The sequence below is a fragment of the Megalobrama amblycephala genome, linkage group LG12 (assembly GCF_018812025.1).
Source record: "Megalobrama amblycephala isolate DHTTF-2021 linkage group LG12, ASM1881202v1, whole genome shotgun sequence".
Taxonomy (NCBI): Eukaryota; Metazoa; Chordata; class Actinopteri; order Cypriniformes; family Xenocyprididae; genus Megalobrama; species Megalobrama amblycephala.
This window is the reverse complement of record NC_063055.1, coordinates 25,961,423-26,209,910: the sequence shown is the minus strand read 5'-3', so window position 1 is coordinate 26,209,910 and position 248,488 is coordinate 25,961,423. Positions and strand designations below refer to the sequence as shown.

Sequence of the window (248,488 nt, the reverse complement as noted above, 5' to 3'; positions counted from 1 at the left end):
AATAATTTAAAAAAACAATATACAACTAAAATATTAATAACACACTCAGACTAAACAAAAAAAAAAAGCATAATGGTGTGTACATTTAATGCATATTCCATCTGTCACACATGCATCATTATGAAGCCTGAGTGGACGTTTTCTATGAAGTTAATGTCTTTTTACAACAATAGGTTTTGAATTACTGGAGATGGGAACAAAGCTTTGCGAGCAACGTGTTCTCTGGTGTCACACGATCACGCATCACATGCCACAAACTGAGCTCATGCATGCGTGTTGGTACAGCAATTGGAGCTCTTGCTTTCCAAGTCGCACAGGCCGTAAATTAATCCAGCGCAGTTTTAGATTCCTCAGCAGACAGAGGCCTGAAGGCCAGATCTGGTACTAGCTTCGCAACCGGCTCTCTCTGATGATGAAGTGGTGGTATATCTTGTCTTATCTCGCTTTCATCTGCCATCACAGGTGTTAGTAGGTGTGGTTGTTCATCTAGTCTCTGTCAGAGCAGGTCTTATCAGTAGATCCACCACAGGAACTCTGCCAAGCCTGGATCTACAGTGACACAGCAGCTCCTCACATTCAAAGAAGTGGGAAGTGGGTGGCATTCTGTTCGACCCACTGACCTTTGCGTGGCTTCCTCTGGAAATGCATTTCTGTCATTCTTTCCAAAACTGATGACCCTCTTTTTACTCAGAATTTCAATAAGGACTGCCACTTACATGTGTGGCTGTAATGAGGAATCAATTATTTGAAAATTCAGTGGTGCCAGGACACAAAGGGCTTTTCATATTTGAATTTAACCCTGGATCATGCTTCACACTGCTCACAATTTACCCGAAGTTAACAATTAATACTGGGGATTCTTAAGATGATGTTTCACACGGTATAGTATATAAACTCTGTCACTGATTGGACAAACCTCGTATTATATATTTCCAACTGCTTTATCATTTTTTCCTGAATGGAATTTTCTAACTATAAAAGTAAGAATGAAATGGTCTCTTCACTCCAACCGACGCATTTTCGTTACCATTTCACATTTTCCCTTCAAAAGCTGAAACTACTGTTTATACAACATGCAGTTTTCATGTGAATGTTAATATGAGGAACGTAATTGGCTGTGCGCTCATAATCTTTAGTCAAAATAACTTCCCTTCCCACTTCTCTGATGACAGGACAACCCGTCGCTCACATGAGATCACAGCAATGGCAAACGATTCAATAATCCAATCAATACCCAATGGACTAAACCAAGTCCCTCACTAAATTTTGTGTCACAATTGGGAAGAAACATTTTTTCCCCAGGGTTTCATAACCCCTGGGAAAAAGCAGTGTTAACCCCGCTTCTAAATTACAAGGGTACAACTTTCTTCTATCTGGGGTTAAAGAACGATGACAACTCAGGGTTAAGCATGGTGTGAAAAGCCCTAAATAGGCTTACAGTGCTGCTGGACATGCCGCCTCTGCCTGCATGCAATGGCCACCTGCAACTCAACCAGGCCAAAGCACTCACAATGCACAAGAGTAGTTCTGAGCCAGGGGTTGATGCAGGAAATGCGCACGGTGACTGACCATGATGAAAGTCACAGCGCAGCCCCTCGGCCAGATGATGTCCACCTTGGTGGTCCAGAAGCACCCCCTGGCTAAACCTTGCAGAGGTGCAAGGTGTCGTCAAAGTGGGCTTTCTCGATGCTCCCATCTCACAAGGTGGCCTGTTTGGCGACGCTGTCGAGGACTGTGCCCAGTGCTTCTCTGCAGTCCAGAAGCAGGCTGTGGCTGTCAAGAGCAAGACCTGACATGCTACCAGACTGTCGTGGGCTGCCCCTCGGTCTGCTCGTCACCAAGGGCATCCGTCCCCTGCAAAAACAACAACAAAAAAGGTCCGGCACGGCCAGCTCAACCGTGATGTCGAGCCCCACGGGAAGATGACGGCACCCGTCTCAGCCACCGTTAAATTCTCCAAGCGTACGGCACTACCCCTGGGCAACCCGGAGAGGGAAGGAGCTGCTCTTCCCCCCGAAGAGGGCTGAGTAAGAATCTTTAATTAAAATTTCTGTTCCGCCACTGACCCCATGGCTAGCAGTATCAAAATTCATGTTAAAAGTGCAGTTTTCTCTATCTCGGGGTCCCAAGAGGGTGCGGACAGCAGTGTGCGATGCTATGCCTTGCCATCTCCCTTTCATCCCCGTCTCTTATCGCCAGTGGGCAGCAGTGTGCGGTTCGAGGACATTATGCCTCCTCATACACTCCCTGCTCAACCATGGAGCCAGGTTAATGTTGCAACACACACTCAGACCCCACTTCTGGACACCATGCCTTTCGAGTTGGGTCCCTGTGACCCACTTCGCTGCCCTACTGCGGGTACGTCTGTGGTCCCTCTGGTCTCACTTGTATGGTCACTGTGGGCCTGGCTAGCGCTCCCCAGCCAGTCTCGCTGACTCATTGGGACCATCAGACTGGGCTATGCGATTCAGTCCGTCCGGCGTCCCCCCAAGTTTAGGGGCATTTGGTTCATCTCTGCGCTGACCAGTCCCTACAGTATTCCAAGGAGAGTGTTGTACCTACTTCAAAACCCAACGATAGTTGGGGAGGGAAGTGAATGAGGTAGAGGGAAAATATTGCCCATCTAGCAGTTCAACCCTGACATAAATAAAGGCACTTCTCTAGGATCTGCTGTAGCTAGTGCTTTAACATGGGTCAAACTAGCGAGACCTATACAACACTCACCCAAATGGGAGCATATATCCCTACTTCAATACAGTGGTTGGGGAGGGAGGTAAATGAAGTAGAGGGAAGTAACTGCCCTACATATTCCATTGAACCTGCACCCTGCATCAACCCTAAGGGAGTACCTCCCAAGCAACCGTCTGCAGGGGAGTGTACAATTGAAGAGTTTATTATCAAAAACAGATAACTCAATTTTTATTCATTCTCACAAATCATGTTTTCTATTGTGCATTCCAAGTAATATCAATCAAACTGCAGTTGAGTTGATTTGATTAAGTAATAATAACTCCAAAAAAATGCAGGTAACTTACAAAATTAAAGTTCATTGAAAGTATGTTTTTTATATATACATTAAAAGTTTGTTTCTTAGCAAAAGCAGTTAACTCCAACAGTCGTTTTTTGGCAAAAGCAGATAACTCCACATTTCATGTTTCAGAGTTAAACAAAACCAAGTAATTGCTTTGTAATTGCATTTAAAACAATAAATCCTCGATCACTTTTAGTCAGCTTTGAAGAAACTCCCCTCAGCTACCGTGTCTTTTTGAAGTGACTAGAAGCCTTGTCACCTGACCTGAATACTGTGCGCTGATTTGCTAAAACTGACTTATCGGTTTCTGTACACAAACAACAAGGGCGCTTGTCGGTTTCTGCTGTAAAACGTGAACTCACGATGCCTTGACAGTGGACAATACCGGCTTTTCTGACAAAACTGATTTAGGGATCAGAACGTGCTAGATGTGGAGAATAACGCACAGCAGTTAGTTCATCTTTTTTAAAAGTGGCGTTTATCAGTTTTTGCAAATTAATTCTTCATTTTTACTTTAAACCCAAACATAGGGGAAAATATAGCTCAAACCTTGGAAACAAGATGCATCAAGGTATCAGAGCAGATCAAGAGAAATGTCAGACACAATCAACCTTCTCCCACAGCCACTGACCCATGCCACTCTCACTTTGGGGGGCATGTGAAGGGGACAGGCTGTCCTTAGAGGAGTATACTGAACCAAAGCATTGCTCTGGACTAGAAAAGATAGCGGAATGTAACTTTTTTTGTGTGTGTGTGTGTGACACACTCTTTACATTAGTCCATACTCTGTGCCTATCACATAGACATTCCACATTAATCAGATTCTTTCCTTCTTTTTTAGATTAAACACCAACATGAAAGTATTAGAGCTAGCATGAGGAGTCCTGAAAGGGAAAGAACTTCCCTTCAGACTCATCCCATGCTCTGCCTACAATCCAGGTGTCTGATCCCGTCTTGCTGCTATGGCGGCCACGGGACCCAAACCGCGAGGTCCACTCAACTCTCATCCCTCAAGAGAGAGTCAGGATGGAGCTTCTCACTGTGACCACATCACAAAACATGCATTCAACTCCCCCAGAGCCGAACTTGCTCAGTTCAATGCTAGATTCTTATCATTCGTTTGAGAATCAAGGGAGAATAGTCTGCTACCATGAATGCACCGTTATGAGTGCCTTCAACTGTACTCGCATGTGCAAATGCTGACTACTATCCCTCGGGAGAGAATCAAGGAAGAACAAAGCTTTTTACCGGTCTCTTTCAGCCAGTCTCACAAATACATCATAATGAGCACATCCAGCTTCCTCAAGGAATCGAACAAGCTCCACCAGTAGCGCTTGTCTTACACACGCATACAAACAAGCATCTGCTGAAGACAAAAAGGTTGATGACGTGTGAAACTGTTCAGGCTGGTCTAGTTTATTTTACATGTATGAGTAAACAAACACTATCAAAAATACAACTGGCTGTTTTAAAGTTGTGATTTAACAGAAATAGTGACAGATTTTTTTCTTCCATATTGTGATGTACATACGAGTGAAATTTTGAAAAATTGAAAAATTTGGGTTCAATCCATCGGTTCTTGATTGGATGGAGGCAGATCTGAATGCAAGCGTGCAGTCAATTGTTTAAGGGCGGGATTTATGCAAACTAAATGATTAGAAAAATCACAGGAAGACAGATTTCACAGGAAGACAGAGTTATTACATTTTTTTTTATTACAAATTACAAGGTCAAAAAAAAGAGAAAGAAATGAAACATATGCATGAAATAATTATTCACAATATGATCAATAACATGCATTTAGAAAATAATAATGTGAATTTCGGTTTCATGCCAACTTTAAGGCGACTGAAAGGTGAGACATACATTCCTCCCATATTTCCACGATTTCTCACATTCATTTTTCAAGAGTGATTCATCTCCCTCTGTATAATGCTTCTGGTACATCAGTTCAGTGTAGAACATTCAAAGGGTACATTAACTCTTAAATGCATGAATGTTTCACCAATCATTATTAGGCTAGATATTCTGGTTTTTAGCAACCCAGATTTATATCTAACATGGATAGATCTCTACCTTTCTCGATAATATAAAACTCTCCTGATATTACAATTAACAATTACAAAAGAATAAAATAAAGCACATTTTGTTACCTTTTGGAGCAGTTTGAGCGGATGTTTTATACCATCATCTCGGTCCTCGTCAGAGCTCATTTCCCAGTACATTCAGCATCTGGCTCATATTTGCGATCTCAAACATATTCTCAAATCTATCATTCTTTCATATTTTTTTTTTTTTTTCTCATATATTGTTTATAATGAATTGATTGTGGAATACTAAGAAGGTTGATGTCTAACTTTAAAAAATGAACGAGGAGGAGGGTAGTGAATGGCATCCTTGCCACTAAAGACCCAAGGTATGCGTTTAAAGGTTAATGATTCATTTGTGATTCATTCCTCATCTACCAATAATTTAGTGGTTAAAAAAAACAGAGCATCTGAGTGAAGGTGAACAGTATGTGTGAGTGGTCTGAACGAGTGACACATCATGTTCAGGTGGGACTGTGTTTACAGTAAACCTGTAGGAGGAGGGGTCATTTATTAATAATTAATCAAAACAGGTTTGGACTTTATTATTATAACAGAACTGTCCAAATCTAGTAGACTACAATGAAGTCATACACAGTTTCCAAGCGGTGTGTCACTTTCTCTTTCGCTTTTTACTATTTTGCATTGGTGCATGTGGTAGTGCCATATCATGTTCAATATTATATTATATTATATTATATTTGGGGCTGTCAATCGATTAAAAATTTTAATCTAATTAATTACATACTCTGTGATTAATTAATCTAAATTAATCACATACAAAATTTTTGCTGTGAAAGTTAAATATTTCAATTCAAATGAATCAATGCAGGGTTTTTCCTGGGTCAAAAATGGTCTTCAGTGGTGACAGACATGGTCATCCACACAAACAGTAAAAAGTGCCCTACCCACGTGATCTGCGAGCCCGATACTGACAATAAAGTACCCGTCACTCTCACTATAATTCTTTCTTGCCCTCTTTCCAAAAAAAACAAAAAGTCATTTTATAGCTTTGTAAGAGAAGATGCTTTTTTGCTAAACCTGAAAAGTATTAAAAAGTAGCATTTAGAAGTTATATTAACTAATAATAAAATTTTCTACCATATACAATTGAATGCACATAGCTAACAACTTGCTTTGTTCTGGTTTCACCTCACTCCAGTCTAAACTAACTGATTTTATAGGTAGGCCTAATTTACTACACATTGTCATTTAAATAACCTGAAAATATTGTGGATTATTAAGGCTAATTTTACTAACCACTCTTGCTAAATGGGGTAAGCACACTTATGTTCTCATTTCAGAGTTGTTCGAGTAAATGATTCATTATAGACCGTGTGGACAGATCAGTTGTTGTCATGATTCATTAAAATGAATCTGTTCAAATGAGTCATTAGGTCGCGAATTGGACATTAGCGGACGTTGATGCGTTGCGTGTGAATCGCGACTGTTATTAGGACATCGCAAAAGATTTGTCAACACAGAAAACACTTCACCACTGGATAGGATTTTCTTTTTGTTTACTGAAAGTGTGGTTTATGTCAGCTGCACGTGCAGGGCGCCTGTCAGAGAAGATGAGGTGACATTCTTTTGAGCACTATTCACACCCAGCGGTTATTCAGGAAAAACATTCTCCGAATGCGCCTCATGAAACATGGATTCAGTCTTACGAACTTTTATCATTGTGTCAGTTGATTTATATTTTAAAATGTGTTAGGTAGAGAGAGTGCAAAGACGGTGCTTATTTTGAAGACAGAGAGCTCATGCGCACGAGGGAGGAGCTCTGCTCGTTCTGTCCGTCAGCGCAGCAGTCGTCTCCCTCCCGCATTTTACAGTCGAATGGTGGCTAGAACGGCTCCAGGTTCAAAGGTCAATACGGAATGGATTAATCTGCGCTATTTTTTTTAACGCGTTATTTTTTCTCAGATTCTATTTTGACAGCCCTAATTATATTATATTATATATTGCTTAAATATACTAAAGGGTTAGTTCACCCAAAAATGAAAATTCTGTCATCAATTTCTTAAGTTGTTTCAAACCTATAATACTGTTAAATGATGTTAATCTTCAAAACAAACAAATTATATATATATATAAAATTAAATGAAATCTGAGAGATTTTTGTCCCTCTACTGAATGTTTATTTACTTAAAACTATGATGCTTCCAAATGTTCATAAAGAGAGTAAATTAAATATACATTGAGCACCCAAATATGGTAAAGGGAAGCTCAGCCGTACTTTCTTGACGCACAGGGACAAACCTCATTGGTTCTTGTAGAAGCTTGAAAAACCAAAGTTTGTTCTTACGCATATTTGAGCTTCTGTTTTCAAATTTGAGTGCTCTATGTACATTTTTGCTGATCAATGTTTATATATGCATAATGGCATAAATTAAATTTGTTCATCATATAAAGCAACCATGAGCTCTTCAGAAGACTTGGATTAAACCGCTCAATTCATATGGATTTCTTTTTTGATCTCTTTATGAAATGTTTTGAAGCATAAGAATTTTGGGTGAGTAGGCGTTCAACAGAGGGACAGAAATCTCTTTGATTTCGTTAAAAATATCTTAATATGTGTTCGGAAGTTTAATAAAAGTTGTATGGGTTTGGAATGACATGAGGGTGAGAAACTGTGACGAATTTCATTTTTTGGTGAACAAACCTTTTAAATTGTAGGATGGATGCTATAATGCAAAATGTGACGTCTTATCTGACCTCATATTTCTATATCTCATATTTCTATTTGCATATATCATATCATGTTGTTTGAACCTAACAAAGACCTGCATTGTCACAGGTAAGGCTAGGGATCGTGGGCCACCCTCTAATCAGAAACACAAAACCTCTGTACCACTCAGCTCATATGTCAGAAATTAGAGTGTAGCTAATTGTGTCCAAACAGAGAGTGAACTGAGGTGAATACGGGTCTGACTGACTGACCAGAGAGTGATCCATACCACTCTTCAGAATACTTGAGATAGGACAAATGGACTGGTGCAAGTAGACAAACATCTCTCCTGTAATATGAGCAAAGACACACACATTGACACAGACAGCAGTAGTTTAACCAGTCGACTTTTCACACATTCTCTTTTCAGCTGCCCTGGCTCCACATAGGAAATTAGCCCTGCAACAATATTTTCGTTAGATTAACTCATTGCCTCATTTTCAACGTGTGAGACATTCATGCGCCTAAATCACCTACATCCCCCATGTTTGTGCCGTTCTCTTCAAAATCCTGACCATGAGAAGTTTGTTGATTCAGTTTATTAAATGAATGAGTGAATAAACTCTCTGCAGTAGCCTCTTAGGCGCACAGCTGGATAGCTGACATCTATGAATCTGTTCACTTGTGATTTCTTTGTAAATACAGAGAGGTAAAAACGCTGTAAAATATGTTTTGTCAGGTATGAAATGTGCTTTATGACATGTGGTAAGTAATAAATGAATTGGTTTTATTCAAGACAACCTGGAGACAACATATTAGGCTAACAGATAATTGGTCAGATTACATAGAAATAGATCATTAAGGTAAAAACTGCATTCAGTTTGTATCAGTTGAAATAATGAAATATTAATTATTGGGTCACAAGACTATGTGTCATCCTTATATGCTCTGTTACAGCGGAAAAACTTAAAAATGTCTTACATCTAATTATAGCATAGCCGCCTACCTCTGAATTATGAACGGAAGAATATGAAGACGCCCGCTGTTGCCATCAAATGGATTCTTTGTTATAGGCCTACGTATTCTGTGCCCTAAATACAGCTACTAATGAATTAAACCATGTACACAGTAAAGCTAAAATACACCTATACTATAGCCTCCAAGTCTGGAAGCGCGTTTTGTGATTTAGACGAGGTTGTTTTCTGTAGTCCTTCAGAAAAGCGCGCGCATGCATGCTCACGCGGCTGTAGTGAAGCACGCGATCGATCGGCCTTGCTAAAAAACCTTCCTTGGTCTTGTGTTGTCAAATATTTTTGTAAAATTTTGAAGCTTTAACCCCCTTCCAGAAAGAACTTATGAATTATACACGAATCAAGTAAATCAAACGTAGCCTATTTTGGATTAAAAAAAGAAGACGACTCGTTTTCAGCACGGACCATGGTTCAAACAAGCGATTTATGAGGTAAATTCCTAAAACAAAAAAAAAACAATTTGTTTGCACCCATCTTGTTTTGTAATATGGACGCTTTGTTTTTGTATTTACTGTGTTGCATCCTTTAATTACACTCAAAGCTCATATATTTTCAGCATTGTTGGCCAATCCTTAAACCACATATTCTCTGAACCAATTGATTCCAGACTGGGCCTCTGAGTCTGAGTTTGGCTAAGCCAGCCTTAATGCTTGGAGGTCAAAGCCAGTCCAAACCAGCAGTGAGCTGTGTGAGAGTTTTTATTTTTTGTTTTTTGTCAGGCATGTTCTGTTGTCTGGAATTCATAGTTTGCGAGACTATCCAGCATCTAACGCTTCCATGATAACACTTCTGTCTTGCGCTTTGACTCTCTTACAGAGGTGTGAAGGGTTAACCTTTATAGATTGGAGGTTGTGACAGGTGAAAGTTGGAGAGGTCATGCAAAGCCATCAAAATATCTCTGCACATAATAGCTTAAGGGCTTGTTCATATGTTGATCTTGAGTTGTTGTGTGCACTTTTTTAAGAACTCGAAAAATAGACTTAAAATGGAGAGTTTAGCTGGTTATGCATTATGGTTTCTTACTGAATCTATTTAACCCTATAAAGCCTAGCCTACTGTATCATATGATACATGCAATTCTAAAGCCTCTGAATTATGAACACGATCGTTTTTTTTTCTTTTGAAAAACGTTAAAATATATGTATGAAATATGATACACATGCATGCTTTTGAGCAACGTTTATGATGTCATCATCATTGTATTGCTTTATATGTTTTGCCACAAAACATTTAAAAACTACAAATCTTTAATGATAAAACTAGGCAAATATCATCTTAGTAAGACATATTATTTCGAGATATACTGTAGAGCAGGGTTCACACTCCTGAAAAACATCTGTTTAATTCTGTTTAATTCATAAAATGTAATTAAAATGAAAAATTATTTAAAATAAATAGAAAAATAAAAAAAATCCATAAAATGATCCCATAATGGGAACCCCTAGAAGGTTATATCAAGTGTCTGATAGAACTATATTTAGAACCTTTTCTTCTCAGAGTATTTCACATTTTAGGCTGTACAGGGTTAAATGTGCCCATTGGTTTTGGTCTTGTCCAAGACGGTCATATCCATAATCCTTCTTTACTGGGTGCCATCTGTTTTATTTATTTATTTGACATTATTAGCACTTATTATGGTGGAGGAATTCAGGCGGCTGGTTTTGATGTGGGAAAAGGACTCTAGGGCCAGAGGGCATTGAGAGAATTGGTCATGACCTCAGTGACTAACACCCTTACCCTAACCTGAGATAGCATCACTAATTCAAAAGCGTTGTTTTGATCCAATCAATGTTTCCCACAGAATTGAAGTGTTAGTTTTAGATGTCTGTGATAAATTTGTGCTGTTCGCAAGATTGGGATGGGGTTCGTAGTTGAGTCACTACCTGCAATATACAGATGTGTGTGTCTGTTGTTTGTTCAATTTGTAGGCCTATTAACAGTGTTCAACATCAAAATATTGAAATATGATACCACAATAATAACATTTTGACTTCAGAGAGGGTAAACACTTTGATTAAAAAAATCATTTTGTAAATGTATCTAAATAACTACAGTGTATCTAATGCAATAAACTAACCCTAACTTTGTAAGCTTGCTTTATATTTTCCTTTTTTTTTTTTTTTTTTTTTGATGACTCAATTATTTGCATGCAAATCAAAAGTGTACCAAATTAAACTATATTATAGATCACATTAAAATCAAGAGACATTTGTCTCATTTAATCTAGCCCAGGCCTGTCATTAAAGCATACTATCATCAAACCTCAGACACTTGACAATTGCACTGTCATTGAAAACCATGACTATTGTTCCCCTTTGGTTTGGATTATTTAACATGGCATGAGTTGTAATTAAAGTAGTCATGAACAGTCTTATTATGAAACTGAAGAATAACGCTATCCCACCTGGACAAACACTCCAATGCAGAAACTTCAGCTGGTTACGTACAAGTTTAATTATGTGTTCTAGGAACAACATAAAAGTCATTATTTACATGCCACTTTAGTGAAGCGAAAGATAATTAATGTCAGTGAACTGTAGAAATACAGTGTAATCTGATAGCTGTCTACAGCACAACCTGCATGACATGAAATGTACAGTGGAGTAAATTTGTCAAAGAGCCCCTCTCACATATAACAATGTATGACAATAGCAGCGGTCTGTGGAAAGTGTGTGCAGCGTATCAGCTTACCCGAGAGCATCACAAATACACTCAAAAGGGCTTCATTGAAAGAAATTAACACAATTATTCAGCAAGGATGCATTAAATTGATCAAAATAAGACACTTATACAATGTATGAAAATAGTTATGTTAAAATGCTTGTTTCAAAACTTTTGTTTTAATTATATTATTAAAAATTTGCATTTAATAAAGTTGTTATTATTATAATAAATTATTAGCCTAATTATATTATTATTTTAATACTGTAATAATTTTTTTAGAGTGTTTAGGTGGTCAACAAATGTAGTTTTACTCTTGAAGTGAAAGTTTGAGAACCACTGGGTTAGATACTTGCTTCCCTGACGGATAGGCAGCCTGACATCCTGGTGCTCTTTTACAATCACATTTACGTGAAATTCAATAGCAAAGTGCTTGTTCAGGTTTCTCTTACAGCTTTAGGTTAAGGAGAGAGAGGTTTACTCTTGAGGGTGCAATACCTGAACCACTGCATTAAGCCATAACACTGCAGAGAATAGAGAATCAGCACTATAGTATTTTACAACAGATTCTCTCCACAGTAAACCACCAACAGCCTGTAAATCTCAAGCAGACGAGGAAAAAGAAAACAGTCAATCCACAATAAATATTCATGTCAACAGCCAATGAATGATCTAGTGAGATTTCTGCCCTTGGCATAATTTCTGTCATGTTGCCTCTATTTATTATGGAGTTCTAATTCCACCAATAACAGCCCTATTTTGTGAACACTCAGAAAGCCATCGCTGTCTTGTAAGGCTTAAGTGGGCTCTCCGAATGTCGTCCTGGTTGGAGCTTTTATTGATGATGCAACCCATTCAGGTTGAAAAATATGCTCTTTGTATTTAGCCTAGATTAAGAGACTCTTATTTCCATTTAGAGTGCTGTTTTTCTTGTTAGAAAGTTATGTGCGAAAATGAGGAATTTTATAGTCGTTGAAATGCAAAGAATCTTGTACTGCATTATATCTTTTTATTGTATCACTTTTAAATATAAACATCCTAAATGCTCCTAATGGATTTTTGTGTATGCATCCTGCCAAAACAGATCATGAGGACAAGGACGGCACACCTGGAGTGAATTCAGGCTGGATTGAGTCTTCCACTTTCACCGCATCAATAGTCACATGACCAAGCTCTGGGAGCAGTATTCCCAGCAAGAGGACCTCTGGGTAATGTTCAGACCAGACAGTGAACAGGATTAACTCTACACAATCAATGCAAAACAATGAATCTGCCAAAATCCAATCTGCTGACTTCTCAATTATTTAAGCTACCCTGCCTTCCCTATGGAGCTATGCTTAGCCTCCACCTCCTCGGTCGGGCTATTAAATGTTTCTTTAACTGAGCTAACTAAATGACAACCGAGCTGGCTTGGGGACTAGTGTGGCAGGCTGACCCAGGGTGATTGACCTGATAATAACTTGTTTTCACAGGGTGAAAAACAGAGGGCCCTACCATGTCACTGCTTGACCTGAGCTGACCTCTAGTGAGATATTATAGGGTCAGCGTCTGTGTCAGGTCATCAGTGCAATTATGTTGCTTTGATGTTGGTGTGACTGTGATACAAGGGAGTGAAAGCGCTAAGTTGAAGGACTATTTTGCTTTAAAGGGTTAGTTCACCCAAAAATTAAAATTCTGTTATTAATTACACACCCTCATGTCGTTTCACATCTGTAAGACCTTCATTCATCTTTGGAACTCAAATTAAAGGTGCCCTAGAATCAAAATTTGAATTTACCTTGGCATAGTTAAATAACAAGAGTTCAGTACATGGAAAAGACATACATTGAGTTTCAAACCCCATTGCTTCCTCCTTCTTATGTAAATCTCATTTGTTTAAAAGACTTCCGGAAAACACGCGGATCTCAACATAACACCGACTGTTACGTAACAGTCGGGATCATTAATATGTACGCCCCCAATATTTGCATATATGCCAGCCCATGTTCAAGGCATTAGACAAGGAAAGGCAGTGTTAACGTCTGGATCTGTGCACAGACAAGGTAAGCCAGCAAGAACAGCAGCGAAAAATGGCAGATGGAGCAATAATAACTGACATGATCCATGATAGCATGATATTTTTAGTGATATTTGTAAATTGTCTTTCTAAATGTTTTGTTAGCATGTTGCTAATGTACTGTTAAATGTGGTTAAAGTTACCATCGTTTCTTACTGTATTCACGGAGACAAGAGCCGTCGCTATTTTCATTTTTAAACACTTGCGGTCTGTATAATTCATAAACACAACTTCATTCTTTATAAATCTCTCCAACAGTGTAGCATTAGCCGTTAGCCACAGAGCATAGCCTCCAACTCATACAGAATCAAACGTAAACATCAAAATAAATACTTTACTCACATAATTCGAAGCATGCATACAGCATGCATGACGAACATCTTGTAAAGATCCATTTGAGGGTTATATTAGCTGTGTGAACTTTGTAAATGCACTGTAATATAGTCGAGAGCTAGTGTTGCAGGGAGCAGGCGAATTAAAGGGCCGGCGCGCTGCCAAAATCAGTGTATAGTTAATGATGCCCCAAAATAGGCAGTTAAAAAAATTAATTAAAAAAATCTATGGGGTATTTTGAGCTGAAACTTCACAGACACATTCAGGAGACACCTTAGACTTATATTACATCTTGTGAAAAAGCATTCTTGGGCACCTTTAAGATATTTTTGATGAGATCCGAGAGGTATATGACTCGTCCATCAATTTAACCACCACTTTTAAGGTCCAGAAAGGTACTAAAGACATCGTTAAAAAAGTTAACATGACTGCAGTGGTTCAACCTTAATTTTATGAAGCGACGAGAATACTTTTTGTGCGCAAAAACAGAACAAAAATAACGACTTTGTTCAACAGTTTTTCCTCTTCCCTGATCTTTTGGTCTATAGATCTTTCTGCTGTCATACTGATATCAGTAACATTAACTGAATTAGTGGTTCCTGACCCTTTCTAACCCTGACATCTTATGATGAATGGATAAACATATCCTCCTCCATATTCTTTAGTTTTGTATTGGCAGATGTACTTTCTAAATGACTCATATAAACCAAAAATTATCAGGCACAGTTTCCACTCCTTCTCCAAAGCTTTGTGAATATAGATTTTCAGTCTGGGCTCTAAAATACCACAGTTAATAATTAACCATCAGGACATTTGTAAGCGGGGACCTTTCATGCGATGGGTCAGACTAGTAAGGTTAATTGTTGGTTTTGCCAACAACAAATCAGCCAATTGTCCTTTCGTCTGCGGTAATAAAGATGGATTTTAAAATAAGCTGCTCTGAGCTAATAAAGGAGCTCTCAATGTCTTTTCTGACTTATTGTTTGTTCATACAATCATTTCTAAAACTAAGTGGAACATAATTTGAAAATAATGCTTTTCAGTTTTATACGTATGTCCATTTTGCTTGCATATGAAAACAAAATCTTCCTCTGCTAATGCTGTAAGTTATACAGTGCAGTTTTCAGACTAATTCAAATAGGTAACATATCTTTTTGAACTATTCATTAAAACAAAAACCACTAGAACTAAAAGTCATTTGTTTCCTGAATCAGACTTTGCTTCACTAATGCCGAGTTCACACTGAACGATTTTAGCCCCGATTTTTACTCGCCGACAGATTTTGCGAAATCGCCGACAAATGCAAAATCGAAGATCAAATCGGTGCTCGATCACGCTAGTGACAATCACGCAGTGTGCATTATCAAAGACATGAGATACCTGTGAGATATTTGGCATGCTAAATATCTGGACCTGTCTGCGATTCAAAATCATGCTGTGTAAAATGTTTTCTTGCTGACAATTACATTGGTGATCACTTACAGCCAAAGAGAGAGCAAAATTACAGGGCAGCGGGAAGTTCGGGAAGGACTAATAGACCAGAATATCAGCAAATATGGCTTCGGTTCAGAAAAAGGCTCCTTCTCAGTCTATTTCATAGACTGTAAAAAAGATGGATGATGCATGCTGATATCATGAGTCTCGAGTTATCATGAGTCTAGAGTCTAAAGCTTCAATCTCCTCCTGAAGATCCAGAAAAAAGTCTGTTGACTACTTCGCTCAGAGAAGTTGTCAATCATGATGTCAAAACCCGTGTTTTTTTATAGCATCAAATAACTAACTAAAAACTTATTTAAAGAACGAACACTTTAACTAATATCAGCATGATTAAAACTGCCTAAAATGACAGAAATCGTCTTGGTAAAAAAAATATTTTGACATGTAATTTGACTGTTTGTAGTTTGTCTCATGTCCCAATACATTACATGGAGAGGGCGGGGTTTATGACCTATACTGAATCCAGTCACCTGGGGACGATCGAGATGCTTTGGCTTCACTTTTCAGGACTTGTGTGGCACGCTTGGTCTATTTTAATGACAATTTCAGTCTAGTGGGAGAACTCGCGTCGCGTGATCTTGCGTTATTTCCTTTTCACTTCTCAAGGACCTATGAGGACCAGACAGAGTTGTTGGCGATTCTTCCTATTGTAAAGTCATGCAATGTGTAAAGCCCGGGATACACTGAACGATTTTTGGCCGTGCCAGACGAAAGATTGCCATCGTGAAACAATCGTGGCGATTTCTGTGATCGTTCTTTATCAGTGGTCCTATGTCATACAGTGAGAGAGGTTCAAAGACGGCTGTTTTTCCGGTCTTGCAACCAAAGTTAGTCTACGATAATTTTCTGACAGTGTCAGAAATTCAGCATGATCAACGCACAGTGTGTTTGCTGCTACGTCCAACGTCTACTGACCAGCCAATAAAAATGCGACATGAAATCAACGCGACATGGCGATAAAACTTAAAACTGCTTACCTCAAGCTCTTTTCCCTTCTTCTTTCGCCGCTTCCTTTTTTTCCCAGTGCACATAAAAACTACTAGCCTGGTAATACCAGACTCTGCTACTTCACTTTGCTTCGTAGACAGAGTCTGGAATGGCATAATAGAGAAGTGTTTTCTCTCTCGCTAGGGGGCGCTTGTCTGAAGTTTAAAATCATTGGTTACCCGTAAGCCAATCAGATACGTTTAGTTATGACGTATGTTATGCGCCTGTACAGCGCATAACATACGTTCGGTCGTTTCGGTTTTCGATTTCTCTAACCTACAATGTAAAACTCGGCGCTTAGCATCTACGTCACGGCTCTCAGCCTGCCCTCTGTTCGTTGATTCCAGACCGGTGGCAAACAGAAAGCTCTGACGCTGTATCAGACTGAGTACAGAAGCGAAATGAAATTGAGCGGAAGTAGGAAGTCTGACGTAGTCAGGCTAAAAAACTACAACTGCCAAAGTGTGATTCAACATGGTCTTTTTGTTTACCACTAGCGCATGCTGATGACGTTTTATTCTTCTATAGAAACTTGCAACGTAGCCTACGATTCAATAGGTGTCATCATCGTACAATCAACAAGCATGTCGTACCCGAGCTTAATAGATAAATGTTGCACAGTCTGATAAAGTAATGATCTTATAGGATTGCTAAAATCGTACAGTGTATCCCGGGCTTAACCCTCTGTCGCCGATCCATCGTGCTATGTGCACACAGCAGCAACTGAATGCTACTCCAGATGGTCATGCAGAACAGAAGAACAGTGATCTGGTGACGCGCAATGCGAACTCGGCATTAAAAGAGCCAACTCATAAAATTAATTTGTTTGTTAATCGGACTGCATTGTATGTTTTTTTTGCATGCAGTCCGCAAAGACACGTCAATAGAAAGACATTTCTTGCCATTATTTTGTGGATAATACAGTATTTTAAGTAGGGTTGGGCGATGACCAAAATCTTATAACATGATATGATAATGATGTATATCAAAATAGCTTCAAAATATCTTCATCTTCAGGCATTTCCTGCCTGAAGATGAAGGCAGGGGCGTAGCTGATCCCCTGGGAGGTATGGACAGGGACCATCCTGGTGGTGGTGGGGAGGATGGAGGTGAAGGTTGGCATCAGCATCTGCGGACTCAGACATGTGTCAGTGATCTTTTATACTCCAAGTGTAAGAGAATGATTGGTTAGATCTAAACTAATAGGTGACGTAACATTGAGCCGTCCTGGCAGAACTTACGCTAGAGCTTTCATTTACAAGCAATAGGACAAAACTAAAATAGAACAAAGGCACAAATGAAACTTAGATGAGAATAAATACTACATAAATTGTATAAAATAATTAAATGTACAAAAAAAAACAGCATAGTCTTCACTGTGTAAATTAAAAATTTTGTGTTTGATTAACATTAATGGCACAGACAGCAACAGGTTTAAGACTGAATGTACTGATCTAATATACTGATACACATGCGCTTTCTTTCCTGACTCTTTACATTCACTTAAGACATAAATGACTGTTTACGAGGATACTCGCAAAGATGGGCATTTTGGCACATAAGTGTGTGTATTTGACCCAATAAGGCGGCAAAAAGAACTCAGTGTAGTACTCACACGCTCTATGAGCAGTGGCTTCATGTGCGTGAGTCTCTCAGACAACGCTCAGACAGCATGCACGCATACCGAAATGCGTTCTCTTTTGCTGCTTATTGCACTTAAAATTACAGCGATGCTTAAAACGCATGCAAATGATAAGCTTTCGTGATGGTGCAGCATGGGGTACAACTGCGATAGAGAGACAATAGTCCAAATCTCTGACAAATTTATACCAGTTAATCTTGTCTTCTAGTATATTTTAACCCAGCATACTGTACTGTTCATCTTATGTTGGTCAGTAATGTGTTTTTATAAAGAAAAGCAATAGGTTCACATATTAATATGATTACTATGAATATTCTCTTTGATTCATTGATCTTGATTTATGATTTGATTGTGGTATTATTTTTCCATTTTAAAGTTTTATTTTGTGCCTCAATATGCAAGAACTGTTGACTGAGGTGGTGGCCACTAGCAGTCTTCTTACATTCATTCACACACATGTCCCACCCCACCCATTCACACTGTAACCACCTTGAGTGATCTGAACACAGAGACTCAGTGTTCACTGGTGGCGGCTGAGGAGAGCGCGGCTTCTATCACCCACGGCCAGGCTTTGCCCTCTACCCCGGGCCTTGTGTAAGCACGCCCGCTGCCTTATGTGTTGACACGATAAGCAGAGTCCCCATCCGGCCATGGCGCTAAGAGTGCGTGTCAGACCATGTTTGCGTTGACGTACAAGTGTGTGCATATGCGTCAACTTGTGTACGTGCACGTGTGCGGACGTTTTTAATTTCAAAGCTTCGATGTGGTGGACGGGTCGTTGAAGTTGCCGGGTCACAACGGACGTGCGTGGATTTCCCTTCCCTTACCCCCTCCTTCTCCTCATTTGTCATCAAAGTCAGGGTCCCCTCCTCCCCCCACACACCATCGTTCACTTCCTCTGCTGAAAAGGGAGGGTTGACGTGCTTACGTTGAGCACCAGCCACCCAGAGCTGCCATACATTAAGATGAATGGCACTTATGTTAAATTGCCCCTTGATGCCTGTATTTCACATTTAGGTTAATGTTAGTTTGATGATTCAAGCTTCACTAAACTTTATTTTATGAATGTATGGGCTCTTTATGGATTTCCTGAACTTCATGCATGAATTTGTTCATGAGCAGAGGAGTAAGAAAGCGTCTTATATTAAATTCATAGAGCTACTGGATGAAATCGACAGTCGCTTCTTTAGCTTGCTTTATAGTCATGACCTGTTCATTTTCACTCAACTTAGATTTAGCGTAACATAAGCCCTCATCTTAGTTGTAAATCAATCAAGTGTGGAATGGCTTTTCCACAGCTTCCAACCATCAGCACAAAGGCAACCGAAACCGACACAGGAGAGCTGTGTGTTCAAAATCATTACAACACATTGCTATTGCCCTAAATCCAAACTCTGATCCACTTGGCAGCTGCTGTCAATCTTGAACGGAACTGATACGCCAGGATTGGCCTGATATGTTTCACGTAGCAGAAAATAATACTTTGACAAAGGCCTTCAGGAGCAGGTTGAAGAAGCTGGGCAAAATCGGCAAGCCCTGACAGAGAGTCGCGTTGTGAACCATGCTGGAATGAGAACTCACTCGCCTGGAGCCAAAGACAGCTGCCCACAAACTGCTTGCCCGGTGGCTGGGCGCTTGAAAGGAACTGCAGGTCGGTTCTTGTCTTCTGATGCCTCTGGGAACACTGAGTTCTCGTGTAGTTTTCTAGAGCATTTGGAGGACTTGTCTTTCTGGTAGGGCATGGCAGCGGATGTTATAGTATTGCAGAAAATGGTACTTTGTTGAAATTGGCAGAAAATTTGAAGCTCTCAAATGAATTCATAGTTGAAAGTGTGGCCTGCAGCCATTTATATTTTGTTTCTAGCCATGTTAATCAGCACTAAACCAACATATAAAATGGCAAATGCCTTCCTCAGTTTTGTGAGAAACGTAATTCCAGGGCCCAATGGACCCTTTTCACATTTCTTGGGTTTTCAAAGGTGGAAGTCATCATAGTTTGGTAAACCTCTATAGTGGTGAACCGAAATTACAACAAAAAGCCAAAAGCAAAGGGAAAATAAGGCATTTCAATGCATTTACAAAAGAAGAAGAAATATTGAGAGTTTAATTACACTGGCCAGAGGAGAGAAGGATGTTAATAACTGTGGAAATGAGTCCCATTAAAATTAGCCAAACATCTCGCCCAGTGACCCTAGCCCAAACTTCAAAGCTCAAAATATTCCACTCCCATACTTAAAATAGATATTTTTGTCACTGTTATGCATTACACTCAATTTTAACTTGAATATCACTGTAATAAAAACTACGGTAACACTTTAGAATAACTCACGCTATGAAGCATTAGTTAAGCATTAGTAAATAGTTAATTCATTATTTATAAAACATTAATAGACATTAGTAAGCCATTTATAAATACAGCTATAAATGCTTTGTTCTTGATTTATAAGCATATCTATAATGAGTTTAATAATTGTATTTTCATACTTTATTAATGATCAATTTGTCATTTCTAAATTATGTATTACATTATTCACAAACCAGTAATTTAGGAGTTGTCAGTGGTTCATAAGATCATTTAGGAAGTGTAAGTAAATGATTAATAAAATATTTAAATGTACATTTATGCATCTTATTATTTAGACATATAGTATTAGTTACTCAGTGTGTTAATAAATGCTTTATTAACATATTCCTAGTGTCAAAACTACCTCGGTACTAACTTTAAAACATTAGAGGACAGCAGTGCAGAAGATCACTGAACCTTTAAATCTCATTTATAAAAGCTTTACAAAGCATAAATAGTCCTCACTTTAGATGAGCTCACAAAAATAGTTAACTGACTACTTCTAAATGTTTTATAATTACCTGAATTAATCATGAATTGCAGTAGGAATATGTGTTAATAAAACATTTACTAACACACTAAGTAACTATTACTATGTGTCTAAATAATAAGATGTATAATTGAATGTTTAAATAGTTTATTAATCATTTACTTACACTTACTAAATGAACTACTGACAACTCCTAAATAACTGGTTTGTAAATAATGTAATACTTAATTTAGAAATGATAAATTGATTATTAATAAAGTATGAAAATACAATTATTAAACACATTATAGATATATAAATCAAGAATAAAGCAATTATAGCTGTATTTATAAACTACTTACTAATGTCTATTAATGCTTTATAAGTGATGAAATAACTATTAACTAATGCTTAACTAATGCTTCATAGTGTGCAGTTATTATAAAGTGTTACCAAAACTACCGTTTAAAACCCCAATTCTTGGCAACCCTGAATATGACCAAATAACTCTTGGTACTAAACATGGCATGATTGCAGAGCAACAGCAATTGGAACAGAGCTCTATTAATAGATCACAGCTCAACTTAATGCAATTAAGTGAAAATTCAGAGAGCTTTTCTACTTCTCTATGTCTCCAAACAGGTGACAGCCATCTTTAGTGGTTATGACACAGCTTGCCCCTCCAGATGATGTTATATGGTCCTAATTGAGTTAATGAGTGATGCCCAGAGAGTAAGTGTGTTTCAGCACGAGCTTACATCAGTCTCAAGCTGTTAATGATCTCAACAGGGAATCACATTCTGAAACAATAAACTAATCAACTTGGAAAATGCGCTGGCCACTCATGTTACGAAGTGGCGATACCCAATGGGCTTCATGCGATGAGGGATTCCTCAATAGAGATTGGCTGCAACACACTATTTTTTTTTTTCTTCGTGGTTTTGAGTGCTGATAGGTTGACATGAAACAGTTAACAGGGCATACGCACAAAATGTCCTTCCTACATGTAGAGATTTTTTTTTTTATCCTAAAAGCAAATTACATTTATGCTGAGTATCTGTTAATACAGAATGTTTGATTGTGAACCCAAAACCAAAAAGAAAACAAAAAATCATAATTTACTCACCATCACGTGGTTTCAAACCTGACTTTCTTCTGTGAAACAGAAAAGAAGATTTTTTTTTTCTATGCAGTTACTATGAATAAAGAAGTTTTCAATCTACAAAAAATAAAAGGTACGATAAAAAATACAACTTATGCTTTATACTGTATTCCAAGTTTTCAGAAGTCATATAATAACTGTGATGAACTGGCTGAATTTAAGTCATTATTCAATGATAATCTTCCATTCCAAACAGTTGTTAAAGTATTAGTTCACTTCAGAATTAAAATATCCTGATAATTTACTCACCCTCATGTCATCCAAGATGTTCATGTCCTTCTTTCTTCAACTGAAAAGAAATTAAGGTTTTTGAGGAAAACATTACAAGATTTTTCTCCATATAGTGGACTTCAATGGCTACCAACGGGTCGAAGGCCAAATTGCAGTTTCAGTACAGCTTAAGGGGCTTTACACGATCCCAGCCTATGAATAATAGTCTTATCTAGAGAAACATTCTGTCATTTTCAAAAAAAAAATTGTAAAAAATATATACTTTTTAACCACAAATGCTCATCTTGCACTGCTCTGCAATGCACCACACATTACATAATCATGTAGGAATGGTCACACATGACATAGGTGAAAGTACCAAACAAGTGTTTACAAAGCAAACGTGCAAAGACTAAGTCAAATGACCTTTACAAAGATGAGAAAGAAAAGGAGGTGGAGTTTTTTTTTCCCTACCGCAGTACTTCCGCCTACGTCACGCCTGGCATATCGCAGAACTAGTACAAGACGAGCACTTGTGGTTAAAAAGTATAGAATTTTTTTTTTTTTTTAAATGACTGATCGTTTTGCTAGACAAAAACCTTATTCCTCGTCTGGGATCGTGTAGAACCCTTTGAAGCTGCACTGAAACTGCAATTTGGACCTTCAACCCGTCGTACCCTGGTGAAGTCTACTATATGGAGAAAAATCCTGGAATGTTTTCCTTAAAAAAACTTCTTCAAAATTTATTTTTGACTGAAGAAAGACATAAACATCTTTGATGACATAAGAAAAGAAAGAAGAAAGAAAGTCATACTGGTTTAGAACAACAGTTTTATGACAGAATTGTCATTTTGGCTTAAGAGGTTTTCTTACTCCCAAAATGCCTACATCATTGAATTGCTAGCATGCTTTGGTCAAAAGTCTATAGCACTAAATCAATCCTTCTGTTTGTATTAACTGTGTCTATTTTTATGTCAGTAAAGCTTCTCCCCCATGGTGTGTATCCTGGCGCTTACCTTCAGTTTAGTTTCTTAGTTTGTTTTATTGTCTTTCAACCACAAACCATTTATGCTAAGGCTGCGGCTGACCACCGCTCGATAAAGACGCACAACATGAAAATCTCAAATGACAAACTCAATGTATTCATTGGCCATTGCAGCCAAGGAACATACTGGTATAACATGAATTCATTCATGCCATGACCACTGGTTATAACTTTTTCATTTGTTTCTTTTTCAAAATTTTCATTTGTCGATAAGTGGAGGGTTTAAAAAAATGCCCATTTTTGTTTATGGATAATTAAACTACTTTGCATTAAGAAAATGTCTTACGATGAGCAAATCTTGATTCATGCTGACTTCATGGTTTAACACACGAGACACATTCATGAGACATGAGCAGAAAGAATTTGCCGTGTAAATCGTTCACAAAACCATTCTTACGCAAATTGTTGCATTCAGTTAAATGCAGTAGTTCATGAATTGTGTATATGTGCAATTGTGCCTGCATGCATGTGTATGTCTGTCTACAGAAGCTTGCATATATGCACGTGTCAGAGTGTCATGGCGGATCGGTGACAGCTGGAGGACAGAAAGCACTCCATCATTAGTACAAAAAGCTGGGAGGAGAAAGGGAGGAGCAGCTCAGTTAACAGCACTGCACGCTCCTCTTTCAGTCTGCCAGGAGAGGTGGCAGTGATCAAGGACCCGCTGCCCTTCGCTGTCAGGGCCAAAGGGCCGAGTAGCAGGTGTATGTCTGTGATGCGATTGGTGGGTGGAAATGTTTCAATTGACTTCATGTCGGAGATATTTCAAGAAAGTTTGTTTATTTGCTAGTTTGCTAGTATTGCTTCTCTTTTTGATAGAATATTGTGATCCAGCAGCATCTGTGCGGTCAGGCTTTGGAATCTAGTGTATCCTTTTACATCATCACCACTAAATCCAAATGATTTAGTCAAGCAATTTCTGTTTTGGAAAAATCGGATATCCTGGTCCCATTGAGCAGAACAGCTAAAGCCAGGATCATAGTTTGGATTCAGTTTTGCCATAATTGTGCTTTGAGCTAGATAATATTTTGAAACATGGCTTAAATTTAATAGGATGAAATGACACTGCCGGTATTTCATATAACAACTGTCTAGACTTCCACATCATTGCTATACGGCTTCTGTCGAATGAAACATTGTGCTTCCACATCTGTCTTTATTTTTATATGGCTCTTTCACTGTCTATCAGGCTGTGGCTTTTCTAACTCACTGGGTGTTTCTGAAAATCCCCAAACAAGAGACCTATAATAAATTTATTACCATATTTTCCCCATGGCTAACCCTGTATATTTTCCATGTTCTTGTTTCAGTAGTCCTGAAAATAAAATGAAAAAAACAGAATTTACTTCTTACGCTAGACTCAATGCTGAAAACCATGAAATATAAGCAATCATGCTTTTTTAAACCTCTTGTGTTCTATGTGTTTTGAAGAAATACAGTAACCCATAAAACTGCCCATGAAATTCATATGAATACAAATTATATATACATCTCTCTTATAAGACTATTGACCAATTTTAGACCATGCCTACAAATGTTTCAGTTACATATTCATAGGTTATCTTGATGCTACAGCTGCCACAGCATCTCAACTGTCTGATGTGTGTGTGTGTGTGTGTGTGTGTGTGTGTGTGTGTGTGTGTGTGTGTGTGTGTGTGTGTGTGTGTGTGTGTGTGTGTGTGTGTGTGTGTGTGTGTATGTGTGTGTGTGTGTGTGTGTGTGTGTGTGTGTGTGTGTGTGTGTGTGTGTATAATATTATACTATATGTAAGCAATAAGGTACGAGAGTCTGTGTTGTATCGTGACTAAGTCACGGCTGAAGGGTGATGTAAAGCAGAGTGCCTGCAACCCCATTCAGCCATGACTTATTCACGATACGGCACTAGCCTCGAGTACCTTATTGCTTTTATAAAACGGTTACCACACAATACAAATATTAAAGCTTTATGTATTAATGCAACTTCATGAAATAAACTTTAACTAAAAGCCTTCCTTCCGCCGGAAAAAAATAGTCCCTGACCGTGAACAGCAACAGAAGTTACATTAGTACGCCATTAGATGGCGGCAAAGATTGACTTAATGAGTGAGTCAGTCAGTAGCGAAGACTTTTATTGAAAAGGCCAGAACACACCAAGCCGACGCCGACGAACTAGTGGCGACGAAAGCAAACTGCGGGGTTGGCTCACGTCGGCAGCGTCTGTGTCCAAAGTTGCCCTGACACACCAAACCGACGCTAAACAGCCGACGGCCAAGTAGCACGTCTGTTCTGCGCCTGCGTGAGATGAAATGCCTTTCCGAACAGCAGACGGCAGTAGCTGAACAGCCAATCAGAATGATCAGATGGCCCGACGAGCTCCAACGCCGATTCAACATGTCGAATCGGCCGAAAAAAAGCTGACGAGGACCAACTTCAGCCGACGGTGCAGAACACACTGAGAAAACTTAGTCGGCCGACGAAGAAAAACTGCCCGACGGCCGACCGTCGGCTTGGTGTGTTCCTGCCCAAAGGTCAATGTATTAAGACTTACATTGAAAAGACTGAATTGTTGTGAACACGGAATAAGACACAACTGACAAACTGGCTTTGACTAGTGCTGTCAGTCACGGGAAAACCCCTTAAATGTTAAAAGGACAAGATAATACATCGGACATTTAAACAGATTTTTTTCATTATGAACATAGGACTGACCTGAAGGAAAATGATAAATCTGAATGCAGGTAATAAACTCGCTCAATCAATCTCTTTCTCAAAATGCTCTTCTACATAATGCAGTAAGCTTTAATGAACAATATCAATTGAGAACATACAGTTTACGTTGCTAAGAGTGGTTGCTAAGGGTGTTGTGTAGTGATACACAGAACTGTTTTATACAATATAATAACCGTTTTATAATATTTTATATATATAATATATATAAAATATAAAAAGGAGTGAAATGTGGGCAAAAAATCAAATTTTTAAAAAAAATTTCTGTAATTATTCTCACATTTTCTTGTCTCTCCACTAATTCCGTGAGAAGCATGGCTGCAGGTTCAACTTGACTGTGTCTAATCACTTGGTCTTGTGTTTGAACTCTCAGCCTGATGGAGAGAAAAGATGTGGAGAAAGCAGGTTCCACAGTCTTGAATTAATTAACAGAGGGATACTCCTACTTTTAGGAGGCTGGCATGGCAGAGGCTGATGTTTTCCTAACAGTCTTTTCCACAGGGATAGGTTTGCACTCATCTTTGATAGTTAACCCAGGCTGACCTTTCCTTGACTCCCACACCAATTCTGACCTGCTTCCTATTAGTGGCTGTCCAGCCGCTTAGCCGGCCAACAGACTCTGTGGGCTGATTGTGCAGACATAGTGCACACACGCACGCTCAGGGTGCTGGGGTGGAGGTTTCTAAAGTGGGAAGCCTAACACATCATCAAAACATGCTTGGAATAAACAGTGTGGGCTCATTTTTTCATTTTTGCATCTGAATTATACAGTCTGGTATTTTACAAGAGAGAACTTTAAATGTAATATGCGGTGTGGTTATACTACAGATGCACAAAATGTCATCTCAAAAATATCACCTCAGAAATACAACACAGCGGTGACTGCGTATGGACGGATTTAGTGAGATTGTATGTTGACTCCGAGCCGGAGGAATTTGTTTGTTTATCGGCATCTCCAACACACCATCACTTTTGTTTTGTTGTCCGTTAAAAGGCCAAATTTTTTAAATAATGTTTGTGGCTACGTAATCATGCTAATACAATGACTTAATACAAAGCACTTTTGAACCTTCATGTTTCCACGACTGTTTCAGAGTGATATTTCTCAGAAAATCCAACGCCACAGTCGAGTCTGTCTGTGTGGATTGCTGTGTTTGAGATCCTCACTTCTTTTTAAACTTATTGTCCTTTACAAATTGGCTCATATGGTGGGGGAGCTCTGAATCAGGGCATCCATCTTCAGCGGCGCTAGCTGTTACTGTGTGCTGTGGTCGGCATTTATCTTGCAGAGTCGCAGAGGCACAATAAACAGGGTGAAGAAACTGGCCCGAGGCTCTGCCGAGGGGGCACGCTTACTAAAGGACACCAAACAGCTACCACCTGCATCTGAGTCCCCATGGAGCTGTGTGCGTTTGTGTGGAGTGAGAGAGGGTTGTGAGCTGTATTTATGCTTGTGTTTTTGTGTGCACGTTTTGTTGTCTGTTACAGTTATGTGGTATGCTTTAGCTTGTGCATTTAACAATAATGCAGCTGGGTTTTGCACCTGAATTTACCCTCAGGGATCAATAATTTATTTCTGTTTATCTATGGTATCTATGGAATATATTTTGGATGGAGGAGAAATGTTTGATAGAGCATGACGTTGCTGTACTGTAGCATTTGCACACACACACAGAAAAATATTTATTAAAGGTCTTTGCTAAAATAAAATGAAAATAAATTTCACCAAGAGGGCAACAAGAAGCAAAATTGAGGGGAAAACATAAGCTAAATTATTTTTATTTTTTTTACAGAAAAACAATAAATTATAAGAAATATCTCAATTTTCATTATAAGAACAATCATTGTTTTTGTCCACAATTGATACAAAGTGCTTTGATATACTGCTTTATACTAGTTTGTAACTTTTTGAATAATTAACTAATTTTTAGCTTTTAACTTTTAACAGCAAACAAAATAATAATTTTAATTAGCATTTTTATGTTGTTTGTTATATTGTTTGCATCTCGTCATCTCGGAATTATAGGATTCTATCTGATATTTTTGTCAAAATTGAGTTATTCATATATTCCTGTTCTGTGACTTATATACTTCAGATGTTTTATTTTATGTTGTCTACATTTTGGGACTTTTTATTAAGAAAACAAGAAGGTTCTGTCTACAAAGTGGAATGGAAAAACTTTGAAGCTCAATATCTCAAAACTGATATATTTATGTGACCCTGGACCACAAAACCAGTCATATGGGTCAATTTTTGGAAATAATAATAAGCTTTCCATTGATGTATGGTTTGTTAGGATAGGACAATATTTGGCCGAGATACAACTATTTGAATATCTGGAATCTGAGGGTGCAAAAAAAAAATCTAAATATTGAGAAAATCGCCTTTAAAGTTGTCCAAATGAAGTCTTTAGCAATGCATATCCACTCACAAAAAAAAAAAAAATTATATATATTTATGGTAGGAAATTTACAAAATATCTTCATGGAACATGATCTTTTCTTAATATCCTAAAAAAATTTGGCATAAAAGAAAAATCAATAATTTTGACCCATACATTGTATTGTTGGCTATTGCTACAAATATACTCGTGCGACTTATGACTGGTTTTGTGGTCCACATTGTGCTTTAATACACTGCTTTATACCACATTGCTACTTTTTAATAATTTGCAGCATAATCAAATCTTTTTACAGTGAACATAATCTTTAAAAATCCAGACACGTTGGGAGAACAAAATAGTGTTTCCTTACTATTTTACGTGTCTAAATGAATTTAACATTTTCCTCCTATTAAAATACTGTATTGAATTACATGGTCAGACTTCTATGGTGTTAGCAGAAGTGGTGGGAGTTCAGACCCCAGTCGGGACTTTACAGTAATTGGACCAGATATGATTAAAACATTCCCCAGTCAGAGCAAGTCGGGCTGTGTTACTTGGAGCGCTGCATGTGTCCCAAACTATCAGCAACCTGCCACATACTGTAGACTAATGTGGCATATATGAGCGACTGAAAACACCTTGTGTTCCTGCTGTCTCTCTATCTACATCACAGATTGCCAAAGAGAGATTTTTTTTGATTGTTTCCAACTACTGCATTACCCAAATATACACAAATCTGAAACCCATATCATTGAATATTTAACAACTGCTCCAAAGCGTTTCTGTTTACAAAGTCATGTGATTACACGGTTAGAGATTATGAGGTGTTGCCAATATGAATTCCACGTTTGTATTGATATGCTGTGCAAGTACTAACATGTCTATGTAGTTTAGATGACTAACAAATTAGAAGAAAATAATGCACGTCAGACGGACTTCTAAAGTAAACTCTTTCCTACTTAATTTTTACATTTAATGTCAGAGAGACTTTCTTCTCATGACACTAATTCTTGATTATCAACAATCTCTGTGGCATATTTTACTGTGTGATTCAGAGCATGACCTCAATTCTCAATTGAGGTTTCTGCCTTAATATTTTACAGTGTTTAGCACAAACTGTAGCACAAACCTGTATAAATCCATGTTATGTCACTGGTGTAGCTGCAGAGAGAAGAAACCAATCCACAGCAGCTCAGAAATAAAACCTCTCTCGGTTCAATACTGCCCCCTACATTTCAGCCTGTGCACTACAGTTAACATAACGAGAGACATTTGGTATATAAATATATATAGATGGATAATGTTTGTGACAGTTTTATTTTATTCATTTTTAATTTTATTTTTTAGGAAATAAAAATATATATTTATTTTATTTTATTTCATTATTTTATTTTATTAAAAAAAAAAAAAAATTACCAGAGAAAATCCAAGGACATTTATAAACAGTACACATTAGTATCATATTTAGAAAAATAACAGTAAATATTATTTAGATTTTTATGTCCTCTCTTTTCATATATCCCATTAACCAGTATGAAATCATAATGTCTTTGCTGACATTATTTAAAACGTATTGCCATATAATAGGGTTGCTGATATTATTTAGAGTTTATTGATGTCTAACGACTTTTCCAAACAACCGAATGATAATTATGGTGAGAGTATTGATCGTGCTTTCACTGATTTTCTTCTGCAGATGCACGCTATTGTATTCAGTGACTGATATGTTAATGATTCCGAATTTTACTGAGGGCTGTTCGTACCGTTTGACTGCAAAAAGCAGTAATCTAATTTGTGTTTGTAATTTTATTAGGCGTAATCATAAATGCTCGTCAATGTCCAACAGCAGCACAATAGGGAAGGATGAGTGTGAGTTAAAATTAATGCTATTAAGAAAAGCTTGCCTTCAATCAAAAGGCCATAAAACTCATCATTATCAGACATGACCCCTCTGGAGACCCATCCACCCGCTCGCTAACCTGAGTTATGGTTCAAATCACTGCTTTCATATTCTACACAATATTACACTACGTTCAAGATCGTTCCTGAGAACGGTGCTGAAATGTGTTTTGGTTTTAAATGGTTCTTCTAATCCTCGTCTTTTCCTTCTCCTAGTCCATGCCGGTGTCAACCTTTGGCTTCGCTTAGTTGGGTTTTAAAAGAAACGTAATATTTAGTAATATAATCGATTTGACTGCACTTACAATATCAAATGAGAACAAAACTTGAACTGAGTTGAGCTGGATGATGACTCTATTGTCTTTCTGCTTTATAGCTAAATCAAATTAAATACACATTTTGCAACATCAACACCATTATTGAACTGAACTGAATCAATATTGACTCAAGCTGAATAACAACACTATTGCTTTCATAGAGCTGAAATTGAACTTGTTTCATAATTGATTAACTTTAAACAGTTACTGAACTGGACCAAAGTCCTTTTAAGACGAGTCATTTCACTTGGCGGCCATCTTTGAAACTCATCTCAGGCATGTAAGTGCAGCTCCTATCTCTTTGAATGGGGAAACATCAAATTCTTCGAAGCTGTTCGATTAAATTTCATATTTGAAATCACCAATGAAAGCTGACAACAACTGGCTGGACCAAGCTAATGCGCATGTGCAGTCCTAAGCGTGCGTGTCAGAACACTAACTGCTTATATCCACCTTATTTTTCAGGTAAGAGTGGGAGCGGCCATTTGCAAATTTAATGTGTCTGGCATCCTGTGCCATTCGCTTTATTTTTAAAGCGCTGCTTGATATTGTAAACTGGTATTTCTTACCATATTATTTTGTCTTATGTATTGTCTTAATACTTAAAATACCTTGCCGAGTTAGTGCAACCTTATGTTCCTGCCTGGACCCTCAGATCTAGCAATGATAACTTGCTTGTCATGCCTAAATATAAACTCTCTACTGGTGGTAGGGCTTTCATTATTATAGGCCCTAAGCTATGGAATAAGCTGCCCCATAATCTCCATGCTACCTCCTCTCTTCAGACTTTTAAGTCTCAACTTAAAACTCATCTATTCACTTTGCTCGGTAAATAATTCATTTTTCTTCCTGCTTCTCTGTCTACCTTTTTTATATTTGTATGTTACATGGCCACTCTCTTGATATAGGCTAAGTGATGTTTATCATCTGATTACTTGACTTCTCATGTTAATTATCTGCAGTTATTTGTTGTCAACTTCTGTTCTTCTGAATGTCCCTTCTGACAGTCTGTTATATTTTGTTTGTCTATTGATTGTATTAATTTTGTGAAGCGACCTTGGGTTCTTGAAAGGCACTATAAAAAATAAACATTATTATTTATTATTATTAATTATAAATAGACGGTTTTACAGTTTACTGCACTTTGATATTCTTCTCATTATTTCCCTATAGCGGCTAATAAATCGGAAGTCTCGCACATTCACAGAAAACACCTTATACTTCCACTCTGAAAAATAAGGTGGATAGGAACCACCTTATGTTTATTACTGCAAAGTAAATAAAGTAAGGTTTCATTTGTTAACATTGGGTAACTACATTGTAAGCCAACAATGAAAAATACTTCTAAAGCATTTATTAATTTTAGTTACTAATACGCTATTTTTACTATTAATCCCAACAATTACGAACATTAAAATCAAATGTTCTTGCTAATATTATTTAATGAACCTGAGCTAACTTGAACTAACAACAAACAGTTGTATTTTTTAAAAGGGATAGTTCACCCAAAAATGAAAATTCTGTCATCATACATCACCTGTATAAATGTCTTTGTTCTGCTGAACACAAAAGAAGATATTTGGAAGAATGTTTGTAACCAAGGAGATCTCGCCCCCCATAGTAGGGAAAAAATACTATGGCATTCATAGTAGCGAGATCTGCTTGATTATAAACATTTTTCCAAATATCTTCCTTTGTGTTCAGCAGAACAAAGAAATTTATCCTTACGTTAACAAGCATTAATAAATACTGTGTATCATTGTTAGTTAATGTTAGTTAACTAATGGGACCTTATTGTAAAGTGTTACCAATAAAGGTGACTTGACTTGACTACCATCCTGGAATTCCTAATATGCCCTACAGTACACTAACGATGCTTTAACCTCTGACCTCGGCTGATTAAACAAGCACTTATTTTGAGAATCATAAAGGCAGGCATGGCGCTCCACGGGATCCAGGAGTCAGGACAATGGAGAACGAACCGAGGGCATAAATCCCCCTCCCAGCTGCGGGCCTGGTCCGATCCCCATACAAAATTCCTGAGAGGGGTCTGGAGGAGCCTTCAGGGCAGAGAGGGCTGGCAGGGTGCAGGGTTTGTGGGAGTCTGAGGAGCCTCAAGATTTAGGTGGGGACACGGGTACTGCAGGAGGCCTATTTGATGCACATTCTTGACCCCCTCGTGCTTTTGGTGTCTTGTATGTGTAAGCGAGTAAGTTCAGCAAAAGTTGGACCGCACATCGCCCCCCTCGTTGCAGTCTCATCTGCGTCTCGGCTTGCCTCATGCCAGGTTTGATTCCCAGAGTTTCCATGGATGAGGCTCGGGGAGCAGGAGTAATAATGTGCGCCTTTGTGAGGAAGTTCAGACCGAGGAGCGGTGCATGCAGAGTTCAGAGCGAGGTCGTGGGCGCTACTCTAGGGCCAGACACACATCTCATATCGGCGACTCGAGAGAGAGGAGAGGCACTGTCTGTCTGTGAGAGAAAAACAGCATGAATCACTACAGGGAGTGGGGATGGGGTAGACGGGACAGCGAGAGACAGTGAACGGTGGAGATTTTAGTAGGCCCTCGAAACGCCTGTGTTTTCAGTGAGGTTTGTTTACTGAGACGAAAGTGTTCTTAGTGTCTGTTTGTTTTAATAGTTATCAGAGCTCTTATACTCTGGAATATCACTGAGTATTTAAAGAGGAACAGAAACAGATGTGGCTTCTCTGGATGGAGAGAAGAAAAAAGGTTTTACATTATAATGTCTTTACTGTCACTTTTGATCAATTTAATGCGTCCTTGTTGAATAAAAGGATTCACGTACAAACCCGATTCCAAAAAAGTTGGGACACTGTACAAATTGTGAATAAAAACAGAATGCAATGATGTGGAAGTTTCAAATTTCAATATTTTATTCAGAATACAACATAGATGACATATCAAATGTTTAAACTGAGAAAATGTATCATTTTAAGTGAAAAATAAGTTGATTTTAAATTTCATGGCATCAACACATCTCAAAAAAGTTGGGACAAGGCCATGTTTACCACTGTGTGGCATCCCCTCTTCTTTTTAGAACAGTCTGCAAACATCTGGGGACTGAGGAGACAAGTTGCTCAAGTTTAGGAATAGGAATGTTGTCCCATTCTTGTCTAATACAGGCTTCTAGTTGCTCAACTGTCTTAGGTCTTCTTTGTCGCATCTTCCTCTTTATGATGCGCCAAATGTTTTCTATGGGTGAAAGATCTGGACTGCAGGCTGGCCATTTCAGTACCTGGATCCTTCTTCTACGCAGCCATGATGTTGTAATTGATGCAGTATGTGGTCTGGCATTGTCATGTTGGAAAATGCAAGGTCTTCCCTGAAAGAGACGACATCTGGATGGGAGCATATGTTGTTCTAGAACTTGGATATACCTTTCAGCATTGATGGTGCCTGCGCTTTTGGATCATGTTTAGATATGGCTTCTTTTTTGACCTATAGAGTTTTAGCCGGCAACGGCGAATGGCACAGTGGATTGTGTTCACCGACAATGTTTTCTGGAAGTATTCCTGAGCCCATGTTGTGATTTCCATTACAGTAGCATTCCTGTATGTGATGCAGTGCTGTCTAAGGGCCCGAAGATCACAGGCATCCAGTATGGTTTTCCGGCCTTGACCCTTACGCACAGAGATTGTTCCAGATTCTTTGAATCTTTGGATGATATTATGCACTGTAGATGATGATAACTTCAAACTCTTTGCAATTTTTCTCTGAGAAACTCCTTTCTGATATTGCTCCACTATTTTTCGCTGCAGCATTGGGGGAATTGGTGATACTCTGCTCATCTTGACTTCTGAGAGACACTGCCACTCTGAGAGGCTCTTTTTATACCCAATCATGTTGCCAATTGACCTAATAAGTTGCAAATTGGTCCTCCAGCTGATCCTTATATGTACATTTAACTTTTCCAGCCTCTTATTGCTACCTGTCCCAACTTTTTTGGAATGTGTAGCTCTCATGAAATCCAAAATGAGCCAATATTTGGCATGACATTTCAAAATGTCTCACTTTCAACATTTGATATGTTACTTATATTCTATTGTGAATAAAATATAAGTTTATGAGATTTGTAAATTATTGCATTCCTTTTTTATTCATAATTTGTACAGTGTCCCAACTTTCGAAAGGTAGTGTATATCAAACCATGCCTGCGGCCTTATGTTTACAGCTAATAACTGTTCTGCTAATGTGATTTGGGCAATTCTCATGATTAAATTAATTAATAGCTTTTTGATAACTCGCAAATCCTAGTTTGGGAAACCCTGGTATAATATTTTATAATGTAATTTATTCCTGTGATAGCAAAGCAGATTTTTAACATCTTGATCATCACATGATCCTTCAGAAATCATTCTGATATGCTGATTTGGTGCTCAGTTAACTAACAGTAACTAACAATGAGCACTACATTTGTTATAGTATTTATTAATATTTCTTTGTTAATGTTAGTTACTAAAAAAACAACTGTTCATTGTTAGTTCATGTTAGCTCAAGATCATTAAATAATGTTAATAGATACAACTTTTAATTTTAATAATGTTGAAATTAACATTAATCAAGATTCATAAATCCTTTCGAAGTTTTTTCATTGCTAGTTTGTTAATTAACTAATGTTAAAAAATGGAACCTTATTGTAAAGTCTTATTGAAATCTTTTGAAATCAGCATTTAATGCATCAGCTTAATAAACATATAAACATTTCAAAAAATCTTCCCGACCCCAAACTTTTGAACAGTAGTGTATATCAAATATATACAGCACATTTGCTCATGTGATTTGGTTAATTCTCAGGCATTTGTAGCACATTTTTCAACGCTTGCGTTTTCAGTGAGGATTTGTTTACTGTGACAAAAGTATTCTTAATGTCTGTTTGTTTTAATAGTTATCAGAGCTCTCATCTCACAATACTCCGCACTGAGCATTTAAAGAGGAACAGGAACGGATGTGGCTTCTCTGGATGAAGAGAAGAAAAAGAGGTTTTCTGGTTTGATGAAAACCAAATCCTGTACGCTGCTGCTTCAGCAGAATACCAAACGAGGAGAGAGGGGGAAAGATGAAAAGTTTGCCATGTAGTCTGCCATTCTCTTCCTACATCTTGATGTAGGTACAGCGAATTTCAGCAAGATGTTTAGCAATCGATTCCCTTCTCTCAGTCAAACTGTAGATTCTCAAGCAGTTGTTTGTAGCATGTTATAGACCTTATGTAGCCCCGCCCCTTTTCAGCGTTGCGCTCATTGTCTTTTGACTTCCGGTTTGTATTTCCACAGCGATATTACGTTTATGAATGAACTGCTCGTTTTAAAATCTTCCCGATCTACTGACATTTGTTAAGACATCTGCTTTAAACATAACAATGCTCATGATAACTTTCATTAACTCTACAACAAGTAAATCCACTTAACCAACTAATTATTCTTTGACAGCGATGCCATAGAAATGTACAGAGCTACCGCAAAACGGAAGTTCAAAGACAATTTTATAAAGATGGCGGCGCGCTTGTTTCTCTGGTAAATAAGGTCTATAAAATGGTTAGTTTTGGTCCTCAATTCTGATTGGCTGAGCTGCATTCCAAAAGAACTGATATACAACTGATATAATTCTGCACTGTTAATATCAGGGGCAACTGTATATTTTTATGTATAAAGACCCTACTTTTCCCCAAAACTTATTATAAAATATATTTTGTAATATATTACAAAATATTTCCTCAAAATATTTCTCCTTGAGATTTTAAGTTAGTATTTCAATAATTTAACAACTTGTTCACATGTTCACGGTTCTTTGATGTTAGTTAATGGTCACATGACTTGAAGGTTAACAAATAAAATCCTTTTTTTTTAGGATTTGTTTATTTTAAAATTAATTTAATTTTACATTTTTATAATTTATTTATTAGATTTCCATCAACTCGCAAACAAGCAATTACTCCAGTCTTCAGTGTCACATGATCCTTCAGAAATCATTCTAATATGCTGATTTGGTGCTCAAGAAACATCTCTTATTATTATCAGTGATGAAAAATGTTGTGCTGTATTATTTTTTTGTGGAAACTAATAATGACTTTTTCAGTATTCTTAGATAAATAGAATAGAAATATTTTGTAAAATAAATGTCTTGACTGTCACTTTTAAGAAAAACCTCACTGTCCCCCAACTTTTAACAGTTACATAAAAGCAATATCATCCTCACAGTTGTGCCTGTGGCCTTGTGTTTACAGCCAAATCAGAGTTCTGCTGATGCTCATATGATTTGCTTAATTCTCAGGCATTTGTAGCACATTATACAAGAGACTCCAGCAGGTCTTCAATGCAAATGGTGCTCCTCAGAAAGCCCTTTGATTGTGAAGCCTTTCTGGATGACAAGGCCACAGTTCGATGACACAGGCTTGTGAAGAGGAGGAATGTGCATCTCTGCCATGCTAGCAAGCAAGCGATCCCGCCTCAGCCCCACCGAGGGGGCGTCTCTGGTCACTGTCCATTAGCTCTGACTGGTACTGCCCGCACAATGGGCGCACTTTGTCCAAGCCTGTCAGGGATGCACTGCGGTAGGCATGAGGGGGTGGTTCGGGAACCTTTGATCCGCAGCAGCTCACTCACTGGGGTGTGCCGTGTTGGAAAACCGATCCTCTGATATTTCTGTCTCTGTGCATCACTGTGATCCAAACTATAGAGCGAAGGAGGGGGGAGGTTGAGAAAGCAAAAAAAAAAAAAAAAAAAAGCAAAAAATCTGCAAATTATTAAAAGTTCTGCCTTGAACTTCTCCGTGTAGCACGGGAGGGAAGAAAGGACACATTTTTTTTTCTGCTCTCTTTTTTATGTTGTATGTCTTAATTAGAAAAAAAGAGAGGGCTCAAGATAAAAGAGATAAAAGACACTTTTGTGAGCATGTATCGGTAATGTTTATATAGATCTGACCCTGAGTCTGACTGTCTCAGACAGTATTGTTGAAAAGCAACGGGTTATGGCCTCTACATGTTCTTATGTATCAAATGTACATGTTTGAACTCTTGCGTATGTGTGTGCGCGTGTGTGTGTGCGGTGAGGGTAACCACTTTAAAGTGCTCACTGAAGTGTGATGACACTGAGACATGCTGATCAGTGCGCCCGTGAAACGGAGAATGGGAGTTGTGTATGTGTGTGAGTTTAAAGGCATAGTTCACCAAAAAATTAAAATTTGGTCAATGTTTACTTGCCTTCATGTTTTTCCAATCCAGGAGTGCGTTTCCTAAAAGCATTGTCAGCCAACTATGGTCGCAAATTTTATCATTATTAGCATAGTTCAAGGAGTCTGTATTTCCCAAAACCATAGTTCCAATGAACATTCGCAAACAGCATCAAAAAGTTGTGTGGTTAGAAGCAGTTTCTTGTTTGCATGACTCCTTATCTTGAGCAAAATAAGCAAGCTGTACAATCTATATCTTTTATTTTGAATATATACAAATGTCATTTACGTCTTTTAGTTTGTCAAGAGATTTAAAGCGGCGTTTTTTAAGAGTTCGTACGTGTGCTAGTATGAAAGAAGGAGTCTATGATTGAGTCTGGAAATAAAGCAAAATAACTGAGAAAATGCCATGTCTGTAATTTATAGAAGAAAATCTGATAAAGAAAAGATCTCAAAATGGATTACTAAGAAGTTATAACCAGTGTGGCTGAATGACAAATTTGTGACAATGCGGTTTTGGGAAACAGTCGTGACTAGCTAGTTGATTTCTTCAATGATGCATCGTACTATGGTAGTACAGCGAGTTACGTCATTGGAAACGCACCACTGTTCGGCTTTCTTTCTTCTGTGAAAACAAAAGTAAATGATTTTTGTTTATTTGGTGAAAGTCAAAGGGGTCAAAGTTGTTTTGGACTTTGGACTTTAATTGTATCGGCAAAAAGAGTTGCATTATTTCTCTAAATAGTGTGGTAGAAATTCCCCTACACACCTGACTTAAGTTTAACCAGGTTCCCCTGACACCTCCAATATTATCTTCAGGTGACTCCCACTCTCACTGCGTCTGTAACCCCTCATGCCTAAGGCCCTGTTTACATCTGGTATTAAGATGCATGTTGGTCGATCAGATCACAAGTGGACGACGTTAAATACAGGTGTAAATGGGGTGAAAAACATTTTGAGATTGTCCACTTTCGCCCACATCCAGAGGTAGTTGAAAACGCATTCGACCGGATTGCTTTCGTAGTGTAGATGCCTCATGCGGATGCATTTGAACAGCCACAAAAGACCGTCTACTCTCTACTGACCTAATGCTTAAACATTATGGGAAGCGCGCTAGACAGACGGGATTTAAACTTTGCCACTCTGACTATATCACGTAAACCCAGATGCCTATAGAAATACTAGTGTTGTGACCACTTAAGATGCCTAAGAATGATAGCTACTCTGACTAATGGATGTCGGTAATCCCTCACGCAGACTGATAAAATGAAAATTAAAATATACAAATAACATTTTAAATGACTTCTGCTTCTGAATAAATAAGGCAGACGGCCAATGTCTCACTTGGGAATAAAGGTTTCTTGAGTTCCACTAAGGCTGGCCACACACTAGACAATTTTAAAACTGTGGGAGACCACTAACATAAGGGCAGTTTCAACTGATTTTTAGCATTATAATCCTCCGAATGCACTCACTAGAATAGGGGTGTCCAAACTCGGTCCTGGAGGGCCACTGTCCTGCAGAGTTTAGCTCCAACTTACCACAACACACCTGTCTAGAAGTTTCCTGTATGCCTAAAAACCTTGATTAGCTGGTTCAGGTGTGTTTAATTGGGGTTTGAGCTAAACTCTCCAGGACAGTGGCCCTCCAGAAGCAGGATTGGACACCCCTGGACTAGAAGATTCATCCAGACCGTGAGACCACAACATTTTCACAGTGAGACGAGAGCTCATGGAGTCTCGGCGAGATCAAATGTGACTTGAGAAGAAAAGCAAATGGAGGATGATCGACGTCATCAGCTGGTGAGTTTTGTTTTACGGGAAGAAAAACAAAAGAGAAAATTAAAGCTGCAAGCAGCGATGAAAGGGCCCTTGCACCCGGGCTCACCACCACCCGGTAGCCTTAAGAAAAAAATGTGAACAATGGGCGATATTCATTTAAGCAGATAAATAGAGGAGAAATATAGAAAAGTCATGTTGATGCACCACACTTCCTGCTGACAGCAGGTGGCGCTTTGACTATAACTGAATATTGATATGTTGATGCCTTCAGGTCAGGACTATTATCAAACATGTGAAGTTTGGGGCAGATTGGACATTGTATGCCCGAGTTACAACAACTTCCTGTTTCATGGTGAAACATCGAATTTTGTCAGGCTGCCACGAACACGCCCTTCAGCGAAAACTCAAGATCTTCAAAATTTAATTCCGCAAAGGCCTTTAGATTAGACTGACCAACAAATATGATGTTGATCTGATTAAAGCTCTAGGAGGAGTTCGTTAAAATACAACATCTGGAAATGGTAAAAACTGCAAAAAATTTGCTGAGAAAATTCAAAATATCTCACTTCCTGTTGGGTTTTTTTAGATTTTGCACCCAGGGACTTTTTTGTAGATATTGGGCTGTTACATGTGTCTACCGAATTTCATATGTGAAACAAAGCGTGAAGGGCGCTTAATTGAAATTTTGTAGGTGCCGCTATCGAGCCATTTTGCCACACCTAATTCAGAAACCACACAAATTTCAAGCATGTTTAGGCCCTCAAAAATGCGATTCATTTTTGGAGAAGAAGAGTAATTGACCAAGCGATTACAATAGGGTCCTCACATATATATTATATATATATATATATATATATATATATATATATATATATATATATACATATATTAGGGCTGTCAAAATAACGCGTTAATTTCCATTAATTAATCTGAGAAAAAATAACGCGTTAAAAAAATTAACGCAGATTAATCCATTCCGTATTGACCTTTGAACCTGGAGCCGTTCTTGTGCGCGCGAGCTCTTTCAAAGTAAGCACCGTCTTTGCACTCTCTCTACCTCACACATAATAATCTAAATCAACTGACACAATGCTAAAAGTTCGTAAAACCGAATCCACGTTTCACAAGGCGCATTCGGAGAATGTTTTTCTTGAATAACCGCTGGGTGTGAATAGTGTTCAAAAGAACGTCACCTCATCTTCTCTGACAGGCGCCCTGCACGTGCAGCTGACATGAACCACACTTTCAGTAAACAAAAAGAAAATCCTATCCAGTGGTGAAGTGTTTTCTGTGTTGACAAATCTTTTGCGATGTCCTAATAACAGTCGCGATTCACACGCAACGCATCAACGTCCGCTAATGTCCAATTCGCGACCTAATGACTCATTTGAACAGATTCATTTTAATGAATCATGACAACAACTGATCTGTCCACACGGTCTATAATGAATCATTTACTCGAACAACTCTGAAATGAGAACATAAGTGTGCTTACCCCATTTAGTAAGAGTGGTTAGTAAAATTAGCCTTAATAATCCACAATATTTTCAGGTTATTTAAATGACAATGTGTAGTAAATTAGGCCTACCTATAAAATCAGTTAGTTTAGGCTGGAGTGAGGTGAAACCAGAACAAAGCAAGTTGTTGTTAGCTTTGTCAATTCAATTGTATATGGTAGAAAATTATATTATTAGTTAATATAACTTCTAAATGCTACTTTTTAATACTTTTCAGGTTTAGCAAAAAAGCATCTTCTCTTACAAAGCTATAAAATCACTATTTTTTTTTTTTGCAAAGAGGGCAAGAAAGAATTACAGTGAGAGTGACGGGTACTTTATTGTCAGTATCGGGCTCGCAGATCACGTGGGTAGGGCACTTTTTACTGTTTGTGTGGATGACCATGTCTGTCACCACCGAAGAGCATTTTTGACCCAGGAAAAACCCTGCATTGATTCATTTGAATTGAAATATTTAATACTTTCACAGCAAAAATTATGTATGCGATTAATTTAGATTAATTAATCAGAGTATGTAATCGATTGACAGCCCTAATATATATATATATATATATATATATATATATATTCCTTTTTGGATGAAGTATATCTTTGTGTCTGAGAGAAAATCCCAATGTTTGTCTATTCCAGTAGCTCCTCATGACTTTAAACCTCTTTTGTTTGTCTTTGAGAAACTCAAGCTGTTCCCGGACTGTATTTAATTCTGTTGTGTTTTCATCCAGATTTCTTTCTTTCTCTTTCTTTCTCTCCATATCTTCCACCCTCGTCTGTCCTCTCCTCTGATAAGACGGTTCCTTCCGCTCATTTGTAGATGGTCTCTTCGAATTCCTCTCGATAACAATTGCTTCTCGGGTCAAATTATAACTCTTGGTGCGGCCCTTTAGACATCTATTACTTCCATTTAAATATTTAAGCAACAAAGTTTTACAAGCTCTCCCTTGGGTGCATTTAAGAGGGCCGATACTGCCTGCTCACTGTCCCATGATGAGATGAATGGCGTGGTGGTGGAGTCATCCCAGATCGGATAACTGGTCAAATTATGGCAGACACTAAGAAGCGCTTCTCACAATGACCTACAGAAAACAGCAGACAAAAGACTCTATTCTAGAGCTGGACAATGAAGGAGGTCAGTGAAGACACCTGAGACAAGCGTCGGCCCATAGGACGGAGTATGTCACTGTGTAGGTGTACTCCGCAGATATACACAAAAAACATTATGCATACAAACACATGATATGGGCACATACATACACAAACAGTCAAGAGGATGCAGCTTTGGCACTCATAAGATATTGTCTTCTCTCTTGTGCTTCTACTGATGATTAGAAAGCTAAGCTTCAAACGAATTTGCTGGAAATGCTTAGATTTACTTTGTCAGATCATTTAGATTTTGTGCTTTTAAACTAAAACTTTGCTTGTCCCTTACTGTCATCTGCATATCACATGGATTCTAGTTTTATAATCATAGTCATAATCAAACTTATATTATATTACAATCATCATTTGTCAGATATATTCATTATATAATCATATATTACGATCATTCTAAGCAACAAATTAGTCAACATTATTGACTACACCTTGTGGTCCAAATGAACATTATATATACAGTACAGTCCAAAAGTTTGGAACCACTAAGATTTTTAATGTTTTTAAAAGAAGTTTCGTCTGCTCACCAAGGCTACATTTATTTCATTAAAAATACAGTAAAAAACAGTAATATTGTGAAATATTATTACAATTTAAAATAACTGTGTACTATTTAAATATATTTGACAAAGTAATTTATTCCTGTGATGCAAAGCTGAATTTTCAGCATCGTTACTCCAGTCTTCAGTGTCACATGATCCTTCAGAAATCATTCTAATATGCTGATTTGCTGCTCAAGAAACATTTATGATTATTTTCAATGTTGAAAACAGTTGTGTACTTTTGTTTTCAGGATTCCTTGATGAATAGAAAGTTCAAAAGAACAGCATTTATCTGAAATACAAAGCTTCTGTAGCATTATACACTACCGTTCAAAAGTTTAGGTCAGTAAGAATTTTTATTTTTATTTTTTTGAAAAGAAATTAAAGAAATGAATACTTTTATTCAGCAAGGATGCATTAAATCAATCAAAAGTGGCAGTAAAGACATTTATAATGTTACAAAAGATTAGATTTCAGATAAACACTGTTCTTTTGAACTTTCTATTCATCAAATAATCCTGAAAAAAAATATTGTACACAAATATTTTGTACAATTGTACACATTAAATGTTTCTTGAGCAGCAGATCAGCATATTAGAATGATTTCTGAAGGATCATGTGACACTGAAGACTGGAGTAACGATGCTGAAAATTCAGCTTTGCATCACAGGAATAAATTACTTTGTGAAATATATTCAAATAGAAAACAGTTATTTTAAATTGTAATAATATTTCACAATATTACTGTTTTTTACTGTATTTTTAATTAAATAAATGTAGCCTTGGTGAGCAGATGAAACTTCTTTTAAAAACATTAAAAATCTTAGTGGTTCCAAACTTTTGGACTGTACTGTACATTACAGTTATAAATCTGGGGTCAGTAAGATTGTTTTTTTTTTAATTAATACTTTTAATCATCAAGGATTACACTGTTTAAAAATGACAGACTTTAACATTCTTACAAAATATTCTTTCTATTCATCAAAGAATTTAAAAAAGTGTCATATATTAAATATATAATTATAATGTTATACTATACGTATATTATAGTTCTATAACATTTACAAAAAAAAATAAAAAATCAATAAAGCCAGAAAAAAGACAGTCTTTTGAGGCACCTACCCTTGAGTCAGGCGTGTGTCCCTGTGAGAGGCCTCCTCAGCCCGGGTCCATATCATCTGTCATCATCATACTCAAAATTCTTTCACCTGCACCCTAATCCCTTATTATTTACCTGAGAGCCAGGATGACAGCCATCTCTCTCTCTCTCTCTCTCTCTTTCTCTCTTTCACAATTGTATCATTTCACTGTTCTCTCTTTACTTTTTTGCAATGATGATTAATTTGAAGGGCATAACACAAATTGGACAGAAATGACACAGATGACAGACAGTAAGGGGTCCTCATCTGGGTGGAAGCCACATGGACTATTTTGTTAAGATGTTTTAGTGGGCTTGTTATGGATGTTACCCTGCTGTATTCCTTCTAAATTCCCTGCCTGTCTGAATTTTTTTAGCGCGCTCTGTCCGTCTACATTATCTTTATGTGACCCTTTGACCTTTTGAGGTTGCAAATAAGGTTTAATAAGATTGTGTTTTCATAGGAGAGAGCATCATATGTAAGCAACGACTCTATTAATAATGCACTGTGGCGTTTTGTCAGCTGCCAGTAAACCACAGATCAGAGGCAAAAAATGTGAGGCCATGGAGGAAAATTCTTCACCATTGATTCACTGACAATTTCCCAGCATTGATTTCCCTTTGTTACCACCTTCCCATCTGAGACATTCTGAATAATTGATAAGAAAACGATATTCTCAGCCTGAAGCTTCCCTGTTACACATGACAACTTGCTCATGGATGGTTTTCCTATAGCTCATGTAGAGCTAAGCATTGTAGGGACTATTTAAAGGTTGGGTTTTTTCTGTTTATGTTCTGTTCACAATGTCAAGACTTTAATTTGAGTTTGTAATATTGTAGAATTTTGTGACAACTTTTTGACTATATGATGAAACAGTAAGAAGAAAGTATCCTATAAGTAGGCTACTTTCTCGAAAACGACAAATATCATCCAAAATGCATTGTTTCAATGGAAAACTGTATTTTAGTGTGTAAATTTGTTTTTTACAGTTACTGTTTAGTGTGTGTGTGTGTAGTGAAGAAGTTACATGGTAATATTTCTCAGTATACTATAAAGTAAGACACTGAGAACATAACACCCTGACACAAACTCTCCATGGCTTGAGGTTTCAGGGGTGCATTGACTGCGAAGTTTATGAAAACAAACAGCAGACACTGAGCATTGAAGAGATCTCTGCTTGCATATGGTTTGCATTTCTGGAAATCTCTTAGTGCTATCTTCCAGTCCTTCTCTCACAGAGACATTCTCAGATGGTCGGAACGAAAGGCTCGGAAATCCAGTCTTAGATGGACTGGGAGGACCGGGACGCTGGACAATATGTATCGAATCAAGCCATTCTCTTATTAAAATGCTAAGTGCATGTTGCTTTTGGAATTTTTCAAAGGCTTCATTTAGGGGAAGTTGTTACGCTGGGAATTATAGAAGCAGTCGATGGAAGAGGACAGAACGCCATCTGTGTAAACACACAAGAGCTTAGCATGGCTAGCTGCAGGCGATGCACTGAATGGCCTACGCTAACTCTACTTTGTGAAAAACGATGGTTAGCTGAGATGCTAAGTTAGCATTAGGACCCAGTTGGGTTCGCTTTAACTCCAACACATCCAGGAAATTTAAGAGAAAAGATAGGAAGGTGTTTCTTATGTATTCTCATATGAAACGTTGATAAATCTGAGGCCTGAGCGAACATAAAATATAACTAGCAAATCTGGCTGCTTTTCATATGGATTCATTGTCCAAAATCCTGTTTTTATGCTTCATATATTGTAGTACTGACTGCTCTTTCCATCCAAAAACAAATGTCCTGTCGTGAATGTTTTTTTTCCTTGACATTTTTATTGTGAATGTCAACTACATTGTGTTATTGTTGCCCTTTTTTGACAGGCCATCCTCCAACCTAATCTGATGCCGATAGTGAGATTTCAATCTTGCAATACAATATCATCCAAGATGGTAGAACAAACATATATTTCATGCACATCTGTCCTTGTGTGCTGCACCTGTCAGACAAGGCACCTTTTCACCACCATGTCATCATGTTGGATGAATTTTTTGATTCCTGGCCCTTTTTTTGGTCACTAGAATAACATCACATTGAGAAGCGGTCGCAGTATGCATATACTCAAATAACTGCATGCAGATCTCCATGTCCACTGCCACAGCAGCTAAAAACTGCAATTTTTCCAATTTCTACTGATTTATTCATGTCCTTTACGGAGCTGTCGCGACATCTCACAGCATGCAATAAATTCTTATTCTTGTTCAACTTGTTTTTCTATATCAGCAGAGCACTTTCTCCTGCAGGGCCAAACAGCTGTGATTTCTGTCATTTACAGCTCCATGTCATCATCCACAATGTTAAACCACAGCTGTGAAAACACATCTGAAATATAACTTAAATAGATATGGGAGATTACATTGTATAATAGTACAATAGTTATATAATTTAATATTGAATTTTAATATTTAATATATATATTGAATTTTTAATATATATATTGAATATTGAATTTTTATTTTAATTTAAATAAAATGGACATAGGCTGGTAAGAGCTGTGCGTGTAAATCTCACTCCCCTGATCTCAAGAGGTGCTCTAGCAACTAATGCTAGAGGTCTTTAGCTGTCTTCAGCCTCCATGTCAGCGGACCTGGGTTTGAGTCCCGGTTAGAACAGGACGTGTCACTTTGGTGCCGTGACCCGGATGGGAATGAGGTTTAGGGGGTAAGTGTAATGTACATATATGTATATAATTTACTTTTAAAGCTTTAAATATAAGCGTTAATACGGAAGAGGATTAGGGCCAAGCAATAATAAAAAAAATAAAGCCATCTCGAGATTAAAGTTGTTAAATTCCGAGAAAAAACTCGTTAAATTTCGAGAAAAAAGTCGAAATAAAATTTTGAGAATAAAGTCATTCAATTACGAGAAAAAAGTTGTTAAATTACGAGAACAAATTTGTTAAATTATGAGAAAAATGTCGTTAAATTTCGAGATAAAAGTCGAGATAAAATGTTGAGAATAAACTCGTTAAATTATGAGAAAAAAGTCGAGATAAAATGTTGAGAATAAACTCGTTAAATTACGAGAAAAAAACTCGTTAAATTTCGAGAAAAAAGTCGAGATAAAATGTTGAGAATAAAGTCATTAAATTACGAGAAAAAAGTTGTTAAATTACGAGAACAAATTTGTTAAATTATGAGAAAAATGTCATTAAATTTCAAGATAAAAGTCGAGATAAAATGTTGAGAATAAACTCGTTAAATTATGAGAAAAAAGTCGAGATAAAATGTTGAGAATAAACTCGTTAAATTACGAGAAAAAAACTCGTTAAATTTCGAGAAAAAAGTCGAGATAAAATGTTGAGAATAAAGTCATTAAATTACGAGAAAAAAGTTGTTAAATTACGAGAACAAATTTGTTAAATTATGAGAAAAATGTCATTAAATTTCAAGATAAAAGTCGAGATAAAATGTTGAGAATAATCTCGTTAAATTATGAGAAAAAAGTCGAGATAAAATGTTGAGAATAAACTCGTTAAATTTCGAGAAAAAAGTCGAGATAAAATGTTGAGAATAAAGTCATTAAATTACGAGAAAAAAGTTGTTAAATTACGAGAACAAATTCGTTAAATTATGAGAAAAATGTTGTTAAATTTCGAGATAAAAGTCGAGATAAAATGTTGAGAATAAACTCGTTAAATTACGAGAAAAGTCGAGATAAAATGTTGAGAATAAACTCATTAAATTATGACTTTATTCTCAACATTTTATCTCGATTTTTTTCTCGAAATTTAACAAGTTTTTTTCTCGTAATTTAACAAGTTTATTCTCAACATTTTATCTCGACTTTTTTCTCGAAATTTAACAAAATTTTTCTCGTAATTTAATGAGTTTATTCTCAACATTTTATCTCGACTTTTTTCTCAAAATTTAACAAGTTTTTTTCTCATAATTTAACAAGTTTATTCTCAACATTTTATCTCGACTTTTTTTTTCGAAATTTAACGACATTTTTCTCGTAATTTATTGAGTTTATTCTCAACATTTTATTTCGACTTTTTTCTCGAAATTTAACAAGTTTTTTCTCGAAATTTAACAACTTTAATCTCGAGATGGTTTTAATTTTTTATTATTGCTTGGCCCTAATCCTCTTCCGTACGTTAAGAAAACAGTAATATAATTTTTGTTAAATTCTTAGTAATGTTATTGTAATTTAATGTGAAATTTTAAATGTAATGTAAAATAAGTTACTTTATAAAACCATAACCAATATAATAATAATAATAATTTATACTATATATTTATACTTTTTATGGACAATTACATTGTATAATAATAAAATAGTTATATAATTTAATAATATATACATTTTATTCTTAGTATTACTCTTAATGTAGTATAATTGTAAATTAAATTAAAGTTACATTTTAAATGTAATGTAAAAATAATAATATAATATAATATAATATAATATAATATAATATAATATAATATAATATAATATAAATGATAATATTAAGTATGAATATAATAGTAGTGTTAGTTTAGGACTGTTACACCAAATTTCAGGTCTTGAGCATTATTAGCAATTATAAATCAGTTAAATTCAGTGGAAACATCCGCTGTATCCTTCCGCTGACAATTTGAACTTTGACCCAAAGAGGGGGTGAGTCCCTGACTAATTGAATCATGCTTTTAATCTCAGACATCGCTTGTAAATATTGTTTTGAACTTCTGCCCCTCTTGAATCATCACTAACTTTGCATTATATACATAAAATGAGTGTGTTTTGCTTTGACCTTCCCTAAAGAGTGATATAAGTCATTAGGACTTCTCCTCCTACTCTTTGCATGAAAAATATCATGAAATTAATTGGACATCTGTCTGTCTGTTTATCTGTTTATCTTGTTTTTAACTTTTTTTCTGCTTTAACTTTGCCTCCTTGTGGTTCTATGGTGAACAGCAAGTGCACTTTACTCTTTCCGGACCTATTGAATGTAATAACAAAAGTGCCAGGATCTCTGTGTTCCAGTCAAGTATGTGCAAGTATTTCCACAGTGCCGTCATCCACCTGTTTGATCTGTACCTGCAGTGTTTTTCTCTTTATACGTTGTGTTCTTTATACGAGGCCCAAGAATGTATATCTGGCTCAGCTGTGTCCACATGGACATGTGTCTGTTTTATTTAGGAAACCAGAGTCAAGATCCCACATCAGTAGGAGGGACTAAGGGACACAGACAGACACGGTAAAGGCCATGACTTTTTGTGCCTTGGTCGGGGCCACGGTCATGTCACTTATTGCATTGCTCTGGAATGAAGTGTGAACAAAACGTCTGCCATCATTTCTCCTCCAGAAAAGCCCCATTTAAAAGCAGGAGACTGGCGTTCATCTCAGGTTTATGAGGAGCCTTTAACAACTCACACATCATATTGGTCGAAACAGCATTGGGAGAAATGGAAGATGGTTCTGGGTAATCCAAGTTAATGCACGACGCTTACCGCATCTGTACAGTTGCCATGATCATTTGTCGGTTGTGTGGAAATACTCCACTCATCTGAAGGCCTTTCATTATCACATTTCTCTCTATTCATATCAACCTTCCGCCAAGTGGCTTTCACAGTCTTTAGGTTCCTTTCACAGACATCTTCAGGGAGCCAATTAAATGGCAGTGCGCTTTCTTTATTAAAGACTTAAAACATCATAGCCTATGGGAGACTGACAAGTCTATGTGCAGGGAGCTATATAGTTTGCCGGCTCTTGTGAAATAAAATTCATACATATTTACTGAGATATTCAAAGTGGCATAAAAATGATTTCATCCGTTGGCATCGAGAAGAAACCAAGCAATTAAACAGAAGGGAAAATGTATTTGTATTCCACATACGGTTCCACGAACGATTCCGCTCGAAACCAAAAGAATCGGAAGATTTACGGCTGCCACTGACCCGGAGTGCTCGTGGTAGAAAGCCTCAGGAGAACCCGACTCAGGCTTCATGCCAAACACTTTAAGATTTAAAGAGGTGATGAGGAAACTATCCAGATGAGAAAGGAACACATTGGTAGGAGCACAATACCCTTTCTCTTCCCATCTAACGCACACACACGTGCAGAAATCCTTCGAGCGGCCGACCCGTTCACTCCCCGGGCCCGTCCCAGGGGGTTGGGGTAGCTGTGGAGGTGAGGTGTTACTCACTGGCCACTCTGCCGGTGTTGAGGATTATGTTTATGGAGATTGGAAAATGAAACGAACGGGTAGGTTGTTTTCACTATGGGAACATTAACCACCACAGGAAGAGCTGTTGCCAGAGCCTCCATTTAGGACCGGAAATAAAGAATTTGTCAGCGTAATCGGAAGGTAATTAGGTGAAGCGAAGCAGTCGGGCCAGCAGAACGCAGGTTGCCCCCCTTTGCTCTATGAGGTGTCAACTGCTAGCTGTCTTAGCTTGGCAGACGTCTTAACCCACAGCGGCAGGGTTTGGGAATCTGTGGTGGACCTGCCGGCTCGCCGCTCTGCTTAAGCACATGAGCCAAACAACATGACATGATCACAAATATCCTGAAAATGTAGTTTTAACCCAGCTTATCCTCAGACAGGAAACAGGGTCATGCTCAGTCTTCGCATCATTTGTATTCTCAGCTGCTAATTGGCCAGATGTTGAGTATGACATCAATAAAGATAATGGAGAAGGAGAATGATGCATTCCGTTCAGAAAGTCCTTTTTTTAAGTTTTTACTTGTTCTTGTTGATGCTCAACTTTTTTTTGTTATTAGTCATACAGTATAATAAATAACGTACATTCCAACATGCATTTGAAAATGCAACACGTATCAACCATCCTCACAAATTTGTAAAATGAAAAGTTTATAATCTGTTTTCAACAGAAGAGGTGCTTCTCTCGTCAATTTATTTGTATAGAGCTTTTCACAATACACATTGCGGAACAAATGCTATTACAGCATAACTGTAAACTCAAATAAGTTGGGCTAACTTAAAAAAAAAAAAAAAAGAGGTAATCAGTTACATAACATTTTTTGAGTTGTGATGTTCCCAATTTTAAGTAAGCAAAACTATCAAGTTTTGAGTTTGTAGTACTCATGCATGTTAATTGCTCCTAACTTTAGGTACTGAGTTAGCTAACTCATACATTTTGATAGCAATTAACATAAAATATTTAGTTAATTAACTTTTTTTTTATTTTGAGTTCTTGCAAATCAAATGAGTTATTTACTTCAAACCCTAATAAGTTGTCAGAACTCAAAAAAGTTAAATGAGAATTTTTTTAGTTAAGAAACTCAAAGTTTAAATAAGAATTTTATTTTGTACTCATACATTTTTATTGTTCTTAACTTGAAATATCTGAGTAAACAAATTTAACTTAAAATTATTAGGTTATCTCAAAGTAAATATTTTGCTAATGCACTAATTCAGAAAATACCAACTTGCTAATTTGCTAAAATGTTAACAATAGCATGGTATAACACTTACTGAATGAGTACAGCAGCTTAAAACATATAAACTACCTGCTCTCAAACCAAGCCGCATGCACCACTTGTCACCATGATGGTAACTCTCCAAAAACCCACATTAACAGAAACTCTTCTAAATTAGCATAACAAAACATTAATCACTACTAAATCTCCCTTACCATTAATCTTGCACAAAAAAAACATTATATAACACTTAAAGGGTTAGTTCACCCAAAAATGAAAATAATGTCATGTATTACTCACCCTCATGTCATTCCACACCCGTAAGACTTTCGTTCATCTTCAGAACACAAATTAAGATATTGTTGATTAAATCCTTTGGCTCAGTGAGGCCTGCATTACCAGCAATGTTACTACACCTCTCAAGATCCATAAAGGTACAAAAAAAATATTTGAAACAGTTCATGTGACTTCAGTGGTTCTATCTTAATATTATAAAGCGATAAGAATACTTTTTATGCACCAAAAAAACTAAAATAACAAATTTTCAACAATATTTATATGGGCTGAGTTCAAAACACTGCTTCATGAAGCTTCTGAGCTTTATGAATCTTTTGTTTGGAATCAGCGATTTTGCTCTCCTATCAAACGACTAAACTGCTGAAATCACATTGACTTTGGTGCTCTGATTCACTGATTCGATTCTTAAAGCTCTGAAGCAGTGTTTTGAACTCGGCCCATATAGATATTATTGAAAAGTCGTTATTTTGTTTTTTTGGTGCACAAAAAGTGTTCTTGTCACTTTATAATATTAAAATAGAACCACTGAACTCACATGAACTGTTTCAAATATGTTTTTAGTACCTTTATGGATCTTGAGAGAGGAAATGTCATTGCTGGCAATAGAGGCCTCACTGAGCCATCAACGATTTCATCAACAATATCTTAATTTGTGTTCTGAAGATGAACGAAGGTCTTACAGGTGTAGAACGACATGAGGGTGAGTAATTATGACATTATTTTCATTTTTGGGTGAACTAACCCTTTAATTTTTTAGCATTTACTCTCCCTTTCGAGTGCCATGGGCAAAGCATGCTGGGAAATAAAAAATCCCAGTCGAGTTTCAGCTAAACTTAAGTTAGTCTAAATGAAAATAAATGAGTTCATACAACTCAAAACAAAGAAACAGTTCAGTTTACTTGAAAAATGTCAGTGCTGTGAACTCAAAAGAAAATGAAAGTTCTAAATACTCATAGCAGTTAATTTAACTGAACTTATTTTGTTTAATTTAAGTTTGTCCTACTCAAACCAATTAATTATTTTGAGCATTAGGGTTTACAGTGTTGTTTATCTTTCACTAATCGGTTGTCTCTGACACAGCTAACTGCTGATACAATAGAAGTTTTTATAATCCGAGATTTAAAGTAGAAATATCCCACATCTGATTTGAAATGCAATAGAATAAGAAACCTGTCGACCTTTTGTTTGTATCGTGGCAAGAACAGATTATTAGGCATTTAGTCATTCTACCAGCTAACATTAATTTGAATGCATTTTAAATGTAATTGTTACTTTTATTATGAAACTAATAATACAAAAAAGCCCACTCCCATTAAAATGCCATGACACCACCAAAGGTCAAAGGTTGATTCGGTCAGGTGCATAGGTTAACTTGCATTACACAGCTGTGGGTATCCACCGCCACATCACCGGAATCAACCGTAAGTGAGCACAGCCATAGGTCAGGCAGGGCTGGTTAAGCTTGCTCTAGCTGGGTTATGAGAGGTACAGTCCAAAGGGGTTTGGATTCTCTCAGGCGAGCACCTGAGCTCACTGTCTGCTCCCCGAGCGCTGACCCTTCATGACTGAGATATTATTGCTCCAGGCTGTTGCTCTGTACAAACCCCCTCCCACTCTTTCTTTTTCTTCTTTGCGTTTTTGCTGTCGGCAGATTGAGCCTATAAATGGGGGGCTTTCAGGCTTTCATGCAAGATCACAGGTGCTTATTTAGAAAATGACAATTTTGTCTTTCCATAATTTCATGTTACAGCATTACCAGATCTTATCAAGAGCTGCTATCTTATTCCTGAGGTTGTGCAAGTTAATGAAAGATATTTTGCACAGCTTCTTATAACAGCATACACACAGACCCACTGGGGGCCACGAGGAACAGTCCTGCTGTAGGATCTTGCTCTGTCTTTGACTGGAAATCTGCTTTGTTCTCAACAACTACTACAGCAGAGTACTTGTTCTTGCAGATTATTTGGCTTGATTCACACAATACTGCTTAAAATTGTATTGCAATACCGCAAAAATACATTTTCAGTAATATTTTAAATACATTTGAAAATACACAAATATACATATTTTCAACATATTTTAGTTACTTATAATTCCTTATATATATTTGTAAAAATATATTTTCAGAATATTAATAATGTCCAAAATATATATTAAAAAAGTAAAATGTATTTTCTTGCCCCTTGAAGTAATTTTTTTCTAAAAACAAACAAACAAAACTTACATTTTTATAAACAATTTGGAATCAAAATATATGCATTTCAAACCAAATATACTTTATCAAGTGTGCTGTTCACAATGTATCGCATGTATTTGAAAAAAAAAAAAAAAAAAAAAAATATATATATATATATATATATATATATATATATATATATATATATATTTATATACATTTTTTTTTTTTTTTTTTAAGAAAATTTAAGTAAAAAGTTCAAAAGAAAACAACAACAATAACATCACTAACCATAACAAAGATATCGTTAATGAGACACTGGAAATCTGGGATGCAAAATCTAATTTAAATCTGCAAATAAACAGAATGTTTTAGGGTAAACAAAATGAGAGAAAAAAATGTAAGAAAAAATAATGGAAAAACAGTATTAAAGGGATTGTATTAAATTAGAAAAATGCAAAATCCAAGCGTTTACACTGTATTTACACTGTACAGATGTAACTAAGGCATCATATACCAGGCAGTTAATCATGGACAGCACACAAGCATGACAAGACTAGTGGAAGTGATTTAAAGGGAGCGGTCAGCACCCTGAAGAGGTGTGTGAAGAGTCAAGACACTTCCTGCTGCGTCCTTTACAAACAGGACGTTTAAATCCTGGGAGCAGACAGTGTCTGAGACACATACAGAGGTACTTGCATTTGGAGAAATATTTTTACAGGATTAACCCAGGCCACGGCAAACTATTTTCAGTAAAGGGCTTTAGGGTCCACGAAAGTTGAAGAAAACATCTCGGAGGCTAGAGGTGAACTACCATGTGTTGACATTGTAAAAGTAGTTACCTTTTTTTTTTTTTTTGCAATTTCTTAGTTATATAATCTCCAACTGAGACAAATTTCTTCTTGTCCTTTCCCTTTTTTTTTAGTTGAGGCTCTATAACTCAAATACCTCCATCAAACCTTACATGTTTTTCAGGGGATGTAATTTCAGCCACTTAAGGATCATTAAAAAGAGATCATATTAAATATCGCCGGTTAAGAGGCGTACTGAGGGGGGATAGAGACAGAAATAATGAGGAGATTTGTTTGTCAGTCAAATTCTGAGCAGCTCAATCCCTTTAGCTATCTGAGGGAGAGCGGAGGGCCTGCGCCACAAAATGACCGGGGGTCTTTTTCTTGTGCGAATCTACCGATGAAATGTTGACAAAACAGACAATTTTGTGTAATTTTCTTCGTGGCACTCTTTCAGCGAGCCGGTCACTCAGAACCCCCTCATTTGGTGTAGCACCACGGCGCGACCTTTGACATGTAGCTCGTCTTGGACTTCTTCTTCTGCGATCCGTGGAAGGGACGTAACAGTTGTGCCTTTCAGGTCAGGTGGACACGGCCTCGGAGTTTAAGGCTGAAGGGCTATAAAGGATCTCTTTGTGTGTCTTTCCCCTGCGGAGCATGAGCAGAGGGATAAGAAATGTGGTTAATGGCTCAGGAGTGGGCTAATCATCGGTTGCCATTACTGCTCCAATATCAGCAGGGATGACAGACTTATCAATGACAAAGGGCCCAGGTGAAGACCCAGACCGGCCCCCTCAGTTTTGATCTCTGGTCCGCAAAGCAGGAGCTTTCATTCGAGCTAAGCACCAGTCAGTATACTTCTCTCGCTCTTACTCTTTCTGTCTCCTTCTTTCTCTCTTTTCTCTCCGGTTGTGCCAGGAATCACTCATCCGCTCTCCCCCCGTCCAGGCCCTCACGTTGTGTTCTCTCAAGCCTCAGCCATTATATCCACAATTTGGCTTAATTTCTTAGGCAACTGCAATGTGATAATGCATCTCTGTGGGGAGGATATAAAATCTCATGATTGTTCTTTTCATTTAACCTTTTTTTCCCTTGTACATTGTGTACATGAAAAAAAAAAAATGAAAAAAAAATGAGTGCTCTGACATTTACTTCATTTTAAAATTATGAAAAATTTGTTTTAAAAATCATGACAGAGAACAATAATATCCATTTTACTTGACCACTTGCTGCATTTCAACAGTATATAGTGTTAAGGATACACAAAACAAAAAAACAAAAAAAACATTTATAAAATATAAATAAAAATTGTTGCTGTTGAGTACTGAGAATTCAGCTTTGCCATCAAAGGAATAAATTAAAATTACAATATATATGTGGCGACCAGGGCGGGCGAGAGCCGTGAGGGAACGGCGCGAGGCCGGTGGCGCGAGTGTTAATGAGCTTCACCTGGGAGGCGCACCGGCCTTGAGTCCCTCACGGAGGAGCTCCGGGAGCATAAAAGGAGGAGCGACTACAGTGAAGGACGAGAGAGGACCAGGCCTGGACTTTATGTTATGTTTTATTATGTTTGTGTGGCCGGCAGACGTCCGCGAGGGTCTGCCGGCATTACTTTCGTTTTGTTTGTTTATTTTGGAGATTAAACTTTTGTTGAACGTTCGCCGGTTCCCGCCTCCTTCTTCCCACATCTGACCTCGTTACAATATATTAAAATAGAAGGCAGTTGTTTTGAATTGTAATAATATTTTACAATATTATTGTTTTTCTGTATTTTTGATCAAATAAATGCAGCCTGGGTGAGCATTAATGTTAGCATTTAATGGTTTTCTTTAGAAAATTATTATTACAAACTTTTGACCAGTGGTATGTGTGTGTGTGTGTGTGTGTGTGTGTGTGTGTGTGTGTGTGTGTGTGTGTGTGTGTGTGTGTGTGTGGTTCAGGTGTACCCTACGTATATGGCAGTATCCGAAATCAAAGTCCCTTTAAGACAAGTCATTTCACTCGGCGGCCATCTTTGAAACGCCTCTCGGGCATCCTGGGCATCATGCCCTATCTCTTTGAATGGGGAAATACCAAATTCTCCAAAACTGTTCGCCAACCTTACGATTACATTTCATATTTGAAATCACCAATGAAATCTGACAACAGCTGTCTTATAAATGTTTTATCCAAACGCTCGAATCATGACACAAAACTGTATTTTTTAGGCTGGGTCAAGCTAATGCGCATGCGCAGACCTAAATGCGCGTCTCTTCTGCCATGTTTCAGAGGCGCGCGTCTGACTGTTTCTATAGAAACCGGTGCTTCTAACGGCTGCTGCAGTGAAGCGATGATTTTACCAGTCGGCGATTGGCTCTTATTTAGAAGGCGGGACTTATTCCGCCATATTGCGCGTTACACTTTATCCCATTCAAAACAATACGAGTGACACGTCTTGTATTATTCTATAGTCTTTGCCGAAATCCTTGTGGGGACATCTTTTTTTTTGTCCCCATGAGGAAAACAGCTTATAAATCATGCTAAGTGATGTTTTTTTTTGAAAATGTAAAAATGCAGAAAGCTTTCTGTGATGGGTAGGTTTAGGGGGCATAGGGTTAGGGGATAGTTTGTACAGTATAAAAATCATTATTTATATAGAATGTCCCATTAAAACATGGAAACCCAACATGTGTGTGTGGTTCAGGTACTCCCTATATATTATGGGAACTAAAATGTCCCCACAAGAATGGCAATACCAGAAATCTTTGACCTTTTTTTGGTCCCCATGAGGAAAACAGCTTATAAATCACACTAAATTGTTTTTTTTGTTTTTTTAAATAATAATTGTCTTCTTTACAACGTTGGTTTGTTTCTTTGAGGTTTGCGGGCATTTGTTTATGCACAGCTCTCTTTAGGCCCCGCCACAGAATTTCAATTGGGTTGAGGTCTGGACTTTGACTGGGCCATTACAACACCCTGATTCTTTTCTTTTTCAGCCATTCTGGTGTAGATTTGCTGGTGTTCTTTTGGGATCATTGTCCTTTTGCATGGCCCATTATCTGCCAAGCTTTAGGTGTCAGACAGGTGACCTCACATTTGACTCTAGAATATTTTGGTATACAGAAGAGTTCATGGTCGACTCCATGACTGCAAGGTGCCCAGGGCCTGTGACTGCAAAACAAGCCCAAATCATCACCCCTCCATCACCATGCTTGACCATTGGTATGAGGTGTTTTTGCTGATATGCTGTGTTTGGTTTTCGCCAAATGTGGTGCTGTGCATTACAGCCAAACATCTCCACTTTGGTCTCATCTTCTAGTTTGTTCAGATGCAACTTTGCAAACCTAATCCTTACTGTAGAATAATGGACTTCAGATTGTTTGGAAATGGCCTTGTAACCCTTCCCAAATAGATGGCAGCAACAATTGCTTCTCTAAGATCACTGTTGATGTCTTTCCTCCTTTCATTGTGTTAACACACACTTGAATGCTCCAAACCAGCAAACTGCCAAAACTTCTGCTTTTATAGAGTTGTTCACACTTGCTGATGATCAGTTAATCAAAGACATTTGATTAGCAGCGCCTGACTGCTACTTACCCTCTTAATTCCAATGGAGGCAGTAATGGTGTACTTAGTTTGTCACACATGGCTTCTCAATTTTGGCCTAGTTTCTGTTAAATAAACAGTGACACAGTGTAATATGTCATGTGTTGTTGTTCATCTGAGGTTGTATTTACCTAATTTTAAGACCTGCCAAAGATAGCTTTTTTATTACATCCTGATACATAAAACCATAGAATTCAATAGGGTGTCCTTTCTTTTTCACATGACTGTATATATATATATATATATATATATATATATATATATATAGAGAGAGAGATTATTTCAAGATTATTTCCAAATCTTATAATAAGGTGTTGAAAGGAAAAAGAATACTTTGTGAAGATGACTGAATACAAACTGTGACATAATCTAACCGTGTTTTCTACCCTCGTCGCCTTATGCAAATGTTATAAAATGCAAAACCTGAATAACTCCAATCACCCACTGGATGCCAAATGAGAGCGCTTTATTTCCTTAATCCAATCTCCTCATTGTTTCTGTGTGGGATACCTTTCATCAATATGCTTCAGGCATATATTGCATGATTATCATCTGTCATTAGAGCTCGCTATATTGGGGTGCAGAAGTGGTGATTAGGTACAAAATTATCAGGAAAAGAGACAATGAACTACAGATGGGAGTTTGAGCACACCGACCACAACACACTTAACTGCTAGAGCATATTGTTTGCTTCTAAGGGCCGATATTTAATTAATGTTATAGGATTACATCACAAACTCTTAAATCATATTCCACAGTGATGATTATGTCATTTTAAAAAAAAATTGTCTTCTTTCAGAGATCTCACAATCTTAAGAAACACTCTTTGAATTTTTAAACTCCAAATAATTAGCCATATTAATAAAAGCATTGTGGCTTGCAAGTATCTGAGGATGTTGGTTTGTGGGATTGTAAGCGGCTTATGAACACACTGAAATGTGTCTAGGGAGGAAGTTCGAAATGAAAAAAAAAAAAAAAAAAAGGTTTTCCAGCTAAATAAACAGTTCTTAAAAACACTCTGAGAAAATGATTTGAGAAACAGATTTTTTTAAATAACAAAAATGCATTCAACATCCCTCAGCACACAGGATGTTAAGACATTTTAAAAGTCATTTCTTTCTAAACATGTGAAATTATGTGAATTACAGGCAAAATGCATGAGATATGAACATGCTCAATAGTCTGATCGCCATATAGTATGTTTCAATCCCCAGCTTTGCCAAATAGTAACCTTAGAGGAATAAGTCCTGCACACACACACATGCACATGCACACCTGGACAACCCGAGCCTTTCACCGGCAGTCGTGGTGAGGAGCAGGTACTGACAGACTCAAACACCTGCTATTGGAAAGTATGTTCTCCCTCAGTGATCCTGGGTTTTACAGGACTGGGAGGCTATTGTTCCGTCCCGGTGCTGACAGCCAAGGTATTTCTGGACTCCTGGAGCACATACAAAAAAACAATGGCCAATTCATGTAAGTTAGTAGCCTATAGGAAAAATAGCTTTACTATTTCAAGTCACTTTTCAGCTTTGAAAACAGTGTTACTATCATTTTTATAGTATAATGTGAACCGATGTGTTAGAAAATGTCTGAATTCCTTTTATAACATCCTTATCTGAGGGTCAAGCTTGCCTTTTGAAGAAATCTAAAGATCCGTTAACACCCCACAGTGACATTCACCTGTGACACAGCGCTGGCTGGCCAAGAATGCAGTGCACCTGTAAACCTGAGTTACTCTGATCTCTATCTTCAGCTATCAACGGCAGACCGTCAATCAGTACTGGAATGTTTAATCTATCATTGGCACGTTACGTATAAAACTGTTTTTACGTGTATTAAAGGAGCAAAGTATAGATTTTTGATGTATAATCGCATTAGTATAATGACAAACATCCATCTATTGGTTGATTTATTGACTGATACAATCAATAGTTTCATCAATGACAATAAATACAATTGCACACTACCATTCAAAAGTCATATATGCTCACCAAGGCTTGTTTTCTATTTATTAAAATGTAATTTATTCATGTGATGTCAACGCTGAATTTTCAGCATCATTACTCCAGTCTTCAGTGTCACATGATCCTTTAGAAATCACTCTAATATACTGAATTGGTGCTCAGGAAACATTTAATATTATTTTCAATGTATCAAACAGTTCATATTTTTGTTAAAACCATGATCATTTTTTGAAGAATAGAAGGTGCAAGAGAACAGCATTTATTTAAAACAAATCTAAAATAAATAAAACCCCAAACTTTCAAACTGTAGAGATTCTTCAGTCAAACAATGTTGACTATGGCATTTTAATCACATACTTCATTTGCTGTTTTTGATCCCTGATATGCAGACTTGGGAAAGTCTAGTAAATGATCAGGCCTGTCTTAAGCAGGAGGGGAATTTGCAGAGTCACCTGGGCTACAAATCGCCGCAAGGCACCTCTGAGCTCCGGGGCCACCCCGCTCGTGTCCCCAGCTCTGATCCCCAACGCTGACCCCGCTCAAAATCATCCCCATTAGCTTACTGCCGAGGAATTCTCGGTCAAGTGAATGGCGCGATGGCTAACAAAGCCCTATTTCAAGGAAGATTACAACTTCAACAGGAAACCCTTTGATGAGCGAGACTGTTTGAAAATGTTATCAATATCACCATCACCCCTTGGGGTCAACAAAAACCATTTCTAATCACCCCGTACCTGTGGCAATGCATTCTCTTGTGTTATTGTGTGTGTATGAGAGAGAGAGAGCATGAGAGAAAAAATGGGCGAATTATCTTACTGTCAGAGAATAGAGGGGAGACTTGTTTAACATGGACCGCGCTCAAGAGCACGTGCGATGACAAAGCGATTTTGCTCCTTACACCGGTCACCCACCTGCACTCAGATTAGGTCAGATATTCGTTTCTGAGGCCAAGCTGTCCCTCAAATAAGACGATGAAAAAGCTCATTGTGGATAACATTCTTTCTCGGCTGAAATGGAAAAAAGTGCAAAAAAAAATAAAAACATAATACCTCATTATGCTGCAGTGGGAGGAACAATGGTGCTGTTTTAGAGACTTTTTGGTTACATTAATTACATTATATTTTTGACAATTACCGCCAGTATTTTTTTAGACATCTAGGGACCAAGATGATTTATGTCTGTCAGAATATTTAGTGCAAAAACTCAATATTTGAGCGAATCGAAAAATCCAAATAAGGAATGATCATGTGACTGAAATGGCATATGTAATATTTAAACAGGTATATCATGTTTTTTTTACATCAATTATGTCAAGACAAGTAATTCAGTTCAACATTCAATCTGTAAACTTGATATGATTGTAGAATGCACCAAATGTGCTCAAAGGCATCCTGTATTTGTAGTTTAAATATTTACTTCCAGCAAATAAACACATAAATGAACACATCTGTGGGATTTCAAACAGACTACTTTGCACACATTGGTTCATTTTCAAATATAACATTCTACATGTTAATAGTGAATTAATGTAAGAGGGTTGTGCAAGATTCACCCTTAAAAATTAAGGTTCTTCGACGGTTTTTTCCAGACCATCTTCTTGTGAAGTACCACAATGCTGTGCAGGGTTTTTGTGATTGAAAAAATGCCTTGGTCACATTATATGTTCTTCATATATAGTGTATTAGTTAGCTGGGTTCTTTAAAGCACCAGTACATAGAGAACTAGAGAATAAAAACGTTTTTGTGGAACTTACCAAGTTTCTAATATTGCATCCAGCTGAAACAACGTTTTGCCGACTGCCATACAATTGTTACAGTGACGCAGATCAGTATATATAAATATAGGCTATAATAAACATATAATACGTTGTTTCTGTTATTGTTCTACATCATATTATAGAGACTATTATATATTTTAATTTATGCCTCTAGAGTAGCCTTTATAATCACGGTTGTTGTTTACCGAGCAATCTGAACGGACGTCTTCTTTTTTAGGCTACTTGTTTATTTAGGCAATGGCGCCCTCTGCTGTTACATTTGTATTAAAGCAGCTCGAAACTGGCCAGTTGAAGGATGCAGATGGGTAATTTTGACTTAAATTCGAGTTTGATAATGACACTTTATTTCTTTTAATTAAGAGTTTAGAATTTTGAAAATTCGAATGTTAGGTTAGGTTAACTTAGATAAGTTATTTACCTTATAATCCATAATGTATATTGTTATAACAATAATAAATAATAAATATAATAATACTTATTATTATAATTATTATTATTTTATAGTTTTATAATCATTATATTTATAAAATTATGAAATAAACATATAAATGTATAATTATATTCATTATTATTGTTATTATTATAGCCTTTATGCTCCTTTAACGACTTTATACGGGCCTCCCAATCTGGTTTAGTGGGTATTCACGGAAATGAAGACTGGATACCCTTCACTGAAATTATTGCAACAAAGCTAACATCCTTAAACATACACTCCCTGACCCTTGTACCGAAAATTCGGAGGGAAGGGGGCGAGTCCAACCACTGATCTCTATAGCATCCACTGGGCGATTTCCTTGACAGCACGTCCAGAAACTCGAGAGACAGAGCGCGTCCCCTGGAGACCGCACGCGTCCACTTCCGGTTGGGCAGAGAGCTGGAAAAATAGCAACGGCTGAGGAGCACAGCTGGGGAAGGAGGAGGCCAGGCTGGAGCAAAAGCGAGTCGCTGTGCAGAGGAATGGGCGACGTTTGATCGGAGAAGGTGAGCCGTGACTTTATTAACGGCGCATTATATTTGCTCAGACGTCGTCTTTGTTTTATTTGGCGCAGTTCTACCGGGCGCATCTGAATGCATGTCGCTAACCGGCTAACTTGTTAGCATTCCGTGACAGCTTTGGTACGAGCTAGCCTGGCAGCAACTCGGCTGTCGCAAATGTAATGAGGGAGAGTTCGCATGCAGCGCTGGGCAAATTAAACTGTCATGGTCCGTTTTACACCGTTCGATAGTTGATCAAAGTAGTTTACTTGTTTATTTTTTGCCTTCATATGCAGTCAGTATTAGCTGCCATCCTCCACATTCCCCTCAGTCACAAGCAAGTGGGCCACTTTCCCACCCTCCTGTTTGTTTTAGACAAGTAAAACTTTTGATCACAGCTAAAAACGTGATGCAAAACTACCTTATATTAACTTATTTCTTTAAGGTATTTAAATATTGAAAGTTTAAGACATTGGCTGTCTCGGAAACTATTGTGCTGCCTACCTTGACAGTTTTACAGATGCGTTTTAACGTGCCTGTTTTGCCTACAACGTTACAATATTATGCCTACAATGCTTTCTGTGTAGGCAGCTCATTTGGTTTTAAAACACAGCCAGGGTGTCAGTTGAGATGTTACTGATTTGTTTGACAAGGTGGTAACGTTAATGATTTATTTGAAGTTAAAGTGAAACTACATTTAATTGGCTATGTAACTTGATCGTGAAAACCGTGATTAATGTATTAAATTCATAATAGTTGGCGGATAAGTTTAAGATCAAGTTATTTTCCTTTTTTGTTAAATGCATAGTTCACTCAAAATGAAAAGGAAAATGAAAGATTCAATGAACGTGAATGGCGACTGAGACCGTCCCTTACATTCTGCCTGTCATTTTGGGTGAATTGACCCTGTAACTGATCACATGTCATAATGTATACCACTATCTACAAACAGTGCTGTATCTATAAGATAGTTTTCAATTCTCATACTTTTATATTTCGATTGACAAGGACAGTAAATTGTAAGTGTTTCAGGTGTAAGGATGTGAAAAACATCTGTATACTTTCACTTTCACTGGTTGTTCATGTGGCATAATAATTCCTTCTCCTGAATGTTTTTTTTTTTTTTGAGTTGTTCTGTTTGTATTTTACATAATTAAATATGGACTTTATCATAAGACTTGGAATAAAGCCATACACCACAATATATCACAGGAGTTTAAAGGGCAGAGAAGATAGGGTTGTTTAGTTCAAATCACCTGGCACTTCATATGTACAGCAGTGATCCTTGAGTTATGTGATTGGTTACTTTGCTGTTAACAAGATTAAAAGAAGTTACACGTATCATTTCTTTACCTTTCAACACTTTTGATCTAGCTTTTGCAATACTGGTAACTGGTAAAATTGTTGGTTTCTGTGTGATAAATTGCTTTTGTTTTTTCTTATTTGTAAGATAAATAATTTTGGATAAAAGCAACTGCTAAATGGCTACTGTAATCGACAAATGCAGACTAGTAGTAGGCCTAAATTAAATCTGTTCATCATAAAAAGCGATCAAGTCTCTTCAGAAAATTTGGACTAAACCACTCAATTCATCTGGAATTAGTTTTACAATCTCTTTATGAACTTTTTGAAGCTTTAAAGTAGTAGTTACGTAGCTGTCTGTGGAAGGACAGGAAGCTCTCAGACTTCATCTAAAAAGATCTTAATTTGTGTTCCGACGATAAACAAAAGTCTTACGGGTTTGGACTGACATGAGGGTGATTAATTAATGACAGAATTTTCATTTTTGGGTGAACTAACCCTTTAAGGCCTTGTGTCCACCAAAGCATTTTTAGCCAGCTCAAAATGCCAACGTTCTTCTGAAAATACCTTGCTGCGGGTGCTTGAGTCCTTCGGCTACGCAGCATTTATTTTTTTTTGGTTGAGATGCTATATGTGCTATATATGAAATATCCACGGAAGTGTTACTAGTAGGGCTGCACGATATATCCCATGAGATTGTCACGCGCAAATGGAGCGGCATTTAATAGACAGAACCGTAGATCACTGAAAAGCCACGCAATATCGCGTTCATATCGCAGATGAATCGCCTTCGATAATGAACGCGATATTGCGTGGCTTTTCAGTGATCTATGGCTCTGTCTATTAAATGCCGCTCCATTTGAAAGCAGGTGATGGCGATTTAGCGGTAATCAGGGAACCAGCTTTACTGCCAAATTGGCGTGACAATCTCATGCGATATATCGTGTAGCCCTAGTTACTAGTATCTGATTTTCCAGAGAGTATGTTTCTAAATACAAAAAATGTCAATACTATGTAAAGTATTTGCTCTGGTTCTTAAAGGTGCTCTAAGTAATGTCACGCATTTTTAGGCCAAAAACATTTTTTGTCACATACAGCAAACATCTCCTCACTATCCGCTAGCTGCCTGTCCCCTGAACACACTGTAAAAAAACGCGGTCTCTGTAGTCGCCACAAGCTCCGAAAACTGCAATAAAATCAAACTGGTGCAGCCTGGACCACGAATCATAATAAACATGCTCCAGACAATAACTGACAAGAATGATTTTAAATGCGCGTTCATGACTGTTTCAGGAAGCATGGAGGGGAGGGGGAGGAGGAGGAGGGAGGGTCTAGCTAGCCTCTGTTTTGTTTGACAACACTTTGAACGTCAACAGGAAGTTACTCCACCCAGGATCACTTAGAGCACCTTTAATTTCTTTCTTTTTGATCCATTGTTGTGCTTCTTGTTGTCATCTGTTGCCCCAGCAGTATGTGGCAGTTGGTCACTGTAGTATTTGTCCAGCCAAAAGACGCAAGTGCAATGGTTAAACAAGTCTGTCTAGCACGTTTACATAAAAAAAAATAATGTAAAAGTAGCGCAGTGGAATGGTAAAATGCGTTTTGTGTGAATGGCCTCTTAGCATCCACCAGCAGTGATGTAGAGTCAGTCCCTACTAGGGGTGTAACGATACGCTCAGGTCACGATACGGTACGTATCTCGATATTTTGAACAAAATGAAACTGAAATTCAAATAAGATTTATTAAAAAAACATGAACAAATTTCAATAATTTTCCTTGTTGTACATACAAGATCACATTTCAATATAATATAAATAAATAAATATAAAATTTTAATAAAAACCTTCTGTATTCAAATTAACAGTTGAATAGGGCTGTCTGTCACTGAAAAAAAATGTTAAATTTAACATGAACTTAGAATTATGAATAGGGGCCGTACACATATCGCCTATACAAACACGTGGAAGGCGCGGCCGCACCGCTTCTCCTTCTTTCCAAAGCGCTTGCGCTCCCGTGGCGTCGGTCGTTGCTATGCAACCATGAACTGAGCTCTCCAAGAGGATCAGGATGTTTCTGCAAAGGATAAATGATTTCTAGCCCTTGCATTAGTTTTACTACGAGATATATTGATGGAGATAAGAACAGCTATGATCAGCTATGATCAGCTGTTCGGCTGAGCTTTTGATGTTTTGTTACGGAAAGGCCATAGCTGATCGGTTGATTCTTGTCACACGACCTGCGGTGCGCTTGCGGCATTCTGAGAAGTTGAGAATTGCATGCGCGTCGATCCCATTATGAGCGCGCCTGCCGCGCGGCTACATTTGAAAATAATAACTGACTTGTACGCGGAAAAGACGCAATATGTGAACGGCCCCACAGAACTTCTTAAAGCAAAGCATCGCAAGCGTCTTTTGCTTTTCTGTGAGCACAGCTGTTCCTGTGCACTGCGGTGAAAGAAAGCCACGACTTTTCTCACGCGACCATGCAAGAGACTGACATGAGAAACGTTTAAACCTGCTTGTAAGATTCAATGTGTGCCCGAAACACTTACTGAACTAGAGAGCTGATTGAGACACACCATCTACGATAAATCGTTACACCCCTAATACTTATAGTAATTTAAAAATGTGGTAGCATTGGATCTGGACAGGAAGGATAACTCTGGGAGTTGGAAGGGGTGTGTCGCGATTCTGCCTTCTCACATCGCGATACAGGTTCGTGGACCTGCGTATCTCGATTTCATATCGCATATCGTTACAGCCCTAGTCCCTACGCTCTCAAACTGCTTAAATATTTTTATGCATGATATGCATACTTTTCAATAAAAGTAAAATATATTGTTTCTATATAATTAATCAGTTGTTTCATACTTTTCCATCACTTTAAATGTGATTGTCATTCGCAGTGCTTCATGGGATTGTAGTTCTTTCCCTCATTAAAGCCATTAAGTACACAGTCTTTTACCTTTGTCTTTTTTTAAATCAAAGTTATTTTGTGATTCAACTTAGGGGTGGGACAGTTCCCTGATAATGTTAATCAAATGACAAAGGAAGAAGAAATCACTCTTGACTGAATATGTAACTTCAATGTAATTTCAATGATTTGTAACTTCAATAATGTTTCAACTTTTTTTAATTATTCAAAGAAGTTTATATGAAGTGTCATTTTATATTTGATTACTTTATTCAATTTCTGTACCTGAAAGCTGTTGGATACCTTAAAAACCTGTAAAGCATTGTTTATTTTATTTGTATCTTAGCTCTCATGTATTTATTTGTGCTGTCTTGTAGTCAGATTATTTGTTTTTATTTTCTTTATCTTAATTTGACAATTGTCATATTTTTCACTGAACATAGCACATACCGAACGGTACCGAAACCGTGACCCTAAAACTGTGAGAAATCTGAACCGTCCCACCCCTAATTCAACTCGTAGCTAGTTGGTTTGGTACATGGCTTACAACTCTTAAATTAAGACTTTTTAGAAATCCCTATGGACATAAAAAATAAAAAATACTTTCGGACCCAAGGACACTGAAAAAGTGAACAGGCACTCCATAACTTTCTCAGATATGATATTTTTGCTCACTGATGTTGAAATAAGAGCTTAGTTATAGAGAAGCCTCTAGAATATGTTCAATGTGGTTGTGTACCTACCTGAAGAATGTCTTTCTTGCGAAATGGTCAGTACATTTTTTTGTGCTTTTGTTCATATGAAAGTGTCTTCATTGTGGATTTTCCCATGTCCTTGTCATATTAAAAGCCGCATTTCACTCGCTATACTCATAGGTGCGTTATGGCATCTCAGGAGTCATAAATGTCCCTCCTAACCACTCAGAATGTTTTCTCAACCAGGCTTGTCTGAACAGACGGAGCCAAACCAATTAAGCTATGTGCATGAGTAGGCATTATTGCTTTGCACTCGATAAACCTTTCATTTTTGTGGCTGCTTCTCTTCAGTATTAGCTGTTAAAGGGTTTTGGTTTGAAAGTTCCTCCTGTTATGGCAGATTTATAGCACACAGAAAAAGAGAAGGATTTTTCTTGTTCCTTACACAAGACATCACCTCCGCTGCTCAGGCTTTTTTTTTTTTTTAGCCGCCTCTGAATCTAATGACATCTGCTGTGAGTATAATACTTGAATGTTTTGGGATTGTTGAAGAGCAGTTTGTTCCTGAAGCTTGTGGTTCAGTGGGCTTTAGCTGTGTATTCCTTGTCTCTTGGCCAGCTTCAATGGGGATCGACTTGGGAAAGAAGAAAGGATGCCTTTGACCTGCGCACCCGAAGCAAAACAGAATGACTTGGTGGTATTTTTATCCACTCTGATTATGCCTGTTAGATATGCAAAGCCTGGCTGATTTCCCTTGCCAGTTCCTTTATAGCGATTCTTAATTATCCTTTCGAATTTGTGCAGCAGTTTCCCTTTGATGTAGCTTTTCTTTTCTTGCCATCAAAATGGCTGGACTCATGAATGGCGATGGGGGGAGGCACAGAATGGGCCTGGACTATGTTCTTAATGCACATTGGCCTTTTTATGATCTTTCTCCTGTCACGTTCGGGAGCAAAACGTTAGCTTTTTAACTGAAGATTCCTTTGGTGTAGCCTCATGCCTGGGACCAGGGATGTTACCCAGAGCTTCTGACCCATTTTTCGTTAGCCGTTCATACTAGCTACCGCTGTGTTGTTGCGTTCTATATTATCATGATATATGCTAGCAGCATAACATTACAGCAATACTTTGACAGTGGCGGTCGAGTTTGTTTGTAACTCAGTACTCACTAGTCACATATTTCTATAACCACCGCTATCAAAGCATAATTATTATGCTTTGTAATTATCATGCTATCAAGTTTCAGGAACAAACTGCTCTTCTTTATGCTGCTAGCATATCCTGATCTACTTAGAATCCAGTACTTTATCTTGTTCAGGGCTAAACACTAAGGATTTTTTTTCTACTGACCTGGTCAGGGCCCCACCACAAAAGAAAGTTATTGTTTTCATCGTTTTTGACCCATGCATTCTAATAAATAAGGTTGATTATGACACCAGAATTTTAGATACCAGTGAAATTTCACTTTTTTTATTGATTACAATTTCGATTCCACTGTACATACTATTAATGTAACTAATATAAATTTCAAGAGCGCTTTAAGGGAATAAGTTCTACAGGAATTCAATAGTAATTAGATTAGAAGTTGTACTTGGTAAACGGCTCTAAGACAGCGCACAAATACTGAATTTAGTTCTCTTTTGCATCTTCTTGTGCTTGAATATTTAAATCGACAAACCACTTAAAACCACTTTCGTGATGACAGACCCGATCGGCCTGTGACAATTCCATTAACTCTCCTGAGCGTACTTTGTGCTGGCCCCGGTCCATCGGGCAGGCCTTATTGTGACGACTTGTTGTTCAATCAAAGTGTTGCTGAGATAAGCCACATTGCTCAGCATTCTCGTGGTATTTCTTGAAAACAGTTCCTCACAAACTTTTCAAGTACCCCTGGCAGCTTTTCCGCCCTCTCAAGGCCTATCGGTTTCCTCCTGCCAGACTGTGCATGTTAAGCAATTTTGGCAGTACTGGACTAGGTTTTATTTTGCAGAATAGGCTAAAAGCTGCTTATCTTGAAGCAGGCCTTCTGCAGCGTTCCATTTGCCAGTGCTGATATGGCGGTTTCCACTCTTAACGACTTGCTCAGTGAACCGGTAAAAGAAGTTTTCCCAGTTAGCCTGGAGTTTTTTTTATTTTTACAGTTGTTTAGGGATTCTGGGTAGCTTGTGTGACGTTTTCTCCCCTGCGGGTTATTGCATATTTAAAAGGAACTGTAGTACAGATTTTACTGTAATGAGTTTTAAAAAAATTAACCTAAGAATGATTAATAAGGCTGAGATGGTGTTTATCTAATTTCAATGTCTGATTTGGTCTGCTACGCAATACCAATGTGTGTAAAATTGCTGTTTTAGAACATATAACTTGCTGATCCACTAGTTAAGAGATACAATAAGTAACCTATGGTTAGACATGAAGATGTGTCATGTGGTGAAGCAAGGCAACTCGATCCCTTCAACTGGAACAGCTCTTTGATGCCAAAAAAATTAGCTTTTGACATGCATGTTGGCCAATGCCAAATCTTTTACATTACTGTTGACATTGCTGCTTTATCTCATTGAGAAATTGCTAACGTTTAACGATCAATCTTTTCACCATTCCGCCATATGAACATGCCCCTTGGTCTTTTACTTATGCAACCCATAGTATGAGGAAATTTCATGATTTTACTTATTTCAACTGCTGTGTTGCTGTGTTAAAATCCCCCTCAACTCTTCCCTCAGGACACAAGCCTGAGTGTTAAACTGTGATTGCATCTCGCTGGAGTGCTGCCAAGACACTTGCCCCCTTGGGTCCACCAGATCAACTGAGTATACATTCTCTGGCATCCTATCAAACTTAAGTTCAGCTTAGTTTGCATAGCTTTTTGGACATGACTTCATGTGGACCATTAAAAATGCTCTACGATGGGCACCATTCACTTGCATTAGGTAGAGAAAAATCCTGGAATGTTTTTTCTCCAACACTTTATTTTTTTTTTTTTCATATACATGTTGGATGGCCTTTGGGTGAGTAAATATTGAGGAAATTTTCATTTTTGAGTGAACTATTCTTTTTAAGGAAGCACAAGTAATTCTGTTAGTTTCAGGTTCACTTGACCCCAAATGGATGTTTCTAGTTCATGTTCTTGAAAGTGTTTTTAAGATCTCTAGATTAAAGTTGGTTTATTATAACTTGATACTAGTGGCAGAATATATTTTGAAAAATATGTTGGTACTGTTTTTGAAGTTAATACTTTTATTTGGGAAGGGTGCATAAAATTTATCAAAAGTGACAGTAAAGTCATAATAAATGCTTTCTGTTCATTAAAGTGCGGCTGCACAATAAATCGTTTTTATTAAGATTTTAGCATCGTTATCGCGATATGCACTTCTGATAGTCACATCTTCTGATAGTCGTTTGTGATATTTGAATTCTCCGCTGTAATGCAATCTCATGCATACTACAGCGCACTCATAACAGTTTATTTTGTCTAGTGTGTAAAATTTCTAAATAAATTAAAAAATTAAAAAACATTTTGGTTATTAAACGGAGAATAAAGCATCATCAGTACTTTTGGGTGCTGGCACCGAATTTCAGACACCGTAAAGGTTTATCATTTGCAGGTGTTTTAAGTCCTGTCAGTTTGAACATTCAAGTGATTGAAGCCATTCAAGTGCAAAAAGATGCAAAAGTTAATTCATTTCGGACAGCGCGCAAACACAGAATTCCATTTTCTTCTGTCTTTATTTGTGCTTGAATGGACACAAACATGCAAATTAATGTTAAAATACCCTTCTCGCCGAGTATCCTCATAAACAGTCACATATGGCTTATGTGAACGTATACAATTAAAGGTGCCCTAGAATTAAAAATTGAATTTATCTTGGCATAGTTGAATAACAAGAGTTCAGTACATGGAAATGACATACAGTGATTCTCAGACTCCATTGTTTCCTCCTCCTTATATAAATCTCATTTGTTTAAAAGACCTCCGAAAAACAGGCGAATCTCAACATAACACCAACAGTCGGGGTGTACGCCCCCAATATTTGCATATGCCAGCCCATGTTCAAAGCATTAGACAAGGGCAGCCAGTATTAACGTCTGGATGTGTACAGCTGAATCATCAGACTAGGTAAACAAGCAAGAACAATAGTGAAAAATGGCAGATGGGGCAATAATAACTGACATGATACATGATATCATGATATTTTTAGTGATATTTGTAAACTGTCTTTCTAAATGTTTCGTTAGCATGTTGCTAATGTACTGTTAAATGTGGTTAAAGTTACCATTGTTTCTTACTGTATTCACGGAGACAAGAGAGCCGTCGCTATTTTCATTTTTAAACACTTGCAGTCTGTATAATTCATAAACACAACTTCATTCTTTATAAATCTCTCCAACAGTGTAGCATTAGCCGTTAGCCACGGAGCATAGCCTCAAACTCATTCAGAATCAAATATAAACATCCAAACAAATACAATACTCACATAATCCGATGTATGCATGCAGCATGCGTGACGAACACTTTGTAAAGATCCATTTTGAGGGTTATATTAGCTGTGTAAACTTTGTTTATGCTGTTAAAGGCAAGCGCGAGCTCCGTGGGCGGGGGAGCGCCAGATTTAAAGGGGCCGCAGCATGAATCGGCTCATATTTAATGATGCCCCAAAATAGGCAGTTAAAAAAATTAATTAAAAAAAATCTATGGGGTATTTTGAGCTGCAACTTCACAGACACATTCAGGGGACACCTTAGACTTATATTTCATCTTTTAAAAAAATGTTCGATGGCACCTTTAAGTAAATTAATATGTGTCATTGTATTGGATCTGTTCTTTTGTATTTATCTATGCTTCTTATTTGTTTATTTTCTATGCAGATTAATTCCCTGACAAAATAATCTCAATCATTCTAGAATGTTTAATTCTTTCCAAATAGAGCTATTCAGGTAATCTCAATGAAACTGGTTTCATATTGCAATATATATATCGCAGAAAAACAAAATATCGCTATGTCAGTTTTTTTCCAATATTGTGCAGCCCTACGTCAAAGAATCCTGAAAAAAGTATCACAGTTTCTACAAAAATATTAAGCAGCACAACTGTTTTCAGCATTGATACAAATCAGAAAAGTTTCTTGAGCACCAAATCAGCAGGATCTTTTTGAATGACCATGTGTCTTTTTATGTATTTTTGTGTATAAAAGAAAAATCTAGCTATTTATTTGACATTCTGGTGTTTCAATGAGTCCTCTCATCCCCTCTTTCTCCCTCACTCTCTTGACCATGGCAGAATGACAACATATGGGTGGTGAGACAGGTGTCTCAGCAAGCCCTGCCAATTGGAGAAAGTGTTTACTCTTCCAAATTGCTGACTGAGACTCGTGTTGAATCACTAGACTAGAGAGTGAGAAGAGAAGACTTAAGGGTGGTTGGAGGCATAGGAGGGCTTAGAGAGAATGTAAAGAGGAAGATAAGAAGAACATCAAATTCTGTAGAATTATTGCAAATTCTGTTTTTTTTTTTTTTCCCCATTTCTTTTTAAATGCAGCTTTTATAACGTTGTGTGCTGTTCAACATATTACTTGCAAGCTAAGTGGCTGCAGTTGTTTTACTTTTATGCTTTTAATGATGGATGACTCTTTCTCCCACATCGTTTTTGGCCATGCATCAACTTGATCTAATGATTTTTCTGCACACACCCATGAAGATCTTTCCTTGACACCTTTGCTTAAGAGCACTATATGAACTACTGTAATACTTGAAGGATTTTTTTAAGTGTGTTTGAAGACCAGTCACGGCCATAGGATGTCATTTAAAGAGGTAGAGATGTCTGTTGAGCTTTTAAAGTGCTTAAGCTTAAATCTATGCAGCTCACAAAGGATTCATGTTCTGATTAAAGTGTGCACTAAACGTGTCACTAAAACTAAAAAAGATGCTCCACAGTGCAACTGGCCATATGTTCCTGTCTTTTTTTCTGCTTTATGAAGCTCTGTGAAATTAGTCAGATGCCGTCTGAGTAAGCATGTACCCCATTGACATCCACAAACTCATGCCAAAATGTGCTCTAGCAGTCAATAATTTGGGGTCAGTAAGATTTATTTATTTATTTGTTAAATTTATAAGTTTAAGGAAGAATGCATTAATTTGTCAAAAGACTTCAATTTTAAATAGTTGAAATTTCTATTCATAAAAGAAGTAAAATTAGACAAATTAGACCAATCTACATGTTTGTGTAACTTACTTAAAATTGCATTATTACAGAAACTTCCTATGTTAATTCTTGACTAGATTTGAAAATGTTGTGAAATTACCATGGTTACTAAACAGGATAGGATATGATTCTTAGTTAGGATGTTCCTGTAATACAGGCCAGATCAGCATAATAGAATGATTTATGAAGGATCATGTGACTGAAGACTGGATTGGCTGCTGAAAAGTCAGCTTTGCCATTACAGATATAGAAAACAGCGATTTTAAATATTAATAATATTTCACAATATTACTGTTGTGTTTTGACACCCAAATAACCACATAAATGCAGCCTTGGTGAAAATAAGGGACTTTTCAAAAACATAAAAAGTCTCACAGACCCCCAAAACTTTTGAATGATAAATGTTTCAAAATGTAAGAATAATGCACTAGTTAACAAATGTCTTCTCTGAGTAAATGGAACTGTTTTTCTCATGTGGATGTTGCATTTGCATTGTACAACAGCATGCATACTCATTTCTTCAGGGTTTTTCCTACATGACTTACTCGAGCTTTATTTAAATGGACCACACAAGGGTTGGTTAACTACCTCAAGACACAATACAAGACACAATACACAACGCAATACACAAGTCACTGTGAAACACATCACAATATCATAATTGGATCACAATTAAAAGTGCACCAAACATGAGGGAGAATGAACATGCGGAAGCAGTTTCAGTCTCTTGGTTTACTCCAGCAATATCAGAATAAGAAGTTATGCATTTTTTAATGTGCTTCTTCATTAATATAACCATAGAACATTTAGGAGAACACATGAATGGATAAATAAAACATACCGATGCAAGGACCTGTACTCTGAACAAAAAAATCTGGGGGAGAAAGAAATCTTTTTCTGTTGATTAAATTACTGTACGGCAAGGCCCACATGGAATCTTTATGCTCAAAACTCAGCACATATTTCTGCAGAATCAGAATGCCTGCTATTCATAATATTCTATTGTAATTCTCTTTATTTGGGGATTAATCAATCTTCCATAAATCGCCTTCAGATGATTTAAAATGCTGCTGCCAGAGCCCTGACAGGAGTTCGCAAACGGGAACATATAACTCCTGTCCTTCAGTCACTCCATTGGTTACCTGTGCGGTATAGGATACATTTTAAAGTACTGGTATTAGTTTTTAAGTCACTAAATGGGTCAGCACCACCTTACCTTTCAAATCTGTTGACAATCCATCAGCCTACACGTGCTCTCAGGTCTGCCAACTTGAGGCTCTTAGTGGCTCCTAGATCGAGGCTCAAGACCAGGGGAGATCGAGCCTTTTCAATAGCGGCACCAAAACTCTGGAACAGTTTGCCCACTGATATTAGAACTGCTTCTACTCTGTCCATTTTTAAATCCAAGTTAAAAACTTTTTTATTTGAGTTGTCTTATACTATATGACGGATGATGATGTTGTCCTGTTTCGATGTTGTGTCATTTATGCTGCGATTTTGTCGTTTTTTATATTGTACAGCACATTGGTCAACGGCAGTTGTGTTTAATTGTGCTTTATAAATAAATTGAAATTGAAATTCTACTAATTCAGTCTTTTGCATATTTTTTTTTATGAATATTTTGGCAAATTGGATTAGATATTCAGATACCAGTAAGATTGCAGTACTTTCAGTTTTAACAAATTTTACCTGCAGATTTCAACAAATGTGAAAAAGTATGCAAATTCCATCTGTACTTGCATATAATCTACCTTTCATTTAGCTTACCATTAATATCTATAAATGTGTCTCCTCACACTTTGTTTTTTTTTTTCATTCAGGTTCTCTACAAACCAGGAGAGAAGTCAGTGAGTCATGGAGGACTGTGGTAGCCTCATAGAGTTTGATGTACCTGAGTTCAGCAACACCGTCCTGAACCAGCTTAATGAGCTCCGTCTCCAGGGCAAGCTGTGCGACATCATTGTGCACATTCAGGGCCAGCCGTTCCGAGCCCACAAGGCTGTTTTGGCTGCCAGTTCACCATACTTCCGCGATCATTCAGCACTAGGCACAATGAGTGGCCTCTCTATCTCCGTAATCAAGAGCCCTGAGGTGTTCGAGCAGCTGTTGGCCTTCTGCTACACTGGTCGCATGGCATTGCGCCTACGTGATGTCATCAGTTTTCTCACGGCTGCCAGCTTCCTCCAAATGCAGGCTGTGATTGACAAATGCACACAGATTCTTGAGGGTATTCACTCCAAAATCAGCATCCCAGTGCCTGGTGGGACTGATCCAGATGATGATTGCACCACCTTAAGGTCTGGACCCAACGGTGTGAAAGACGCTGGAATCTTTGTAAACCCCACCCAGATTTCGCCACCCTACTATCCCCGCCAGAATCATTGCGCGGAAGGGCGGAGCTCAGGTAAGGGGATGGCGGAGGAGGGTCAGTCAGACCGAGGGAGCAGCGACGGAATATCTGAGCAGGAGGTGTCCATGGAGGTTGAGTCGGAACAGATAGAACTCATTGGGAAGGATGGGCAGGTGACTGATGTCCATATCAAGCTGGAGAAAACCGACCGGCCCAGCTACTCCGATAGCTCGTCGGCAGGTGACGACGGCTACCACACAGAGCTAGTGGATGGTGAACAGGTATTGGCTGTCACCGTGGGATCGTACGGGCCTGTGCTTTCGTCTGCCAGATACACTTACTCGGCACTACCTTCCTCCTGTTTCGTCAGCCTGAGTTCCTCTAGCCCATCTCGTTCCTTGCTCAGCAGTGTCCGGGGTGGTCGTGCCCGACCAAAACGTCCCATGCCTCTTCCAGCCGATCTAATAACTCAGCTCAAGCCTGGTGCCGACGAAGGAGATCCACCTGCGACGGCAACTACCTACGAAAACGACGTAAGGGAGCGATGTTTCCGCGGACAGTGGTACCCCTACAACGAGCGCCTCATCTGCATCTACTGCGGCAAGTCCTTCAATCAAAAGGGCAGCCTGGACCGTCACATGCGTCTGCACATGGGCATCACGCCCTTCGTCTGCAAGTTCTGCGGCAAGAAGTACACCCGCAAAGATCAGCTGGAGTACCACATCCGCGGCCACACGGACAACAAACCCTTCCACTGCCAGATCTGCGGCAAATGCTTTCCCTTCCAAGGCACACTCAACCAGCACTTGCGCAAGAAGCACATGATCTCTGGCACAGAAGTTAATAATCACACTGACTTGCTGGGTGAGGCACCAGATGGCCAGAGAGGGGAGCAAGAGGATACCTCAGAGGGCGAAGTAGCCTGCGGAGCAGCGTACCCTGATGATTTGTCGACAAAAACCCCCAGTGAAGAGAGTGGCAAGTGTAGTCCGGAAGAAACTCCTGCGTCCAAACCCCTGCGTGGATATTAAGTATATTAAATTACTTGGTTGTTTGTCCTACTTATCTAATAAGGAAGCTTAAAGGGTTACTCTTTTCATGATTAAGCCCAGCTGTTTTTAAAGAACGACAAGAAATAACCTGCCTTGCGCATTTTCTACTCGTCCATTTTTGTGGAAGTTCTACACAGGACTAAGACAGAGAGAAAGAGTTTTTAAGGAGTTTTTTTTCAAAGGGAAGGAGTCCTATAATCGGGGAATTAAATAATCGGGGAGGTGGTCTCTGTAATCAAGGCCTCCTAAGAGTTTTATCACATTTTTATATATCTATATATATATTTCCATGTTTTTCAACATATTTACAGAGTAATATAGGCATGTTGCAATAATGAATAATGTGAAAGCTCAGATGAGATGCTTGTCATATCACGCTTTTTACCTGACCTGTTTTTGCACATGTGGCCTGTATTGGGTCACTCACTCACGAGGAATGGTTTATCTGCCAGTGCAAGGCTCTTTGTGACACATTCATTCGATACCTCATCACACAACCTCAACATACTCATAATGGACAGTATTTGTAGCTTGTCATCAACTCCAGCCAGGTTTTACCTCATAGCAAAGAACCTGAACGGAGGGGAAGAAGCTTCTCTCAATAAAGTCACGGTTGTTTTGTTTTCAAAGGTTTGGAATGCCGAGGCAAAACCCTTGAACAAAACTTCTCCACTTTATACTTCAGTGAAATATTCCTTAGTGATTGTATGAATTCTGGATTAATCTTGTTCAGTTTTCTCTAGCAGCCATGTTATGTATGTCTATGAGAAAATTGCTAGTACAAGGTGTACCTGTGGTGTATTTTCAGGATCAAGGATCTACTACAAAATATGATGCTGTTTTCCTCCACTTTTCATTATTATAATGCCATATTTTTCCTAGAATCACAGTCTGTCGTTTTGCACTCTTTCTGTAACATCCATTTGGTTTCAGTTATAATACTTTACTTTTTTTTGCTTTTGTGCCAAGCTTTCTTTCTTTCTTTCTTTCTTTCTTTCTTTCTTTCTTTCTTTCTTTCTTTCTAGACACCGATGAGAAGGGTGTGCCTTTGTTATAAATTAATATATTTGTAAATGCATTTCTGAAAGGGGTTCATTGCAAGATATGAAAATTGCCTTAGGGCCATACTATCATGGGACGAAGGGGGGAAAAAAATTCTTGGTGAAATATTTATAGCATTAATGTCCACACTTGATCAGTGGTTAAAATTTCGAACGGCTTTACTTGTGTTTCGCTGGCTCGAAAGAGCTTTAGTTTTTTCTGTAACTTGTGGAACAGACAGCTGTGATGATAAAATCTCTCTTAGGCTTCTCACACTTAATGCATCTGTTGATGTACTGACCAAAACGTATGTTGTTTCAATACAGAAATTAATAATTGAAGAAGATTCACTTACTGCCAGTATGCTTTTGTTAATGTTAAATAGTATGAAGGTGTATTGGTTATGCTGGAGGTATAGTGTTGGGTTTCATACTACAAAAGCGCAGTAATAAGATAAACCTGCATTGTCAGTACCACTGTTCTGGGCACTATTATGTGTCAAATATTGTGAAGAGAGAGCCCTGGACAATATCTCATCCTATCCATTTTCACTGTTATGCAACTGGTGCAAAACGTCATACCTCACTTTTTTTTTCTTTTCTTTTTTTTTCTTTTTTTCTCCTTTTTTTTGACCTGTGATTGAATAAGGCTCCTTGTTGTATCACATGCCAATTTTAGATACCTTTTGTTATTTCTTATCACCACACTGTCTTATTAATTCTAACAGATAAGCGGCTGCATACAATGCAAAACAAGTAAAACAGTGTTTCATCGTGAGCAATACACTAGACTCATATTTTGTAGTCATCACTACAGTCAAGCATCTGCCTCCCTGACTGCAATATATTTGATTTATAGCTGTGGATGCTCAGACAGATTAAAACATGCCTCGTTCTCTTAAGATTCAAGTGCTTTCAAGTTGGCTTGACATACCATTTGGATATTTACTTTACCACACCCTCTATAAGTTTACTTTAACAACCACCAAGGATACTTCATGTAAGCAGCATACCCTTTTGTTCAGAGACTCTGCGGTATTATCCTTCCAGACAACTCCTTAATTATGTGAACCACCACCAGTATCACGCCTTCGGTAGAACTTGTTTCTCAAAGTAAAAGTTAAACTACTCAGTGACTTACATTTATGGTGCTTTTCTGTTTTCAGTTTCTGTAGTGTTGCAGTCACTTTCTTTAGTGGTGTTTACTCAACTTTTTTTTTGTTTTTGTTTTTTAATCTCCATTTATATCACTTTCTCAGCTAAAGTATTTTCAGATTTCAAATTCAACTTCAGCACTGAGGGAAAAGTAGATTGAAAGGAAGGAAACTTCTGCCATTTTTCTCTCTGTTTAAAATCAATGCTCAAAATTCATTTTTTAGAATACTGGACTATTTATAATGTGCCATTAAAATCTCTTCATGTGCTTGTATAACTGGCAGATGAGTGAGATTGAACCTTATACCTTTGTTTTACCGGCTCTGAGCTTTGAATCAATGGCAGTTTTGAGCCAAATGTGAAAACTCTATTACAGTTACCAAGAGCCAAAACGCTCAATGCCGTACTACTGACAGAGCATGTTTGGTGTCATTCTGTGACATGAGATGCCATGTATGTCATTTGAAGCATTGTAAGCCTGACTGCTTTGTTCGCTGAATATGTTTAGATTTGCTCTGTTCCTATATCATAATGTACCCGTTCATCTTAGATGACTTTGGCCACTAACCAAAGAGCAAACCAAAAATTGTAAAGGGTTTGTGTAGTATGTTGCACAGCGGACAAGTGAGAGACCAAAACCAAGCCCTGGAACAAATGAATCTGTTTTAGAGGTGTCAGCAGATCTTTTACGTCTCATTTCCCAGCGTCATGCTGTCATTTATCACACACACTGGCGTTGAGCAGAACTGTTTCATTGAGCTAATGTTTTACAATGAACGAAGCTACAAGCATTAGCTTTGGAAGAACAGACTTTGGATGTTGTTTTGTGGTCTTTAAAGAAGGGATGGTACAAACAAATGTTTTGTCGAGGAAGTTGATTGAACTGGTGCCTTGCTGTGAAACATATAGGCTACGCTACCATGCTACCATTTGGGGTCAGTGAGATTTTTTTTTTTTTTTTTGAAAGAAATTGTTTGAAAGAAAGTCACCATTTCCATAATTTAAGCAGCACAACTGTTTTCAACATTCATAATACTAGGAAATGTTTCTTTAGCACCATTAGCATATTAGAATGATTTCTGAAGGATAAATATAATTTTACAATATACAAAAATTGAAACATTTAAATTGTAATAATATTCACAATATTCCTGTTTTTACAGTATTTTTGATCAAATAAGCCTTGGTGAACAAAAGAGACTTCTTTCAAAATTTCACATTAAAAAAAAAGGGAAAAAAATCATACCGACCCCAGACTTTTGAATGGTAGTGTATGTGAATCACTTACCCCGCAGGTCATTTTATTTTTTGTTGCCGCGCAAGATTATGGGAATGAGATGAGGGGTTCCTTCAAAGAAGGTGGAAATGTTTGTTATGTTTGGATGTATCAATGTATCTGGTCTTTTGTATAAATATTGAACTAATAGTTGTATGCAAAAGCAATATGCCTGTTAGATCATAATCGAGACCTGCAGTAAGTTTCTGTATCCTTTTTTTTTGTTTGTTTCTATGGGGGGGAACATCCCATTTGTTGGGGACTGATATGCATTGAAGCAACAGAGATTTTTCGCATCAGAGTCATTATGTAGTTTTCAACTGAAAGTTGAATATGCTGAAATAATAAAATGGGACAATCAAACAGCTTCAAAATATAGAAGCTTCCTCTTAAAATAAGTTTAAAAAAAATAAAAATCATATTCTCGTCAGTTGATTTTTTTTTCGCTTGGCTATAATCTCATCAGAATGATGATGCTTTCAGGTTAGCAGATCGCTGTATTATGTATATTGTTTGGTCTAGAGGGGGGAAATATGCATGCCGGCCCACTTATTGTTCAAGTAGAATTGCATGGTGACCTCCGCGTTGTAATACGAAACTACAGATGACCTTTTGTTTTTGTCTTAAGACTTGAAAGTGATTTTCATTAATAGCTATATCTCTTTTGTGATATTTCACCTGGCATGCACTTAATGACTTTTTTTTAAATAATAATAAATAAATGTATTCCATAAGGGATTAATTGACCATATAAAACTCCCAACTTGTGGGACTCATAAGGCCTCAAATATTTTATCGCTTGGGATACGTTTCCCCTTTAATGGTGCTTTACGAATGGTCAGGTTTCTTTTCAGTTTTTATAATGTGTACGCAAAAAGATGATGTTAAATCGGTGATATGGGGTTAACATAGTCATGTAAAGGATTTAATGAACTGTACTAATAGAGTCATACTCCGCCAACTGACCTAGATACTCATGGTCCATATTCACTCGCTTTGTTCACATAAAACCAGTTCAGTTTGTGCCATGCACGATCATCAAAAAAAAAGAAGTGTTTACAGGGAAGGCTGTTGGACTACTTTTTGATTGTGCAGCTCGTCCTTTTTAACTGTTGAAAACTGTTGACTTACTTCAGGTAGTTTATGAACACTGAGCTAAACCTAGAGATATTGAAGAAAAGGAAATCTTGAAGTCTTCCATTGGTTCTCCACTTCCAACATGTCTCCACTGTGTAATATGCAAAAGCAATAACCTTTGTAAAAGCATTTTTTTTTTTTTTCTTTGGTGTCTTTCTGCCTCTCAGATTGCAGGAGGATCGTGTCTCAAAATGAATGCTTTCAGGATGTCAGGGAGCTGAGGTCATTCATGACAAGGAGAGGATTTTTATATATATGTATAACCTACATTCTTTTATGTGAAAACTTGGACAGGTTGGGCAAATATGCTTCTACAGTGCGGCTTGTTTCGGCGGTTACAACAGTACATGTTCTGTTTGTACTTCGCTTACCTGTTGCCTCAATGTCACTGGTAAAATGTCACTTCTTTTTCTTTTTCTTTTAAATCCGTGTCAAAATACGAAATCTTTGAGATTTGTAACCTGCCGCTATGGTGTGCGTTAAAGATCTTCTTTCTTCATGTGTCGAGAAACGGCCAATCCAATACGACCAATTCGTACGTATTTTACGAGGTGGCTGAATTCATACGATTTGTCTGAACCCCAGTGACGGGTAGGTTTAGGGGTAGGTCATTCATACGAATTTGGCAACTCGTAAAATACGTACGATTTAGCAAACAACGTATGAATTCGTACAAATTAGCCACTTCATAAAATACGTACGAATTGCCGTGAGATCGGGTTGGCCAATCAGAGGACTTCAGCAAATTTGTTAAAGGGTTAGTTCACCCAAAAATAATGTCATTTATTACTCACCCTCATGTCGTTTTACACCTGTAAGATCGTTAATCTTCGGAACACAAATTAAGATATTTTAGTTGAAATCCGATGGCTCAGTGAAGCCTCCATACGGAGCAATGACATTTCCTCTCTCAAGATCCATAAAGGTACTAAAAACATATTTAAATCAGTTCATGTGAGTACAGTGGTTCAGTATTATAAAGCGATGAGAATATTTTTGGAGCACCAAAAAACAAAACAAAATAACGACTTATTTAGTGATGGCTGATTTCAAAACACTGCTTCAGGAAGATTCGGAGCACAAATGAATCAGTGTATCTAATCTGCTGTTCGGAGCGCCAAAGTCACGTTATTTCAGCCGCTGGCAGTTTGACGAGATCTGAATCATGATTCGATACACTGATTCATTATGCACCGATGCTTCCTGAAGCAGTGTTTTGAAATCGGCCATCACTAAAGTCGTTATTTTATTTTTTTGGCACACCAAAATATTCTCGTCGCTTTATAATATTAATATTGGACCACTGTACTCACATGAACTGATTTAAATATGTTTTTAGTACCTTTATGGATCTTGAGAGAGGAAATGTCATTGCTCCCTATGCAGGCCTCACGAAGCCATTGGATTTCAACTAAAATATCTCAATTTGTGTTCCGAAGATTAACGAAGGTCTTACGGGTGTGGAACGACATGAGGCTGAGTAATAAATAACATTATTTTCATTTTTGGGTGAACTAACCCTTTCAAACTCTAGTTCTCTCATGTATTCGGGACATTGCAAAAAGTAAAAAGTAGAACTCAGGGTAATAGTATTCAGAAAATGCCATTTTGGATGCGCAGTGGTCTGTGTGTGTCCAAAACTAAGCTTGCACTTTTACTTCAGGTGGGGAAACAATTCCTCAGTCATTGGTTCCCAAAACAGTCTGCCTCACAGGTGTGGTAAGATGCACCTAAATGTTTCCGTTCTTGCTCTTTACGAATGCATGGGAGTTTCACCGCTGAGGAAAGCAGATCTTTAGCTCTCATCGTATCAGTAGCACTCTGTCCAACTTTCTGTTATCCACTATATGTACAACCTCACAACCCAACTGTGAACCTCAGAACTCTACTGTTTTATACAACTATGAAGTACATGAAGCTAGATGACGCCGATGCTGTAACAATTAACTCGCCATTTATGAATTTTATTTTATAGCATGAAATATAAAGTTATATTTATTCAAATGATATATTTTACTCATAATCATTCTGTGCTGCTTTTTATTTTCGTTCTTAAAGCTTGTATATTGCTTTTTTATGATACAAAGAAATGTCAATAGATAAATGCATTTGTTTGTACAATAAAGATGCTGATTTGGCAAAATGTCTGGACATCCTTGCTTTGCTCATTCTAGTAAAATATGCATTGCAGTGTGTGTTTGTGCATTAATGTTGATGTCCACTAGATGGAGCATGGAATAATATGGGGGGGGGGGGGGGGGGGGGGTGATTCTGTACATTTTAATAATTTAGTCCAAAGTTTAATCTTTTTATGTTTTAATTTATTAATGTATGTGTTTTGCGAATAAATAATAATCAACATTTTTCAAAAGACCTGTGCAAATATCTCTAAATATATCACTCAAAATTCGTATGATGGAACTGTAATCAAATTATATTTGATTATTGTCCCTGAGGGGACATTTGTCATAGACTCCATGGGTTAAACTGATCTAGATGAAGGATCAGATGGACTACCAGCTGGTGGGGACAACATTGACCTGGGTAGACCTTGATCAATCTGGTTAGAGCTGACAAACCAGCTGCCATGTCCCAAAATTCAGACTGACCATCATAAGCTGCTTTGATGTTATTTTTAAAGCAGGGAGATCTAATTCAAAGTCGAATCATGTTTTTTATACATGAAAAATGTCACACTTTACCTGAAATAAACATAAATAAAAAGTTCAAATGAAAAGCAGTGCATATTAGCCTATATTTAAATGTGTAGCCTATCATTATCGCATTTTTTACATTGAGGGTTGTGCCTGAACCTACAATAAGTGTCTTTTTATGATAGCAGTAACTGTAAAGTGACTATTGTAGGGTAATCATAATAGACTAATAATTAGTCTGTGCTTTTTTTTATTTTCATTTTTAGTTTAGTGAATGTAAGTTTTCCTTTAAAAAGCATTATTTTGTTTTTAGATTGTAGTGTCAAAATGTTAGAATGTAGACCTCAAGTAATTTGACCACGTTTTTTTGCACATAATGTAACATAGACTACAAGGTTACATTCATGTTTGTTTTCATAGCCTTCAATATGAAACATTGTTTGTAGGAAAATATTGGGCAGGATGTGAAATATATATATATATATATATATATATATATATATATGTGTGTGTGTGTGTGTATATGTATGTATATATATATATATATAAATATACAGTACAGTCCAAAAGTTTGGAACCACTAAGATTTTTAATGTTTTTAAAAGAAGTTTTGTCTGCTCACCAAGGCTACATTTATTTAATTAAAAATACAGTAAAAAACAGTAATATTGTGAAATATTATTACAATTTAAAATAACTGTGTACTATTTAAATATATTTGACAAAGTAATTTATTCCTGTGATGCAAAGCTGAATTTTCAGCATCATTACTCCAGTCTTCAGTGTCACATGATCCTTCAGAAATCATTCTAATATGCTGGTTTGCTGCTCAAGAAACATTTAATGTGTACAATTGTACAAAATATTTTAATAATATTTGTAATAATATTAATAATATTGTAATAATATTTCACAATATTACTGTTTTTTTACTGTATTTTTAATTAAATAAATGTAGCCTTGGTGAGCAGACGAAACTTCTTTTAAAAACATTAAAAATCTTAGTGGTTCCAAACTTTTGGACTGTACTGTATATATATTTAAATTAAATACAGATTTTTTTTTTTTTTTTTTTTTTTTTTTTTTTAGTTCAAATAGAAAAATGTACAAAATAGTGAGATTATACATCGCCATTCAGCCCAAAAATAGAGATATGATTTTTTTGGCCATATCGCCCAGCCCTATGGCATGCTTTGAATATTGAATATTCCATGTTTTAGATAAGCAGTAGTGATACATTATATCACATTATTTAACAATAAGCCTATTCTGTATATATTCTCTCTCTCTCTATATATAATAAAGTTGCAAGGCTTATATGCTAGGCGCAGTAATAGCATATAAAACGTCTAAAAATAGCAACAATATCTCTATTTCTTCAAGTGAACAATAAAATAAAAAAATGTCACCCTGAACCCCTTTCCAGTCCACACATATTTCCAACGCAGAGTACACAAAACAAAGAGACATATGTTTTGACCTAATTAATGATTGGTTCGTCAATTATAGGAGGCGGACCCTGGCCTGGCGCCACACGATTGGTCAAATCTTCTGTCTATCAAACGCAGCACTTCCTGATGTCTATGCCCAGCTGTTGGCAAATGACCCGCATCTCCACCATCCGGCAGCATCGTGTCTACACAGGACAGCCTCAGTGTTTGTCATCATACCTGCTCAAAACACGCTGCTTGCCATGACGACGTCAACGTATGGAGTAGAATAACTGAAATAGGCTTAGATAGTCCAGTGGATGAGAGTGAATCCTTTCAAATTGGATTTTTGTGTCCTTAAGGTCGTGCTGCAGTACAGAAACATAAGCTTTGCGTTGAGCGGCGCGTGCATCTCAACTGCGGACGAAGACAGTGGCGTATTTTCATTGACAGGTGAGTTGTACTGTACGTGCCGTTGACATCTGAATCTGTACAGAAGATGAAGCCCAAATGAAAACAGCAGCAGCAGCAGCAGGGATGGCGTTGCGTCACGGGGGGTCGTCTGCCTCACCCCAGCTGGGTACCACACTGTCAGTATGATGCATGACGCCATTACATCTAAAACAACTTGCTTATGCAGGATGCTCGGTATTTCTTTCAGATGTTTTGATTCCATTTTGCTGAAAAGATTCTGTTCTATTTGATGTCTTATGCAAACTGGAGGATGGAGATTTTTGTGGTGGATCAATATTCAGAATTATGTTCTGCCATTTGTACCTGCTCTGTGATATTTTTAAAACAACCATTATAATGAAATAGAGGTTACTTTCCTTTGAGAAAAAAATGAGAATCATGACAATACAGTAACTGTCATTATGAACCAACCGATCTACTGTGTTTGTTTATGTGGCTGATGCTTTGACCCAGAGAGACTACCTTGACTTTGGAAAGCACCTGTGTTTACATTAGTTGTACTTTCACTTTGCCATTATGGAAAGTGCTGTGAGTCCAATGTACATATTGTAATTGTAGATGTAGGCTATGTAAGTTTTATAAATATTTAGGATTATAGTAATTTGTGATGAGTGATTAGCCTCAATATAGTAACTTATTATATATATATATATATATATATATATATACAGTGCCTTCCACAAATATTGGCACCCTTAGTAAATATGAGCAAGGGTGGCTGTGAAAATAAATCTGCATTGTTTATCCTTTTGATCTTTCATTAAAAAAAATCACAAAATTCTAACCTTTCATTTAAGTAAAACAATTGAAAGTGAGGGGAAACTCAAATTATGAAATAAATGTTTTTCTCTAGTTTACATTGGCCGCAATTATTGGCACCCAATTATTGCAACGTCTCTTTCCCAAGATAACAGCTCTGAGTCTTCACCTATAATGCCTAATGAGTTTGGAGAACACCTGACAAGAGATCAGAGACCATTCCTTCATACAGAATCTCTCCAGATCAAATTCCAGCTCCATGTTGGTGCTTCTTCTCTTCAGTTCATTCCACTCATTTTCTTTAGGGTTCAGGTCAGGGGACTGGGATGGCCATTGCAGAAGCTTCATTTTGTGCTCAGTGACACATTTTTGTGTTGGTTTTGATGTTTGTTTTGGATCATTGTCCTGATGGAAGATCCAACCACGGCCCATTATTGGATTTCTAGCAGAAGCTGTCAGGTTTTGTTTTTTTTATCTGTTGGTATTTGATAGAATCCATGATACCATGTATCTGAGCAAGATGTCCAGGACCTCCAGCAGAAAAATAGGCCCACAACATGATCCAGTATATTTAACCATGGGCATGGGGTACTTTTTATCCCTGTTTGCACCAAATCCATCTGGTGAGTTTGCTGCTAAAAAGCTCTTTTTTTAGTTTCATCTGACCATAGAAGCCGGTCCCGTTTGAAGTTCCAGTCGCCTGACAACTGAATATGTTGGAGTTTGTTTCTGGATGAGCGAGGAGGATTTTTCCTGAAACCCTCCTGAACAACTTTTGGTGATGTAGGTGCTGTTTGATGATTTTTTTTATGCTTTCTGAGATTCATGACTCAACTAATCTCTGCAATTCTCCAGCTGTGATCCTTGGAGAGTCTTTGGCCACTCAACCTTTCCTCCTCACCGTGCATTTGGACGATATACATATGTCCTCTTCCAGGCAGATTTGGTTGGAACTTCTTAATTATTGCCCTGATAGTGGAAATGGGGATTTTCATTGTGTTAGCTTTTTTCTCATAGCCATTTTCTATTTTGTGAAGCTCAACAATCTTTTGCTGCACATCAGAACTATATTCTTTGGTTTTACTCATCGTGATGAATAATTAGGGGAATTTGGCATTTGTGTTTCCTCATGTTTATATTCCTGTGGAACAGGAAGTCATGGCTGGACAATTTCATGTTCATGATCACCCTAGTGTGCTAAAACATGTAAATATGAATGGGAATATACTTCAGAGATATTTTACTCATAAGAATTTCTAGGGGTGCCAATAATTGTGGCCAACGTGAACTAGAGAAAAACATTTATTTCATAATGTGATTTTCCCCCCACTTTCAATTGTATTACTTAAATGAAAGGTTAGAATTTTGTGAATTTTTTGAATGAAAGATCAAAAGCATAAATAATGCAGATTTATTTTCATAGCCGGCTTTGCTCATATTTACTAAGGGTGCCAATATTTGTGGAGGACACTGATATATATATATATATATATATATATATATATATATATATATATATATAATAATCCAATTTAAGTTATATTTGTTAAACTCAAATTAGTTTGCTTCCTGGGAATTCTTTATCTGGTGATTTGTTTGAATTGAAGGTGCAGTGAAAGGACCCAGACGTTGTTGTTTGTCATTGTAAACTAGATTGTAAACACACACATACACACACATACACGGACACACACACACACACACACACACACACACACACACACACACACACACACACACACCGGCCCACTTTCCAAAAGAGGGCGGAGCTTTAACAGCTCATGCTTGTGGCGCTTCGGTTGCTCAACAACAACAAAGCTGGAGAATCTCACGCAGCCAAAATGACAATATCAGTAACGGTGTTCAGCCTTACATTGTTCAAACCGGAGTCGGACACTGATGGAGAGACTCAGGAAGAAGTTAACTTCTAGAATACATCTGGACATTTCTGAATGGTTAGTGGATAAATTTATGTAGTTGCTGTGGAGTTGATTCAACTGATCGACTAGCATGTGCCGTCATGTTAATTTTTTGTGCTAATCCAGTGTTGAATTGTGAAGCTGTCCAGTGTAAAATGATACCATGGCAAGCAACAACTCTCTACTACAACAACTCTTCTCTAAAGCAGCCCAACTTGGCCTCGCCCCCTTTGTTGCGCATTCTTGGGGGCAGAGTTTATGTAAATTTTAGGGTTAGTGATGTCGCTAACCCACGAAGAAGCTTGTTGTAGTCCCTACCAACCTTTTATTGTAGTCCTTAAACAGCAAATTATTTAAAAGAAAATATCTCCCTTTGCATTGCAGATGTTGTTTATGCTCAAACAGCAACATTACACACTAATTAAAGTTAAAAAAGTGAAATCATAATCAACCACCCATTTAACAACATGTTAAACAACAACATGTTATCTTTTTAACAAATAGTGGTGTGACTGTGTCGTGTAATTTACCAGTGAAGTTTATTTAGCTCAGCTATCTCAAATCAATATATACCCTAGTAGATGTTCTTTCTTGTACTCCTCATTATGTTTCTTCATTTGCTGTGTATTGCTCCCGTATTAAATGTTTGGAGTTGATGGCAAACCTTCAAGTCTGTGCTAGTGAAGCCAGAGAATCTGCTATTCTGTATTGTGTTGTTTTGTTGTTTGTTACGCCTCCATGAAATCTGCTGTCTACTGCAAGTGCTGATGAGAAAATCTGTTATTGTTTCAGAAGCAACCCATGTTTTCTGTTTGTTTTAGCCCTTCGAGTTTTTGTGTAGCTTGACTGGTAGAGCACGACACTAGTATTGACAAGGTCATGGGTTCAATTCCCTGGGAACACTGAAACTGATCAAATGTATACCTTGAATGCACTTTAAGTCACTTTAGATAAAAGCCCCTGTCACATGAAATAAATGTATTATATTGTTGAGAGATTCATACTTTTGTTACTAGAAGAAGAGAGATGTACAATACTGCAGGTCCTCTGGAGTCAGGGACAAGAAACATTGCCAATGTTGAACATGTCGGACATCCAACGTGGCAGATTGTTGCCTGCAGACTGCTCTGCCCTCATGTGTATAATATAAAATATGAACACATTAGAGCTCTTTCTGTTGCCATAGAAACTATAGATGTCTCAGCAGCAGGTACTTCAGCTGAATCTGTCTCTTAGATGAAACAGGGTAAAATCACACCTGTGAGTCTTTAGGAAACAATATTGTTTCCAAGAACAATTTCAGTTGTTTTAATATTTTTTTTTCTAAGATGATTATTTCAGCTATTTTGAGTAGCTTTTTTATGTGTTTTAGTGACCTAATACAGAAGAATGCAGTTGATGAAGTTGAAAAGACCTTACAGCCATCATCTGACGCATGGTTATTTGTTTGTATCGCAATTATTTGATAATGAAATAATTGTACAGTTTAAATTTCAATCACATTTGCTATCCAAATAAGTGAAATTTAAATCTAATGCACAATATTGTGTCTCCTTTTCCGGTGTGGTAGGAAGAAGCAGAAGAGTCATAATTATATTTTACTATATTATATTAGAATTATATTGTAATTATTTGTATGGCAGTCATCCATACAGAATTCAGGCTTGTGACAAGCCTAGCTATATATTAATATTAGTTATTGCAATAACAGTGAATACTTCTATTTATTATTAATCTTGGTTAATATTGTATACTAATAAATTTTTCAAGTTGTATAAATTGACATTATGAATAAACACAATTTAACCATGAACAATAGTGTATTTATGAATTACAGTAACATATATTATATTATATTATATTATATTATATTATATTATATATGAAGTTTATTATATAGATCAATATATATAATCTCACACACACACACACACACACACACACACATATATATGTACATATACATATAGATATATACATATCTACCTGTTATATATATATATATATATATATATATATATATATATATATATATATATATATATATATATATACATAACAGGTAGATATGTATAGATATAGATTTATTATATAGATGTAAAAAAAAATGTTGGCCTGGTCATTATAAGATCACTGTGGTAACCCTTTACAATATTTAAGTAAGTTAGTATAACTTACTTAAAATTATGTTTTTGCCAATTTTATTGTTTAGAAAGTAAAAACAAGACAGAGAATTTATGAATAGATGTCCACATGACCACTACAGGCTTCAACAATAGTTTGTAATGATCTTGCCTTTGGTTTTAAGCCTAGTTCTTTGCACAGTCGGTCCATCTTTTCCAGCTCACTGCTTATGCTGAGCACATCAGCATTCATCATCAAAAATGCAGAAGGAGTTTCAGTGGGAATTCTGTAGTTTCTCTCCACCACCAGTGAGAAGCCACCAGGCAGAGAGTACTTCACTGTGCTGGTCCTGGTCCAGCTTTCATACATCTGGATCTGGGCCATTTTCAAGAAGTTCTTCATGGTCATGCTTTGAATTTTATTGTGGGTCAGAGGGAGTTGGAGACACTTTGAGAGATGCAACATGATGGCGTGCGGGTCACTTAGTTCTGTGTATGTTGGAGACGTATCCGAGGATGTTCTCTGAACTTGGCGTTTGCACATTTTCTTTTCAGGATGCTCATTGCTTGATGTTTCTATTAAGCCTGCACCTATTGCTGATCTTTCTTCAGGTGATGAAATGAGTATTTTGCTTTTCTTTTCTTCAAAATGTTCAACTTCTGACTTCTTGGTGTCGTCTGATTGAGCGTGATTAAGCTCTTGTTCTTCTGCCAGGATCAGTCCCCACTGGTCATTATGCCGATTCAACCAGGTCTGTGTAGAAGCCAGTTGGAAGCTGTCAGTATCGTAGTAGTACTCTACGTCTAAGGTTTCCCCCACACAGTGGACACCCATTTCCCTGAGGTGTTGCTCTGTCTGCTCTCCCAGCTCGTACTCTATCTTCACTGGAACCTGCATGGTGTCTTCACACACTTTGACGTTTTCATTCATTGTCACTGTGTTTAGAAACATCTGTTTGAATTGAGAATTTGGGTTTTAGATTTTGTTAGTGCATGCAAAATCTGGACATTTGTTCTCATACTGGCTTGCAAAATACTTGCAAATTAGATGGTGTATGTGAAAAACAGCAGTCAAATTCAGTTACCCAGAGGGATAGTTCGAGAGAATTAAACAGCATATGAATTAAATGTCTAAGCTAAACTAATATAAAATAGTCTAGAAATTAAACAGCAACTCAGAAAAAAAGATATCTCATTCACTGTATAACAGATTATTCTTGCTCTAGTGATTTTAATGTAAAACATGTAGTGTATTCTTGATTCTGAAATGCGGTATTGAGTGATGAAAAACTGTATTTGACCGTTAATCTAATCTAATAATTGGGATAGTACAATTTCAACTCATGTCAATATTTTATTTTTGAGGATATGTTTTTAAGTTCAAATAAGTAAATTTAAGCTTGTTTTTTTTGTTTTGTTTTGTTTTTTGTTTTGTTTTTTGCGAAATGATCCCCCCTTCAGGGTGAAACAAGACCCCTCTACTTCATAGTACTTAAGTACATACATAATACTTAAGTACATAATACTTTATTTAGTGATAATGACTGACATTTTTATACATTATCCTTTACATATGTAACTGAAGCAACATTTAAGCATATATTCAAGACTCTTGTGTTAGTAAATTCTGTTTATTGTATCAAGAAAGTTACCTTACCTGCAGGGCAGTACAAACAACAATCCAAAATGTTTTGTAGGTTATTGTTTAGCTGATGTTATCTTATTATAGTTGTGTTGTAGTTACAGTCTGTGTCTATGGTTACTGTGGTAAGATGCATTGAAAGTAACAAATCTAATTTCTTCTCATCAAAGAATCATGCAAAAATGTGTTGTGGTTTCCATAAGAATGTTAAGCAGCACAGCTGTTTTTAACATTGATAATAACAAGAATAATAAGAAATGTTTATTGAGCAGCAAATCAGTATATTAGAATGATTTCTGAAGGATCATGTGACACTGAAGACTGGAGTAATGATGCTGAAAATTCAGCTTTGCCATCACAAAAATAATCTACATTTTAAAATATAATCAGAATCAGAATGAGCTATATTGCAAGTATGTTTGCACACACAACAAATTTGTTTTGGTGACAGAGAAGCTTCTAGTACACAGAGACAACAAAAGAACACAGATACAGGGCTCCAGACAAAAACATTCATTAAGGAGCCACTGGCTCCTATATGGGAAAAAACAGGCACCAAATTTTTTTTTTAAGAGCCACACAACAATGAACTTAAAATTTTAAATCTTACTTTTAGTCATCCTGTTGTTTATATATGTCCCCTTTACAGTTTCAGCTTTTTCATCTTGTGACTTTGCTGAGAAATGAACGTCACTATTTTCACTTTTAGTTAACATTTTGAATCCGATTAGATTTTTATATTTTCTGCTTTCATTTTTTTAAGTTTTTATTTTTTGTTGTTTTTAAACATGTCTGTTTAGTTTGTATAGATTTTTATTTTAGTATTAACATTTATTTCAAGCAATAAAAAATGTTTTTAATGGTTTTAGTTAACTATAATAACTAGGGCTGGGCGATAAAACGATAACGATATGTATCGCGATAGACGTGATCAATATCAATAAAAAATGTGTTAGATAAAATATTCAATATTTTTTATTCTTCGTCGGAAGAAAACAGTGGTTGCGAAGCAAGTTTGGTTGCATTAACAAAGGCACTCACTCTCTGGTAACCTAGCAATGTAGGGAGTGACGCTAACAGCCAATCATGTAACTGTAACAATTTTGGTTGCGCCATATCGTTGTCTTGTGCTGGTCTGCTGGATTCCTCTTCAGTAACAGGCGACTGATAAGCAGAAAATGAGTGCCGCAGCGAGCGAGGAAATTGTAAATAAAAGAGGAAGCGTGTTCATTGTGACTTTAGACTTGTTTTTACATTTTAATTATTCGAGTTTTCCATGGTTGTTGACATTTCTGTCTTAATAACTGAGGGGATTATGATCAGAGGAAGGTTAAGTTTAAAATAAAAATGTTTAAATGTAATATATTTTTCTCCTGGTCCTTATTTTAAATGGGTCATAAAAATATAAATAATTATCGATATCGACTGATATGAAACACTGATATCGTGATACAGTTTTCAGCCATATCGCCCAGCCCTAATAATAACCCTGATGCTAGTAAAATCTTTATATTGAATATGTGTCAAATAATGTTCTTAGTCCTTCCTTTCTGAAGCTACAACAGTTTACTCTGAATCAAACGAACGAAAATAAATATAAATATTTGGAAATAAATATATAAATATATTACATTTGGTTTGTGTAACCAAATAACAAACAGGGGCAATTGATATACATACTGCTTGACTTTGATTACTTTGAAATACATCGGGACTCTTATTTTGAAATGTCTGTGCTTTACTTTTGCTGCTCATTCAAGTTCAGATGAGGATTAAAAAATTACGTTACTACAACCGTTTACAACACAATCTAATATAAATAATATAAAGTAAACATTGTGATAATTGATCAGCATTAGTTCATAAGCAATCGGTTAACAAATGTGTGCTAATCATTGAATGCGAGCTGCTCTGAAGAACGCGCAACAGCGTAATCTTTTGACTTTAAAACATGCAGCGCCGCTCACATTTATTTAATGAAATTAATAATAATCACATTAGGGAGTATCGCGATTTGTTTTTCCATCCAAAAAATATAAAATGATTGTTTATACTCTTGTTATACTGTTTAAGGCACTGAAGACTTTTAATTACCTTAAATTTATCTGATGAGCATGAGCGGAATAATGAAAGTGATTAGCATGATTGATATTCAAAACGGTAAGCACGCGCTGCATTGTGTGTATCTGCAGTCTGTAGATCCGGTTTCCCCTTTTGAATGACGAATATAGACGAATTTATATGAAGGAATATGCAGTTGTCAGGAGCAGAACGGTGTGTTCAAATGCAGCTGTTTTGCACGCAGCAAAAATACTCTTATTTTGAAATGTCTGTGCTTTACTTTTGCTGCTCATTCAAGTTCAAGTTCAAAAATATCACTCGCAAATTAATATTTTTAGTTGCAAATGCGACCGTTTTAGGTAGAGATGTTCCGATACCCCTTTTCCATTCCCGATACCGATTCCGATACCTGCGCTCAGGGGATCGGCCGATACCGTGTACCGATCCGATACCTGGGTGTGTATCTGTATATATATATACACTACTAGCCCTGTATGATTTGATAGAATTATTTATGGTGTGCTTCAGACTTATCCCTTAATAAAACAAGAACAAAAACATACAGTGAACTAGAGTATTTTTATTATCTGACATACATTTGTCAGTTATATTATTTATTTATTTTAAGTGAAAAAGAACTTCAAATGCAGCCACAAATCTAACACTGTAAACTGAAAAAGGTATATTAGTTTTACAATATAACTATAAAAACAGTGCAACAAATAAATCTAGGAATATAATTAGGCTATATAAGAAAATAATCTCTTTAAAACTTGAAGTCCAGAAACAATTTTGTTAAATAAAAATCTCACGTTTTCGACGACTGACAGCAGCTGGTCATCCAGAACAATAAACCCGACAATTTTGTCGGTTATCTTTATTTGTCTTTTGAAAACTTTTCTCTTTGTTTGAATGAAGCTGGCACGCCTCATCCTTCTCCATCTTAAGCGCGTCAAACGCCCGAATCGCTCAATTCGCACCACGTCATTCACGCGAATCGCGCCGCAGGGAGTCAATTCGCGTCTTTGCATTGACTTAACATAAATCACTCGCGCTTATCGCTTCATTCACGTCTGGTGTGAACGCAGCATTAGCCTTTATGTAACCATCGTGTTGCGCGGGATGACGCGTCTTCAAATGCTTTATTAAGTTATTTGTGTTAAAGTTGCCAATACTTGTGCCACTCGAAATTGCAGCATTGCATATGAGACATGTCGCCGTTTTACTGGTCTGAAATACTGCCAAACAGCAGACATACTGCTAGCGCGTTTTCACTTCTCCGCTGCTCTAAACAGTGGTTTCTTGTGGCAACACAGCACAACTTCCTGTGTTTGCATTCTGAGCCGCGAAGAAGAATTGGTTTCCGATTTGCTGCGTTAAGCAAAGATAGCGGGCACAACTAGGTATTGTTTAAGAAAATGGTATCGGATCGGTACGTGAGTTTAAATACTCGCCGATACCGATGCCAGAAATTTTTGTGGTATCGGTGGTATTTCCGATACTAGTATCGGAATCGGAACAACCCTAGTTTTAGGCGCAGTCTGGAGCCCTGAGATAGTAAAATAAAAAAACAGTACAGGTGTGCTATAAATAGAATAGAAAAGAATTAACAAGGATGAAATAAGAAGACATAGGTTGTTGTCAAATAAATATAAGGAGTATTGCACATAGTTATCATATCAGCACAGTGGGGAGAACATTTAACTGTTCACAAGATAGATTGCCTGGGGAAAGAAACTTTCCTTGTGCCTGGCTGTTCTGGTGCTCAGTGCTCTGTTGCACTGGCCAGACGACCAAAAGTTCAAAGAGAAGGTGGCTTGGATGTGAGGAATCCAGAGTATTTTTCGGGGCCCCTTTTCTCATTCTGGAAGTACTGTATACAGTTCTTGGAGGGTGGGCAGCGGAACATCTGTATTCCTCTCAGCAGTCGGAACCGTCCTCTGTTATCTTGTGATGTCTGCTTTTGTAGCTGAGTGTAACCAGACAGTTATTGAAGTGCAGAGGACAGACTCAATGACGGCTGAGTAGATCTGCATCGGCAGCGCCTGTGGCAAGTTGAACTTCCTCAGCTGGTGAAGGAAATACATCCTCTGATGGGCCTTTTTCTCAATGGATTCAATGTGATTGTCCCACTTTAGGTCCTGAGAGATGGTAGAGCCCAGGAACCTGAATGACTTCACTGTTGCCACAGTACTGTTCATGATCTAGTGACATCTAGTGACATGATGTGAAGGCTAAGTATGGTAACCCATACTCAGAATTTGTCCTCTGCATTTAACCCATTAAGGGCACCTCAGTCGTGGGTATTGAGGGTGGAAGAGAGAGATGTTCATTCACTCCCCCACCTACATTTTCCTATGGTATTGAGAATGGAACCCAGAACCTTCAGGTTACCAGTCTGACTTTCTAACCAGTAGGCCACGACTACCCCCATTGGTGAGTGGGCGGAGTGCTGAGGGGTTTCTCCAGAAGTCCACTATCATCTTCACTGTTTTGAGTGTGTTCAGGTCCACGTTGTTCAGCTCCATTCCTGTAGGCATCTTCTTTGGCCTGATGAAGCTGACTGAGTTTCGCTGTGAACCATGGTTTGCAGTTAATGAAAAGCGCTTATAGATCGGGATGACATACATTAAAGGTGCTAAAGAGGATGTTTTGTTTTATACATTTTGCAATATTACTTGAAACTGTCTTTACTAACTGATAAAAGACTATTTATTAGGTGCACTGAAAGGAATAATATTAATATACATCATCTGTGCACGAGGTAGGGCCTTAAAAACATCAGCCAATCGTTTACGCGATCATCGCGTAAACGATTGGCCCTCTGGCTTGTCAATCACTGCCATGACGTTCCTTGTGAGAGATGCACGGCTGCGCGCTCCAGTAACTTTCCACACTCTGCAGGCGCTGCATGCAATGTTTTTGTCAGGAGACAGGAGTAACAACTGCAGATTATGAGTTACCTGCGGTGAGTCCGACATAATGAATCCACTAACACGACACAGCAAATGCCGGTGGTAAACACTCGTGTTCCAATACTCGTGCACGAGTTTTGGGAGGCGTTCCCTCGAAATGAGCTGTGAAGGAGGGGGGTTGTTCTTACGCATGCGCTCATTTCAAAAACTCACTAACAGTCTTTGGTTTCTCAGTCGACGAAAAGATCCTCTTTAGCACCTTTAACATAGAAAATAGTTATTTTGGAGGAGACATAGGAGACTTCTTTCAAAAACATTGAGAAATGTCTAATTTATGCCATTAGGCATTCACATTCAAGCCATGTGCACAAATACAGGCAAATAAACAAATGCAGGACAGCAAACATGAGTGTTAACAGTATTGACTGAATTCTTCACACTCGATTACGCTAGTTAAATGCTGCTGCTCTCAGGTAAACAGCAAGTGTATCTTCGCCTCTGGCTGGTGTATTTAACTGACACTATAGTACATTTTATCCATGTTTGCAATTGTGTAATAAGTCAGGAAGAAAAAAAAAATTCGATGCCTCGCAATTTGTCTGAAACTGGGGAAACCAACCTTGATGATTTGCCAAAGGTATTTGTATTTTAATCATAAGTCTTCCTGTTATCTCTCTCTCTTTCAGTATTACTAAAGAACTGGCGATTGGGATGGCCTTCACCAACACTACCATGCAGATATTAACCATGTGAAAGATCTGGCAAAACAAAATGGGTATGAATATCTGTACAAATTGTATTATAGTTGTTTTGAAACTAAACGGTCATGAAAAACCTACATGTTTGGTACAAAAAAATTTATAACATTGTAAGTACATTTTAGGAAAAATAAAAAATGTATGATATCATGAAAAAAATGAGATTTTGCTTAATTTATTATTATTATTATTATTATTATTTTGATTAAAGGATTAGTCCACTTTTAAATAAACTTTTCCTGATAATTTACTCACCCCCATGTCATCCAAGATGTTCATGTCTTTCTTTCTTCAGTCGAAAAGAAATTAAGGTTTTTGATGAAAACATTCCAGGATTTTTTTCCATATAGTGGACTTCAATGGGCACCAAACAGTTGAAGGTCAAAATCACTGCAGCTTCAAATTGTTCTACACGATCCCAGATGAGAAATAAGGGTCTTATCTAGTGAAACCATCGCTCATTTTCTAAAAAAAAAATTGAAAAAAGTTTTAACCATAAATGCTCATCTTGAACTAGCTCTCTTCTTCTTCTTCTTCTTTATCAGAATCCCGGCAGTGTAGACACTGCTAAGTGTATTACTGCCCTCCACAGGTCAAAGTTTGAACTAATTTTTATATGCAATATGCTAGTTCAAAAGTATATAACAATTAGTTTAAACTTTGACCTGTGGAGGGCAGTAATACGCTTAGCAGTGTCTACACTGCTGGAATTCAAATAGAGAAGAAGAAGAGAGCTAGTTCAAGATGAGCATTTCTGGTTAATATGTATAAAATTTTATTTTATTTTTTTTAGAAAATGAGTGATTGTTTCACTAGATAAGACCCTTATTTCTCATCTGAGATCGCGTAGAACAATTTGAAGCTGCACTGAAACTAATTTTACCTTCAACTGTTTGGTGCCCATTGAAGTCCACTATATGGAAAAAAAATCCTGGAATGTTTTCATCAAATACTTTGATTTCTTTTCGACTGAAGAAAGAAAGACATGGACATCTTGGATGACATGGGGGTGAGTAAATTATCAGGAAAAGTTTATTTAAAAGTGGACTAATCCTTTAATTATCGTGAATTAAACCATTCAAGCGCGATAAGATTAGGGCTGGGCGATATATCGCATGTGATTGTCACGCGCATTTCGTCAGTAAAGCCGGACGAAATGCACGTGACAATCGCATGCGATATATCGCCCAGCCCTAGATAAGATGCAAAAACTAACAAACAACAAAAAAAAACCGTTGTATGTGAAGTGGATCTCTGTGAACAAACACCCGAAACACACGCACAGAAAAGCCGCTTCAGACAGCGCGCCAGTACCCCATTGAGTTCTTTCGAGCTTGAATGGACAAAAACATACGCAGTCTATTTAGTCTATACATCATGTTGTTAATTTAGCATATTGCTGGCCCAATGCAGTTTTTGGTAACATTAATACATTTAAAAACATTTTTAAACAACCAGTTAAGATCCACTGTATTTGAAGGCGAAAATGTATAGATATTCCTTCTGTTACCCATGCACTTCAATTCTGGACTGCATTTGGCCATACAGACTGCAACATTATATTCAATAGCACATAGGAGAGCAGCTGCGCAGGGTCTTTTCATGATATGGCTATGATATGGATATGGCTATTTGAACAAGAAATGGCTGGCTGACTGAATGTAGGGCAGATGCAGTAGTCATATTGAGGGGAGAGAGGCTGCATTTGTGGTGGCGTCCTCCCTCTTCTGGCTATATTATGCATTGCTTCTCAGAGTGAGTAGATCCCAAATAGAGTAATACTGTGTTAAATCATAATTTGTATTTAATAGTCTTAGTTAAACACAATCACAAAATCTTTCCAAATAGCCAAGTACACCTAGTTGGGCATACAATAAGGTGAAATATGTCTGCATGTGTCTTCCAGGGATGGCTGAGAGGTCGTGTGTGGCGGTGAGCAGCTGAGGTCGGCTGTGATCTGGATCTTCTCTTCTGACTGAGAGCATGTACAGGAGGAATGGACTTCCTGCCAGCGTCAGCATCACCTCTCGCCACACACAGGTACTAAAACACATCCCATTTGTTTACGAAAGAGTTAAACTATGACAACATCTGTCCTGTTATTTATGACAGTGCCTGCTTTCTTGATTTATCTAAACTGTTTGACCTGGCGTCCTTTTTACATAGCTGATATATATAGTTTTATCTCTTTCATTCCATTTAATTTAGTCTTTGCCAGTATCAATATCAGAAAGATTGGTAAATAAGCCAGTCAGTAAACTGAACATTAAACTGTGCATAATGGATTATAAATTAGAGATTTATTGCAGATGATCACTACAGCCTCACGGTGCATGTGATTGTTCTACACTGAGTGGGGGCGCTGTTGAGTCTGAGTGTTGTGTACAGCGCCTAGGTTAGATGACATGATATTGGCTTGCTAAGGGAAATCAGATCAGAGAAATAGCAGCTTGTTGGCCCATCAGTGCTGATCAGTTCAAATGCACACTGGCAGGATTCTGCTCCAGTGAGACAGTTATGTCATTGTCATACTGTGTGAACTGGAACTCATCTAGAGAGTCAGGGATCGACACATTTATTTTTGTGAAGCAAACTGACACGGTTTCATAAGGTAAGATGTTATACAAATGTCCGTGAAGCCAAAGGTTATTCTGCACTGGGACAGGGGGCATACTAAAAAAAAATGTATAACACCATTTTCAAATTGATCTAGCCCAAATGAATCTGCCAATTAGGAGTTTAATTTGCAGTTGTGATGCATATTTCGACCTTTTTTCTTAGTAAAACAGTAATATTGTGAAATATTATTACAATTTAAGATAAATGTTATCTATTTTATTATTATATTTTAAAATGTACTTTGTTCCTGTGATCATTACTCTAGTGTCACATGATTCTAATATGCTGATTATTAATATTTTTGTGGAAACGGTGATTCATTTTTTTTCCTCAGGATTCTTGATGAATAGAATGTTCAAAAGAACAGCATTTATTTCCAATAAAAACATTTTGTAACATACTGTCTTTAATGTCACTTTTCAGTATAATTTTTAATTGTCACTTAAAGGGTTAGTTAACCCAAAAATGAAAATTCTGTCATTTATTACTCAGCCTCATGCTGTTCCACACCCATAAGACCTTCGTTGATCTTCGGAACACAAATTAAGAATTTTTTGTTGAAATCCGATGGCTCAGTGAGGCCTGCATAGCCAGCAATGACATTTCCTCTCTCAAGATCCATTAATGTACTAAAAACATATTTAAATCAGTTCATGTGAGTACAGTTGTTCAACATTAATATTATAAAGCGACAAGAATAATTTTGGTGCACCAAAAAAACAAAATAACGACTTATATAGTGATGGCCGATTTTAAAACACTGCTTCATGAAGCTTTGGAGTGTTATGAATCTTTTGTATCGAATCAGCGGTTCGGAGCGCCAAAGTCACGTGATTTCAGCAGTTTGGTGGTTTGACACGCGATCCGAATCACTGATTCGACACGCTGATTCATTATGCTCCGAAGCTTAATGAAGCAATGTTTTGAAATTGGTCATAAGTCGTTTTTTTTTTTTTTAAATATTCTCGTTGCTTTATAATATTAATATTGAACCACTGTACTCACATGAACTGATTTAAATATGTTTTTAGTACATTATTGGATCTTGAGAGAGGAAATGTCATTACTGGCTATGAAGGCCTCACTAAGCCATTGGATTTCAACAAAAATATCTTAATTTGTGTTCCGAAGATCAACGAAGGTCTTACGGGTGTAGAACGGCATGAGGGTGAGTAATAAATGACATTATTTTCATTTTTGGGTGAACTAACCTTTTTAATGTTTCTTTTCAATTTACTTAAAACAAATCTTACTGACTCCAAACTTTTGAATGGTAGTGGCCACTGTTAATAGTAATAATAACCAGAAATGAGGACATGAACAAATCTTCCAGCAGTAAAGGGTGCACACAGAACAGATAAAGCACTGAGAAGATAAAACTGAGATTTTACATCAGTACGTATATTACACTGGATGGAATGGGGAAACTTCAAAGGGGATCTGTCAGGATAATTTGCTGAGGAGAAATCATTCTTTTCATAATGACTGCATCTTTCCTTCTCAAGTCTTTGTTATGTGGTCTATTTTTGTCTGGCTTTAATTATAATAATGACTGAATTGGCTCTTGGCCTTTTAATAAAGTGATGTGGTTGCATTCTTATCAACTTCTTACCATCTGGGCTGGATAATCAAATGGAATAAAGTAATTTGAATGGACAATAATAATTAAACTGATTAAATGTCCACAGGAAGAGTGCAACTGGCCATGACTCCTTGTCCATATGGATTTTATAGGTGTATGAAATAATATCCCTGATAATATGTCAAGTTTTTCTATCCCTTTCTACCTGTGTTCCTCCTGTGTTTGCAGGACAGCAGTAGTTCCGAGTCCCTGGATGGACGGAGCTTGGACTCTGCCAAGAGCTTTGACGCGGTGGTGTTTGACATGCTCAAAGTGACACCCGAGGAGTTTGCTGTAAGTGTATAAATACTCTAGTTTGTACTTGGTCTTATTAGAAAAACATGACTATGCATACTCAGACCTGCCAACCTGTACGCATTTTGCATAGCAGGTACGCATTTTGACCTCAAAGTACGCTGGTATGATTTGTCACTCTGAACTACGCAAAAACCTGGTGACTCCCCTGTGCATGCGCAGTACTCAAATCACGCAACAGCAAAAGAAGAATTCGACCAATCATAGCGCTGGGTTCATTCCCCAAATAGCAAGCGGGGATTATTGACAAATGCGTAAGGCCTATCATTAAAAAGAGACTGCAAATCGACAGCAAGTCAAAATCTCGCACGCTCAATCTCCCTTCCACTCCCGCCGTCTGATTGATTCCTCAAGCGAGGACAGTACAGTAGTCAGAGTACTCCTTAAGGTAAACGGGTATAAAATTCTCAATTAATGCTGAACAGTAAATCTTAATAAAATTGAAATTGCTATATGGCTTAGTGATTATGAATGTGCTGTGGTTTGTGGATGACTGACAAGCGCAAGTCTGGAGAAACAGGCGTTTATTTATTAATTCTCAGTGTTGAGATACGTAGCCTACATGTGTTGCATTATTGTGCTAATAATAAGTACAGTACCTAATTATATTGCATATTTATCTTTTATGAAAACTAGTGTGTTAGTTACTAATGGATTTAGAAGTACCGTTGTCACAGTGCAAATACAAACGCACACACACACAGAGAGATTGAAGATCATTGTAAAATGAAAATTGAAACGCTGAGTTTAAAATTGGTTCTTGCCTGTTTTTAGTTTTTTTTTTGTCAAAATGTCAGAAAGCATTTTGTATAATCCATCCTCCCTGTTTTTAAAATTCGTTAAATGAAATCCCTTAACACAACCCCTCGTTATATGTTGGACTCAACTAACTTATACTTGATATTCTTGAATAATTGATTCGTTTTGGTCTTATTGGTCCTGTCTATTCATTGTCAACTGTTTTCTATAAAAATGTTTGTATTGGCTAATGTTTATTTGTGACGTGCTGTCTTTGAATATAAACCCTGTGGGATTTAGTATAATTTGGATATTGGAATAATAAATTAAGTATTTGAAAATAAATCACATGTACACACATGTGAGGTTAGTTGTAGCGCACATCCCTATGTAAATACTTGAAATTGCAAAAAATATTTATATTAAATAATTACACGTGATTCACTTGTGGTTATCAGTTTGTATAAGAACACATTATGCAAAGCAGTATTAATCATGAATAAAAAAAAAAAAATGGTTTTGAGCAGAGGCTTTGAAATATTTGTCTAATTTTTTAATTGGGTCAAATTAAACAGTTAACTTTAACAGTCAAAATTAGACTTATGAAGATAGGTGTGTGTGTGTTGCGTTCTCAAAATTTTAAACCCCCCTTTTAAACCCTGTGTTCCCATCCCGTCACACTGGTACTCAATAAAATTTTCCAAGGTTGGCAGGTCTGCATACTTATTTTTTTCTTAATATAAAATATGTTTCTGCAGGTATAAATTGCTGCAGTTTCTATGTGAAATTACCTCTAGGGGTGCTGCAAGCCCTACAGATTTTACTCCCATTGACACAGATACAGAAAGGACGTTTATCACTTAATAAAAAACCTAAACTTCAGTCTGTTTCCTCACACAAAGCTTATGTTCAATGTCTTTTGAGGTTGAATGTTGATATAAAATTAAACTTACAATCCAGGTAGGATATGGTTTGAGTTTAGGTTTGTAGGAATATAATGGATTACGTGGTTGATTTTAACACTAGTTAAATATAAGTTAATATTTTAAATTTATTAAAGCCTCATCTGTATTGGGAAAAAAATAAATAATAATTTTAATGCCACTCAGTGAGGGTTTGACATGGAAAATGGAGTGATTTGAAACTAGGGCAACCTTTTTTTTTTTTTTTTTTTTTTTTTTTTTAATGTTTGCGCCACTGTTTTATGAAAAAATTAAGTTAAGCAAAATGTTCTCAGACTTTAGTAGCATTTATTATCAGATCATTGCTCACACTTATTCATGTCAATTCCGTCTCTGACTTTAAGTGCACAATGGCCTAGTTCCCATTCAGTCGGTCACTTCGACGTACGTCGGATGACCGACGAATAGGAATCTCGCTAGAGAGGCCAATCTACTTCGAGTGTAACTAAACGAGCCAATGCACATTGGCATGCAATCATATGCATCAGCTGCTCGCCTCGCAGCGCGGGTATATAATGAGCAGCAGGTGCGTTGCATCTTCAGCTTTTCGCTTCGGAGCCGAACTACACATGGTAGTATCTACGAGCGAGTGTGAAAGGAACGAGCCAGCTCTCTCTACTGCTCTCTCGTCTGGTGCAGGTGGAACAGCACAGCAGCGGGGCCGATTCTCTCCTTTTGTTTATTTTCTTTTTTTGCCCACTGAGCAAAGAAAGCTGTGTGTCAGCTGTGAAAGCCGTTCTTACGGCTGGTACGGTGCGCTTTAAAGAGCGCTGAAAAGCTGTTTTCACGGCTGGTAAGAGCGGCATCTCCAAAGAGAGTGCACACGACAGGCTGCACATTTCCCTGTCTGTGCTGCAGCGGCTTTCCCCTGCGTGCTTCGGCACTTGAAAGAGCAGTTCCTGAAAGAGCTTACACGAGTAGTTCGCGTCTTTTTAAAGATGTCGTTCTACTTGTGTGTTTCTGGATGCGGTCGTTACCTGGCGCCTCGGGATGGTCACCAGCGCTGTATCACGTGCTTGGGCTTAAGGCACGCTGAGGCGGCGTTTGTGGACGAGTCATGCACCCATTGTGGGATGATGACCGTCGCGGAGTTGCGGTCGAGACTCCACTTCCTGCAAAGGGGTGGAGTCCCGGTCCCGGCGCCTCGTTCCAATCCTCCTCAGAGGGTTGCTTCGGGCGCTGGGACTGGTGACTTGAGGATCATGGTGAGCGCGCTTCCTTCGGGGAACCAACCCCCTAGGAACCCTCATCCCTCGTGCACTCCGCAGCCAGTAGAGCTGCCGGGGGAACGCGGTGGACCACCCCAGAGGTGTGTACCATCCGTATCCTTCGGAGCTCCCCATGACGACCAGATGTCGATCGCTGCATCGGAGGGTGAGCCTGATACTTTCGGGGATGACGATTCGGCGCAGCTGCCTCCTTCGGGAGTGACATCTGTGCCCGATTCAGACCCGGAAATGATGGCTATGCTTTCCCGGGCCGCCAACAGGGTCGGGCTCGTGTGGAATCCTCCACCGTGTCCCGAGCCCTCGCGGTTGGACGATTGGTTTCTCGGGGTGGCAAGGGCTGGTTCTCAGTCCCCCACCCCAGTGCCTTTCTTCCCGGAGGTGCATGAAGAACTCACTGGCACATGGACGGCACCTTTTACTGCCCGAAACCGTGTCGGTGGGTCCTCCTCCCTCACCACCCTTGATGGCGGAGCGGCGAAGGGTTATGCGCGCATACCCCCTGTGGAACGGGCCGTTGCTATGCAACTGTGCCCTAACTCCACCTGGCGGGGGGAGCCGTCTCTCCCTTCCCGGGCCTGTAAGCACTCGTCGGATCTTACCGGCAAGGCTTATCAGGCCTGTGGGGAAGCCGCTTCTGCCTTACACGCTATGGCGTTGTTGCAGGTCCATCAGGCCAAGGCACTGAAGGACCTACACGAGGGTGGTCATGATCCGCAAGTTCTACAAGAACTTCGTACCGCGACGGACCTCGCGCTTCGTGCGACGAAGGTTACGGCGCGGTCAGTGGGTCGTGCGATGTCCACCATGGTGGTCCAGGAACGCCATCTCTGGCTGTGTCTCGCGGACATGAGGGATACCGACAAGGTCAGGTTTCTTAATTCCCCCGTGTCCCAGACCGGCCTCTTCGGCGACGCGGTCGAGAACTTTGCCCAACAGTTCTCGGCTGTACAAAAGCAGTCTGAGGCCATTAGTCACATCCTGCCGAGGCGGTCAGCTGCTGCACCCCCACCGCCGGCGGCACCTCAGTCTGCCCGTCGCCGAGGGCGCCCCCCTGCGGCCGCCCCCGCTCCCACGCCGCAGCAGCAGCCTCCATCCAAGCGGCGTCGTGGAGCCGGTCGCGGGCGGGGTGCCCAGCCCGTCCCGCCACCCCCTAAAAAGAAGGGTGGCAAGGCCAAGTCCAAGCGGCCCTAGGACGGGCGACCCGGAGATGGATGGGACTGCTCTTCAGGAGGTGGTGACCGCACCGCTCCTTCCCCCGGAGGAGGGCCGGGTGGAGAATCTTTTGTTTCCCCTTTTTGTTCCGCCGCTGGCCCAACGACCAGCGGTACCCAAATTTTCAATAAAAGAGCAGTTTCCTCTATCTCCGGGTCCGAAGAGGGCTCGGAGGGCAGTGGGAGGGCAAGAACCTCACCACTCTCATCCACCTCTTCTGTCGCCAGCGGACAGCAGCGAGCAGCAGGCAGACAAAACCTTGACTGCTCCCTCTGTCCACCTGTGGAAGCAGGTAAGTGTTGCACAGCACACTGTGACCCCGCTTCGGGCCGCCTCATACAGAGAGCCCCCCGGGCCGCGTCCCTGCGTTCCACCTCGCTGCCCCGCGGCGGGTACGCCGGTGGTCCCCTTGGTGCCGCTTGCTCGGTCTCTGGGAGCCTGGCTAGCGCTCCCCAGTCCGTCTCGCTGGCTCCTTCGGACCATCAGGCTCGGCTATGCGATTCAGTTCGCCCGGCGCCCCCCCAAGTTCAGGGGCATCCTCTTCACTACAGTGAAAGCTGCCGATGCCCCTGTCCTGCGTGCGGAGATCGCAGTCCTACTGGCGAAGGACGCGATCGAGCCGGTCCCTCCAGCCGATATGAGGTCAGGGTTCTACAGTCCCTACTTCATTGTACCCAAGAAAAGCGGCGGGTTACGACCGATCTTGGACCTGCGTCTTTTGAATCGGAGCCTCCACAAGCTACCGTTCAAAATGCTCACGCAGAAACGCATTTTCGAATGCATCCGTCCCCGAGATTGGTTTGCAGCGATCGACCTGAAGGACGCGTACTTTCATGTTTCGATTCTTCCGCGACACAGGCCATTCCTGAGGTTCGCGTTCGAAGGTCGAGCATACCAGTACAGGGTCCTACCCTTCGGGCTCGCCCTGTCTCCCCGCGTCTTCACGAAAGTCGTGGAGGGAGCCCTTGTTCCCATGAGAGAACAGGGTGTTCGCATCCTCAACTATCTAGACGACTGGCTTATCCTAGCACAGTCTCGGGATCAGTTGTGCGAACACAGGGACTTGGTGCTCAGTCACCTCAGCCAGTTGGGGCTTCAGGTCAACTGGGAAAAGAGCAAACTCGCCCCAGTGCAGAGGATCTCTTTTCTCGGTATGGAGTTGGATTCGGTCGAACAGATAGCACGCCTCACAGAGGAACGTGCTCGGTCGGTGTTGAACTGCCTGAATACTTTCAACGGCAGGACAGCGGTCCCACTGAAATTTTTTCAGAGGCTCCTGGGGCATATGGCGGCCGCAGCGGCTGTAACACCGCTCGGTCTGCTTCATATGAGACCGCTTCAGCACTGGCTTCACGGCCGAGTCCCGAGATGGGCGTGGCTACACGGCACGTTCCGGGTGCCAATCACTCAGGAGTGCCGCCAAGCCTTCAGCCCGTGGTCGGACCCTTTGTTTCTTCGGGCAGGAGTGCCCCTAGAACAAGTGTCCCGGCATGCTGTGGTATTCACAGATGCTTCGGCCACCGGCTGGGGTGCCACGTACAACGGGCATGCAGTGTCAGGGGTTTGGACGGGACCCCATCTGCATTGGCACATCAACTGCCTCGAGTTGCTGGCAGTACGTCTTGCTCTGGGCCGCCTCAAAGGCCTGCTACGGGGCAAGCATGTACTGGTCCGTACGGACAACACTGCGACCGTTGCGTACATCAACCATCAAGGTGGTCTACGCTCCCGTCGCATGTCGCAACTCGCCCGCCATCTCCTCCTCTGGAGTCAGAAGCATCTGAGGTCGCTTCGCGCCATTCATGTTCCCGGTGTGCTCAACCGTGTGGCCGACGAGCTGTCACGAGCTGCGCTGCCAGGAGAGTGGCGACTCCACCCCCAGGTGGTTCAGCTGATCTGGGAAGAGTTCGGAGAGGCTCAGGTAGACCTGTATGCCTCTCTAGAGACCTCCCACTGCCAGTTGTTTTACTCTCTGACCGAGGGAACACTCGGGACAGACGCACTGGCACACAGCTGGCCCCGGGGCCTGCGCAAATATGCGTTTCCCCCAGTGAGCCTACTTGCACAGACACTGTGCAAAGTCAGGGAGGACGAGGAGCAGGTCTTGCTAGTTGCGCCCTACTGGCCCAACCGGACCTGGTTCCCAGAACTCTCTCTCCTCGCGACAGCCCCTCCCTGGCCCATCCCTCTGAGGAAGGACCTTCTTTCTCAGAGACGGGGCACTCTCTGGCACCCGCGTCCAGACCTCTGGAAACTCCATGTCTGGCCCCTGGACGGGACGCGGAGGTTCTAGGTGACTTACCCCCTGAGGTACTTAACACCATCACTTCGGCACGTGCACCGTCTACAAGACGTGCTTACGCCTCGAAGTGGAACCTGTTCGTCGAGTGGTGCTCTTCTCGCCGAGAAGACCCCCGAAGATGCTCGATCGGAGTCGTGCTTTCCTTCTTGCAGCAAGGGTTGGAGCGTAGGCTGTCCCCCTCCACCCTCAAAGTCCAGACTGCTGCTATCTCCGCTTACCACGACCACATAGATGGCAAATCTGTTGGTCAGCACGACCTGGTCATCAGGTTCCTTAGGGGGGCGAGACGGTTAAATCCTCCTCGACCTCCCTCCATACCCTCTTGGGACCTCGCTCTGGTGCTAAGAGCACTCCAGATTGCTCCCTTTGAGCCTTTGCAATCAGCAGACTTAAAGATTCTGTCTATGAAGACTTTGCTGCTGGTTGCATTGGCCTCCATCAAGAGGGTAGGGGACCTGCAGTCATTTTCGGTCGACGAATCGTGCCTGGAGTTCGGGCCGGGCGACAGCCACGTGGTACTGAGACCCCGGCCTGGCTACGTGCCCAAGGTTCCCACCACTCCCTTCAGGGACCAGGTGGTGAGCCTGCAAGCGCTGCCCTCGGAGGAGGCAGACCCAGCCCTGGCTTTGCTCTGTCCAGTCCGCGCTTTGCGACGGTACATAGACAGAACTCGAAGCTTCAGGACCTCAGACCAGCTCTTTGTCTGTTACGGAGGCCAGCAGAAGGGAAAGGCTGTCTCCAAGCAGAGGATGGCCCACTGGATAGTGGATGCCATCGCCCTGGCTTATCAAGCTCAGGGCGTGCCCTGCCCGCTCAGGTTGCATGCTCACTCCACGAGAGGTGTAGCATCCTCCTGGGCGCTGGCTCGTGGCGCCTCGCTGACAGACATTTGTAGAGCTGCGGGCTGGGCGACACCTAACACGTTCGCTAGGTACTATAGCCTTCGTGTGGAGCCGGTCTCCTCCCGTGTTCTCGCCTCAGGTCAGAGGCACGGAGAGGCCCCGGCTTAGTGTCCGCTTGCTGCGCGACATGCGCTTCTTTTCTCCAGAGAGTCCCTACAAGGCAGACCCTGTCGAGTCCTCCGACATCCCTTCGGCAGCCGACGTGGCGGAGCGTCGGTCGCCAGGCCTTACTCCGTTGAATCCTTGAGAACCGGATTTAGGCTGGGTTCCATATGTGTGACCCTACGGGGATCCCATATGCGGCTTTCCACGGTTGCTCCTAATCGAAGCCCGTGTCTTTCCCTCTGGGAGAACCCACCAAGTTGGAGTCACCCCAGTTCTTCCATATGTTGTACAACCTACAAGGTTAGTCCATATGTACTTATCCATATAACTCCTTCGGGGAAGGATATGGCTTCCGCAGCGTTCCTTATCTGACGTAAGGTTACGCTCCCAGTGGTATCTATAGTCTCACTGAGTGGGTTTTGGGAACAACAGTGATCGACCCTCTCTGTGTGAGCCCGGTCCCACCGTCCTTAGGCAAGGGGGTTCAGGTGGCTCACAACAGAGCACTGGAAGAGGGCACCTCCTGTGGCGCTTTGGTAGGGATTCCTATTCGTCGGTCATCCGACGTACGTCGAAGTGACCGACTGAATGGGAACGTCTCGGTTACAAAGGTAACCCTCGTTCCCTGAAGGAGGGAACGGAGACGTACGTCCCGTCGCCACAGGCGCTGTCCTGCTGATGCTGCCACCTGCTGGGTTCGGCTCCTCAGCGAAAACCTGAAGATGCAACGCACCTGCTGCTCATTATATACCCGCGCTGCGAGGCGAGCAGCTGATGCATATGATTGCATGCCAATGTGCATTGGCTCGTTTAGTTACACTCGAAGTAGATTGGCCTCTCTAGCGAGATTCCTATTCGTCGGTCATCCGACGTACGTCTCCGTTCCCTCCTTCAGGGAACGAGGGTTACCTTTGTAACCGAGACGTTATTAAATTTCAACTTTCCATCTCATAAATATAATATGTTAACTCAAGTCAAGTATTTAATTACTATATATTTGCTATGGCTCTTTTCATATTTATAGAAAGCCACTGTGCTCTATTAAAGGTGAATTACGTAACATTTTACGTAACATTCACATGAGATAAAGACTTGCATGTAAACACAAATTACTTGCTGCACCTTTGTGCTCTGCACATATATTAATGTAATATTTCACCCAAAAATGATTTACTTTTTCCCATACAATGAAAGCAAATGGTGACCACGGCTGACAATGGTATCCATCTGCTTTTGCTGTATGGAAAAGGGCAGCCTCGACATTCTGCTAAACATCTCATTTTGTATTCTACAAAAAAGAAAGAAACTCATATAGGCTTTGAACAACTTGAGGTTATTAAATTATGAAAGAATTTTTATATTTATTGTTGTCAGTTTAACATTGTAGCTTTTATTTTGCAGAGTCAGATCACTTTGATGGATGCTCCTGTATTCAAAGCGATACAGCCTGAGGTGAGACCGATATCCATGGCAACTAAATACACATCCTCTGTGTTTATCAAGCCACATGAGCCCCACAGCTGTGAACTGATCTCATGTGCTCTCTGGTGCTACAGATTAGTGTGACGTGGCACTATAGCAGTGCATTAATGACACACACACAGAGACCACAGTACCCACAGAATCTAGCTCCACATTCTTCCATTACTTTAACCAGAGCTTATCCTCTGCAGTTACAGAACCCTCAGTACTTTCCTTAATTAACATTTTATGTGAAGACGACAATGGAAAGGCACTCATAACAGATATGATAGACTTGGACCAGGATCAGTGAGAAGTTTTTCCACAGATAATGAAAACTTTACAGTTTACTGCAGGTTTTGTGTAGAACGTTTTCAGCAGCTGTGGCTCGTCTGTAAGGGCAGGTGGGGCAGCGACCCACCAAAATATTCATCCAAAACATAGACCTCTGTATAAACTGAATATATCTATAAATTGTAAATGTGTTCAGCATTCTGTAACAAATATTCTCGGATTTTCTAGACTATTTTAATTTGTAAAGTGATCAGGATATATTAAAATTTAGTGTATTGCTTCGGCAGGCGACTAACCATTTAATTGCGAGTCACTGGGGCAGATTTCAGACTGCCCAGCTTATTTTCACATTACCTTACGTAAACCTCGCTACAGACCAAGACGATATCAATCCGCTTCCAATATCAATGTGCGTATTAGTCTGCATCAGGTCAGTAACTAGTTGGCATGTCTGTTCTTCATATCAAATGAACGAAAATTTAAACATGCTCATTTGAATAGCCTTTATTATATGATTCTGTTGTTTGTTTTATGTTTGTTCTGAGAATAGAAATGACATTCTTTTCCTCATCGGAATTCCTCCACAACTTGTAACATTCTAAAACAACATTCTGAGGCAATAAATTCAACATTAAGCCAATATTAAGATATCATTTTGTGTGCGCCTGTCAATCAACATTAGAGCGCCACCCTCAGGCTGAATAACACAAGGATGTTAGACCTCTGCCAAAAACTGTGTTCAGCGATTAGAATATAAAGTTACAAATTGTAAATCATAAGGTGGCACTTAGACACCATCATGGTAATTGACATTTACATTTGGGCATTTAGCAGGTTAAAGGTGCTCTAAGTGATGTCACGCGTTTTTAGGCCAAAACATTTTTTGTCACATACAGCAAACATCTCCTCACTATCCGCTAGCTGCCTGTCCCCTGAACACAAAAACGCTGAACACAAAAACGCGGTCTCTGTAGTCGCCACAAGCTCCGAAAACTGCAATAAAATCAAACTGGTGCAGCCTGGACCACAAATCATAATAAACCTGCTCCAGCCAATAACTGACAAGAATGATTTTAAATGCAGGTTCATGACTGTTTCAGGAAGCATGGAGGGGAGGGGGAGGGGAAGGAGGAGGAGGGAGGGTCTAGCTAGCCTCTGTTTTGTTTGACAACACTTCGAACGTCAACAGGAAGTTACATCCACCCAGGATCACTTAGAGAACCTTTAACTGTTATCCAGTACATAAGTGTTTAGTATTCATATGTAATCTTGCTATGGTCTATGGTTGTATGGCAGGTTCAGGATCTTATAAAGCAAACAGAGAGGCACTACTCATAACTTATGAACCTGTATAATGATTATGAATATTTATTATTTCACATGATTATGACAGAATGAAGACCCAAAAATGTATAAGAAATTTTCAGGCAATAAATGCTCTTCTCAACCAGGGGTCTGGGAACCACTAGGGGGCCTCTGGAAATTTTCAAGGGGGCTGCAGGAGGACATATTCAAATAATATATTACTATTTATACAGTTAAGGTTGTTGTTATTATTAACTTAAAATAATCAAATTGAATTAAAATATTTAAAATCAAGAAATCATATTAATTTTTTTTATATTAATATTTTTTATAAAAACAACTGGAAACTAATTTCATCACATGGTCAAAGACACATTAATTGTGGAATGTCAGATAAAAAGACTACATAACATGAAAAAGACAGATTTTACTTACATTTTAGGGTTTATATGAGTATGGTGAGAAAACAGTATCCCCATTCTATCATGAAGAAATATTAGCCAGGCTTCTTCTAGGTCTCTGCAGTGCAGACAGTCTACCCGGTGATGGTGTAATGCTTGAGCAGTGAATTGTTTGGCAGTCTGTTTGGCAATTAGTCTTACCCAAGCTGCTTTTCTTAACATGAAGTCTGGAATCATTTGGTTTCCATTCATGGTGACCTTGGTGTGAATCTCTGGTCTTTTTCAGAGAAATGGGCCAATGAGTCAGGATTGTGTAAACTTTATCCAGAGTATGAATTAGCATAAGTGATGTGAGTGTTAAAGTATGATGGTGATTGGCCTACATCTTTGCGGGCCTTAGTTAACGTGACATCATCTCTGTGAGCCGTGTGCACTAATGGGTCAGTGTGAATTTGAGTTCTCTAGTTGGAATAATTTCTCACTTACAGCCACAGACATTCCAGAGTAGATCCATTAATAAAGACCATGGGATTATTGTTATTTATTGTTTTTCCACATAGCTGCATTAATACTGTGTGGTTGATTCTGGTAAACCCAGCCACTGGTTTGGTGTGTTGAGAATTTGGATTTCTTGAGTAGGAGACAAAATAGGGCCAGAAACTTCAGTGCTTAATAAAAATCAGATTTATTTATTTTTTAATGTATTATTTAAGTATACACTACTGATTTAAGGTTTAGGATCAGTAAAACAGTTTTTGGAAGAAATTAATACTTTTATTCAACAGGGATACATTGATCAAAGGTGACAGTGAAGATATTTTACATTGTTACGAAAGATTTCTATTTCAAATAAATGCTGTCCTGTTGAACTTTCTCTTCATGAAAGAATCCTTAAAAATGTTTCGACATTGATAATAATAAGAAATGTTTCTTCAGCACCAAATCAGCATATTAGAATGATTTCTGTTCGATCATGTGACACTGAAGACTGGAGTATTTCAACGTTGCCATCACAGGAAAACAATTACACAATAAATGCAGCCTTGGGGAGAACATTATCAAAAACATTAATAAATCCCCCTTTGCAACACTGTCTACATAGATATTTAAAGGTGCCCTCGAATGAAAAATTGAATTTATCTTGGCATAGTCAAATAACAAGAGTTCAGTACATGGAAATGACATACAGTGAGTCTCAAACTCCATTGTTTCCTCCTTCTTATATAAATCTCATTTGTTTAAAAGACCTCCGAAGAACAGGCGAATCTCAACATAACACTGACTGTTACGTAACAGTCGGGGTGTACGCCCCAATATTTGCATATGCCAGCCCATGTTCCCAACATTATGAAAGGCATTAGACAAGGGCAGCCAGTATTAACGTCTGGATCTGCACAGCTGAATCATCAGACTAGGTAAGCAAGCAAGAACAACAGCGAAAAATGGCAGATGGAGCAATAATAACTGACATGATCCATGATATCATGATATTTTTAGTGATATTTGTAAATTGTCTTTCTAAATGTTTCGTTAGCATGTTGCTAATGTACTGTTAAATGTGGTTAAAGTTACCATCGTTTCTTACTGTATTCACGGAGACAAGAGCCGTCGCTATTTTCATTTTTAAACACTTGCAGTCTGTATAATTCATAAACACAACTTCATTCTTTATAAATCTCTCCAACAGTGTAGCATTAGCCATTAGCCACGGAGCACAGCCTCAAATTCATTCAGAATCAAATGTAAACAATATAACAGTATACAATACTCACATAATCCGATGCATGCATGCCGCATGCATGATGAACACTTTGAAAAGATCCATTTTGAGGGTTATATTAGCTGTGTAAACTTTGTTTATGCACTGTTCAAGGCAAGCGCGAGCTCCGTGGGAGGGGAGCACGAGAATTAAAGGGCCAGTAGCCCTGAATCAGCTCATTTATAATGATGCCCCAAAATAGGCAGTTAAAAAAATTAATTAAAAAATATCTATGGGGTATTTTGAGCTGAAACTTCACAGACACATTCAGGGGACACCTTAGACTTATATTACATCTTTTTTTTTTTTTTTTTTTTTTTAAAGTTCTAGGGCACCTTTAAAATCCAAATTTGTATGGATTTGTATGTTCTAGCAATAATCTTTTGGTACAAATTTAGAAGTAAAACAGCAACATAAACAATAGGTAATAGGGTTATATGTACAGGTTTTACACTGTAATTGATTATAATTTTATCTGTAAAAGACTAAAAATGTGACAGTAAAAATTTGTTTATTGGTTGACAGAAAGTACAGTAAAATTCTGTTAAATAAACAAAATTTTTAAGTAAAAAAGAGCAAATCATCTATAATTTACAGTGAAAAACTGACATTCCCACAGTTCCCTGAGTGACACTTCACATTTGGTGGTTTTTAACTTTATTAATCATGCTTCTTCTTAGGCTTTTTTCTTATCAGTTATGTACATTATGGTTTTATGTTACATCTTATGTTTTTAAATGAATGTTTATTGCATTATTTTAGTGTCGTGTGTGTTACCATGATGGTGTTTTTTTATTTGATTGCATGACCTTGCACCTTCTATTAGTATTTCTAAAGTCATTAAATTACGAGAAAAAAGTAGTTAAATTACGAATTTGTTCTCATAATTTAACAACTTTTTTCTCGTAATTTAATGACTTTATTCTCAACATTTTATCTCAACTTTTTTCTCGAAATTTAACGACTTTTTTTCTGATAATTTAACGAATTTGATCTCATAATTTAACGACTTTTTTCTTGTAATTTAATGACTTTATTCTCAACATTTTATCTCAACTTTTTTCTTGAAATTTAACGACTTTTTTTCTGATAATTTAACGAATTTGATCTCATAATTTAACGACTTTTTTCTCGTAATTTAATGACTTTATTCCAACATTTTATCTCAACTTTTTTCTCGAAATTTAACGACTTTTTTTCTGATAATTTAACGAATTTGTTCTCATAATTTAACAACTTTTTTCTTGTAATTTAATGACTTTATTCTCAACATTTTATCTCAAATTTTTCTCGAAATTTAACGAGTTTTTTTCTCGTAATTTAACGAGTTTATTCTCAATATTTTATCTCGACTTTTTTCTCGAAATTTAACGAGTTTTTTCTTGAAATTTAACAACTTTAATCTCGAGATGGTTTTATTTTTTTATTATTGCTTGGCCCTAATCCTCTTCCGTACAAATGAAACTGTCACTCGGTAGTTTATTACTAATTTGAGACCATGTGCCGGTTTGTAGTTTTTGAACAACAGAGAAAAATAATTGTTTGGGATTTTTTTAATGTTCATTTTGGTAACAAGGTTTAAAGCTTGAAAGATATGGCAAAATAATACAATTTAGAAAATGAATTTCCAGTATGCTGCTTAGATGTCACAGTTTTTACAAATGTTCCCTTTTTAGTACTGAGGAAAATGATGCAATAACAGGGTTGAATGTTCAGTATTGGCCACTGTTTTTGCTCTTCTTCCTATATCATCTAAAAATCTTCTAAATTAAAGGATATGCCCTTCAAACTGCACAAAAAGCAGTTAGAAAGGCCTATCTGCTTTTTGTGCAGTTTGAAGATGTGTTCGGCATTCCAAAACATAAATCATGGTCTGGATTGGAAACAGCAAAGAAGTATTTCACCCCGTCCTCCCTCTGGAGTCTCTTCAGTCACGGGTGAAAATGGGTTTTCTCTACAGCTGACAGCGCTGTCATGGTTATCTTCTTGTACTCGTGGTGTTGCCAATGGTTTTATTGCTAAAAAATGTCAGTTCTTGACTCAGAATGCTTTTAATTGGTGTTCAGGGAAATTATCTGATTTGTGGAGTATAAACTTGTTTTATGTCAAGATGAATCTTCCTCTTTCGCTCCTTTAGACATGTTTGCATTGCGGCACCTTTCTGCACACATACATTTTTCAGTTGATTGATTTTATAAAAAGTAACAAAGCGTCTATCATGGTATTCCTTCTCTGAAGAAGACTAGAGTGTGAAACACATTGAATTAATTTGCCTGCAGCAGAAGTTCCCACTGGAAAAGAGCTAATTTTAAATATGCTGAGTTTGACCTCCCCAGCCACTAATTCAGGACCCGTTCATTACACTCAGTCTTTCCAACCCTGACATATTTGACAACGAAAGTGGTCTTGTTATTGTTGAGCCGTTTGCCTGTAAGTTTCATTGGCCTGTGGAAACACTAGTATAAGTGCATTTTTGCCTTCCACCGCATGCACATACATTCATTCATCAATATTTCAACTGCGTGCTTCAGGGATTATTGCGGATTCTAAAAGGAGATGTTCGTGAAGTTGACACGGGCATCAGGATTAATAGATTTCAGATGTACGCTGGTTCTAGAACAACCACGAAATTGTTAGTGCTGTGTGAGTAATGTGAGCAGACACTGTCTCTTTGCATAAAGCGGTGTGCTGTACAGTTTTCTTTGGCTACAGTCATTTTACAGAAATGATAGAGTCTGAATGAAAGATAAAGTTTGTATACTTGAAAGTGGTTTTATGTGGAATAAAAAAATCTTCAATCTTATGAGATGACTATAAATGACGACTATAAAACATTCTGTAACTTTCAGAAGTCAAAACCAGTCTAAAGAACTAGTGATATAAGAGAAAAAACTTAATCTTAATTCATTAAATCTTTTGCTGTATTTATGGCACACGCAGCTCTGATCGTTCTTCCAAATAATTAAGTTTAATTTTAACAAGGGGATTTTCAGTGGGGATCGTTCGGTGATTCTATCATAATGTAATGCTGACTTTGCAAAAAGGCTGTTATTGAAGTATGGAACAATTAAAGTATATTTGATGAATGGTGTAGTTATAACGTCTACATGTAGGGGTTAACCGAACCATCAGTTAACCAGCTAAACCTTGACCCATTCAGTGCTAAACTCATTTCAGTACAAATAATATACTAATCAAAATTTTCTAGATTTTGTAAGATAAAAACAAATATTGTGAAATATTACAGTTTAAAGGGGTTCTATGCAGGAATGACACCCAGTGTTCAAAATAGGTACTGCAGTCCAAATTCAAAATATTGTTTGGCCCGCCTCCTCGTTCAAAGACGCAGGTTGCCAGCAACAATAGGGAGCGCAATTGACAATGAAAGCTGAGGAGACCTACACACTGTAAGCTGATTAGTTGATTTATCTGTCTTTTAATATGCTGTTGTTCATAGAGATATTTAGATGGATTCAGAGGCTTTTAGCTAGAATCTGCGATTCTCTGACCCAGTTTGTTTGCTGGTTTCCATGGCTACAATACGTGGTGTTTTCTGCCAACTGGCAACCTGTGATGTCGAAATACTATTGGATAAACTCAAGCACACAGTTTCGCACAGACCAAAACAAAAACAGACATTCCGACATGGAACGCACATTTTCAAAGTAGAATATCTGACTCTAGCATTGTTTTTCTGAGAAACAAGTAGCTAAACTTAGAATGTTACCTAAACATCTGCTAACATATTAGGGTATTTTTATGATTTATTAAAGGATTAGTCCACTTTTAAATACACTTTTCATGATAAATTTACTCACCCCCATGTCATCCAAGATGTTCATGTCTTTCTTTCGTCAGTCGAAAAGAAATGAAGGTTTTTGAGGAAAACATTCCAGGATTATTCTCCTTACAGTGGATTTCAATGGCTACCAACAGGTTGAAGGTCAAAATTACAGTTTCAGTGCAGCTTCAAGGGCTTTAAACGATACCAGATGAGAAATAAGGGTCTTATCTAGCGAATCGATCGTTCATTTTCGAAAAAAATACAACCGTTTATGCTTTATAAACAAAATATCGCCTTGAACGTACTTTCCGCTTCCGCATTCTTCATAACGCTTACGCTGAATGTCCTACGCCTTCCCTATTCAAGTTACGGAAAAAAACTAAACTGGCGCCGCGTTCGTTCCGTAAGTACAATAGGGAAGGCGTAAGACATTCAGCGTAAGTGTTTTGAAGAATGCGGAAACGGGAAGTACGTTCAAGGCGATATTTTGTGTTTATAAAGCATAAACAGTTGTATTTTTTTTCGCTAGATTCGCTAGATAAGACCCTTATTACTCATCTGGTATCGTTTAAAGCCCTTGAAGCTGCACTGAAACTGTAATTTTGACCTTCAATCTGTTGGTAGCCATTGAAATCCACTGTAAGGAGAAAAATCCTGGAATGTTTTCCTCAAAAACCTTCATTTCTTTTCGACTGACAAAAGAAAGACATGAACATCTTGGATGACATGGGGGTGAGTAAATTTATCAGGAAAAGTGTATTTAAAAGTGGACTAATCCTTTAAAGTAAAAACTTACATAGAGCCCATTTAAAATAAATGTTTCTATTATTTGTATTATAGAATGTATTTTTAAAATGTACTTTATTCCTGTGATGGTAAAGCTGGATTTTCAGCAGCCATTACTCCAGTCTTCAGTATCACATGATCCTTCAGAAATAATTTTAATATGCTGATGCGCTTTGATGCTCAAAACACATTTCTTATTAGTAGCAATGTATAAAAGATTTGTGCTGCTTAATATTTTAATAGAAACTGTGATCCATTTTTTCCAGGATTCTCTGCATGATAGCATCTTTGATAGCATCTTTTGTCTTTTTTTTTTTTTTTTTTTGATCAATTTAATGCATCCTAACAAAATAAAATCGTATTGACCCCAAACATTTGAATGGTCTGTACCAAACAAGACTTCTTGTGTCCTGGATTGTTCAGTCCAACAAAATGTGTGGCTTAAAGTGATGACTTCAGCAAACAGACCTAACATATTTTGGTAAGGTACAGTACCCAGACTGAGCTGCTTATTCACATGGAAACTCCACTCAGTCTGTCGAAACTGAAAAGCCTTCAAATGTTTCCATCTGCTCTTAGACTACACAATATTATAAGAGTGTTCATATCCATAGCTCTGCGAACCTGAGGAAGCCTGAGAAAGTCCCCATGCAAAGCTTTTCTGTCGCTGAGATGTGTTTTTGTTCTTTGCATTCTTGTCTCTTCTATTGTACAAAATTTAATACTCCTATATTTTACTAAGAAGGAATTTCTAAATAAGCCTGGAACTACAAAGGTCTATAACAAATATGGTATAGTAAATTTAAAATATAAAAATGTGAAAATAAATCATTAATAAGGGTAAAAATTGTGGTGCTCCAACTGTTGTGTGTACAGTATTTTACTTTTTATTCCTTTCCTCTTAGTCGGACAGTCTCTTATGCTCAACAAATTTGAACATATTTTAATATTTTAATTAATATTTATATTGTAAATGCGGTTTGAACTTTCTATTGATCATAATAATAATAATAATAATAATAATAATCATTGTTTCCACAAAAATATTAAGCAGCAGAACAGTTTTAAACTGTGATAATAATAAGAAATGTTTTTGAGCACCAGATCAGCACAGTGCCGGTCCTAGACTTCTGGGGGCCCTACGCACCCTTTCAGTTCTTTCATAAAAACCCCAAAATTACACCCAACCCCTTAATCTGTTCTTTCAGATTACTTTAATTTTACTGTCAACCAACAACAGTGAGTTGAAACACTCAGTAATACAATAATAATAATAATACAATAATTTAGCCTACTAATAATAGTAATGATCCTACTATATTCTGCAGAAATTGAATAAATTAATCAAATGTAAAAATAAAACACTGATGCATGAATTAAATGTACAGGTGCTGGTCATATAATTAGAATATCATCAAAAAGTTGATTTATTTCACTAATTCCATTCAAAAAGTGAAACTTGTATATTATATTCATTCATTACACACAGACTGATATATTTCAAATGTTTCTTTCTTTTAATGTTGATGATTATAACTGACAACTAAGGAAAATCCCAAATTCAGTATCTCAGAAAATTAGAATATTGTGAAAAGGTTCAATATTGAAGACACCTGGTGCCACACTCTAATCAGCTAATTAACTCAAAACACCTGCAAAGGCCTTTAAATGGTCTCTCAGTCTAGTTCTGTAGGCTACACAATCATGGGTAAGACTGCTGACTTGACAATTGTCCAAAGACGATCATTGACACCTTGCACAAGGAGGGCAAGACACAAAAGGTCATTGCAAAAGAGGCTGGCTGTTCACAGAGCTTTGTGTCCAAGTACATTAATAGAGAGGCGAAGGGAAGGAAAAGATGTGTTTGAAAAAAGTGTACAAGCAATAGGGATAAACGCACCCTGGAGAGGATTGTGAAACAAAACCCATTCAAAAATGTGGGGGAGATTCACAAAGAGTGGACTGAAGCTGGAGTCAGTGCTTCAAGAACCACTACGCACAGACGTATGCAAGACATGGGTTTCAGCTGTCACATCCTTGTGTCAAGCCACTCTTGAACAACAGACAGCGTCAGAAGTGTCTAAAGACAAAAAGGACTGGACTGCTGCTGAGTAGTCCAAAGTTATGTTCTCTGATGAAAGTAAATTTTGCATTTCCTTTGGAAATCAGGGTCCCAGAGTCTGGAGGAAGAGAGGAGAGGCACACAATCCACGTTGCTTGAGGTCCAGTGTAAAGTTTCCACAGTCAGTGATGGTTTGGGGTGCCATGTCATCTGCTGGTGTTGGTCCACTGTGTTTTCTGAGGTCCAAGGTCAATGCAGCCGTATACCAGGAAGTTTTAGAGCACTTCTTGCTTCCTGCTGCTGACCAACTTTATGGAGATGCAGATTTCATTTTCCAACAGGACTTGGCACCTGCACACAGTGCCAAAGCTACCAGTACCTGGTTTAGGGACCATGGTATCCCTGTTCTTAATTGGCCAGCAAACTCGCCTGACCTTAACCCCATAGAAAATCTATGGGGTATTGTGAAGAGGAAGATGCGATATGCCAGACCCAACAATGCAGAAGAGCTGAAGGCCACTATCAGAGCAACCTGGGCTCTCATAACACCTGAGCAGTGCCACAGACTGATCGACTCCATGCCACGCCGCATTGCTGCAGTAATTCAGGCAAAAGGAGCCCCAACTAAGTATTGAGTGCCGTACATGCTCATACTTTTCATGTTCATACTTTTCGGTTGGCCAAGATTTCTAAAAACCCTTTCTTTGTATTGGTCTTCAGTAATATTCTAATTTTCTGAGATACTGAATTTGGGATTTTCCTTAGTTGTCAGTTATAATCATCAAAATTAAAAGAAATAAACATTTGAAATATATCCGTCTGTGTGTAATGAATGAATATAATATACAAGTTTCACTTTTTTAATGGAATTATTGAAATAAATCAACTTTTTGATGATATTCTAATTATATGACCAGCACCTGTATATTTATTCTTTTTAAAGTTACTAAAGTTATTTAGTGAACAGCAGTGAATGAATCTTGCATACTTTCCGTATAGGGAGGACTGCATAGGATCAGCATATTTCTGAAGGTTCTTGTGACACCGAAGACTGAAGTCATGGCTGCTGAAAATTCAGCTTTGCCATCACAGGAATAAATTACATTCATGCATTTTAAAATGTATTCTAAGGTAGAAAACATTGTTTTTAAAAATTATATTTAATATTTCACAATATTACTGTCTTTACTCCAGCCTTGGTGAGCATAAGAGTCTTCTTTCACAAACATTAAAAAAGAGTTACTGACCCCAAACTTTTGAATGGCAGTGCAGTGCAGTGTTATGTCACTTGCAAATCTTAGACTTAAATATTACATTTTAAAAACACCGCTGAACTATTTGGTTGTTTAGGAGCTGGCGAGCTGTGGATGGAACAAGAAGGAGAAGCACAGCCTTTCACCTAACGTTGTGGCCTTCACACGGAGATTTAACCAGGTAAGCAATACTGCACTAGTCAGCATAGCCAACAGGTGCACTTTAAGATTATTTATTACAAGCTTAATCTGCTGCAGTATTAATTTCCTGTTTGCTAAAGTTGGCTTGAGCTGAAGACTAAAGGCAGGAACACACCAAGCCGACAGTCGGCCGTCGGGCACTTTTTCTTCATCGGCCGACTAAGTTTTCTCAGTGTGTTCCACACCGTCGGCTGAAGTTGGTCCTCGTCAGCTTTTTTTCGGCCGACTCGAAATGTTGAATCGGCGTTAGAGCTCGTCGGTCTGTCGGGCCATCTGATCATTCTGATTGGCTGTTCAGCTACTGCCGCCTGCTAGTTCGGAAAGGCATTTCATCTCACGCAGGCGCAGAACAGACGTGCTACTTGGCCGTTGGCTGTTTAGCGTTGGTTTGGTGTATCAGGGCAACTTTGGACACAGACGCTGCTGACGTGAGCCAACCCCATAGTCTGCTTTCATCGCCACTAGTTCGTCGGTGTCTGCTTGGTGTGTTCTGGCCTTAAAAACTGGCCTGCATAAAACTGGAGTGCCAGGCACGTGAGGAAAAACAGAGCTGAAGCAGCTGCATGTTTAGCAGGCCAAGGCGACAGTGGCCTGTGTCCTCTCTCTCTGTGCACAACACAGGCACACACACTTACACACATTATAATGACCTGACCAATTCATCTATTCCCACACACTCTACTGTAAATGCACAACACTTTCTTTATCCCCACTTTTGAAAATACGGCTACAAATATCCGCTTATGAAGGTCAGTATACAGTTGGGATGAATATGAGATTTATTTACATGGCATTTCATTTTAGAAGAGCTTAAATGTCTTGGAAGTGGCCATTTGAGGTCTGCAATTACATTTGCCATTTCGGTCTTTTTAATGTCACCATCAACAACAAATGTCTTTTATTTCCAGAAAAAAGAAAAGATTCAGTTTTGCTGCTTAGTCACATTCTAAAAAAGGTTTTCTGGCAAGCTTGTGTATAAGAGGAAATACCATCTCTTCAGTTTTTTCCTTATTAATTTATGATTTCCTGTATTTTTTATATTTTTATTATAATTATATTTTGTTAATCTGTTTTTAGGAGTCTGTTAAAGGGTTAGTTCACCCAAAAATGAAAATTATGTCATTTATTACTCACCCTCATGTCGTCCCACATCCGTAAGACCTTTGTTAATCTTCGGAACACAAATTAAGATATTTTTGATCAAATCCGATGGTTCAGTGAGGCCTCCATAGACAGCAATGACACTCCCTTTTTCAATGTGCAGAAAGCTACTAAAAACATATTTAAAACAGTTCATGTTACTACAGTGTTTCAATCTTAATATTCTAAAGCGACGAGAATACTTTTTGTGTGCCAAAAATAACAAAATACACAGTAAAATCCACAGATTTAAATCAACTCTGCTCAGATAACATTTGGTCCCTCTCTGAATAGTGTTAAAATAACACTGAAGCAGAGTTAAAGTTAATGGGATAATTAAGCTATTAATTAAGGGATGATTGAACATTAATGATGAACACCTGCTGTTAACAAGCAGAATAACTGAAGAAAAGTGAAACACAAGAACTACAAGTGACTTCAGCCAAAACCATTTAATTGAAATCAACTGAAGGTAAAAGACATTAAATCTCTCAAGCTCTGATTCACTTATTACTAACCATATTGACTTTATTTCTATCACATGTCTAAATAATTTCTTATTGAGAATTAACAGAGGTTTAAATGTTGGTGTTTTATTGGTCAATAAATTATGCCACCATCGCTGTGAAACACTATTGCAATTGCTCAAACACAAATTATTTTAAAAACATAAAGAGGTCAAGACCCCAACTAAAACAAACCCTGACCACCACGATGGTGGCATAATTTATTGACCAATAAAACACCAACATTTAAACCTCTGTTAATTCTCAATAAGAAATTATTTAGACATGTGACAGAAATAGAGATTTAATGTCTTTTACCTTCAGTTGATTTCAATTAAATGGTTTTGGCTGTAGTCACTTGTAGTTCTTGTGTTTCTCTTTTCTTCAGTTATTCTGCTTGTTAACAGCAGGTGTTCATCATTAATGTTCAATCATCCCTTAATTAATAGGTTAATTATCCCACTAACTTTAACTCTGCTTCAGTGTTATTTTAACACTATTCAGAGAGGGACCAAATGTTATCTGAGCAGAGTTGATTTAACTCTGTGGATTTTACTGTGTAGCGACTTTATGCCACAATATCCAGTGTAGGGAGATTTCAAATCAGTGGTTCAGAGCACCAAATCACATGATTTCAGTAAACGAGGCTTTGTTACGTCATTAGTGTTTTGAAACGTCAATAGTTCATGTGACTTTGGCAGTTTGATACGTGCTCCGAATCACTGATTCACAACCAATGATTCGTAAAGAATCGAAGCTTCATGAAGCAGTGTTTTGAAATCGCCCTTCACTGGATATTGTTGAATAAAGTTGCTATTTTATTATTTTTGGTGCACAAAAAGTATTCTCGTCACTTTAAAATATTGAGGTTGAAACACTGTAGTAACATGAACTGTTTTAAATACGTTTTTAGTAGCTTTCTGCGCATTGAAAAAGGGAGTGTTATTGCTGTCTATGGAGGCTGCACTGAGCCATCAGATTTGATCAAAAATACCTTAATTTGTGTTCCGAAGATCAACGAAGATCTTACGGATGTGGGACGACATGAGGGTGAGTAATAAATGACATAATTTTTCATTTTTGGGAGAACTAACTCTTTAAAGTTTGAGCAAACTTGTGTGTGCTGCAAATTTTGCTGAGTTATGTTTGCTGAGAACTGTTGGTATTTGCCAGCAGAGCAATTAAATAACATATAGCTATAAATTATATAAACCTTCACTAACTCTACCTTCACTAAAGTAGTTTTAAATACATTTTCTGAATCCTAACAACTATTGTGGGAATACCTACTGTTGTGGATCTTAGTTCTTGTCAATTTACATATGACCTTTTCTTCTCCTAGGTCAGTTTCTGGGCAGTGAGGGAGATATTGACAGCTCAAACACTGAAAATTCGAGCAGAAATATTGGGCCACTTCATCAAAATTGCCAAGGTGAGACATTCTTTGTTTTTCACGGTTCCCTCAGACAGTGCAGCTTGGTTACTTTATTTATCATTAATTCTTTTTGCTTTGTGTGTGTTGCCATGGCAGCAGAAATAGAACCCTATAATTTTAATCAAGTTCAGTCAAACATTTATTAATATTTGTATTCACATCTGAATTGCATTTTATATCCTGGTAATTGTCCTTGGCACTGGCGTTACCATAACTTGTGTTATTAGAAGTTCATTAAACATAAAGGTTTCTGTGGGCGCTTTCAAGAATTGTCTTTTAACAGTGGGCAATTTTAATGATGTTATGCGAGTCTTGATAGATTAAAGCCTTCTGTTTTAGATCAATGAGAGTGAGTAGAGAGGTTGTACTGGAGTGGTGAGTGTTTGTGGCATGAATGGAGGATGAGGGCTTCATCTGACTGTGATCCATGGACTCAGTTTACACAGCTTTCAATATGTCCAACTGTAAGAAAGGCAGAGCCATTACATTTCTTAATGATCTTCAAATGAAGATAGCAACCAACAAAGGGAGAAGATAAAAAGTGTCATAATATGACACTAATATGTCATCATTGTTACTCCTAAACCAAATACTGTAATTTCTCATAACTTCATAACTACACACAGTTTAGTACTCTCAAATCATTTCACACATTTTATTTGACTTTCCATCTGTCTTGTAATTGCTTTTAAAATGTAATTTAGTACAGATAGCTGCATTGCATTGAGAATAAATGAGCTGTAAAATGAAATTAAAGAGGATTAAAAAAGTTGTGGTTTTATATTTCCAATCCACTTCTATTGTTCAAAGTAAATTGCTATTTACTGAATCATTCAATTGACAGTAACATGGAGTTTATTGTTTTTGAGTTTTGATTTGTTTTGATTTCCAAATCAAAAAAACACTTATATTATCAAGATTAAAATTTTTATCTAATTTAAAAAGAAGTATTTCTCTTGAAATGATACTTGAGAAATTTCCCAAGCCATCATGCGGTTATTTAGATGCTTATCTTGTCTTTCGTGCCAACAGTCACACACGCAGAGAGCCACAGACTGCTGTGAATTCAATCAGCCTACATACTCTCCTGAAACTCAATGTACCATGACACAGGAAACCCGCTGAATGACTCCTTATGGTTGAACACTCACCCTGCTCCACCTGCCAAACCTGAAAGAGCTGCGTACCCTGCTACCAGCAGACATGCCCTAGTTAGCCTGAGTGGGCTATGATAACGGTTATGCTAATGGATAAAGCAGATCGGCCAATGACTTAAAAACCAAAGCAGCGCTGCTTTCCTTTTTTCCTTAAAGGTGGTTGACACATAGTGCTTTACAGAGGTCAGCCTAAGTAGGGGAAAAAAAAAACAGAAGGAGAAAAATGTGACAAGGCCAGAATCCGAATATATCAAAATTGAGTGAAATCCGAACAAATCAGTGTACATTGACTAACCCTCTCGTGCTCCTTGCATACCGCTCAAAATTACCTTTTTTTTCTTTCTTTTTTTTTTAAATGAAATGTATTTATTCAAGATTTATGACAGTTTTAGTTGAAAATTCCATTTTCAAGTCTATGCTCAAAAAAGTAGATAACTACTGCATACAGTGGGTACGGAAAATATTCAGACCCCCTTAAATTTTTCACTCTTTGTTATATTGCAGCCATTTGCTAAAATCATTTAAGTTCATTTTTTTCCTCATTAATGTACACACAGCACCCCATATTGACAGAAAAACACAGAATTGTTGACATTTTTGCAGATTTATTAAAAAAGAAAAACTGAAATATCACATGGTCCTAAGTATTCAGACCCTTTACTCAGTATTTAGTAGAAGCACCCTTTTGATCTAATACAGCCATGAGTCTTTTCAAGTTTTTCACACCTGGATTTGGGGATCCTCTGCCATTCCTCCTTGCAGATCCTCTCCAGTTCTGTCAGGTTGGATGGTAAACGTTGGTGGACAGCCATTTTTAGGTCTCTCCAGAGATGCTCAATTGGGTTTAAGTCAGGGCTCTGGCTGGGCCATTCAAGAACAGTCACAGAGTTGTTGTGAAGCCACTCCTTCGTTATTTTAGCTGTGTGCTTAGGGTCATTGTCTTGTTGGAAGGTAAACCTTCGGCCCAGTCTGAGGTCCTGAGCACTCTGGAGAAGGTTTTCGTCCAGGATATCCCTGTACTTGGCCGCATTCATCTTTCCCTCGATTGCAACCAGTCGCCCTGTCCCTGCAGCTGAAAAACACCCCCACAGAATGATGCTGCCACCACCATGCTTCACTGTTGGGACTGTATTGGACAGGTGATGAGCAGTGCCTGGTTTTCTCCACACATACTGCTTAGAATTAAGACCAAAAAGTTCTATCTTGGTCTCATCAGACCAGAGAATCTTATTTCTCACCATCTTGGAGTCCTTCAGGTGTTTTTTAGCAAACTCCATGCAGGCTTTCATGTGTCTTGCACTGAGGAGAGGCTTCCATCGGGCCACTCTGCCATAAAGCCCCGACTGGTGGAGGGCTGCAGTGATGGTTGACTTTCTACAACTTTCTCCCATCTCCCGACTGCATCTCTGGAGCTCAGCCACAGTGATCTTTGGGTTCTTCTTCACCTCTCTCACCAAGGCTCTTCTCCCTCAGTAGCTCAGTTTGGCCGGACGGCCAGCTCTAGGAAGGGTTCTGGTCGTCCCAAACGTCTTCCATTTAAGGATTATGGAGGCCACTGTGCTCTTAGGAACCTTACATTTTTTTGTAACCTTGTCCAGATCTGTGCCTTGCCACAATTCTGTCTCTGAGCTCTTCAGGCAGTTTCTTTGACCTCATGATTCTCATTTGCTCTGACATGCACTGTGAGCTGTAAGGTCTTATATAGACAGGTGTGTGGGTTTCCTAATCAAGTCCAATCAGTATAATCAAACACAGCTGGACTCAAATGAAGGTGTAGAACCATCTCAAGGATGATCAGAAGAAATGGACAGCACCTGAGTTAAATATATGAGTGTCACAGCAAAAAGTCTGAATACTTAGGACCATGTGATATTTCAGTTTTTCTTTTTTAATAAATCTGCAAAAATGTCAACAATTCTGTGTTTTTCTGTCAATATGGGGTGCTGTGTGTACATTAATGAGGAAAAAAATGAACTTAAATGATTTTAGCAAATGGCTGCAATATAACAAAGAGTGAAAAATGTAAGGGGGTCTGAATATTTTCCGTACCCACTGTATGCAGTAGTTATCTACTTTTTTGAGCATAGACTTGAAAATGGAATTTTCAAATAAAACTGTCATAAATCTTGAATACTTTGTAGCACAGACTTAAGTTTGGTCTCTTTTTAAAGACGATACTTGGCAGATTATTGCTGAAGTGGGGGGAAAAAAGTTAACAAAAAAGAAATGTTTATTTTTATGAAAAACACTATTTTAAAATTTAAAAATGTATTTTTCTAAACACGTTTTACTATGTAAAACTATGAGAAAATCAAAGCCATACATCTAAAAAAGTTGTTACAAAACTGAGGTATCTCAAAAAAATAGCTTTCAGTAAGATTTTGTTTGGGTGCAGTTCCAAACATTTCCGATAGATAATGGAATATGTTTCTTATTAAATTCCAATGCTATAATTTTTACCTCAAGGGATACAAGTATGACGACTTTTTTAACCTTTTTAAATCATGTCCTTTTTTTTTTTTTTTTTTTTTTTTTGAGTGTTCACATAGCAAGTGCCAAACCTTTACCACGTTTTGTACCATTACAATAAAGTAAAAAATTCTAAAAAATAAACCATACTTTTATTTTAGCGGGTCCTGATTTATGTGAAGCCTACAGTTGTCTTACATGAGTCATGTAATTGGGTTAATGTTTATTGAGACTGTGTCTTCTGTGTTTTTATAGAAACTGCTTGAGTTAAATAACCTGCACTCTCTGGTGTCGGTGGTCTCTGCCCTTCAGAGCGCACCCATCTTCAGACTGAGCAAGTCCTGGGCGGTAAGCAAGACCTAAGCAAGGTTTGGGTGGTCTTATTTTTTGTTTTGTTTTGTTTTGTTTTTATTATTATTATTTATTTATTTTTTTTTATTATTATTTGTTTTTATTATTATTTGTTTAAACATTTTTATTTATGCATCTAGTTAAAATATATAAATAATATTTATGTAAATAGAAATGTATAAGATATATAAGCCATACAATAAAAGGTTAAGTATGAGAAATATAGCTTGCATGGAAATTTAGTATTTAGTTGATTACCTCAATGTGATCATAAATTCTGAACTTTCAATTTGTGATATAGTTTCATAGCCTCTGCAGCACATACAAGAGGAATTTTCCATTATTTAGGAAGACTTGAGGAAAAATCTCTCATTTAATATTCTGTTCACTTACAGGGGATTTATTGTGTATAACCACCAAATGCTAGCCTTTCTGCTGGTTTATAATTTAGCTGACAATGCAGTGTTTGTGTTTATTTCTCCTGGGAGCCCTAGTGCTCTTGGATTTCCATTGATCTTATTTGCAGAGAAGGCCGTCTGAATGCATGAGGACAGTGAAAGAATGAGCCTATTGGATCTCTTTCTGAACATTTAAGTGGCTTGGAAAATTTTGAAAGGGTTGTTTCTGTGACCTTGTTTATCGTTGCCAAAGCTTTAAATCTATTTATAAGTATTTGCATCACCCCAGTTTTATGTCCAAAAGCTTTTGGCCTCTTTTCTTGAGAGGAAAAATAGATGGACTAAACTATATGCTGTACTGACAACACTTACAACCAGCCCTCAATGGGCACATTTGAATTAGTTGGGTACTTCAGGATATTTGTAGAAAACAATAGGCATTTTATCAACATTTACAGTACAAAGAATTATATATGTTTTTTTCATGCTCATTAATTAATATTTTATCTGTAGGGCTGTATTAAAAGCTTCTGAATTGGTATGGCAGATAATCCACTTCTTTCATATTCTCCTTAAAATCATACTCCATGCCTAAACTGATGACTATCATTTAATTTCTGTCTTGTTACTTTTTACATGTACTTTATGCAGAGCTGGGTAGATTACTTATGAATTGTAATCAGTTACTGATTACAAATTACATGACAAAATTTGTAATCAGTAATATAATCTCTTAGATTACAAATTTTTCGTAATGTAACTTTTGGATTACATTTAGATTACTTTTGTGCTAACTCTTATTTGATGTCACAAATATTGTAGGATAATCTTAAACTATTTTGACAGAAGAAATATATTCCAAAAAAAAAATATTCTATTCACCAACAAGAGCCTCAACAGATTTTTTTAAAGTGCAATGTATGGACAGTTAATACTAACACTAATGTACCTGTTAGTGTTTACTGATAGTAACACTGAATAAAACAAAATCACATCTATGATTTTAAAACATATTTACTTAAAATTAAGTAAATTTAGAAAACAGCAACATTACAAATACAAATATGTGATGTGATCTGCGAAAACCCATCACATGGTGAAATTAATACCATCAATACCATATGAAAGCTGGATTCGAGCCCTTTCCAAATCTGATTTCTTTCATAGCTTGTATGTAACAAAAGTTATTGGTTATCTGAAGTCGGCTGATCACTCTGATTTTCAGGAACGGAATTCTGAGAAAAACAGGTTTAAATAACTGTCACCCCCTTTTTTCGCATAGACATGAAAATGCACTATCCAAACATAAATGGTTGTAATTCAAGAATGCTTTGGAATATAGACCTAAGGTTGGTCTTGTTTTAAAGAAGACACTAGTCAGATTATTGTGTTATTATTGTAAATAAATCATGAAAGTGAAATAAAAAAAAAAAGTTGTAGAAGTTTAAATTTATGAAAATGTAAAAATATAATTGTTTATATTTTATAATAATATTTTACAAAGCATGTTTTACTCTTAAACTGCAAGAAAATAAAAGCCAAAAATGTCAACATTCCAAAATTTTAGGTTGAAATTTTTCAAAAATTAGCTTTAAGTTTGATTTTGTTTGGGCGCAGTACCAAACGTTTTCACTTGAAGACACCCAAGCTCCATATCTGACCATTTAAGGGCGCCTCCATTTATTTGAGTGATCTGAACCATATATTTCCATATTTTCATACAATTTATGAAGTAGACATCCTATTCAGAAGTGGTATGGACAGTTTGGCAGTATTTGATTTGAATTCAACCTCTAATAAACACATAATTAGAACATGTGTGTTCATTATAGCTCCGTTGTTCTCTTGTGCTCCGCCTTCTCATGATAACGTTGTATTAGAAAAAAAAAAAAATCTTTGCATGCCATAGTTTATACAGGACTGGCGGGAAATTTGCATTAATAAACCTTCATTCTACATGTTATATGGTTTATTTTGATAGGTGAACTGTTTTTGTAGTGTTTTTTTTTTTTTTTTTTTTTTTTTTTTTTACCTCCGCTGGGTGTGTTCTTCAACAGTAACGTTAAAGAAAAACAGCCTTACCACCATAAATCGCTATTTTTCTGCACTTAACAGGTGAATTTTGCCAAGATATTTTCAGAGATGATAGACAAGATGTTATAGAATGATAATTTAATGAAAACCCAATTTTGACAAAAAAATGACATTCAACCTATTTTTTGACTTTACTGAAAACGTTCCATTGCAACATCTGACAGGTTTTCCCAGATCGCATCACATATTGAAAAACATGAAATTCACAGCAATATCACTGCTACATGAAATATTTCATCTATATTTCATATATTATTATTATTATTATTATTATGTTATTATTATTTCATATATATATTTCACCTATATTTCCCCCTCACCGCCGGAAAAACTCGAAGAATCACAAATGTATAAAAGAGGCGAGTTTATTATGAAAAAAATGTAACGTTAAAAAAAAATTAAATTAGGAGAATCAATGAATTGTGAACAACTTACTGCCATTGTGTTAATAATATGTAATCATGTAATCCATAAAAAAGTAACTGTAGTCTGATTACGAGTATTTTAAAAAGTAGTTTACTCTAATTACAAGTACTTGATTTTTGGAATCTGATTACGTAATCCAGATTACATGTAATCCGTTACTACCCAGCTCTGACTGCATTTTACTTTGTAAATCATATTAAAAAGGGAAGGAGTGCAAACAGATAAAGGTCCAAAGAAGCTCAGTGCAGTAGTTTTTTTTAAAAGTAGTAAATGACTGTCTTCCTATTCAATACTTATTTTGTTGAGAGATGTCGGTGGTAAAGAGAGTTCATACTCACTGGAGACCTTAATGATTTGGGATGTAAGCAGCTTCCAGAGTTGACATTCCACGTTTAGCCACAGCACTTCTGCAAATTGAGAAAAGATGGAAAAAGAGGGAGCATGTTGTTTAGAAGTAATTGCGGCAGGACCTTTTGTCTGATACCACAAGCTCAAATTTCTTGCCATGCATTTAGCTTTGCCACATGGGAATTTTGACAATTAAATTAATAAATAGAATATTATGCATCATATATTTTTAACTAAGTCATTTATTTAATACAGTATTTAACAGCAAGGTTTATTCAATTTACCAGTATAATTCATTGATCATTAGCCATTTTTCCCCGTCGGGCCGAACAGTTCTAAGAACGATAAAGGATGGTTCCAGTTATATTTCCTCTTGAGCCTGGTACAGCACAGCACGATTACAAACCATTCTCAGCCCGGAATTCTCAGCGTGGTTCGCTAACCGTGCTGAACAGTGCCGGTAGAATGCATGTAACGTTAGTGACGTCACAACTCAGGATTGGTCACTTTTCTGTTGCCTGGAAACCAGTTTCTCTGTAACTGGCTGTGCCAAATCGGCACGGAATGGAACGGTTAAGCAAAGAGAAAGGTTTGGCCCAACAGTGAAAAGCTGCTATTGATTCTGTTTACGTCACAAAATCCAATTGAGTCCTACAGACAAAATGCCAATTTTTGCACACACACACTGATGAGCCAAAACATTGTAACAAGTCACAGGTGGAGCGAATATCGTTGATCATCTTTTAGGGTCTATTAAAGGGTTAGTTCTCCCAAAAATGAAATTTCTGTCATTAATTACTCACCCTCATTTCATTTCAAACCTGTAAGACCTTCGTTCATCTTTAGAACACAATTTAAGATAATCTTGATGAAATCTGAGGGTTTCTGAACCACACATAGGCAGCAACGTCATTGCACCTTTCGAGGTATAAGATATTTTTATTCAGAAAGGTATAAGGCATTGTTAAAATATGTTATATATGACTACAGTGGTTCAACTTTAATTTTATGAAGCGACAAGAATACTTTTTGTGCACAAAAACAACAATTTCTTCTCTCCCTTGTCATTCTCCTACGCAGTTGATGCAGTGAACGCAGTGAAGCGCTTCCATGTTCAACGTCAGAACGCCGACTCGTTATTGGCTGTTTCCTGTGTCAGCATTACACGCATGCATCGTGCTGCTCACATGTACAGCGTCGGCCAATACTGAGCTGCCGCTCGAACGTAAACCCGGAAGCCTGCACTACATTTACTACGTCAACTGCTTAGGAGACTTGGCACTTGCGCACAAAAAGTATACTCGTCGCTTCGTAACATTAAGATTGAACCACTGTAGTCACATGGACTATTTTAACGATGTCTTTCTGGACCTCAAAAGGTGCAATGACATTGCTGCCTAAGTGTGGTTCAGAAACCCTCGGATTTCATCAAAAATATCTTAATTTGTGTTCCGAAGATGATCGAAGGTCTTGCGGGTTTGCAGCGACATGAAGGTGAGTACTTAATGACAGAAATGTAACTTTTGGGTGAACTAACCCTTTAAGGTCTGGAAAGATTGGATGGTAAGCAAACAATCAGTTCTCGTAGTCAGCACGTTGGATGCTGGAGAAATGGGCAGGAATAAAGATATGAGCAACTTTGACAAGGGCCAAATTGTTATGGCAAGACAACTGAGTATTTCTGAAATGGCAAGGCTTGTGAGTTGCTCCTGGTCAGCAGTCTGAGAGGGACACCCACACAACGGTGACAGGGCACCCAAGGCTCATCAATGCACTAGGGCAACAAAGGCCATCCCATCTGGTCTGAGACAAAGAAAGTTTACCGTCACACAAAAAAACAACACAGTGCGTCACATTCTGTTGCATATGATGTTCTGTAGCTGCAAACCAATCAGAGTGCCTATGATGACCAAAAGTGCCTACATTGGACACTCGAGTGTCAGAACTGGACCTTGGTGCAATGGAAGAAGGTCATCTGATCCAATGAGTCCCCTTTGCTTTTACATCACGTGGATGGCTGTGTACATGCATGTGCGGTATTTACCTGGGGAAGTGATGGCGCCAGGAAGCACTATGGGATGACGACTAGCTGGTGAGCGAGTGTGATACTCTGTGCAATATCCTGGGTTCTGCCATTCATGTGGACTTAAATTTGACACATGCCACCTACGGCACCTAAATATTGTTCATGGTGTTGTCCTGGCCTTCAAATTCCCCAGATATTATTCCAATTGAGCACCTGTGGGATGTGCTTGACAAACAAAATGTTCTATCCATTACAATATCTTGGTACCAGATACCACAGGACACACACATAGTATATGTATGTATGTATTTATTTATTTGTTTAAAGCTTGAACAGTAAAAACTGAGAGAAAGAAACTGAAATACAGTTTGTGAAACTTGCCAATCACATGAGGGATAAATTCTGATTCATCACAGCCCTGTTTTAAGAGTTTTTTTTTTTTTTTTTCCATACGTCCCAGAACCCTGAAGCTCAAGAAAATGTGCACATTTAAATTGTGGTTTTAATTATAGATTGAAGCATTTCATTTGTCCTGTTCATAATGAAAAGGCACTTGCGTGTATTTGCTGATGGTTCTGTCTGACTATAATGACTGTTTTCGGTCTTGCTGTGCAAATGGTTTATGTTTCACTACTTATGGCACAGACTGGAGTGAGTAATTCTTTGTCATTTGTTCCAGCCAATTTCTGAACCGCTTGACTTCAAGGCCATGTTTCCACTTATTTGAAGATTAACTGCTGATTTCCCAGTAGGCATTCGATGAATTAGGAGGAATACGGTGCTCGCTGGTATACATTTTGGAACACATTATACACAAAGATACAGATTTGATATGACTTTCTCATTATTTTCAGCACTTTTAGGTTTATTGGTCTGTTCTGGTTTATGCACTGGATGCTGCCTGTCAGTCATGAAGTAAGAATTAAACATAAATAGTGATTCATATAGTGGAGTCCATAAGTCTGAGATCATTTTTTTTTTAACCTACAGCAGAAATGATCAATGTTTTAGGATTTTGAAAAATTAAAAAATAAAGGAAAGTTCAGGTTATAACATTAAAGGTGCCCTAGAATTAAATATTGAATTTATATTGGCATAGTTGAATAACAAGAGTTCAGTACATGGAAAAGACATACACTGAGTTTCAAACTCCATTGTTTCCTCCTTCTTATATAAATCTCATTTGTTTAAAAGACCTCAGAAGAACAGGCGAATCTCAACATAACACCGACTGTTACGTAACAGTCGGGGTGTACGCCCCCAATATTTGCATATGCCAGCCCATGTTCAAGCCATTAGACAAGGGCAGGACGTCTGGATGTGCACAGCTGAATCATCAGACTAGGTAAGCAAGCAAGAACAATAGCGAAAAATGGCAGATGGAGCAATAATAACTGACATGATCCATGATATCATGATATTTTTAGTGATATTTTTAAATTGTCTTTCTAAATGTTTCGTTAGCATGTTGCTAATGTACTGTTAAATGTGGTTAAAGTTACCATCGTTACTTACTGTATTCACGGAGACAAGAGAGTCGTCGCTATTTTCATTTTTAAACACTTGCAGTCTGTATAATAATGCATAAACACAACTTCATTCTTTATAAATCTCTCCAACAGTGTGTAATGTTAGCTTTAGCCACGCAGCATAGCCTCAAACTCATTCAGAATCAAATGTAATACATCCAAATAAATACTATACTCACATAATTCGAAGCATGCATGCAGCATGCATGACAAACATCTTGTAAAGATCCATTTTGAGGGTTATATTAGCTGTGTAAACTGTGTTTATGCTTTTCAAGGCAAGCACGAGCTCCGGGGGAGGGGGAGCACGAGAATTAAAGGGGCCGCAACCTATATATCGGTGCATAGTTAATGATGCCCCAAAATAGGCAGTTAAAAAAATGAATTAAAAAAAATCTATGGGGTATTTTGAGCTGAAACTTCATAGACACATTCAGGGGACACCTTAGACTTATATTACATCTTTTAAAAAGAAGTTCTAGGGCACCTTTAAATGTTAAAATAAACTGATAATTGTGCACTATTTGTTGGTTACTAATTAAATAGTTTAGTGACATTAGTCATGCAATTCTTTATAAAGAGTCAAATGATCATCTCAAATCATTCTGGATAACATGATCATAAGGTTTGAGACAAACTTGTGGTCTTTGTGGATTTTTTTTTATTATTATTTTACTTTTCACACAATTTGTTATTCTGATAATACATTGCATGACCATCCATCTATCCATCCATCCAAAATGAAAATTCTTGTTATGTACTCAACTTTAAGTCTTTTGAACACATTAATTAGTTTATTCTGCTTATTGTTCATATAATATGATTAATGATTCGATAGAATTAGATAAATTATGCAAAATATATACATTTTCAGTAGAAGTCTCAGACTTTGGGACCCCACTGTATATACACAGTATTAAAATGAGTGTCAGGAGGAGAGATACTGGAGAAATGAAGTAAAAAAGAATTTGGTAGCATGTTAATGGAAAGAAGGAAAGATGTAAAGCTTTTGGGGGAGAGATGAGAGATGGAGAAGAGCGGGCTTATATACAGTGTAGACAGATGGCCCCTTGGTTCCAGTATTTATCCTAGCATAGTGTCACAATGCTTGCCAACTGACAAATGCAAGTTAAAAATTGGCTTTGGCTGATCAATAAAACCAGTTGGCCATTCATTTTATATGGAATTGTAACATACTACCATTTAATTCATTTTCCCATCCTTTTTTCTTGCATAATTCTACTTCCACTTACTAATTGATCCCCTGTTCCACTCTTTTTCCAGTCTTAAGATAGATAAAAAAGACAAATGGACGTACATCTCTTAACATTGCACCTGAAGGTAAGACGCTCATCCTCCTCAAACTCAGTGGAAAGTTGTTTGGAATGTGTCCCTGAGCTCAGTGCTGCTCCATCTTTAGAGCTGTTGATGTATGAAGGCTTTAACTGCTATCTGGAGCAGCTATAGAGGCAGAAAGCACAGTAATGGCCTCCATGAACTATACTGTAATCAAAGTCAGTCATTTGTTACTGCAAAATAAAATAAAGATGTTAGTGGTTGAAAAAATCCCCTCACTTTTATCGCCCTCGGAGGAATAGTTTAGCACTGTATGAGTAATGCCACTGTGGCAGCCGCTCAAGCCCCTGCGCTTGAGGAGCGAGGCCGGCTGCTGCTGTGGTCTTGGTGGCGGGTGGTGGAAGCTTGATAAAGGAGATCAGAAAAAGCTTTTGTTTTGGCATTTGAGTGCTCTAGCTCAGGCTAGAAAATGACTAGTGTAGCTGCGGAGATGGTACACACATGGAAATCACATTCACTTAAATATGCCGGTGCACTTATAATTTATTTATCTATCCCTGTTCATCATTTGTAATGGCTTTGTAATTAGTATTTCCTTAAAATATCATAAGCAGTCTTCCTTAGCTTGTAATACTTCTTCAAATCTTTGTCATAATATTATTATTTCCACACCAGGCTCCCTGATTGATGGTATTGTGATCTAACTTTCCTGCCATGGATTATCTCAACACCATTTAAAATCAAATAAAATCCGTACCGCTTCCTTTGGCAAATAAAAAAAAAAAAAAAAAAAAAAACACTTTTCTGTTTCTCTGTTGCAAGTCCAAAGGAGAAGAATCCAAGTTGTGGTTTATTAAATTCTTCAGGTAAATTTTAGGCCAACATCTAAATGATGATAATATATTCCATAGAGCGCTGTCTTACTGTCAAGTGAGCTTTCCACTCCCTTGCTGTATTGCTTGAGTATGAAGCTGCTGGAACATAAATGTATCCAAAAGTTATGCTGATTTGAGCAACTCTGCTTGTAAATGACTAATATAATCTGATTATTACAGTCCCACTGTGTTTCGGGGATGCATGACTTTTTAATGTGACATTCAGCTTTTTTACACCATGATCAACCCCTTCATACATTTTTTTTCCCCCGTTTCATTATTTAAAGGAGTAGCTCATCCAAAACTGAAAATTATGTCATCATTTACTCATCACCATATCTTTTAAAAGCCCCATGACTTTATTTTTTTGGGATTTTAAGGTGCTCCGTGCATGAAATTGAATTTATGTTTGTCTGTTTGTTTGTTTTGTTCTTTTTGGAATATGACAGTCTCTGATCTCCGTCACTTTCGTTGTATGGAAGAGAGAAATTTTAAAGGGATAGTTCACCCAAAAGTGAAAATTCTGTCATTATTTTCTCACCCAAACATGTTTGAATTTCTTTGTTCTGCTGAACACAAAGGAAGATATTTGGAAGAATGTCAGTAACCAAACTGACCCCCCAATGACTACTAGTATTTATTTTTCCTACTATGGTAGTAAATGGGGGGCGAAATCTGTTTAGTTGCTGACATTTTTCCAAATATCTTCCTTTGTGTTCAGCAGAACAATGAAATTCAGTGGGGGGTGAGTCAATGGGGGTCAAGATCTGTTTAGTTACTGACATTCTTCCAAATATCTTCCTTTGTGTTCAGCAGAACAAAGAAATTCATATGGGTTTGGAACAACTTGAGGGGGAGTAAATGATGACAGAACTAACCCTTTAAATAATGTACTTCACTCAAAATTTAAAATTGCAAATAAAATGTTTGTGCTATTTCCTACCATCCTTCTTTAGTCTAAAGCAACTAAAAATCATTTTTAAAAGAGTATAACATAATCTAACATTACGCTAGAAGACATGGAGGGTATTCTAGACACTGAGTTCAACAAGATGTGAACATTAATAAGGGAATGTCAGTATATGTGATTTCATCTCTGGAGACTGTGTTCATCTGTCAACAGTGTGGTTTCAGCATACTGCTTGCATTTTTTGAACAAAATCTTTTCTCTGACCAAACCTACGAAAGTGTGAACTGACTGGATTGCAGTATGTGTATTTGTCTAACACCAGAAGAGCATGTTGAAGTACTTTGTGGAAATGTACTGCAGCATTTGATGTGATAAAGAATTTTTGAGTTAATGAGCTTTCCGTTAATCCTTACAGGGTTTTTGCACATGGTCATCCCTACTGATGTTTTTCAACAGCGTGTGCTGTAACGAAGCGTTGGGTGAATTTATGCCACTCATAAAATCTTTCTAGACACTGAACCCATTTCATATGATCATGTGCTTTCCAGAAATGAGAAATATACCCAGTGCCGATAGCATATGTTTGTATATCTGGAGTTTAAGCTCTGGGAAGTTTTCTCTGAACACATTTTTATTAGTCTCCCAATAGGTTGTCTTGTTTTTCATATTTATCATATTTGCAGACAGCTTTATTTAGATCAGAAGACTTAGTGAAGCTCCCCTCTGACAAAATTCACAAAACAGCACCTCCCCCTACTAAAGTTAGTGGCCAACTGGGGAGTAACTGTTTATTTTTCAAGGGCAGTATATTTAAATGAATAAGGCATAGCTGAGATGAAAAATATGTTACAATAATAATAATAATTATTATTATTATTATTATAACACATTTAAAATAATAAAATAATAATTAGTAGTGTAATTATTGGCAAATGTTTTTCATCTCAGATACTTCTATTAATTCATTCAAATATTATAAAATGATGAATTAGCCAAGAAAAAAAAATAAAAATAATACTGTATATACATTAAAATGTATTCTGAACAAAATGGCTTCTTCTAAAGGTGCCCAAGAATGCTTTTTAAAATATGTAATATAAGTCTAAGGTGTCCCCTGAATGTGTCTGTGAAGTTTCAGCTCAAAATACCCCATAGATTTTTTTAAATAAATTTTTTTTAACTGCCTATTTTGGGGCATCATTAACTATGCACTGATTTTTTCAGCGCGCCGCCCCTTTAATTCACGTGCTCCCTGCCACACGAGCTCTCGATTATATTACAGCACATTTACAAAGTTCACACAGCTAATATAACCCTCAAATGGATCTTTACAAGATGTTCGTCATGCATGCTGTATGCATGCTTCGAATTATGTGAGTAAAGTATTTATTTTGATGTTTATATTTGATTCTCTATGAGTTTGAGGCTGTGCTCCGTGGCTAATGGCTAATGCTACACTGTTGGAGAGATTTATAAAGAATGAAGTTGTGTTTATGAATTATACAGACTGCAAGTGTTTAAAAATGAAAATAGTGACGGCTCTCTTGTCTTCGTGAATTCAGTAAGAAACGATGGTAACTTTAACCTCATTTAACAGTACATTAGCAACATGCTAACGAAACATTTAGATAGACAATTTACAAATATCACTAAAAATATCATGCTATCATGGATCATGTCAGTTATTATTGCTCCATCTGCCATTGTCGCTGTTGTTCTTGTTCCACATCCAGACGTTCTGCCCTTGTCTAATGCCTTTCATAATGTTGGGAACATGGGCTGGCATATGCAAATATTGGGGCGTACACCCCGACTGTTACGTAACAGTCGGTGTTATGTTGAGATCCGCGTGTTTTCCGGAAGTCTTTTAAACAAATGAGATTTACATAAGAAAGAGAAAGCAATGGAGTTTGAAACTCAATATATGTCTTTTCCATGTACTGAACTCTTGTTATTCAACTATGCTGAGGTAAATTCAAATTTTGAATCTAGGGCACCTTTAAGCAGACATCAGTATTTAGTGTGACCTCCTGGACTTCTTCAATTTTCTCAAAAATGAAACTCTGAGAAACTTCTCATCAGATTTTGAAAGTTTTCTTGGTCTTCTAGTTCTTTTCTGTTCCATTTAGGTTTAAGAGAGCTAGGTTCCTGCTATTGCTCAAGTGTAAGGGAGGTCAATAAATACTTGCCACTTTAGCCTATGAAAGCTGTTCCATCTTTTTTAATACTGTGTACAAATTTACTGTATTTTCTCATTATATTCTAATAAAGAGACTGAGAAATAATTATATATGGTCATTATATCATTGCTAAAACAACATCTAATGGTGGCCTAAGACTAAGACCATATACCATCTTTTTAAAATCATATTTGAATGAATTCAGTTACTAACAATGTACTTATTTGCCAACAGTAATAGTAACAAAGACAATAATTGTATATATTAATATTTTATTTTTTTACTTGAATTCATTACCTTTTTTTGTTCCTATCCTGCACTCAGACTTTGAATACGTCTGATTTGTATGTTTCACACTTGAGAAGAAGCCATTAGTTGTTGCTAATTTGCTGATTGAATGAACTGTTTGTTTGTTTGCTTTCTGTTCTGAACAGTTGATCAGTCGAAAGGACAAGGCCACCTTTGAGAAGCTTGACTTTCTGACGTCAAAGGAAGAGAATTACAACCGTATGAGAGAGTACATCAGGTCCCTCAAAATGGCCCCCTGCATCCCCTACCTAGGTGAGTGCTAGTAAAAGATCACAGTTGCGCTTATGTTAATGGTATTTTGGTACCTTCATCCACTTCCATTCAGTCAGAAATGCCATAAGGCCATAACTAAAGTATAAGATGTTTCCTTTGAACAGAAACATAATTTGGGTCAGGGAGAGGAACGGGTCATGCCTCACTAGACTTAACCAGCTTTGTGATATTGACTCATTTAATGCTAGCAAACGCATTTTACTTCAGTATTATGGCTTCCCATTGTTTCTTGACATGTAGATGATTGGTGATGGCAGGGTTCATTTTAAGTGAATTTTTTTTTTTTTTTTTTTTGCCTTGTCTCATCTGCACTTTCTCCAGTGTACAGCAGAGGGCATATCAATATACTGCTCCAGTTCAGGAATGATTGAGAAATGTGCCATATCCTGTTTTAGGTATCAACACAGGAAAGTAAATTACATACGTCAAACCATTTCAATGGTTTTTCAGGGATTCCTGCTTAAGCTCAAATATTCTATCACTGCACAATGCATGAACTGAAACACTCATTGGCTCTCTGAACATTTTTGTAAGATGGAAAATACAATGAAATTATGTTGAAATCCAGATTGGTACATTGGTAGCCGCTTTTTCTCTCTTATGAAAAGACATCTGTCAAAGACACTCGTGGATGTTGCAGAAGCCCAGTCAGGGATTATTTACACACACATCAGTCTCCTCTAAAGGCACTGACAGCACTTGAAATGGATGCCTCCCTCAGGATTGTCCAGCAGAGTCCAGATCTCTCACTCAGTTACGCTGTTCCATCTTATTCATCAGCAGCGAGGTCTTTATGACTAATCCAGCTGTTAGCCGAGAGCCCGACCTGATCAGAAAGGGATTTGGAGGCTTTATGTTTAAGAGGTCTTGTTTTACGAGATGCGCTTTTTAAGACGAGGATGTTTGACTTTGAACTGCACAACAGACCATACAGTATGTCATTGCCACGAGGCCCGAGCTCATGGTCACAGAGTTTTCCAGGTGCTCTTGTGTCATTGTGGTATGTGAATAACCTAAAGGCCAGTCAGAAATAACTTCAGTCGGCTGTAACTCAGATTATCTCTTGGTCTTTAACTTGTGGGCTGGTTCATTTCTAGAGGTCTGAAATGCACAAACAGACAGTCACTGTAAATTTTAAGAAGGTAAACATGTGGATTGAGCTGACGCATGCCATCTCCCTTCTCCCAGCCGCACACATCTTTCTCATTAACCAAATTTCCTTTACATAATCCACAGCGAGCGTCTGCTTCCACTTGGGCAGCGTGTCAGTAAACTGTGTCCAACTCATCAGAATGCTCTCTCAGACGTCACAGGGCAGAAACCACTGTACCTGGTGACGGTACCTTGTGGTTTAGTATATTCATAACATATTCCCATTTCTGAGCAGCAGGCAGTTGAAACCGCAGGGACGGAAAGACTGTCTGACGTGGCTGAGGTTGTGCAGGCTGTCACTTCAAATCTGTCAGTTTCCACTGTGCTTCTCCAGTGGCCCGTTCCATTTCCCATTGGGACAAAGGAAAAGGAAATTAAAGGGTTTGGGATTTTGTCAAACTCTCTTTTCATGCTTTTTGATGTATTTAATAGAACTTGTGTTATTGGTTTTAATACAAAAATTAATTCATACCTTCAGTTTGGAAGATAATAAGTTGACTTGGTGACTTGGCTTGAGATCTAGGATTGGAGCGTTAGTTTTCTGATTCTGTAACAGTTTTGTTTTCCTGTTAATTTTGTTATAAACATTCTTAAAAGAATTTACTGGCATATCGGGTGTTATTCGAGTTCAACTCACGCTCGCATATCACTGAGGTACAAAGAAATATGACAAGTTGATTGGTATATTCTGTTTTACACTTAGAATAGAAGACTAATATTTAGCAACAGGTTCAAGTAGGTCACACAAATTCACCATGTTGACTAATAGAAAGCTCCACAGTTTGAAAGTGACTTCTGTAAGAGATGTGCTTCATATCGCTACACAACTGACAACAGATAACGGACATTTTTGCTCACAAAATTTTGCCGTAATGTTTGTAAATGTGAATGTATATTAATTCATTAAAATAAATGTAATCGTATCGCTCTGCTCTGATTTAGAATGGAAAGAATTCTAGATTTTATGACCTGGAGATAAAATAACTAATAAAAGCAACGTTAATCGTTATTTTTTTATTATTATTTATTTTATGTAGATCAAAATTTTCAGATTCTTATTTCTGGTTTTAAACTCCAAATACTATCACCTCTTAGGCCAAGTTCACACAGTCATTTTTTGGGTTTGACAACCGCATTTACTTACAGGTGTGAGTCTCGAAATGTCTCGTTCACACAGCAACTTACAGTAGCGTTTGGGACACTGTCTGTATGAACGTGCAGTGAGTGTCAAGCCCGCATTCTCTTACTATCACTTTTCACATGACTAGAGACTAACTGAACCGCGAGTTCATCCATCAAAACTTCATTAACGAACATCAGCACGTAAACACGCGCTAGCCGGAGTCTTTAACCGACGCACACGCGTGTCACGTCCTTTGCGACATCTCGCGCATACACGGCATTTGAAAAGAAACACAAAACTGACATGAGCCGCTCCGGTAGAGAACAGTGACTGGATCTATGCACAGCTCACATCTCTGTCGCAGTAAGTTACCAAAAGCGAAACCACACACAAAACACCGGCACTCTTGCACTGTATGACGTGACAGACAACTAATTGTCCAGTAGGGTTCCGTTCACACAGCGCGAATATTCCGAAAATGCGGTTGTGAGTCCTGAAAATGTACAGGTGTGAGTTCGTTTATAGAATGCGGTTGTCACTCACGTAAATAACCGCACTGCGTGTGAACGCAACCGTATTAAGGACTCAACTACAGGACTGACAACCGTATTCTGCTGCTGTGTGAACGTGGCCTTAGACTTCCATTGTAAGTGCATTACCATAGACAGGACAAGTTATTAAATTATTAAAAACACATTATTTTCTGTGTTATTCAACAGCAAGCCACAGATGCATAATCTCAGTGGAGCTTGTTATATTTATATAACATTTATGGTAACACTTTAGTTTAGGGTCCAACTCTCAATATTAATTAGCATGCATGTTACTATAATATTGGCTGTTTATTAGTACTTATAAAGCACATATTAATTGCATGACCATATTCTAGATCCCTTGATCCTGCCCAATACCTAAACTTAAAGGGAGAGTTCACCCAAAAATGAAAATGAGCCCATGATTTACTCACTCTCAAGCCTTCCTAGGTGTATATGACTATCTTTGTCAGATGAACACAATCAGAGATATATTTAAAAATATTCTGGCTCTCCTAAGTATTATAATGGTAGTGAACAGGGCGCGTATTTTGAAGCCCCCAAAAAATGCATCCATCCATCATAAAAAATAATCCACCATACAGTTCCAGGGGGTTAATAAAGCGATGGGTTTTTGTAAGAAAAATATCCATATTTAAAACTTTATAAAGAAAAATAACTAGCTTCCAACAGATAACCGTACGCATCGTTTTGTGGCGGAAGAGTGACCTCTGACCCGACGCGTGATGTAATGGTGAACGCTGAAGCGTAAAGGAGAGAGCAAAACAAAACACCGGTCACAAATTAGAAGTCTAAAACGAGAAACTGTAAAGAGAAATGTCGGAGGTTTTCGATAGAAGAGCAGCTTGAGGTTGTTACAGAGCCATATTTGTCTAAACCGCGAGAAGTGTCTAAGCTTACGCTACTCCTACATTCTGCGTCATACATCGCCTCAAGGGTTTACTCATTTAGCGCAAGTCGACTTGCGCAGTATGTGTACGGTCATTTGCGGTGTTCGTCTGAAAGAAGATAGTCATATACACCTAGGATGGCTTGACAGTGAGTAAATCATGGGATAATTTTCACTTTTGGGTGAACTGTCTTACTATTACTATTAATAAGCAGTAATTAGGAGTTTACTGAGGCAAAAGTCATTGTTAATAGTTGGTTACTAGTAGGGATGTCCAGATCCGATCACGCGATCGGAAATCGGGCCCGATCACGTGGTTTCAGACTCGATCGGAATCGGACGTTACCTCCCGATCAGGACTCTGATATATATGTATTGGGGTGCAACGGTTCTCTGTAAAAAATCGAACCGTACGGTTCTCCACTTACGGTTCGGTACGCACTTGCACCGTGGTCCATCTCGAATGAGGACGCATCTATTGGTTAATATGGTTTGTTTAAAATAGCAACGTGGGAAACAGACAGACAGAGTTCAGATAATGTATGTTTCAGTCGATGGATGCGCAAAACGGTACAACAACAATAATCAGAACGCGTGGACAAAACAGTTACTCTTTGTAAACTGTTAACTGCGAGTGCCGTCTGCTCTAATGTCCAGTCATTTACGCCGTCATCGCCGTTGATAGCGCGAGCGCAGGTGAGACCTGAACAGCACACGCTGCTATCTGTGTTTAAACTAACTCATGTAAGCCTTGCTGATTTAAACCTTCAAGAACAAAACGCGAAAGAGAGCTCGCGCGCTGTGAGAAGATTTGTGTGCGCTCATCCGAAGCGCGCACACGCTTATTTCAGTCAGCGCGCAAATACTGAGTTCTCTTTCAAGTCTTGCGCTTCAGCGGACAAATTCATACAAAAATTATGTCAACATGCCCGTCTTAGCGAGTATCCTAGCAAACATAGTCGGTTATGTCTTAAGTGAACGTATATTAGTCGAGAAAGAAAGGCACATGTGTAACAGTATATGTAGGCCTACTGGATCGTGCATGTCTTATAGGGAAAAAAACTATTCCTGCTGCCTGTTTTTAATGTTAAATCAAACAACAAATAACAAAGAAATCACTCACTGCTCTTGACTGAATAGTTTTTGTAACTTCAATAATGATTAATCTTTATTTATTTTATACAGTAAAGATAATATGCAGTGATATTTTATATTTGATTACTTTATCCATTTTCTGTATGTGAAAACTACTGTTAGATACCTGAAAAACCTGAAAAGCACCGTTCCTGGATCCTGGATCTGTTTTTTCGCTCTTCTTTATTCTTTTTTATGTATTATAGCAGTATCGGATCGGGACTCGGTATCGGTAGATACTCAAAATCAAATGACTCGGACTCGAGGGCAAAAAAACATGATCGGGACATCCCTAGTTACTAGTGAGAATTGGACCCTAAACTAAAGTGTGACCACATTTATTAAATAGTCAAAGAGCTAATTTGTTGTTTGAGTCTTGTGAAGAACTTTTAAATTAATTGTTTGAGCCTTTTCCCTTTAATTTGGCACATTAAAGGTGCCATCGAATTGAAAATTGAATTTACCTCGGCATAGTTGAATAACAAGAGTTCAGTACATGGAAATGACATACAGTGAGTCTCAAACTCCATTGTTTCCTCCTTCTTATGAAAATCTAATTTGTTTAAAAGACCTCCGAAGAATAGGCGAATCTCAACATAACACCGACTGTTACGTAACAGTCGGGATCATTAATATGTATGCCCCCAATATTTGCATACAGGGAGTGCAGAATTATTAGGCAAGTTGATTTTCTGATCATATTTTTTTCCCAAGCACATTTTACCAATTCCAATCCACATCAATCTTAATAACTACTATTAATATTGTTTTTAATCATTTATAAGTGATATATAATTGTTCATGAAGGCTGGAAATGAAAAATGCCTTATATTCAGGTGTGCAGAATTATTAGGCAAGTTTTCTTTTACAGGCAAAATGAGCCAAAAAAGAGATTTAACTCAGACTGAAAAGTCAAAAATTATTAAATACTCATGAGAAGGACGCAATACTAATGCAATACTAGAAATTGCAAAGTTAAAGCATGACCAAGGGACAGCAAAATGCTCATTGGGTCAGCGGGGTCAGACAAAAACAGGTGGAAAAGAAAAGACACGTTAACTGCAAAATAATTAAGAATTATGTGTGAAACCATCAGGAACCCTTTAGTCTCCAGCGCCACCATTTTCCAGGTCTGCAACCTACCTGGAGTCTCCAGAAGTGCAAGGTCTCAGGATCTCAGAGACTTAGGTTAGCTAAAGAATCCTAAAAAATGACCCGCACTTGATAAGAATCACAAGCTGAAGTGTTATAAAATACATGAAGACTGGGTTTTTATAGGCCTTATAAACAGACAGCTTGAGAGTGACTCCTGAAGGACCAGCACCACATCCTCTTGTACCACTGTTTGAAGAATTTATCTTCCAGAATCTGGCAGTAAGTTTTGGAAGATCATTTTTAGTCCATCTCTGCAAGACAGACATTTCAGGATAAGAGATGGACTAAAAGTGAACTCAAACACCTTACTGCCAGATTCTGGATAAATTCTTCAAACAGTGGTACAAGAGGATGTGGTGCTGGTCCATCAGGAGTCATTCTCAAGCTGTCTGTCTATAAGCCCTATTAAAACCCAGTCTTCATGTATTTTATAACACTTCAGCTTGTGATTCTTATCAAGTGCAGGTCATTTTTTAGGATTCTTTAGCTAACCTAAGTCTCTGAGATCCTAATACCTTGCACTTCTGGAGACTCCAGGTAGGTTGCAGCTCTGGAAAATGGTGGCGCTGGAGACTAAAGGGTTCCTGATGGTTTCACACTTAATTCTTCACCTTAATTCTTAATTATTTTGCAGTTAACATGTGTCTTTTCTTTTCCACCTGTTTTTGTCTGACCCCGCTGACCCAATGAGCATTTTGCTGTCCCTTGGTCATGCTTTAACTTTGCAATTTCTAGTATTGCATTAGTATTGCGTCCTTCTCATGAGTATTTAATAATTTTTGACTTTTCAGTCTGAGTTAAATCTCTTTTTTGGCTCATTTTGCCTGTAAAAGAAAACTTGCCTAATAATTCTGCACACCTGAATATAAGGCATTTTTCATTTCCAGCCTTCATGAACAATTATATATCACTTATAAATGATTAAAAACAATATTAATAGTAGTTATTAAGATTGATGTGGATTGGAATTGGTAAAATGTGCTTGGGAAAAAAATATGATCAGAAAATCAACTTGCCTAATAATTCTGCACTCCCTGTATGCCAGCCCATGTTCAAGGCATTACACAAGGGCAGCCAGTATTAACGTCTGGATGTGCACAGCTGAATCATCAGACTAGGTAAGCAAGCAAGAACAACAGTGAAAAATGGCAGATGGAGCAATAATAACTGACATGATCCATGATATCATGATATTTTTAGTGATATTTGTAAATTGTCTTTCTAAATGTTTCGTTAGCATGTTGCTAATGTACTGTTAAATGTGGTTAAAGTTACCATCATTTCTTACTGTATTCACGGAGACAAGAGCCGTCGCTATTTTCATTATTAAACACTTGCAGTCTGTATAATGCATAAACACAACTTCATTCTTTATAAATCTCTGTATGTAAACATCCAAATAAATACCATACTTACGCGATTAGACATGCCGCATGACGAACACTTTGTAAAGATCCATTCTGAGGGTTATATTAGCTGTGTGAACTTTGTTTATGCACTGTTTAAGGCAAGCGCGAGCTCCGTGGGCGGGGAGCGCGAGCATTTAAAGGGGCCGCAGCCTAAATCAGCTCATATTTAATGATGCCCCAAAATAGGCAGTTAAAAAAAAATCTATGGGGTATTTTGAGCTGAAACTTCACAGACACATTCAGGGGACACCTTAGACTTATATTACATCTTTTAAAAAGACGTTCTACGCACCTTTAACTTGTCAGGTCAGTATACAGCAGAACCGCTGCAGCTGTAGCAGATTGATGTTTAATCCATTCACAGACAAAGTAGCTGTACATCTTTTATTGCAACAGTTTGGGGAAATGTTACACTTACAGTATATTACAAATTACACATTATTTTCAACAATATTACGTGTATATGTACATAAACCTGTTGGGTCTTCATTTGACACCAACAGCAAATTTACACAGTAAATACAGTTTAGATGAAGAAATCGATGACTGTTTTAAGATGTTTAATTATGCATATTTTTAAACTGCAAAATTTTATGAACTTTAAAAATGAAATCCCTGAAATAAATTATGAGTCATTCATCTCATCAGGAAATATATATTCTCTTAGCTTTGAATAAACTAGGAAAGCATAAGCTATTTATCACTGGATTGGATGTCCTGTGTCTTATTTGTAACAATGAATGAGTACTAATCAGTTATTTCAATATTGTATGACCTATTTAACAAAAACAATCTAAAGAACTGACAACAGATTCACGATTGCACTAAAGATGAACAGGTTTCATTTGATTTGATTGAACTAGAGTGAAAAAGCACATCATGTTCATTATATATTTTTGTTTAGATGACTTAGTGAAGTGTAAGTAAGTAAAACAGGCCAAATCATCAGACACATCATTTTCTGTGATAATGGATGTAAATAGCACTTAATAGAGCTTCCTTTTGTAGTCTTTGACAAGTTGGTGTTCCTTCTTAGTTACATCAACCAAGACCCTGTTCGTGCTTGTGCTCTCATATCTAACTATGTACGTAGGAAGCAAAACAATTTAAAAAGCACAGTCTAAACGAATTGCACTTTATGGGGTGAGCGGTGACCATAAGGGAGCAATTATCAGTTCATTCCCTTCCCTGTGTTTATGTGCTGCTCAGTGGAAGGTGTTCGGGTTGGGTCTTATCATCATCACCACCTTCTTGAGGGAATAGGCGCCTCCTCTGAATTCAGCCCAGTACACGCCGTCCTGATAGCGGCTGCGGTAGTGCCCTCCCTTGTACCACACGCCGTTCAGATTTGAGTGGGCGCAGGCATTATACCACCAGCCTCCTTTTTGGTAGTGTGCACAGTTGCCTAAGAGAACACGTTATATATATATTATTATATATTTATAGAAAATTTAAGAAAATCTCATTTTATCCGTAATTGACTGACTGATACCTGTATATACGTCACGATCCCTGTCTAGAGTGGTAAACTGCTTCCCGTTGTGCCAAGTTAGGGAGTCACCAGCGTTGCCATGGTAACGGCCCACTCTGAGCCTGTAGAAGTCAGCCTCGGGTTCAAGGCGGAAACTTGCATACTCTGCAAACGTCTTGCGTCCAGACCAGTCCTCCAAGGTGACCAGCAGCTTGTAGTTGCCCTGGTTGGTTATCCAGTATATGTTCTCCAGACCCAGCCAGTACTCTCCATCAATGTTTCCAAAGCCTTGCTGTAGTAAAACAGAGGAGCGCCTGCCATTGAGTATTTGATGGACCAAGTAAAAGTTCTTTTAGTATGTATTACTTAGTATATATTATTTTGTCATGTCCATAAGGCTGAAAATTTGCCATTTGAAAAAATTGTCGTTTTACTTGTAAGCCTTGTTTGTGAGCCCATTCTTTGCATTGAAAGGCATCTTTATGTGCCCATGAAGCACTTGTAATTCCGGCTTTCCTTGTGTTTAATACTGTATCTACAGGGCTTTGAATATCTGTTTGTTTTTTTGTGAGGATTCAAATGAATGGCTTTTTTTGTACTTTTTTTTTTTATTTCTCTGCTCTCTGCAGTGATTTTCTACGGAAGAGGATTAGGGCCAAGCAATAATAAAAAAATAAAGCCATCTTGAGATTAAAGTTGTTAAATTTCGAGAAAATCTCATTAAATTTCGAGAAAAAAGCCAAGATAAAATGTTGAGAATAAACTTGTTAAATTACGAGAAAAAACTCGTTAAATTTTGAGAAAAATGTCGAGATAAAATGTTGAGAATAAAGTCATTAAATTACGAGAAAAAAGTTGTTAAATTACGAGAGCAAATTCGTTAAATTATGAGAAAAATGTCATTAAATTTAGAGAAAAAAGTCGAGATAAAATGTTGAGAATAAAGTCATTAAATTATGAGAAAACAGTCGTTAAATTACATGAACAAATTCGTTAAATTACGACTTTTTTCTCATAATTTAATGAGTTTATTCTCAACATTTTATCTCGAATTTTTCTCGTAATTTAATGACTTTATTCTCAACATTTTATCTCGACTTTTTTCTCGAAATTTAACGAGTTTTTTCTCGTAATTTAATGACTTTATTCTCATAATTTAATGAGTTTATTCTCAACATTTTATCTCGAAATTTTTCTCGAAATTTAACGACATTTTTCTCGAAATTTAATGACTTTATTCTCAACATTTTATCTCAACATTTTTCTCGAAATTTAACGAGTTTTTTCTCGTAATTTAACAAGTTTATTCTCAACATTTTATCTCGACTTTTTTCTCGAAATTTAACGAGTTTTTTCTCGTAATTTAACAAGTTTATTCTCAACATTTTATCTCGACTTTTTTCTCGAAATTTAACGAGTTTTTTCTCGCAATTTAACAACTTTAATCTCGAGATGGTTTTATTTTTTTATTATTGCTTGGCCCTAATCCTCTTCCGTAATTTTCTTTATTTCAGATAGAACAGAAACATATAAAAAAAAAACATTTCTTTAAAAAAACCCTACTTTTAATTCTATTATAGAGAATGTGTATTAAAACGTCTTTGAAAACAAAGAACATTATTGAATCATTCATTTGTACAGTATATTACATATAAGCCATACACAAAGCATACATATAGATCATATTAATGTTCAGAGAGTAATTGTTAAGTTTTCATTTGCACTGATGCATTTCAGTGCAGTGGAAGTTTCTGCTTGGCATATGTTCCTCATTAAACCTCTTTAAGTGCAAGGGTCTGTATGTTCACAGCCATCCGGTTCAGCTTATGTGAAGCAGCCAAGAGTTATAGACCATGTGACATTAAGTGACAAAGTTAAAATGTAAGCAAATTGTTACCACAGGAACATAAATTCGCCTGTTTGTTGAACTTACCACCATTGGCAAAGTAAAACATATATCACCCCTGTCTACTACAGAGATATTTTATGCTTAATTGTACTGCTCATTTCCTGTTTTTACATTTAGATTACCTTTGCCGTTATCTAACACTCGTTCAAATGTAATCTTTAAAAACACTAACAATTTAATAACACTGCTAAATGTATTCAAAAGTTTGGGTTCAGTAAGTAAATTATTGTAGTTTTCACAAACCTATTAAGCAGCAACTGTTTTGATTGATAATAGTAAGTCTGTCAGAGCTTGTTTACACCGATTGAACATGCTGAACATGTAATGTAATCTTTACATTTTCGTACTGTTATGCCTACTTGTAGCATTTAAAATGATTGATTGATTTTCATTTCATTTTTAGGTTTTATTTATCTAGACAAAATGCTATATCCTATTTTATCATCAGCCATTTATCACTTATCGGTCATAACATCTAGCCTAATAATTATTGGCCAGAATGTATCTTCCTGGCTCACCTTATATGTCTCCCAGTTTCTGAAGAAGTTGACGGAGCCATCCATTCTTCTCTGGATGACCGTCCAGCCACCAGGGTCCTGTCTTTGGTCACACCACACCTGCATCAGCTTGTTGGTGTTCTCTGGCTTCACTAGGTGCATGCCACTGTTTATGTGGCCATCCTCCAGAGCCTCCAGACAATCCTTCCAGGGACCTAAAAGGGCAAGAAGAAAAAAAAAAAATCAGTATTTACCCTACTCAATTCTTTGAGAAGTTTTGACTTTTTAAAGGAAACCTCCTGCCTATTGCTGTCAAATCTCATACTGGGAACATGACACTGTGACAGACAGAAATACTGTTTTGCTTGGAGAGAAATTCAGGTGCAAAACTGAAACAATTGCATAATCAAAGAAAGTCTATCTCAGGATCCCCCTGTACACTGCTCTCAGTTGCATCTACTCTCGCAAGGTCTCTTGTTCTTCCGTGGCACAGCTGGAAAAGCTCTTAACGTAAGAAGAGGATTGACCTTGGCTGCCATTCTGGCCTGGGAAGTTGCCTCTGCTGTTCCAGCCAAACATAACGCTGGCACGGACGCCAAAGAAAGGCCCATTTGCTAAATAATGCAGTAGCAAGTAGATTAGCAAGCACTTCCAAAGTTCCCTGGGTATAAAGTATAGTGTTTTTATAGGGATGTGTCAAAAATGGCTCCAATTTCTAAAGTTTTCCAATGGAAAGCAGAGGAAAAGACCATCCATAAATTAGTTGTCTTCAAAATAATTTCCTGATCCAAGAAAGTTTTTTTCTCTCTCTCTCTCTCTCTCTCTCTCTCTCTCTCTCTCTCTCTCTCTCAATCTCTCATCATCAGTTTTAAATGGTAAAAACTACATGGCTTGATAAATACCCTATATCTACATACCTATATATTTATATCTTGAACCAGAATAAGGACTGGTTTGCTGGTCTCCCAGCCTGGTCAAGCTGGACTTTTGGCTGTGACCAACTTAATTGCTTTATATCAGCTGAAAGCAATTAAGAACAGCAAACGGGTAAATTTCCATGCTGTTCTGGGCTGGTTTGTGCTGATTTGGTTGTGGTCTACCTAATAGAGAAGCATAAATATGCTATTCGCTAGCAAAACCTAGCTGGTGAAGCTGATTATGGTAGTTAAGAAACATTATAGGCTTCATATGATAGTCTTTTTAGTAAGGAAAGTAGTCAAACCTAAACACAACCTGAGACTTAAACTTAAGTTTTGCTCTCAAAGCACATGATCTCACATGTTCCATTATTATTTGTGTATTTAACTGTGCTCTCCTTACTGTCACGTCTGGCAGACAGCCGTTCAGTTATCTTACATCTCAGTTTTAAAGCGCTGCGAGGCCTTGTGGTTTACTTACAGTAGTCTGGAACATTTTAGTGTTTACTCTCATCTTGTAGCTTATAAAATGCAGGCCTCATGCCCGACGGCTGGGCCTCACTCACAGCCACTCCAATCCCTTCATCACTCCGGTTGGTACGTTTTAAAAAATTAGCTAGATGCGTCTTGTGCCGAAACATAGGATGTTGCTCCAGTTGGTTTCTCTTGTATTTCGCTTGTGGTATTTAAAATGGTTGATTTTAGTACTTACAATTTAAATATTTCTGGCTGTATCTATGATAACAGACCTCAGACCGCTGGATTCATAGTCTCCACTGCACATTCCACTGAGCTGGATTGTGTCTGTGTCTCTGAAATCTCTCTGGCTGGCTGATTTTCACAGCATGCCAGAGTAAGAGCCATCACACTACCTGACAAATTTAAGATAACAATGGGCTCATTAGCCCCTTACCGTGAACAAAACTGAATCCTTTCCAGCATTCCCAATTCTAGGAGGACAATGTATTAAACAGCTTGCTTTTTTTATTGGGTCAGTAGATTTTTTGCAATCTCAAGAAACATGCCTCACATAGACAGATTTAATAGAAATGCAAACATCTGAAACCACATTGTTCCAACCTAAAAAGTTCTATTGTAAAGAACAAGATTTTTTTACAAGATGTAATATAAGTCTAAGGTGTCCCCTGAATATGTTTGTGAAGTTTCAGCTCAAAATACCCCATAGATTTTTTTTTATTAATTTTTTTAACTGCCTATTTTGGGGCATCATTAAATATGAGTCGATTTATGCTGTGCGGCCCCTTTAAATACTGACGCTCCCCACCCACGGAGCTCGCGCTTGCCTTAAACAGTGCATAAACAAAGTTTACACAGCTAATATAACCCTCAAATGGATCTTTACAAAGTGTTCGCCATGCATGCGGCATGCATGCGTCGGATTATGTGAGTATTGTATACTGTTATATTGTTTACATTTGATTCTGAATGAATTTGAGGCTGTGATCTGTGGCTAACGGCTAATGCTACACTGTTGGAGAGATTTATAAAGAATGAAGTTGTGTTTATGAATTATACAGACTGCAAGTGTTTAAAAATGAAAATAGCGACGGCTCTTGTCTCCGTGAATACAGTAAGAAACGATGATAACTTTAACCACATTTAACAGTACATTAGCAACATGCTAAAGAAACATTTAGAAAGACAGTTTACAAATATCACTAAAAATATCATGATATCATGGATCATGTCAGTTATTATTGCTCCATCTGCCATTTTTCGCTATTGTTCTTGCTTGCTTACCTAGTCTGATGATTCAGCTGTGCACAGATCCAGATGTTCTGCCCTTGTCTAATGCCTTTCATAATGATAATGTTGGGAACATGGGCTGGTATATGCAAATATTGGGGGCGTACACCCCGACTGTTACGTAACAGTCGATGTTATGTTGAGATTCGCCTGTTCTTCGGAGGTCTTTTAAACAAATGAGATTTATATAAGAAGGAGGAAACATTGGAGTTTGAGACTCAATGTATGTAATTTCCATGTACTGAACTCTTGTTATTTGTCTATGCCAAGATAAATTCAATTTTTCATTTGAGGGCACCTTTAACAAATTGTAGTTTGGTTTATCCATCCCAAAGTATTTCTAAATTAGAGTTTTATTTAAGTGTTTAAGACTGAATTTCTAGCATATTTTGATTCGGTACGTGAACTTTAATAAAAAAAACCCACTCCACATACCTTGCCTCATTATCTTGGAGTCATCATTTTCTTCCTCTCTCTTGGAGAAGTCTGCTTGTCAGCAAATTATAAACTTTACGTTTAAGCCCCCTTCTGTTTAATTGGTCATAGAACATTTTACATCATGGAAACTTGCCACTTGATGCAAAATTTGTGCCAAAACAAGTATATGATGAAGAAAAGGAAATCTCAACAAGAACAGAACACAACTAAAAGCAGGTCCAAAGTACATATTTTGAATCATTTGGTTCTAATTAGAACAATGATTTTATGTGTGTAGATGAGTCACTTCTTAACTCTGATATTTGCTGTTTTACACGGACAATATTTTGGTGTAATTGTTCAGGGGGCTTTATAAAAGTTTAGGCTAAGGCAGCTGCTATGTCTGGCTTACAAAGGGACAAAGTTTAGATTAGTTGTGAATGAGGGAGAGATGGAAAAAGACAGTGCTATGAAATAACAGACTCACATTCTAAGCAAAAACTGTCTAATGGCAGAGAAGACAGACAGGAAAAAAATCTGCTTTTTCTCTAGCTTACATTCACAGAGATGAATGAGGTGATGAACTGGAGATGAGCACAAATCCATCAAGTCAAGTGAACTTTAGAGGTGATATGGTAGGAAGAAGGGAGGAAGAGGAAAACGGAGAGGCCTTACAGATTTTCAGTGGTGTGGGTCTTGTTAAAACAACTTGGCAAATCCATCAGCAGGCTATTTCTCTCCAGCAGGAAGACCCAGACCTGATAGAGCGCTGAACTTTGTGTGGGATGTCTGGGTTACCCATGTCTGGTAACACTGGAATAAATGACTTCACTTCAAAAGATTGCTGCTTCCCTCCCTGCCCTGCTCTTTCTCCTGTCCTCTTATTTCCTTTCTTATCACTGCAACTTTATTGTCATTATGTCAACAAACTGTTTTTGTCAGATTGAGTCTTGTTGCATGTTTGTAAACAGCAAAAATTGCATATCTGATTGGATTTTTGACATTCAATTTGGACTACTTTCATATATGGTTATAAATCTTAAGGTGCAGTCACATTAGTGAAATTTGAGAGAAAATTTGCATGCATAAAAGGTCCATTGCCTATTGTCGATATTGTAGTGAAGTTTGAAGCATGGCTGCATTTAGGATGTCAGCCAATTCTGTTTTGGTCAGATCAAGTCTTTTTGCTTGTGTGTCAACAGCAAAAACACGTCAGATTGGTTTTTGACATTTGAGCTACTTTCATATACGGTTCTAAAATATTCATGTGTGCTCACATTTGTGAAATTTAAGCATGCAAAATAAAGGTTCTATTGCCAAGAGTATAGTGATGAACCACAGATCACACAGATGTCACATTCAAACCAAGCAGCTTTCTTTTTGTCAATGCTGCAAATCCAAGTGTTAAACCTGTTAAGATATCTGCATTTGGAGAATTCTTTCACCCTCATTCAAAAAAAGACAAAAAAAGTCCTGATCACTTAGAATCCTATTGAAATGACTGGATTTTGCTGTTGAAAATTCCCTTAAAGGGGACCTATAATGCCCCTTTTACAAGATGTAATATAAGTCTCTGGTGTCCCCAGAATTCATCTGTGATGTTTCAGCTCAAAATACCCCACAGATCATTTATTATATCTTGTCAAATTTGCCCCATATTGGGTTTGAGCAAAAACACGGCGTTTTTGTGTGTGTCCCTTTAAATGCAAATCAGCTGCTGCTCCCGGCCCACTTTCCAGAAGAGGGCGGAGCTTTACCAGCTTGTGCTTCGGTTGCTCAACAACAACAAAGCTGGAGAATCTCAAGCAGCCAAAATGACGATTGTCAGTAACGGTGTTCAGCCTTACATTGTTCAAACCGGAGTCAGACACTGATGGAGAGACTCAGGAAGAAGTTACAACTTTTGGAATGCATCTGGACGTTTCTGAATGGTTAGTGGATAAATTTATGTAATGTTAGTTGCTGTGGAGTTGATTAAACCAAAGTCCCTTTAAGACAAGTCATTTCACTCGGCGGCCATCTTTGAAACGCCTCTCGGGCATCCTGGGCATCATGCAGCTCCTATCTCTTTGAATGGGGAAACATCAGATTCTCCAAAACTGTTCGCCAACCTTACGATTAAATTTCATATTTGAAATCACCAATGAAATCTAACAACAACCGACTCATAAATTTAGTTTCTAAACGCTCGAATCATGACAAAAAAAAGTATTTTTTTCAGGCTGGATCAAGCTAATGCGCATGCGCAGACCTAAATGCGGGTCTCTTCGGAGGCGCGCGTCTGACTGTTTCTATAGAAACCAGTGATTCTAACGGCCGCTGAGGTGACGCGATGACTTTACCAGTCGGCGATTGGCTCTTGGCTTTAGAAGGCGGGACTTATTCCGCCATATTGCGCGTTACACTTTCTCCCATTCAAAACAATACGAGTGACACGTCTTGTGTTATTCTATAGTCTTTGATTAAACTCCTCGACTAGCATGTGTCGTCATGTTAATCTTTTGTGCAAATCCAGCATTGAATTGACCCTCGTTTGGTGAAGCAGTCTGGCATAAAATGACTACATGGTAACAACGCTCTACTACAACAACTCTTCCTCTTTTCTAAAGCAGCCCAACATGGCCTCGCCCCCTTTGTTGCATGCACCCAGGGGCAGGTTTTATGTAAATTTTGTGGTTTGTAATGTCATCAATTCGGAAAGAAGCTCGCTGTAGTCCCTACCAGCCGTTTGTTGTAGTCCTTAAAAAGCGATTTCCATAAAAGAAAATATCTCCCTTTGCATTAAACTTTAAGCATCGTAACTTTGCAGATGTTGTAATATGCTCAAACAGCAACATTACACACTAACTAAAGTTAAAAAAGTGAAATCATAATCAACCACCGCTTTATATTTATCATCTGATTTAGGTCTAATTCGCTTTTATCTGAATCTCTTATTTTAAATACTTTTTCATATACAGTATGCGTGTTTAAGCAAAGTAAAAACCACAAGATGTCTCAAGCAATTGTGTCAAACACATTTCTTTTTTTTTTTTTTTTTTTTTTTTTAAAGAATTAACATAAATCAGAGGGTGAAATTACCATAGGCCTCATATTGTGCACACATATATAGTGTATGGTGGCTCATCCTTGTGCCATTTCCCAACTCAGCCAATATAGACTTTTTCTGCCGGTCTTTCCTTCACTTTTTTGACTTCTGTCCAGAATCTTTCTCTCTATTTCCTTCCAGAGCTCTTTTTCATACTGTAGTCTCATTGTGAAAGCTTGACTCTCATTGAGGAGAGTTTGTGTAACCTTTTGCTATTAATGCATGCAGACCTTGCCAGGAAATTGCTCATGTCACCAGATGGGGTGGAAATACAGCCACTGAAAGCTTCCTTTTTCATTTTTGTTGTTTTTGCTTATTTTACATTATAAATGGACAAAATAAACGCTGGTTAATGATATAAACAAAACATTATATCATATTATTCTTATGTTCATTGCAATGGATGAAACAAAAGTGTGCATTAAACATAAATAGTATTTTTTGGAAAATATTTTTTTTTAAACTTTTTTTCTTATTTTTCATTTTTTCAACATTATTTAACTCAAACATGCTCTTTTTAGAGCATTAAAAGCATGTTTGAAATTAATATTTTGCATCAAATCAATCTTGGCTTTTCTTTGTCCTCGTACAACAATGCCACCCATGGGTGTGACTCACCACAAAATATTTTTTATGATATTCATCATCTGACCAGATTAACTGGTTGTTGGCATTTCAAAGCTGAAACAACAATAGATGGTTTATTGTCATATCTCTGTGTGGGAGTCACTATGTAGAGAGAATGTGAGATGAATGAACTTTGATAGGCAGTGCTGAATAATGATGAGAATTTGGCACTGAAAACCCCACAAGGATAAGAGTCATCAAATGGAAATATTACGTTTTGAATTATCTTAATTATCTTAAAAAGTCTTAAGAGTTTTTTTTTTTTATTACTAAAAGTGTTAAAAAGTGTTTAAAAAACTGTTTCAACCATGATAGCAATATCCTGAATCTGAGACAACTTAAATGACACAATGTAGGATTTAACACTCAAAATACTGTTCAAAGTTTTGGGTTAGTAAGAGATTTTTTTTTTTTTTTTTAAAGACTCCTCTTCTCAGCAAGGCTGCATTTATTTGATGAAAAATGCAGTAAAAACTGAATTATTGTGAAATATCAATTCAATTTAAAATAACTGTTTTCTGTTTGAATATATTTTAATTTATTCCTTTGATGGCAAAATCTTACTGGCCACAAACTTTACGGTAGTGTGAATGTAGGACAGTTGGGGCATATTGGCAAGTATATGCACCACTAGGGCTGTCACGATATTGGATTTTTCCAACACGATCACATGAGAATGCGTATCAATAGTACGAGTTTGTAATCTCTATTCTACGAGATTACACACTCGTACTATTGATACGCATTTTCTTCACACCACGGTTATTGTGGCCAAAAAATATCACCGTATCGATATATCGCGATATTTATAGAATCCTTGGGGGGAAAATTTATCAGTCTAAATAATTTTTACTTTGTTTATTTAGTTTTTCTCTTTCAGGGTTGCTGCACATTTTTTAAAGTCAAATTTAAGGTTTTTTAAGACCTGAAGAAATAAAAATTACTACTAGCATAGTAGCCTATACATTATGGCTGTTTCCAATCAAATGAAATCATTATCAACAAAATCCGTCTTTGTAATATAGAGGTGACACAGAATGAGAAGTGACATTAATATATTTACACAGCATTTACAATTTGTCTACATAAATTTAATATTTAAATACATTTTTCTAATTTTAACTTTTTAATGTCCCTTAAATATGAAACTAAACTAAACTGCCAGTAGGTGGCAGCAAGTCACTGTCTTAATGAGTGAGTGAGTCAAACGATTTGTTCAAATGACTGATTCATGACTTCATTCAGGAACGAAGCTCGGATTCTGAACGCAGATTCAGTCAGTATAACAAAAACATTTCTGTTGCACGGGGCTTTGTTCTGCTGTTCATAATTTTGAAATTTTCGTTGGCGAAATAAAGAAAAACAAACAAACAATATTAACAATACTGTGTCTAAAATGTAACTCACATTATTCATTTAACAAGTTGAAGGAACATTGGATTTGTGCTGATTTGGGGAAAACGGCACTTTTGCTCGTGTGATATTGTAAAACAACTACATCTTATAATATGATATAATGACAAAAAATTGTCGGGGCAAAAAATTGTCGGGGCAAAAAATGCCCATGTATCTTGAATTTTGAGGGCAAATAACTGCATGCATAGCTACATCACGCTGAGTAAGACGAATAAAGAAAATGCGGTACTTAAAATAATCACCCTTTATTTAAATACGTGAACACAGAAAATCGCTGTTAACAGGTTAATATAACATTTCCCATTCCATGACTAGTAAAATAATCGCAACTTACTCTCTGTAAAATGGAGTAAAATGGAGTAATCTGCAGGGTGATGGACACGGAGGTGGGTAAGAGGCTGATGGTGTTGCCACCCTTCGCACTGACTGTAGCTAGGCAAATCCTGCGGATTGGGCTGTCTAAGGAGCTGAAAAACTCCCATACTGTCGAGCTTATTTACTTTTTTCGGGTGTGGACAGAGCCTCTCACTCTCCCGCTCGGAATAGCAGCGCGCTGCGTCTTCTTCTTGTTTGACAGGCGTCAGCGTTAAGGTGCAATACTGCCACCTGAGAGCTCAACCAGGTACTGGCACTGGAGTATTTACATGTCATGATATCATAAGCGTCCTATTCATTTTAAATATTGTGGTTATCACCAATACCGGTATAATCGTCACACCCTAAATTAACACGATATTTCATGCTTTGAATATCACGGTTATCGTCAATACCGGTATATTGCGACACCCCTATGCACCACTGAAGGAATGAAGCTGCGACTCACCTGAGGGTTTGTCTGTGGTCGACGGGCTGTGAGTTCCTCCTGGCATGGTAGGAGGAGCGGGTGGCACTTTCTGGTTCTGATCGCTCTGGATCTCGTTGTTGTTGGGGTTAAACGTAGGCTTATTGAGGGGTGGTGAGGTTCTGGGTTGAGGTGGTGATTGGGGCTGACGCTGGGTTGGTACCCTGGGGACCACAACAGGTGGTCCCCTCTGACACTGCGCCTCGAGAAGGGCAATGAGCGCTGACTGGTTATTGGCCAAAGAGGCGAGGTGCTGATACTTATGCTCCAGATCTTTATAGCGGTTGGTAAGCTGCAGCATTTCAGAGGTCTGGTTGAGAATCTTGTTCTCCAGTTGCGACAACTCCAGCGCATTGTCCCTCTTACGGATGATCTCATGCAGCAGCTGCATGTATAATTGCGTCACTCTGGAATTCATGTTACGGGACTCCTTGCGCAGAAGCTTCACCTCGTTGACGATGCCGCCGTCAACTTCTACAAGCTGCTGCAGAGTCTCGATTTGTCTCTTCTGCTTGTGCAGCTCAGAGTTGAGAATTTCCAGCTCTTGCTTGTTGACACGGTTCTCCAGCATGGCCTCAGGCTCCTTGGAGTTCACACAGATGGCTCCTGTAACCTTCTGTTGGGGTACGATGAAGGTGTAGGAGCACTTGTCCTGCGGAGGAGGCTCGGGGGCCCGCCGTGTGCGAGAGGTCGATAGGAATTCAACCTCTGGACCTTCATCACTGCTGTCAAACTCCTGAGTGCTGCACTCCGTTTCAGGAAACCGTCTACTCGCCAAGAGCAACACCAGCCATACTAGCACAGGAACATCCATGACCACACAAACCTGTGAAATACATGAGCATTTTTTAATTTATACAAAAATATATTTCTCAAAACCTCAAGTTGTTTGCCGTGATCTTTTTTCTTGATTCTTAGAAAAATGTCATCAAAACTGCTTATTAATATTTGATTTTTGTTTCATAAACCAATATGCAGAAATATGCAGATAAACGTAAAAACAGGAAATGCTGTCATGGAAAGAACCCCTGCAGACCCTCATGACTTTTTATGACAAGATCAGTTTAGATTGTAATTTATCACATCGTGCAACTCCCCAAAAAATCATAATATTTATGAATGAAATATATTTTGTCTAAAAATGTACTTTTACTTAATGGTTTACATGACATTTTTAAGTCATTAAGTTTGAAATGTTCTTAAATGTTTTTCAACACCATGAATATACCCACTTTTACCATTGTTTAGCAAATTTTTGTAAGCAGAATCCATTCATTTCATTAGGAATCCAAACAATGGGAGGACGAAAGATTTTACAATGCATATTTTGCAACGATTTTAATTTGGTGATGTGGATTCGCCACTTTGACCAACAGAAAGCTGCTTGGTTAGACATCAGTATGAGTTGTGTTTCATACATCACTACACTGTTGACAGTAGACAATTGCGCATGTGTTTTAAATTACATTTTTTTTTTTTTTTAAATGTGGACATTCTTCTTTTTTATTGACCCTCAGGTCAAGCTTTCACATCACAACATCACAAGTTGCCTTTATGCATATAATTCCTTAAGCCATTGCCGGAACCATTGGAACAGTAATCCTTTAAATTTTTACTTTGAAACCACCATCCTAAGGGTACAAGGATATATTTTCCATCCTAGAGGCTTATGGGAGGTATGAGGTGAATTTCCCCCTCTATCTGTCTGGACAGGCCTAGCCTAACCAAACTAACACAACCCCAACTGATCTAGACAGAAGATCTGACACCTCGCTCAACCTCAGTCACGCTAGTGAGCTCATTACTACAGAGTCAGTGAGCTGCCCCTGTTTCTAACCCAGTCATGGAAGCTCTTAAATTCCGGGGACAGATTAGGTTTCACTGGGAGAAATGGTCTAGCAAGCCACAATGTTTCTCCAGCACTGATGGAGAAGCAGACAGGAGTGTGGCTGACCCTCACAGCGGGGGAATAATGAGGCTCTGCAGCCCTATATTCTGTAAGTTCTTGGCATCGCTAAATCTCACTCAAACACTCTCTTAGCATCCTCTCTCTCATATGTAGTGCTGGCAAGCTTAAATGATTCTAGTGAATCAGTTGGTTCTAAACGTTTCTCTTTGACATTGCATTGGAATATCTCAATGTCAAAATGTTGTGAATCCATTTATTCAAAAAGTTTGTGTAAATGAACAAATCCAAAAAATGGCTTTACTGCTATTCATTACTTTTTTCGACTTTAGCTTTATTTTATTTCAGTTTTAATTGTGATGTTTAAACTTTATTTCAGTTAGTTACTAAGGCAGTAGTTCAGATTTAATTTAATTAACAAAAGCATTATATAATAGTTCTAGTTATGACAACAATAACACTGTTGTCATAATCAGGCCAGTTTTGACATGATGCAAAACCAAATATCCTGTTGAACAATGGAGCTGCCCCACTTGCAGGGTGACAGAGTGTCTAATGCTGCTGAATGGGTTGTTTGGTCAGCATGTGTGTCCTGGCAGGAGTCTGCTCTGATCTGGTAAGCTGCCATATGAATGAGTTCCTGATGACGGCACTTGGTTATCTGAACCTTGCCATAGGCTTTGAACATCACTGAGGGAAAATGGAAAATATGATGTAGTTCTAGTTCATTCAAGCACTGGGATTTTACTCTGATTAAGAACATATTATATAATGCACTGTGCAAGGCGTGCATAAACCGTGCCTAACAAAGCTTACAAGACCTAGTTGATTGATATTCAATTAGGGCCGGTTCATGTAGAGCGTGTTTTTGAGTTCCATTGCACTGCTTTTTAATTGTTTTCTATGTAAATATGCGCTACATGGACATATTTGATTGTTGTGCTGTCTCGTTGCTTTTCAGTGTCTTACAAATGATGACCACAGAACAACGGAGTGTCAAGTTTTCAAGAAATTGAATTTTTTTAAAACACATCACAAGACCCTGGCTCATTTGTTGCATTCAAATGTAAATTATTGTTATTAAATATAAACATATTTTGCTGCGTTTTTTAAAACAGTGTGTCAAGTTTGAAGAAATACATTTGCCAGGACATTTTCGGTGTGAATGGCACTTGAACGGTGCTTGTTCTGTTTGTATGAGTCATAACATATGTTGCTATGATAGATGCAAAGACAGACACCTGCTTCCAATGGATGTCCGTCGTTTCAGTCTCCAAGAAGGTATGACGTGATTTATTAGTCTGATTTATTTATTCACAATGAAAATACCAGTTACATAAAGATCACTTTTCGAAGCCCTCTAATGACACAACACATGGCCTTTTATATTCATGACATGAAGCCACTTTGTGTTGTTTACCTCAAGTTTCAAAGAGAGCGAGCCTATTATTGGGAAAGCAGCCTGGGGGTGTGGAAGGAGAGATGCCAGTAAAGGCTTTGGAAAACACTTCTCCTAAGAAAATATAACAAGAGCGCTTCATCTTTGGGAACTTTAATTGAAAGCTGCTGGTGGATTGAGCTGTGGATTGCTGCTGTTCAACACCTTTCTGACCCACTGCGAGCAGGTTCTCTGATCTCCACACAAGTACACAGATTCCTTACTTATGCGTTGTTTCTGACAAATGCGTGCAAGTCATTCAGCTTCTTGCATCATATTGAATAATATATAAAACTGAATATTAGAATGTGACATTTCTTTATACAATAGTTTTATTGATAATATTGAGTAACTTACTTTTGAGACAATTCCTTTTGAACATTGCATCTCAGAGTTCTCTTGTTCTTCTCTTGTTCCTGAATGAATCAGTGTTTTTGAACAAATCAATTGAGTTGAAACATTCAGTGGCTCGCTCATAACAATGATCACTTGTTTCGTGAATTAATGGGGGTTTTTTTTAACCCTCTGGAGTCTGAGGCTGATTTGGGGCTTGGAGAAGTTTTGACATGCCCTGACATTTGTGCTTTTTTCAGTTGTTCATAAACATATAAATGACAAAATTGTCATTACACTGTATTCAGCACAAACTAGGCTACAATAATATGTGAGGAACATGTATGTACATGTTTGTATTTTTGAAGGAATAATGTTTATGCGTGGTTATTGAAAAAACAAAAAACTTAAGTCACTGAAATAAGGCCAAAAAAAGTATATTAAATCTGTGTTCACAAGACTTTTGGGTATTGGAGGTTGTAGACTAGAGTTTTTGCTTCAGAATTATGTAAAAATTATGCTGCCTACTCCTTCATATAAAACAATATATTGATTTAGTTTTTATAAGACACTTTTTGTCAAGAAACACACTATGCGTGGAGGCGTGAATCTGCATGAATAATGGGCCATTTACACCTGAGAAGACAAAAGAATCACATAATAATGACCTGAAATGACTTGCATATTAATGAGGCCTTTCAGTCAGGTAGGCTGTGAAAAAAACCCTCTGTAATAATGTCTCAGCTCATCATAAACAGCAATACTGTGAAATATTATTACAATTTAAAATAATGGTATTCTATTATATTCTTTAAAATATAATGTATTTCTGTGATGCAAAGTGTCTGAACAATTATGTTACCTCTGTGGCATTTCATATAGGCTTTTAGCTTAAAAGCATGCACATTTGGAGAAATATTGATGGATTCTTATATATTTGTCAATTTTCTATACTGAGAAGTAATATTTATTGTCATCACTATGAGTGCTGGATACTGTGTTTTCAATTCATACTTGTAGCCGGAGGGCGCTCTCTGTACACGTTTAGTCCACAAATTATTCTAAAGAAGAAGAGGACATTTCAGGAATGGTGTTTTTAATTCATACTTGCAGCCGGAGGGCGCTCTCTGTACACCTTTAGGCCACAAATTCATATAAAGAAGAAAAGGAACTAGGAACTAACGGCATGTCTTCTAGAGATCGCTAACCATTGCTTTAACATCCAAATAAACACTTTTCAAGACAATAAATACATGATTGAGATGATGAATGCATGTATTGCCTCTGAATCTGCGTCTGAATAGCGCTCGCTCCGTGGGCGTGGCCGCATTAGCGGATAATGAGCTGAATCACAGACTTCTGACATGGCTCTCTTTTCATACAGATTACATAACGATTACAGAATGTTTTTTTTCGATTTGACTTTCTGAGAACTATCAGATTGGACTTCGTTCAGAGGGAGAGGAGAGATCACGCATCATGTTAGTTTTCTTTATTTTACAAAAAGCACAACATTGTGTTGTTACTCTGAGTGTACACAAATAAAAGAAGACATTCTATAGTTTCAATTGATATATTACTTATGTCTCTATGACAAGAAATGACGGAGTATTTTAACCCTCTGGAGTCTGAGGCTGATTTGGGGCCTGGAGAAGTTTTGACATGCCCTGACATTTGTGCTTTTTTCAGTTGTTCATAAACATATTAATGACACAAGTGCCATTACACTGTATTCAGCACAAACTAGGCTACCATAATATGTGAGGAACATGTGTGTACATGTTTGTGTTTTTGAAGGAATAACGTTTATGCGTAGTTACTGAAAAAACAAAAAACTTAAGTCACTGATATAAGGCCAATAAAAGTATATTAAATCTGTGTTCACAAGACTTTTGGGTATTGAAGGTTGTAGACTAGAGTTTTTGCTTCAAAATTATGTAAAATTAAATTATGCTGCCTACTCTTTCATTTATAACAATATACTGATTTAGTTTTTGTAAGACACTTTTTGCCAAGAAACACGGTGCGAGGAGGCGTGAATCTCCATGAATGAATGGCTCATTCTGAATGATTGAAGACAAAAGAATTGAATAGTAATGACCTCACTTGCATATTAATGAGGCAGTTTCAGTCAGGTAGGCTGTGAAAAAAAACTTCTGTGATGTCTCAAGCTCATCATGGTATATGAAACATACAGAAAAATTTTATTACAGTGATTCATATTATACTCAATATAATGTATTTCTGTGATGCAAAGAGTCTGAATATAGGCTTTTAGTTTAAAAGCATGCACACTTTGGAGAAATATAGGATTCTCATATGTTTATGTCAATTTTCTATACAGAGGAGTTATTTTTTATTTAATATTCATTGTTATCTCTATGAGCGCTGGTGTTTGCAATTCATACTGCAGTCGGAGGGCGCTCTGTGCATTTTAGTCCACAAATTCACCTAAGAAGAAGACATATTCCATGAATGGTGTTTACCAATTCATACTACAGCCGGAGGGCGCTAAAGAAACAAAAACTCACTTAAAACTTATCAATAGAAGAAAACAAACAGGAATTTACTGAATGTCTTCCAGAGATCGCTAACCATGGCTTTTTCATCCAGATAAACAATTTTCAAGGCAATAAATACACGATTGAGATGATGAATGCATGTGTTGTCTCTGAATTTGCCTGTGAATAGCGCTGGCTCCGTGGGTGTGGCCGCATTAGTGGGTAATGAGCTGAATCACGGACTTCTGACATGGCTCTCTTTTCATACAGATTACATAAACACAGAATGTTTGTTTTCGATTTGACTTGCACGATTTAAAACCTGACATTTCAACGTTTTGTTAGACATAAGTATGCATTTTTTGTGATTAGTATTCACTAAGTTACACTTCATTTTCTGAGAACTATCAGATTGGACTTCGTTCAGAGGGAGATGAGAGATCACGCATCATGTTAGTTTTCTTTATTTTACAAAAAGCACAACATTTTGTTTTTACTCTGAGTGTATACAAATAAAAGGAGATATTCTATAGTTCCAATTGATGTATTACTTATGTCTCTATGACAAAAAATGACAGAGTATTTTAAGTCTGTTTTGCTGCAATGTGAAAAAAAACCTGCAAAACGCGCCGGCGCGTTTTTAGACCTCAGAGTGTTAAGTCTGTTTTGCTGCAATGTGAAAAAAATCCTGCAAAACGCACCGGCGCGTTTTCAGACCTCAGGGAGTTAAATAAATTGATTGAGTGAATGATTTAATGACTCACTCATAAAGACAGTTTTTTAAGTTTAATCAGTTGAATGATTCAGTGATTCACTCATAAAGACACTTGTCACCACCTGACTTAACAGTTTAACCTGCAGAAAGACTCTCTAAATGTGAGAAAGATTCATAAATTAGAGTTTCTAATGCACATTAACATCATGTCTACACCGGAAGTGGCAGTTGTCGCATACTGCCGCACAGCAACAGCTTAAGGCTGTCTACAATGGAAGAGACAAAGCAACCGTCTATTTGTTCTTCATGTCAGAAGTAGCGTGAACACTTGATGTCCATCAGAAATAGAACAGGGCATCAGTTTACAGTTGGAAATTTGTTGTGTCGCCACATCCAGTGTAGACGGCATCAATAATTTAAATGGGTTCTATTTGCTTTTGTTGCATTACGTCGAGCTGCTTGCGTCTGGTGCAGACACGGTGTAACAGTCTGTCTCAAACACAGAAGAGCAGTTTGGAGAGAACTGTTATATAATAGAGCAGTTTCAGAAACTATAATTATTAATGACCTGGATCAGAAAAATGAATGAGCATCTTACATTTTATAGACCTCTATTTCTCCAAAAGCTTGTCCAAAATGTTTAGTCAGCCTGGTATCTTCACAGCACAAAAATGTACAAAGCTGAATTTTTTTGTGGAATTATCTGGAGAAAAGGGGATTGTAGTGCTCATTATTTTTGTTTCATAACATATTCTGGGAGGACAGCCAAATGGGAGTCGATTCAGTGTTAATATTTAGGGAGATTTAAGAAATTTTAGCACTAATGGATGGATTTTTACTGAATGAAACATTTTACCACTAGTATTAACATCTCTGCTTGTCAAACTTGTCTCTCTGTTGTGGAGGATAGAGGAATGATGCAACAAAATTCGAAATGTTTATTTTATTGTGGCTGTTTATACACAGTAACCAAAATAACAGACCTTTGCTGATGAAGTCAGCAAATGCACAGGAAACCTGTAATCTGTCTGTCCACATTATGACTTCACCACTGGGACAGTGCAGAAATATTCATCTAATAGCCCGCTCGCGTTGCAATTCTTGTTGTCTCTTTCTATTCATCCCTCTCTTTCTCCCAGCTTTAACAGGACCTTTCATGTTCTTACTGTTTAAACTGCACACAAACATGAGAGATGATCTGAGAACTGTTTACATAGTAGCTATCTTATTTGTGCTGCCAAACTATTTTCATATTTCCGGCCACTAATATTAAGTTATGTAATTGTCACAGAAAAAAAGATACGCTGTAAACATCCTGCTGTTTTTTGTCCCATGGAAAACATGTCATACTTATGTCCCCATTCTGCTGTCTGGACACGCTTAAGACTCTCCTCACAAACTGCTTTTGTCTCTCTAATCTTACTGACAGATTGATTGTCGGAATTTTAAAAGCTGTTGACTGACACGAAGGATCTACTGAGACGACTATTGGAAAATCCATTTTAAGCCGGTAGCTGTGTTTTGAAACGGTAGCTGGTTTCTAGTTGGTTTAAACTCATCATTAGCTAGTCCAAGCAGGTTATTAATGTTCCAAAAACAATCCTAACCACCTAAAACTGACTTGCTGTGACCAGCTGGTAGCTGGTCTGTTGCTGATTCCAGATGTTTACAATGTTAACAGACAGCTGCTCCATTCATATAAGATTTGGTTTCTTTTGATTTTAAAGGTGCCCTAGAATCAGAATTTGAATTTACCTCGGCATAGTTGAATAACAAGAGTTCAGTACATGGAAAAGACATACATTGAGTTTCAAACCCCATTGTTTCCTCCTCCTTATGTAAATCTCATTTGTTTAAAAGACTTCCGGAAAACACTCGGATCTCAACATAACACCGACTGTTACGTAACAGTCGGGACCATTAATATGTATGACCCCAATATTTGCATAATGCCAGCCCATTCGAACGCATTAGACAAGGAAAGGCAGTATTAACGGCTGGATCTGTGCACAGACAAGGTAAGCAAGCAAGAACAACAGCGAAAAATGGCAGATGGAGCGATAATAACTGACATGATCCATGATAACATGATATTTTTAGTGATATTTGTAAATTGTCTTTCTAAATGTTTCATTAGCATGTTGCTAATGTACTGTTAAATGTGGTTAAAGTTACCATCGTTTCTTGCTGTATTCACGGAGACGAGAGTCGTTGCTATTTTCATTTTTAAACACTTGCAGTCTGTATAATGCATAAACACAACTTCATTCTTTATAAATCTCTCCAACAGTGTGTAATGTTAGCTTTAGCCACAGAGCATAGCCTCAAACTCACACAGAATCAAACGTAACCATCTAAATAAATACTTTACTCACATAATTCGAAGCATGCATACAGCATGCATGACGAACATCTTGTAAAGATCCATTTGAGGGTTATATTAGCTGTGTGAAGTTTGTAAATGCACTGTATTATAGTCGAGAGCTCGTGGGGCAGAGGAAGCGCATCTCTTAAAGGGGCCGTGCTGAAAAAATCAGTGCATAGTTAATGATGCCCCAAAATAGGCAGTTAAAAAAATTAATAAAAAAAAATCTATGGGGTATTTTGAGCTGAAACTTCACAGACACATTCAGGGGACATCTAGGACTTATATTACATCTTGTAAAAAAACAATCTAGGGCACCTTTAATATTCTGGAATAATCATTAATTCTGGAATTCAATCTGTAATTAAATAATTAAATCTGGAATTCTGGAATAATCTTGGTCAATCCTTTCATTCAGTATCAGATACAGTATTTCCTAATACCCATATAAAGAGTATGTCTTGTTTCATCCATTTCATCAAATAAATGCAGCCTTGGTTAGCACAGAGACTTCTTTCAAAAAAACATAAAATCACGCCGACCCCAAACTATTAAATGCTAGTGTATCTCTCTCTAGTGAAAAAGAAAAAAAACAAAAGTTTCCTAAAAGAAAAAAAATAATGATGTTTTCCGCTAGAGAGTGTATTTCATGTGAGGTTAAGGAACCCCCTTGTGCCTCTGTAACAGACCAGTAATGATAGGTTGGACTTGCTAACTTGTTGGATATACTGACAGAGTGTCGGACAGCAGGGCATTACAGCAGGCAGCATCTCGTGTGAGCTAATGCTGCGGGCGGTATGTGGTTTCACTGTGGTGTGTGAGCATGTGCCTGTGTGTGTGTGTCTGTGCTCTCGTGTCTAGAAAGGGGGATACCTGTGGTTTCTCTGAGTGGAACATAAGATGTGTTTAAGAGTGTGTGATACAGAAATTCAATGGAGACCCCAAGTCTAAAACTAGGACTCCCCAACCAGCATAAAGAGACAGTGGAAATGCTTTCTCTCTGTGGTGAAATGTCTGTGTGAGCGGCAGGGCAAGAAAAGCACATCTGCCTAATCCAGAGATCTGTCATTACTCCCTTGGTGGGAATAAAATCCTCCAGAGTCTGTCCTTCTGACACATACTTTTGAGAAGTGTCCCGACAGGCCAAAGTGTAGTTTACCTCGTCCAGTGTTCCATTACAGATGTGGCATGACTTACAAGCTACAGCATGTCTGAACTGCTATTGAACTATTCCACATAAAGAAATACCTTTTTAAAAGAGAGAGAACAATAACTGATAGAAACAAGTTCTGCCTTGTTGTGCGCCGTTAACAATATACTTTAGAACGCCATTTAATTATTGGATTTGAATTGAAAATGAGGTAGCAAACAGGATGCACAATTGTTCTTCTTCATGTGATTTTCATGTGATATTACAATATTAATAATCATTGTTTGAAACCACTTTATGTCCCAGCATGCTCTACTTACTTGTAATGTAATCACTAAAATTATATTTTATTATTATATTAATTTATTTTATTATGAAAAAAGTGGTTCATTTTGAAAGTTGAACTATATATCATGAGATAAAGGTATAGTTCACCCATAAAAAAATAAAAAAATAAAAATAAAATCCCTCAAGCCATGCTAGGTGTATATGACTATATTCTTTCAGATGAATACAGAGTTATATTAAAAAATATCCTGGCTCTTCCAAGCTTTATAATGGTAGTGAATGGCGCTCACAATTTTGAAGCCCAAAAAAGTGCATTCATCCATCATAAAAGTAATTCCTCTGCGCTTCCACATTCGGCATTGCGTCAGAGGTTACGTTTCTGCCATAACTTGATGCGTAGGGATGTTTGCCAGAAGCTACTTATTTTGTTTTTAAAGTTTTAAATATGGATATTTTTCTTACAAAAAACCCTTGATGAATAAATCATTGGATAATTTTCGTTTTTGAGTGAATCCCTTTAAGGAACAGATGTATTCTACATCAAGAAATAAAGGGAATACCTAGTCAAAATTATCAGCTTGATTATATTTAAAATAATATTTAATGCTTAAAACTGATTATTAATCAACTTCAAATTGATTAACCAACTATGATAAATAATCAACTAATTAACTAATATTTCTCTAGATTTTTTAGAATTGCAAATTCAATAAGTTCCTCTTCCTATCACTCAAATTCAACATCCTGTCAATTTTGGCCAATTCAGTTCTAATACCAGCTCATGAATTAAAAGGGAGCAATTTTAATATTATATAATATTTAATCTTATCTTAACCAAAAGCATTGGTGCAGTGTGGAGTAATTTACATTAACTGGCATTACTCCTGTTAGGAGTAAGTGTTTGAGCAGTGTTTGAGTCATTGATTATGGAGTGAGGGGACACAAGCTTGATGTCTTCTTTCAGTCTTTCCCTCTCGCTCCATCATTCCCTTGTTCTCTCGCCTGCCCTTCTCATTTCAACCTTATCGTGGCATTCCTTGAATTCCGCCACTCCTCATTAGGGTGAGCCCAGCTGCCATACAATCACACACACACAGAGAGGCTGGTGAAGGCTGATGAAGTCCTCATCTCACACTTGTGCCTGTGTGACTCACAAATTAGCTCTGACTGTGGAGTTGTATGTATGTAGGTTAGCAGAGCACACAGACTAATGAGACTAAACACAGGCCCTGTGCACACTTAACAATAGACCTTTTTTGTATGTCATTAGTGTAAATGTTCTACAGTGTTGTGTTCTATTTAAAGGGATATTTCACCCAGATATTATGTCATTGTGTACTACTTATCCGCATACATTTATTTTATAGAACACAAAACGAGATGTTGATGCAGAAGTTTAGTACAATGTTGAAGTTGACCTTTCAAGGACAAGTAATTGATGAATGAAACTGTCAAGCTACCATAAAAGTACCATAAAATGCCATAAAAGTAGTCCACGCATCTTGTGTGCTATTTCAAGACTTCTGAAGCCTTTGTGTGAATTTGAGTTGTAATTAACAAATTATTTTTTTTATGCATTATGAATGTATTTGGCAGTATTTAATACAAGCATTTAAGGGATGAACAAATATTTATGAATCATTTTAGGTTCATAGAATATTAAATTAATGGAGTTAAATTAATTTTATTGTATTTAATCAATGAGATTATATTACAAATATATGAATAATACAAATAAAATATAAATAAACATTTGTACATTTCTAAAGCTGTGCTTATGTAAATACTTTTACATTTTAGATGCTGTCAATGCATCCATATTATGTGCTTCAGCGTATTTTCAATAGTTTGTACATGTACTAATAGTGCAAGCATTACTTATGAATACCTGCAAATATTAATGAGATTAGGTCGCTAGACAAGGAGTTTCCAACCTTTACAGACCCAGGGTCCCTACACCAAGACGGACCCTCAGTATGAAAAATCTAGATAGATTTCAGTAAGACTTTATAATAACTTTCATTTAAACATTGTCATTATTATATATATACGAGAATATAAGCAAAATCTACATGTTATCTTTTCAGCAAACCCCCTGGAGTACCTTCATGGACCCCTGGTTGAAAACCCTGCGTCTAGACCATTGTATAAACAAACCTGAGTGCTTTGTATACAGTTGCAATTATAAGCTTTGTGTATTTTGTTGCCATGGCATGCTCATCCATAAAGAGAGTACTAGAGGCTAGTCTGATTTTGAAAACCCGTAAGCTCTGTCTTATTCAAACAGAACCGTGGCTGAACAAAGCCTGATTGAGAAGTCTGCCTCCGTTCTGATCCCTACAGATGGAAAAAAAGCTTCCTGGGGAATGAAACAAAGAGACACATCCACAGTCAACTCTCCTGCATCCTGTCCCTTCCAAACATTTTGCTCTAGGGATCGAGATGTGTAGCTTACTCTACCTCCCTCCATCCCTGCCTTGCATCCCTCTTCTTTTCCTTTCTCTAATTCCAAAACTTATAATTAAAACATTTAAAACTGAAAGATGTGTTGTGTAAAACACTCCCCCGTTGCATTTCCTGTCATGCTGTTTTAAGCCACTTTAGTAATTCCTTTTCCATCATTCACACCTCAGTGTATTCATAGACTTGTCTAGACTGTCTTCTAGCACATGGGGAATGACTCTTTTTGGTCTGAATGCTCACAGACGTCATTATTGATGCAGCCACTTTGTTGTCCGGGGTCCCTTGCTGATAACAGCCATTGTGTGTTTATTACAAATTAACCACTAAAACACGCCGTCCCCAAATTTCTTACTTCTGTCGTCCTCAATAACCCCAAAGGACTTTCTTTCAGCCCGGCAGAGATTAACCCTCCGCTTAAACCATCAGAAAGAGATGTCGCCTGGGGCGACAGACCTTATCCGTACATCCCATGACAGCATCGGAGTGGGAGGTCGAAGCTTAAAAACGATTACCAAAGCACATAGAACTCAGTGTGTTACAAAAAGGTGACGCAAGCTCTCGCCCAAACATAAACAGGTGTTTAAAAGTTCATTCCAAGATTAGCACAAACATTGTAGTGAGCCGGATGCAATTACACATGTTTAGAGAGCAAGCGGAGCCTCAGGGCTCACCTTAACCTTACCAGATGATTCCAGTCTATTGCACAGCACCCTCTTGAAATCCGTCAGTGTCCAGGAGAAACCGTGCGAAGTGCCTCTGTGGAAATAGTCATCACAACTTGTGGAGATTGCTCTGTGGGGTTTCCCTCTCTCTTCTCCCACTCACTCACTCTCTCTGTCTGTCTGTCGTAATCCCCCACTGTCTCTCTTTGTTAGTATGTCCTCGGTGTCAGTGGAAAGGTCTTCAGTTTTAAAGCCCTCAATTAAACACCTCTCTGTCTGTGTAAAGCCTGTGAATCCTTCCTCGAGAACTCTGACAAGCACCGCTTCAAGACCTCTTCTCAAGGAGATAATGTTGAAATGGTAAAAACATATTAAACAAAGTGAAAAAAGATCTTAAAATTAAGTCTTTGGATTGTACTGAAGTATTTTAAGGAGCTTAAGAGAAGTGGGTTTTGAAGACCTGCAGATATCTCTGTTAAGTGTTGTAGATGTAGGTTCCTCTGTGAATTTGTGGTATTGAAGGCAAGGAAAGTCCACCAGCATGTTCTTCTCAGCCTTCAGTAGGAGTTTGTGTTTTCCCTGTCAGTCTTACTGGACCAAGTCCATCACCTCTGGTGCACTAACTTTTTCTACTCCTCTCTCTCTCCCTCTCTTCTTTACAACAGGCTGTGGATTTGGGGTTGGTCCACCCCCTCTCCACTTTTCTCCTCCCCTTGGCACAAAGGGATCTGAAAGCATGAGCTTCTAATCCCCCACCCATATTCACAACCCCTGCTATTCACTTCTCCCTCTCTGTCTATTTGTAGACGGTCGACTACCAGCTGCAACTGTTGTCTGGAGTTCAGTGATGTCACAGCGATCTGGTCCTAATTGGGCATGGGTATATCTAGGTTATGATCTAGGCTAGAATGATGGGTATCAAAATGATAGAGAGAGAAAATGGGACATGGTAGTTGTCTTTTTTCCTGTGAGACATTTAAATGAGATTATGGACTTTTTTCCTGGTTTTACATTGGAGTTAGTTCATAAAAAGTAATAATAACAGTGATTGACCTGTGCATCTCTGTTATTGCTGGAAATAAATCACAAAGCTACTTTTTATGTGCAAGAGTTTGGTGATGCAGTGATTCAAACTGACAACAGCTTGTTTATTTCGTTGCACTAGAACATTTTCTTAGTTGTTGTAGAGTAGGACTGGATTTGTTTTGTTTTATTGTTAACATCATGTTTCATTTTCAGGGTCCAGTGGGTCGTTGTTATGAGTACAATATGTGAATATATTTCAGCTTAATTTACTCTGGTTTGACGTGGTGGACTTTTTACCTGAAAGTCTTCAAAATTAAGTGGGAAAAAAGAAATAAAACTGTAAAAAAATAGGCTGATTTTCTCAAATCATTCACTCAAGATTGTTAATTTAGCATTTCCCTGCATTTATAAGCATTTCTCCACTCTTTATATGGACTATAATGAAACCTCCTGTGTACTGTGGTGGTCCTGTTTAAATTTTTAATTTCCCCAAACAAGGAATCAGTTTGGGAGTATTTACAAGCTGCCTGATGTGGGATGTTTCTGTATGGAACGTTCACACTCCATAAGACTCACAAGCTGCTCTCAGAGCAGATGTTGAACAGAGACTGTGCTTCATGTAAGGTCAAAGCTCACCTGGTTTTTTACTTCATCAGTAGGAACAGCTGAGACCCTTGGGGAGTTGACTGTGTATCCCATTATCATCTGTCTCTGATCAATCAAGATCCATTAACTTTAGACTGTGAACAGGCTTTCATGCTCTTATCTGTAAGGTTTCAGCTGGGGAAATGTAAAAAGGGTAGTAATAAAACTTGAGAAACTTCTGAACCAACAGATGAATGTTCTTAAAGAATCCACCACACTTCAGTTCATTCGGTTTTATAGAATAGAATTGTTTTTAGATTATAATTATTTTTAGAATTTAAGCAAGTACTTAAAGTATAGTTCAGATTTCTGGTACTGTAGCCAAGACATTGAAAAATAATATACAGATTGTAGAAATATATTTTAAGTGGCTAAACTGCATTTTTAACTAGTTAATAATTCATTTTAACCATGTAAAGAAGAAAATAAAATGCTAACAAAAGGGTAAAGCCATCCATAAATTATTCCTTGGATTTTATCTCCCTGTACACTGTAAAACAGTTTTGTTGGTGCTAGGAACAGAGTCAAGCTTTACTTGGCAGAAATGTTCCACTGGAACACAGTTCAGGGTATTAAATGTAATTCCTGATATCCCAAATGTCTCGGAAATCTATCTATCTATCTATCTATCTATCTATCTATCTATCTATCTATCTATCTATCTATCTATCTATCTATCTATCTATCTATCTATCTGTCTGTCTGTCTGTCTGTCTGTCTGTCTGTCTGTCTGTCTGTCTGTCTGTCTGTCTGTCTGTCTGTCTGTCTGTCTGTCTGTCTGTCTGTCTGTCTGTCTGTCTGTCTGTCTGTCTGTCTGTCTGTCTGTCTGTCTGTCTGTCTGTCTAATGAACATGATGAGCAGATTCTAAACTTTTCAGTTAGATGTTGAGAAATTCAGGGTAATACATTTCAGTATGAGGTAATGAGAGCGCAGTTACTATGGCAACATTTATTTATGTCAGAGACACATGAAGTGGTATCAGACCAAAAGACTTTATAAGGTAACCTCTTGAAAGTGATCTTTGATCAGAAGTGTTATTAGATGTGAACATCAGTTTTCCACATGCTAGCGATGGGAAAAACTTCACCATGTGTTGGTGATTTTGGGTGCGTTTTGTCTCATTCACAATGCAAGGCAGCACTGTGGTTTCTACATAGAGCTCTCTAATCTGTCATAGACTGAATTAACTGTGTCACATTCTTTGCCAAGGACTGTGTGCTTGGATTTCATTCAAAACCAGTGTGTAAGTGTGGGCTTCTTCTCTTTCCAATGTTAATCCAAAACTGGTGCAGCAAGCAAAATTGGGAACACTTTAGTTTAGCTTCCAATTGTCTCTAATAACTAGTTGCTTGTTCGCTTACATATTACCAGGATATTGTCTGTTTATTAGTACTTATAAAGCACATATTAAGGCCTTATTCTGCATGACCATATTCTACATCCCTTAATCCTGCCCGATACCTAAACTTATCAACTACCTTACTAACTATTAATAAGCAGTAATTATTGAAGCAAAAGTGGTAGTTAATGGTTAAATAATAGCTAATATTGAGAATCTAAAGTGTGACCATAAATATTATTTTCTTTATGACTAATCAATGCTTTTCAAAAACAAAATTTGGCCATGAGAGTCCAATCAAGAGAAAGGGAGATTCTCACTAGATAAATATCCCATAACAATCTCTGCTGAAGTTGTTACTGAAAACACCGGTTGTTAGTGATTTCCCTTCAAGTGAGGAAAGGAAAATACAAAGTGATCTCAAATGAATAGTTCCCAGACTGTTTTACTACAGAAAGAAAACATCAGATTAGCATCTGTTGCTGAATGCAGTGGTTCCAATGGAGAAATAATTATGTGACAGACACAGGTGAAAGCAATATATGGGGTTGTAATCAGTCTCTAATTCAAATCCACCCACTGTGAACCGTCCCATAATATACACGGTATAATTTCCCTTCCAGATGTGTATAATTCTTATGTTGTTAGGTGTAATCTTTCATATGAACAATGAACTAAATTAATTATAACTCTGAATAACTAAAACTGAGGTGAAAAAGGAACATTTTAAATGGCAAAACAAAAATTAAAAGCTCTTTGGTGGGGCCCAGGGCCTCTTCAAAATTATGTTAAGTTAAAGTTTCATTATGTCTTTTATCTTTTTGGCAAAATCAAAATAATTACATAAACATAACTTTTAAATTAAAAGAAAACCTCTTTGAGAATATTGTTTGCAAGAAGCACAGCAGAATATAACTGGATTAAAAACATGCTTGTTGCTTGTTAGGTAAAAAAGTTAATTCCTAACAAACTTGGCTGTGATCATAAACGATAATTAATGCACAAAATAAAATGTTGATAAAGTGTATATTAAAATAGTTTGGGTTGCTAGACATGCTCAAATATTTTTAAATCACTTACTGTAAGTGCAAATAAGAACAAAGTGGAACGCTTCAAACTATTCCTGAAAAAAATGAGGGACAAACCAAAATAGCTCAGTGCTGAAGTCATCACTTTAAGAGGACCGTGACTGTCACTATAAATCAGAAATATTTGACATAAATGTCCAACATGAATGATCTTGCTCTTCTTGCAAGCATAAGCATCTCATAAATGTGAATAAACATGGGTTTCAAGCTGTCTAACAACATTAATTTGCAACTACATGTCAAATACAATAACTGTCATTTGAGGATTAGTAGACTGGGTAACACTTTAGTGTAGGGAACGCATATAAACTATTAACTATGACTAATTTACTTCTTGTTAATTGCTTAGTAAGGGTTTAGGTATTTGGTAGGATTAAGAATGTAGAATAAGGTCATGCAGAATAAGGCATTAATATGTGCTTAATAAGTACTAATAAATAGCCAATATTCTATTAATATGCATGCTAATAAGCAACTAGTTAAAAACCCTAAAATAAAGTGTTACCGTGACTGTTAGGGTTTGGGTTGGTATAAGCTTTACATGTACTTGCGATGTTACTTATTAGTCAGTATTATGTCTTTTAAGGGAGCATCAAAATGAAGTGTTAGCAAATATTTAAGCAACAGTCTATTAATATTTATTGACTGGTAGTTGACATGCAGATGCAAAGTTGCTTATAGTTAGTAGAATGTCTAAAGTGGACCATCAAAATAAAGTTGTTTTTCCTCTTTTGTTTGGTAAATGTTTTTGGTAACAAGGCACTGTTGTATACAGCTGGGCTTTGAGCCACTTAATCGCACAAAGAGAACAGTTAGGGATATCTGTCTTTTTCTGTTGTGACTGGAAAGCACAGAGAGTGTTAACTTCAGATAATCAGAGGGTAGAAAAGCAGTTCAAAGAAAAGAAGAATGATAATAGTTAATCTTGAGGATTGCGGCCTCCAATCTCTTATACCTAATGCAATGTACCCGGTTCAGCATGAACAAACACAAGGAGTGTGATGTCATCCATCTCGTAATGCCAGGTTTTGTATTTCTTCAGTCAAAAGCTTGTGTGCAATGATCCATGTTATCCAGCCATGATATGAATGTTTCAAAGAGCATCTTGTGTGCTTCAATGAGGAAATCTGACCTTTTACGCACAGGAGTTCACATGGTCACAGATTTGCTTGCGTTTGATTAGTGACCTAAAAAACTACAGAATTTATTTTTTTTTTCTTCTTCTTTTTTCATTTTACATCAGTATTTTTGTTTTGTTTTGTTTTTTTTATAAATAAATAAATTTTATTACTGTTTATTTACAGTGTTTTTTTTTTAAATTCATGGTTCTCATAGTTTGAACATATAATTGTTTTTGGTATTCAAATATGGCCTATTTTAAACAATGTGGTTTTTTAAATATTTTGATCACTTTTTTTATCTGTACCACAGTTCTAACAAATTACATAAATATTAGGGCTGCCCTTAACTAAAGATTTTTCTAGTCTACTATTAGTCCTTCATTTAAGCGACTAATTGCATGTGTACATTAAGTCGACGATCCACATCATCTTCGCTGTGGACGCGCCAATATGCACGTTTCATATGGATTACATAATCTTGTCTGAGAATATTTGAAAAATTCATTTGAAAAAACAGATAACTCCATTTTTATTAATTCTCACAAAACATGTTATTTTTATTCTGCATTCCAAGTAATATCAATCAAACTGCAGTTGAGTTGTTTTGATTAAGTAATAGCTATATAAAAATACAGGTAACTTACAAAATTAAAGTTCATTGAAAGTATGTTTTTTATATATATTAAAAGTTTGTTTCTAAGCAAAAGCACATAACTCCAACAGTCGTTTTTTGGCAAAAGCAGATAACTCCAAATATCACTTAAACAAAACCAAGTAATTGCTTTGTAACTGCATTTAAAACACATTCAAACACATGTGCACACAAATGCACACTCACTCACTCACACACACACAAATACAAAAGGACAACCAAGGGTTCAGCATGTAAGACGTGTATGGTGTACAAGGACTTGCCGGAGTCTAAATTATAAATCCTTGATCACTTTTAGTCTGCTTTGACGAAACTTCCCTCAGCTAGCGCATCTTTTTAAAGTGACTAGAAGCCTTGTCACCTGACATGAATACTGTGCGCTGATTCGCTAAAATGGACTTATCGGTGTCTGTACACCAACAACAAGGGCGCTTGTCGGTTTCTGCTGTAAAACGTGAACTTGTGATGCCTTGACAGTGGACAATACCAGCTTTTTCTGACAAAACGGATTTATGGTTCAGAACGTGCTATTTGTGGAGAATAACACACAGCAGTTAGTTAAAGGTGCTAAAGAGGATCTTTTCGTCGACTGAGAAACCAAAGACTGTTACTGAGTTTTTTAAATGAGCGCATGCGTAAGAATTTAGAGGGAACGCCTCCCAAAACTCGTGCACGAGTATTGGAACACGAGTGTTTACCACCGGCATTTGCTGTGTCGTGTTAGTGGATTCATTATGTCGGACTCGCCGCATGTAACTCATAATCTGCAGTTGTTACTCCTGTCTCCTGACAAAAACATTGCATGTGGCGCCTGTGGAGTGTGGAAAGTTACTGGAGCGCGCAGCCGCGCTCGTCTCTCACAAGGAACGTCATGGCAGTGATTGACAAGCCAGAGGGCCAATCGTTTACGCGATGATCACGTAAACGATTGGCTGATGTTTTTAAGGCCCTACCTCGTGCATAGATGATGTATATTAATATTATTCCTTTCAGTGCACCTAATAAATAGTCTTTTATCAGTTAGTAAAGACAGTTTCAAGTAATATTGCAAAAATGTATAAAACAAAACATCCTCTTTAGCACCTTTAATTTGGCTTAAGTCATGTTTATCGGTTTTTGCAAGTGAACTCTTCATTTGTTTCCCACTTGAATTGGTTGACAATCATTTGACATTTCAAGCGTTCTATAGATATATTTATCATGTCTATGAGGCAAGTATACACTGAGTTTTGGTTTATTTTTTGACGTGCTCAGGTACACAGAGACCGAGACAGCAGAAAGCGTATCCTGTTTGTTTTCTTTATTTTACAAAGGCACAACTTTTTCTTGTTATTGTGAGTTTACAGTTTCGAATGATGGTTTACTCTTATTTGTATGACCAAAAATGACAGAGTATTTTAAGTTAAATGCAAGTGATCGCGCCGGCACCTGCAGTAAGCGCACTATACTTTAGCTTCCACACTCCACACAATCACTTGGATAAGCGCCTAATAGAGCACATTTATCTATGTTAACATTAGCGCAAGCAGCCAAGTAAAGTTGCTGCTACTAACATGTTTCAAATGATAAGCCATATTCGAGGTAAATGGATGGTAGGTGAACATTTGGATTTCCTGCCCGACATACTGTAATTACCACAAGCACCCGCCTTTAACGATCTGCCCCTCATCGACTGCATGACTTTGCCAGCAGTTTTTTTCTGCGAATAACCAAATAATAAAATTTTTGGTCGACTAAACCTCTTCTAGTTGAATAATGATTTGTCGAATATTAGGGGGCAGCCCTAATAAATATACTATCAAAGGTTTGGGATATCTACAGTAATATGAAATCTTTTTCTTTCTTTTTTTAAAGGATTAGTCCACTTTCAAATAAAATTTTCCTGATAATTTACTCACCCCCATGTCATCCAAGATGTTAATGTATTTCTTTCTTCAGTCGAAAAGAAATTAAGGTTTTTGATGAGAACATTCCAGGATTATTCTCCTTATAGTGGACTTCAATGGCCTCCAGACGGTTGAAGGTCAAAATTACAGTTTCAGTGCAGCTTCAAAGGGCTTTAAACGATACCAGATGAGGAATTTTGGAAAATTCATCCATTTTGGAAAAAAAATACAACTGTATATGCTTTATAAACACAAATTATCACCTTGCACGTGCTTCCGTTTTCCGTATTCTTCAAAAAGCTTACGCTGTATGTCCTACGCCTTCCCTATTCAACTTACGGAACAAACGCGGCGGCAGTTTCGTTTTTTCATTTTCATATGATACATATTAAAATATATTGTAATATGCAGCTTTTTAAAATTTAAAAATGTCACAATATTACTGTTTTAACTGTATTTTTTTATTTCTGAAGGATCATGTGACACTAAAGACTAGAGTAATGGCTGCTGAAAATACATCTTTTCCATCACAGGAAAAACTTACATTTTAAAATATATTAAAATAAAATATAATATTAAAATTTTAAATTGTAATACTATTTCTAAATATTACTGTTTTTACTGTATATTTTGATGAAATAAATGCAGCCTTAATGATCATAAGAGACTGTACCAACCCCAAAATTTTGAATGGTATATAGAATATTAATATGTGCAGAAAGTGTTAGAAATTTTGTCTGTAAAAGTTTGTAAGAGTTCAAAAGTTTATGGTAAATCAAGTGAGATATGAAATGTAGGGTCTTTGATCTGCTGTGATCATGCATGAAGGCCCATGTGCTCAAGTTTTCCAGGCATGGAAAAAGTGAGCATCTGAGGTCATGGACAGTTCCTCAGAGCAACAGTTCCTGCTATTATTGTTCAATAAATACTGAGTTTTTTGGGGGGTTGCAAATGATTGTGAGGCGACGATAATTAATTAATTGTTTTAAGGAACAGATCTTTTCTTTTGTGCGTGTCTGTGAAGATAGAAAGGGCTTGAGGGTGAAAGTCTAATTATAGCGGAGGTGGACCAAACCAAGAAAATGATCTGTGACATCATCCCAGCTGCAAGAATCATGGGGGATGTGTACGTAGGCGTAACTTTCATGTTTTTAGGCTCTAAGAAGTGCATTCATTCCATTTAAGTCTTGTCAAGCGGAGGTTGACAAGAACTGTGTGCATTTGTTCAAGGGGAACATTTTCCATAAAAGCATTGACTATTAATTTGCGCCATTCTGCACACATTATAAGAATGAAAGAGGTGATGAACATACAAAACCAGGTCAGCCTCTTAAGCAGGGCCACCGCACAGATTCTGCTGGGTAAACATTAGTCAGAACAAGGCTGAAGTGTTCTCCTGTCTCCATTGATGATGGATGTGCCTGTGTTGACCTCAGATGACCTCTTCACCCCAAGGCCTCAGATTACTCATCCTTTCCACTCTGAAATAACTGACATAGCCACCATGAAAAGAGGTTTGTTGTCAGCAACAGCAAGAAATTGACCATGAAATTTACTTTTACTTGTGGAAAAGATGATTACATTGGATTTTCATGTTGTTTCTATAACCAATAAACATTTTTTTTTTTTTTTATTATATCATAATGTATGTGAAGTTGGGCTGTCAAAGTTAATGTTTAAACATTTTTTTTAACACTTTAGTATAGGGAACACATATTCACTATTAACTACGACTTTTCCCTCAATAAACCCCTAATTTACTTCTTATTCATAGTTAATAAGTTAGTTGTTTAGCTTAGGTATTGGGTAGGATTAAGACTGTAGAATAAGATCATACAGAATAAGGCATTAATATGTGCTTAATAAGTACTAATAAACAGCCAGTATTCTAGTAATATGCATGCTAATAAGCAACTAGTTAAAAGACCCTAAAATAAAGAGTTACCAAAAAGTTGAAAATATATATATATTGTATATAATACAAACCCGATTCCAAAAAAGTTGGGACACTGTACAAATTGTGAATAAAAACAGAATGCAATGATGTGGAAGTTTCAAATTTCAATATTTTATTCAGAATACAACAAAGATGACATATCAAATGTTTAAACTGAGAAAATGTATCATTTTAAGGGAAAAATAAGTTGATTTTAAATTTCATGGCATCAACACATCTCAAAAAAGTTGGGACAAGGCCATGTTTACCACTGTGTGGCATCCCCTCTTCTTTTTATAACAGTCTGCAAACGTCTGGGTACTGAGGAGACAAGTTGCTCAAGTTTAGGAATAGGAATTTTGTCCCATTCTTGTCTAATACAGGCTTCTAGTTGCTCAACTGTCTTAGGTCTTCTTTGTCACATCTTCCACATCTTCACATCTAGAACTTGGATATACCTTTCAGCATTGATGGTGCCTTTCCAGATGTGTAAGCTGCCCATGCCACACGCACTCATGCAACCCCACACAATCAGAGATGCAGGCTTCTGAACTGAGCGCTGATAACAACTTGGGTTGTCCTTGTCCTCTTTAGTCCGGATGACATGGCGTCCCAGTTTTCCAAAAAGAACTTCAAATTTTGATTCGTCTGACCACAGAACAGTTTTCTACTTTGCCACAGTTAATTTTAAATGAGCCTTGGCCCAGAGAAAACGCCTGCGCTTCTGGATCATGTTTAGATATAGCTTCTTTTTTGACCTATAGAGTTTTAGCCGGCAACGGCGAATGGCACGGTGGATTGTGTTCACCTACAAAGTTTTCTGGAAGTACTCCTGAGCCCATGTTGTGACCCTTACGCACAGAGATTGTTCCAGATTCTCTGAATCTTTGGATGATATTATGCACTGTAGATGATGATAACTTCAAACTCTTTGCAATTTTTCTCTGAGAAACTCCTTTCTGATATTGCTCCACTATTTTTCACCACAGCATTGTAGGAATTGGTGATCCTCTGCCCATCTTGACTTCTGAGAGACACTGCCACTCTGAGAGGCTCTTTTTATACCCAATCATGTTGCCAATTGACCTAATAAGTTGCAAATTGGTCCTCCAGCTGTTCCTTTTATGTACATTTAACTTTTCTGGCCTCTTATTGCTACCTGTCCCAACTTTTTTGGAATGTGTAGCTCTCATGAAATCCAAAATGAGCCAATATTTGGCATGACATTTCAAAATGTCTCACTTTCAACGTTTGATATGTTATCTATATTCTATTGTGAATAAAATATAAATTTATGAGATTTGTAAGTTTATGAGATTTGTAAATTATTGCATTCCTTTTTTATTCACAATTTGTACAGTGTCCCAACTTTTTTGGAATCGGGTTTGTATATACAATTGATGTGATTGACACCCCTAATTATAAGTGGAGAGGAATAGCAGAAATTTGCCAGTCAGGACATACTTTGTGCACTCATCCACCGTAAGCTTCCAGTTAAATGTAACCGACCGTGCAGCTGAAAATTAGATTTTAACTGTTTATTTTGGATGGAACTTTTGACTGGTATTTCTGTACATGCAACTAAATGTCTCCATAGCTGTTTCTTTTATTAGTCCTGGCTTCATTCTGAGCTGACTCAGGGCTGTCTGCCTCACCTGTGAGTAATATTTGAACATGGACCCTCCTTGACACCAACGCGTTTACGCATGTAACAGTAGCCCTACCTCAAGTCATTTTCCATAGTTTCATAGGGGGCCGGAGCACATGTGCTTTGGTTGAAAAATGAGATCAGGCTATTGATTCCACACCTGGCCGTCTGACATTGAGTGTATAGAAAAGTGGGCTGGTTTGTGTGCGTGCTATAGTGTGCCGTGATGCTGTGCATGTTTGTGTAGGAGAAACGGCTGCAGTCAATGAGTGACACTTTCTTTTAGGGACTAGGATGACTAGGTTATTTTCCTGTTTTAGGTTTTCTAAGGAATTTCTAATGAATTTGTGTTGACTCTTCAGAGACAAATTGCTGATCTTAAATTCTTATCCTTTACAGAAAAGTATTAAGCTTAAATAGTTTTGCATGTTCCAGTCCCCCCATACAAAGCCTTTCTTTCACCATCATTAATTTCCTTCCCAAAGTATGCTGGAGTTTTCCTTATTTCCTAAGTTTTATTTTCCTGCTGTGCCTAACATGTTTTTTTTTCCTCGAGCCACATGTGGCTGGTGCGATTTACAGTTATTTTAGCCGGCTACCCCACAGACTCCACTCCACAAAAATTGCTCAGGCACTTGGTGAAAAAAAAAAAAAAAATCAGTGATAAGAATTTTAATCTATCTTACATCCACTTTCCACATTTTGATAGTCTTGTACAGCCATAAAATTGTCTACCTTATAATGTCTTTGTGATTGCCTCGGGGAGTCAGAAAGTTGGCAGAGTGAATATTATTGTGAAACTGTCATCACGTCCCAGGCTTCTTTAAGTCTCATAAATTTGCAATTGAGAGGAATACCAGACTCTTGATTTCATTCAGGACTCATAGAAATCCCTGAAGAAGATCAGAAGTTTCCACATTTCGAATCAATCAGACATTTGACATCAGTTTAAGGGCCATCAGCTATATTTACATTAAAGGGTTAGTTCACCCAAAAATGACATTTCTGTCATTAATTACTCACCCTGATGTCGTTCCAAACCCGTAAGACCTTCGTTCATCTTCAGAACACATATTAAGATATTTTTGATGAAATTTGAGAGGTTTTTTATCCCCATAAAAATTTTGGGAAAAAAAAAACCTCTTAGATTATTTCCTCATTTTTGTTTTGTTTTTGTGCACAAAAATATTCTTGTCACTTTAACATTAAGGTTGAACCACTGTAGTCACGTTGACTATTTTACCGATGTCTTTACTACTTTTCTAGACCTTGAATGTGGTAATTATGTTGCTTTCTATGGGGGATTAAAAAAACCTCTCAGATTTCATCAAAAATAATTATTAATTTGTGTTCCAAAGATGAACAAAGGTTTTACAGATGTGGAACGACATTAATTAATGACAGAAATTTCATTTCTGGGTGAACTAACCCTATAAGGATCCTGTTATTGTGCTGTAATAAATTGCATTAAATGCTGATTATCTCAGTTTTTACTTGCAATCTTTTCACTCTCATGCTGATTTTGTGGAGTATAGGGATGCATCTTTATCTCGCAGCTGTCAATTTCATACTAAAAATGGCACGCTCTTGACACATCAGCATTAAAACTGTAACGTTCATGGGTTTTTTTATGTATACTTCATGTAAAAATCATGACTTACAGCTTCCATATGGATTTTTTTTACAAGACAGTCCTCTATACATCACAAGGAAGGAATCTATGGAAGAAGAGTATAGTGAAGCCTTTAACAGATGCCTTGCATTAAAGTCCCCAGTGACACGCTGAGCCCATCGAGCTAAAATATAAGAGGGCAAAACCACTCCTGAGATAATGCAGGATAAACAGAGGGATTCAAAGGCGAAGGCAAATGTTTCCAGTAATTATCTGACTAAGGATATGTCCTCAGGCATTCTCTCCAAGACATCATTTTACAATGAACTAGATGAACGTATGGAAACATTTCATTTGCTTGGGATTGTCACTCAATCCTGTCACTCAATATAAACATTATGCTTGCGGTTAAAAACCATCTAGTTTAACTGTTGAGGAAGATCGAAGGTGCGAGATAAACCGCTTTCATTTCATTTCATTTTCATCTGGAAGTACTGCCAAAGCACTTTAGATAGTTTCCTTTTCCTGTAAAAATAGCTTTCGACTGCCAATAACAACCAAATCAGATTTATTTCATAGGAGGAGTGGAAGCATCAACTATGAAAGAATATCTTAAGATATTTTCCTTTTGACGATCAAATACTTTCCTTTTGACCTTTTGTGGAAAATTGTGAAATTGAAACCATTCACTTTGAATGTGCTTGATCCATTAACAAAATGTGCCGCAAATCTGAGAAAACTGGAGAATTGCCTGCTTAGGAGCACCTTTGATTTATGGTAATTTCTGATAATTATGTTTAATTATGAATTGCAAGTTTGGTTTGAAGTAGCGCAATCTTAAAAGTTATAATTCACCAAAAAATGAAAATGTTGTCGTCATTTACTCATCCTTATGTTATTCCAAAAGTGTATGACTTTCTTTTTTTTCTGTGAAACACAAAAGAAATTAAAAAAGGTCCAAAAAGTGTTTTTGTCCATACAGTTAAAATTAAGTTTTGAACCCCATTGATATTCAACTTATCGACAAAAACATTCAAAGTAATTTTTAAAATGTCTTCTTTTGCATTCCGTCAAGAAAGGTACTTTATGGTACTTAAATTTGAAGTGTCTATAAAAATTGTGAGTGACATGTTTGTCTTGATGTCCAGAGTAAAGCATGACTTGCGTTGATGTCTAGCTGGTGGAGCATTTTCCCTTAAGTCACAGCTGAGAACAAGGTGTGCTCTGTTAATGCCTGTTTGGGTTCAGGTCTGCTAGTTTTAATGCCGGGAACGGAGCAGTAGTGATGTGGACAGCACTGCAGGCGACGTTATGCTTAACGTCATGCTTAAGATACTGCCTTGTTTGCTTGTGTTAACTGTTGGGGGGAGGTGATCCCTAGTCAGTGACCCTCTATAGGCTAGTGTGTGGATGTCAACTATCAGCACCTCTGGATATTTAGACGAGTTGGATTTTGTTTTATTCAACAGTGAAATGCTTTTGAATTGTACTGGAATATTTATGGTTGGTTCCCCCAGAAATGAAAATTCTGTCATCTGTTACTCACTCTCATGTCGTTTCAAACCTATAAGACTTTTGTCTATCTTCTCAACATAAATGAAGATATTTTTAAATGAAGAGGGCGGAGAGATTTCTGTCTCTCCACTAAAAGTCTATACACAGTCTATTCAAACATTCATAAAGAAGTTTAATCCAAGTCTTCTGAAGATACATTATCGCTTTATATGATAAATAGACTTATTTTAGGCTTCTATTCACATATAAACATTGATCAGCATATATAAACAGAAGCTCAACCACACTTGCTTGACATGTGACGACAAACCTCATTGGTTCTTGCGGAAGCTCAAATGTACTGGGGTGATATGTGAGAAAGAACTTCATTGGTTCTTGCTACAGATGCACCGATACCACTTTTTCTAGAAAGAGTCCAATACGATACTTTCATTTTTGGTACTTGCCGATACAAAGTGCCAATATTCATGCTAAAATATTGGGTAGACAAACCAGAAGAATTTGAATTAAATTAGTTGGGTTTTTCGTTAAAATGTATTATAGGAGCTTATGTTGCTTTCACTGTTCATTCTATTGCTTTGTCATATTTTATCTTTAATTTTCTTTTTGTCTTTTGTTGTTAGATGAATATTAAGGACATTAATAATAAAGAAACATTAAGCTGCACATATCCAACATACTGTTACACATGCACATGTAAACTGTTTACATTCACTTAAGACATAACCAACTATGCTTCACAAGGATAATCATCGATATAGGCATTTTGACATAAATCTGCGAGAATTTGTCCATTCAAGTACAAGAAGACATGAAAGACAACTAAATTCAGTAGGCTATTCATGTTCTGTCTGAGGGCCTGTTTACACCTGGTCACTTCATGCGTTTTCTCTGATCGGATAGCTATCTGATTTATAAAAACGATTGCATTTACACTTGGCCACATAAATGTGTCTCCAGTTCCCACGCTATAGGCAGATTTCATGGAGTTCACATCATTGAAAGCAACAGATATGAGCTGCATTTTATTGATCATCAGCTAATTTCGAAATCAAAGACCGCAATAGGAGAGAGCATGGCAACAGCACTGGTAAGATCATTTAGTCTCATTACTTTTAATGAAGATGATTGTGTTTTGAGCGCCTGTGACTTACTTTCATTTTGATTTGCGGCAGTTTGCGCGTTGTCTTGCTGAATAGATACTCAGCTGCTCATATGTGGCGATGCGTGCTGCAGTAGCGCTGTCATATCTGACTATAACATGTTATTTAACCTATAACACGCGCTCAAACATTTATTTTTTTAGTATTTTTGGGAGGAGTTCAATTTAAATATGTGGTTTCAACAACCAGATGCATTTAGACCTGTTCAGTTTTGACGGGAATGCGTCCCAGACCACCTCCTGAAGTGGTTTGAGCGATCGGATTTATATCCGTTTCGAATGCGTTTCGGAGGGCAGTTAGACCTGGTCTTTTCACGATCGATAGATATCCGATCAGTGAAAACACATGAAGTGACCAGATGTAAACAGGCCCTGAGAGGCAGCTTTCTGGGCGCACGCTTCGGATGTTTGCGCACAGAAAACATTTTGAAAACGTAATGTGATTATCATGCAACAGTTCATGTTTTTACTTACATATACAATTTAGTTTTAATCCAAATGACTTGTGTGTGCTGAGTGAGCGATCAGCAATCAAGAGCATGCAACAAGCGTGCACACTCTCTCTCTCACTCTCTCTCGACCATCAGTTAACGTAAATGTTTCCTTGCTATTGACATATTAAACCAAACTACAAATTTTCCAGCGATGTCTGTAAAAAAGGGATGCATTCAACGAGCTCACGCATATGTGACGGCGTGTATTACTGTATACTGGTATCGGTATTGGTTCATCCCTAGTTCTTGTGCATCAAGAAAGCATGCTTGAGCTTCCGTGACCAAATTTGAATGCTATAGGTATGTTCGCTGATCAGTGTTTAAGATGAACTAAAGTCTTATGGATTTGTAACAACAAGAGGGTGAGTAAATGAAGACAGAGTTTCCATTTTGGGGTGAACAATCCCTTTCAAATGAATTTCCTATTGAAATTGTAGCAAGTTAAATTTTGATTTCACTGGGTCTTGATGAATGAAATGAAATATTGAAATATTGCCAGTCGGGTACATGCCAGTGATCAGCAAAGCACTTTGCTGTTAAACAAAGTTTCATCTTGTCATGCTCTCTCTCAGATCCCGTGAAATGTGAGCAACATGTGCAATGAGAAACAGCATGGTACATTTCATTCTCCTGCTGAGTGGATGACTTATTTCTGTCGGAGAATAGGAAAGCCTTTCTAGACATTGTTTGTTCTCTATTTGAATACAGCAAACCAGTATCGCAATAAGGGGCAAGTTCCTTGTCCCAACACAGATGGACCACACGTTTCACCACATTACCACATGGGACCACATTAAAAGCAAAATATGTACGATTTTTGGATTAAAATATCCAAAAACCACTAGAACAGTTATATTTTGTTGACTTGTGTACTTATCCCAGATGTTTCCAAGAATTATTAAATCCAGAGAAATGAGCAATTTTAACCAGGACACAGACTGTGTTTGTGCACCACCTATCAGTGACGTCCTACCTGCGTTACCATCGATTTCCGGTTGTAGAAACCATTGAAACACTAAAGACGCTTTAATATATTACATGCTTTATTAGACAAGGGAACAACTGTTTAATTGCATGCCATTTATCAACACAAGCCATCCAGCATTTATTAATATGATATTCTAATATCGATCTAGCCTACTGCAGTGTGCAACAAGTGTCTCATAGCAGCCACCGAGTGAACGCTCAGAGTAACATTATAACATAATTTTCAACACACTCAAATGTATCTAATATGATAAACAGCGCTGCTTTACCCCACATACTTTACACTTGACCAGAAGAAGCAGAAGCTTCTGTGGCATAATAAAAGCTCCACTGCTCTCGAGGCGTCTGTTGCGCTCGTCTCTCATTAGCAATCGCTACAGCAGCCTCATTCAGCTCCCACAGCACTCGCCCTGCTCTTCTTCATAATATAGTAACATTAATAATCTCATCCATGAACATGATTTCTGCCCGAGTCCCGTCCCGATTCTTTTCCACCGGCTGTGATGTGAAGACGACAACTCCCAAGATTCTACGCTCAATCTCGGCATCATCAAGCTACACCTTTGATTTGAATAGGTGACCTCTAGTGGCGAAAATGTACATAGTGTGCCTTTAAGTCAATTACATGAATGCTTTTTATAGAATAATTTTTAATTAAAGAAACTTTTAATAAGTGACATACTAGATGGCATCAAATCTTTTTTTTATATAATAGATGTAAGCGAGATGCAGTGTAACATCTTCAATTTGTCCTCCCTTGTCCATTTGTTCTTCATTGATGCAGCCTGAATATGTCAGCATAAGCTTTGCCTGTTGTTCTGATTTCCAGCCAGGCCAAAGATCAGTGTGAGATAATTTCCTGTCTGCAGGAGAAGTCCATGGGAAAGCGATAGAGAATTACAAACCTCTGGAACAAACACAAATCCAGATTCAAAAATACGTCCCACAAAGCCACTAAAATGAATACAGTAATTAGAATTTGGGATTTTCATAGCTGTTGTTTGAGGGTGTGTAGATGTCTGGGTGTAGATGACAATTAGAAATAAAAGCATTTTGTCTACATCATATATTTTTATATGACTTAATATTTTTTTGTTTGTTTACTTGTTTTTCATGTGTGGTATTTATCAACCCAGTTACTATCAGTGTTTTTCCTTTTTAGGTAATGAACTTCCATAAATGTCATTGAAAAAATAAAAATAAATAATGACATCATCTTCCTTACAGGACATCTTCAAGGACAAGTTAAAGCTGCTGTAGGGAGTTTTTAGAAAACCTTGACTTAGCCTGAAAATTTGAACAAGCACAACTCACAGGTCACTCCCCCTTGCTCTATGCTGCGCTACAGCCCTCCCTCCACAGCTCCTCCCCCATCACAACGGAGCCTGCCGTGAACGCGCAGGCTAGTAAGGCAGATAAACAGTTATAGCACATTCACTGGTACAGACGAAACATCATCAATATGATTTACACTGACTATGGCCTGCCCATACTTTGACTACAAACTTGGTCCTCAAAACATTATGTATTTTGCAATACATGTAATGTAACTATATGACGTTGCACTATTTCTATAAGTAATAAATAGCTAGTATGATAATATAGCTAACGGTAACTAACGTTACAGTATGCAAGTAATTATTCTATCGATATGTAATGCTAAATAAGGTTTGCTAATACATTATTTCAGCAACATGACAAGCCAGTGAATTAGTAGGTTTCAATTTGCTTTGCACAGTGCGTGACATTTTATCTGTATGTTATGCGGCTAGAGTTTTGACACCGAGTTAATGGGCTCCGACGAGGAATCCACACCCACAGCGACTTCGAGGAGTCAACGGGCGGGGAGAAGAGGAAGCATCAGGCAGGGGACGGGCAGGCCTGATTTAAAATGATCTTAGTTGTGTAGTTACTTGTCAAGCAGAAATGTGGCTGACTCTGCATCGGTTTTTAATCCTTTCAGGACACGTAGATCCCTCCACCTCGGAAAAGCCGCTCCGATATTTACCCTCGTTTTATTTCGGGCTCTATCTAATTCTTTCTTTTTGGCTTTTTTATCATCGTCATCTGTCTTTTTCCGTTTACCCGTCTTTATTTTGTGAGCAGGTGCCACTCGAGGAATCGGCAGTTGTTTTTCCGCCATAAGCAAAGCTGCGGCACACCGGTAACTTGAATTTGAACGCCTGTATGCGCTGGCGCTGTGCATGAGAGGGGTGAGATCAGCGCGCACGCGAGCTTGATTGACACTGCTAAGACACTCCTCCTGGCTCTGATTGGTTGTTTCTTACCGGGAGCGGTGTATTTCTGCAAATGGCAATAGGACCACTGGGAGGAGCCAGAGGAGCTTGATTTTTTTCACAGATTATCTCTCTCATATTCTACTGTCAGGACATAATGACAGGTTTAACAAATATGTAAAAAATACATTTTTACAAAAGTTACCTACTGCAGCTTTAAAGTCTCAACATGTTTTGTTATGTTTGTAGGCGACATGTTTTAAATAGAGATGCACCGATTGCAATTTTCTTGGCTGATTCCGATTTCCGATTTTTTGTTAGTGAGATCGGCCGATACCGATTTTTGCCGATTCCGATTTTCTTTCTAAGAACTATAATTGACAACATATAGAAACAAAAATCTACTTTTCTTCCATGCAAAGTTTTATTTTCATAAAAAAAAAAACAAGTAAAAGTCAGTAATAAAATATAAACAGCTCAAATAAATGCAATAGAATAAAGAGAGCTATGAAACTAAGTTTTTTGGGTTAACTGGGTTTCTATTCAGGTAAGAAATACTACAGAAATTAAAGTAATCAAATGTAAAATGACACATTCAGTATTATTTTACATTGGTTACCTTAATTTCTGTAGTCTTTATTGTAAATATTAATACAGATCAATTCTTACCATTAAAAGTTATAAAACGTATTTTAATCAAGAGCAGAAAGTGATTTTCTTTGTCTTTTGTTCTTTGATTAACATGACAGACAACAGCATGAATATTGGACTGCTGTCCCTTTAAGAGTTTATGAACGGTGTTCAACGGACCCAATAGACCTCTTTGGAGCAGACGTCACAATTACGTCACTTGCAGCTGCGCGCGCATAGTGGTTGCAGAAAAATAGCGGTAGCAATTGGAGGAAAATGTGCAAAATCCACAGAATAAGAGAAAAACGTTTTGTTGTGCCTCTGGATGTTGGAATCGGAATGCAAAAAAATATAGTCTTCATTTTTAAAGAAAACCATCGTTGAAAACGTCCTTTGAAGCTAAACGGAGACGTTTCACAGACTGGACTGATGACACCTGCAAGGATTAGTCTACTATTAAAGCAGGAATTTGATGTAAACAGTAAGTCTACATAATATTCACATATACAGTTCAGAGGACATACATACATAGCAGTTACAGCATGAAATAATATTTAAACCTATAACATTTTACATAGATAACTTTTAAACATAGTCTATAAAATTTTTATTTCACAATTCTGACTTTTTTTCTTGCATTTGCGTGTTTATGACTCCCAGTTGGGCCATTATAAATCGCAATTGTGAGTTTATTTCACAATTCTGAGGGGAAAAAAGTCAGAATTGCGGGATAAATTGCAATTCAGAAAACGAGTATAACGAGTTACAGGATAACGAGCATATCTCACAATTCTGTTTTTCTTTGTAAGAAATGTGAGATATAAACTCAGGTTTGTGAGAAATAAAAGTCAGAATTGTGAGATATAAACTCAAAATTAACTTTTTTTAATTCTTTTATTTCGTGGGTTCCATAGACTGCTACTGCTCAACTGTTATTTTCTGCAACCAGGTAGGCTCCGCCCATAAAAAAACGTCATCGCTGTTTGCAAACACCAAATTGGTCTATACTGTTACACACGACATGGGTTCACTTTCTTAGCTATTTAACGATTCAAAACTGACTGTGTTTATCTGTATACTCGCCAAGATTGCCTGTGCCGCTGGTTTTGACATACTTTTGTATGTATTTGACAGTTTAAGCGCATTATGCTCATAATGCGCTTAAACTGTCAAATACATACAAAAGTATGTACTACTCGTTTTGGTACTTGTGACTGTTTGATTTCTGTCTCTGTTTGAGACTGAGCGTGGCTTGTTCGCTTCACTAATATAGATCAGTGGAGCGCGCGCTTTCGGTGTGACCCAGAAACCTGCGGGAATGACTAAAATTATGCGCAGTAAGCAATATTTAACCGGAGCGAATGAGACGAGGGAGAGAGGACGCGCCCGCGCGGGTGTATGTCACTTCACCGTGACAGAGAAGAGCGCGAGAACGCGCATTTGACGTTATTGCCTGTGCCGCTGGTAACAAAAAAGATCGGCTCGGAATCGCTAAGAAGTGAGACTGATCGATCTGGCCGATCAATCGGTGCATCTCTAGTTTTAAATGTAAATCATCTTCAAATTTCGCATGAAATGAAAATTCACCTGTTTTCTAAATGCATGTTATTGACTTTTCAGTAATCCGTTTCACTTTGATGTGTGTCACAATACGGAACGAAAGATTTCCGTTACTTCCGTCCTGTAATGTTAAACTGTAAAACCTTTTTAAGGCATAATTATACCTCCAAATATATTCAAATAACAATACAAACTGCTAACATTTAAGCAAATTATTTATCTGATAGAATGTTTAAAATCACCTTTTTCATAAAATGAAATATTCAGTCTTTGTTTTGACATCATGGGCATTTAAGACCTCTGCTGTTGGATGCTTTGGGCCTCAAATAATTTACTATTAAGTTGTAGCAAATGTTCAGATATGCACCATTAGCTCTTCTGTACTGATGTTTGGGTGACATTGCAAGACCTTTGTGTCGATGAGAGCAGGGTGAAGCGGCCTACTCTGAGGAGGAGGGGTGGGTGAGGTGATAGGAGCGAGGTGCTCAGTATGTGATCACTACACTTGAAAGAGAGTCCTTGTTTGTTTTGGATCAGCGTAGCTCCGCACATACAGAAAGGGACTGTTCTCCATCTTCAGGGCCCTTGGGGCAAGATACTCCATTCACCTTCTGTTCTCTGTCTGTTTTGCTCAGCTCTTCTGTTTCTACACCCCCTTTTTAGATGATTCCCATCCTTATACAGAACTGGATAATTGGGGCGTTAATAGCTGGATGAGCCTCTTTTGTTCAAGGTACTTCATTTTCAAGAGCAGCTTGAGACCCCTGCTGCACAGTCTTTGTTTTCTTTGAATTAATTTGTTTAGCTTTTTATTTTTGATCCAAATGAGCTTAGAAGAAAATAAAACCCTTGAACAGGCATTATAGAGGCATAAATAGCCAAAACATAGTCGCTTTCTGTGTTTCAATGCAGAGAGTTGATGTAAAAGAGTGCTAAAATATGTATTATAAAAGACTTCGGTTGCCGTTTCGACTCAATTCAAAATGCCTTTCTGTAATTGTTTCATATAAGCATATAAATCATTTTGATACCCGCTACAAAAACGGCACTTAAAATGACAAATGTGAAGGTCTTCTGTTTTAAATGAGAAAACCAGAGAGGTGTTTTCAACCACAGAGGCGGATGGAAAAGGAAGCAATTCATGACCCTTTGACCTCTAACTCTTAATTTTATTTCCATGTTAAACTTTTGGGGTTTTATGCTTTAGATTGGCCTTCCAAAACTTCCTTATTTTTCTGAAAGTGTAGTCTCTATAGGTGTAAACTGCTCCCTTTGTCACCAGCCTTGTACATTTTATGAGTGTCATGAATCAGTTCTTGTCATTAATTCTTCCATCGAGGGGAAAAAATGTGGAATTCTCTTACAGAAGAGAGAAATCCAGAGGTATTTCCACTCACTGGCAGAATATGATGTGTCACATTCACTCAGATTTTAGATATACAGTTTTTAAATGAATAAACCCATCATGGTCTGTATAATATCCAGAAATTTGTTTGACATAAATATAAAAAATATGAAATCTCAATAGCTCAGAGTTATGACAGCTTTAACAGCCTCAAAGTGTAATTTTCATTGTAAAAACATTTTGAGTCTATACACCAACCGCATTCTTGGTTTCATTCAGTAGTCTTCTTTTAGTTTAATAGCAAAAGCATATTCTGTATATACTAAAATATGTTATCGTCATTCATTTTTGTGTCCTCAGCAATAGCATTAAAGGATGAAAATGTAGGCCAGTAGCACCTTTAAATGTGAGACTTGCAGTGCTTTCGTCTGTCTGTATATTGGTTTATGTTCACTTCTTTTAGGGTTGTAAAAAATTCTTTCTCTTGTCCAAAAATGTAAACTTAACATATTTATAACTGCCTATAATTTTCTACTGTAGATCTCGGGGATACTCTCTTATGGACCGATATATATTGTTCTGTTACAGCTGATTTTCAGTTAAAGCATTTAAAGACATACATAATCACAAGTTCTGACTCTTATTAGAATACATTTACATGACCAAAAACAGACTTATTTATTAATTAATTTAATACCTATCCATTCAATGCACACCTTTTAAGTGTGTAAGTATGTTTTCATGTCATTTTCTGCCTTTATAAATCCAGATTTCTCCCTAGTTTTAACATAGGATTAGATCCACGGAATTTATGACAGAATCATTTTGTAAATGAAGCCCCTGGTTTTGTGATTTTTTTTGCATGCTGATTTTGGAAGCGAGGTAACTTTTCTACGTCCCTTAAGACAACTCTCCTTTCTCTCTTTCCACCCATTCCAACTATTGATACTAGATAAACAATAGCTCAGTATTACAACCCTGAGCGCTACGGAAAAATCCAGGAGTTGGAAACCTCAGAGAGTCGTGGTGTGGTGAGATGAGGTTCCAAGCAAAGCACATACTGTACCCAGTGTCTCAGTGTGAGGGACTCACCATTTGTTATTATTTCCCATGTTCAGCAAGTATGGTAATACCTTGCAGATTAAAAGAAGGGCCTCAATCAACCGCAACTAGCTTATACTGCCAGTTTTCTGGGGGGGGTCACAAAATAATGGGGCTTTTCCATTTTCCACTGTACGTAAGGTTTTTTAAATTACTTGATTTAAACACAATACGCTGTTGTCAAAGTAGGCAAACACTGGGACAATTTTGTGGGACATGTTTTAAAAAATTGTATGACCTTCTTAAAGGCATAGTTCACCTGAAAGTGTAAATTCTGTCATCATTTACTCACCCTCATGTCATTCCAAATCTGTATAGACTCTCTTTTATTCTGTGGAACACAAAAGAAGAAATGTTTCAAGTGTTTTTGTCCACACAATGAAAGTAAATAGGGTCCAGAACAGCACTTCATTGTATGGACAAAAAACACAGACATTTTTCAAAATATTTTCACAGGCCTCAGTTTGCTCCGCTGCAATATATGAGCAACAAAGATTGCACTAAAGTACCTTTTTTAGCGCTTTCTTCCTTCCAACAAAGGGATAGTTCACCCAAAAATGAAAATTATCCCATGATTTACTTACCCTCAAGCCATCCTAAGTGTATATCTTCTTTCAGATGAACACAGCCGGAGATATATTTAAAAATATCCTTAGTCTTCCAAGGTTTATAATGGTTGTGAATGCCAAAAAATGCATCCATCCAGTAATCCAGTAATCCAGAGGAGACCTTTTGAAGTGAAGGGTTGCATTTTTATAAGAAACATATCCATATTTAAAACTTTATAAATTAAAATAACTAGCTTCCGGCAGACGACTGTACACATACTGCACAAGTCGATTTGGGCAACCTCTGTCCCGACGCATGTCGCAATGACAAACGCGGAGGCGCAGAGGAGAGAGCAAAACAAATCACCGGTCATGGATTAGAAATCTAAAACGAGAATTTTTAAAGGTGCCCTAGAACTTTTTTTTAAAAGATGTAATATAAGTCTAAGGTGTCCCCTGAATGTGTCTGTGAAGTTTCAGCTCAAAATACCCCATAGATTTTTTTAAATTCATTTTTTTAACTGCCTATTTTGGGGCATAATTAGAAATGAGCCGATTCAGGGTGTGTGGCCCTTTAATTCTCGTGCTCAAGGCCCAAGAACTCGCGCTTGCCTTAAACAACATAAAAAAAGTTCAAACAGCTAATATAACCCTCAAAATGGATCTTTACAAAGTGTTCGTCATGCAGCATGTCTAATCACGTAAGTATGGTATTTATTTGGATGTTTACATTTGATTCTGAATGAGTTTGAGGCTGTGCTCCGTGGCTAACGGCTAATGCTACACTGTTGGAGAGATTTATAAAGAATGAAGTTGTGTTTATGAATTATACAGACTGCAAGTGTTTAAAAAATGAAAATAACGACAGCTCTTGTCTCCGTGAATACAGTAAGAAACGATGGTAACTTTAACCACATTTAACAGTACATTAGCAACATGCTAACGAAACATTTAGAAAGACAATTTACAAATATCACTAAAAATATCATGTTATCATGAATCATGTCAATCATGTTATTATTGCTCCATCTGTCATTTTTCGCTGTTGTCCTTGCTTGCTTACCTAGTCTGTTGATTCAGCTCTGCACATCCAGACGTTAATACTGGCTCCCCTTGTGTAATGCCTTGATCATGGGCTGGCATATGCAAATATTGGGTCGTACACCCCGACTGTTACGTAACAGTCGGTGTTATGTTGAGATTCGCCTGTTCTTCAGAGGTCTTTTAAACAAATGAGATTTATATAAGAAGGAGGAAACAATGGAGTTTGAGACTCACTGTATGTCATTTCCATGTACTGAACTCTTGTTATTTAACTATGTCGAGGTAAATTCAATTTTTGAATCTAGGGCACCTTCAAAGAGAAATGTCTGAGGATTTCGATATAAGAGAAGAGGAGCAGCCCTATTTGTTTAAATCATGAGAGGCGTCTAAGCTTACAATTCTCCTACATCCTGCATCATACATCGTGTCATCGCGACTTGCGCATTCTGCGTACGGTCATTTACCAGAAGCTATAGTTATTTGAATTTATAAAGTTTTAAATAACGCATCCCTTCTCTTCAAAAGGCCTTTATTAACCCTCTGTAGCCATATGGATTACTTTGATTATGGATGGATTATGGATTGTTTTAAAACATGGCTCCCCATTCAAGACCATTATAAACCTTGGAGGACTAAGGATATCTCTGATTGTGTTTGTCTGAGAGAAGATAGTCATATACACCTAGGATGGCTTGAGGGTGAGTAAATCATGGGATAATTTAAATTTTTGGGTGAACTATCTGGGCCATAACCATAAAGGCTATTACATTTGTCATCCGCCAATCTTGAACATTTGGCTATATCATTTCTTAATTGAATATATTACTAGGGATGTCCCGATCAGGTTTTTTTGCCCTCGAGTCCGAGTCCGAGTCATTTGATTTTGAGTATCTGCCGATACCGAGTCCCGATCCGATATAAAGAAGAGCGAAAAAAAACAGATCCAGGATGTTCCTTATTTTTTATTTAATTACAAACAGAGCACTTCTGTGAGGTAGCTTGAACAATCAAGTAATAAATAACATAAATTGTTCACTTCACTTCACTTAGTGCAACAGTAAATATAAAAAAGGCTAATATAAAAACAAATATATTTGGTTTGATTTGGGTATGCTGCAGTCTGTGTAATAACTAAAATAATGTTTATATATATCATATTTTCTGGCTAGTTTACTTTAGTTTTTTATAATACACCATACTTTAACCCAAACTAAATAATAAAAAACAAGTTTAAATGGGTAAATCTTCTATTATTATTTTTTATTCTTAATTTTCTTTTCTGTCATACTCAAATTCTTGCTAAAACACATTAGACATGCGTATTGTGTGCATTTTGAACACTTTTTGTGTGAAATTATATTTATTTTGTCCATCAAAAGTGTGCTCTCACTTTAATTACACGTCAGCAGCGCAGCGTGTGTCTCAATCAGCTCCCTAGTTCAGTAGTCAGGGTGCTGATCAGGGTATCAGCCACATTCACTTTCATTATATACTGATTCACGACCTAGGGAGCTAGGGAGCTGATTGAGACACAGGGATAGACTCGGTGCCGAGACGATCGCGGCACTGCTGCTTACGCGACGCTCCTGCCTGACGCTTTACGAGCTGCTCCTGCTGCCTGTGTGAATGCATCCGTTGGTTGACATGTACGCTGAAAAAAATATGCGCTACTCACGCGCCGCTTATGCTTGCAGTGTGAAACAGGCCTAACTCTGTGCCACCGCATCACTATAGATGTGTTAAAAATAATGAGAATATATATACATATATATCCGAGTCCTGATCGGGAGGTAACGTCCGATTCCGATCGAGTCTGAAACCACATGATCAGGCCCGATTTCCGATCACGTGATCGGATCTGGACATCCCTATATATTACTACAATTATATTCATCAGTGAAGTTGCACTCTTATCGGGACATCTCACAGCTCTAAGAATCTCATTTATCTTTACATGTTTGATATACAAGTGCATCTCAATTATTCAAAAAGTAAAACTTAAATATATTCTAGATTTATTAGACATAAAGTAAAATATTTCCAGACTTTTTTGTTTTCATTTTGATGATTACAGCTTGCTGCTCATCAAAATCAAAAAATCAGTGTCTCAAATTATTAGAATATTTAATTTCAAGTTCTATTAAATTGCCATTCTCAGGGTATAAATACTGGGTTTAGGTCAGTAATCCCAACAGCAGTCATGGGGAAGTCTGCTGACTTGACAGTTGTCCAGAAGACGATCATCAAGACCCTCTACAATGAGGGTAAGCCACAGAGGGTCATTGCTGAAAGAGCTGGCTGAGAGTGCTGTGTCAAAGCATATTCATGGAAAGTTGACTGGAAGGAAAAAGTGTGGTAGGAAAAGGTGTACAAGTGAAAGGAATGACCGCAGGCTTGAGAAGATTGTCAGGGTTCAAAAGGAGTGGAAGCTGGAGTCAGTGCATCAAGAGCCACCGCACACAGACGTCTTCAGGAAATGGACTACAACTGTCACATTCCACGTACCAAGCCACTTCTGAACCAAAGACAATGTCAGAAGAGTCTTACCTGGGCTAAGGAGAAAAATAACTGTACTGTTGCTTAGTGGTCCAAAGTCCTTTATTCAGATGAAAGTAAATTTTGCATTTCATTTGGAAATCAAGGTCCCAGAGTCTGGACGAAGAGTGGAGAGGCACAGAAACCATGTTGCTTGAAGTCCAGTGTGAAATTTCCACAGTCAGTGATGATTTGGGCTGCCATGTCATCTGCTGGTGTTGGTCCACTGTGTTTTCTGAAGTCCACAGTAAACTCAGCCATCAGGAAATTTTAGAGCACTTCATGCTTCCTTCTGCTGACAAGCTTTATGGAGATGCTGATTTCATTTTCCAGCAGGATTTGGCACCTGCCCACACTTCCAAAGGTACCAAATGCTGGTTCAATGACCATGGTGTTACTGTGCTTGATTGGCCAGCAAACTCACCTGACCTATAAACACCATAGAGAATCTATGGGGTATTGTCAAGAGGAAGGTGAGAGACACCAAACCCAACAATGCAGATGACCTGAAGGCCGCTATCAAAGCAACCTGGGCTTCCATTACACCTGAGCAGTGCCACAGGCTGATATCCTCCATGCCACGCTGCATTGATGCAGTAATTCATGCAAAAGGAGGCCCAACCAAGTATTGAATGCGTAGAAATGAACATACTTTTCAGAAGCCTGACTTTTTTTTTTTTTTTTTTGATCTTATGAAGTATTCTAATTTATTGAGATAGTGAATTGGTGGGTTTTTGTTAAATGTGAGCCAAAATCATCACAATTAAAAGAACCAAAGACTTAAAATACTTCAGTCTGTGTGCATTGAATTTATTTAATACACGAGTTCCACAATTTGAGAAATAAATGAACTTTTCCACAATATTCTTATTTATTGAGATGCACCTGTATATATCAGACAGACATGTTTTATCTGGTGCATGAAAGCAAAAAAGCTAATTTAATACGAAAGGATGAAAGTTCACCTCAGCCTTGTGATCCTGATGAGTACAGCAAAAGCTTTTGACATTAATCAGAAAGGGGGTTGGAGGTTTTCTCTTCAGTGGCTTTGACACTCAGTGCCGCGCTACACGCAAAGTCTGTAATGAGCCACCTCAGAGACAAGGATCTGAGAGCGCCTGGAAGAGCAGAGGAATGGAAAATACACCCCAGCCCTCCACTGTGGTCCCTGCAGAAACTCATGAGCTCATTGTTTGGCTAGACATCTGCCTCTTCTTTGAACAGTAGCCTGACCACATCCTCAAGGCTCCACTGTTCCTTTGCTCCCTGTAGATCCATGCTGCTATCGCGTTACCTCACTTCTTTTATTGAGGGAATGAAGTATTACTGCCTTGACAGCAGTTGAGTAGCATTGCACAGTTATTGATTTTCTGATTGCTTACAAACAGGTTTCCTATCCACTTTGCCCGCCATTGCCATTGGTCAGACTTACAGATCGCCACGCCCCAAACTCACACCATTGGTTGTGCCGCTGTTGCTGTGTCAGGATAATTGGGATTCTTAAACAAATAGAGCAATGTTTTGAAACCACAGAGTTTAAACTTTCCTGGGAAATCTAATGAATGACTTTCTTAATGTCGTCTCTGTATATTAATCTATGATACAAGACAGTATTTTTACACCAGTACTGATATCATCGTGTCATTGTGGATCATCCTAAATATGTAAATGTCTATCTGCTGGTTTTAGTCATTTTGGTGTTTTGAGCTTAGATGTTTTTTTTGTGCATTACATGCAAAAATGTGACATTTACTCATTCAAACAATGCACATCCTTGGTTCCAGACAGGAAACGGAAGTCTTACAAAAGTCACTACCATTCAAAAGTTTGGTGTTGGTAAGATTTGTTAAATGTTTTTGAAAGAAGTTTCTTATTCTCACCAAAGCTGAATTTACTTGATCAAAAATACACTACAAACAGTAATCTTGTAAAATATTACAATTTAAAATATTATTTTAATATATTTTCAAATGTAATTTATTCCTGTTATGGCAAAGTTACATTTTCAGCATCATTACTCCAGTTTTCAGTGTCACATGATCTTTCAGAAATCATTCTAATATGCTAATTTTGTGCTCAAGAAATATTTCTGTGTGGCTTATTATACAGATAATTTTTGTGGAATCCGTGATTCATTTTCAGGATTTGTTTGATGAATAGAAATTTCAAAAGAACAGCATTTATTTGAAATATAATTATTAATGTCCTGCAAATGTGACATTAGATCACTGAGGACTGGGGATATACAGTATTGAAACCTTAATTTTAGCCAAAATGACACTGTCTTGTATAAATTCATAATGATGTTTCAGCATTATTTTTAGCGTTGTTAGAACAATCTGTTAGTGTTGGAACTCATGATGGTCATTTTTTTTTTTTTTAGCTCTAAATCCAAACAAACATGCAGAATAAAGTTGTCTTAACTCAGCATTTTATGCAGGGCCATGTGTTTAAAATGGTGGATTAAGTGTGCTTTAGCTGTATTTCATCCCACTGAACAAAACTGACAGTGTTGAAACTCTAAATTTCATCCAAAGTGATCTCAGAGGAATTGTGCGACAGCGGTCTCATGTCGACTATTACTGTCTTCGCCACATCAAAGGACCTAACAGCGAGACTTGCATAAGACTGTCACTTATAACTTCCATAAAGTGTTTTTGCCATCTGCGTTTGTGTGCGTGTTGCTCAGTGCATATTTGTTCGTACACTACTGTTTTTCCAGTGTCTCTGGCTGTTTCGTGGACACTCCTTGAGTCACGGCACAATAGGCTCTTTTATCTCATTATGCAATATATAAAGCTTTCCAGACTGCGTGGCAATTTCCATAAACTCTGTATTGAAATCTCTAGACATGCCAGCATAATGAGTTAGTTTGTTGGTGAGAGGCATTGTAAGCCAAGTCTGCTCTAGGTTGCATTATTCTACCTTGTCAGATTGTGTTTCAGGTAGTAAAAGACAGTATAATTGTCTGAGGTTGTCATCACTGTCTGTATACATTTTACACTTGTGTGAGCAGATTGTTAAGAAGATACAAAAGTATTTTCCTGGCTCTAAAGCCGCTTGCGAGAGCCAGACTCTCTACGCATTCACCTTGACTAACAGTAACGTGTGTTTATTTAAAATATTCTTTTGGCTGCTCCCAGTTTTGCACTTTGATCCGGATCCATAATAGCACCATACTTGGCTGTGCAGCTCATGAAAAGTGTTATGGGATTCGTTGGCCGTGAATCCTGATGCGAACGAATCCAGATGCTCTAAATAAAACATAAAAGTTAACCGCACATCATCGAATGCATTAATCAATCTTGTGTTTCTTGCTCGTCCCTCAGTAATCTGTCTAATGTTGTCGAGTTCCGGATGGCAGGTGTTAACACTTCCTTTCTCAGTCATCCCAGTTGTTCGTGCTCTCTGGAAAGCCCCTGATGGGAAAACCAAATCCCTTGAGATAGCCGCTGCATAGCACCCTGCAGCCCCACTATCACATGTTAACTCATACATCTGGAATGTTTCTCTGCCACTGGCCAGGCCGCAGTCTCAACACCCTTCAAGCTGTTTGCTTGTAGAAGTTTGAAAGTTTTTTTGCTTTGTTTTTTTCCATAGCCTGCTATGAATGCAGACAGCTCATGTAATTAAAGGCCCTGAACCACTTCACTTTGGCTACAAAGTATCAAACACAAAATACAGTTTTCCACAGTTATGCACATTTAGATGTTTCCTCCATCACTGTGCAGACATGAGAATCTAGGAATAATACTATGATTACCAATAAACATCAACAAAATGTGCATGTTTTATAAAATTAATTTATAAAAGGTGCCCTGAGATAAGAGAAGCATAGCGGTTTGAACTTGGCTGATTGTCATAAGCCATGAACATGATGCATCTGGCACCACTACATTTGTGCACTTTTCTTTATCTGAACATAATACTTTTTTTCCATTCACAGGTATTTCGCAAGTTGACGTTTTGCAAGTAACAACAAAAATAGTTCTCACATTGAATCACTGAGTTAAAACAAGTCAAGTCTGCTTATTGTCATTTCATGACGTTCATTATTCAAGTTTTCCACACAGGTTGGTTCTCCTCAGGGTTTTGAGGTTGGAGGTGGAGCTTGTCTCTACTGTCTTGAAAAATACTTGGTTGTTGAAGCAGCAAAGAAACAGCTGGCATTTGTGGTATTTTACCTGCCTTCTACTGTCCTTTGCCTATTAAAAATGCGAACCGTTTCTAACTTCAACACCTATGCAAAAGATATAAGTTATAAATTAAGTTCTTAGAGCAGAATGGATAATCGCCAGAACGTTTTAAGACATCAAAGTGATATTAAGAAACTTTGGATTAAGATGTTATGTAACATGTAATGTTGATGGCAAAGAAGAAAAAAAAAGAGTCTTGAAGTCTTGAAGAGACTTTTTTTATTTTGCAAATTATTTATGTAACCTTGCCAGTCATTACCAACAAATCAACCCCCCATAGGCATACAGCTTTGTTTATTTGTGTAATTAGTCCAGTCATTTTACAAGTGAACGTTATGCTCCAGTTACTAATATGATTATGTGCACATGAAACCAGCTTTGGTCAATCAAATCCAGCTGCTTTGAAATGAGGTGACATTCATATATGTAGAACGTCGTACAGTGTCTTTTGTTATGTAAAATTGCTTCTTGTACTTGTCATAGCTGTCATTTTGATATTATTTGTATACTATATTGAATTAGATCAGCTTTCATTTTAGTTTTAGTTTAAGTAATGCTAGTTATTTTTATTAGATTTTTTAAAATATTTGTTCAGCTTTAATTTATTATTTAAATTTTAGTTTTATTACTTTTAGTACTTCATCTTATTTTATTTCGGTAAATTTCGAAGGCAGTGTTTGTAATTTTCTTTTAGGTTTTTTAAGTTTAAGTTTCTTATCTAAAATTTTATTTTATTTCAGGTTTATTTCAATTAATGGTACGGAAGAGGATTAGGGCCAAGCAATAATAAAAAAATAAAACCATCTCGAAATTAAAGTTGTTAAATTTCGAGAAAAAACTAGTTAAATTTTGAGAAAAAAGTCGAGATAAAATGTTGAGAATAAAGTCATTAAATTACGAGAAAAAAGTCATTAAATTACGAGAACAAATTAGTTAAATTATGAGAAAAATGTCGTCAAATTTCGAGAAAAAAGTTGAGATAAAATGTTGAGAATAAACGTAATTTAACGACTTTTTTCTCATAATTTAACGACTTTTTTCTCATAATTTAATGACTTTATTCTCAACATTTAATGACTTTATTCTCGACTTTTTTCTTGAAATTTAACGTCATTTTTCTCATAATTTAATGACATTTTTCTCATAATTTAACGAATTTGTTCTCATACTTTAACGAATTTTTTCGTAATTTAATGACTTTGTTCTCAACATTTTATCTCGACTTTTTTCTCGAAATTTAACGAGTTTTTTCTCGTAATTTAACAAATTTATTCTCAACATTTTATCTCGACTTTTTTCTCAAAATTTAACGAGTTTTTCTCGTAATTTAACAAATTTATTCTCAACATTTTATCTCGACTTTTTTCTCAAAATTTAACGAGTTTTTTCTCGTAATTTAACAAATTTATTCTCAACATTTTATCTCGACTTTTTTCTCAAAATTTAACGAGTTTTTCTAGAAATTTAACAACTTTAATCTTGAGATGGTTTTATTTTTTTATTATTGCTTGGCCCTAATCCTCTTCCGTATAATGGAAACAGTGTTTTAATAGTTTTAGTTTTAGTTGACAATAACATCACAGGTTTTTCCACACTTTCCCACGCTTATGTAATATAAAAAAAGCTCTGCATTCGTTTCTATATTGATTTTTAAATTCATTCATTTATTTTTATCATGGAGTTATTTATTTGTGAAATCCCCTTTCGAAATATATAGTCAAATATCTTGACTGGGCTTCCAGCCTGATCAGTGTCCTAAATGCTTTCGATATTTATAGACTAAAATTTGTGGCTGTCCCATTTGAGGATCCTCTGTGGTTAACTCGCATGTTATCATATTTACTTATTATTAGTAATATGTCACAGGTGAAGCTTATCAATCATTGATCATCTGAGACATGTCAGAATTTATTTCAATCGCCAAGATTTTTACTGCGGCGTTTTTGGTGAAACATTTCCTCAGCCATTGTGATTTATACCATCTAGCTCTGTGCAAGTCATACTGTGTCCTTAAATTCTTGGCTCGAGAGATGCATGTGAGAGTTATATTTCAAGGAGCATAAACCCTGAAGTCTGTAAATGTCTTTGACTGTAATGGTCCCTGGTTTTAGTACACTCAGCAGCGCTGTGTCCACACTCCCTGTTCTATTCATGGACATCAGTATCGGACGGCTGCTCCTTGACTGAATTCCACAGGGTGTTCAATTATGCACGTCCTGATTTTGCTGAGTTAGATGTGTTCCTGAGTCAATATATTTTGTTGATCCTGGAACAACATTCCTGTCTGAAAATTTAATCCCAACCATACCCCTACCCCTAAACCTACCCATAACTTATCCCTAAAGTCAGAGGGAAATATGTGAATAATACTAATGTAGAAGCACCTAACCCTAGTTGAAAGCCTAAACTTGACATAAATTGTAAACTTGTCCCTCAGATCTGACTGGTTGTCTGGAATGTTGTTCCAGGATCAACAAATATGTTAATCCAGGAACATATTGCACTTGGTGAAATCAGGTTCTGCATTCAATTATCAGGTCCTCCTTACAGGGATTGTTAGGGACTGAAGAGACATTGGCAACTCCTGACAGAATACAGATTTTTTTGTCTCTTTCTCTGATGGCTAAATACCCCTATTTTTGACCATTTTTGACAACCTGAAAGAGAATGACAGTGCCGACATTCTTGACGGACAGCAAGAATAACCTGTTTCTATCCATACGTACATCAATGACATTACAGAAAACTAGTTTTCAAGTTTCCTTTCATGCAGCACATTCTACATGTACTATACTGGCTATCTAAATTTGGTTTGCGAGTCTTGAAAAGTTACATCAGGTATAGAATGAGATTTGATATCTTTTTTATTACTTTTATTATGTTTTTAGCACTCCAAACTTGACTGATAACTGTGAAATGTTTTATTCTACCTCTTTATGTCTTTCTCTCAGTGGAGCTGAACCTGGTTTGACTCGAAACCAGCCACTGGAACAATCATTTCCAGAAAGTCTTATTCACTCTTATTTATTGTGTCCCAGAAAGTCTCATAAGCCTAGAATAGACCTAGCTGAAGACAAATATGTAATTATTTGCAATTAGAATATGTTTTATACCAAATGTCTGGATGTTTTTCCATTTTACCAAGCCAACATTCTCTTTCCCACTTTTTATATCAAGTAATTTTACTAAATATAAGATTGTAATGTCATTGAATCACTTGCTAACTAGCTACTAAAACACAGAGACAAGAAAATGGTTATTTTGTCCTTGCTGACTTGAAGAAAATGTGTTAATTGTCAAGTTTCTGAAAATTATTTCCACCTCAACAACATTTGTTTATAATATTTGCTTTATTTTGAGCACAGTTTTTGAGGAGGAATTTTACATATTTCACATTTAAATCATTTCTTGCCATTATTTCTCTACACTTTCTGCAAATATAAAATCATGATAGTAGTTGACCAATAGATGGCAGCTGAGGTCATTCACTTTCATTACCACTGTAGTTTTGCTGTTGTAATTGAATCCACTGAGAGGTCACTGGAGGTCAGTGAGTTACTTCACTGTTCACAGGAAGTATATGTCAGGGTCAGTCTCAGCTATACTGCTGACCTGTGACCTGCCTGACCAGCACACACATTCAACACAAGCTCTAGGCTATTTCTGTGACTTTAGTGTTTGCTATAACTCCAGATCCTATATTGGTACAGCAGATTTTTTTTGTCAGGTTTATGTCTTTTAATTTTATGGGGGCAGCTGCAAAGCCACAAAGAGTTTTGGATACAGTACTAATGGGCCTATTGTTACATGTCAAATAAATTTTACCCCATTGCATTATACACTCAGCCAATGGCGTATTTTAAGAGCACCATTTGTAAACTTGCTCACCAATGTTGCATTTCTTTGAATAAATAAAGTAAAAACAATAATAATGTGAAATATACACTGCCCGGCCAAAAAAAAAAAAAAGTCGCTGTTTGGATTTTAATAGGCAAATACTTAAAAATCTATGAATGGATCATTATTACTGTGATTATTATGTTTTTAGCATGTTATATGTTTGGCAACATTTTTTTTAACCCTTAAAGATGGAGTGTGTAGCTTTTCATTTCTTAAACAACCATGTTGGTAGACACATCATGGCCATATTCCAGGATAACAATGTCAAGATTCACCAGGGTTAAAATTGTGAAAGAATGGTTCAGACTCATTTGAAGAATCATCTGGAGTTTTATTAAAGAAAGTTCAATCATGCATGGAAATAAATGTTGTGATGTTATTTCCATCAAGAAGTGCATTATTTTTTGCTCAACATCTTGTATTGACAATGCAAGAGGTGAGCACTCTCTAAAGTCTACTCCAGCACATCCCAAAGACTTTCAGTGAATTTAAGGTCTGGATTCAGAGGTGCCAATTCACGTGTGAAAATGATTCTTCATGCTCTCTGAACCATTCTTTCACAATTTTAACCCTGGTGAATCTTGACATTGTCATCCTGGAATATGGCCATGATGTGTCTTCCTACATGGTTGTTTAAGAAATGAAAAGCTACACACTCCATCTTTAAGGGTTAAAAGAACCGTTGCCAAACATATAACAAATAAAACATAGAAACATAATAATCACAGTAATAATGATCCATTCATAGATTCATAAGTATTTGCCTATTAAAATCCAAACAGCGCCTTTTTTAGCCGGGGAGTGTATTATTACAATTCAGAATAACTGTTTTCTATTTCTATTTTAATATTTAAAAAAAAGCAAAATCAGTGTATTATTTCAATATATTCATTTTGTTGAAAACAGTTGTGCTGCTTAATGTTATTGTGAATGAAGTTTAAAAGAGCAGCATTTATTTGAAATAGAAATCTTTTGTAACATTATAAATGTCATTTTTGACATTTTCAAAATGCTGAAATGAAATATTAATTTCTTTAAAAAAATTATGTAGTATTTCATTAGTATTTCATATTAGGTTAACCCTGTATTTTTTCAGCTGAAATCATAGAGTGCTCTTCATGCTAATGACAAGTGTAATTCAGCCATCAGACAGAAGTGGTAATACACATCAGATCTGAATAGTAATGAGAGCTTTCAACCACAGAGAAGATCGGTTTATCCCACCTCAGGCCCAGGTGTCAAAACTATCCACGTCTGACCGTTTGAGCAGAACATTGACCATATTTTAGGTGTATGATTACAGAGAACAAGTGTGGCATCTGGTTTAACAGTGGAGTGGGAGAGAAGTTGTGTGGCTACTGAAGGTTTTTAGCTGCAAGGTTCATTTTTCAGCCTAACTTATCCTGCTTGCTTCACTCACTGAGAACATCCACTCTCACCTTCCTGTAATTTAATACTAGTTAAGCCACGGATAGTCTTTAGGCTTGGCGTGAGAAAGCAGACACATCCCACTGGCTGTGTAAAGTACATCTTAACTCTTCAGTTATTGACTAACTGCGCTCATTAACAGACTCGTAACCTCTACCTGCTGATTAGCAAGCTGCTTTGTGAATCCTGTAGCGGAAACAGAACACTAATGAGCAAGCAAGAACATTCAGGCGACAGCTCCAGGGCACTATTTCCAGGCCAGACACTGAATGTTGTTTAATTTTGTCACTGTCGCCTGACAATTACCAGTGTTCATGAGAATCCTGGAGAGAGTTCTCTCTGAACTATCTGTTTAAATGTAGAAAAAGAGGGGCCACTAAACTCGAAAGGGTAAAGCCTTGAAGTTTCACAACACTGAGTTCAGGGCCCAGATGTGTAATACAGTATGTCTCAAAGTACTGTAGAACATCTGTTTAAAAAGTGATAAATGAGTTTCTGGAGAATAGTATGTGGGTTTTTACAAATTTTTGACATTAAAATTTATAGTAAACCCATCTTTAAGGAATAGTTCTCCTTTACTTATCAATTACTCATTATAACCCATATGACTTGTTTTTTCTATGGAACACGAAAGGTGAAGTTTTGAATAACTGAAATACAGTATGCTGCTATCGTTCAAAAATTTGGGGTCGGTAAGATTTTTAAAAATGTTTTTTAAAAGAAGTCTCTTATGCTCATCGAGGCTGCAGTAAACGGTAAAACAGCTTTGTTAAATATTATCACAATTTGAAATAACTGTTTTCTATTTTAATACATGTTAAAATGTAATTCATTCCTGTGATGGTAAAGCTGAATTTTTAGCAGCCATTACTCCGTTTTTCAGTGTCACATGATCCCTCAGAAATCATTCAAATATGTTGATTTTGTGCGTTTAAAAACAGTTGTGCTGCTTAATATTTTTGGAAACCATGAAACATTTTTTAGGATTCTTTGATTAATAGAAGGTTTAAAAGAACAGCTTGTATTTGAAATAGAAATCTTTTTTTTAACATTATAATATATAAATTATTACTTATATAAATATAAAGTATTAATTTCATTAAAAAAAAAAATCATACTGACCCCAGACTTTTGAATGGTAGCTTAAAATAAGAACTGAAGATGCCAAGCTTCAAACTGATGTAACAGCCATAAAAATTTAATAAAAGTCCATACAACTCACTGATTCAACAAAGAGCTTACTGAAGAGGAATCATATGCATTCAGAAGTTGCATTCAAGAAATTGTATGGTCTACAGTTATATTTATTTGGTGCTTTCAGATCATTTTTGAAGTTATAAAATGACCTCTCTCAACCTCAATGTCTTTAAACACTTTTTCTTCTCTGTTTACATTAGGAATTTACCTGTTTGATATGACCTACATTGACTCCGCCTACCCTGCTTCTGACAGCATCATTGAGACTGAGCAAAGAACCAATCAGATGAACAATCTGCTGCGCATCATCTCCGACCTACAGGTGTCCTGTAATTATGGTACGTTGCTTTAAAAAAACATATTAATTTTCATAGTACATTATTATTTATGTAAGTACCATTTAGTTTTTGCTTCATCTTCCTTTACAATATATATATAAATGTGTGTGTATATATATATATATATATATATTAGGGCTGACCGATATATCGCATGCGATTGTCACGGGCATTTCGTCAGTAAAGCCGGTTCCCTGATTACCGCTAAATCGCCATCACCTGCTTTCAAATGGAGCGGCATTTAATAGACAGAGCCGTAGATCACTTACAAGCCACGCAATATCGCGTTCATATCGCAGATGAATCACCTTCGATAATGAACGCGATATTGCGTGGCTTGTCAGTGAACTACGGTATATATTCATATTAATGTTAAAGTTTTATTAAAGAAAGTTCAATCATGACAACTCTCAGAATAGTTTTAGCATGTTATTGAATATGGCAGTGTTAAAGAGTTAGTTCACCCAAAAATGAAATTCTGTCATTAAAGTGCCCCTATTATGCCTTTTTTTAAGGTTCCTAATATTGTTTTGGGAGTCTCCTACAACAGGTTTACATGCATGCAAGGTCAAAAAAACACTTTCGTTTTCTCATAATATACATTTAATTTCACCTCAGCTCTCAATGATTCATAAATGATTCGTTAGAAGCAGTTTGAAGAATCAGTCTCTGTAAACCCCTCCTTTCCGTGAGCTTACACTGCTCTGATTGGTCAGATGGCCCAATCCTTTCTTATTGGTCTACTGTGCGCACCGCGTGCCGGAAATGAAAGGCCCATTGCCATAATTGAATGACAGCTATTAATTCGCAAGGCATTGTATCCAATGTATGGACAGAAAAGATGGCATCAATTTTACCGCATCAATTCGAGCCAGAGTCCGACGATGAAACGCAGAAACAATTGATAACGATAATACATAACGGTATTCTAAGCTAAGTTTCTAACAGTAGCACTTTGTTTTCTGTTCGTAAATATATCTCCCTCGACGAAATTTAAAGGAAGCATATGTCTCAAAATCATTTTGCTATCAGATAAGTTATCTTCTCAGCTCATGCAGGGTACAGCTGCGCTTAGCCTACTTGTCGTGAATGTAAATGATGGACAGCTGTCTTTCCTCATTTCATGTGCTTTCTCAATATGGTGGTGATATGATAACTCAGTTTCATTAATGAATTTGATCAAAAGTAATTCCATTTTGTAAGATCATTTTCATCCGAGTAATTCCAAACTTTGCGAGGCAGACGACAATATTATGTGAAGATCAAATAAAATGAACTTGTTAAACACGCTCCACAGCGCCACCAGGTGCATTTAGTTATAACTGCGAGTTTTAGTGCTTAGGCTTTATCATTCACTGCATTTACAGCCAGCAAAGCAACATAGTAAAATTCGAATAGTATTAGAACGAATATTCAAATATTCGACTATTTGTGCACACCCCTAACGGGAACATAACAAAAGATTGTACTGCTGTGGTATTGTTGAAAAAATGAATTTTCCCTGGCGTCTGTGCGCGCAATAAGTGGACGGGCAATATGCTAATGTTTCGTTATGACGTCACAGCAAAACGGCTTGGGTACGGCATTACGATGTAATAAAAGCCAATAGAAAGTTAGGCTATACAAAAAAAGCCTTTAGTCTGAGTCTGTTTCATCCGATGCCTTTTTGTCTGAAGCCTTTTGGTCTGAGGCTGTTTAGTTCAATGCCTAATTGAACGAGACCTGAGACCTGACACCTGACGTTGTTTTTCCTGAGACCTGAAGCCTTTCAGTCTGAGGCGCGATGCCGTTTTGTCCGATGACTGAAGCCTTTTAGTCTGAGGCATGACGCCTTTTTGTTGTCTGACTGCGGTGTGAGGAAGTCCTAATATGAACACCGTACTTGGGATTCGTTTTACAAACGACTCGTTTAATTGACTCAGAGTCTTCTCTTACTTTTGAGAGACAACGGTGCATTTCAGATTTAAAACTTTGCAGGATGTTTTCATTTACTTAGAACTGTTACATACTACATGAAAGGTAATTTTCAAAAATCCATAATAGGGGCACTTTAAGTACTCACCCTCATGTTCCAAACCCGTAAGACCTTCATTCACTATTTCTCTGGACCTAGAATGTGGTAATTTCGTTCCTTTCTATGGGAGATAAAAAATCCTCTTGGATTTCATCAAAAAATGTCTTAATTTGTGTTCTGAAGATGAACAAAGGTCTTGCAGGTTTGGAATGACATGAGGTGAGTAATTAAAAAGACAGAATTTTCATTTTTTGGTGAACTAACCCTTTAATGCTGTTCCTGCTACAAAACAAGTTTGGACTTGCTACTGCTAATAGATACACAAACATGCTGCTGTGAGCATGTAAGATATGCTGCTGCTGCATAAATAGACGTACATAAATCCTGTAGCAGATCTAGGCAGGTGGAGCTGGAGGTGGTGGAGGGTTTCAAAGGAACTCATATAATTTGCTGCAGGATTAGCTAACAGCAAACAATAAACCAGACTATTTAAATGTTGAGCAAGCAATCTCATTGACTACAGGATCAGCAGAGGCCAATCAGCAGATGCAGATTTCATGTAAAGGACATATCAGCCTGTACCCTCTAAAGTTTAATGATTGAACAAGATATAAAAGAATTAAAAAAAAAAAAAAAATGTTTTAAAAGAGATAAAAAAGAAGAGCGAAAAATGATAAACCTGCACACAGTCTGGGTGCTGATGGGAGAGAATTTACATTTCACATTTCTTCACACCACAGATCATTTGGTCATGTTACCACATGTGCAGAAGTATTTGATGTCGGTGCGCTACATCGAGGAGCTTCAGAAGTTCGTGGAGGATGACAATTACACGTAAGTTACCTAAACACATTATAATGCTCAGTAGCCTTTATTTAGATGAATTGATTGTTTTGGGTGATTTTTGCTTTGCGTTCTGCCCTGCAATTTATTGCATTTCATAAATGTTTATGCCAGCTTTCACTTTAAACTACTCACATCTGTAAGACCCCCGTAAATCAAGACCCCTCCCTTGTTTTAACACTTAATTTTGCCCAGCTGCCTATAGTATTTATTAAAACATGTGCTGTCTGTGGACTTTATGTCTTTTGGTTTGGCTGCATGGCCCAAAGGCCGACCAAACAGCTAATTTCCCGGCCACAGCTGCACCAGCTTGGCATGACTTCATGCTACAATATAATCCCTGTTTCCTTTACCTCAGGCTGCATAAACATGTGAAGCCCATAATGTATTTTCCTAATACGGTCTTATATAATATGGTTTTTTGAAAATATTGTGCCATACACGTGGTTAGGCATGACAAAATAAATGTTATGAAATCAGAATTGTAAAAGTATGATTTTAGAAATGCTTCAATGTTACACGTTACACATGTTATGCATTATCCATACATGTGGCTTTCTGCCTCTACAAAGACAAGCATAGCATTGATGTTTTCATCATCATTAAAAGAGTTTTCCCTGTTTTCTCCGGTAGTTCTCTTCGGACGTATTGTGTGGTCCTGTCTGTCTGTCTCCCACAAAGGGCAGGTGGTTTTATTGCGGTCAAATTTCTTGCCGTCTAGACACTTATAAACGCAACATCGGGAATTGCAAAACTCTGGATGCCCATATTTCCACTTTTTCCATGTGGATGTGTCAAAGTTAGTTTCCAGTTAGGTGTTGACTATTGGCTCTTTCAAGTGGTCTGTCAAAGTTATATATGTTATGTATGATATTTTGTAGTTTGCATTTTTTTTTATGTAGAATTTAAAAATATTATGACTTTATAATTTACTTTTATAAAATTCATAAAATTAAAAAAAACTATGCCAACAGGGTTAAACGTAAACCTAAATTAAACTGATAGTTTGCCGCCAAGTGTTGGTTTGTAATTATTGACATTTATGTTTCCCATAAATAAAGTCTATATATGTATATAGATTGTACAATAACTTAGGTTGAATAGTTGAGCTTTAAAATTTATAAAATTTGTTTCACTACTTCTCATATGTCACAAGGGATAAACTATTTTTTTTAAATCCTTTTTATATCAAAATTATGATGTATGATTTTAATACTTGGATATAGTCGAGAAGGTTATGACCTATAAAACTACTATTAGCCCTCGCTCGGAATGAGCAAGGGCTAATTTTGAGCTACAGGCAAAACAAGTGAAAAATTTCAATTTTGGGTGAAATTTGAGGTTTTCAGAAAAATGAGTTCATTAAGCCCTATTTTAGTGATCCCAATGCTCCAAATAGCAATTACACATCTAAAATTATCTTTATTTGTATGTTTTCTGAGAGGAGTACCTTTCCCTTGTCCGTGAAAAATGTTGTTTTCTCTGCTCTGGCACTTCCCTGAGCACAGCATTCCAACTTTGTGAATATTCTTAGCGAATTCTCGATGGCATTAGTCTGAACCAATGAAATCTGAATTTTAAACTCATGCTGATGTAAACAAAACGATCTTACGCTGACTGACACTTTCGAAGGGTGCGCACAAAGACGCCTCAGGCAGCACATGATCCAGATATACACATATATACAGAATTACAGTCTTGGCGAGTATTCACGCAAACATTATCTGTTATGTCTTAAGTGAACGTTTGGTTAACTGTTGGGGAAAAAGATCCGCGCAGTACAGTTGGTCTTAAAGGGTTAGTTCACCCAAAAATGAAAATTATGTCATTAATGACTCACCCTCATGTCATTCCAAACCCGTAAGACCTCCGTTCATCTTCGGAACAGAGTTTAAGATATTTTAGATTTAGTCCGACAGCTTTCTGTCCCTCCATTGAACATGTATGTACGGTAGACTGTCCATGTCCAGAAAGGTAATAAAAACATAATCAAAGTAGTCCATGTGACATCAGTGGGTTAGTTAGAATTTGTTGAAGCATCGAAAATACATTTTGGTCCAAAAATAACAAAAACTACGACTTTATTCAGCATTGTCTTCTCTTCTGGAATCCTTTCCATTGAATTGATTCCATTGAACTGATTCCATTGAATTGATTGAATCCTTTCATCTGTCAGCGTTGGTAATGCACTTTTACATCGCCGTGGTTGTTTTTGGCGATTAGGACATCCGCGACATTTTGAAGCATCGAAAATACATTTTGGTCCAAAAATAACAAAAACTACGACTTTATTCAGCATTGTATTCTCTTCCGGGTCTGTTGTCAATTCGCGTTTACGACTCCGCTTCTTCTTCTTCTTCTTCTTCTTCTTCTTCTTCTTCTTTCCTGTTTTACGGTGGTTGGCATCCAACTTATTACCACCCCCTTCTGCTCTGGAATGTGGTTCACGACTGATGTAAGACGCTGCTGACGTGTTATCCGGTGCGCCCGAGCTTCGTTTACAGTCTGAGGGAGACGCACGCTGTATTCAAGCTATTCCTACATTGTTTGTATTTTGGTATTCCTATATTTTTTTAAATGGTGCATAAGTGTGCATGTCGTGGATGTCCTAATCGCCAAAAACAACCACGGCGACGTAAAAGTGCATTACCAATGCCGACAGATGAAAGGATTCAATGGAATCAGTTCAATGGAATCAATTCAATGGAAAGGATTCCGGAAGAGAATACAATGCTGAATAAAGTCGTAGTTTTTGTTATTTTTGGACCAAAATGTATTTTCGATGCTTCAACAAATTCTAACTAACCCACTGATGTCACATGGACTACTTTGATGATGTTTTTATTACCTTTCTGGACATGGACAGTCTACCGTACATACACTTTCAATGGAGGGACAGAAAGCTCTCGGACTAAATCTAAAACATCTTAAACTGTGTTCCGAAGATGAACGGAGGTCTTACAGGTTTGGAACGACATGAGGGTGAGTCATTAATGACATAATTTTCATTTTTGGGTGAACTAACCCTTTAATAGGCTGTCTGTTTTATTAATGTTAATCAAACAACTGTGGTATCATGGGGGAAAAAAAGTTGAATAAATATGTTTAGATATTTGGTTTTGACTTAGTTTGTGCCAAATTTGGTGGTATTACCAGGGATTTTAAGGTATGGATTTGGATATTTTGTGTCGGAACCTTCAGAAAACTCGATTTTTCTCAAAACTGACTTTGCAGACTCTGTCGATTCAAACAGGTGTAGCTCATTCATTTTTTTTCAACAAATCCTACATTATTTTGAAGGTTTTTTAATAGAGATTGTGAAAGAAAAAAAAAAAACAATTTTTGAAAATATACTCATTGCGACTCATTTTTCCAGCACGGGTTACATTTTAAGGGTGAATACCGATATCTCAGATACTTTTCTAGCTTTTCACATTGATTTTTATGTTAGATAGTAGTCTAATATAATATTTAGCATATCTATTAGTAATTAACATGGGATTTTTTTTAAAAGGACAAGAAAGAAGTGTACCATATTTGTGACAAATGCAATATGTTTTATTTTAATATGATTTATGCAGGCAAATAAAAGACCAGACATCTGTATAATACTGTGATGAGTTTCTTGAGTTGTTTCCTTCTGGAAAAGAAGGATTATTTTGCCTTGGTGTAATTTACCTCACTAAATCATTTCTAGAGCCCCATTCTGACTGACGACAGTAATGAGTTAAAGCTGTTGGTCTGGTAAAGTTTTCAAACACAACTCCATGAGAAAATGAAGAAAGACACCTTTTTGGTGCAGTGACATAATCCACACGTCTTTTCCAAAAAAATTACTTGCCTGGCTTACTTCAGTATCAGATGAAACTTCTCAAGGTAAACTAGGCCATGCAGACACAAGTGTTTAAATCAGTCTGTACCATAATGAAGAGAAAGACATGAAGTCATGAAGATGTAATACCAAGTGAACCTTATTTCTGGTGTAAAGAAAGATGTTTTAAATTATTTGTCTTGAATCTTTATCTGGTTCTTGAATTTGAGCTGTTTTAAAATAGTGTGTCAAAGATCATAAAAATAATGTACTGTATTGTACAAAAAACAACTCAGTTTTTACCCAACAAAGTGCCTATTTATGAAAGTGTATTCATTGTACCATATTATTAAGTGCTTATATTTAGACATTCAGACAGTCACTGGGCTCCATGTTAAGTTGTCTCAGGCACATTAAGTCCTCTGACAACACCAAAGGATGCAGGGCCGCCAGAGGAGAATGGGTTTGGTGGTATAGATGGGACTGCAGTGTAATAGTTGTGTTTGTAGGGAATGACATCATCGTCTGGCAGTCTGTGGGGTTGGAAAACCTCAGCGATCCAGGGTCAGAGTCTTAAAATCATTAGCCTACACTTACAGCATGTCCTGCCATCTGGCACTGCTGTTACAGGGAGCTCTATGGAGCCGGGCTAGAATAAAGAGGTAATTTGCAGGAATTTGTGCCATCTATGCCTAAAAAGTGTTGGATTTTTTTAATCGTTCTTTTCTAAAACACTCATGTACTTTTGAAGGAATCAATTTTTCATCTCAGACCCAAAGTACCAGGACCAACAGTACACATTCCCCTGTTATATTCAAAATATTTCATGGGGTGAAGCTCAGTGCAAATAGGATAATAATAGCAAATACTGATCTTTACTAGAGAAATTCTATTTTATTGACTATAACCCTCTCACAACCCTTTTGTACAGGCTATCATTGAAGATTGAACCTGGGAACAGCTCACCCCGTCTGGTATCCTCCAAAGAAGACCTTGGAGGTAAATTCTTTATGCCTTCATGCTTTCAGTTTACTTTTCTCTAAAACTCCTAATGGAAGTGGTTAACTTCAGTCTATTTTTTTCCTGAGTTATGATTACCAGTCAAAAAATGGAGGATCATCAGTAATTCGGCTGAAGCATGTCAGCTGTACCTGACTGGAGATGTGTTGATATTCTGCACTATGTCTGGAAATCACTGTTGGTTAGAGGGATTCTGCAGATGTGTGTTTTGGAGCGACAATAAAAGAGTGAGACCCATGTAACCTAGCATTCCCAAGGTGTTGTAGATCAGCCCCACAGACGCTTGTTTAAAAAGAGCGACTTTTCTTCAATTCTTCCATGAGCTTATTCTTCTCAGTTTGGCAGATAAAAACTACCTGCCATCTGTAGAGTGGCTCTGAAGGAGCCGTCTTTCTGGATCATGGTGGTCTTTGGTGGTCTCTGGATCAGATAGGCCTTTGTAGGTTAAAGTTAAATCTTGACTTAAAATGCATAAGCTTAAGCCTTTTTCTCTTTTTAGTCCTGCAACCGTGAGGTTTAAAAGCCATGGTGGTATTAAAGTCTACATAAACACCCAGAATATATAAACACAAAATGTGTTTAAAAACAAATTGAGTGAGTAAAATGTATCTTTGCCAGGGAAAGACACATTTTTACGGAAGAGGATTAAGCAATAATAAAAAAATAAAACCATCTCGAGATTTAAGTTGTTAAATTTCGAGAAAAAAAGTCGAAATAAAATGTTGAGAATAAACTCGTTAAATTACGAGAAAAAAAGTTACATTTCGAGAAAAAGGTCGAGATAAAATGTTGAGAATAAACTCATTAAATTACGAGAAAAAACTCGTTAAATTTCGAGAAAAAAGTCGAGATAAAATGTTAAGAATAAACTCGTTAAATTACGAGAAAAAAAATCGCTAAATTTCGAGAAAAAAGTCGAGATAAAATTTTGAGAATAAACTCGTTAAATTACGAGAAAAAGTCGTTAAATTACGAGAACAAATTTGTTAAATTATGAGAAAAATGTTGTTAAATTTCGAGAAAAAAGTCAAGATAAAATGTTGAGAATAAAGTCATTAAATTACGAGAAAAAAGTTGTTAAATTACGAGAACAAACTCGTTAAATTTCGAGAAAAAAGTCGAGATAAAATGTTGAGAATAAAGTCATTAAATTACGAGAATAATCTCATTAAATTACGAGAAAAAAGTCATTAAATTACGAGAATAAATTTGTTAATTTAATGACTTTATTCTCAAAATTTTATTTCAACATTTTTTTCGAAATTTAACGACATTTTTCTCATAATTTAACGAATTTGTTCTCGTAATTTAACGACTTTTTTCTCGTAATTTAATGACTTTATTCTCAACATTTTATCTCGACTTTTTTCTCATAATTTAACAAGTTTTTTTCTCGTAATTTAATGAGTTTATTCTCAACATTTTATCTCTACTTTTTTCTTGAAATTTAACAAGTTTTTTCTCGTAATTTAATGACTTTATTCTCAACATTTTATCTCGACTTTTTTCTCATAATTTAACGAGTTTTTTTCTCGTAATTTAACGAGTTTATTCTCAACATTTTATCTCTACTTTTTTCTTGAAATTTAACAAGTTTTTTCTCGTAATTTAATGAGTTTATTCTCAACATTTTATCTCGACTTTTTTCTCTGAATTTAATGAGTTTTTTCTCGAAATTTAACAACTTTAATCTCGAGATGGTTTTATTTTTTTATTATTGCTTGGCCCTAATCCTCTTCCGTACATTTTTATTACTTTTAAAACATATTATTTCTTTCTTTCTGTAACTTGGTTAGCTTATGCACTAAATGAAAAATAAATAAATATTTTTAAAAAAGCCCCAGTTCATGTTATCAGGAATGACGTTATGATGTTTAACATGCATTGTGCGAGTACAGTTTTCACTTTCATGCACAAATTTGAATCATGGATGAACTCTGGAGCAGTAGTTCATAGAAATAGGTTTTAATAGACTGTTTGGTCCTTGTATGTCTAGACAAGGAACTGAATTTAGTAAAGAGTTTGATTGAGATAATGGTGTATGTCATTTCCTCTCAAGAGAGGCTGAACAGTTAGGATGTTTCCTATTTCTAACTACCAGATATTTGAGTGGGAAATCAAATTACATTGAGTATTTTATGGTTGTAACAGCTGTGGCAGAACTGGACAAACTCATGGAGACATCTAGAGATTGGATATGGAAAGAATATCTTTCTCTCTCTCTCTCTCACTCTCTCTCTTTCTAAAATGTTTGTTTTGTCTCAAGTTGAATGATGACATCATTGTTTTTTATTAACTAAGAGTTGTAAAAATCAAGGTAGGGGGTGTCAAGTTTAATTTTGATTATTCTACATAAACTCACTCGTTCAACTTTTTTGTTACAGTATACAGCTTGAAAGTGTTTCTAAAACTAAGCATGCAATGTTTCCAAGTTGCATTTTATACTAAAATACATTATTTGAGATGTTTTATTTTATTTAATTTAATATTATATATTAAAGTTATTTTATTGAGTACATATCTCGTCAGTTAATTGAGGCATAGTGTGCAGTCAGTTGGTCATTATCACAAAATAGCCCCTGACAGGGTAATCAGGACCCAAACCCAATAAACTGAATGCATCATATACTAAAAATGTTAATATTTTAAAAATTAATTTGAGATTAGTTTTGATCTGATTTAGATAACTTTATTTAATTTTACATTCATTTGAACAACTAATGTCCCATTGAATAAAACATTGAAGTTGGATGAAAATAGAATGTTTTGAGGTTTAAGGTAATTGAATCAATTTAAAGCATCTTGATCAATGTGTTTATTTTTTAGTTTTTGTCACCGAACATTGCATTCTTTCTGTTAAATATGTAAATATCCTTTGCTACATTTCAGAGGATTCCTGCTGGTATTATCGTCCATTACCACTCTTGAGAAGTCTCTGTGAACCAAATATTTTCCTGGCCTAGATATCTAGTGTTTGAAAGGCCTCTAATGACATAATCTCTACTGTTATCACTTAGCTTGTTACTTCCGATTGTTAGTTGGATAGAAAGCCTGTTTTCATTTAGGTAAGGGCTCTTCTTACCCATTATGAGACCTATTAACCTACTATAAAAGACAGTAGGGAATTTCATGATTAACATAATACTCCTAATACTCAAAAGCCATTTACAACATTGCCACACATCCCCCTCTGGTTTGATTTTTACTGTGGAAAAAGGCCTATAAACATGACTGCAGGGAACATTTTCACTGGCTGTCCACTTATTTTTGCTACTTTAGAGTGGCATTCTTGTTTACCAGGTCGGTAAAGCTGTGGCTGGTTTGAGAAACTGAGCCATCCTCTTTGACATGATGCCTAACTTGCTGCAGTGAAACTATAGGACTGTTTTCAAATGGTTTAATCCTGTTAGCTTTCTGAGAGCCAGAGCTTTTCTAATTATCCACATGTGGCTTTAATAGGTGCCTAGTAAGTATTTTATGGTTGTTTGTTTTGAACAGAACAGGAATGGGCTTTACAAATGCAGCTTAAATCAATCTAGCAATCTATGCTTCAAAGTAGCTTCAATGTAACAGTTTTAACAAGCAAGGAGATCTTTAAGACCTATATATGGAGGAAGTATGCGAGTTTGTGTACACACTGTGTGTGTGTTTGGTGTGTGGAGTGTTCAGGTATTCCCTATTTGTTATGAGGAAAAAAATGTCCCCCCACAAGGATAGTCTCACGTAGCCAGACCTTCAGACTTAGGTAGAACAGCTTTCATTGGCCAGGGACCACCCAAGAGGATGTTTGACTGACATGTAACACAACCAATCACAGTTTGTTTTATTCCGCGTCAGCTTTAAGGGCATAAAAATGTAAAGTCGATGTCCCTACAATAACAGTCCAGCGTGCATCTAATTCATTCAAGAGCATTGTGCAAGTTTACTGCAACAATGGAGCCGCAAACTTAAAGGTGCCCTAGATTCAAAAACTGAATTTACGTCGGCATAGTTGGAAAAACAAGGGTTCAGTACATGGAAATGACATACAGTGAGTCTCAAACTCCATTGTTTCCTCCTTCTTATATAAATCTCATTTGTTTAAAAGACCTCCAAAGAACAGGCGAATCTCAACATAACACTGACTGTTACGTAACAGTCGGGATCATTAATATGTACGCCCCCAGTATTTGCATATGCCAGCCTATGTTCAATGCATTACACAAGGGCAGAACGTCTGGATCTGTGCACAGCTGAATCATCAGACTAGGTAAGCAAGCAAGGACAATAGTGAAAAATGGCAGATGGAGCAATAATAACTGACATGATCCATGATAACATGATATTTTTACTGATATTTGTGAATTGTCTTTCTAAATGTTTTGTTATCATGTTGCTAATGTACTGTTAAATGTGGTTAAAGTTACCATCGTTTCTTACTGTATTCGTGGAGACGAGAGCCGTCGCTATTTTCATTATTAAACACTTGCAGTCTGTATAATGCATAAACACAACTTCATTCTTTATAAATCTCTCCAACAGTGTAGCATTAGCCGTTAGCCACGGAGCACAGCCTTAAACTCATTCAGAATCAAATGCAAACATCCCAATAAATACTATACTCACAGGAATCGATGTATGCATGATGAACACTTTGTAAAAATCCATTTTGAGGGTTATATTAGCTGTGTGAACTTTGTGTTTGCTGTTTAAGGCAGTTGAGAGCTTGCGGGAGATTTAAAGGGGCCGCACACTTAATCGGTGCATATGTAATAATGGCTCAAAATAGGCAGTTAAAAAAATTAATTAAAAAAATTCTATTTTGAGCTGAAACTTCACAGACACGTTCAGGGGACACCTTAGACTTATATTACATCTTTTGAAAAGGCACCTCTAGGGCACCTTTAACATACTTTTGAAAACACAGTGTTTGATCCTGATAAGTGCTAATTGTCACAGTTGTAAACACAAAGGCTTTCTTCTTCCACAAGGGGGTTTGGCGTCACAGCATTTGTTTCCAGACGGACTGTTAAAGAGTTAGTTTACCCAAAAATATTTTTGAAAATTTTGTCATTAATTACTCACCCTCATGTCATTTCACATCCGTAAGACCTTCATTCATCTTCAGAACACAAATTAAGATATTTTTGATAAAATTCGGTGGCTCAGTGAGGCCTCTATTGCCAGCAAGATAATGAACACTTTCAGATGCCCAGAAAGCTACTACATATTTCAAACAGCTAAGACATATTTAAAACAGTTCATGCGACTACAGTGGTTCATCCGAAACTTTACAAATCTTTTGTTTCAAATCAGTGGTTCGGAGCGTGTATCAAACTGCCAAAGTCACGTGATTTCAGTAAACTAGGCTTTGTTCGCTTTTTTTTGGCACACAAAAAGTATTCTCGTCGCTTCATAACATCAAGGTTGAACCACTGTAGTCACTGTAGAAGCTGAGACTAACACAAGGATGGCAATACCAGAAATCTTTTATCTTGTGATTACATTTTGGTCCCCATGAGGAAAACAGCTTATAAATCACACTAAATTATGTTTTTTGAAAATGTAGAAAGTTTGCTGTGATGGATAGGTTTAGGAGTAGGATTAGGGTCAGGGGAAATAATATACAGATTGTCCAGTATAAAATCATTATGCCTATGGAATGTCTCTATAAAACATGAAAACCCAATGTGTGTGTGTGTGTGTGTGTGCGCGTGCGTGTGCATGCATGCTTGTGTGTGTACAGGACCCTCAGAGGTGTCCATGTCAGTGAGGTATAACCGACGGCCGACCTGTCCTGATACATCAGTGGTTGCCCACCTCCCAACGCCACCGCCTGCTCGACACAGAAAGAGCCACAGTCTGGGGAATAAGTAAGTATCACAGTACATTATAAGAAAAGTTCACCAATCACAACACAAGAAGTAAAATTGAAACTCAAGTATTTAAATATATTTGTAATTACACATTTGTATTGATAAATTATGTTAACTTTAAATGTAATATCAAATAACACACTTAAAATTATAATCAAGTACTTTGCATGTGTTTTAGTACATTAGTCAAGTGTACTTCTTTAAAGAATTACAAAAGAGTACAACAATGATTTAAAAGTACTTTAAAGTATAACTTTTAAATTGATATTTTTACAAAGTGAACTTTTTAAAGGTGTTAAGAAACACAGTCATAAAAGTGTACTCTCTTCAAGTACACTTAAGTGACCATTTATTTCTTTAGTATTTGGCCTATATTATCTGCAAGGACACATTCAGTGCAACTAAGTGCACAACTTTTTTACAAGGGAACGCATTTCTTAATCTGACTGCCTCTCTCTGTGTTTCACTTCACTCGTCTCGTCACAGTATGATGTGCCAGTTTGGTGTAGTGGAGAGTAAAAGTGCGACATTCCCTGCAAAAGAAAAGGCTCGACACCTACTGGATGACAGCTTCTTAGAGTCTCACAGTCCTGTCAGAAACCACACACACGATTCAGTATTTACCAACGGCATCTCACTGGGTACTGCAGTTTATTCCTATTGTACACAATCTTAGTCTCTGTCCCACTAACACAGAATTAGTGCAAGGATTTCCGTGTCCTAATTTAAGATTGAGACTGTCTTTGAATTTTCACCACTAGATGGGAGTAGTGTTCAAGATTTTGTGCAGTGGTTTATTGCCTTTTGCAAACTCAACATTCATTTATTTCTAGACCTGTCATCTTCATGGTGGGATTTTTCTGGTACCACCTTTTCATTCATTTATTTTAAGGAAAAAAAATATATATAATAATTGACCATCTTTTCTTTGCCCCTCTGCAGGCAGTAGAGAGAGCTCTTTTAGTGATGAATTATCAAATACTGTTGAGAGGTAAGGCAAATTACACATCATTATTATACGTTATTGTTTTTCTGCTTTTTGTTGTGTGTGTGTGTGTGTGTGTGTGTGTGTGTGTGTGTGTGTGTGTGTGTGTGTGCGCATTTTGTCCTTTTTCTTTCTTAAAGAACACCACATGTGCACAGCTGTCAACATGTTTGTTATTTATATGTGACTATTTTCTTTATACATATAAATGAATCCTGCTGATCACTTTCAGAGGCCGTATGTATGCAACACTTGGTCCAAACTGGCGAGTCCCAATCTGTAACTCTCCTAGAAGCAGAAGTTATATTTATAGGTAGGAAACCTAATAGCTGTTATTTGTGTGTCCATACAGCACATAACTCAATTATTTATTTATTTTAATAAGTAGAATGGGTCAAATAGAATGGGTCTTTCTTGTGTACAACTACCTTTGTTTTCCAATTGATTTGCATATCCTCATCACATACTTCAGTTGTTCTGCTGTGGTATCCGTTGATCTTTGTTTTACCGTAACATGAGATAAATATGATCCTCTTACTTCCTCATCAGCACCCCAGGGTCCGTATCCAGCTATGAATGCAGTTCTCTGAGCAGCATAACCATTGAAGGGCCCCTGCGGAGAAAGACACTGATGAAGGAGGGTAAAAAACCAACTGTAAGTGTGCAGTCAAATGTATCTGTAAAATTTCAAACGTTAAATATGGCCAGGTATTTTTATCCCATACTCCAATTATAACCATTAAGTTAACATGGTTGAATCTATTAGATTATGACTTTGATTTATTTGTACATCACTCATTTGTATAAAGGTATGTTTATTGTCAGATAAAATGTGAAATTGTAGAATTCATCATGATGTGTTTTTGGTTTGAGGCTCTTACCCTCTACTAATGAGGATTTTGGAGATCCTTATCAACCTTAACCTTGTCAAACTCTGTAACAAGCACATTACTATGACTGTTGGTTAGCTGGCATATTTCTTTTGTTTGTTTGTTTGTGTGTGTGGGTGGTTGCCCAAATGTCTTTTATTTTTGAACGGAATGTTCTGTCAACTCTGAATGAACCTGAATGAATCCTGATAACAGTAAATACTTTAAAACCTTGTCGAAGATAATGTAAAAGGTTATTTCAGGCACATTCAACACAATGTTACACACTGGTACATCTACATTTACCATATATCTTTAGGTAGACTATCCTGTCATTTGTCTGATTTTGTGTTCAAGAAAACAGGACACTTGTGGGTTAAATTTTAAGGATGCAGTGATCATGCCTTCCTGAAAGTTATGATGGAATGAGAAAAAACAAAGTAGCATTTTACATCGAAAAAGACAAGGCACAAGTACTTGCAAAGTGCACAACTTAATACTTTGATTCAGCAAGGATGCATTAAATTGATCAAAAGTGACAGTAAAGACTTTTACATTGTTACAAAAGATTCTATTCTTCTAAAAGAAAAGGTTCTTTTGAACGTTCTATTCATCAAAGAATTCTGAAAAAAATATATACATCACGGTGTCCACAAGAATATTGTTTTCAACACTGATAATAATAAATGTATCTTGAGCACCAAATCAGCATATCAGAATTATTTCTGAAAGATCATGTGACACTGAGGACTGGAGTAAAAATGCTGAAAATTCAGCTTTGCCATCACAGGACTAAATTACAATTTAAAATGCATTAAAATAGAAAAGTTTTTTTTTTAATAATATTACAAAAGGACTTCAAATGTTTCAATAAAATAGTCATGTCTGTTAGAGTTATTAGAGAAGAGCACTTAATCTGTCTCTTAAGTTGATTTGCACTCTTGTTTTCTTTACGCCAGCTCTCATCCTGGAAGCGTTACTGGATTGTCCTATCCGGCTCCATTCTCATCTATTTTGGTTCTAAAGCTCTAAGAGCAAATGAGCGAAGACATGTAAGTGATGAATTATTCCCTCAATTCAGTGAGAAAACAAAGAGCTTTATTTATGAGGTGGCATCCAAGCCATTATTTAGACTTTACATTGTCAAATAATTAATATGCAGCCTATTATTTTGACCAATTTAATTTTTTTGACCAAACTGACTTAATTAATTTGGGGAGGGACTGTTTGACGCGACCAATGGTAGATGGGAAAGTTTGAAAATAGTTTATTTGCACCCTTCAGCTATAAGAACATGTCATTTAAATAATTTATGTTCAGCATAAGTGCATTTGGAAAACAGTTCAGGGAATATCAGTGTTAGTCCTTCAAATTCAAACTTAAATAGAGTGGTAGACTAATTAGACTAGACTAATTCACCACTGCTTCCTTGGAGATTTCCTATGGGGTTTTATAATGGAGTTTTCAGAATTATTTGTTAAATAACTCCTGTGGTAAACATAACTTGACAATACTTTGATGTTCTATAATGTAAATTGCACACGCCCATAGTGAAAATGTGAATTTTGAAGCAGTTATGTTCATTTTTTTAAAACGTTTTTAAAAAGTAACTAGAGTTTGGGGTGTGAATGTGTGCAGTGTACATTGTTAATCAAAAGTTTAAAGTTAAAGTATCATCAAGATATGTTTACCACAGGCTTTATTTTAATCATAAATCGAAAACCCCCATTATAAAACCCTATAGGAGAATCTCAAAGGAACCAGCGGGTTCTTTTGTCATACAGGCACCACTCTATCAAGTTTACATTTCAATTAATTTCTTATCTTATGCTCTTTGTAATTGTGGCGTTTTTCTTAAGTACAAATCCAGGCCATGTAAAAAGATCACGCTGACAGGTTGGATTGTGGTGCTGCCAGAAAACCCAGAACATCCAAATATTTTCCAGCTTACTGATCCTGAAAGAGGTACTGTTTTTCTTTTAGTCATGAATGAACATTTAATACTTGTGAATCAAAATATAATTCTTCAGAAATATAACGTTTAACGCTGTGAAACTTATTACACAAACTAGTTAACTAATCAGTATTTATAGCTATTTTTTTTATTAATTTGCTACATGCAAATGTTAGTTAAAATTTCATATTCATTCATTCATTGAATCATTTAAACATTCTTACATTAGTTTAAGTGAGTTTAAATCAACTGAGCTTGTGTATCTACGCAGCTTCAGCAGTTTTCTCATTGAGATAATTCATTGCTGTAATGAAGAGCTTCTCTGAAGCATATAGACAATAGACTCGACTTTCTTGTGATGTTTCATGATCAGAAAACCTTTGTGTTGTTTTGGGATTAAAGGGTTAGTACGCCCAAAAAAGAAAGTTATGTCCTTACTCACCCTCATGTCGTTCCACACCCGTAAGACCTTTGTTCATCTTCGGAACACAACTTACGATATTTTTGAACAAAGGTCTTATGTGTTTGGGATGACATGAGGGTAAGTAATGACAAATTTCATTTTTGGGTGAACTAATAACCCTTTATCTGTCATCAAGTGTGAGTGCTGAAATGTTATGCCACTCCACCAATGAAGGTGTGAATTGCTGTAAAAACCTTTTAGAGTACTTGAACTTGTTGGATTGCATTGTATGCAGCAGAGAGGTGACAGATCTCCTTTAATTCGTCATTGTCGGTAGGTTCAGGAATGAAAGAAAACTGGAATATTGTGAAAGATCCTCTAAAGGTGATCCTGTCTTTCAACAAAATGAGCATGATTTTTTTTATCAGTTGTTTTGTCACTGAACTCTTTGCTGTTTAAACGAAGAGTAAAATGTTCTGTAATGTTCTGATTAAGTTTGTGCCAATCAACATCTCTAACTTCTTAAAATCCCTATAAACCTTGACCGGATAGACAATAGGAAGGAAAATCTTTAAAAAAAATTAAATACGAGTCAAACATGGAATAGATTAGCCTTTTATAGCTTTTAAAAACATACTATACTTCAAATTTTTTTTAGTAACAATTAGGGATGTCACGATGCTAAAAATCTAGTAGTCGGTACCTATACCACCAAAAGTGCACAATACTCGATACCAAAAAATATATAAAGATACAAATAAAACAATGCTATATATTTTTTTCAGGTAGGTAGGTCTAATATAGTAGTACGTAAAAATGCCACAAAAATTGAATAATCAAATATAAAATAACTCTGCATAGTCATAACTGTATAAATTAATCCTTATTAAAGCTTTTCTTTTGTTGTTTGATTATCATATATAATAAAAACAGCCAATAGCAGACAGTAGCATGTTTTAAAGGCTGATGTCACTAAGACCTAATGGACAGAGACAAAATGCCGTTACACGTTCACATAACCAACGCGAATATACGCCAAGACGGGCATTTTGACATAACTGTGTGTGTATTTGAACGTTTATGTGTAATAAACCGCGAAAATCTCACACTCGCGAGAGGCGGCTTTGGTTGAGAGCGCGCTGACTGAAGACTGTCTCTCAGAGAGCGCGCGCAGTTTTTTCTCCCTAGGACATATATACCTTACATTTTACCGTAATATTCTTGCCTACCTGTGTCAAAAAAGTGAAGTAATTGGAATATTTCCATTCTGCAAAACAGCCACTCGCTTCTGCCGACATCTTCAGACAGCGACTACACAGCCAACTAACGAAGTTGGGAACTCACGCGCAACTGCACTACAGCTAACGATTTTAAAGAGGCAGCGTTCACTTTTACCTTTAGAGGACAAATTTTGATTTTAAATTCAATATTGATTTAAGCAGAAGTGTTGAACTAATTTACAGTAGCCTATGTAACACAAGTACATTATAAGTAACTGTAATTAAATGACCTAAAAATGAACAGTAATCCCTTATTTTACTTTTTCAGTGGATAAGTAATTTAATTACAGTAACGTGTTATGCATTACATCCAACACTGGACCCAGTTCTAGAACTATTATAGATTCGCCATCATGTTTAACAGTTTAGCAGCAGACTCAGCTGATTTTAGTTCCAGATCTTAGATCTTGCTGAACTTCCAAGGAGTTTTGCATATTATGGCTCATATTGTCTGTTCTTAGTCTCTACTTTGTCTTGTTGTATTAGCCGAATGCGAATTGTGAATGCAGACACTTTGTTGAGTGCTGTCCTTGTGTTACAGTATATACAGTCATTCACAGCTTTGAGGAGGAAAATTGCACAGCAATCACACACAGAATATACTTAAAAGTGATCAGATGTCATTGCTACATACTTTTTATTCAAGAAATGACTTTTTGGCTCTGTAAATGGCAGATTTGCAATTTCACACAGCTTCATTTGAATAAATTCCTGAAAGTTAATTTGTTTTAATCTGTGGGTTTAGGTAATGTTTACAAGTTCCAGACTGGATCACGTTTCTCTGCGATTATCTGGCACAGACATCTAGCCGAGGCTTGCAGGAGTACAAGACCGCAGGTAAGTGTGTTCTCATAAAAAAAAAAAAAAGAAAAAAAAAAGTGTAATTAACAAACAAATCAAGGAATATCATAGGAATATCACATTGTTTTCTGCAGATACCAGCAAACCTCATGTCCTTCGAATAGCTGCTTTTTGGGAAGAGGAAAACAAATGAAGGTAACAAACCTAATGGAGAAAGACATGGCAGAAGAGTTTGTGCGAAGGGCATGTTAAGGACCTAACCTAAGTTGGAAATGTGGCAGCTGTATCTGTTGAAAAAGTCCAAAATTCATTGAAACATTATAGACACAGCTGTATCGAAATGATGATTTTGTGTCTTGAGTTTAGCTGTAACGCTTTACAATAAGATTCGGCAACACTTTATTTTACAGTGTCCTTGTTACATGTTACATGTAATTACTATAGTAATTACTATAAATAATGCATAATTATATGCAACTAACCCTTAACCAAACCATAATCCTAACCCTAAATACATGTAGTTAATTAATATTACACAGTATTTAAATGTATAATTACACTGAAACAATGACACCTTAAAATAAAGTGTAACCTAAGGTTCAATTTGTTAACATCAGTTAATGCATTAGGTTTCTTGAACTAACAATAAACAATTTTATTGCATTTATTCAACTAGGTTAATCTTTGTTTATAAATATGCTACTATTTTAATTAATGTTTGTTCATAATACTAATTTCAATTTAAACAATAATATATAACTGATGTTAACGAATTGAAACCTTATTGTTGGTTTTACCTGACAACCCTAAGGTACATGTGAAATATGTTGTAAATGACATGTAAAATAGCTTTGTCTAATAGATGTCTTCATGTGATTAAGTGCCAAAATTATGACCTTTGTATTGTTAAATCTCCTAGAATTATGTTCCAGTCATGTAAGATGTTAGAGCAAAAGTGAAAGCTGGACAATGAGCATCGGCATATAACTTGTGTCATACATTCATAAAACATTTTTTACATATGAGGGGGAAAAAATAGATGCACTGTAGAGACATCACGGTTGTTTCGTTCTCTTGTGGGTAAAATAAAGATGTGTTTAAAGTGCCCCTATTATGCTGTTTTAAAGATTTTGTTTTGGAGGTGTCCTACAATAGGTTTTCAAGCATCAAAAGTCAAAAAACGTTTTCTCATACATTGCGCATTACCTTATTTCTCAGAGTCTGAAACTGGTTTGATCGAAGATTGAGTCTCTCGAAACCCTCCTTTCCACAAGCCTATTCTGCTCTGATTGGTCAGACGGCCTAGTCTGTTGTGATTGGTCGACCGCTTACAGCATATCTATTACCATATCTAAATTTCAGCTCTGGAGGCTTCTTCAGCACTTGATACACAGCGATATGATTATGAATGATGACGTCTGGTTTTCCGTATCATCCTTTTGAAGTGCCTGCAAAATTTGATTAAAATAGCGTCTCCTCGACGTGTCGAGTCCACAGCAACAAGTTCAGTGTTTGAGGGCGGGTCAAAGTAGACGATATTCGCAGGCAGCCAATGAAGAGGATGGCATTATGCCAATTTGTTACATTGTTACATAGGTATGTAACAGGAAGTGAGACTGGAATTGCTGATGACTCGTTTCAGAATCGATTCTTTCTTTTAGGAGACAGGAACTTTATTTGCCATGCACTTTGATCTTTAAAACTTTGCAAACAGCTGTATTACACAATGCATGAAAGGTAATATTTAAAAACGCACAATAGGGGCACTTTAAGATTTACGAGCACATTATCTGATGAAAATGATGCTCGCAACAATGAATTGACCTTTTTCGTTACATAAAGGGAATTGCATATTAACACAATAATGTACTTTAGATGGCAAATGTGGATCGTTAAATGTAATATCACACGGGTATCAGTAAATAAGTGCCAATGTTAACTTGGTGTAGTTCAATTCAAGGTTATGTAGCGGATTTACCTATGGACATCATAAAGTGGGCAGGACCCATTAAGTATATGGATACTGTTTAGGTTTTATAGACATAATGTTGTAAAATAAAGTCCAACAATTGTGTTCTGGTCAGAGCAGATGATGGGTTGAATGGTGGATAATGTATTCTTTGAGGAAACCACAATGATGTTTTTAGCGGTTGCTCAGTATTCACATTATCTAACACTTCAGTGTATTATTATTTTTGGCTATTTCTTTATTTTATTTAAATGGAATACATCAAAAGGCTTGTATTAATTGTAAAGTACATTGCAAAGTCTAGTATTTTGCACAGTCACAAATTTTTATAAGGCGCAGGAATAAGACTTATTCCTCTTGAAATGTGATGTTAAGGCACTTCTGAATATGAAGTGTAGAATGTGTTGTATATTGCAAAAGAAGATTATAATTAGTTTGATATTCTGTAAGATCTCGGGAACATGCATGGATGGTTTGGACTAACTCATAGGTTTTTGTGTCACTTCAGTATCAGTGTACGTGCCTGAACACATTATTGAGGCATGACATCTACAGTACAAGAACTATGACAGGAAAAAGCGGTAAATCACTTATAGTTTTGTTGTTTTGACTCGACTGTGAAAAAGATGTCAAAACGTGATGAAACAATAAATGGTGGAATGCTGCTCTCACAGGTTTTGTTTGTTTGCGTCATGTAAGAAACCATTTCAGCTGTGACTGTCTGAAATATGCTAGATAGCGCATCTGCACTTATGTTTTCAACAAGTATTACTAAGTGGTTGCTACCTCCTCTTTGATTTTCTTTTTTTGGATTAATGGTTACCTTACCATCTGAAAGTTCACATATGTTTATGTATGTTTGTGACCTCTGCTCATGGAGGAGTTTGGATGTTTGACTGTTCTGCTCAGTTCTCACAATGTGATGTCACTGAATCTTTATATGGTCTATAATCTGAACATATAGGCCTTTTACTAACAAGATACTTTTTGTGTTTGGTGTTTTCTCTTTATGGAAATATATGCTTAATGAAAAAAAAAAAACTGGTATGGTTTGACTTATTTCACACTTGCATGCCATAATCCTGTAATATCTTTATCAGCATGATATGAACTACAGAATCCAGCTCAACTTGCAAGTGCTGTTTTCTGGCATAGACGTGTCAGAGGGGGTTAGTGCACGCCTCAAACACACCACTACAAGTCAATTAACCATCGTAAGGACTTAGAAAACTATTTATGAAGATAAAAAAAGTTACTTAGTTCTGCTTTAAGTGGGGGAGCGTTTATTTCAAACAAAAAAGTTAAAAACAAACAAGCAAGTCCAGCCCAGGTGAGAAAAAGTAACACAAAAGTAATGTATTACTTTCCATAAAAAAGTAACTTACTTTTTAAAAGTAAAGTTACTTTTTAGGGAGTAACGGAATATTGTAATGCATTACTATTAAAAGTAATTTTATTCATCTTGGAATTGGCAGCTTGAAGAAAAATTGTGTTGTTTTAAAGTCACATTACACAGATACTTTTATTTATTTATTTATTATTCCTGTAGCAGTGGTTTAGCATGCTGGTTTCAATCACGAAAAATCACATTAGGATATACTGTTGATATATTATAAATATATTTATATTATTTTTTGTATTACTGTTTACATTTGGTGAAAAGCACAGTACAGTCCAAAAGTTTGGAACCACTAAGATTTTTAATGTTTTTAAAAGAAGTTTCGTCTGCTCACCAAGGCTACATTTATTTAATTAAAAATACAGTAAAAAACAGTAATATTGTGAAATATTATTACAATTTAAAATAACTGTGTACTATTTAAATATATTTGACAAAGTAATTTATTCCTGTGATGCAAAGCTGAATTTTCAGCATCGTTACTCCAGTCTTCAGTGTCACATGATCCTTCAGAAATCATTCTAATATGCTGATTTGCTGCTCAATAAACATTTATGATTATTTTCAATGTTGAAAACAGTTGTGTACTTTTTTTTTCAGGATTCCTTGATGAATAGAAAGTTCAAAAGAACAGCATTTATCTGAAATACAAAGCTTCTGTAGCATTATACACTACCGTTCAAAAGTTTGGGGTCAGTAAGAATTTTTATTTTTATTTTTTTGAAAAGAAATTAAAGAAATGAATACTTTTATTCAGCAAGGATGCATTAAATCAATCAAAAGTGGCAGTAAAGACATTTATAATGTTACAAAAGATTAGATTTCAGATAAACACTGTTCTTTTGAACTTTCTATTCATCAAATAATCCTGAAAAAAAATATTGTACACAATATTTTGTACAATTGTACACATTAAATGTTTCTTGAGCAGCAGATCAGCATATTAGAATGATTTCTGAAGGATCATGTGACACTGAAGACTGGAGTAATGATGCTGAAAATTCAGCTTGCCATCACAGGAATAAATTACTTTGTGAAATAAATTCAAATAGAAAACAGTTATTTTAAATTGTAATAATATTTCACAATATTACTGTTTTTTACTGTATTTTTAATTAAATAAATGTAGCCTTGGTGAGCAGACGAAACTTCTTTTAAAAACATTAAAAATCTTAGTGGTTCCAAACTTTTGGACTGTACTGTATATAAAATATGTTTTGACGTCATAGCAGGTTCCACTGTAAAAACATGACAAAGTTCATAACAGACTGTAGATTATCAGCATTGACTGAGCTTGATGGGTAGCTCAAAGTTAAACATACTACAGACCCATCCTTTTCAGGGAACTCAACTTGCTTTACTTGATTTGTGTCTTAACAGATTTGTGACTGCAACTGAGCAAAGATGAAACAAAACAAAAGAAATCTACTTGTTGAGGCTATCAAGCCTTCCTTACATCTCAATCACATAAACGTGTTAAACAGCATCTATTGTGTCTGTTGAATTTCTTATTGTTAAGCTTGACAAATCTCAACCTTATACCAACTAAAACTACAGTTCAGTCACTGGAATTAACAAGCTTGAACACGAAACACACAGCTTTTATTTTATCATTCATTCAGTCACTGCTATTAACCATGTGTCAGTCGCTTGCAAACATTTCACATTGTTTTACTCTTTTTTTTTTTTCCTCTCTTTGACCTTTACTCTGTTTATGCAGGGGGGAGAAGTTTTTTTTAACTCATTTGGTTCATTCATAGTTTAAGAAAAAAAAAAAACATGGTTTGATAAGGAAAAAAGGAAATTCCATGTAAAATCGCAAAGCCCAATCTAAGAACAACTTCAATGAAACAATATCTTATTCAATTTTACATTAAACATAATAGTTTATGACATTTCCTCTTTTTTCCCCTGGAATTAGGCAGAAAATGTGTTAGGGGAATTTTTGCACTGTTACTAGTAAATGTAAATGTACCTTGAACGCAATGTAAGTAACTTTGGATAAATAATACCTGCTAAATGCATACATGTAATGTAATTTAATATATGAGCATTTAAAAATGTCTTTTCAGGAATATCTCAGACAACATAGGAACTTGAATTTTGATCAGAAATGTTTTAGATCAAGGTAAGTGAGTTCCATTGAACTAGTCAACGTCATATAACATTTAGCCTTTTTTGCCATTTTGTCTTTTTATCTTAATGTATCTGTTTGCAAAGAGTGGCTTTACAGTTATGTGGAAAACACTGTCTTCTGTACTGACTTTGATTAAAGCCAGATGGTCTAAACAGCTGGAACCTGCTGTGAACAAATACAAAGTGGCATACTGGAGCAAAAGCAAAATGTGTAACCCTTAAAATAGTGATATAGCTGCAATGTATGGTGTCCCAGTAGTGCACAACACAACATAATGTAAACAGCAAACATACACCGATCAAGCATAACATTATGACCACTGTCAGGTGAAGTGAATAACACTGATTATCTCTTCATCACGGCACCTGTTAGTGGGTGATATATATTAGGCAGCAAGTGAACATTATGTCCTCAAAGTTGATGTGTTAGAAGCAGGAAAAATGGGCAAGCGTAAGGATTTGAGTGAGTTTGACAAGGGCCAAATTGTGATGGCTAGATGACTGGGTCAGAACATCTCCAAAACTGCAGCTCTTGTGGAGTGTTCCCAGTCTGCAGTGTTCAGTATCTATCAAAAGTGGTCCAAGGAAGAAACAGTGGTGAACCGGTGGCAGAGTCATGGGCGGCCAAGGCTCATTGATGCATGCGGCGGGAGACAAGACAAGCTACTGTAGAAGTTAATGCTGGTTCTGATAGAAAGGCATCAGAATACACAGTGCATCGCAGTTTGTGCGTATAGGGCTGCATAGCTGCAGACCAGTCAGTGTGCCCATGCTGACCCCTGTCCACCGCTGAAAGCGCCAACTGTGGGCACGTGAGCATCAGAACTGGACCATGGAGGAAGAAGGTGACCTGGTCTGATAAATCATGTTTTCTTTAACATCACGTTGATGGCCGGGTGCGTATGCGTCGCTTACCTGGGGAACACATGGCACCAGGATGCACTATAGGAAGAGGACAAGCTGGCGGAGGCAGTGTGATGCTTTGGGCAATGTTCTGCTGGGAAACCTTGGGTCCTGCCATCCATGCGGATGTTACTTTGACACGTACCACCTACCTACCACCTCAACGAGTTTGAGGTGTTGACTTGTCCTCCAAATTCCCCAGATCTCAATCCAATCTACCATGTATGGGATGTGCTGAACAAACAAGTCCGATCCATGGAGGCCCCACCTCGCAACTTACAGGACTTAAAGGATCTGCTGCTAACATCTTGGTGCCAGATACCACAGCACACCTTCAGGGGTCTAGTGGAGTCCATGCCTCAATGGGTCAGGGCTGTTTTGGCAGCAAAAGGGGGACCAATATAATATTATGAAGGTGGTCATAATGTTAGGCCTGATTGTTGTAAATTAACCACACAGCAGAATCAAGCCACAACTGAATCTCTGCTTTGTCTTCCTTTTTTTTCTTTTTTTAAATTAAGTGCTGTTATAATTGTAGATTTCTAAATTTTAAACAGCTTTTACAGTACCAGTATATTTCCATGAAGCCTTGACGTTCTGTGCCAATACATACAGAGTGGTCTATTGCACAATCAGTCCATTTCGCTGTGCCGTTTCTATAGACTCGAAGGATAACTAACATAAAGTATATAAAGTATATTATAGTAGGCTACTTGTGGAAATGTGCTAACAAAACCCAAATTTTGAACCATTATACTTTACCAAATACCAATATAATTTTATGAGTGCAATCAGCCCATTCCTCTGTGCCATTTCTCAGCCACCAATAGCAGGTGTTGGAAGCAATGTTCCCTCTAATTTTTTTTCTCGCTGAGCAAAACTTTTCTCTGTTGAGCGCACATTTTGGCCACCTGAGCAAAAACATACTTTATATCAGACCTGTACAATGAACGTAAACACACACACACACACAAAATGGTTTTATCATGCAACTGTAACATTTAACTTTAATGTGCCGTTTCTATTTTATTTGACCCTTGATGTAACTTAGTGATTTATTAAATAATATGTCTGAAAACAAGCAGTTCAGTCACTAAATTAAGCACATTTTAGGTTACTTGAGATTTTTTCACATTTCTGTATTAACTGTACCAGTCTTTACCAAGAAATTATATTAAAAAATAATTCCTGTCCTCCTGCAGGGTAGTTCAATTCTTTATAATAATATAATATGAGCAGTTACAATGATGGTTTGGAACAACCATGTGTTTTTGTACAGTCAATTATTAGCAACAAACAGTGTTAAACCATCAAAATTGCATGTTTATTGCTTATGAATTTCCCAGATTTTATATACAAGGAGGTTAAGATTTTTCGTGGCAAGGAGCCCTAAACAATCCCCTTGTGAGATCAATTGTTTATTAGGCTTACATAATAATTATAATATAATATAATATTTAAGTATTTAAACTGATATACAGTATTATATCAGTTTAAATGCTTCCATTTGTTTTAATATTGCCTAGTGAAAAACTGAAGCAACTGAAGAGTTCTCTTTCTATGAAACCTGTAAACCGCATTCACCGGTTCCAACTCTATAGCGACAATAACTTTATAGCGGTTGTCCAGAGCACTGCAATTATTTCTCATTTAAACTACTACTACAATCATTTTCATGTCTGTTCTCTGCGCGGCAATTATTTTTTTCTGCGTGGCTGCGGCTTCAGAAGGGCGCGGCCGCGCCATGGGCCGCGCACGCACGCAGCTTAGAGGGAACATTGGTTGGAAGCAAGCGGCAACCTCCCCCTTTCTCTCGTGAAGCCAATACGGAAGTAACTTAAACTGCGATTCATCGACTGGCCGCTAGGGACAGGCTCCAAAAGAGAGCAGAATCTCATAGAGTCCCATGTTAAATTGGCCAAGTTTATAGCAGAAAAAAACATGTTTACAAGTTGGTTCAAATTGTGGTTTTGGTCTATACTGCTATTTTTGCCCTTCATGACAACTCTGAGGGGGGTGAATTTTTTTATAACTTATCCGTTTAAATTATATTAAGCCTTAAAGTTCTGCATAATTAAGGGCGTGGTCACTTGAGTGACAGGTATATTGCGCTGCTGTCTGTGAGCCGTCATGTTACCTCAGCTGCCGCTGAATTTGGCATCTCAGCCGTATTTGTGCTCGATTATTTTATACAATTATAAAATATGGCTTGCTGCATAATATTCGAGACTGATGTGTGTCTGTGTAGATGTGCATGCATGGGGAAGAGACACAGAACACACGTTGTTGGATCGTGGCATTGGCTGAAAGTTTTGGTTGTGAGATTTACTGCAATGACAATGGCGGGAGGATATCAAAATCCGACAGCACTGCTTGGATATTATAACTAAAACTGCTGCACTATTTTGAAAAAAATATACTTTGGACACAGGCTCATTTGTTTGTTAGATACGATCGCTGCTCAGATTGCATCCTTTCTTGAAGAACGATGACAGAGCCCACATGGAAAAAACCTATATAAACATATATGTTTCAATATAGGTTTTGATATAGGTTTTACATATATGTGACATAAAATTGGCCGTTTTCCTATATTATATGTACATATATGTACATATATGCACACATATATGTACACATATATGCACACATATATGTACATATATGTACACATAATATAGGAAAACGGCCAATTTTATATATGTCACATATATTAAAAACCTATATCAAACCTATATTGAAACATATATGTTTATATAGGTTTTTTCCATGTGGGACCAATTTCACGCGTTCGTGTAGCGGTGTGTTTTCTGCGTTGTGTCGTAATCAAAGACAGACTGCGAAAAATCTTGCCATCAGGTCCTCACTTTATTCTGTATAACACAAATGGCAATATATGAGGACTTGTGCAGCATACAAACAGCTTGTGGCAGCAACGCACAACGCTGAGAAAGAGAGATATTAAAAGTAACTTAAGTAAAGAAAAATAATCAACGAAACATCTGAATGTACATCACAGAGGGGTTTTGGATTACAATCATACAAATATATCATGTGAATTCAGCTGTTACATGAAACATGGCCTTAATTGAATCACCGCAAAAACTTTGTGCGACCTACCGCTGTGATGTCTCATGCAGACTGGGAAGCAGCAAAGTGCATCAACACCCCAAGTCAGCATGGCGGCAGGAAACCCCAAATATGGGCATGGCAAGTGGAATCACAAAATAATTGTCTAAATACATAACTGCTACATTCGCACATACATAAGTTCTTGCATAATTTTTTTCGTTAATTCTTAGTTTTTGCCTTGATAATAGAAAATATGAGCTAGGCATCATGTATGACAGTCAAAAATGAGATATGAGCTACAAAATGACCAGATCCTGCCATTAGCTATATAGAAGACATATCTTGTATGTATAGGGCATATATATGGATATGAAGAAGCAATACAGGAGACCTATATTTCCTGTATATGCACATATATGCACCTCAATTTTGCCTATATGTGGCATATATACACATATATGCAGTATATATACGCATATATGCAGCATATATATAGCATATATGCAGTATATATGCGCATATATGCAGCATATATATAGCATATATGCAGTATATATGCGCATATATGCAGCATATATATTATCATATATGTGCATATATGCAGCATATATGTACATATACACTGCATATAGGTTTCATATATGCGCATATATCCACATATAGGTTCTTTCCATGTGGGAGAGCAGATCATTCAGAAGAAATGTGACATGTTTTTTTGTTTTGCAATGGACATTCATATTTTACCCAAGTGCCACGGATTGGATTCATCTCGCGATCTCTATCTCATTATAAAGGTATGAAGTCCCATTTGATTTTCCATGTTGTTATTTGCACAACCAACACTACTGGTGTTGGAGCATCTATATCTTAAAAAACACCGTAGATTGACAGTAAACATTTAGAACGTTCTGATGATAAAACTTCATTAATATTTTAGATCGTATCTTAGATAGATATATAGCTCCTTTGCTGCTAACATGGTCACGTCGAGCTAGGCAGGCGTGGTTTCAGCAACCAGTCATATCAGCTCAAACCACCTCCCCGCCTCTTTGCCCATTTTCAGTTATCCGGGAGTGACGTGCTGTGACGCGCAGCTAAGATGGCCGCGGCCTCATTTTCGCTTCAAAACTGCTGTTCAGAACTCTATGGGTGACGTCACGGACGCTACGTCCATATTTTTTTACAGTCTATGGTTGGAAGATGTTGGCTATAGCCGGAAATCCAGATTTTAAACCGTGTTTGCCATACACCAATATGGTCCCTTGGACTTTGCACATATTATTTGCCTACTGTTGATTTTTTATTTATTTATTTTATTTTTTATTTTTTTGACACATAAACGATGCATAAACCTATTTGGACTTCGTTATGAGTAAATTCAAGCTTTTAGAGCTTTTAATTGGGTTGATCTGTATTCAAATATTTACAATGTAAAAAAATAAAAAAAATAAAATATATATATATATATATATATATATATATATTATAAAAAAGGATCGATCTATCTATCTATCTAAAAGGCTATATAGTTAGATAAATTATTAGTGCACTGAGGAGGACCAAATTTCTTAAAAACCTAATGTAGCTAAATGTGAAAAAAAGGAAGGTGGGAAACTGGGAATGTGTTCATTCTGGCATAGCTTCAAGTAGCCTATTATGGCCATTGAAGAGCTGGGCTGTCCTCCGTGTAAATGCAAGCTGGGCACATCTCATTCTGCACAGTCAGACTGAACTTCACCATCATTTACTGGAAGCTACACTTGGACTCCAGCCATATTTATATGGGAATAATGTAACGTGTTAAAAGTGACACGCTATTACAGGAAGTGTTTGCAGATATTAACAATTATAGGTGTGCATGTAGTGTATTCAGCGAATTTTACCTAAATGCTTTAATTTGCATCGTGGATGGTACTTTTCATTCACTATGCTATAAGGAACTGAAGGGCAGCTGCATCAAATGAACGTGTCACAGATTCCTGAGGACACAACTACTCGTTAGCATGACTTCAAATGACTAGGCTAAAAGAGTCCAGTTATGTGGATATCGTTAACACGCAGGAACCTGTTTTGTTTTTCCATCTTCAC

At 37.3% G+C, this 248,488-nt stretch overlaps 5 protein-coding genes and 3 long non-coding RNA genes across 12 annotated transcripts in view; 4 read left to right on the top strand and 4 right to left on the bottom strand.

Annotated features, from left to right (window-relative positions):
- The first annotated feature begins 8,595 nt into the window (after window positions 1-8,595).
- Window positions 8,596-24,701, top strand: LOC125279847. The gene is made up of 4 exons (XR_007187458.1): window positions 8,596-9,251; window positions 12,566-12,689; window positions 23,713-23,950; window positions 24,046-24,701. It is a non-coding gene; the product is annotated as an uncharacterized LOC125279847 (long non-coding RNA).
- A 29,379-nt stretch (window positions 24,702-54,080) lies between these two features.
- On the bottom strand, window positions 54,081-62,122 carry LOC125279248. Of its 3 annotated transcripts, XR_007187362.1 has the most exons (5): window positions 61,845-62,122; window positions 61,003-61,098; window positions 59,400-59,565; window positions 55,413-55,575; window positions 54,081-55,187 (listed from the first exon to the last, which is right to left on the bottom strand). It is a non-coding gene; the product is annotated as an uncharacterized LOC125279248 (long non-coding RNA). The 3 variants fall into 3 exon arrangements; XR_007187361.1 differs by having other exon boundaries at window positions 54,081-55,575; window positions 61,845-62,119; XR_007187360.1 differs by lacking the exons at window positions 54,081-55,187; window positions 55,413-55,575 and having other exon boundaries at window positions 58,531-59,565; window positions 61,845-62,116.
- Window positions 62,123-62,523: 401 nt separating this feature from the next.
- On the top strand, window positions 62,524-82,827 carry zbtb34 (zinc finger and BTB domain containing 34). Of its 2 annotated transcripts, XM_048210040.1 has the most exons (3): window positions 62,524-62,849; window positions 75,771-77,331; window positions 82,128-82,827. In XM_048210040.1, the coding sequence occupies exon 2, from the start codon at window positions 75,805-75,807 to the stop codon at window positions 77,329-77,331; it is 1,527 nt and encodes a 508-aa protein (XP_048065997.1). In that variant the 5' UTR covers window positions 62,524-62,849; window positions 75,771-75,804; the 3' UTR covers window positions 82,128-82,827. The 2 variants fall into 2 exon arrangements, with proteins under 2 accessions (XP_048065997.1, XP_048065996.1); XM_048210039.1 differs by lacking the exon at window positions 82,128-82,827 and having other exon boundaries at window positions 62,526-62,849; window positions 75,771-80,624.
- Window positions 82,828-85,946: 3,119 nt separating this feature from the next.
- Window positions 85,947-238,554, top strand: ralgps1 (Ral GEF with PH domain and SH3 binding motif 1). 2 transcript variants are annotated; one of them, XM_048210036.1, is made up of 22 exons: window positions 85,947-86,321; window positions 86,407-86,497; window positions 98,624-98,712; window positions 100,602-100,735; window positions 103,125-103,229; window positions 112,102-112,152; window positions 123,903-123,986; window positions 126,995-127,084; window positions 130,969-131,061; window positions 143,581-143,707; window positions 216,949-217,086; window positions 219,841-219,934; window positions 224,686-224,753; window positions 230,500-230,626; window positions 231,116-231,270; window positions 231,572-231,620; window positions 231,847-231,927; window positions 232,164-232,269; window positions 233,443-233,535; window positions 234,343-234,448; window positions 236,866-236,957; window positions 237,056-238,554. In XM_048210036.1, the coding sequence occupies exons 4-22, from the start codon at window positions 100,679-100,681 to the stop codon at window positions 237,083-237,085; spliced, it is 1,746 nt and encodes a 581-aa protein (XP_048065993.1). In that variant the 5' UTR covers window positions 85,947-86,321; window positions 86,407-86,497; window positions 98,624-98,712; window positions 100,602-100,678; the 3' UTR covers window positions 237,086-238,554. The 2 variants fall into 2 exon arrangements, with proteins under 2 accessions (XP_048065993.1, XP_048065992.1); XM_048210035.1 differs by having other exon boundaries at window positions 85,947-86,497.
- On the bottom strand, window positions 91,263-93,118 carry si:dkey-191c17.2 (uncharacterized protein LOC100005628 homolog). The gene is made up of 2 exons (XM_048210038.1): window positions 92,977-93,118; window positions 91,263-92,271 (listed from the first exon to the last, which is right to left on the bottom strand). Exon 2 carries the CDS (start codon window positions 92,269-92,271, stop codon window positions 91,432-91,434), a length of 840 nt encoding a protein of 279 aa, XP_048065995.1. The 5' UTR covers window positions 92,977-93,118; the 3' UTR covers window positions 91,263-91,431.
- angptl2b (angiopoietin-like 2b) lies at window positions 151,515-178,573 on the bottom strand. Its single transcript, XM_048210037.1, has 5 exons — window positions 177,936-178,573; window positions 164,077-164,920; window positions 155,043-155,236; window positions 152,637-152,907; window positions 151,515-152,549 (listed from the first exon to the last, which is right to left on the bottom strand). The coding sequence occupies exons 2-5, from the start codon at window positions 164,906-164,908 to the stop codon at window positions 152,350-152,352; spliced, it is 1,497 nt and encodes a 498-aa protein (XP_048065994.1). The 5' UTR covers window positions 164,909-164,920; window positions 177,936-178,573; the 3' UTR covers window positions 151,515-152,349.
- On the bottom strand, window positions 231,710-236,808 carry LOC125279906. The gene is made up of 3 exons (XR_007187466.1): window positions 236,070-236,808; window positions 232,043-232,227; window positions 231,710-231,902 (listed from the first exon to the last, which is right to left on the bottom strand). It is a non-coding gene; the product is annotated as an uncharacterized LOC125279906 (long non-coding RNA).
- A 9,523-nt stretch (window positions 238,555-248,077) lies between the features above and the next one.
- zgc:194839 (glycosyltransferase family 92 protein) overlaps window positions 248,078-248,488 on the top strand; it is a 6,954-nt gene continuing 6,543 nt past the window's right edge. Inside the window, exon 1 of the mRNA XM_048211155.1 lies at window positions 248,078-248,488. This exon is cut by the window's right edge and continues 56 nt beyond it. The gene's annotated coding sequence lies outside the window, so the exon portion shown is untranslated.

Coding starts and splice junctions, on each gene's coding strand:
- zbtb34 (XM_048210040.1), top strand. CDS start 75,805: ATGGAGGACTGTGGTAGCCTCATAGAGTTTGATGTACCTGAGTTCAGC.
- si:dkey-191c17.2 (XM_048210038.1), bottom strand. CDS start 92,271: ATGTTTCTAAACACAGTGACAATGAATGAAAACGTCAAAGTGTGTGAA.
- ralgps1 (XM_048210036.1), top strand. CDS start 100,679: ATGTACAGGAGGAATGGACTTCCTGCCAGCGTCAGCATCACCTCTCGC. Junction 219,935..224,685: donor GTGGAGGATGACAATTACAC/GTAAGTTACCTA, acceptor CCTTTTGTACAG/GCTATCATTGAAGATTGAAC. Junction 231,621..231,846: donor TTATCAAATACTGTTGAGAG/GTAAGGCAAATT, acceptor GATCACTTTCAG/AGGCCGTATGTATGCAACAC.
- angptl2b (XM_048210037.1), bottom strand. CDS start 164,908: ATGGATGTTCCTGTGCTAGTATGGCTGGTGTTGCTCTTGGCGAGTAGA. Junction 152,908..155,042: donor GAAACTGGGAGACATATAAG/GTGAGCCAGGAA, acceptor GTTTTACTACAG/CAAGGCTTTGGAAACATTGA. Junction 152,550..152,636: donor GGATCGTGACGTATATACAG/GTATCAGTCAGT, acceptor GTGTTCTCTTAG/GCAACTGTGCACACTACCAA.